This window comes from Anomalospiza imberbis, chromosome 7 (genome assembly GCF_031753505.1).
Source record: "Anomalospiza imberbis isolate Cuckoo-Finch-1a 21T00152 chromosome 7, ASM3175350v1, whole genome shotgun sequence".
Taxonomy (NCBI): Eukaryota; Metazoa; Chordata; class Aves; order Passeriformes; family Viduidae; genus Anomalospiza; species Anomalospiza imberbis.
Window position 1 is genome coordinate 29,985,659 of NC_089687.1, and position 288,358 is coordinate 30,274,016.

The 288,358-nt window shown below is 42.8% G+C and overlaps 2 protein-coding genes and 1 long non-coding RNA gene across 6 annotated transcripts; all 3 read left to right on the forward strand.

Annotated features, from left to right (window-relative positions):
- The first annotated feature begins 50,944 nt into the window (after positions 1–50,944).
- Positions 50,945–237,560, forward strand: TMEFF2 (transmembrane protein with EGF like and two follistatin like domains 2). Of its 4 annotated transcripts, none has more exons than XM_068196325.1 (11): positions 50,945–50,981; positions 114,394–114,503; positions 120,314–120,443; positions 123,208–123,234; positions 185,451–185,547; positions 205,174–205,322; positions 206,453–206,512; positions 230,244–230,367; positions 231,916–232,074; positions 236,820–236,906; positions 237,311–237,560. In XM_068196325.1, exons 1-11 carry the CDS (start codon positions 50,960–50,962, stop codon positions 237,405–237,407), a joined length of 1,062 nt encoding a protein of 353 aa, XP_068052426.1. In that variant the 5' UTR covers positions 50,945–50,959; the 3' UTR covers positions 237,408–237,560. The 4 variants fall into 4 exon arrangements, with proteins under 4 accessions (XP_068052426.1, XP_068052427.1, XP_068052425.1 ...); XM_068196323.1 differs by lacking the exon at positions 50,945–50,981 and adding an exon at positions 112,598–113,033; XM_068196324.1 differs by lacking the exons at positions 50,945–50,981; positions 206,453–206,512 and adding an exon at positions 112,595–113,033.
- On the forward strand, positions 51,490–77,314 carry LOC137477367 (uncharacterized). The gene is made up of 3 exons (XR_011000960.1): positions 51,490–51,671; positions 74,524–74,683; positions 74,939–77,314. It is a non-coding gene; the product is annotated as an uncharacterized lncRNA (long non-coding RNA).
- A 27,433-nt stretch (positions 237,561–264,993) lies between the features above and the next one.
- CAVIN2 (caveolae associated protein 2) lies at positions 264,994–274,432 on the forward strand. Its single transcript, XM_068196327.1, has 2 exons — positions 264,994–265,405; positions 272,839–274,432. The coding sequence occupies exons 1-2, from the start codon at positions 265,013–265,015 to the stop codon at positions 273,619–273,621; spliced, it is 1,176 nt and encodes a 391-aa protein (XP_068052428.1). The 5' UTR covers positions 264,994–265,012; the 3' UTR covers positions 273,622–274,432.
- Positions 274,433–288,358: the final 13,926 nt, after the last annotated feature.

Here is a 288,358-nt window from a genome sequence, read left to right on the forward strand (position 1 = left end):
AATCCCTTACTACTCCCCCATAAATGTAGTCTTACAGAATGGGTGATTGCTCGATGCCTTTTCCTCAGTTAATGACTCTGTAAACAGGGTGCTAACGTAGTTGTGAGGGCTATTGACTGAGCAGAAATTAGCTGCTGTGAAAGTAAAAGAGAAGGCAGTTAATGGGTTTTTAGGCAGTTTCTCTCAGTGAAACATTCCTCCTTATTGTCTTTTGTGCAAAGGACAGGAATCTTTCTGGTTCAGGTAAAAACTCTTGAGACTGCTGGGCAGTGGAGTGTGTATGTCAGTATTTAACAGCTGGTGAAGTGGCATGTAAAAGTTAGAAAACAAAGTGTTGTTTGCAGGTTTGAGACTTTTTGTGTGTGGGTGGATTTTTGTTGTTTAGGGTTTTTTTAACTTGGGTTGCTTCACACCTCGTGTTTGCAGTGAAGCTGAAAAATAGTCAAATGATTGCAGATTATCTCAGCTGTTCCATACAGCCAAAATTAAGCGGTTTGGTGTGGCAAACAGCAAAAGCCTTTCGAACCATATCTCTTATTCAGGTGGCAGAGTGAAGCTGTGTCCTAACCCATGGGAAAGATAAGAACAGCAGTGCATTTTAACCTGCCAGGGTGAAGAGAGCCTGGATAAGGCTCTCATACATGGAAATGCCATCCCACTGGCATTTTCTTAACTGCAATTTTAAAAGCCAGGAAGTGTGACTGAAATACTTTTTGGTCCCAGTTTATGATCCTTGTTAATCCCTTTTATGTGGGAGCTGTAGTTAATGGCTGTTTGAAAGCAGGCTGGTGTGGGGTCTCCTCTCTGTGGGATGAAACCCTGCTATGAGCCCTGCTGCAAAAATGAACCTAACCTGAACTCATTTTCATGTGTCAGCATTCACACACATTCAGAGACACAAATCTGGAGTGTTAGCTAGGAGGGTCTTTCAAATTAGGGCCGATGCAGTGGAGTATAGAATTCTCCCAATTCTGTGTTACAGATCATTTTAGCCGTGCAGCAGTCTATTAAAAATATAACTCATCCAGCTTATCTATTCTAAAAGCTTCTCCACTGCAGCCAGCCACCATAGCTGGTTAAATAGGTGCTTGTCACACCAGTTTAATGAATTTAATGTGAAAGCCATTTCTTCTTACTTTTGGCAGTTAGGAGGCTGGCTCAGGTTCTGTTCCGCCGAAGGAATGGAATGGTAGGATCCATGTCATATAATTTTATAAGTGTAATACTCATCAGTACAGCAGCTAATATGAAAAGCAGAAGAAAGAGGGTAAGAAATAAGACCACAAGCCAAATTGCTAATACTTCTAATTCCTTGTGGAAAGATACCATTTTAATTGAAAGATATGACAATAAAAATATCAAATTTCTTTAAAATAGGGTGTAACTCCATCCTTCACGCTATGTTCTTTGCTTGAATAGAGTAACACAGATTGATTACTGACTTAATTTTCTAGAGGATTTTGGTATTTAACATCCATTGTAAGCTCTTAAAAATGTTGTATCCTTAGTAAGGTGAGAAGGAAGCATTGTCTGAGCTTTTAAGGAAAAAAACCTGCAATCAAAACCCAAATCAAAAGGAAAAATCCTTTTCTCTCCCTTCTTCTCCCCTTTGTATTGTCAGTGATAATTAGGTTGTGCCATGGAAGAGGCATATGTACAGGAGCACTTTCCAGTGCCCCTCTAAATCAGTAAGATACTCCCAGTTACCTAATTAACTACATGCAACTTTCTGTGTAGTCATTGTAGCACTCTTATTTCTAAAATTCACATTTGCTTTTATGTGATCTCATACACAATTTAATTTCCCATACCAAAAAGAAAAATAATAAATGCCAGGATATTACATAGAGTTCCCAGTGTTAATAATTAAAAGGAAATTGCAGTAAGATAAAAAAAAACCTGTGTTCTACGAACTACATCTCCTTACAAAGAAAAGTCTATCAGAAAATTCTTTAAAGTATATGATACATAATCAAAATAATTAACAGCAAGGCATGAAACTGCTGCCTTCAATATCACAAGTGTGTGTAAGTAAAATTAAAAGACCTTGGTCACCTTTGGAAATCTTGTATTTTTCAGCAAAATCTTACCTTCTAAATGACTTGTATAAAGTGATTATTAAAAGATGATTCTATCAGTTATTCAGGGACCAAAAACTGTGAAGTAGTAGTTAAAACTAATTCCAGGTTTTATCACTCCAGGCTCATGCTGGCTCTTTTATGTGATGAAGGTTGTGCATCTGATTTCTAGAATCAGATATTTGTTGTCAGAGCCCTTCTTTTGGACGGTCTCCGGGATCAGCTGGAGAATATATCTGGTGTAATAGTTTGTAACAAGATATTTCTGCTATTCCTTCAAGCCCCTTCCACTAGTACTGTGAAGTAGGATTTTTGCCAATAAATTGGTTCTTGCTATTCTTATCCAGTGAATAAAGACCTGGGATCAAGAGAGCTCTACCATATCATTGAATCCATTCTTTTGTATTTTTTTATTTTTTGATCTAAGCAGTTGAAAGCCTTATGTCTGAAAATTGCTTGGGACCATTTACCCTTGTGAGGAAATCCATTTTATTGGAGCTTTTTGCTACCTGGAGTTATTTAGGGACTCTAAACATGAAGGAATGGCCATCACCAAGTTGATGGCTCCAGGGTTAATCATGCTGCTTTACTCCTAAGGGAACGGATAGGAGGAAAGATTGCCAAGTGTCTGTTGTCCTCTGCCAGATTTTCCATGTGTAGAATTATGTGACAATAGTTCCCCAGATTTCAGGTGTCAGGCTTTTATAGCAAAGCCACAACTTCCAGTGCTGGGTGTCCTTAGGAAGCAAACAAAAGGTTAAATAGCTGAAGTTATGAGTGATGATGAGCTGCAGGCACAGCTTAGGCAAGGCAGGAGAGTTCAAATGAAAATGGGATATACAAAATGAAAGAGCCAGTTTACTCTGTGAGAAATTAGTTTTAACTTAAATTTCCCTCAGAAAAAATAGATCTAGTAATAAATAAGAAGTGAGTCTGATCAGGTCAGAGGTCATCTCTGCTTTTATCTGGAAACCCAAGAGTAGCTGTGATGGGAATCCCTCAGGAGCAAGGCCATATCTGTGTCTGTCCCCTGCTCTCTTTCCAGACTCTCTCCCAAGGTGCATAGAAGTTGTGATACTCAGTGTTAAGATGGAAAGTAAGACCTGCAATAGACGTGTTATTGCAAACACCTATAGGTTATTATAAATCACAGAAGCCGATCATGTGGCTGAAGAGAAGAATGACCTGAAATCAAGAGTCTAAGCAAAACCTGACAATTTTGGATCAGTATTTTTTGGAAAGCTTCTGTCCCTGGTGCTCCAAATATGTGAATACTCCTTTTGGGGTGGGACTATCCAAGAATTTCCACCATAGCAAGCTTAGAATTTAGGCCTACTCTCTTCACTGCACAAACTGTAAAATGTTCCTGTTAGGTTTCTGGTGTGTAGTGATTGTAATTGTAACTTATTAATGATGATTGTCTTATTCTCCATCTGGTTCCAGCACTGACTTACTGAATCACTTAGTGCAAATAATTTGCTCTTCACCTAGGCCTAGAGATCATAGAGTAAGGTAAAAAGCACCTAGTAAGCAGCACATTGTTGTATTAGAGGAAAGATCTGTGTTGTTCTTTTAATTGTTTTGTTTGTGTGTGTCGCTGATGCATGAAGTGATTCAAAGTAAAGGTCTCTTTTGCACAAAGTGGCAAAGAAGAAATAAAACAAAGTCAGCCAATAGTCCTTCTTAGAATGTCCCTTCTCCTCTTCTTGGGATTAACCCTCTGAGGCAAATCACCTGCAAAACATGAGTCAGAGAGTGAAACCATAAAAAATAACCCAGTACAGGTGCACAAGTATGTAAGAGTAGAGATCATAATCAGTCAAGAGGCAGATAGATCTAACATTTGCTGAGAGCATCCCTATATTTTATTGAGTTGTCATGCCTTGTTGCATACTTAATGAGGATAAGCCCCTTATATGCTGATTTTGCATTACAAATGTTGTTTTGCTGGGACTGTCAGCTGCAAATAGCTTGTGGCAATACATCTTCCATGCAGCAAATAAACACATACACCATTACAGCATACCCATGTTATTGCCACGACTGTAAACAACTAATAAAAGGAATGTATTTACTGTGCCTTACAGTCATTCACTCCAGTCATATTTTTTCCACTTTCAAGCCGATTGACTTTATGGAACATTTGGCATCATTTCATCTTACCATCATTGTCTTACTGTGTCATCATTTAAACAAACAAAAGTAGTGCTGTATACCTGCACTTGGAGTCAGCCCCACAGGTCAGGATATATCTATGACCAGCAGGTGTATTGGGCATAATCTTGAAGGCTCTGGAAGTATTTTGTGTGCTAGGAATAGTCACTGACCTCAAGATTGCTGCCACTGAGATCAGCTTAGTTGGTGCTAATAATGCCAGGGTTGTGGGCTTGATCCCTCTATGGGCCCTTCACTTAAGAGCTGGACTCAATGATCCTTGTGGGTCCCTTCCAACTCAGAATATTCTGTGATTCTGTGGTATTTAGGACACTGATGTCATCAAGTCACTTCTGGTAGCACCTGGGCATGGGGGAAATGAGCATTTTGCTCTGCAAAACCAAACAGCATGGCTGGATATGCATGGCAATCTGTCTGCCTCTTGGCAGAGGTGATAGGTTATTGAGCTTGGTTATACCAAAGATGGTGTGTTTTTATTGGTATTCTGCTAGTTTTGAGGATAGAAAACCACATAACCATAGAAAAGTTTTGTCTCATGAAGGTTACTGAACTGTTAGCACCAGAGAAAATCATGCTTTTTTTTGGAAGAAATTTCTCTGGAATTCAGCCGAGCTGTATCTCTCCCTTTAAAGGTGATTTGCAAGAACTAAATCCAGACAGGACCTCCTGGCATATCCTCTTTCAAAACCATACTTTGGTAATGGTCCTTTATCACTCATTTCTAATTGAAGATTCTTTGTGGTCTATTTTAACAATTTGTTCTCCAACTACCATTATATTTCAAGATTACATAATTCCTCTTGCTCCCTTGGTTTTTAGCATTTTCATCTTATTCTAAGAGACCAGCTGTAGCATTCTGAGCTTTCTGCTTGGCTAAACAAGGAAAATTCTTCTCAACTGTTCTCAGCGAGCTCTTTTAATCTGTTCTCAGGAAATAGCCTCTTCATTCTGTCTTTGTCATGGAAACTCTTCTGGTTTTATCCCAGTTTGCATTTATCTGTTCTAGGATGACAGAGACTACTTGTATTCAGTATGGTACTACTCCTTTATGTCCATCAGAAACATCTTGACAAAGTAATTTCAGGAGTGAATTCACATGGGTTTTGAGGGTCATTGTGTTTCTCTATAATCTGCTATATTTTTTTCCCCTTTTTTCTATAATTTCTAATTGATGGACCCACATCTTATAGAAGAAAACTTTCTAAGTGTTTAAAGGCTAAGCTTCATTTTCCCTCCTTGTTCTGGAGTACTGCAAGCTTGTTCACCCACTGGACAATCCCTTCCCCTGCCTTAATCTGTTTTTTCTCTAATTTCTCAAATTAAATCTTTGAACCTCTGCTTTTCATTTCCAGGGATTTTATTTGATGCAGCACATTAAATACTGTCTGTAATATATTCAGGTTGTAATGGACATGCCTTCACTTCTGAATCTTTATTGACTTAGCAGCCATCCTCACCTTCTCCCTCTTAAGTACTGTACGATAAGAAAGGACCAATATTCCACAAATTCACCTTTTAACTAGCTGCCACTGCACCCCTTGGGACAAGCTAAATGTGCTGACAATAAACTGTCCTGGCCTTTTCAGTTTGGTGTTGGAGTTGTAGGTAAATTGCATTGTTCCTACTGCCTTTCACGAGTGATATAAACTGCAAGTTGGGTGAAACCTGATGGAGCTAAATTTGCATCGTGTTTTTTCTTTACACATCACTTGCAACACTTTTATAATGCAGAAGTGTTACCTGCTGCTGAGGAATTTTAACTGCATCTTTTAACTAAGCTAGTGGCAAATTGAAAACTAATAAGTTGTATTTTGCATATCAAATACTGCTCTGGGGATAAGCTAACCTAGACACCTACTCAATTGCAACTTCTTGCTCAGTAAAAAAAATAAAAAAGAAAATCATGACAGCTTATTACATGAAAGAACAAATTCATCACCCAGAGCAGAATAAATGCTATGTTATTACACAGTAATTGTGAAGGCATCTTAAAACTTTTGTTCATTAAAATATTAAATGTTTTTCAATGCTATCTGCAATAAATGTTATTCTAAAGGCAGCAAAATTATGTAGTATGCTTTTGGCATTCAATACCTACAAACTGAAGCTATCAATGTAGTCAATTGAGCACAGAGCAAAAACAAGGCAGGTTCTTTAACTGTCAAGCAAAAAAATAATGTTCACAGATTTCTGTGAGTCTGTCTTCATTGTGTGTCTTGGAAATGGTGTCTCTTTGCCCTCTGTTTCTGTGGAAAAACCAATATGGACAATGGTATTGGATATGGTGATGGGCTGTGTCTGTCCTTCAGGACAGATATGCTTCAGAGCATCTTTCCATTTCTGTGTTTCAGAAATTTTGGGATTAAGTTCCATTAATACTGCTCTTCAACCCTGTTGTTGATGAAATATGACCAACTTGTACTCCATCCCAGGAAAGGAGGACAAACAGGGAGAGTTATAGGGATAAACTTCAGTATTTGAAATTATTAAGTTATATTTTAAATATAATTATCTTGAAAACTAATCCATTTTCATTGTAATTTAAGCAGCATTTATATAAATTAGGCACATATGACATTTCTAATTAGGTATACTTTAATGGTTAAGTCACCAGTTTTTAAAATGATAATTGGGCTGGTTGTAAAATTTCAAGGTCTATGACTTTAAAATTGAATTGCTCTTTGACTTATGTAAAAGAATAGATTGTTAAGTCAGTGCCTCACAGGAGAGAAGCAGTCTAGGATATTATGATTTGAATTAGTTTTTCAAAGGAATTTAGAGTAGGCAATCTGTCCTCTGATCTTTCTTTGCACACTAAAAGTATGAGTCAGTTATGCTAAGATAGCTTAAATTGAGAATATAGTGATTTAATTAACAGCTGGAATTGTAGAATTCCCTGTGTGAGGAAGGTGATGCATTAACGGCTTCCTATACTGATGCTCCAATGAATCCAAGGTATTTTCCACTGGAAGCTTTCTTTTACATGTAGAGCTGCCTGTTGCAGATGAAGAATTGCCTTTGAGCTCAGAACAAGAATTTGGGAACTCCAAGAAAATTGCATCACCTGGAATATTGTTAGTCAATACATAGCCTTGTTCCAAAGGCCCCATTATTGGTTCATGTCACTGGGGAGGGCAGCAGGGAAACACAGGACACATTTTTGTCCCAGCAGCACTTTAGAGTGAAGACCTCTGGGTCAAGTGTAGTGACTTCCCTCTCCACACAAGCCCCAGCAGCAGCTTTGGGTCCAGTTCCATTGCCTGAGTCTCTTGTGGACAGAGGCAAAAGCAGAGCAGGGAGTTTCATTGCCAGTATAACCCTGGAGAAGCACAGAGAGCAGCAGTCAAACTTCTGTGAATGTGCTGTGGCTGGTGCTCCACTGGCTGAAGGTCCTGGCGAAGAAACATTCAGCTCTGTGGAATACAAAAATAAGGTCTGCAGTGGGATAGAAAAATGTTTGTCACAGCTTGGTAATACAGCAAACAGGGACAGTTTTTAAATCATTTCTGCCAGTGCAAATGAGAGTTCTGTGGGAGTCAGTGCCTCCTGGTTTCAGCAGAGTGAAATGGCCTGGCCAGGTGTTAGGACTGTGTGCTTTGAGTCATGTAAAAGCAAAGGTTGTTAAGTCAGGGTCTCACAGAAGACCAGCAGCTCAGGACATAATGATCCAGACTGGTTTTTCTGAGGAATTTAGAACAGGAGGATCTGTCCTCTGATCTTTCTTTGCACATAAAAAGTGAATCACTTGTACTGGGGACATGAGGCTGCCTTCTAAAGAATGACTAATTGGGCAAATCTCAGTCTGGAAAAGAAGTAACTGGGGAAATGAAGGAAGTTTATAATGTGGTGAGCCATTTGGAGAAGCAGGATAGCATTTCCACTTCCAATACAAAAATGGAGCCCCTCAGTGATCCTGGAGCTGTGCTCAGACCAGATGAAGACTATTCTTCCTGTTAAAAGCATCTGAGTTTAGGAAGCCACAAAAGGATACCAGGAGTGCCAGAAGTTTGCATGGTTTCAAGACAGTTCAGAGAAAAGAAACCAATAGAGAATTACTCAACACATAGGAACTACACCTAGCTAAAAAAGCCCCTGAACAGGAAATGTTTGGATGCTGGAGGAAAGGTGATGTCAGGATTGCCTGTGATCTTGGACCTTGATCTGGAACTGTTTCACATATTTGGGGGGTTTTCCACATTTTAGAGTAGGCTCACAATTTCCAAACCTGGCTACTTCTCTGATGATCAGTCAAACCAATTAAAATATACCAATATCTTCAGTGAGGAAGCAAAATACAAACCCTTATTGTAGATTATGTGAAACAAATGTCTTTTTCTTTCTTCTTTCTCTATAGTCTCCTTATCATTCAAACTTTGAACTTGGTTTTAATTAATGCGATTTTAATTGCCAACCCAGGAAAAACTTCTCATAGCCTCAATTAGAAGTCTGCTGGACCTCCCAGCAAAGATTCAGCAAAAGATTCAGCTTTGAAATATAGCTCAGGAAATCTAACCCCAAGCTGTGACAGAAGCTTTGAACCCTGATTCCTCTTCCTTGATCATCCAGGTAGTTGTCCCAGTCTCTTGGCCTAGCATTGCTTTACTAAATCTGCCAACACTGGTACATATGATGGTCTTTGAAAAATTATATGCAAAAATGGATTGTTTGATACTACTCAATTAGGTATCCCCATTCCAATTATCAGTTGCATTTGCCTACTGTGGATGGACCGCTCAGATTAATTTAATCCGTGTTTACTGTCTTTTCTATCAGAGTTGTTTCTGGCAGTGTAAATATGTTGATTCTTTGTATGCTGCTGATGTCTCTCAGGATTCACCAAATAATTAACACCAACATCTGTTTAGTATGCAAATACTAAAACCGTGCTGTCCTCAGATTGCCATTTGTATGGCAAAAATTAGGCGCCAGTTTGTCTCCAATCACATGCTCAGTTCTGGCTGGTTTTGACAGGTTTTCCCTGCTTGATACTGAAAAAATGAAAGTGGCAGCAGCCTTGGTGCAATCAAGTACTAGCTCTGAGGCTTAAAGGCTGGACAGTGTCCTGCAGCTTCTTTTTTAGGGAAGGAAAAGTTGGTTTAGATTATTATGAAATAGGTTACGTTGATATTTTTTTTGCATATAATGTACAACAGAGTGACTTTACATATTGTAGCCATCTGACACTCGCAGTTTTGAATAGCTCCTGTACAGCACCATCACATATAGAAGTGTGTGTGATCTGCATAATAAATTCCTGTTCAAAGTATACTGAACAATTTTTTTTTAATTTACAATTACAGTTATGGTCCGGAATTGCTGAAGGTTACACTTCAGCAGTCACATAAGGGAGAAGACTGGCACCAGTATTTTAAAAATAGGATATAACTATTCCAGTGCTGTGGCAAGCCTTGACTTTTTAATATCTACCACTGTGACACCTGAGTGATTTATTTGCACGTTCTGTTGCTACCACCTCATTCCCAAGCACTGGAAGTGCTGCAGCAAACGTATATAAGGAAGTGGAACGATCATCCTGATAGTGAGAAGTTACCCATTATGAAAAACACTGTTATCACTCAGGAAAATTTGTTGTCATACAACTAGTACCATACTATCTTCGTCTTAGACTTGCAGAATCTCTGCCAAAGGATCCGAAAGTTCCCGTGTACCCATGAACCTAACTTAGACTTGCTTTACCTACGGATCAGGCTTTGTTTGTTTCCTACTGGTGTGAAAGACACCGATGAAACTGTCTGCAACGTTTGCTGAAACTGTAAGTGCAAGATTCTGCACCACTCAGTGGTTTCTTGTGTTTTGTTTTGAGGTCTTAGAATGAAAAACTGCAGCGTGTCAAAGGGACTGTCAAAATGCTGTCAGTTCGGCTTCAAAACAAATATTAACTCCAAAGTCAGTGTGGCTCCTATTGCAAAAATCATGTAGCCTTGTTCATGAACACGGTCCAAGTTGATTGAAAAATTTGAGCCATTAGTTTTTCTGATAATGTTGTAATATGAGACTTGGAACATGTTAAAAAAACTCCACCAAAACACAAAAACCCCTTCTATCTTGCATAATCAGGGCTTTTTGTGTTAAATAGTTAGCTATGCTTTGAAAGGGTAGTTTCCATTGAAAAATTCATATTCATTGTACCAGTGATGGAGACAAATCAATAGTAATGAAAGTCCTAAGGAGCCTGGAAAATTACCTTATTTTTTGCACTTTGGGTGCATGGTTCCTCTGAAACAGAAAGAAAATTTCTGAAGAAAAATTATGAGCCATGTTTAAAAGTACTCCTAATATCCAGTTACAGTTAAAACTGTGGGGCAGTTCAGAAATAGCTGGGAACAATTTGCATCTTTAAGCACTGGAGTAGGAATTTTAAAAATATATATTAAAAAATCCAGTCTTTCTGAAGGCCTTATTTTTTTATTTTCAGTTTATATGAGAAATTAATAACTGACTCAGCTGTAATGGAGTAGGCTTGAGATTAAAAGGAGCTAGAATTTGTTGAGTTGATAATAAGGCCAGATCATCAAATTGTTAGAGATCAAATCCCAGACTAGAGCAGTGCCTGTGCTGGCTGCAGTCATAACTGCTCAAGCCGTGCTGTTCCATTGGGAGCAGTAATAGAGTTAGGAGGAACTTGGGGAAGTCTGCTTTCAGTGCTAGATAGAGATTGTTTAATACCACTTGGGTCTGCAGCAAAACCTCTGTGGGGGACTGAAGACGCATCCTTAGCTAAGACTTGTAGGAAGAATAAAAGAGGAGGATAAGAATCTGTGAGCTAGATTTTCAGTCTTTGAGTTCCTCTGTTCCAGGAAAGAGCATCATCTTAGATGATGCTAAGGCATGAGGTTAAAGAAAACATTGTTTTAAATATACATTAGGAAAATAACATTTGATGTGTGTTAATATATCAAAGTTAACCATGTTATCCTTATATGGTTAATCCCAATGATAAAATAAATTTAACAGCATTTATTCAATCCATTTAGTTATATTTGGCCTGTCCAGCTAGTGAGCTCCCTGGGAGAATATGACTAAATTTCTGGTTGTAATGCTAAATTTGAATGCATCATTATTTCTGCTAAAAATATTGATAATATTTTATCATTTTCTTACCATACTAAGAACTATGTCATATGTCATCTCCTAAGATGATGGAGGTAAAAGTACTTTCCCATGCTACATCCTCACATAAGAGTAGGAAATAATATCCAGAACATTCTGCAATTGTGAAAATGTGTGTTGCTTGAGGATTTTATTAAGTTACTATAAACAAAGATTTGGTAGCAAATATTTATTTGAATAAGGTGGGACGAAATCAGGGAAGTAATAAGGCATAGCACAGCAGTTTTGCTCTAATTTGTGAACCTCCGTGGCTGAAATTACTCATCAGGGTTTATCAGACCAAACCTTTCTGCTGTCTTCTAAAAGCAGATCTCATCAATATCTGCTGGACTGCTGCTTCCAGGTTTTCATCCCTTGCTTCCTTATAGATATGTTTTACTGTCATTGCTCTTTCCTATTTTATTTAAGATATTGCCAGGCACCTTGATTTTTTTTCTTTTTTATTACTTGAAAACAGTGCAAACAAACAAAAAAGCAGCTGAAAATACATTATTTATAATCAGAAGAAAGACAAAGAGAAGGGAGCTTGTGTCTGTTGTTTCCTTAAAATATAGGAAGGCTGCTTCATTTCTGGGGAAACTTCTATAGGAGAGAGTCAGAATCATCTCATCCATTGCAGCTGAAGGAATATTCTTCTATCACATGGATGTGGCATTCACTACTGAAAGTACCAGAAGTTAGGGATAGAGAGCTGTAGATACACTCTTGATGCAGGCCATGGAATCATTAAGGTTGGAAAAGCCCTCCAAGACCATGATGTCCACTGTTAACCCAGTCCCACCACCATGTTCACCACTATGTCCTCATACTCTACATGCACATGTTCTTTGAACACTTCCAAGGATGGTGATTCCACCACTTCCCTGGGCAGCCTGTTCCAATGATTGACAATCTTTTCTGTGAAGAAATTTTTCCTAATATGTAGTCTGAAACTCCCCCGGTGCACCTTGAGGCCATCGAACACATCAGTTTGTTCTCCCTGGTATTTGAAATTGACTGCTGCATACATCAGCATTTGATTAAGAGATTGCCCCAAGTAGATCATTCTTATGTACCAAATGATCTACCCATAAAGATAAAAGTTTCCTAATAATCTTTTGGTATTTTAGCATCAGCTAATTTTCTGCTGAGGAGAGCAGAATGTGATTAAGGCAATGGAAAACATTTTATGGTGTGACAGGTGGTCATGAAATTATATTAGCATTTAAATGACAAAAATGAAACCTTTCCTTTCCTGGTCTGAGAATGTCAGAAAGTGAAGCATCAGGATTCATCTTCTCCTCCTATTTCCCATGGGTTATATTTTACTTTAAAAACAGCTGTTAATTCTGGATCACAAATTATGAAGGATCTAAAAGAGAGTGTCGTGACTCACTGTAGATACTACTAGAAAACATTTTCCATCTGTAGGACTTATTTTAAAAAAGCCCTCAGCCACTCAGAGAGCCAGCTCTGGGAACTTAATCGGATGTTTTTCTTCTTTTGTTCACTAAGAATCAACTCTAGGGAGTGTTGAGATCACAGTGGTATTTATTTTAAGTGAGTGATTGAATGATTCCTGAACTGCTCTTCCAGAAAATGAAGCAAAGCCATGCTTTAGAGGTCACCTCTAATTAGAGATCAAAAAATAACTGCAGATAACTTCATCAAAAATATAAATAACTAATCAGTATGAGTCTGGTGGCTTTGTCTTATAATTAGTCCTGTACAAAGGCTCCTTGAAGTAAAATGACAGTTGGGTCTCCTGCCTCAAACTTCACAAACGAACCAATAGTTTCAAGCTGATGCTCCCTTTGAACTGCTCTCCCAGGATAAATTACTGATGGCCTAAATGTTACATTTACATTTATTATTCTCTACTACCAAGAACATGTGAAGCTGCAAAAGATTAAAGCCGCAATTACCGAAGTTAGAACATTGGAAATGAAGTTCAAACACCAGAAATTAATGTTTAGGAAAACAGAAAAGACAATCACCTGAGGCCAGTTTTAACTAAATAAAATCAGTGGTATCTACATCTAAAAGGATGTTTACAGGTGATCATTTCTGTGCTCATGAATTTTTGAGTGAACTACTGGCAGGTTGGGCAGTTGGGTTTGCATGCAGTGTGGATAAGGCCTTGTTGGTCAGCCTCAGAAAGTTGACCAGGAGTCCTGGGCCTCGGCATTCTCAGACTTCAAGGGAGGTAATAGCATCAAAGGGAATAAACTTGTCCTAGTAGTTGTTCTTTAGGAAAGGTTTTGTAAGTGTTATTGAAGTTGTTGATTTTCCTTTTTAAAAAAAAAAAATCTTGGTTATTATGCGGGTTTGCTTTGTTGTTTTCTCTGTTTCATAAATCACTGGTTTGTTCAGTTCTTGGATTTGTTGTCCTTGAGGGACAAAACTCGCTTCACTGAGTCCCTATCAGTTTAATTGGGTTTTCTCAGTTTTGGGAAGGAGAGGATGAAAATGGGAGATGTTCAGAGAAAGAGCAGAGAATTGTTTGGAGCAAGTTTGGGTCTCTTTACACTCTGAGCTGTTCCTGTGTCATCTTGTCTGGAGCTCCATAGAGAAGAAATTCATCACATCAGGGCAGGGACTGCACCCAGCATGCCCAGCAGGAGGAAATGCACCGTGGTGCAAGTGCAAACCTGCACTCAGCCTTCCCCAAACATTCTGGAGCTCTGGAAAACTGGGCAAAAAAGGCACTTCTGCCTTTGCAGAGAGTGGCTGCACAGGGGGAGCACAACAGTGGCCATGCCTTGGGCTTATGAACAGAAAATGGGCTCGTGCAGTGCCTGTGTGTGGCTGTTGTCTGCTCCATCCCCAGTCTGATGGGGGCTCACTCAGTGGCCACTAATGGGGTTGTTTTTCAAACACTTCTCTTCACCTCTAAAATGATGAAATTAAGCTCCCATAGTTATTAAGAGCTAAAAATAATGATTTGCTCGCACTCTGCATTGTAGTAGCAGGCGCAGCAGAATATTGATCTGCACTCTCTGTCATATTATATTTACAATAGAGCCTGATCGATGTGCTATTTCTGAGCCCACAGCTCTCGTGTGTATGAAATTGGGATATTTTATTGTAAGACTAATGTACACGGATAAATCACAACCATGTAGTCCAGGGTGCTGCACATGAGCTGGATGAAGAAATGAAAAGGTCAGCTTTGTATCTCTTCTAGTTTTTAAATGGGCTTGATTTTTTTTTTTTTTAATGTCTAGTAAACATAAACACCAGTGCAACCAGCACTGTATAAGAGCAGGGTAAGAGACAGACAGACAAAAGAAGGATCACAAAGTGATGAAAGCAATGGAATGATCTTTCTCAGGTAACCAAAAAGGTCAGCTACAACCTTGAGGATAGACCACCTACCTTATCCACGATATCAGTCTATTTTATTATTTATTCACCAGTGATGTAAGTGGAAAGTCTTGGGTTTTGCTAAGATAGATCAAGAGAATAATTTTGAGAATATCAGTGAAGTTAAAGTGATGCTGTGCTAAGACAGTGAGAAGAAAGTTTGCTCTATAATTTTTAATAAGTACTTCCTCTTTAAGGGAATAAAGTGCTATCATCCCAGCCTTTGTGCCACCATAACAGCTGCTTGAGAAACTCAGTCTCCAAAGGTCTGTCAATAAAGACCAGAAATAAGAATTTAACAAAGAGAATGTATTACTATTGAGGGTCATGCTTGCAACTATCATGCTGAATAGATGTGGATGCTCCCCAAAAGAGGTAACAGAGTGATTGAAGAGGGTATTTCAGTTGTTCTCCACTCCAGTTCTAATAGGTAGGAAAAGAGATTGAGACTAGCAGTGATACACTGAAAAAAAGTCTTTTGGGGACTCTTTTAAAAATTGATTTTGAAAGTAAATCCCAATGTGTGTATAAATATGTCTGTTTCTGGCTTGTCTGTCTTCTATTAGTTTTATTCAAATGAGTTTCAGTCAGTCTGGTTTATTATGTTGAACAAATAATAATAGTATTAAGGTATCAATTTGTGTTCGTAAATTTGCTGTAACTTTTGAGACATATCCTAATTTTCTGAATAGCCAAAGCCATCTCTTGTGACTGTCTAGGTGTAAGTGTATTTTCTTATTAAAAACCTTCACCTATTCCTATAGTCTTCACTTAAAATTGCAACAGGTACTGTGAGTGAATTCCTGCTGACCATCCAAACTGCATGTGACAAACCTGATCCAAAGGGGTTTTCCTGTTTAGAGGATAACTGCCAAATGCATGCAAAACTCCAGATGTTTGGGTAGGAGAAGTGGGGTTTGAAGGTCCTTAAGCTGTGTTCAGCACAAGTGTAGTGTGAAGGCTACATCTAACCTGTGCCCAGGGCAAATGTGCAGGTTCTGATCTAGGCTGCTTGGAGATGACAACTAAATTCTAATTTCTTGAGGACTATCAGAGTCTAAAGAAAAGTAAGCAGCATTTTTAGGTGCCTCTGTGTTGGTTCAGACATGCAATTCAAGATTAACATCCTAAGAATAAAAATGCATGGCACAGCTCAAATTTGAAAGGAGCTGAGAGACAGGAACGGTGCTGTTTAAAAGATTATTTAAGCTATTGCTCTGTAGCTGTGGATGCTGTTGAGAAACAAGCTCTGAGTAGCAAGTTTTTCTGTGTGGCTAATGAGCCTTTTTCTGAAATAAGCATGTAAAGCTTCAGAAACAATGTAGCAGTAGGAACTCAGCATTGCTAAAGAAATGTGCACAAACTAAACGTTTTAGTTTAGAAAAGGAAGTATGAATCACTTCAGAAAAAAATGTGTAGAAATGAAGAAAAGTTGTGGATGTTTGCTTGTTTAAATATTCTTTTTCCTAAATCACCCAAAGTACTCTCTCATACATTAGCAAAAGCTTGTGTATACAGAAGTGTATCATATGAACTACAAAGTGCAGGTAGTATAAACTGCAAACTGCCTGGCTCTAGAATCAAACAAATACATGCTTCTGTTCTCATTGATCAGTGTTTATTTTGTTATTTGGTGTATTTGCAGAACATTTGTATCATTATCCCTAAGTTATACAAGAAGACAGGCTAAACTCTGCTCAATTTAAGGAATTGATTCAATTAAACTTAGTAGGACTGCTTCAGCAAATAAATGTAGGCAGTGTTTGACACAGAAAGTCTCTGCAAACAATTCTAAATGATATGGGGTGGTACTTCAGTTGGTATAAATCACTATTTCCATTAGCACTATCTTCAACAGATTTATGCTGATTTATGCTTGGAGGTTCTGGCTCTGCATCTATAGTTAGTTCAGTGAAATAAGGATTCTTTCCTGTATTTCTTTTTCTTTTCTAAGAAATGTATCATAATTTAGACAAATCTATGGAACCCGTAGTATTCAAAGATATTTTATTTCCATGCATATATAAGGAGATTAGGAATTTCAGTACTTAGGTCACAGATATATAAATTTATATGTGTACATATATCTGTATATACATGTATTGAAATTTACCATTTTACATTTAGAAAGAAGTCAGAGACCGGCTTCTAAAGGACTAGCCAAAGATTTTAATTAAAATAATTAGATTTGTAACCATCTTCTTTCATTAATGAAACAGACTTAAATAACCCCGCATAAAAGATATACTGTCCTGGGTTACTGAAACTGCAGAATATTCTGAGTGTGGTAGCTGTGTGTGCTTTCTCCTACCTCCCTGTGCCTCAGTTTGAGATGCTGTGAAGTGCTTGGCATCAAACATAATGCTGTTTGCATGAGGTGCAGGAACTCTTCCCATAACGTGCAATGAATTTTCCAGAGCACTAATATTATCCAGAGCTTGGCATAAGCACAGTCCCAACAGTCTGAGAAGCTCTGAAGTGTAAAGGTCTTGCCAGTACTCTGATGTGCACAGCTTCCCACTGTTCTCTGGAGCAAAAAAAAGCCCAAACACTCTACCAAAACCTTGGTGCCACTTAGTCCTCTTTATAGCCTTTAAAATATCTGTCAGATCTAAGACTTCAGTTCTGGTTTGGCTTTGCTAACTGGTGTAATCTGCATCTTGTGACTATTCTGTTCTCTGGAGATCACAAGAGTTGATTGTAAAGTGCTCCGAGGGTACCCATGTCAACTTTTCCACTTGTACACATGATACTGACCTGGCCTCTGAATTCAGGTGATTTGTTGCAAGAAAGGTCAAAAGCCAAATAAAACCAATTTAGATTTGACAGCTTCCAAGAATCGCTTTCTGAAATAGGAAGTAATTTCTATTTTTTCCCACTTTGATTAAATCTTTCCCTGATGGCATGTATTTTGCTTTATCTTTTTAAGTGAAGATATTGTTCATGGCAGAAGAGGAGCCCTTAATTTTATTTAGGTTAAACACGCCTCTGGAAAAGGGCAGCTCTCAAGAAGCAGGCTCTGGGGAAGAGAAGGTGCTCACCTGTAACAGACAAAAACAGATTAGGCTCTTTAGTACATTATTACTTTCCCCTCACTGAAGGGCGATTGTGTAGGAAGAAATGTTTGAAGACACTACAGCTCTTCCAGACAGTGAAGATAAGGGTCATATTTCTGATGAAAATAGAAGAGTTGGGGCATCATTCTTGCACAATGCTTTAAAGGTTTGAGGTAGCAGATATAACTCGGAGTGCTGGCTGTGAGTTTTTGGGAGCTTGGAGGGCTGGGCAGAGGGCAGGTTGACAAACAGGGCAGCAACTCTTTGATTGGACTACTCTGTGCTCAGATAAAGTAGGAGAGCCCAGCAGCATTGGTCAAAACAGGCAACGGAACAGCAAACTCGAAAAAAGCCCCAGGCAAGGGCTGACCTGGAGCTGAGGAGTCTGCATCACAAATCCCACAGAAACTGTTTTAGTTTAATTTTATTAATATCAAGTTTCCAGCCTTTAAGGCTACAGGTGAAGTGTGTGTGAAAAGCCTTGCTAATTCTGCAGACAGAAATCCCCATGCTGTGTAATTAACGCTGTAGCATTTGCCAGCTAAACAGGCCAGTTAGGGACACAGAGAAAAAATAACTTACAAGTCCTTGTCTACATCCTGGCACTTGTCTAGAACTATTTGAAGGTTAGAAGGAAAACTCCCAAGAAATCTCATTAGGCTAATGCTGCTGCTTCTCAGCAAACCTGTGGTCCTATTCCTGGCAGTACTTTTCCCAAACTGAGTTTTTGCAGAGTGGCAGGCAAGACTTTATCAACCTTCAGGGCAGCAGTGGACAAAGGAAAGGGACTGGCAAACTTAACTCGAGCAGGAAGCTCTGAAAAGAGTAAAGTGAGGAAATTTCTATTAAGAAGGTGGGGAAGGACTTTCAGCTTATTTGATAGATCTTGACTTCACCCTAAATAGAGACTGCATTTTTCTCACTAAAAGATCTTACAGCCCTGTGCTGCAGCTTCTCAGTGGGTGGCAAAAATCAGCCCTCCCAGGTAGTGGTGGTCTGATATGTGCCAGGATCTGTTCTCCTCTCTGAAATGAGCAGCAGTGTCCATCCCCCTTGGGGGGGTGCAGAGGAAGGATCCAGGGTGAGGAGAGCACCAGTGGCACAGCCACGTGCTTTGCTGCAGGGGGATGTAATCAAACCCCTCACGTGGAAAGCTCTGGGGAAGTGCTTTTGTGAACTGTGCTACTTTTTGGGAAGTGTGTCCAAAAAGGCAAGTGGTATCTGAGCAGCCTCCCTGCACATATCAGTATCCACATTTGCTGGGAAATGTTTCATGAGAGGCAGTAATATGCACTTTCATTCTCAGGGCATTTGCTCGGCTCCTTTAACATAACTGGCAGTCAAGTGATGCTGCTCTACTTAGGTGGAGCTGCTATGTTTAAACTGAATTTGTAGGATCCCTGCTGTCAAGCAAGGATGTTCTACTGTTGTAATACCACAACTCAAGTGTGGTCTGACTGTATGAACAAGTAGTATGTCCTGTTGACTGTTTTGTCTTGGACTTGATGATAAACACTGCAAAATATTTCTTCAGGCCCAGGTGACCAATATGAGTTGAGAGATTATAAACAGCACACAGGAAAAGACTTAAAAACTCAGCCAGAACACAGATTTTGTATGTTTTATGGATTCAGGGAATGTTTTCTTTCTGCTAGAAAAGACTAGACTTGACAGCCTCTGTAACAGAAATACATCAAATAACCCCTCTAATTGCTCTAATTACTTCTGTGATGTTATTAAAAATAAACTGAAGGCAAGTAACTACACCATACCCTGCATAGAAAATGTTACATTTTTCAGGTTACTGCTGAAAATGTAATCAGAAGTAATCTTTTGAGCTGTGATAGGCAAAGTGACATCTTCAGGTAAAGGAAATACCTCTTACTAAGGAATTAATTTATGAATATATACTGGATATAACTGTAAGTGAGGCATATTAGCTTCAAGTTAACTTATAGGGGCATCCTGCAATTGCCCCTAAAAAGGGAGAATGGGATGGGAAATGGTTCCTGTAAACCAGCCATGAGAGTTTTGACAATGCAGTATTCCTTTCTAGCTTTAGTTAAAGTCAATACCATGCAGAAGCAGACCTGTTTTAGGAAGCCTTTTGCCAGGGATTCTTGGTAGGTTAATGAGGAACAGGTTTAAACCTTTGGTCCATCTCAGAGAAAAGATTAATTTAGACCTCTGACTTGTCATTGAGTGGGTTTTTGCTGAACTGTTGCTACTTTGGGAGAAAGTTCTCTGTCCACAAGCACAGTAAAACAAATGAAGGTTCTCCTGGTTCAGATTCTGTAATTTGTTCCCAGTATGACATAATTTAGTATAATGATGTTATTGCTGTACTATAAATACAGATATCTATGGACAAAAGCATCAGAATAACTCCCACAGTTCCATTTTAGTCATAAAGTCACAAGCACATGTATACATTATAATGTTAGTTTAGTGGTCTAGAAGGAAGTCAAATATCAGGACAGTAAATAATAATCCACAATCCAAATTTTCATGCATTTTATTAGTGGAATATTACTACAAACCAGAAATTTACTTCTAGGGCAAAAATATCTCTCTTGTGACTTCTTCCCTCTACTCCCCCACAGTTTTATCACACATACAGTGATTTCTGTTCATACAAGGAAGAAAACCATATGCTTTGGGAGCAGTAATCTTTTTGACCTCTGTGTGGGACTACTTGAAGTAACGTGGTCCAGGACAGTCACTCGTGTGTAGTTCAGCAGCAAGAAATCCTGTGTGCTCAGAAACACCAGCATCAATACATGGTGGTGTGCAGCTGGCTAGGCTGGGGTAGAGGGAGAGAGGAAACAGTATTCTGGCACTATTTTATTCTTCTTTTAAAATCTCTTCCTAATGCCAGAGCAAACTCAGGCATGGATATAAATATCACTTTAAGGAATGGGATGTTTGCAAGTAGAGACACATTTGGTCTTTACTAGGAATTTGAATGTCAGATGCCAGTGGACATGTGTAGTCCTACTGAAGGAGTCTGATATTGAGATATTTCTAGCCCACTGGTAATCAGGGACATAGAAGATGCTGGAAGATTTTCTGCTCATACCACACTAAGACAATTTCTGTCTACTTATTGATTAGCTCAATTTATTTCACTTGTCTCCTGAGCACTGAATGTTTTCCAGAATCTAAAGAGTATCTTCAGAATATCTAAAATTTGTCAAAATATCAATGATATGATGGTATATCTTTTACCTAATGAAGGTTTAAATCACTTTTCCCTAGCCTGAGATAACACCTAAAAACAGTATTCAGTTTCACACAACAAAAACCTGAGAAATTTGCAGCAAGTGGTTTTAGTGCTCGATTTTTTTGCAGCAGTTGAAAACTAGGTTTAGTGGACCAAGGAAGAAGGCATAAGCCTTTTCATGACTTCAGAGTCATGAAAATAGTTTTTCTGTTGAAGTCAGGTCTCTCATTTCAGTGAGAAGTTGCACCTGCTGCCTTCAAATACAAAACAGTGCCCAGGACTTCTGACAATCTCTTAGCGCTCACCAGTTATTGAGATTAAACTCCAGGAAACAAGTTCATCTCTTGAAGCGCAAGTTCCACATGTTCTTTCTCAAATGTACAATGGACCTGCTGCTGGAAGATAACTCTAAGGTGGAGGTCCCTCCAAATAATGCAGTTTTTATGCCTTCATCAGTGATGGTGATGCTCAAAAAAGAAAAAGAAGGTTAAACCATCCCAAAGGTCCCAAACTGATCAGAAAGAACTCAAGACTCTTGGCAGCCTTCCTTGGTAGATTGCTGTTTTATAGGACTTGTAATGCATGTTTGAAGGAAGTCAGGATGCCCTTTTTGCCCAACTGAACTTGTAGACAGGATCCCTAGCTAGAGAGAAGTGACCTCTGGTGACAGGGCTGCAGGACAAGTGTGGTCTCACTGCCTGTGCTGAAAGTGACTGAGCAAGAACAAAGGAGGATTTCTTTGAACACTAACATTATCTTTCATCGTGTTGGCCATGCCAGCTTCTGCAGCTCGTTAAGAACAGGAAAAGACAGGATTCACCAGATGCCTGCAGAGCCAGTCAGCAGATGGGATACTTTCTCCCTAGCCCACGTGTGTATTAGGGGAATTTTTCTTGGGTAAAAAATGGTCAAAAGCTGCCAATTATGTGTGATTTGAACATGAACAGATATGTTCCTGCAGCAGTGGAAATTGGTTGTGGCACAAATATTCTTCTAAATATGCAAAAGTCTTTAAAATAAAATGTTTGAAATAACAGGAAATATTGCAGTCATCAGTCCATATTTCCTTTCAGAAACCAAAGGCAGCCAGAGCTTACCCACAAATGAATGAAAGGAGCATGAGTCTAAGACTCTTCAGTCCTGAAATGTGTGTCACTGGAAGTCATTTCTTCAAAGGCTTCTCTTTATAACAGAAAGGACCTCACAACGGCTGAGATTTTTTCTCCCCTTGGGAGTGGACAAAGTGATCTGAGGTGCTGTGAAATAACCTCCCTCTCGTTCCCATACAACAAAGAGGTTTTTGGAGTCTTTTATACAATGTAACACATCCCAGAGTCTAGGCTTGCTCTAATTCATACCCTACCCGGTCCTTAATATGTAACCCTGGTCACAATTATTATTCTTTTACATCACCTTTCACTGGACTCATGGCAGATCTGATTCTGCACCAATGTAAGCAGGACTAAGCTTCCAGCCATGTCTTATTACAAACAGACATATTATTAGTTTATATAAAAGTGCATTTGTTTGTGAAGGATGAATGCATTTTTTTAATTTGTATTTACTGTGCTCACCTGCATAGCAGAAAGATTTTTTTTTTCTTTTTAGCTGGTTATTTTTAGTCAAACTGTTTAGGTTCACTATGAAGTAATAACCATTTTGTTTTATTTAGGAAATAATTAGAAATTACCTGGTTAGCTTTTGACAGACAAATCTGATTCAGCTCCAGTTACCAGGCTGAGTTAGGGCTAGCATTGGGAGTTCATTGGTATGCAATTTAAGCTGTGATTATTATGGTGTCAATGGTGATGAATCTTCCTGGATAAAATAAGTGTTGTATTACATAATACAAAGACAGGTGGATAACAGATTAGTACATCCACTCCCCTTTCCCTGGAGCCACGGAAGGAGATTCCAGGCTATTAATCAGAAAGGCCTTTGGCAGGGCGTGTGCTTGGAAGCTGCGAGATGTATGGCAAATTGAAGCATTTCAAGACTGAATACAGATGTTTATTTCATATCTTGTCGCTGCACTAAATCCTTTTTCTATACACTTCAGCATTGCCAGGCAAATTATTTAAGGTTTTTGAGATCCAGGACTGGTAAGTGCAGTACTGGATGCTTGCCTTTGGCTCTGATTTTTATACAGAAGGTTAAATTCAGCAATGGCACAGTCTGAGAGATGTGAAAGCACTACTGCAAATTTAGATAACAAAAAAAAAAAAGCGTGTTCTGTCTTGATGCGTGTTAGATGTAATATATGAAGGTCAGGGATGAGTGGTTTAAAGATTTTGTATTATTTTATTTTTTTTTAAATCAAGCCTTATAAATGGATTCAACTGTGAGAGCAAATTGGTGCTGAAGGAGAGCATGGGTCAATAATTAGAGCAGAAACCTGGGATTCAGGAGGACACTCTGCTTACTCATTGTTCCTCTTCCTTTGATTTGAATAAATCATGTGGGGCTGGACATGGGATTTCTGAGAAACACCTAGGAAAGTTAGACTCCAGCTTGGATTTTGTCTTCTCTCTTCTATCTTTTTGCAGTGTTACCTTTTGTATGTAGGCTATTTTAATACTTCCCTGCCTCAAAACAATACAGGTCTTTCAGATCCTGTATTTCTGTGGGGCACCTAAGCCTTTGAGATCTTCAGCTTTGAATGACAATATCATTATAAAACAGTGTACTAAGATCTTAAAAAAATAATTAAGGCTGAAATATTCCATCACCTCTCTTCAATTTCATTTAATTTCTTCAAGTAAGTTTCCCTGTTTGGTACCAGTTTTTATTGACTCTGTCTTTTTCAGGGAAATTGTCATCATGTTTTTACCATTTATTGGTATTTAAACTATGTTTAAATATTAAAGTATTTAAACTATGAACCTTTATGTAACATAGAATATGTAATCCTATTTGTACATTGTATGTGTTACAGTGTTTATTCAGGGCATGTCTGTGGGCTTGTGGTTAGGTTTATCCCATTTAAATTATTCAGATTGTTAGGGAGACAAAAAGTTTGAGATCATCTAAGGACTCAAGTTTGGTGTGCCAGGGACTCAAGTTTGGCATCTGCTTGGTTATCCTGCTGCTAATTAAAGAAATTAAAGACTTGTAGTGAGTAACTCTTCCTGCTGTTTAAAACAAGCAATCTGCAGTGCATCATGACTCCTGATGATTAGGGATTCATCTGTGGTACCAGACAGCTCACTTTACAACTACCTGCCTATGCCTCTTGCTTTTTAAACAGCCCTCCCACAGATCCACCTTTTAGCAACTCTTGGCAAACACCACAATAGCTACTACTCCTCTTATCTTACTCAGGGCTTTGTTATTCTTATTATACCCAGATGGTGTTTGCAATGGCAGTGCCATCCAAACCCATGGAACCACCCCAGTCTGCCACCCCGGGTGAAAGGCACTGTGCAGCAACTGAATACAGCTGCTCCACAAATCCATCACTTTTTTGTCCAGGAAGTTGAAAAAGGGGCATTAGAAGGTGTCTGGAAAATTTGAGTAATTTCTGTCCCTAATGAAAGCAGAAATAGAGGTAATGCTTCCTGCTATTTTGTATTCTTTGTTTGCATTTGCTATCAGGACTGGCAAACAGAAGCAAGCAATAATTAAAAATTAGCAGATCAAAAGTCATTTCAGCTATTAGTCACTGTAAAATATTTTCAGTTTAGTTTTGGGAAAACATCACCATCAGCTTCTACCTAATTTGGCTGCTCGATCTCCTCCTCATGGCTGAGCCGAGTACTGTTTTCCAGGAGCTGGAGGAACAGCTCAGTACTGTGTCTTCTGCAGCGCTGGCACAGCAGTCAAACATTATCAGGCAATTATTCTGGAATATTTGCTTTGACGTAAGTTCAGTACAATAAAGTACTACAAGGTTAAAGACATCATAGGTGTAATGGACTTGTCAAACCCTATAAGGAATTTGTATAATTCTGTGCCTCACCCATCTCATGAGGATGTAAAAAGCTGCCAGTTACACAGCAGGGACTTAGTGGGCTGGAGTCTGCTCTTATTAAAATTCTTATTGTACCTTTAGCTGTTTTTTTTTTTTTTTTTTTGGTTTTTTTTTTTTTAATTTTATCTGGCTTTGACCACTCAGTGAAGGCTAAGTTGAAATGAAATGTTTTGGCTTGGGCAAAAAATTCTGATTCTGTTACATTCTGAGTTTTCAGAAACTGTACACTCAGAATTGGGATGAAATGTCAAAAACTTCCACTTTTAATTTAACAGAAATCCTGGAGTGTTTTATTATAGTAACAGCACAGACCAATGTTCTCCAGATCCTGTGGCTGCAGCAGAGTTGAAGGAAACCACTCACTCACATGACTGATCCTTGCAGCTGTGTCTCAAGCCAAAGTCCTGCTGAGTCAAAAAGTCAATGGCATCACTTTCTTCACAGAATCTAGATAGAGGAAGAACATCAGTCAAAACTGAGGCTCTTGGAAGTGGCTGAAATTGCCCCATGAAACAAAGGGACATGCAAGTCACTGGGGCAGGGAGGAGTAAAGTGGTATGCATTGTGTTTTAATGAGGATTTAAATGAAGTTACATAATCAGCTACAATCTGGTTCCCAAACCAGATAGGTATTGAAGTGGAGCAGATAGAGAGCAGCTGTAGGCATTTTCAGTGATCTAACTTTCAAAAAGCTGGAATTAAACATCAATTGCTACAGCAAGAAACATAGTGATGATCCACTACTGCTGGGAAAATTTCACTGTGTCATCTTTCTGCTTGACACGATAGCTAGAGGGGATTTTGAAGGAGAATGTGTGGGGCTCCCCTCCCCTACTATCAGTGATTCCAAGTTGGATCTGTAGCTGAATGCCTTTGCTCTTCTAGCTTTCATTAGAGGAAGAAAAAGGTGCTTTATTGTCACAGGTTACATTTTTTTTAAAAATAAAACTATTAACATGCCCTAGATGTCCACTTACATCTCACTTGGCTGACATCCAGAGATGCTTAAAAGACTTACACGGTCTTCAAAGCTGCAGATGCCCCTTGTGTAGACATAAAGTCTACATTTCTCCATTTTACTCTGTAAAGCAGCCCATTTAAATTAGTACAGATAGTCCTTAATGCAGTGGCACTATAGATGCTGGCAGCTGAAACAAGGAAGCTGCCCATGGAATAAGGTTAAGCTCTGTTTTGCTGCCATTGAGTAATTCCTTCGGGCAGGCCTAGACTGAAATGAGGCAAGTGCAGTGGTAGGGCCAGGCCAGGACTACACTGGGCAAAAGAAGCCCAAATCTCAGGGGTGTCAGTCAAAGCCCTTTCCCAGTTGTCTCGTTTTGGTGAGTAGAATCAGACACAAGAGAACAAATTGTATCCTATGTTTCTGAGCTGTCAATAATTGCAACTATTGCTACCTCAGCAAGCTGAGAAGCACTTCTTTCCAAAAGTATTTTTTCCTGATTTTTAGGTTATTTGGTGATCTCTACAAACAGAGCAATGCTTTTCTCTGCCTGAAGTTTCTCAAGATGCCAGCTGTGCTTAGAGCTGTTTCTTGTAATGTTGGAGGGGGGAAAAGGTGAATCAATGTAACTACTGAATTTTGCTGTAGGATTCAGTTTGTGACTTATTTGCAGTAGTAGCTACTACTAAAGGGCATTTTTTCATTTGGGCACCTGTTTTTATTCAGAGCGATGAAATCTGGAATCAGAGTCCAGTCATCTTTGGTAATGCTTTCTGAGCTATGCTGGAAGACATCCTCACACTTGTGTCCTGCCCTATTGCAGCTGCTGCTGGAAGCCCCTCCCTGTTGGATCTGCCTGTGTGGTGATTGCCTAATTACAACTATGTCTGTGTGCTTTGTTTTTTTTTTTTTTTTTAATTTTTACTAACTCGTGTCTGGAGGATCAATGCCATCCAGATTGCTGAGACAGTATGGAAGGGGAGGGGAGCAGGAACAATCCCAGCAGGCTGTAAACTCTGTGGGGTGATGATGTGTGGTTAAAGGCAGTCATCTCTTTGCCGGATCACAGAGCACTCTTGGTGCTATTCAGCTGAAACCAAGCCATGGGACCACAGTCTGAGGCACCCTGTGATACATTTTTATGTGCATCAGCCTAGAAGTTTTCCCTTGAATGTTAAGGCTTTAGCAGCTCCTCTTACAGCCAAAAGGAATTTTGGCTTTTATAATAAGAATTGCCATGGATTTTTTTGTACCAATGAATAGTTGCATGTGCCTATCCAGAAGACTGTTGCAATTGCATTGTAAATGCAAATGTCTCCCTGATATACCCTGTATATAAAAGTGGAGAGACAAAAATACAGCCCAGAGGATTCTGTCCTCTTTCTCTCTTATGGATGTACATTTTTCTTTGGGTATGTTAAAGAAAGTCTCTAACCCTTCCAGCTGGCTTTGGCTCACTGCTTTCTTGCTTCCTGTCTTACTGTAAATGTTCTTCTGCTCACTTCTTCCTGGCACACACAGTTTCTCTTAGGCTGAGTTTTAATCCTTAATCATATGTCTTGTACTGTAATTATAGTAGGGGAAGTTGTACCTCCAGATCGACACACAGAAGGAACCTTCCATACACCAGTGATCTTTTCTTACATGTTTGGCTCAGCTGTCCCCACAGCATCCCACGATCTCTGCTCCATGCTGATACACGTCCATGTCTGCATTGGGAAGGCAGTGACAAAACTGGCAGGTAGTGAGCAAAGAAGAGACAGAAAACTTGTGAAGAAAAGAGAGCAAAACCTGCCTGTTTTATTCTCTTACAGAGTCTTCATTTTGACAAAATAAGAAGAGGTTCTAATTAATTACCATATATGGTGGTGCATTTGTATACCTATAAATATACATACACACATAAATGCATATGTACTTTCATATATATTAATATGTGTGTGCCTGTATCTGTGTGTGAATTTGTGAGAGCCCTTCCATAGAGATTAGATTGTGTTTCTTCCCATCCATACCTCTCTAAACTCTCATCTTCCCCCTGAAAAACTGCAAATAGCTAAGGGGACCTGTAGTTAGAAACAGCACCTTTAGAGAAAAAGCTGCATTATACAACATGGTATAATGATCTAAATATATAATTGATAATGATCTAAATTATATAATTTATATAATGATATAAAGATCTGTAAAACAATGGTTTGTGAGCTTTGTGTTGAAAGCTGGTGCAAGAAAGCTCTGGCTGACATCTAGAAATTTTGAATCAACCCCTTTTTTGGGGAGATGAGAGATGAATCTCTGCCTGCTTTCCTTCTGGGCTGTGTACTTCTTTCTTTTTTAATTCCATCTATGCTTATGTTTTAAGCAGCTCTGCCTGTCAATGCTTTAAATCAATACCATTACAGCTCTATTTGAAGGTAAACTACTTCAAGAGGCTGCTTTACCCTGCAATTATATCATGTGCTAAGTGAATGAAACTTTCAGAGGTATTGAAGGCTTCTGGGTTTATGTTTTTCTTTTCCATTTCACCAGATGACATCCACTGATAATGGCCTTAACATGATGGGAAATTAATTTAGAGAGCATTTCTCCACCGCCATAATTTTATCATCCATCTATTGCTGCTATTAGCAGGAATCCATAACCCCATGGGTGCTTTGAGAGAATCTCTTTTAGCAGAAGCCAAGGTGTAGAGGTTACAGGGTTTAGCTCCTTCCATCAGCTGGGTGTCAGATCGCTGTCAGAAAAAAATTACTGCTGTATTCTCTTTTTTGTTTGTTTGTTGTTTTTTTTTTTTTAATTTAGCTTCCAGCCCTGTGCTGTGGGGCAGGAGATGGTTTGTAGTGAGCCACTGGGGAGAGCAGAGTGCTGGTGGCCCCTGAAGGCCTCTCTCAGCGAGGTACTTAGCGGAATCGCACGTTATGGTGCGCGCAGCAGCACTTCTGATCTCATGTCCACTACAAAGTGACGGAAGGGAACCCGACCTGGCTCAGCGTGGTGGAGCAGGATGGTGGCAGAACACTGGTGCTCTACTGGATCTGTTTATTAAATTGTGCTTGAATTTCCCCATGCTGGCTACTACAAAGCAGGTTTTCTTAAATCCCCAGCAGCCAACCAGCCTTCCTGAGTTCATAACACTGACGATGTAAAATAATTCAATTCTCTTCAAAGCCCGTTGTTTCTTCTTTTGCATTCTTAAACAACTTTAATAAGTCTTTAGCTGATTTATAAAGCACACTACAACTCAGAAGAATGGGTTTGGAAGTGATTGATGTAGAGCTTTGCTACTTATCTAGTGACTTTCACAGGTATTTTGCTTATTTTCTGAATAAAGTGCCCCTTTTCCCATTTTCCTCCTCCACTCTTGGCCAGTAAAATGAGGTAAAATAGTTTTGCTCCCTTTTCCACCGCCACCTGTAGCAATATCTCTCTGCAGCAGATTATAGCTGTGTCTGTGGCATGCGGCTCAGCAGCCACGCACGCTGGAACCTAAATTTATGCTCACTGAATGCTATATTAAAATAATGTGTGCTTAGACAAAAGATAAACTGTTGTGAAAATTCCCCATGTTTCACGTGAAACTTACTGTTTCTTAGTACATCCTGAAGAAGCTCAAACTTGGGATTCTCTTTCCTTTTTCTGTTACTTCTAGCCCTGTTCTACTTTGCCATTAACTGGGAAAAGTAAGAGAGGTGCGTTAATCACAAAAAATAAGATTTTTATTATCTGAAATGAACCTCTTTATTTTTTAATTATTATTATTATTCCCCTTAAAAATCATTCCTGACCCTTCAATCCTAATTGGCTTTTTTGATGCACCAGGTGGGATTATTGCTGATCCCTGGCTGCACAGATCTCATGATAATTAAGTAGTAATCATGCTTGATTTTTCCTGTGCAGCCAGTTGATGTGACTGAGTGCGCAGAGGATGCAAATTACTTGTGGGAAAGTGAGATTCTACCAGGTCTTGCCTTCAAAGTGGAATCACAGCTTAAATACAACCCTAAAATGACACTTCCTTCTCGCTCATTCCTTCTGTGTGACATTTTCTCTTTAGAAAATCATCCCCTCTGTTCAGATTCCCCTGTGGGATTCCTTTTGAGTGCTGCTGTAGCGGCAGAAGTTGGTGTGAGGGGAATTCAGGAGCCCAGAATGAGCAGAGCTTGCTCTGCTCCTTCACTGTGTAGAAGGAGTGCTCAGGTTGCTCTCTTTCCAAGCACCTGGGTTAAAATAATGTCCTTTAAAATCTCTCCCCAAGCAGCCCCACCACAAGGCTGTGCTGTGGCTACGCGTACAGTAGGGTAGTCCTGTGCCAGAGTCATTACTGAGGGTGCCCAGAATTCAAACTACAATTACAGGGCTGGCACAAATGTCACTGAAGAATTGGGGGCCTAGCACGACCTGAAAACATAATCCTCTGGACCAAATTTTGCAGTAATACTTCTATCAAAGGGAAAATACTCTTGCAAAATGTTTGAATGCATCTTCTACAAGCAAAACAGCATCAAAGAGAACCAGGGATGAATCATCCTTACTGTTATTTTCTCTATAATGTTGCCAGATCTTCTGGGACTTTGATGATTTTTTTAAAAGGACACATTAGGAATTTTTTTCTTATGTCACCTCTGCCATAGGCTAAATGTGGCACATAAGAAGAGCAACAGCTTCTTTACTAAAACACAAAAGAACTCCCAAGCAAACACCATCTCACCTTTTGGAAGGACTGGAAATGAATGCTTACAGGAGCAGAGGGAAGAGGGAACATACTTCCCTGTGGTTTGTTTACAGGAATGCTGTGTAATTATTAAAAAGGTTTGGTTCAGAGAGCTCCTGGCCCATTGTGCCTGCCAAAGGAGCTGCAATTACTCAAACTTCTGCTTTTCAGCTGTGCAAGGACTTCAGCGCTGTAACTGAGTTCAGGCCTTTTCACCACCTGAGTAAAGTTACCTGGTAAAACATTTGTGGGACTCACAGGGGACTGAAACCTTCCAGGACATGAACCTTGGCAACATGTCAGGGTGGTGGTGCTCTCTTCATTACTTCAGCAGTACCTTTCCACCAAGGTATCTTTGAAAGGAAGGAGAATTTGTGTTTTGTTTTAGGCACTAAAAAAAAAGCCTAAATTCTCACATTCTTTCTTTGCATAATATTTATTACATTTTTAATTTGTTACTTTGGAAATTGTTTGTTGCTCTGTCAACTGTTTGTTGCAAGATTTCCCTTAGGGGGAAACAGAGATTCATATCCATGATCACATATCACAGTATGAATAAGGCTTGCCACACTCCAGTTGACAAGTAGGAAATATTAGTCAATAATGCTGGAATATAATTGGCTTTATCTTCTCATGTTGTTATTAGATACAGCTTCGTTCTTAGGGAGCCTGACCTGAGTAACAAGGACATATTTCAAATTCCAACAGGATTAACCCACTGCATTAAGGAGCTTCAATAGCGTTCAAATGTTGTTATTAACGTAAAACATTTTTTTCTCCCAGAATAATCAGTGGTTTCAGTTGTGATGGTTATTTTTGTTGCTGTTTGACTTAAGACATTTAAATGTTTACAATTTTGATTAGTATAGCTGGTTTACAAATAATATCCCTCAAGTTTTATGCCAAACAACATCTGAAGTGCAAGAGATAGTTACTGTAGCTCTCAAAATAATAAAAAAAGTAAAATAAAAAAAGAAATGCCCTTTTAGTCCTCTTTTCATAGCAGAAGCTATTATTGCCTTTGTTGTTGCTGCATTAAACATATGTTTGAGTATGATCATCTAACTTTTGTTGCTGTTGGGTTAGGAACACAAAGAGCATGCCCCTGTCCTGATTAGCTACTCTTGTATAGCAGCACCAAAAAAAAGCAGCAATGGTAATTTCTCAGCTCATTAGGTACATATTCATCTTAATAGAGCATCAAAGTTAAAAACTGTAATGCCTTCCTCTCATTTAATACTCCAGAGAACATTCACAGTAACCACATGAAAGCAAAAAGTATTTCAACACTGAAGCTGCAAAAGTAGGTGTCTTCATTCCCTCCAGGCAGATAGAGAAGAGAGAGAGAACTGCTTTTTATCCTTATCCCTGCCTAACTTGCCTTGCTGTGCTAGCCACTGGTCACTGGGGCTCTGTGAATAACAGCTTTGACCTCTGCTAGTTTTTCTGGTAGGTCAGATTTTAAATCCACAGTCTGCAAATGTTTGGCATCAGCTGAACAGCACAGTGTGCTGAAATAACTTTCAGAGGTTTTACTTTTTATGATTGTGTGGTTCCTGATTACAGAGACCCTTCATCATTATGAAAAACTTGCTGTGCCTTGAAAAATTCAGGCAAAAAGTCCCCATCCGTAAAAATGCTATCTTTGCGTAGAGTAGTTGTGCCAGCTTAACCTCCAAGCCTTCAAAAGGCACCGTTTCCTGTGGTTTAGGAAATAACAGCACTCAATCCACGCTATTTACTGAAACAACAGCATTTCCAGAAACTACTTCTAAAAGTATTTCAGAGCTGGTGCCCAGCATGAGATTTTGGGGCGTGTTTCCAGAGGCAGCGCTGAGCCACGCGTGAATACCGCGCTTCCTGGCGTGTGTGTGGCGGGGGACGCTCTCCTGGCTCCCCGCCTGGGGTGCACCAGCATGTGCAACTAAATTTGCTCCTGGTTGTAAAAGTGCTCTGCAGCGTGCTGGTTTGAGAGGCTGCCGTTCTACCTCCGACAGAGCCGCAGAAGGGAGTATAATTTGTATTCCATGATCCGTTATGTAGGATGCAGGGTATTGAAATGTTTCAGCATGGAGTCCCTGTCTCCCAAACCCCAAATTCTCAGTAAATTTTGTTAGCCTCTGCCAGCCACAAAACGATGGGCTAGGTAAAAATAACTGCTGGTAGCATGAATGTTCATTCAGGATGGCAAACAAGTTTTTCTTCCAGATTGGAGTTCTCATTTTCTTTCAGTTCTGCCACCCACATTAAGAAAGAAGCAGCCTTTCTCCTTCCTCCAATACCTCTAAGAGGAAACATTTAATATAGGCTATATTCCATCTGTGTATTTTGTTTAAAAGGTTATTTTATACATATAATTCCTACAATGTGTTTATGTTAATTTATTAATTTAGAAAAATTTAAAAATACAGAAATTGATTGCATAAATCAGAATTTTAGAATTTTTAAAATATTGGTAGAAGATTGAATGAAATGAACAGACTTTGGAGAAGACATTTTGAGATAGATGAAAAACTAGAAGTGACAAGAAATACTGGGAAGCTTCTGAAGAAATAGAATGAAAGAAAACAGGGTGGATCCATCCTTTTAAAAGGCATGAATTAACTGGACAAAGCAGAAGAAGCAGGCAGAAAGTGTAAGTTCCTCATCTGATTAAACTGATTAAGGCTCTCTGATTTCAGTGAAGTTGTGTGGGTTTATGTCAGCTGGGAGGATTTATCCTTAAAGGGAGCCAGAGATGAGTGATAATCTTAAAGGGCATCCCTTTAAGACAATGTGAATGAGAAATAAAGCAGGCCCTGTATCCATGCCTGTGGATATAAAATGCCAGTTTGGGGGTGGTGAGAAGGGAAAAATGGGCTGATGAAAGGGAAGGAGGCTCTCTTTGAGAGTGGGTATGAGGAACTCTCTGCTCCTATACAGAGCTTGGACCTGAGTGGATAAAATCCGGGTTTTGTAGTCTTGCTGTCTTAATCTTCTCAACAGTATTTGGTTTTGGAGGCCTTTGAATAATAACTATTTTGAGAGCCAGGTTCTTGTCTCTAAGTCACTGAAGGACAAGGGAGGACTGCTGTGTTCAGATAGTGGAGCTGCATTCTGTGAACAACAGCAGCAGTACACATACAATCATGTCGCACTTGTCCAGTGTTTTTCTTTCCATTTGGCATCTGAGTTTAGTGTCAAGTTGAATTTTTTTCTATATTGCTTGTGCATTAAATATTTTATTAGGAAAATTGCAAAATAACCTATTGATTGTTCCCTCTATGTGTGTTGGAGAAATCCAGTGATATGGCAGCTACATTCTGCCTTTGTTCATCATGGACATTACTTGTGCAATAATTCCCTTGTTATATTAGCAAATACTGCAACATTTAAAGGTTCAGCGCTGGCTCTCAGACAAAAAAGATTGGTCTGTGTCAAAAAGTTGGCATTTGAGCAGGATTCGGATTGATCGCTGAGATCAGGATTCTTTAACTTTCATGAAGTAATTTTTCAAGATGAACTGAAATACACTCTGCTGGATTCACCCCTGATGGAGGATTCCTGGGGACACTTCAGCTAGCCATGTTATGGAAGAGGTAAACAGACCTACATATTGGTTTGTTCTGGCCTCAAAATGACAAAAATTTAAAGTACTGGCAATGCAAGTTGTTCTGCTCAAGTCATTAGTGCTGTACTGATTTTAACACTAATAAGGAATTAATCTTTGTACTTGATGAATTTTGAAGTCTGATTAAAAGACTTTGGCTTCAGGTTCATGAACCTCCTGTTTGTAATAGCTTGGTTTCTGGCAGTGAATGTGTGTGGGTTTGAGACACGGGGAAGGCCAACAGCACAGTGGTGGTACCAGATATGGGAGATTTGCAGGCTTGGGAGTCACAGGCCTTTTTTTTAAGATTCTCTTGAGGAACACAGAAACTTGAAAGAACCACTTCCTATCTAAAACACAAGCACAGGTTCCTCTATGAAACGCAATCGAGGTGATAAGATGTTCTAGTCCTCCTTTATAATAAATAGGGGATATTTCATAATTCACACACTGCAAAATGCATATTCTCTTGAAAATAGGAGTCTATAAACAAGCAGCCACCTGCTCTGTATGACCTTGTAGAGGCTCTGTTCTTTCCCATCTGTTACCCTGTCTGGGTAGTTGGTACAGCCTTTTCCTTCCTTTCTTTGGGCATTTTTTTAAATTGAGCTGTAATTTAGCAAGAACAACATTTAAATGTTCTCCAGCAATTTCTTTGGACATACACAGCACACTGATGTCTCTGGGCCATAACTTATAAACTCTCTGCAAGGTTGCACTACTGCTTTTTCCTGAATGGCTGAACAAGAGGTTAAATGGAGAAAGGCCCTTCAGAGGAGATGAAAATATATCTTTGGACATGTTAAAATGAATCTTATGGTGAATCTCCCATGTTTTTTTAATGCAAGGAGACCACGGTTTGGGTGAAGTGGTAGCTAGGATAATGATTGATGTCTGTCTGAATCTCTACCAGTATAAATGTACTCCCTTCCTTCTAAGTGAAATATTTACTATTTTCACAAATTAGCACATTTTTGTGTTTCATTAATGTTTCTCAAGTATTCTAAAGACAACATGATGACAAGCCACTGACAAAAAAATCAGAATTGCACAAATTTAGATAGGCTGATTTACAGTGGAGAGAAGGAGAAGCAGAAAACCATTCGTACCCTTCAGCTGGGAAAGGAATAAAATCTTGACAGGAAAAATGCCGGTGCTGGTAGCACAGGGAGACCTGCTAGCTGAGCTCCCAGCACCAGAGGCTTGGCAGGCCAGGCTGCAGTGCTAAGTACATGTCATTCCTGCTAGAAGGTGTCATTTTTGTGGCTAGTGTTCCTTTTTGTGGAGGCTGTTTTTGGCTAGTGTTTGTGCTCGGTGGCAGAAATCATCCAAGCGAGAACGCGACAACCGACAGTGACTGCTGCTTCCAGAGGAGCCCTGTTCTCATGAGGTCTTTATATTTTAGCAGAAACAAAGCTAAAGGGCACAGATAATCCTGTGAGGATGGCAATAGAAAAACAGGGAACAGGACAGAGCCCTCAGAAAAAGGCCTATTATTTTTTAAGAGGCATTTGTGGTAAGATATTAAAGTTAGTAAATCCATGAGGAGGGGAGCTTCCATCCATGCAAGTGAGACAAAAGACTTCTGGCTCTGGGGGGTTTTGGGAATATGTGGTCTTTTGGTTGTTGTTTTTTTTTGTTTTGTTTTTGTTTTTGGGGTTTTTTTTGTTTGTTTTTTTTTTAATTTGTTGGGTTTTTTTCCTGAGTTAGGGTTTTTTGTTGTTGTGGGGGTTTTTATTCCCAAGAAGTCAAAAGGTATAAGAAAATGTAGCTCATTTTAATTGCTGGGTACAGAGTTTAAATGTGACTTCTGCTTCCACTTGGTTGTCTGACTAAGCAATTCTGAATCCCTAAGGGTAAATGGTCCTGGCTCCAAGGGCCTTTCTCTGAAGCAACATAAATCAATTATTTCTATATTTCTGGAAATTACCATACACATTATCAGATGCCCAAAGGACTTTACTTCAGGTTCGTATTTGATTCACATAAACTGTAAAGGTTCCATAAGCATTTGCAAAATTTTCTTTTCTATTTTTATGTTGCTATAGAACACATCATAAGGGTCTTCAGTTTACCTTTTTGAGAAAAAAAAAAAAAAGTGGTTTTTGAGACTGTATTTAATCTGAGTCAGCACTAATTGTGTTGTCTGAATCAATAGAGTCTGGAGAGATTATTGGGAGAAAGGGAAGGACACAGTGTTTAATGAAATTGGAGCTGCTCCCCTGGCTTTGTAAATCTGGCTGGAATGCCATTATGGAGAGGCAAATATTTAGGGTTAGAGTGTGAATACTTACAAGCTGGTGCCTGCAAAAGACAATGTGCTCAGCTCTTCTGAGAGATTTATCTGATTTTCTTATCTCCTTCACAAAGCAAAGTTTATCAGATAGAGAGCAGCATGGAACTCGGAAAGGATGACTGAGCAGACTGCAGCTTGGTAAGCCCAAGATGATGTCCCTCCTGCCTTCCTTTTCTCTTTAGGCCTGGCTTGTTAAAATCTTTGTGAATTAAGACAGTAAAGAACCTGCTTTTGTGGCTTATGAAAGTAAGGAAGCTGTGAAAGAGGATGTCTGATGGCCAGCTGGAAAATACTTGCCACCTATAATTTTTGTGGAAGGTGAAGAAGTGACACAGAAGGGGAATGATTGGGGGTGGGAACTAGCTGATATTTCAGGTCCCTTCCAACCCAGGCCTTTCCGTGGTTCTATAAATTGTGTACCAGCAAGAAATCTTCCTTCTCTCTAGTAAGAAATGTTTCTGCTCCATGGGCTGTAAGAATACATCCCAGCTGACTCCTAAAGGACTTCCCCAGCTGAATATTTTCCTGTCATTATATTCTTTATATAATAACTACAGTCCCCTTAATTCAATTTACAATTAAAAAGTGAAAGCACCTTTTTTTAAAAACACTTCAACTAGTTTTGTTAAGGCCTTGTTCTTCCTTTAACTGTAATTTCATCATACTTCTTTTCTAATTAAAATTCAGTTTATTTCTGCCAAGTGAAACAACTTTCTTATTCACTAGACTAAATTGTATTTCAAAAACAGCACACCGTGACTTTTTTGCCTAATAGGATTTATTATACTATTTTGTATATTTGTTGACACTAGGATTTTTGTACCACTATTTTAACAAATTTTCCAGTCTGAAACACTGAAAAGCTTATGGTTTTTACCAGTGAGGAGTGGATCCTACTCTGAGCCACTATCTTTACTTAGACACAGAAAATCCTTCATACTGCCGTCTTTTTTTTTTCAGTTACACACAAGCAATTTATTGGGCAACTTGTTTAAACACATTACAGCCACTATACCCGTCTCTTACCAGGGGTGGGATGCCCAGCCACCCCTCTCCATGCAGACATGCACAGCACATGTGTGCTTTGGCTTTTTTTAAAACAAAAAAAATTCAAAATTTGGTAATTTTCTTTCTTCCGATGAAACTTCGAATGCAGCCTGCATGCGTGTTACAGATTTATGAGCTCACTGTTCTCCAGAGCTTCCACAGCTGAAGTTAAAGTCTAGGCACCCTATTACTGTCTAAAAAGACCCTTTTTCATGCAGGTCAATTTGATTTGAAGTGTCCAGTTCTCATTTCCAAGGTATTATTTCTGAAGGGATATTTTGGGTTGTTTTTGTGTGCTGTGTTAATTTCACGTGGATTCTCTATTGAATAGAAAACTTTGGGGCGTGTTGCTGCAAACCTGCTCAGCTCTGGGAACAGCAGATAGGAAGTCAACAGAGAATCCTTACCTCCTTTTCCCAGCAAGGATTGCTGCGTACATGCAGAAGCCTGTGTGTAATTAGATGGTGAAACCTTTCTGAAAACCTTTTTGCAAGTGGGGTTTTGTCACAGGACCTCAGCAGGTGTTGTTAGTAATTAGTATCTTTATATATAATCCTTAACAATTTCTGTATACTGCTGTAGAAGCTGTGTGTTGGAGGCTGGTGAATAATCCATGTTATTGAGGATATATCTGCACTGCAATGACACAGCTCTTTCTAACACTGCAGACATTGGAGATGGAGACACACGTGGAGCCTGGCTCCAGTTTGACAGTGAACAGTGCAGCATTAGCCTGCTAATTTTCACACTTGAGACAGGTTTCCAAGGCATTCAATGTGCAGCTGACATCCTCCTTTTGAGGATCTAATCCTGTATCTTTGTAAATTATAGCTTTAAAATGCTGGACAGTTTTGAGATTCTCACTTCTGCCAAGGAACCACTTTAGAAAAGTTGCTTGGATGCAAAAAAGTAAGAATTTCTGAACTCTAAATAACCATGGAGAAGGCTTGTAAAAGTTGTCCTTGCTTTAACTCTCCATATCTTGACATAACCCTAAGTGTTTAGAGGGTGAAATGTATCAATAAGCGATCTTTCAAAGTCACGCTCTTACTGGCCTGATTTTTGGCTAAAAGCAAGAAGCAACCTAATTAAATTTTGAACTTTTTAAATGAAGCAGGTGGATATGAGAGTGATGACCACAATTCCTTTGGTTCTTGAAACATATCCACCAGAATGCTGATAACAAAAAAAAACCCAGAAAACAAAACAAATAAACCCAACCTGGAAGAGCAGCAAGGAAAAAAATATGAAGTTTTAAAAAGCCAAATATATATCACCTAGAGAGTGACAATTCTGGTTGAAATTCAAGAAAGCACTTAAACATTTACTTAAGTGCTGCTCTGAATAAGAATGCTTTCCTGAGTAGAAAAGGAAAGGAGCTGGCAGCAGTCTATGCACCTAGCCTCCTGTTCCTGATGTGGGGAGAATATCACTCGGGGAGATATAAATATTAAAAAGATACATTTCATCAGAGCAGAATATGATTTTTGCTATTTCAAGTGAAATATTTCTTGGGAACTTCTAAGCTAACAAAATATGATAGTAGCAAACATTTTCTTGGGAATGATTCCTACCTGGCAGGGAAATCAATTCATTGACCCCAGAGATTTTCTTCTGTTGTTTGCTCCATTGGCACACTTGAAAAATAGATTTGGGAAAGCCAACTGGCATTTGCAGTGTTAACTTCCCATTAATGATCTTTGGAGGCTGCTGGGTGAAAAACCTCCCTCTTCCCTTCCACTTTCCTATTACCCTTAATATATTATTATCCAATTTAGCTTCTCTGCCAAGGGAATCTTTTGCTCTCTGATCTCTGCAGTAAGAGGAATGAAAAAGCACAAGTAAGCTGACTAAGTCTAAAGAAGCAAACTACACCAGGTTCATGCATAATGTAGCCATCACATCTTCTGTTCTTTTAATATTACTGAGTTCATATGATATTCAGTGCTCACACTCAGAAAAGATAGAGACATATCTATTCCTTACTTATGGATATTATTTCTACCTTAATGAATTCTCTTTCCATCAACAGATAAAAATTTGGGAGCCAAAGAATTCCTCTTCTCTTGAGCCCTTTTGATTATGAAACATCTTTTGGTAATTACCCATAAATTACGAGGGTTTCCTTTTCTTCGAAAATATATTTTAACATAGCTCTCACATACTGTATTATAATACTCTGTAATACTTCAGCTTCCAGATGCAAATGTAAGCTAAGTAGCAATCTAGAATAACAATTTAAAAAGACAACTGAAAATAAATTTAATTACAAAGCCAATCCACTTCGATGGCATAAAAAATTAATCTTATGTAACTTTAAAATGTATGTCTACTGCCCTAAGTCCCAAGACAGTAGAGTATTGGTAAGTATGAAGTAGGTTTATTTCAGCCATGAGGGAACAGCTCATACACACTTCCTAGAGCACTTACTGATATAAATAATATGAAAAGTTTGCTGAGATACCATTGTAAGTGTTTCCTTCAGATAGATGCATTATAAACAATTAATAGTGGAGAATCTGCAGGAAGATTCACTCTGCTGCTTTAAAAGGGAAGAGGCTATGAAGGAAGTGTGCAGCCTTTTGCATATATATGTATGTGTGTATTTAAATATATATATATATAAATATAAAACTGACCAAAAAAACCCAGCTGAGAGCAATAAAGAGGAAAAATGTTTCTGTTCCTCACTCCTGTTAAAGTCCATGTTCAGAAGAACACAGCTACTCTTAGTTTGCCATTGCCAAGTTGCATGCTACCAGACTGGGATTTTGTTTTAATCAGCATAATTTAAAAGGAAACAAATCACCATGTACGAGCTAATTCAGTTTGATGAGAAACCCAGGATGACAGAAGGGGAAGGAAGTGTTACAGAAGAATTTACTTCTGAGTGACAATTAAGTTTAGTTGCTCAGATTAGCAAAAAGCAGTTTAGTCATCATCTGATGCACTACAGAGCAAGAAGACTGAAAACATTAAACAGCAATTTGCTTTTATGGAAAAATCAGCTGGAAGTGGCTGCAGCCTTGTTTTTAAATATCCAAATGGAATTGTACAGATAATAAGGCAGTGTGCAAAGACTGGAAAAAATGTGGAGGTTCCTTCTTCAGGCACTGGTGGGTTGGTGTGAGGGAGGAAAAGCCTACAAAGTGAAATTTTAAAAAGATGATACTTAATGCATAACTCTTGGCCAGTAACTCTTTGTTCAGAAAAGTGTGAATTAGTGCTTTTTGTTCCATCCAGCTTTGCTAGAAATCCCTAATTTGATGTATTGAAACTGACACAGAAATTATGAGGAAGCTTAGGACGGGGTGAAATCCTCCCACATGGTACAATATGCTCCAGGCTCAGCAGCGACTCTCTTGGGAGCCAGAAAAAAGTCTGCAGAGCGCTTGTCTGTGTTGAGAGGATTTGTTCCAAAGGGGATTCTTTGCTTTTGTATGAAGCTGGCATTGGGAAATGCAGCAGCCAGGTTTCCCAGAGTGCCAGATAGCGCTTTGCAGCCTGTGGAGACACGAGTGGGAGCTGTGCGGTGCAGCTGCGCTGCCAGCAAGGAGCCAGAGATGCCTCTTTCCACATCCTGGGGATTGTCACTCTGAAAGCTCCCTGAGAGATCGATCACAGGCACTTGGTCTTTGAAGGCTTTTGAGAACAGGTCAGACAAATGTGCCACAGATGGCCCTTTGGAGATGGGATGGGATTAGATGACCTCTCAAATTTTTTTTCACCCTGTTTTCTGCAGCTCTGCAATCTATCTTTTGAGGAATCGCTGGTGCCAATTTCAGATCCTAAATAGCCTAGGATGAATGAATCTTCTTGATGAAATGTTATTCCTCAGTCCTGCTTCTTATCTTCCAGCTTTTTTTGTGAACATGGTGTATTACCAGCTTGGCAGGCAAAGCACAGGGATCGGAGAGAGCAGCTGGTGAAGACAGCTCTGGTGTGGGTGCAACTGCTTTAGGGGAGGTGATACAGGGCAAGAGAGTGGATTTGGTCTGAACCACTACAAAGTGAGGGGATTAACTGTTCCCTGCTCACTAACTGCAATGCACTGTCTGAGCACACAGAGAGGACTGGGAGGTGGATAAAAGGTGGACACAATTTGGGAGGCTCTTTTCTCACATCCACTCAGCCACAAAAGTTATCTTGATCAGAAGAAAATGATCAGGCACCTGTGATATCACACAACCCTATTATAATGATTTCTAATACAGCAATTTCATCAACTTTCTCTGTCATCTCTCTTGGCAGACCACAAAATGCTCTCAAAGGAAAAGCCTCTCCTTTGCTGGCAGTGAGGGTTTAGGCCTGGGATGGGCATAAATGCACATGCACATTTGGACCACATTGCTCATGCACTGCCTCCCTCCAGCTGGCGGGGCAATCCAGGGTCCCAGCAGGGCCCAGGTGCAGGGATAACAGCTGGATAAACAGGCCAGATGTACTTGGTGGGAGTGCTGGTTCATGGTAAGTGAAGAGGGACAGAACTGAGCTCTGCAACCACATTCCCAAGGAAAGGAGACATGTAGTCATGTAGGCTGAAAGTCCAGCAAGGAGAGGAAGCACCAGTCAGAAGCAGCAAAAAAACATCCAAGAAGTTCAGATTTGACTATGATGTAGCCAAACTTAGTCTGAGAAATGGGGCATCTGTGAGAGAAGTGAAAGCTGCTCGGAGATTTGCCAGTTATGTGGCTGCGACAAGCTGCTTGTTGTGAATTCAGATGCCTTTGTAGCCAGCATCTGGCTCACAGTGAGCGTGTATTTTCAAGCATTTAAAAATAGAAATAATTTCCTGTTGTGTCAATAATGCTTTCTGAATATTACTCAATTCTAAATTGGGTGAGATAGAGTTCTTATCAGCTATCCTGAGGTATCAACCAAGGCACTCAACCCGTCTCACTGAATAATCTCATTAGTGCTTTCTTTTCCTTTTGGCTCCCCAGCATGTCCCAAAACATAGGATGTGCTATTTGTACACCCACCTTATGCATCTGAATCAGATATCAAAATCATGTGTCTTATTTCTCACTGCAGTGAACAGAAGGAGAGCACCCATACCAGCAGAACTCAGAACAGGGACCTGGATATGGCAGGCTCCCCAGGGTGACTGCCCCATCCCCTGCTGAAATCACTGATCGACAGGTGGAGTGAATTGATGAATAGGGTTTAGGGATAACTGTGGCCCTCTGGTTGGAAAACTGCGGCTCAGGATGGAAGATGGTTTAGTGAAGCAGCAATTTGAGAATTTGCCTAGAGAAGAGCAGGAGAATGCAAACAGCTCAAGTAAAGATAATGGGCATAAATAAAAGCCTTTAAAGTACAGTGTGTATGCCTTATTTTGGGGTAAAGTACTCTTAGGTTAATGTAGTTTGAAGGCTGCCTTACTCCCGGATGAGAAGCCTGTACATGGTGGTTTAACAGGCTTCGATATATGCTCATTAACTTTACACTCTTAGCTGGCTCTTCATAAATTTCTGATGTATTGACTCTTTTGGGAGTCCTCTTGGGTTTATTTTAGCTCTTTGTTGTAGTTTTACCAGAAAACAACAGTCTCTGTGATTTCTCAGGGAAAAAAATAACCCTTAACCCCAGTCCAAAAAAAAAAAAAAAACAAAAAACAAACAACAAACCCCAAAAACCCAACCACCTGAAAATAGAAAAATGTTTTAGAAGGTAGAAAAGTTAACAATGGTAACAATGGAAACAGAGACAGTTGTTCACTGGGGACACAGTGTACCTGTCACAGGAAATGCTGAATGCACCAAAAGAGTGAGGCAGGGTCAGTTCTTAGAATGTGATTTGTATGAAAATATGTTGTGTAGTTTAAAGGTCTAGTTTTGACAATCTTTATTATTACTTTATGGGCTTTCAAATAAAAAGTTGTACTGAATATTGTGCTAGCAATATTTATGAAATGGTATTATAGAATGTGATAAAAGTTTACAGGAAAGTGATTACTGTAACCATCAAGCACCATCTCGTCCCAAATACCAGCGATGGGGAAGAAAAGTGCCTGCATCAGATGAGTTAGGTGACTTCAGGGGGCTGGTGCCAGCAGGGGCACAGCCGTGCGGGCCACCTGAGCACATGGGGCTGGGGGAAATCAAGCCCTGCCTTTCTCGGGAGCCACCAGGCAGCGCCTTCTCCTTGCCGCGTCCCCGAGGCTTGCGGAGCAGCGCTGCCGGCGCTGCAGGGAGACGGGCGTGCAGCGCCTGCCCTGCAGCCGGTGTCGGGAATTATTAACTGCTAATGGCGAGAAAAACCATTACGGCACACAATAGGCTTTCCTTTCACACCACTAATTGTGTGATGAACTTACTTTGGCAGTAAATTGTCACATCTGCTGGGGAGAGAGATTACACTTAGGGAAATACAATAAATACAGTTGCGGCTCCTTTATCCCGGCATGATCGAGGCATTTAAAAAAAAAAAAAAAAAAAGGAAAAAAAAAAAAAAGAAAAAAAAAAAAGCTTGGCAGATAGAGCGTGTTATTTGCTAGACAAGGCTTTTGGGGGAGGTAATAATTTTGTAAGGGAATTGATATAGTAGGAAAACAGGTGAGCTTTCACGAGACCTCCTCGATTTGTTCTTTCCGCTCGGATTGCACTTCTGGGAGAAGCAACAGCAGAGGCCCTGCCTGAAGGATATTTTTGGTGTCAGTGCTAGCGGGAGATTCCCTCTGCCCAGGCACTTCCATTTGCTCCTGCTTTAGTAGCTTGATCCCCCCTTGCCCTGTTCCCTCAGCCATGACAAGGCAGCTGTCTGGATCTGGAAATGAATGTTCCAGCAGAGCCGAGAGTGGCATCGGGGATGGCCTCAGCTGCTGGTCACTTCTTGCTGCTGGCCACAGTGTTCGGGGTGGGCTCACTGTCACCAGGGTCACAGAACTGATCCTGATCAAATGGTACTTGGGCAACAAAGTCAACACATAAAAAATCTCGGTGTCGGGAATAAAAAATGGGTAGCAGGAAATAGAGAAATTAATAGTGGTTTGGGTTTTTTCCCCAGGGAGAGAAATAACTTTGGGACACTGAAGGACATTAGAGGCTGGGGGGAAATATGTCCCCAAGGCAGTATCACTGTGGACTCTGTGACTTTTAGTTCCTATTTCTAGTCTCTATTTAGTAATTATTAAACAACTGCTGGCTTTTTCATCTGCTGTATGCTGAAATGTTCTAGAATTTAACACTTCTATTCCTCTTATTAGTGAAACAATATTATGAAAGCAGACTAATTCTCATTGAATTGCAATATGATTTCTATTGGTTTTCAGTCTTAAGTCTGTCATTAGTCTTCAGGTCTTTCAAATACTAGTTTTCATTATTACCTATTTCTACATACTAGTTCTAAATGTCAATGTACTAGCAGAGTTTCTGTAGATTTTTTTGAGGCTCCATAAAATGTTGTCTGTGTTTCTTCACTTCTAGAAGCTGTTCTGTACTTATTCATTATTACATCTCAAGATGAATGACATTTTAACTGACCAAAATCTGTTGGAAGGCAGCAGAAAAAATGTGTTCCGTGAGCACTAGGATAAAAGAGAAGACAACAAGGAGAACACTTTGCAGACATATGTTTATTATTTAATTTTTCTACAGTAATCTGTACACAAGAATTGGATATTTGTATCTTTATTTAGCTGAGAAAAAAAGAAGATAATGTTACAGTAGCACTTGTTGCATTTTTGGAGATTCAGTTATATGGTAAAGATGTATCATGTCATAAAGAAAAGAGAAAACACATTTAAATTATCATTCTATCTTTTTAAATAAATATGAAAGGGAAGACTGGTTCTGATCTGTATTGTCATGTTCAAACCAGGCCTTATAATCCTCAGTCCACCAGAATTTCAGTTAGTGGAAATGAAAACTTTGGCCAAGAGATGGGCAACAGTATTACCAAAACATTGTTCCTAACAGTCCTGAAGAGTATTTCTAAACGTACCAGTGCAGCAGCAGTATTTCCAGTTGTGCCTACTGTTAAATGCAAGTCTCTGTTCCTCTCAGGAATTTGTTTTTCCTAATGCTTTGTGTGATGCTCTGTATAATATGTGCAGGCAGATTGTCAAAAAGTCACAGCAGTCTTTAGTGTGCCTTAGCAATAATCTCAAATTGCTTGAGAGGAATGAGAAATCTTTTATTTAAATGTCCTCTAGCAAGAGTCCTACTTTCAAACATATGTCTGTGTCGTGTCAGTCCCTCCTCTCAAAGCCAGCTGCCTTTTTCTATGTCAGGTCCATAACGCTGGGTTTGCCTTGCCCAAAGTCATATTTACACAATGCTCCTGTCAGTTTGATGGAGACAAATGCAGAAAGTGACAGATGGGTTAATGGTCCTAGCACGGTGTCATCACATCACTTCAGGAAATGGCATCAACATGCAATCATGGTGTGATGTGCTATTACACTTCATTTGTCTTTAGGACAATTCTGGAGTCAACAGCAAATCAGTGAGTGTCCCTTGCTTCACAATCAGCCATAAAACTGCATACCCTGCTCCTGTGAGCTGCTGATGCCTTAGTTGCTGCAATTGATTCTTGAGCCTTAACACTGTCTCTTGAGATGGACAAAAGTCAGAGCTTCATTTTTTCAGGAAATTCTGCTTTCATTTCAGTTCAGAAGGAAAAAAAAACCAAAACCCACAACAACAACAGAAATCCATCCTAAGTTCCAGACCAATATTGTGCAAGAACCAGAAGCACCCTTGCAATTATTATTGCAGGTGTGGAGTGGAATTAATATTTTTGTAATGTTTTGTGTTCCCAGTACTGATGGGTGCAGTGACCATTTAAAGTCAGTCCTTTGAGGAACAGCTGAGGGAGCTGGGGGTATTTAGAGAAAAAGAGGTTTAGGGGGAACCTTTTCTCTCTCTGCAACTCCCTGAAAGGAGGTTGTAGCCTGAGAGGAGGTTGAAGCCAGGTGGGGGCGGGATTCTTCTGCCAGGCAAACAGTGACAGGAAGAGAGAACTGCTTTAAGGTGTGCCAGGTGAGATTCAGACTGGACATCAGGAAGAATTTCTTCTTGGAAAGGGTTTTCAAGCCTCGAAATGGGCTGCGCAGGTTGGTGCTGGAGACACCCTCCCTGGAGGGGTTCAGTAAACAGCTGGATGCAACGCTCAGTGGTCAAGTCTGGTTGAGAAGGTGGTGTTGGGTCACAGGCTGGACTCAATGATCCTGGAGGTCTTTTCCAACCCAAATAATTGCGTGATTCTGCTCTCCCTTCTCTGCTATTTGCAGTAGTCCCCCCTCACCCTGCCAGGCTCTGCACTTCTCTGGGAAAGTTTAGCTTCCTTTTGCTGTCTGCAGTAGGAGAGTTTCTATTCATTGCCAGCTCCCAACTTGAGCCCAGTACCCCCAGTGCTGACACACAAAGTTTTGTAGCTCAGTTTTTATCTGTCTGCATTCACTTCCCTCTCATAGAAGCACTCCACAATAGGATGCTTTGGTATTACATAACGTCTGTGAATAGCGAGGTATTTCTGTGAAAATGCATTGTGAAATGAGTTGTATAGGACACAGAATATGACATTCTCTGGAGGAAACAATTATTTGCTCAATAATGTCTATCACATTCAGCTCTTCAGTTTATGGTACATTCTTGTAAGGGCACAAGGGTGTATTTCTTGGTAAAATAATTGTGTTTTAGCTTAGAATATCCTCTTTCACTAAACAAAAAAACATACATAAACTGTATAAAAGCAATTTCATCACTGTCATAAGAGAAGTGGACTTTTTCCACTTAATTTATTTTGAGAAAATGCATTTCCTGCTTATTTTCAAGACTGTTATTTTTAAGATATAGATGTCCACATAAATTAGATTTCTCCCTGCCTGAATCACAGATACAACTTCATATTGGGAGACCATAAATTGCATGAGGTTTTTTTATGGAAGAATATTTGTGACACTCCATTCTTTATTTTTTTTTAATTATTTTTTTATTCAGGTCTTCTGTGAATTGACTTGCAAACAAAAGTTTGCTTTTGTTTAATAGCACCAGATTTAGCCTTTTTTCCTCTAATGACAGGTGTCAGCAAAATGACAAGATTTAAATGGCACCCAGCAATAATTTTGTAGTGCCTTCATAAGCTTGGTTATCTGGTCTCATTAAAAAAAAAAAAATCCTTAGAGTATTAGAAGGTGTTCAAAAAAAGGCTTCTTAATTGTGGCCTCTTTGTCAATAGCCTTGAACTTTTCCTTAACGTTAGCTTTGATCACTGACTCTGTGTAATCACCTCCTATTTAGCAGGGGTCTCATCTCTGTCTAATGTGACCTTACTGATGGGCCAGGTCAGCCAATAAATAAAAGTAAATTGGAACTGGACTGTGACCTTCTATCAGATTTCACAGTTGTGTTTAGACTTTTAAAAATAAGGTGCACTACATGTAATCAAAAGGAGTTGAAAGCAGCGGAAGAGTGGTTACTGTTCAGGTGCACCTTAGGAATTCCCAGGCTTACTGCTCAGTTAAACAAGATTCTTGGGATCTTACTGAAGGGAGACGAGCAGTTGTGCTGCTGGAGGCTCTTACAAGGGAGCTCATAAAACTTTGTTCCCTCTTAGCAATGTGTAAAGTGTTAAATACTTCTGCAGCCCAAATGTCGTGGTTGTTTTCTCAGCCTAAGTAACAGAAGTGTACAAACATGAGACAAGAAAATGTCTGTCTTTACATGTTTGGGGTTTTTTTATAAACTGTGAAGTGTCTATTAAGCACCACCTGTCTCCAAGTCAAAAACAGTCTTTAGAGTAACTTTGGCACATACTCACATATGTAACATCTTCCGTGTGAAACTGAGTAAGTGTTGGATTTTTTTCCTTTCACCCTTCTTTTAATTCAGTTTTGTTATCCAAAATGGGTCCTAATTGAGTCTGGTTGTGAGTAATCTTACATGTCCTTGCTCCTTCTTCTGTAGGATGCATTCAGGTAAGCTTTATTCAGCTTGTGACTTCTGTCAGAAGTGGAAAGAAGGTAAAATCAGATATAAAAATATTCCCCCCTCAGTAAAGTACTGGCAATCTAACAGGGTCTGCGTGGAGCTTTCCTTTGGCAGGGTCAGATAGACATCTTAAGAGTCTGACAGATGATCTCTGATTAACTAAGACAAAAAGAAATATAAATCAATATTTATGTTAAGTAAATGGTGATTGGCATGTAGATGGGAAAATATCCAAAGTTTAAAGTAATTTACCCATATGACATACAAATGGGGATAAAAAAATAAAAACTACAAAAACTTTTTCAACATCTCAAAATAGGAGCATGGAGTTGCTTGCTGCAGGCCATACTCAGATACTCTTTCTTCTTATCCATCTCACATTTCTCGATGAACCACCCTACTGCTGTTTTGAATTTGTCAAATTCAAACCGTGTGGGAGCCTCTACTTTGTGCAGAGCTGAGCTGAGCCTCACATTAATGCAGTGCCTGTCACATAACAATACCTCTTTGAAGTACTTTTTTTACATGAGATCAGCTCAAGTACCTTCAACAAAGAAATGTACCTTTTCAATGCTCCTCCCTCCTTGAGAATTTTCACATAGGCTAATCTAGTCCAAATACGTATATATAATTTATGTGTATTTTGCATGCACCTTTTTGATCTGTATATTCTTATCCAGAACTGCCCTTCAGTTAAGACCCCTGATTTACAGATTGGTTCTGTTAACATGTTAGTTGTATGTTTTACCATTAGGAAGGCTATTCATTGCTACTTGTTAAATGCAAGAAGAAATAAAGCAGGTTTTTATACATTTGTCATAAACATCCCCAGCACAGGGATCAGGAGATCCAAGGAAGAATGATACACGGTTAAAAAGAGCAAAGTTTATACTGCAGATGTTTTAGTTCATGTATGTAAGAGTAAATGCTGGAGAAAACTAGAGAATAGCATTGCTGGAAGACTCAGCTCACTTCTGATTATTATGGAACACATGCCTTGAACAGAAGTATAACAAACTATTAAAAATCAAACAATTGAAAACCAGAGATGGAAAATGGTTTGTTGCAGAAGCTTCACTGGATGTGACCTTTGGCTAAGAGCACTCAAAAGTGTGCACACCACAGATCTGAAAATAAATGATGGACAGAAAATTGGCAGGATGCTCCCTGAGGTCTGAATGGTGTAATGTCATGTCGTTTGTAACTGCATGGGCATTTGTCACCGCAGTCCTGCACGAAGGACACACACTGTGCAAACCCTTGTTAATGTGTAACATTGCTTTTCAGCTCTGATGGTGAGAGCTGAGTGGTGTTTTCCCTTGTCTTCCCTGAATTCGTTGTGAGAAGCTCTCTGATACTTTATGAATTGCACAGTAGGGTCTGCTGTGAGATATTCACATACCTGATTATAGCATATGCCTGTACTTGACAGCTTCATTGACAAATTTGTTAAAACTCTTTTCTCTTTGTGCCCCCTCCAGGGTATCATGAACCGCATGTGCCAGGGGAGGTCACCCAGGGAGGCCCATGTGCTTGAGAGGAGCACCTCGTTTGCCATCTCATTCATACCTCTCAAGATTTTTAAGATGAATTATTTATCAAAGAAGCTTCTGTCACAAGTTCGGACAGCACATGTCTTCTTTAATTATTCCTGACTTTTTTCCTCCAGTGAAGCACATGGTGAGTTTCTTGAGGAGAGAGTAAAGGTGCTTTGTCTTCAGGATACCACAGAACAGCCTGAAGAAAAATGTCTCTCTATTTGCTTGTGTGCCAGCAGTGACTAAAGACTACAATATCCTGATATCTGTGCCACAGATCCCTGCTCAGATATTCAGCTCCCTACGTATGGGGGACTCCAGCCAGCACCAGTGGGAGCTGAAATGTGCTGGGCTGACAGTTCTGGATGCTGAAGGTCTTTTTGTCATGTAATCTGCATTTTAATAGACTAGACAAGACACCATCCAGTATCATCACAGTCTTGGTAATGAGGGGGGTCATGTGTTGAGAGGACACAAGAATTAATTACCCCAGCACTGAGATCAGGCACGTGTGAGAGGGGAGAGCTCTAGTGGGAAGGCGTCATGTTCACCTCCATCTGTGGACTGAACTTGCTGCTTTGGAAACCAGCCTAAGTTTTTCCTGTTCTTTTAATTTTTCCAGAGAAGAATTCAGTGATGCTTCAGGTGCCTCTCTGCAGGGGAATCAGTCAGCCTTCATTTACAAAGCAACTACATGCAGAAAGGCCAGAACACAATAATTTCTTTTTAAATGAAATTTACATTATTTATGACTTGCTATGAACATTGGCATAAGAAAGAACCCTTATTTGCAGAGACATTTCTGTTAGGACCTTAACATGTGTAAAACTCAAACAAACACACATCTGAAGAAGCCCTGGCATCCAAGGGCTCCCACAAACATCCCAAAAGACCTTTGTGAGACCAACACCATGGAACATGATCTTCTGACAGGTAAGGATTGCAACCTCTGCATAGAGAAAGGTATTTCCTAAATTCTTCCTCCCCAGAGCCTGTCACTGAGCAAAGCTGATGATGTTGGATTCCTGCTCTTGGCCAGCAGGAGCTGCCGTGACTCGTTAGGCAGAGCACACTGATGAGGAGGTTTTCCCATTAGCTCATGAGCAAATGTTCATTTCAGTCAATGTTTTGTGAAAGACAATTGGTAAAATACCAACAATTCCTGCATATGAGTTTTAATTTACCAGAGTAAACCATGCGTTTTTCGCTTAGGTCTAAAATGTGAGTTTAGGTTTTCAATGTAAGCTTATTCCTTTTCAGGAAATCCAAGCTATATAAATGCTTGATGTAAAAAGAAAAGCAGGCTAAGAGATAAAGTTAGAAAGGAATGAGAGTAAGGGTAAGGGAAGGAAAACAGCTCAATTAAGAGAGAATTATTTCCCCCCTCTCCATTTCTGAAATGAGCAATGAGGGTTTTGTCTACCAAGTTCCCTTTTGGAGCTGAGTTATGCACACAGCATCCACCTGCCCCAGTAGCTTTGTGCCATGGTCAAGAGTTTAAATTAGCTTCAGGTGGGCTGGGTGGGCCCAGGAAATAGCAGGCAGGCTTGGTTTCTTGCCTGTGGAAGAAAAAGACATTGAATTAGAGCAAACAGGAGCTCCTTCTTCATCACCTGCCAACAGGTAAGAAACTGTGCTTTGTGAAATGATACAACTAAAACAAGTTATACTGATATTTCCAGTTTAGGGAGGAGCATGTGTCTCCCTGCTTGGTGCTAGCTGAGGTCCTGCTCTGCTCACTCTCATTTCTTTGGAGAGTCACACAATAAACCAAAGGGAAAAGGGGTTAGTGGGTATCTGTGTGCTGCCTGTGTGGTGGGCTTGTGGAGAAGATGGTACTTGTGGTGTAAAGGGTGAGCTCTGGAGGTATAGAAGCCCTGTCAGAGGGGTTTGCTCTGGTCTGCTCTTCAGGGTTCTTTGTGATGTGCTCTTCTGAGCACGATGTGTGTTGTGGTTTCAGGTAGCAGGCTGGGGTTTTGTCATTCATGTGGTGCCTGGCTGGGGGGTGTTAGTCAGAGGGGCTCCTTGAGCTACAGCTGAGGATGTCTCACTTTCTGGGTGCAATGAAAAGAAGTGTCTTTCCATACTCTTAGTTTATCATGTTTGCCAGCTGTTGGCTCATTTTGCTTCCTCAAGTGGTTATAAAAAGAAAAAAATTTAGTTTGGGGAACAGAATTTTGGTCCCAACAAACTTCTGTCCTGGTGAATCCCCCCACCATTACCATACATGAAATAAACCCAATCTTTAGCTGCTGAGTAGGCTAGAAATCAATTTAACTTGCAGCTGGGGGATGAAGTATTGATAATGGTCCCAACCATTGAAGCTGACATTGAGGACCTCGTTACTTGTGCTGCAGAGAACGAGTGCTGGCTGCCCAGGGGAGAGGGGTTTCTCAGCCATCCCTCGGGAAGTTATCCACTCCTGCTGGTGACCAGGAGCCTCAGCTCCCTTTCCTCCTCTCAGCTTGGCACCGAGTCTCCAGCACCTCAATGAGTTTTTTCTGGTCTCTTTGGCAAAACTTAAACTTTAATTTCTTACTGTGAACTATAAAGCTTAGGGTTTTTTTCCCCTTTAGAGGTTTACTTTATATTTCTCCTCTCTCAACTATACAAGTAGATTTTTTCTTTGAATTCTTCCTCCTGTTGTTTCTCTGCTTGCAACCAAGACCCTTTTAATCTGCAGCTCTTCTTCCATATAGGTTGTCTCTGTGTCACGTTTTTCTCTCAACCTTCTTCAGTGCTTTCTTTGTCACCTCTGTGATAGCCTTATTTACTGCCTTCTGTTTCAGGGCACTGTCATTATTTTTTTTCTTGGATAAGTCAGAGAAAATTTGGAAACTATCAATACAGAATTGTTTGAATGTGGTTTCAAATGTCTTCCCCTTGATCTGTGTGACTGAAAAAGGAAACCTTCAGTTCTTTAAAGACTTATTTTTTCCAAAGTGCTGGTGGAAAAATTTTGGAATCCTCTGCTTCTACTGAAACTAGCTGTAATGTGAGATGGGGGAAGAATCTGCCGTAGTTATCCATTTTAATAGCAAATATCTGAACTTTCTTTTTCCCGAGGGTTTTGTGCCATTTCTGCACATCTCTGTTCTGCTTTTTTATGATCTTGTGGTGTTTCATGTGCTGCTTTTTTCCTTTTTTAATGTTTTATTTCCATGCATAGAGTGTCTAAATTTGTTACAAGTTGTACTGGAGAAGAACTCTGTTATCTATATCAATAAAACCCTGCAACAAAGTTTTCCTGCCAAACTATATTTACTGTACATACTGTATTTTTAAACAGCAAAATACTTATTTTGAGTAGAAAAAACAAACTCATTTTGTTAATTAACTTTTTTATGGAGGGTTTAATGCATGTTCATTATAAAAATTGCAGATCTCCTCTGAAAAATTGACTGTAAAAAAAGTTCTTTGTGGGGTTCCATATTTATTGTGCCTTAGTGATTTTCATATAAAATACATGCAGGTTGGGACTGAAAAGATGCTTTTGTTTTTCTACCTGGCAGTCTTGTGCATTCAAGTGGGGCTCTGGCTCAAGCTGTGTTTTTTGCCTCCCCATGCATCAGCATCAGCAGGACAAATTACAGCTTCTGTTTACACCTGCCTTTTCAGTGTGCTTGTGCAGGTGTGACAAAATACAGCCTAGCAAACCTTGTTGTGTGAGAGGACTCAAATCTGGCTTGCCTGCTGTTGTCTTGGCCCTGTAAAATTAACAGGACTTTGGAAGGGGGAAAATAATTTTTCATTTTGGCATGGCCACGGTTACGTTTACACTTGAGGAACGCGTCTGCTAGACAGACAAACAAATAGTTGACATCTTCACACAGTCACACCCTGAAAAAGAACTGTGCTGCTAGCCAGGAAAATAAATCCTTTTGCATTAGGCAGCTGGATGTGTTCTTAGCAGCTTCTACTGGTACCTGTGTCTGGGAGGCTGTAGGATGGAGTTTTTCCCTAATTACCCAACAAAAGGAAGTTCTTTCAGTTGTTTAATTTAAAGCTGCTTTTCAGCCCAGGTTTGCTGGACAGCTTCTGTTTTATGTGTTTTGTGTGGATAGGCATGATCAGCACCCAGATTCCTGCAGTGCTGATGGGGAAAGAAATCTCTTACCTAAAAATTCTGGTGTGTTCCAGTGTGAGATGTGGGTCATTGAGACAACTCTGAGGTACCCAGGGCAGAAGATTTGCTCCCTGGAGAACAATTCATCCTCTAGCATCTTTGAAGGTTTTGGTGCGTGGCCTTTTGGACACGGTTGGCTACTTTTTGGATGAAAGTTGATCCAAAGTGGAGATGGGTCACAGTCAGTTTGTCCCAAGGTGTAAATTCACATGTGTGTTTACTAAAGTTTTGGTAGACCAAGTAAAGCTTTGGTTCCTGAGCTAGCACCAAGACACTGTTCCTCTGCAGCCACCAAGATCTTCAGTTGTGTCACCCTGACGTTACTGCTTGCAGACATCTCTTCCTAAACCAGTGCATTTAGAGGCTGGACCAGGCTCTGTAATGCTTAGGTGTCTGGAGATCTTTTTTGTGCTGTTTTGAACTCTGCTATCTGCAAAGTGAAATGGACAGAGGAGAAATCCACCTGTCACTGTTCATCGGTTACAAAATCTTGATGGTTATAAGAGCAGTTACATCTTTCCCATCCTCTCCCTTGGAAATATCCAGCAGGATGAGGGAGACAGGAATTCCTTGAGTTCTTTCTAAATAAGATTTGCAAGACTTTTTTTCTGATTACAGTGTAGGTACACATAAATGGAGGAGGTGATAATTTTGTTGACTGGTTCCCATGCGATTGCTGTATTTGAGATTGTTGTAGAATCCCAATCAATGTGTGGCCATAACTATTTTGTTTTATCCCTGTGATTTTTTTCTCCCACATGCTTTTTTCTTCAGATTCTTCTTATCATATTGATACATGTTCATCCTACCTGAGGTTGCAATTTTATTAAACACCCTCCTAGTCCATCTTGTCACAACATCATTTTCAGTGAAAAGGCTCTGCATATTGTTTTAATCAAAGAGATTGCATTTTATTCTTTTGAACTGTAGAAGTGTAAGTAGAAAGACAAGCATAAAAACCCTGAGAATTAATTAGTTGCAAATGGGTTTCTTGGCACACAAGGAAACATTTTACTGTTAATATAAGGAAAATATTATTAGAATTCATCTGAGGGAAAAACCAAACTTGTATAGTTGATTTGAACTGTATTAGGCATGAATAGCAGTTCCACATTTCTGTGGAAGATGCTTACCTGGGGCTTAAAATATATGCCCCTAAACACATGGCTCCTAATTATTTTCTACAGTCTTTTGAAGCAAAATGTCATGTAGCCCATGGTGAGTGGATTTGCTCCTTGGTTTTGTATCCAAGCAGCAGTAGTGGGTGGGTATCCACTGAAGTGTTAAAGTATCTCTTTATGTCGAGGTCCTCTGGCTCTCTCAGTTGCCAGAAATAATGGCAAAAAATAAAAAAGGAGAGACAGAAACCAGAGGAAGAGTTCTCCACATGGGGACCACCCCTGCATCCAGCAGTGAGCTGAGGGCTCCGTGCCAGGGCTGTTTGTTTAAGAGCAGCGATACACGTCCTTTAAGCAAGCGTTAAATTTGGAATCCCTGGACTTCATTTCCCTGGACCATTTTACAGGCAGCACATTCCTCAGAGCCTTGTGGATATATTATCCTTACTGCCCCTTTCTTCCCTTGAAACAGGGGGAAGGGAAAGACAAGCTCTTTGCCTTTGTTCTCACCCTCCAAGTTTTGCAAGGGCCCTGAGTCTTGTTTCTGTAGATGTGTTTGTTAAGGGCAAGACCTCTATCATGACTTAATGCTGGCAATGAGACAATATTATCAGAAGCCTTTTTGGGGCTATTAACTGAGGCTGTGTGTTCTGCCATCCGGGGAGTAGATTAATTCCCAGGCAGTGGTCTTGTTTCCTTCTTTCATGGTGTGAAAGTACTGTTTTGGTAGGTTAATTATCTGTATGTAGCAAGGAACAAAGGTTAGGGATGTGTGCTGGTATTCTGAATGAAAGAGAATTTTCTAAGTAATTGCTGAGAAAAGTCAGGAGTTAAGAAAACAAGCTGGACTTCAGGCTCATGAAGATCATAATCTCTCCTCTTCTGTCTTCTGAGATGCTGTTTGTGTAAAGGTCATTAAAAAAAAAAAAAAGCTTGTGTTAATAAGCACAGTCTCCTTGATGCCAGAAGACATGGAAATACCATGAAGAACATTGTCTCTCCATTCCTGCTGTTCAAGCTGTAGTTGTTTGTTGTGGCTATGAGCGAGCAAATCTCAGGAAATTAATGAGCTGCTGCCTTGTTAAGCATGGTAGAATTTAATGAAAATGTGTTCTTAATTTCTGGGACCCTGTTTTTTGCTTCCTCTCTTATACCTGCTAAGGAAGTATTTGTTAACTTGCTAGTCATGCATCATAGAGGGAGATGTCTGATAAGGGATGTGGGTCTGATGTCTCCATGTTTATAATGGGAATTGTTTTCCATGCTGGTATCCTGTTGCAATGTGTTTGCTACTTAGAAACAAGTATGGAATGTTTCATTTTGGCTTGCTTTTCACATTGTTGTGCACAAGCCTGCATGTCAGAGTACATGGATTGGAATCTTCAGAGAATTGGCCTGTTCATTACCAATTAAAACCAGAAATTACAGAGGTTTTGCTCTGGTTTAAGGTGGCATCTCTGAGAAGTGACTTTGAAAACACTGTCTTAAACAGCTCAATCTTTTGATGGAAACTTGAAGACTGAAAGCACTATGTTAATTAGTGGAGCAGTAAATCAATAAACGTATCACGGTTGCTTCATCCACTGTCCAAATAAATGAGTTCGGTATTTTACATCTGCATTTCCCTTCTTTACCCTTCACCCCACTGAGATAAAGAATTTAAGATCTTCACTGCACTTTCAGCTGTATGAAGGACAAATTAGAAACTGCTACTTTCTGTGAATACAACAGACTGATGTGTAGGAGAATTTCTTTCTGAAAATGACTTTCATTAGAACAGCCAGATAAAGTAATCTATTTTAGATCCATCTTTGCAAATAGGTCCTCTTGAAAAGGCTGACTGCTAAGACTGTTTGGCTCTCTGAATGAATCTTGCTTTCGAAAAGTGTTTAAAGATTTAAGCTTAGCCCTAGACATCAATTTCCAAAAGCTTTTGGACTTCAAACAATGAGCTTAACTAGTCTCTAGAATAACATGAAAGCTAGCAAAATGTCTAGAACATCTACTGAAAAAGTCTCTAATATCTCTAAGAGCCCAGTTTATCTCTGGATTTAATGTTAAAACTGATGTAATTTTTAAATGGGGGAAAAGTTCTTCTAAAATATAATCATAAGCTGCTCTAAAACACTGTTCTGAACTGACTGGGACAGATATGGTTTCTTACATGCCTATTTTGCAGTAAGATATGCTGCTTGAGGGGATGATTTACTGTTTCTGTCAAAAGGAGCTGCAGTTCCTGTTGCAAAATTGTTAGAGGCTGAGTCTAAGGGGATTAGCAGATTTTAAGTCTAAGCTTTTTAGTGTGTCATTTGGTTAATTTATGGTACCTCTTCTAGTTGCTGTGGAAATGGTCTGCTTTCTAATATGGTACCACAGATAGTTTTTCAGAGAATTTTAATTGCATTACAGCTAGGCAATTTTTAACTCTCTTCTAACCCCCTTCTTCCCTCATTCCTTTCCAGAACTGTTTGACTCCAGTTTATTTACTTTATCCATACTACTCCTGCATTGTAGCACACCCACGGTTTAGACGTGGGGATGGGAATAAGCAGGTTTGTCAGAGTGATGACAAATGTCCTCCTTAAATGTTTCCAGTTCCATAATGATAAAGAGGCCATAGAGGACTTGCCAAGATGTGGCTGCATCAAAACAGTCGTCACGTTTCTATGCCATTTTAATTTGCATTAACAGGGAAAGAAACAAGTTTGTCATCATTTATCGCCACAACTCTTCAGTCAAATTTGTTCTGCCATGATGATTGTTTAATCTAAAATGTGATTTAAGTGTTTTTTCAGCTTCTGGGTATACCTTTTGAGTTAGGTATTTCATAACCTGGCATGAGACCCTGGGGGATGTCAGAATCCTGACCTGCCTTCCTTTCCCTGTAGTTTCTCCAAATAACATCTTTGGGCACTCAGTACTTCCCATGGGGCATTCTGGATTTTTAAAAATTTTTTCCAATAGTTTTTTGATGGTGTTTGTTCTGTTGTCAGCTCTATATTGGTCACTGTAAATAAAATTGAGCCCTTCTGGATAGGGTTGATGCCTTTCACTGCCCTCTTGTCCCTCCCAGTCCTCTGGGTTATTGTTCATTTCTGGAGACGTGGTATTTTGAGTTGTTAATTAATATTTTACATGCTTGTCAAATGCTTCTCAAGTCCACCCTACCTAGTCCCTTCCTGGCATTATAAATGATGGTGTTTTAAATCCCAGTTTTCCTCGGGAAGTTCGAGTTACAAGACCAAGCTGGCATCAAATTACTCATCTCCTTATCACAGAAGGTTATTGGTGAAATTAATTTCCTTCTCCTAGTCTCCAATTAAAATACAGTTTATCATGATGTACTTTATTGTGACTCACATGAAAAGACTTTAATGGATTATTTTTCAGCAGGTGGAAATGCTATTTGTAAGGCTTTGGGTGATTTCATGTGGCACTGCTTATACATATGGGAGGAGAAAGAAAATTCTTGATCAGTTGATGGATTATTTCTAAATTGGCTTTGTCCTTAATGTTACAGTTGCTAATAATGATTTATAATGCTTGACCATTTTCTCCTCCTTTAGGAACCAATTTTTTTAAATTGCTGTATTTGGATGTTCTTTTCCGAAAAATATTGGGTTTGGTTTTTTTTTCCAGTCCTTTTATTCTTGTTCTGTTCTACACAGAGACACAATGTTGTGCTTTGAAGGATAACCTTGATAGCTGCAGTGTCACTGGTGACCCTGAATGTATTTGTACAACCTGAGGAGAGCTCACTGTAATTATTAGCTATCAGAGACTATTACTCTGGTACTAATAATTATTTCAGGCGTAATAAAGTTTCAAAGGATAATAGGGGCTGTTTTCTATTGGGATTTTTAATCTGCTAAAGCAACTATCAAGTGTGCCCTTCATAAGCACCTGAATGCATGTTTGAATCCATTCTCTCAAGAAACATAGCTGAAGAACTCCTTATTTTTGAGGATATTCTCAAGGGTTATAGGTGTTAAATACCTAACTTTTAATATTAGGGAACTTACTTCAGTTTTGAAGTATTTTAATGCTAGTTTGACAGATGTGCTTGATAATCCCAAATCAATTTCAGTCAGATTAGAATAATTTGACAGGTTTAGCTGTTGATAGCAGGGGTGGGACCATTCTGCTTCAGTTGTTCTGCCCAGCTATTCTAATTAATCTCCACTTAATTTAAAGAAATTACTTACTGTATCCGATAATGAGTTAATTTGTAATTCAATTAGCGGCACCATTTGCGAGCCTTTAATGTGAGCAAAAACACCTGCTGAACTGCTCAGCCTGAGTGACACCTGGGAGGGGGCAAGATGATCTCCCTCCCTTGGCATGCCAGGGAGGGCAAGGCCAGGTCACACGGCTGCCCACAAAGATGGACTGGCACCACCTGCCTCAAATACAGTAAAATTGTACTCCTGGTAAATAGCTGTCAAGTGGTGTGGCCAGGAAGGGCTTCTTTCCTGCAATGTTCTGTATTTGGGGCCTGGTGTAAATTGACAGAACTATAAGGTTTAGGACATGCCATTCCTTGTGGGTTGTTTTGACCCAGGTGTTGGCAAGGAAGTGCTTTCACTCAGCTGCAATGCTAAAATATCATATTGCTTCTCCACAGCCCCATTTCCAACACCACAACTGCTGTGGAGATTTCTGGTGGTTGTCTAGCAAAGACAATAGGTCAATGTTTATTTTTTTTTAGTTTTTCTTTTTTTTTGTCTGTAGTGCCACTGAAAGTGGAAGGATGCACCACTAAGTTTGGATTGTTAACAGTGCTCTGAAGGCTTGAGGGTTTGGGAAAAAGTTAAATAGGTGAATTTATTGGCTGAATAGATATTTTGAGCTGTATTCTTGGCTAGACTGGATTGCTAATACTTTTTATCTTAAATGGAAAGGAAAGATTTGGTTTTGAGAAGTTTACAACGAGAATACTGACAAACAGCTCCATTTTAAAACAACTAAACCCCTACAAAACATAACCCACTCCCAAACAACCCAACCAACTGAAAACTCCAGCAAATAGTCTGCAGTTCAATCACTTCCAAAACTGTTTTACATCTGACTGCTCTAATTAATTGAAAAATGGAAGCATGTTCTTTAGCTTTGGGAAGCTGTAATGCAGCAAGGAAGGTGGCTGTAAAGTCATCTGCTCAAAATGCTTATGCAAAGTACCCAGCCCTTGTTAAATAGAAATTTTTGGGGTGGTTATGATAATGTGAACTGAAATGCAGATAATGACATAACCAAAGTAGAAAAAGCAAGTCTGCAGAAAAGTGGCACAACAGGAAGGATGACAGAGTGGCATAACACTTAGTTCACTGGGAAAGGAAAGGACAGAGGAGGAAAAAGAGATCAAGTGTCTGTATTTCCTACTAGACTGTGACTCAGGGTGGGATTTAAGCCAAGTGACCAGATTTAATGCTTCTAATCACTTTTTTATTCTGCTGTTCTTTTTTTCCCCTCCATGACTAGCACCATTTAAGAAAAGACTTAACAGGCCAATGTTCATCTTAATTATGCTCTTTCAGGTTTGTGCACACTCACAATGCCAAGTATTCAAGGCAATCCAATTTTTTCCTGCCTTTGGCAGAGGGAATTAGATGCCTGCTCCTAACACTTATATCTTATGTGCTGTATGTCACAGCCCCATTGAAGTAAGAGTGGAAATGTTCAAATGAGGTTATAGCTTCTGAATATTTTAGATGTTTAGAATCACAAACTGAGGAAGGTAAAGCAGAGTTCGACTGCCAGTTGAAGACTACTAATAGGGATCCCTTATATTTGAGAGTTGCTGGTTCTTGGCATGGTGGGTGCACAACTGTAGTGAGTTCTAAACACGCACACCTGTGGTATCTGCATTCAGAATTACACCAGGTGCCTCTTACAAAATTATTTTTGAATGAGCATCAATGCAAAATGACAGCCACTGTTGTATTTGCTTGGTTTTAGAGTGTTCTAGGGACTTGGAGGTTTTTGGTGTAATGTGGTTTCTGGGAATTGAAGCTGTTGTAAGGCAAGTTGCTGGCTCCTGTTATTTCTTTGTCTACATCGCTGGAAGACCCTTCTTCTGTGGTGTGCATTGAGAGCTCTTTCTTTCTGGCATTTATGGACAGTAAACATAAAAATTCTAAAATTTTACTACTAAAATTTACAGGAATTAATTAACTAACTGGGCAATGTAATTAAAATTACACGGTCTTTTTTTTTCTTTTTTTTTTTTTTTGGTCACTGACTTTTATGACTTACTCTTATTTCCATATCCCTGAAATATAGATTCCTAAATTGAAATGCAATATTTAGAAATATATTTCCCTTGGTATGCAACTCAAGATGACATTAGCCCCACTAATTTAATGTCAGCTAAGAGCTCCTCTTGAAAAACTTAACTCTGATCTTTAAACACTCTCTAACTAATTTCATAGTTCCAGCCAGGGTATTTTTTCCATATGGTTGTGTTAAACATATTCTCGGATTATTGCCAGTTTATCAGGTCACTGTACTGTCACCAGTTTACCTACTCTCTTTTTCATCTTATTGCTGGAATAATCTTTGTGCCCTCAGCATTTTCACAAGTGTTTCCAGCTGTAGTGCCTCATAATTGAACTGCATCAAACCTGATCCCTTCAGGACTCCGCTCACTCAAATCTGGTTTGCTGATGTTACCTACATCTGGTAGAAGCTGTACAACTGTTATGTCTTCAAATTTAGAAAGGAACTGTGTAGTTCATTAATGTGTCCATTATAAAGATCTTTAATTATGTTGTGAACATCTGAGTGGAGATAATCCCATGGTAAAAGGCTAGCTTTATCATTATTTTTGCCCTTCTCGGTCAGGTCTTTGGCCTTCTACACTTGAAAAGCGGAGGGAGATTTTTTCCAACTCAAATGCACTTGTTATCAAATACTTTGATAATCCCATACTAACTTTGAAGTTATTTTGTCTTGTGTTTATGTCAGACAATTACTTCCACAGGATCGTGGGATAATTCAGGTTCAAAGGGACCCCTACTCCAACCTCCCCCAAGCAGTGTTAGATGTGAGACAAGGCTGCTCGGGGCATTAACCAGGCAGACTTTGAAAACTTTCAAGTGTGGAAACTGCACAGCCTGGGTCCCCCTTTCTCTGTCTTCATGGTGAAAAGGCTTCTATTATCCCTTTCACATTCACACAGCTTTTATTAATATCTGCAGCATTTGGAGTTAAGGGAATTTTTTCATAGTTTTTATTAAGCTGGCCTAGATTATTACTTTTAAAATGTTAGTAAGTGATGGGACAACATATAATTATTAAATTAATGCAAAGCTGAACAGGAAGGGTTTTCTACAAAATTTCTGCTTTGACACAGAAGAGAGTTTTGCTGCAAAAATACTTTCCATTCTAAACTGTGATGTTTTCCAGACAAACAAAATGTTTTAATATATTGTTCTGTAACAAGATAGTATTCTGTATCTTCAGAACAGACATCTGAGAGGCTGAAGGTTGCTGCTGCTGATGGCAGTTGTCACTGTGCAGTGAGTAGATGCTCCAAGTCTAGTTATCACAGAAAGCACACTGGGTTAGACAGCATCAGTTTGTGCTTCAGTTGGCAGAAAAGCTGTGCTGTCCCTGGGGAGCCTGATCCAAGGAAGAAGGAAAGTTTTTCCTGAGCTGAGTTCTTTCTGTAGAGGAAATGACATCTGCTTGCATTGTTTTATACCTGTTTTGAGAGTGCTGAATAGCTGTCTGCATCGGCGTCCAAGGCTACCAACCCAACCTCACAAGCACTGCAATTTCCCTGTAATCCCTCCCATGTGAATTGAGGCACACTCTGAGTGAATTACTGGGAAGAAGGATGGGAATTGTGTTGTTCTAGTGGAAGCACTTTAGGAGCAGATACCAAGTGCAGGGAATGACTCCTGCACTGATCATAACACAGTGTTCTAAAGTGCTGTCCCTTTGTCTCCCAGAGCAGACTTAAGGGAGTGCTTTGGTTTATTAAATGTCATTTATCCCTCAGCTCTTTTAGTTCTTCTCAATCTTCTCTTCCTTCTAGGGCTGAGGAAAACACAAGTCCACACTGGACAATACTTGGTAGGTCACTCACTCAGCAGAAGTCTAGCAATGTCGCTAAGAGCCAGGAAGCCAAATTCCAAATAGCAGATAACTGCTCATAATGATAGACTTCAAACTATTCAAGCTTCAAATTGCAATTACTATTTATAGCAACTTTAAAATACTGGTGTCTACATTTAAAACCCCAGCCCAGCTGTAGGGTAGATGTGACATATTTCAATGTGGGCCTTTGTTAGGATATATGAAGTTGTAAGGATGGCTGAAATGGATCCATAGGTTTGCTAGCTCGAACACTTTAGAAGTCTTAGTGTAAAGCCCAGAGTGTTTGTTTTAAAATGTGATATTCCCAGCGCTGCTGATGCACTAGGTGGGGTGAAGTGTCCATCTGACTTGTGTCATATTTCAAACTGTGGGCATTTGAGGCTACTTAAGGAAAGAGCATTAAAAAAGGTGTGAAGCAAAGGATGATATTTTTCCTAGTACACCTCCAATTTAATGACTCCCTGGGGCAGTATGCATTAGAAAGTGTTCTGGAAGGTGTCAAGATGGCACACTGATGTGCCTAGGCCAATTTTGATCACTTGTTAGATAAATACAGTCTTAAAATTGAATTAGTGCTTGTCATCTCTTCTACCCTAACAATTTCTTTGAAATTTTATCTGATAAATTGCATTCAATCTAGGAAATTCAGCCTGATAGTTAAACTGTAAAAATCTCAAGAATGAGAATGTTCAGCTAAGTGGCAGAGATAACTTAAACCCAGTCCTTTGCCAATAGTACATATTCATTATTATTTAAGTATTTAAATATGGTCTTAGTTTGAATTAGCTGCAAAAAAATGTGGCTTATCTTTGGGAGACTCATCCAGATGTTCTTTTTTATTGTTTCTATCACTATAGGGCAGAGTTAAGGCTGTTTGGATGGCCTCAACTGTAATTATGCTATTGCAAGCAATTTATGAAATGTTTACATGCATATAATACATTGTATATTAACTTCATTAACCCTAATGCACTTTGGATCAGGTCCAACATTGATGTGTTGCTGAATTTGTAAAATGCTTTGGGATACTTCAGCTAAAAGGCACTGTGATGAAGTGGGAGTTAGTAATTACCGTAAGCATGAGGAAGTGGTTATATTTGACTCTAGCCATTGACCCATAACTCTTGGAAAGAAATTGAAAACTAAATGATAGAGACTGCAGAGTAGCATCCCATCAGAAAATCTACACCATTTTCTAGTGTCTAATCCAGCTACCCAGTTCTGAAGGCAGAGGGTGAGACATTTTCGTCTGGTTAAACAAAGTGCTGAGTGTTTCTTTTCCCAACCTGCTCTTGTGCTGAGCTGTAGGCTTGCCTGCGGCGTGGCGCAGCCTCCAGAGCATCAGCATGGCGCGCTGCAGTGTTCTAAAGACGATCCCATTCCACAGGGTCCTCCTTTTTCTCAGCTGTCGTGACCATCCCTGTCCCTGTTGCCTTGGCACCGCGATATATGATGCACAGGGCGCACAGGCTTTGTGATCAATCACCTTGCGGTGATCTCTGTTGGCCTTTACCTTTGTGAAATTGCTCAGCCGAGTGTTGGCAAGGCTGCAGACTGACATGGTCAGGTACCCAGCAGAACAGGAACCTTCCAGGCTCCACATCTCATGAAATCTGGGCATCGTCCGTTTGGCTACCAGCAGTGAAACTTGGTTAGCAAGAGGCAAGGAGAATATATCTGAGAATTTACAGCACGGCGTGTCTCACTGAAGCCAGGTTAGGAGGAATGCAGTGGTTTTGCTAAGTGTGTGCTTGTTACAACTGTCCCCACCTCATCCCAGTTTTGTCACGAAGGAAAGCCGAGGGGCAGGCACTGAGCTCTGCTCTGTAGTGACCAGTGACAAGACCCGAGGGAATGGCCTGCAGTTGTGTCAGGAAGGTTTAGGCTGGATATTGGGAAGAGGTTTTTCACCCAGAGGTTGGTTGGGCACTGTAGGCTCCCAGGGAAGTGCTCAGGGTCCCAACCTTGCTAGAGCTCACAGAGCATTTGAACAACATTCTTGGGCAAGTGGTGGAATTTTGGAGCTGTTCTATGCAGAACAAGGAGCTGGGCTTTGATCCCAGTTGAGTCCCTTCCAGCCCAGGATATTCTGTGATGTCAGCGTAAGGAGGGTACGCACATTCTGAGATAGGAAGGAAGAGAAAACTTGCCTGTCTGGTTTGTACAGTCGACAACTACTAAGTACATCTTGTCCTTTTCTTGAGATTTGTATTTGGGGGTTTAAGTCATCTTTTTTTTGCTTATGGAACAGAAGATTGTTCAAGCCCTGTATATTTATATAGAAAATTCTACTGGAGGTGATCCCAATGCTAACTGTTAATCACTGAATGTCGCAATAGCATAGCCAAGAGCTCTCTGGACAGTAGGAGAAACATGGAAACAATTACAAAGACTTACATGAAAAATATAACTTGAAAATAATCATTGTCTCTTCTATTGACAATGGATAATGGTGAAAGGAACTTGGGGAAGAGGACATGACCTCCAAAGGCTTGAGGGGAGTGGTGCAATTTCAAGTGTAAAGTGAAACATGCTGCTGAAATAAGTCTATCTCTGCAAATTCTGAAAATAAGATCCTGGGGAGAGGTTTAGTTTTCATCTCTCTTGAAAGAATCATGCTGTGGCTCAGAAGCGTGAATTCATCTGTCCTGCTGAGGGGTGTCCCTCTTCTGCCAAGTGGTCGTGGGTGTCCTGTAGATTGTAGTTCAGCTGTAGTGCTGTGCAGGGGCCTGAAGGCATCACAGACAAAAGGGCTGAACTTCCTCTCCATTTTCTGGTATTTAATGACTTTCCCATTGTATCAGAAATATTATTTATTGTATTTCCTATATTACTTGGTAAATATTTGTCATGGTGAGTAATCTACATGTACATCATAGGAAAGGTCACAACAAATGTATGATTTGACAACAGAGTTATAAACCAACTCTTTCTTCTGCTGCCAGTTTTTGTGTACAAAAGCTACTTCTCACTGCTGCAGAGAGTACAGTGGAAGTCCCAGAAATTCAAATATTCTTAGTTAGAACATGGATGTCAGAACCATCCCTATCATTTACAGGGCAGCTTTGTTTCTGGACAGAAAATGTCCTTGATGTATTTAAAAAAAAAAAAAATATTAAAAACAAAAAAAAAAAAAAAAAACTTACACCAAGGAGTTCAAACCCTCCTCTTCCAATGAGAAAGAAGTTAACTGTGCTGTGTGGCACTAGATATAATCTGCTTACAAAGAGGGCATATTTTTGCCAGTAAAGCAATTTATTTAGGAAACCAGACATATCAATCTAAGGTAATTACAAATTGCACTAGGAAAATTAAAGTAAGTACCTCAGAGGCACTTGTTGTATAAGGAATTTTCAAATAGAAACATACTGGATGGAAAAATACAATATGTATTGTTTCTGTCCAGAGTGTAGATTAGTTGCTGCATTAATATACACTAATGTACATTTATGCACTCCTGCTAATAATATCCAGAGCACTTCTGAAGTAAATAGACTCGTTGTGTTCCAGCTAGTCCTGTTGTACAAAGCACAGCACTAATCAAGCAAGTTATCTGTGCAATTAGGGAATAGAAATCACTGGGGACATCATGTATTGTGATCTGTCTGCTCTATTTTTAAGATCCTGAGATGCAAACAGATAATAAATTGTGTTAGTGGTAAATTTTTATTATTCTGTCTTGAAATTAGTGTTAGACTGGCACCCAAATGGCACATAGTGTCAGAAATTGCTGCCTTCTTTCATCCCTTCCCCCTCCCACTCCCCATGCATGACATGTTGTTGAAGCACCTAACTCTCCTTCCTTGCCAGAAAGGCAAAGAATGGAGCTACTGTTAGGTCCTGAGCTATCCTAGAGGCAGATGCTTTTCTCTGCCTTGCAGCACAGGGAAGGGAGGGACAGAGGGGAGAAATCAGAGGGAGTCAGGGAAGCAAGTGCTCTGATCTGTGCAAAACACTCTGAAATGCCCCTTCTGACAGAGAGTATCTCTGAGTCTGGGGGAGGGAGGGAGGGTGGCCTTGGGCTGGGCATTGTCGATCGGCTCACGCAAGCCTCAAGGAACCAAGAATTTGCTTGCTTTTTTTTTTTTTTTTTTTTTTTTTTTAATAATCAGGAGATCTCTGGCAGCCTGAGTCTTGTCATTCCTTTTGGAGCTCCAAAACTGGTGTAGAATAAAGATTGTGATGGTGGCGGCCATCGGTGCAAACTCAGCACACTTTGGCTTGGGTGGCCCAGGAGACTGACAGTGGCCAAACAAACTGATTTATAAGAAGTAGGAGTTGTCTTTGCATGTGGGGAGCAATCTTCTCTTTCACAAGTTTGCCTGAACCATTCATATTTTGGGTAGAGTATAGGCTTGAATTCCCAAAATTACTTACTGGGGCTTCCTCTGTGTTGCTATTTATATCCTCAGAAAACTGTTGTCATAGAACCACATCTAAGGTATGTCATTTGGGAGGATGCAGCACCACACTGGTTCTGGAAATCAGTAACCAAACTTGATCCATGCATGTAGGAACAGAGGCGATGTGGTCTGAACCAGGAAAAAAACTCACATAGTCAATATTTTTTCAAGCAGAATTTACTTAATGGAGAAATTTAATCAAATATCCTTAGTCCTGCAGACCAGTCTGTGCAAAGCTGCCATGGAAAGGTAGAAAACAAGATAGGAAGTCCCTTACCAATGTCTTAGAGGAAGATAAATGTGCAAGCAGAGAAGGATCTGGCCCACAATATTTTGTAAATTCAAGTTTTCTTTTTCATATCACTTGTTTCCCATAAAATAATGTAAAATTCTGTCAAGTGAAAGGTAGTTTTCAAGTACTAGACCACTAGTAGTTTTTAATCCAAATGTTGGTATGAGGGTGCAGAACATACAGAGTGAACTGTTCCATCCCTCTGGGCAGGGGAGGAAATTTCTAAATAGGAATAGTTTTGAAGACTGGATACATCCCACTTGTTTTCACAGTAGGATGAAAAAGGTGATTGAAAAACAACTTAAATATATTTGAAGACTTTATTTTTTCTGAATTAGTTGCTTATTTCCAGGTGATACAAGCCAAGCACGTGTGAGATCTTTCTGAGGGGTGGAGGATTAGTGTCAGTGTGCCATAAATAGAGCTCTCAAAGAGCCAGGCCTAGGAGCTCTCAATAAAGGGCAGTTGTTACAGGGTGCAGAGGTGGATGTGGACAGCAAGAATTTATCCCCAGTTAGCTCAGAGATGAAACCCTTCTTGCACATGTGCATTGAGCAGTGCATCCCAGGGGTGCTTGCTGTCAGGTTATCTATCGATTGCAGACGGATTGCTGCAGGAGGGAGAAGCTCTCAGTCAAAATATGGCTCTCTTGCAGCCCCCTTCCCCATCCTTCTTCAAATTCCTCAACATATGGGTATTTAGATCTTTTGTTTTTTTCAGGGTGTTTGAATAAAGCAGGTTTGTTTTTTACAGGCTTTCAGTAGCGGATAAATCAATAGTTGTAGTCCTGAGGGGCAAGGGGGTAACACTGTCAGCCAGCCACGGGTTTTAAGCCACAGTCTGTGGAAATCATCTGTTGGGAAAGGTAAAAACACATTCAGGCTGCAGAGAAAGAGAAAATTGAGCAAAGAAACTAAACTGAGCAAAATTAGTGGAAAACAAAAAGGAGTAAGGGCTGCAGATGGTGGGCAGACAGAACAAGACAAACCACGCTGTCTGTTCAGTGTTTCTTTCTCTCCATATTTCTCGTGTCTGCTGATCTTTGGAATTTTATGGGAGGTTTGCATTCATTTTCTTAGAAGGTTATTTTCAAAATGAAAATCCTGGGATTTGTTAAAGTAAAAGGAAATAAATTTATTAATGCATTTTCAATATTGTGGCTTTGCTATTGGGGTGCTATAATTTATATCTGGTAGCTTTTCCTTGCATCTCTTCATTGTTTGATGTTAATTAAATGGAAAATTCAAATTGCAAATATTAATCTGAATTACAGATGTTTTGAAAAGAGAAAAGATTCCACCTACAGACCTTATAGGAGGAATATCTCATTTTGGCGGGAGGGAAATTTAAAAAAACACAAAACCAAAGCAACAAAATAAAGCAAAAGCAAACATACTAAGACAAACTGAACCCCCCAAAATTAAACCCACACCTTCAGAGGGTTTCAGGAAAGTGTACCCTGAGGCCCTGGCTCAGTGAAGTGTTGCAGCACCTGCCTGGTTTCCAGGAGTGGTTCCTCTTTCAGCATCAATAACCGAGCACTGATCAGGCAACTCGCTCGTTGGAGACAAGATTAGCTTCAGCTGATCATATCTGTAGCAGCTTCTGTCTCCTTCAGAGCTTTCTCCCCTCCTTTGAACAGAAAACAAAAAGAATGTGTTTTTATACCCCTGTAGAAAATGGATTTGGGCTTCTCTGGAAATGTTACCCTGCTGTTTGTATAGGACCTGCTTGCAGATGGAGTAATCAACCATGCCTTTCTGTATGCTGTTCTAGTCATCAGTGTCAGAAGGTCATGCTCTTTTCTCTTAATTTAAAAAGGGGATGAGGAGTTTTTAATAACTCAATTAAAAAAAAATTACTTCATGAAACATCTACCATTCAGTGGTGCTTTGTTATACAATTCAGTATGCCCCTATAAAACTCAGTGCCAAAGCAAAAAACTGCATGAAAAAATCCTTTCAGTCCAGAAGCACAGCTGGGCTGCAGCTCTGATGCCTTGTGGAGAATCTGAGCTCTCTGGAATACACACTTGAATTGTCACATAGTCCCAAATACATGCCTTGGATATGGGCCTCAAGCTCCATTTGATGGGATGAGCTTGGCAATTTTGGGTGAGAACATGGTGCCATCTGAGTGCTTGTCTGAGCAGCATCTGCTCTGTCAAGGGGATCGTGTAAAATCCGGCTAGATTTTGGTGAATCCAGTGTTTCGGTTCTCTGTCACAACAACATCGGGGCATGTCCAGGTCCTCTGGGTCCTATTTTTGTTAATAGAATAACTTCTCTTCACCTCTAATCTTCTTCCCACATCCTCTTCCTCCTGTTACCAGGTGAAAAGCCAAGGCTAATGAAGCATCCTTTTCCATGCTGGGCCCTCACTGGTGTCTGTAGGTTGTGGTTTTAATGGGCAGGGCGACAGAGGATAGAGGCCAGGGGTGGGGTTCAGTGCCCAAGTTTGCCCCAGGATCACTATCAGTGTATTCCTAGTTTAAAAAAAAAATCTAACAAAGGGGTATTTTTTTTGAGTAGCTGACAGCAGCCTATTTTTGCCAAAAAAAAAATCAGTTCAGGCAATGAAGTCAGATGAAGAAAATGGAAGTTTACAGGTGCCATGGCTAAGTAAGTGCATTCCTTTCCGCCTGAATCCAAGCAATGTGAATCCCCATGATCAAAACCATGAAATATAATTGTGGCTAGTGCTCACACAACACCTTGGATGAAGAAGGACAGCAATTTTTGAGACACTTGAAGATGTGACATTTGTCCCTATAGTTGCTGAAGTTGCCTGTCTTATTTCTCGGATCCTCCCTCTACAACACTTCTGAACAAGCACCAGAGGATTTGCAAGGCAATGCAAAATGACATTGGAGATACCAGCCCCAAACAAAGACAGGTGAATGTATGATAGATACCAAAAGGTCAAATTCTGCACTGACATTTACCAAGACGTCTCTATAGGTCTTGATATTTTTATCTATTATCCCTATGCTTACAATTTATATGCATGTTTTCTAGGTTCTGCAGTTCTCACCTCCAAGCACACCTCTTATTTTAACCATCTCTTTCTACCTGCTCTCCTCTATGTGTGCCCATATCTTAAAATAATTGCTATGTACCTCGCTATACATTTATATGAAGTTATTTTACTTGTTTTACTTAAAGGCAAACCATGGAAGTAAAAGTAGGTAGTCTTGTAAGTCTCACGTTATGGCCCTTTGTGGATACCATGAATTTAAAAGAAGTTCTGCCCCATTTTCTAATGGTAGCTAGAGAAAACCAAGATATTAGCTGTAAAATAACCAGAAGACCAAGCTTATCCTTAAATGAAGAATTTCTGAAGGCCAGGCAATAGTTGGTCTGAATCCTGAACTTTGCTCTTTGGATTTGTGAATGCATCAGTAACTTAGATTTCTCATTACTGCCTGCAGATCATGGGATATGACAGCTTTGAGGGTCTCCAAGTCCGCTGTGGTCTCATACTGACTGTAATTTAAAAGGTGGTGTTTGAAGAACTTAAAGATGACAAAGTTAAGGTCTGATTTGTTTGGAAATGCTAAAGTTCTTTGTGCCCCCTCAGTTCAACATCCTTGTTCATGCTCTAAAATACAGTTTCAAGTACTTGATAATTTATATCAATGTGCCACTTCTCTTTCTTTCTGAATTTGAGTACCAGCCATGGGTTATAAAAGGATCTTGCAAAATAGAAGGGATTTTTAAAACTGTGCTGTTTAAGGTTGTGGAGGGGCACTCACCTTGTCAAAGCTTCCTCAGTGATGGGCAATTGCTTAACAGGGTCTTTTGTACAGGCAGTGTGTTGGAAGCATTACTGTCACCTCTTGTATCTTCCCTTAAGTTAAATCAGAAGGACATATCTGGCCATTAAAATGTAGTACCTAAAAAAATGGTGTGAACTGCTTGTGAAGTTCCATGTGAAACAACTTCAGTTAAAGGTATTTCTGAGCTTTCTTTCTTCTATTGTAAGCCCTAAGCCCTTACCCTCAACCAGAGCATGATTGCAAATTAAATGTATCCACAGACGCTGCAAGACAAGACAATGCAAGACAAGACAATGAAATGAGAACAATCCTGTGGTAATTGGACCACTCATAGCAAGAAACTCAAATTTTCTTTTTTTCCTTTTCTACCCTTTTGTACGTTAGTTGCTTCATCAGCAAAAATCTGGGTCACGCAGGGTTGATGTTCATGGGGGTTTTAAAAACATTCCAGAGTTAGCAGAGCCACAGAAACGTGAAGCATTCTTCTTGTAGTAATATTGTTAATCATAAAATGATGTGTGATTAAGTGCAAATTAAGTAGTAAAACAAAACAACTGAGTGAATAAAAATATCATTAAACTGAACATAAGGTGATATTAGGAGCATAAAACTGCTGAGAAATAAGTTTATATCAGAGTAACAAATAGGTTCTCTAATCTGAGATCTGTATCTCTCAGTTTGTACTCAGAAAGCACTTCCTCTCTTGTAAGGGAAGCGGGCCTTTAAGTACTCAGAATGCTGGAGGAAGTTTTCCTTCTTGTCAGTCTGCATGAGCAGAACATGATTGGGAAAGAGATTACAAAGAAATAAAAGGATATTTGAAGTGTCAGTGATGACAAAGTATGATCCAATTCTGCTGCTGGTCTTTTTAAGTAGAGTGGTAAAACTGCATTTTTATGTAAAGTGACTTTCCCCTTTTGGTTCATCTCCCCTTTTAAAGTGCATATGGAGAATAACTCGTTCCACTGCTGTTGCCTCCTTTCACGGGTGAGTTTTGATCAGAGCCAAGCTTTTGATGTCAGGTAACGTTTATTCTATTTCATTGGAAATAGTTACGTGATCTCAGTCAAAGAGCAAGTGCTTCGCTCATCCTCCATCTGCAGCCTTCCTTTTAGGATTAGCCCTGGGCGCTCACCAGTCACATCTCTGAACTGCTGCATCCCAACACGCTTTTTGTTTCACCTGTGAATTGTGCAAGTGCAAACCTTTGTGTACATAGAGCACTTCTGTAGTTTTGTCTGCTACTTCAGTGGATTCTTTGTGCCATTCCCACGTTGCCTATTTTTTTTTCTTTTTGGTACAATGCAGCTTGATTCATTTGCAATGTGCTGATGGTCACGTGTGTTTGCTGCTGGATGAGAGAGCACACTTTTCTCTAATTTTAGTTTTCCATTACTCCATGTCATTCTTAAATAAGACTTTATTTGGCATGACACTCTGTTTATTGTAAAAGGAAGAATAGGACAGGTAACACTTTTTAAAATTAGAAATAACCAAGTCTAATATAGAAAAAAAAAAAACCCGCAAGTTTGCTTAGGTACTTCAGTGAAACCAGCAGTAGACTTTCCCACTGATAACATATCAAATGTAAAAGTTGTAGACCTGTATTTTAGAGGAAAAACTGTATTTTAGATATTAGGTCACTAAAGAATCTTGTTGGCAAGGATTAGATCTGCAATCAAAAGGTACTATAGTCTTGGTGAGGCAAACAGAATTATAAAGCTCAGGTAGCCATGCATAACTGCAAACCAGATGCTACAGCACACTTCTGGTCTAACCACTGAGCCAACATCCACATTGGAAATGGAAATAGTTTTCAGGAGAGGAATGAGGTTCATCCATTCTCTCTGAATAAATACAGTTGTCTTTGATTTTCTCCCTCATTGTCCTCATCCTATGAACTTATATATATGAGGGACAGAGTTTTTTTCTGTGTGTACAGAAGAAAGGCTTATTGCTGGCTTCTCTAAATTAGAAGCTTCTGTCTGTAACAATTTCACCAACAATGGGGATGTTTATTGAGTGGAAACCCACTAGAGGTTGGGCATTTCAATTAGAGAACATCATTCCTTGCCAGAGCCTACCATAGCAGATGTCTCATTTTCTAATACAGTACTGAATTCTTCGTGACATTTAAATTTTCATCATGGCAATGCTGTTCTGCAGATATGGAGGCAAACTAAATTAATCTGCTGTGCTTTAAGGGGAGGAGAAAGGGTTTGAGTCTTTGTGCATGTGTGTGTGAAGAATATGGCATGACAAATAGCAAAACTCTTGATGGCTTTGTTATGGCTGTTGTTTGTTTTTTAAGTAGTAGAAAAGTATTCTGGAGACATATGGAAATGCAAAACAGTCTAAGGAATGAGAGCTATCTGATGGGATATCTGATGAAAAGCAGGTGTACTGTGTGGGAAGACAATGGAATAGCCTCCAGGACTTTATTTGTAAGAATGTCCTTTATCTCTGTCTTCCTCCAGCAGACGTGTGGCAAAACTGTCTTTTCAAAAGTGGATCAAAGAATGCTACTGATACATTCTTCTCATCTCCCATTTATCCTTCCATGTCTGTCATACAACCCATTTATTTTAGGCTCCAAGGAAAGTGAAGAAATTAAATTTTCTGCCAACTTGATTTCAATGCCATCTTCCTTTGTTTCAGATTAATTGGTGCACAGTGTGATGTTCTGAAATAAGCTGTTACCTAACGCAGTGGAAGTGATGGAGAGGCAAGGGGATACCTGACAGCGACAGTACAGCTGCTCCCTTATAGGAGTCCTGTGGCTTTTCAGATGTGACTCGGGGTCTTCAGCTTCTCTTCAGTAAATCACTGATTGTCCCAAGACCAAATAAGTTCAGTGGATGTAGGCACAGAAACATAATAGTGCTTCATACTAAAATTTACCCAAGGCATCAGAAAGAAAAACTTGCCCAGTACTACTTAGGTGCCCTGTGCACCTTTAAGGTTATTTCTCATGTCATGGGTGTGCTGAGATGCATGATCTTGCAAATGACTTGAGACCTGGGTTGTCCTTTCCTGAAGCTATTCAAACACCCTCCTAAATTTTCCCACTCAGATAATTTTTTTAATGGAAGCATGTTAGAAAGGTATTGGCTTCTGTTTACTTGAAGGGGATGAGGAACATTAGTTGGACATTTTCCCTCAAAAGGGGAACAGTCCCTTTTTCAAAATCACAGTTAAAGCAGCCTTGCTTTTATTAGATTTTTTTGGCAAAAGCTCAGTTACCCTGTCTCTAGAAGGAACAATGACAGCAAGAGAGGATAGAGAAAGAGGAAAGTAATGATGAGAGAACAGCTAGAAATTAGGGCCCACAGAAATGTGGGAGATCAGTCTCATCCAGGTCTGCCTTTGGACCCATCTCTGTTCTTGCTGAAATCAGTGGCATGGCTCCCATTTCCTGCAAAGGCATGAGAAAGAATGCTGAGCCCACAGTGCTGTCTGTTTTCTTAGGATACATGTTTTGGAGATGAAGAGAAATGGAAAATCATCAAACACTCTGTCAGCAATTGCATAATTGACTGTTTTAACTGCAGTGTGATAGCTGCAGATAAGAGCATGGGGCCTCAGCTCACTGTTAAGTCCATCCCTGCCCTTCTGCACACCTCTTGGTAAAGATGTGGGACAGACTTCTCAAGACAGATGTGCTAAAAGAAACAGAATAACTGGAATCATCTGTATCCATGGATTTTATGAATGATATATTGAAAAGAGCATTAAATACCAACAGGAGTCCAAGTGTGAAGCCTGCATTGTTTCTGTTCCAAGCTCACAGATGGATAATTCACTATGCAAGAGATTTTCATGACCAACATTTCAAGCAATCCTGTTTGCCTTGGACCAGTTTCCTTTAAAAAGAGAAAAAAAAAGTCTTAATTTTTTGTATCTGGACGTTTTGATTTCTTTTGGATAGAGTGTAAAGAGAGGAAGCAAAGAAAAAAGCTGCCTGAGGGATTTTCCCCCCACTCCTTAAGTGACTGAGAGAACACAGGAGTCTTTGTTAAATTCAGTTAAACTGGAAAGTGGCAAGTAAAGGTTCAATGGCAATGAGCCTTTCATAAGATGTGTGCTATGCTATGAAAGTCAGTGCCATAACATTTCATTAGCTAGAAATTTAATAAAAACCATGAAAGTGGTTGAAGTATTAATAATATTTTAAATACTTTTTCAAAATAGAAAGCTTTAAAAGACATCTGAGCCTTTGTGGTATAAGCTCTTTCTTAGACCACAGTGAAAGAACTTCTTGTATCATCCTTACTTCTCTCTTCCATTCCTCTATTGCTTCCATCAGTGGCTGTTGTCCAGCTTGCATTCTGAATCACCAAACTCCACACCAAAATACTCTGGGTTTTCCCACTTTGGACAAACTGAGCCTGCTCATTATGAACAGCAGTCTCAAATGCATTGCCCCAGGAGACAGTGTTAGGTATTACTCTGTTTGCCACGCAACAAGCTGTGAGTTAATGCTCCTGGGTGCCCACCCTCCTATTTTTGTCTGATTCCTGCTTGTGTTTAGCAGACAGTGAAAGCAGCGTGCTGGTGATTTTGGTACAATTCCCTGTACTGAGTTACAGTAACTATCTAGAATCCTTCCTTGCTAAAAGGATTCTACCTTAGCAAGCTTGCTGATGGCCTCATTTTATTGGGCAAAATTCCCTCTTGTAATTGGGCAAAGGAGCCCTCCTAAGGGACAGTGCCTCACCTGGTGCTTAAGTGCCTGTGGAGCTGAGGAGGATTTCTCGTGTACATGTTCAATATCTGCACACATGCACGAGTGCATGCTGCTTTTTAGATCTTAAAAATGCAAGCCCACTCTGGGGAACGTTTTCCTTTCTCCCAGAGGAAAGCTTTTAGATATCTATATTTAAATAAACGTAAAAACCCCTGCTAATTAGTTCACAGTAATAAGTTTTACACATTTGTTTTCTCACCCATGTCCACTTAACATTGTGGATAATGAAGACAGGTGATGGAGCAGCACTAAAATTTATATCTAATCAACTCCAAGATGAGGTGTATGCTGGCAAGAGTGAGGCAAAACAGTGGTGTAACCACACGCAAGATACCTTATGCATCTTTTCCCCCAAACTGCAAATGTTGTTTCAACAGAAAAGAAAATATTTTGCCCTCTATTTTGTCCCACAGTCATCACTGCTAAAGTTTAGTGGTTGCTTGCCCCTTTCAACTGCAGCCTCCACATGTGATAATGCAACATTGCTATGGTAACAAGCTGCTTCTCCCATCCATAAAAATTAAGGGCCAGCTTTTCTTCCCCAGTGATAACAACTTATGTTTAACTGCCTTGAGCAATGCTGACAGGGGCAATCCTTGTTACAATAGCCAGTTCTTCTTGGTCAAGCAAATTAAAAAACTACCTGAGGAAGCTGGCTACGATGGACCCAATCATAAACCCTTAACTCTGATATTTAATGCTCCAAACAAAAGGATTAGTGTCCCTCTAGCCCTCCTTCCCTGCAAGGTGCAGAGCACTCATGTTGGTTTCTTATTTGGAGTAATACATGATATTGAATTACAAGTGGTTTTTTTGTTTTTTTAAATGAGGTTTCAATCCAGAGTGCTTTAGGTTAGACACAGTCTGGTAACAAGTACCAGGGACTGCCTTCTAAGACACTTCACAGGAGTAGAGGTAAAATGCAGTAATTACAAAAATGTGCACAGCCCTCTGGCTTAAGAGATCATTGCATTGTGTCCTCTGCTAGGATTTCTGGGCACCTCTTGCCAACCTTCCTGCTGCTGTACCCAAACGCCTCTCACAAATGTACCCAAATGCCCTGCTGAAGGACAAAGCTGTTTTCAACATGCAGCTGAAAAATGAAATGGAGAATGGGAAGGAAGAGCATTTTTACTCAAATGTATTTTCATGTATTTAGAGCAGCCTGTGCTAGAAATTACAGGTAGATAATGCACAGGTTGTTGAGTTTAGTCAAAGGTGTGGAGCTGAAAATCCAAGTGTTTCTGATCACACCTCTAAGTACCTGAATGTACTAAGCTGGGGAGAAGGATAGTAGGACCCGTGCTGAAGTGACTTGCCACAGTAGCCCAAGAAACTGATCCCACAGCAGTGAGATGGGCAAGAAATGCAAACTGGCATCCTAGTGTTCAGTTTTCCTTATTCCGAAATGCTTTCTAGTTATTCCCTCTGTAATTCAGGTGAAATTGGGTACAGCAGGCTTAAAACTTGGTCTCTCCAGAAGAGATACTATGTGGGAGAAGGATGGTTTGGAAATGTTGTCTGCAGTGACAGTACTTTGGTACTTGAGAGTACATCAATATCTGTTGGAATCTGTATGTATTTATCTTAAAACAGAAACAATATGCAGACATCTAGAGCCTGATACAGATTCCACAAAACTAAATAATTACACTTAATGCTAAATATTCCCTGCAGGGCCTGCGACTGTGGGAAAATGTAGAGAATTTATACTTATGAAGTGTACCAGAGTGTTCCAGTAATGTTTCAAAATGCATCCAAGACGTTGCCAATATGTCTGTATTTCACAGCAAAAGCTAATCCTTCCCAAGGTCTGAGGGCATGAAGCCATGTTTACTCATTGGCTAATAGCAGGCTTCAGCCACTGACAAGTCAGCCCACTGATACACAGCATGCAGTGGTAGCTGTTACTGCAAATGGACAAAAAAATATAGGTTTAAATAACTTGTATGGCTTTTTGTGCTCTTGGCGTACAAGCATCATCTTGTGCAAAGGTCATTCAGGGCCGTTCCAGCCCTTTCTGTACTTTGCTTAATTGGAGTCCAGAAGCATTTGATAGATAAAAAGATGCTTCTGCAAGCACATTTGAATTGAGGTCTTTGAGATTTCAGAGAATTTTCTCCTGCCTGTACCGGTTTATAAGACAAGGCACCTGGGGAGCACTTTTCATTCCTGCAGCCACAGCTCGTGGGCTTGCTCAGTGGTAGGAGGCGAGGTCAGACCGTGTCTCCGTGCTCAGCACAGCTCCCTTTGAAGCACTGATGTGATGCCATTCCGGGGTGATGGCAGTCCTTAGGAAGCCTATATTCCCACCCCTTTTAAGAGACCAAAGGAAATAATTGGTTCGTAATGGTTGCCAACAGGGCAAACACTGTGAGAGGGCTGTTATGTGTTTCTCTGCTAAGTGATCATTCCATGGGACCTCTTTCACCGATTCTGAACACACCCGGGGCAGCTTCCAGTACTCCTCCAAGGCACCCTCTGCGTGTGCTCTGCTCAGGCTGAGAGAGACAATACCTCTGCTAAAAACACTTTGGCTGCAGCGCTGCAGGTGTGTGATGTGGGTCCACACTTAGTGTATCTGATCTGTGCCTCTCTTCTGCACTGACTGAGGGATTGACAATTGAGTCTTAATTGTTAATATTGTTGGAAGGTTTTCTTTTCAATGACTGTTCAAGTGTAAAAGTCCACCAAACACCATCTTTTCTCAATGTGAATGTTTTAAATAATATCAGTTACTTTCTCCTTTCTCCCTCCTTGCTTTCTTACCTTGCTCAGTAAAGGCCTTTTCTCCAGTAGTCAACACTGAAGCAATGTATCTAAGTATAATTTTTGCCTTTGAATGCAACAAATAATTAAAGAAAACTATCCACTGCTGCATGTGCTACTTCCTGGGACTCTACCATCATAAGTGTGGAGTATAATTGCCTTTTTTTTCCCCTGAGGAGGGAAGGAGGCATGCAGAAGTTTGATCAAATACTCTAAGATTTCAGTGCTTGTTCTTGGTGTCCTCAATTCCATCACCCTGTAAAATTAGTCCTCTTCTAACCCTTCTTTGGGTTTTTTACTTCTCCCTTGCTGTTTTTGGTTTTGTTTTGGATTTTTTTTTCCTTTTTACAGTAGTGGCAATATCTGTAAAATGACCCAGCAGTACAAACTGCTTGAAAGCTCTCAGTCTTTATAGATCAGTCTTGAGAATGTGTGATGAATTTTATCACCCTTTAAATGAAAATGTTATTCACTTCTACGTGTTTCCTGTTATTTTTGAAGTTTTAGTGTGAAACCCCAACAGACCTCAATGGGTGAATTCAGGCCGAGTACAATGGGTAGAGGGGTGTGTTTATCTTGGAACATTTCTCACTGTGGAGGAGAAGAGAAACGAAAAGGGAGAATGACATTTCCAATCCTGCCTTGGGCTTTAATTCTTGGAGATAGAATGAAAAAAAGAGAAAAAGATATCTGGGTTTGACAAAGAGCATTATTAGAATGAAAACAGGCAAAACTCAATCGACAAATTATCTTCCTGTAACTAGTCAGCTACAGGTGTAAACTTAGATTAAATCATGCTTCTCTTAGGGCAGCAGCATCATTTGTGACAGCACAAAGTAATTTTACTGTTTAGATAATTTAATTGAAAATAGAGGGGGTTTGAGACTATAAGCAAAGCTTGGGGGCTCCCCTTGTGCTTCTGGGGCATGTGGCTTTTTGCCTGGGGGTCCTGTTCCTCTGCTGTAGAAGCACAGGACTGTGCAGATTTCCCCTCCCTACGTGGGACTGCTGCATTAAAACACAAAGGGGGAAAAAAGATAATGAGCCTTTTTTCAATTTATGTCTGAGGGGTGTGGAAGGTGTAGCAGAAGATAAATGCAAAACCAGGCTTCCTGTCCATATAAAACAAGTAATAATTTATGCACTTTTAACTGGGTGCACCTCATTACACAGCAGTAAATGTTGATGCCAATATCTTACAGCTGGCTTGCATCTGAAAGCCCTGCACGTTTAATTGTAGGGTACCATTTGGAAGGGAAACTCTCCTCAAAGACCACACAGGCATTACTGGAAAGGATATTGTGGTGTGGGAGAGATCCAGTGGTAGGCATCCAATGGTTTGCTTCTATCTGAATTTAATGGATGGTAATGCATCTTTTATGTCATGTATAATGATAAATTTACTACGCTAATAGGGCTATATGCCACAAGAATAGACCACTGCTCCAGTAAGTTCCTCTCTTCTATGAAAAATTGCTGGTGTATTGAGAAGAGGTTGACAGATAAATTGCTGGATGCTACCATCTTTGGTACAATGATGAACTATGTCTCCAGTGAAAACTATTAAATCAAAGTCTGTTAATGAAAGAAGGAGGGGAGAACAAGAAATTAGGTAAGGAAGAGAATCACTTCAATTCTCTTAAGTAAACACACCCAGAATAGGACTGCTATAAAGAAGGGCTCTGCTGGACTGCTGAACTACAAAGCAATACTTCAAACTATTCAAATATTTACTTCTAATGATACACTTCCAATGCAGCTTCTAATCCTTTATTTTTCTTATTACCTCAGCATTCAAAAAATATGTTCAACTATCTATTCAAAATATATTGAACTATCAATCAAGATATTCAAATAGTTTGGCATTTTTTACAAATTCAGAATTACTTGGAAGAAATCTATGCCATACCTAAGATCTCTGCAAGTCCCTCCTTTCTCTCCTCCATTTCCCTTTCTCCCTCTTACTCTTGTCCTTCCTTTTACTTTCATCTCCAGCATGCAGTATGACTTCAGCTTAGTGGCAACAGGTAAATACATTCCAGAAGAAGCTTCAATCACCTCTTTAGACCCTAAATGCAGATGGTCTCCCTTAAAATGGGGCAGTAGTGCAGCTACAGGAGGGGAGAGTGCTGGCAAACAGGTGTGTTTATCTTTTGAAGGCAAATCTCCATTGAGTAGGTGAAGGACCTCTGTGAGAGACACCAGGAGATCTTCTGCTGTGGGAGTATCTTAAGTGCATCATTAACACCCATTAGTTTGGCTTAACTTTAGCTAAAATATTTTAATGTAAATTAAAGATAATGTTTCTTACTGGAGATCTCTTCAGCAGTGAGAAAAAAATAGAAAAAAAATTAAGATTGCCATTTTCAGCAGATTGTCACAAATTTGGGCCAAGTGGAACTGTGTCAGCTAATCCTGCTGGAGGTCATGGTTTAGGCCTTTTCACAATGGGATTGGATGGAGAATAGATGACATTTGTCCAGAATCAAAAATAAACACAATTATCATCATCATTACAGTCTCATTGTTTGCTGCACCAAAGAGTGAATGTCACAACTGTGGGGATTTTGTAAGGGCTATTATTAGATCTTGACCCTGAAAACATGTGCCAGAACTCTGCTAAAAAAAAAACCCAAAAGCGGACATTTTATTTGAAAGAAATTCATCCTCCTTAAGCAAAATAAAAGCATGAATTTAACTCAGCTATCATCTTTGAAAAGGCACAGTAGAATTTATTCTCTGTGAATAATGAGAGAAAATGGACAATTGCTAGCCAATTTCTGCTCTAGGGGCTTAAAATCATCTCTGCCAGTGTCATAGAAAAAACATCCAATTAACTCCAGTAAGCACTGGGTCAGGCCCATATTTTGTAGGGTATCTTGCTAGTAGAGCCTATCCCAACAGTTCCAAACTCATGGGGTAAAACAATTATCAGTGTCAGGCTGCAGTCTACAAGGACTGCATATGCTTGCATCAAAACTCGGTATGATCCCCCCTTTACTACTGCTGAAATATGTCAGCTTTCATTGTACTCCATTCCTGCACTTCTGATTAAAGGATTCTAGAAAGTGAAATTGTTTGAGAATACACATATGGTACTTGAAGGATTTCAGATTTTTAATTATTAGTTTATCATGTCTTATAAGTAACAGACAGAAAACTTGTGGTCAGGGCTGTGTGCACCTTGGTTTTCCTTTTAAAGCAACTTCAGACAATGCTCTTGTACTGCATTAGCAGTGCTGATTTCTTCTCTGCCAGGGCCCAGGAAATGAAACCTTAAACAGGCTCAAGAGCTGCTAAACCAGTAACCCAAATGTCTTCATTGATTGGAAACCACTGCAAGCAGAATGAGCAGATTTATTATTTCTCCGTTGCTATTGACATGGAGGTAGGTAGTAAGGCTACAGCACAACAGCTCCAATGCAAACAGATTTTTGGAGGCAGACCCAGCGCATAGTGATGACGAGTAAAAGCTTTTTGAGTTGCAGGACTCGGACTCCTGAATAAACTCTAACAGAGGTACCCTGAGTACCAAAAGAAATGATTTAGTGGCCATAGTGTGAAGCCACCTCACATTTCCTCTTTGGGTTTGAAGCCTGTTTCATGAGCCGTATTTACAGTGACTGTGGCAATGCAATGAACATGTAAGGAAAAAAGCAAATGTAAAAGTGACTATAAGAGTTTGTGATACAGAGGTTGCACCCAGATAACTGTGAGCAGTGGAGACCTGCTGGAGGCTATTTCAACGCAGGACATTTTTTGGTTTGCAATTCTGGTCTCAATAGCCTGTTCTTTCAGTGCTCAGGCTTCCTCAGTTGGCTCCACCACACAATTACTCTTTGCTTTTCCATCCTTTGCCCCAACCTTTTGATGACCAAAATCTTGCTCTACCCTTGGCAATCTGGGCAAATTTCACCTGCAACTGGGTTCTCACTCTGATATGGTATTAATCATTTGGAATAATGCAAAATTCATCTCCTGGTTTTAAGCTGTGTTTACCTAACAGGGACACAGTTCCCAGTCATAACTAAGTTTTTATGCTTATTGTGGCTATCCACTCCTACAGAGTGCTAGAACAGTAGTCAGTGCATGTATTATTAAATGCATAGCCATTTTCCAAACATTTTCTGGCAAATCCCACTAAATTACTCCTGAGAATAAAAAGCTTAATTAATTATGCTGAATGTTCGGGCATTGGATCCAAAATACCACAATAGAGAATTTAAGGGAGGAAAAATATTCAAAAAGAAATCTTGTTATGTTCCTGTTTATGCCAAAAGCCATATAATTGTTCAGCTTTATTTGTGAATATAAAAATGGGAGTTTTATCCCCATGATCATTTTAGCAAGGAAAATACAAATAATATTTGTCAACCATAAACAACTAATTCTAATGGGAAGTAAAGACTCTAAACTGATGAAGACATGAGCATGAGATAGGAATTTATCAAAGAATTGCAGGGGATTATGCCTGGGACAACAAAAAAAAAATCAATTTCGCAGTATCATTGCCAAACTCTGATGATTTAAAGAAAAAAATAAAAGAAGCAAAAATAATTCTCACATCAAAATGTCTTACCAGTATTGCCTTAACTGTCTTGCTTTCAAGAAAAATACTGTCCTTTTCCCCTTTGGCTTGCACAGTTTCAGGACTTTTTCTTGTGGCAGCCTCTCTTCATTCTCTACCTGTGGCCTGATGCTAATGGAAGTGGTGGTCCCAATATTCAGAATGTTCTGGCAAGAGTTTTTGGGTACAGGCAGCCATTTCTTCTGCAGTCCTTCCCTCTCAAAAGGCTGCTTTTCACGTAAGCAAAGAAATGTAATTGAAGTACAGGAGATCCCATTTTATGCTGCCTTCTAATTTATCCAGAAGAATAAGCTGCTTGAGAAATTTAATAGTCATTTAGTAGTTTCAGATTCTATTTAAGATTGAAATATTATACCAGAAAGGAAGCTTACAAATCTTTTGGTTTGACTCGGATATGAATAACACCAAGCCTCCAGTGTTTCCCTTTAATTTTCTCTGAGAAGAACTTGGGCTGGATGCAGCTACTACACTGCATCTAGAGCAGACCTGGGTGCTGCATCTGCCTACATGATCCAGGCATCCACACTTGGAGAGATGGAGGGAAAAAAACAACGAGCCTTGCTATTAATAATAGAGTGATGTTGTATTTCGTGGCCCTAGCTGAGGAACAAAGATGTCACGGAAGAGTGGAATTGCGAGGCATAATTTTTGTGTGAGTTAAAGTTCAAACCCATTCTTGAAAACAAACAGCTTCTAAATATAGCATGCTTTATCTACTCTTTTTCAAGCTCCCTCATCACCACTTTTCACCCATTAGGCTGTGACATCCATCATCCCCTTGGCCCAAAGAGGCAAGGGATCTGATCACTTCAGCTGGGGATGAGCAGAGAGAGCTTGACACCATCAGCCAGCGCCCACCCAGGCAGAGTGCTCTGATCTCCCTCCACTTTGAAATATTCAATTAAAATAGGTGTAAAGGATTGACAAGACCCACTGAAAGTGGCTCAGTATTTCAAAGAGAAGAACTTGTCATGCTGGGCTGCAGGGTGTGAGAATCTACATAGGAGGGCAAAGAGAAAAAGATTTTTAGTTATAAAATATTCAGGAATATCTTGGCTCAGCTGGGGAAAGAGGATAGGAATTTGCTGCTGGAAGATAAAGCTCACAAGAAGAGTATTTCAAATTTAAACATATCTGTATTATTCATCCTAGCTTGAAAGAGATCAGGCAGTCCCTGTGCTTGGAGAAGTTGATTTTTGTTTTTTTTAAATCCTAGGTTTAAGTCATGGCCACTGTGGCCATCTTGACACGACTGATTAGGGTGTTGTGAGGTGGGTGCAAAGCCCCTTGAGTTTAAAAATTTGAATTTGCAACCCTAGGTACAAACAGCCTTTGCACTTTGGGCTAATTGTTGGCTTTTTAGCTATGTTTTTGCACAGTGGCTGAAGATTTTCTTTACTCAGGTTGATTCTGAAATCTGGTTTACTCTGGTAAAAGGAGGAATATTTTCTTCTCCTTTCTCAGCAGACTCACTGCCGGTTGATGGCTAGTTTTATGCTTCTGACTCCTTCCACTAAGAGTAAAACCAGGTTGATAGTGAGCTTTTAGTTACTCTTGACACAAAATTATGTTTAATTCTCTCTGAGCCCTCTAAAAATGCATTTAAAGTTTTGCAGATTTTGAGTAGGTGATGACAATTTCCTGAAATGACAAGAATCATGAATTCACAATCAACTTGGTATTCAGAGGAACTGTGCTTGCTCTTGTGAAACATAAGTGACAGCACTACAAGGTTTCCCTTCAACTCTCAGTTCTCCTGGTGGTACTTGAGCATCCTGAAGCATTTTGCTGTTTGTGACTTCCAGCAGTAGCTGCTCTTTTCTTACACACTGCAAGGGGTGTGTAACAAGTTACTGTGAGAGAGCAATGAGGACCAGAGAATCTGTGAGTAAGGGAGTCCAGACATCCAGCCCAGAAATATCAGCAGGAGGATATGCTGTAGGTCCAGCAAGCTCCTTCCTCCCTCTCACAGCTCACAATTGAACAGACCTGGTCAGCTTCCTGGAGACAAATCTCAGCAGATGCAGCAGCTTTTCCTCACATCCCAACAAATCCATGGGCAAGGCTTGTTTCCCCCATAGCTCTGCTGCCTAGTCTTACATGGAGAGCTCTGCTACATTTACAAGATGTATAAATTTTCTCCACCCAGCTGTATTCCAGGCCCCACCTCAAGTGCCAGCCCAGGGATGTGAAATGCTGTTTCCTGATTACTTGCTCACAGCCAGCATGTACACATCCTGCCATATAAATGATTTGCGGGAATTTTTTGAAAATGTCATGCACACATAAATCTTGGGATGATTCCTACTCGTGCTGGTTTGTGGGGCTTGTCTTTGTGAATTTATAGTTTACAGGAAACCAAATGTGCACCCTACTAGAAATTACTGGAAGAAAATGCTAGTCTTATTTAACTGGAATGGGGAAGGCAGTTTTTCTAGCACTTGTGCAGATACTCCCAAAAAAGCAGTAGGAAAATTATTGGTACTGCATTTCTCTCTTCTTCTCTCTCCATGTGGAGCACACAGCCTGCAGCCTCTGGAAGTCTGTGATTTCTGACTTCTCTTGTAAGAAGTGCTAGTCACCTCCAGCTTGAGTATCTTTCTGTGGATTTGCATTTTAGGGGCTCCAGGTTTTGACAGTGGGGAATTCAGGTACTCTCCACTGTCCAGTGGTAGGAACTGCCAGGAAATCCCACACCTGTGGGTGTTCCTCTCACTTTTTTGAGCCACTTTGCCAAAAACACAGAGGCTGCTGCCTCCTCTGGGGGGGCTGTTCCCTGATAGGTGCCCTATGTGTCCATAAACACCTCTGCCTTCAGGCAGCGTCCCTTAAGGCTGTGCAGTTCAAGTTGCAGTGTGGAAACAAGGGGAGGGATCTGCTGAACACCTCCACTTGAGAGGAATATTAGGGATGTGCTAATCTGATGTTCTCCTCAGACACCTTTTTGGCTGTGCTCCATATTAGGCTTGGCTGAGTTTGACTGAGTTGTGGTGACAGCTCTGCAGTGCTCTCCTTCCTTTTATCCTTTTAGCATGAGGGCCAAAGGCAGCTCTCTTCCCCTTGTCAGGGAGAAACAGGCTAAGGATGATTAAGGTTGGGGTTGGGTTAGGGTTCACTTGGTAAAATGAGGCTAAGGGGATCTCTTGCTAAGTGCTATAGCCCCTTCAATTCTGGGAACAGGTAACAGTTCAAGACAAGATTCAGGTGAGAGCTGAGGGTACTGTTTGGAGGGGAAAAGGTCAGACAAGTTCACAGACATTGTCTCCCTCTATTAGTTTTTGCCTGTGTTTATATTCAGACCACAAACCCTCAAGTAACTGCATCTTTCCTTTAAATGAATGCTTCTTCACTCCAAATGATGCATACTGTTTCACAGCTGAAATATGTGCTTGAAGAATGAATTCCTGCCATTTCTACAGCACTCATATTTTGCCGCCCCAATAGCATTTAGGATGTCACTGCCACAGTTCTGGGTGGGCCTGAGGGGTTTGGTGATTATCACAGATCTGTGCCCGGTCTTCCTCCTTCATTCATGGAGTGGACATAAAGCAGATTTTTAGCTCTTGTTTTCTGTGGTATTTCAGACCAGCTTTATTCTTGACTATCCAGTGGAATTTGCAAATAAGGGAGCCTTACCTAGCTTTAAAATCAAAACCTTTTGTATTTTCCAATATTAAGTGGAGGGCTTTGTTTTGTTTTGCTGTTTAAGGAAGAAATGAGGTCTGGCATTCCATTAAGTGACAGAGGAGTTCATCCCAAACATGTTTCCATGTGTTTCAGGATGGAAACCAAGCAGCATGAATTAAACTCTGTGCACGCCCTCTCTGTCTTGTGCACTCGTGCTGAAATATGTGTGGTACCAGTGGGGTCTCCTGCAGCTCAGCAGTAGGGTTGAGGATATTGCAGGGTCTGCAAAAAGCCTTTGTCTCTGTGTGGAAAAGCAGATCCTAGTATTCTGAAAACCTTGGTAAAACCTGACATAAGGGGAGAAACAACTGTGCCATGGCAACTTCCTTGTCCAGTGATTAATAGTGGGAGTTCAGGCTCCTCAGCTTGTCCCTGTCTCCTGGCAGGGACAGGAGAGGACAGCTGGTCATATTCTGAAGCTCAAGATGGAATTTATTAGAGACTACTGTTATTAGGTCTGGTATTTCTGTTGACAAACAGGTATGGGAGCCTCACTTGCCACCTAACTCTGTCACAGGAGAGCATTAAGTGTAATTAAGTCTTGAAGATAATTGTTAATTCCAGTTGCAGCATGTCTCAGACAGTGCTGGTTATGTCTGTGCTCTGAGCACTCAGCCCTGCTGCCTGGGATGGATGAGGCTGTGTTTGAGCTGGTGAGGCTGCCTCAGCTCACCAAAGCAAGTGGGACAATGTGATGCACTTGCTCCAGTGTTCTGATGTTTACACAGGTCAGAGTCTGCCCCCAAACATGCCAGCTTCAGTGGACTCTGGTTAGGCCATATACCTACGAGAACATTGTTCTGTAACACAGAGTAATTTCCATGATGGCAAATTCCCAGGGAAGAAACAGGTTCTGTTCTTTTTACATTCACAGCTGTGTTTCAGTCCTAACAGCAAAGGTCTCAGAAATATTCCAGCCAATCTCATGGCATCTTAAAATATGTCTTCCTAATTAAACAATAACCAATTCCTTGTGTGGAAACAGAATGAAGAAATTCATCTGTGTCATGGTTTTGAGGCCACGATGGACAGTGTTTTTTACTGTGTGGATTTAATAAAGACCTATAAAATAAATTATTTCAATTCTTCAAGCTTAATCCTTGCCAGCCTCTCAAAATACAAAATTGAATACAGTGTTAAATATTGAACCCTTGTTTAAACTGCTCTATTTGCTATCATGCTGCTTTATTTTGATGGCTTTTGCTGCAGTCTTGTGCAACTCTGTCAGAAATTTTTAGTATTGTCTGATATGTGATCTAACATGACCAATCAGAGGCATATTCAACACCATAAATTCCACCAGGACAATCAGTATATTGGCATCAAATAAGGTTTGATCATTGTTTGCTATCGAATCTGAAGATGGTAACATGGAGTAGTTTTCTGAAGTTATATGCAACTCCACTACAATATATTCACTGTTGTACCAGTCCATGTTGTAATATTAATTATTTATCTTATTTTAAAATTGCTGGTAAGGATCATAAATCAGAAAACTGTGAGGAAAAGTGATGGAATCCCACATGACTCCCCTTTCCTAACTTTTCTTCAAGATCTTTCTCCATCCTCCTTGTTTCTGCAAGCAGTGCCTTAAAAGTGAGCTTAGATTGCTACTGAGCCCTCAGTTCTCCCCAAGCTTATTGAAGCCAAATTTAACATAGTTTTTAAAATGTGTTCCATAGTGTGCACTTACATCAGGACAATGGTGTTAAATTAAGCAAGACATAATATTTGAAAAGGTTTATTAAGTATGTACGACCGCTCCAGGAAATGACAGGTGCAAAGATGCCATCTGGAGAAGTTCCTACCTACATTTGAATGGGATGTGAGCAGCGAAGGTCATCACAGAGGGGAAAAGGAGCACTAAACCTACTCCCTAATTCTATGATCCTTCAAACCTTGAGCTCTCCAGCAGCATTCAACTGAGCAGTTCTGTTAAATATAGTGTTCTGCTTCAGCTTTGCGTTTTGGCTGTGACTCTTTCAATTCTCATCCAGCCTCCTCCACTCTGTCTGTCTTGGTAGTTTTCCTGCTTCCTTTTCCCTGCTCTTGGCACTCTGTTCCCTGGCTCCCTTGCCAGCCTTCCCCCCTACCCACCGTGCCAGGGAGCCTGAGAAGGGACATGCTCCCCAGCATGGCCCTGTGGAAGGGGACAGCAGGACCCTTCTCCCCGGGAGGCGCCAGGCATGGCACAGGCTGCAGCAGGAGCTTTCTCTTCGGATGGCTGCAGAGCATCCTTCACAGCCTGCTTCATAGATTTGGGAAAGAGAGCAGAGAATGATAAGGGCTGCTGCTTTTTTCATTTTTTTTCAGTCCTTCATCTCACAATGCACCTGCCTCCTATTTCTTTAAATCTGCAGCAGAAAGATAGGCAGGAGGCTGGACGGGGGAAAAAAAAAAGTTTTAAAACCATAACAACAGGTCTCTAAGAAAAAGGCAAGTTTTTATCTGCTTCAGCTGAGGCAGACTGTGAGTTGAATTCTGCCAAATTCTTTGTCCATCTCCCTTTCCAGCAGTGCCCTTGTCTGCCCTGATCACAGTCCTCACCTTCTCTTTTTTTTACTATCCCCACATGTCAGAGAAATTCATGTTCTCATTTAAAATGCTAGTGTTGCTGGCTCTGACTTCTCATATTTTCTTTTCTTCTGACTCCTGTGGTACTTGGATGTATTTTTCTAGGCAGAGCTCAAGAATCTAAGGGTTATGTGAAAAGCTGTTTTTGTTTAAAGGAAGTATTTCTCTGGACTTTTGTTTGAATATGAAAAAAGTTTGCAAAATAAATGTTCTCTAGAGGCTCAAAAGTCAGCAAGGGTGCAATTCTCTGCTTATTGATATCTCAAGGTTTGATCAGCATTGTGGTTTTAGGCAATGTGACACATGCTGGTTTAGAGCTGGAGGTCAGTAAAGCTGGGTGAAGGGGCTGTTTTCTGCATCTACAAAGAGCAAAATCAAAATATGCTGGAGTTAGATAGGATTCACTTTCCTGTGCAGAGTCACCTCTCACCTCAGTATTTATGTGATCTAAAGTACCACATAAATGCCCCTTGAAAATATGCATCTAGTAAAGGCCTCATGTTTACTTTTGTGTGTCAAAGCCCAGAAGAGGACAAAAAAAATATATTTCCAGTAGCAATATTCCCTTCCCATGGCAGTACCTGAACTCTGTAGTAACAAGGACTGAAAGGAACCACCCCAATACAATAATTTTCTTCCTCTGGTAAGAAACAAAAGCTCTGACACATAGAACATCTTTGCTGCTATTTAAGAGAGAAGGAGGAATATGGTATTATGACACTTGTGCTGGGGAAATGGAAAAGATTGAAGACAGTATTCTTATTTTTATTGCCCTGACAGGTCTGTGTTAGTGGACTATATGAGTACATATTAAGCAGTGCTGTCAAGAACTCCAGCAGTTTCTCTCCAAAGACAGCTCGCTGCTAGTGCTGTTGATAAATTCTAACATAGCCTCGGAGGTCACGGAACATCACCCTGAAGATTTCCATGTCTCTGCCCTCTTCGTGATGGGTAGGAAATAGAAAACTAGGCAAGGTGTATTCCTTGCACCTGAACTCAGGAAAAAAAACCAGAAAGATCCAGCTTTACTATCCCACTGCAGAACAGAGGGACCAGAGTCACCACTGCCCCGTCTGAGCAGTACCACTAATCCATAGACTTGCACTTGCAGCTAAAATGCAGCATGATCCCATATCATTCAGTGGAGAGGGGACACAGAGTGCTTTACCTTTCTGTCCTCCAGCAGTTTTCTGCAGAGTGGCAAAAGCACATTGCTCTGGACTGCCCAGGGCCCCTTCTCACCACCCTGATCTTCACCCTAGCAGCGAAGCTCAGGGGCAGTTCAGTCAGTACTGTGGAAGGGTTGAAGGGGGGCAGTGGGTTTTATTCTGTATTAGAGGGTTTATGATCTTGGACCTGAACTTTTGAACTTTCCACCAATATATCAGGCAATCAATTTAGTGATTGGTGTTGAAACAGTTACCCAATATTTTTGCCTCAGAACAGAAGCTGTGTATTTCTTTTTTATAACAGATTTGTGTAGACCCTAAAAAATAGAGCCCAGATCTTTAGTTGCATTAATTCAGTGACTGATGTGATTATTTTTTTTAAATTATGAGTACTCATGTGGTAGTTTGATGTACTAAGTCAGTCCAATGTTTATTAATGTCTTTCATTTTATATTTGCTTCCTTATCTTTTTAATAAAATGAGCATATTACTGAACAAATGCGGTACACTTTCACTGATATCAGCAAAAATGGATGTGATGACTGAATCATGGCCACAATTAAAAGAGAACAGATAAATCTGGAGACTCAACTGAGCAAGTCACCAGATTAACATGGCAGATAACTTGTCAAGGGTTATGCAAAATGTATTTGCTTTGTGGTGTTTTGGCATGAAGGGAAGTTGAAGGAGACTATTTTGTTTCAATCCATGGCTTGAGCCTATCCTAGGCAGCATGGTGTCATGACCTAGACAGCAAAGATAACATCGGTCCCTTCTGGCCTTAGGTCCTTGCCAAGTGACACTGCCCAAAACAGATGGCAATCCATCCTGGTTCGTTTAATTTGCCCTCAGCAGCTCTCTGTGAATGCGCTCTCGTTAAATCTCACTGTTGTTGCAAGTTTCTAATTTATTGTTGGTTTTGTTACTCATCCCTTCTGCACAGTAAGACAGAATCTGTCAGCCACATAAACGCTGTTTAAACCCTACACATTAGCAGTTTTTAAATGACATTCCTTGCTGACTGTGGACTGTACAGAAATAATGGTGGCAGACCCAGAAAGGGGCGCTTTTGGGAAATGAGAATAGCTAAGGAGTAAATATTATTAAACATTCCCTAAAATGTGTGTGTTCACATTCATTACTGGAGCATGAAGACACTTTTTCATCATGAAAAAAAGAAAATGCCTTGGAATTTTCTCTGCTTTTTCTTTTTTTACTTCAGTGTAATAATGTCCTGTCGTTGCCAGTGGCACCACAGCCAGTCTCTGCTGGAAGCTGTCTGTCAGGTTTTTGGGTGACTTGACCAGGCAGGAGAGAAGAGGCAGGTGACATTGATGCTGGCCAGAAAACTAGTGATTTTCCTTCCTTCTGCCCTGCAGTTTCCCACAGTCCTTTCCCAATAAAGTGGTTTTGGGATCCTTAGTGTCCTGAGGAGTCTGGTGGGAAGGAGGGGACACACTCCGCTTGCACCCGTCACTGGCGGACTCTGTATCACAATGGAAAATCCCATAGCCAAATAAGCAAGGATGCTGCCTTTCTGCTTAGTTTGTTTGGGGTTTTTTCCCTGGAATTGCCTCACTCTGTTGTAGCCAGGTATTATTCCCGAAAAGCAGACTAGGGGGAGGCAGTGGGTCTGTGCCAGGAAGAAGGGTGTTAGTGCTGCCACTTAGGTTAATGGACATTAGTTCTGCTGACTGTGGGTCTAATGATCTAATCTACCCAGTCACTGCCTTTTCCTTACAGTTGCTATTCCTTGATCTAAATTAGGAAATTAATAGTTGTAAGATCATAAATTGCTCTGATGACTTTTAACCTCAAATCAGAAGTTGTTTCGCACATCTCCAAATAGATTGCTTTTCTAACTAAACAATTAAAATTTTCCCAGCTCAGCTGAAAGCTGAACCTGTGTCCCTCATGTGTAGTCTAAATTGTGTGTAATTAGCTCTTTAATTTCTATTAGAATATGAAACAGCAGCCTAAGGTTCAACAAAGACCAGACAAATCCTGTAACCTTTACAGGAGCGGCATTAGTTCCATGTTTGTGTGGTTTCAGACTGTGGTCACAGTGGCAATTTATTGAGAAGTAGTTCTGGCGCTCTTTGCAAGGACTACAGCTTCTGCCTTTTCTCCAAAATGAATCCCTGTTACAGAGAGTTGATCCTTGCTGATGATGTAGAGGAAAAAAGCAACAGTAAGCGTTGGAGCAGAAGCCATTCTGAAAGCAGGCAGGAGCTGAGCATGTACCCATCTGTAACATTTGGGTTTCTGTCACTGGAAGAATCTTTTTCTCTTAAGAACAAACTCTCCCTTCCACTCCCACCTCCTTTGCCTCATCTCCTCACCAGGACCAGTGTTTTAGAGTGCCACACCAGGGAGGGCAGATGGGTGGGGACAGCAGGTCACCAGCCCATTTCTCAGCTATGGAGGCTGAGCACAGGGAAGGGGCAGACTTGTCCACAAGGCCATGTAAACCTTCATCAAAATATCTTCCTGTTTAACATCTTTCATCAGGAATTGCTGATTGGCAGTGCCCTGGGAGAAGGGTCAATCCAGCTTTTGTAAGGGTTGTGCTTGCCTTACATTATATTAATATTTGTCCCTCTCCTTAACCAAGAGGGATTGAGGAATGGTACCTGTTGGCTCCTGTATTCAGCTTCTTACTGCAGTTAAGTGTTTAAAATGGCTCCTTATCCCCTGGTACCAGAAATATTTAGACAGCTTATTGTATGATTTAGGCAGCAGATTTGGGCATGCCTCCTGCAATATAGGCTGATGAGGTTTTAAAGAAAAACAAACAAAAAAACCCCAAGAAACTGGGGAAAATGGAAAAGGTCCATGGGGGTTTGTCCATTTCTAGGCATACATTTGTGTTGTGTGTAGGACTCTGTGGCAGTTACTATACAGCTAGGCCATTTCAAAATTTTCTCTTCCTGCAACAAATATCCTACTAATAGCCATTTTTCATTACTTAGACTGCAGTAGCCTAGGTGTGCTATCTTAGTTCCAGAGACAGGAGCTGTCTCAGAGTCAGATAAAATCTAGAAAGAACAGAGGCACAGAAACACAAGCGTAGGGGCAGGGGGGATGCAGAATCAAATGATCACAGCAAATGCTGGGAAAAATCTCATCATTTTAGATGCCTGCTTGGTTTTCTCTGTTAAACACATTTATTTCCCCTTTTCCCATCATATAAAATTAAATCAGATATATACACTGACAATTCATGCAGATTTATTAAACAGGTCTTAAAAAAAGTAAGCAAAGATACCTCTTCATATCTCTCATAGGAAAAAGAATCCTGTTAAAATTTTAGTTTAAAAAATATGAGTGGATTAGTTTCATTGGGGATTTTTTTGCCATTCATTATTGTAGGGCCAGGATCCAAGTCAGCCATTCATTTCAGAGTAAATGCCATCCTTATTTTACTCCAAACATGGATACTGTATGTGTCTTGTATATTATTAAAAGCTCCATCACAATAACTCATGTTATGCTATTTCAAGATAGTGGAGTTTTGTTTTGTCCCTGTTCTTCAGGGGACTGCCAGAATCCTTTGGCTGAAGTCAGGAGATACTGACACCAAGCCAGTCTAAGTGACAGATGAATCAAACCACATACTGAACTCAGATATAGTTTATTCATTGCTTGAGTTTGGTATAGATTTTGTTTTTCTGATCTCTCTGCACACACATGAATTTTGTTTCCAATCATCATCTTCTGGGAAAAGAGAGATGCTGTATTTAGCACAATCTAACTCAAAGCTCAGTAAAGTGTGCAGAGACACACAGAAATTTAGGTTGGACCCATACAGCTTTGAACAAAATTCACATTATATTGATTAATCAAACTCTCAAAAGCAAGAGCACTGTCACACCTTTCCAAATGGCACAGCTGTTTGCAGAGGTGGCCTTCCAGCATATGGGAAAAGCAGGATCTGTCCAGCAATCTCCTGCAAATGAAGCACAAATCCCAGAAATTGCCTCCAGTGAGCATCCTCTAACCAAAGAGAAGGTAGCTAAAGAACAGCTGGTTTCCAGGTGACTCAGAGAAAACAGCTGCCACCAAAACAGCCACCGAGCACTCAGCACAACCTCAGCCAGGATTCTGAAGCACATTCTAGGTATAAAGTCAGAACTTGGCAACACAGTGTTTGTAATCTGCAGACATAGGTTTATGTGGAAGGAGTGGAGCCAGCAGGAAAAGGGGGGGGGAAAAGAGAACAAAACTAACAAAGTAGATCAAAACAAAGCAAAAAAACCCCAAATCCAACCACAAAAGAAAAAAAAAAATTAAATTCTGCTTGCACAGTAGATGCAAAGTGAGTTTATGTTCCAAGATGGGGAAGAAGCAGAATGCCACTTCTCGCTTTTGGGTGAGCATATATACAACAGCTGTTGTATCTGCATAACTTTGTGAAATTTGTGGCTACTTTTCAGAAGGCAATTTACACCAGATGTCTTCAAGGAATGAGCAATTCAGAGGTGTAATTGGAACCAAACTTTGCGAGCAGAGGAATGATCATTCAGTGGCCCATCTAGAGCTAGGAGATATACTTTGCTTTGTCACCCAGAAATTTTTTGCTGGTTTGGTCTTCATTAATTTGGCAGTGTAATAGACAATGTTGCCTGGGGATAACACGAGGGACATTCTTCTAAGAGCCACTTAGATATTTGCCACCTCTGTATTCTGTTGACTTGCTTGGGGATGAGATTTGGGGTAGTTATATATTTAAGGATGCATTTAAACAGAAGACAAGTGATCTGGCAGTATGGGAATGCCTTTGTTATCTTTCATTATTATCTGCACAATAGTAAGATGATCCAGGACTAGACATAAAGATAAACCACTTAGTTTCTGGTTTTGTCCTGGACTGCCTATTGTATATGGACTGGGTGATCCTCTTTTCATCTAGATAAATAGGAGTAACCTTACTTTAGCATTTGACATGTCAGATTTGGGAGTTTTGGTTTTATGGTTGTTGCTTTTGGTGGTTTTTTTTTCCCAGAAAGGAAGATGCTTTGAGAATCAGAAAAACAATGAAGAGAAAGTGAAATTATCCTAAGTAGAACAGAACTTCCACCAATTTAAAAAATTGAGCTTTAAAGAAAAATTAATTGGGAGGAGAAATTAGAAAAAATCCCTGTACACTATACTTATGAAGACATGTTTGTAATGTGTGTGCCCCATCAGAACAGCCATCTCTCTTCTGCTGTTGTACCCCATCCCTGCAAAAAGAGGGCATGAAAAGTGAGTGTGGCTCTGAAAGGACACTGAGGCTTACCTTGCCTACAAGTAATGACTTTTCTCCAGCTGTTGGGAATTAGTGGATTAGATGCCATTCCCTGTGTCTGTGGCTCTTAATACCTGATTGCCACATATATACATTTTTCCTACTTCTGATGGTTTTGTTGGAGACCTGTTGAAATTTTTAAAATTTAGGATGTTAATTTTATAATTAAGTCTCAAGATAAAAGTTACTGGGGGTATATCATTGCAATCAACAGGGCATGTAAATCAAACTGCAAGCAGACAAGCAGTTCTCTGAAAATCCCAGCTATCCTGGGATGCTGCCTCTTCACATGCTTTGGACTCTCTTCCTGAAGCTTCCTTCTGAAGCTATGAGCTGTTCCTCTAGTGCTTCCCAGGCTGATTACATAACTTGAACCAACTGGTGTCAGAGGGTAGGTGGTCAGAAAACAAAAAAGATACAAGAAACAAGATATGTAAAAATAAAATCTAGAAGACAAGTTATGCTTTAAGTGGGAAAAAGGGAGGCCTGTATGGTAATTTCCTCATTTTCTCCAGGGTCTTTGATGTTCCTTCTTTGTGTCCCCACACTGTGTGAATGCCTTACTATCTGCTCCATCTTTATAGAGACCAAAGGCATCATCCTCATTTTAGCACCATCGTACAAATCCTAATCCATAATCACACAGAAGTGTGTGGCAGAGCAGAAATGTCACTCCAGATTTTAGGACAGTTTCCTAAATTTGGACTATACTTTCAACACATCCACGCCAAATCCAAGGTGCATGCAGCAGCTGATGGCAGCTGCCACAGATTCATCAGCACCAAATTTGTCTTTAATTTGTCTCTAAAGACCCTTGACAAGGGTCAGAGTTTCATGTGGATTTTACTTGTAGTTGGTATCATTAGTTGAATCTCCTCTTGAGATTCTTTGGTGTCTATTAAAAAGAAGCTCAGTTCAGAGCATATCTAGGGTCTCTGTCCTTTTCCTGTTTGTCTGCTTCAATGAAACTTGTAGGAATTTAATTACTTTGGAGAAATCTGTGATTCTCTAGTTTGGTTGAAAGCAGCCAATTAGATAAATAATGTATGAGGGAGAAAAGAGTTGCATGCTCATAACCAGTGTAATCCCATAAGCCCTGTTTCCACTGGAAAGGAGGCTGGGACCTGACCTCCTCACCGTGCTGTGAAGCTTTCATGTCTCTAACAGTGAGGATGTAGCAGGAGCTCTCTGCACTAAAAATGAGCAATAACTGAAAATTACTAATGCCTCTGTAAAGAAAGCACACATAAGAACTTAATACTTGGGTTTGTTTGAAGCTCTCTATGAAGCTTTCCCCCCCTAAAGTTTTCACAGTGCAGTTGTAGGAAATTATTTAGCCCACATACACTCAAAACAAAGGTTGCAGCTGCAGCAGGGTTAAATAATTTCTCATGACAAGTTACTTTTGTTGTGGTTGTTCCTCTAGTTAGATGTGAACCAACAGTGATTTCATTAATAGCTTGCAGTGTTCTATTTCTTGTGGAAGTCCTGATCTGAGTGACTTAGCTTTTCGAGCAAGAGGGAGACAATCTCATTATTATTCAATAAGCCAAGCAACTTCTGCTGGTCAGAACTGCTGAAACTGGTGGGACAATGACTGTCACTGTTCTGAGTGCTCCTGTGATTGCTTCCCGAGGGTATTACCTGGGAAGACTCTCTTAACATCACACACCAGTTGCTATTTTGTCCACTGTTGCATGATAAGTAACAGCAAAGAGAAATCTGTAATCTTGCTAGTCTACTCTTTGCCAAACTGCACGTTTTATAAATGTGGCAAGGGGAAGGCAAACCACTCCTTCTCCTTTCTCAGCATAGATGAAATGACAGAGTGGGAAGTGATTTCCTCTGTATTCCAAAGGTTTCATTACTTTTTAAAAAATAGAGTATAGCCTGTTAAGAGAAATGATAAATTATTAATTTTAAATTACAGCTCTCTAAATCAATACACAATATACATTTTGGTCACAGTGTTTTTTCCTCTCCTTCTTCACTTACTTGGTAATTAACAAAATTCTGTAATGTACTATGGGTCTCCTAGGTATTACAAACACAGAGAGTATATGGTCATTGCAATTGAGAACCCCAAGCTGGCTATTTATTTAATGCTGATGTATCTTCATGTTTGTCACTATCTACAGCAGTGCTGTAATTTTTTTTTCATTTTGTACATTTTTCAGAAATCTTACTTCTAAGCCATTTGACAGTCTTTAACAAACCTATCGTGTGCAGAATGCAGTTGAGCATTTGCCTCTGGAGCACCATCTCTCGCGGGCAGGGGTTCTCTGGATGAGCAGCCTTGGCCCTGTCGCTCCTCCGCAGGCTCACACCTTCCCTTGGTGGCTGCTGGGCTGGGCACCCAGCCAGACCCCAGCACCAGCCCTCGTGGCCTTCACGCCGTGCTTGCTGCAGGACCTGCTGGCACAGGGGAGGGACAGGCCACGGGCTCAATTCCTCCCCAGCGGGAAGTCAGAAATGCATTTGAACTCGGATTTGGGAAGCGCTCCTGAGCTTGGCTCCAGCCACGGCTTCCCCACCTCTGTGGGTCAGCTGGAAGCAGCAAATGTGCCTCTGGGGAGCCGTGGTGGCCAGCTCGGGCCTGCCCTGGGCAGCTCTGCTAACGAGGCAGGGAGACATTGTCTTTTAAGTCTGTACCGGGGCTGCTTTCCAGCACAGAACAAATTTCTGCAATAAAGTGCTGGCTGGCATGCTGGCTTTAGGTACTGGAGAGAAAGGTAGAAGTGCACACATACTGGTGCTTTAAAGAAACTGTTTTCTCTCTATTTCAAGGTGCCAAGTTGGTTAAAAGTGCTCTTGAAGGTCAAACAAAGAAACAGATAATTTTGATTCAGAAAAATAACCCAGGTGTGTTTATGACAAAAATAAAGAGGATATGACCAGGCAATCCAGAGCTCACTCCCCACATCTTCTGGGCCATTTTACATTCTCTGAATGTACATATGTCATATGTGTATCAGAAGAGATGAAAATGACTGCGAGGGGTGTTTGGACTGGATCTGCCCCATCAGTATCACTGGAAAATGCACTGCTATGGCAATATACAAACCCTTAACAATGATTAAGCCTGAGAGAAAAGAGACAAGATTATAAACAAATAATATCTGCTTGAAATAAGTATTATTGACACAAAAAAAGAGAAGCCTTCTTGTCTGGAAAAAAAACTTAAAAGTTCTAACTAAAACTTGCTGCTTGAGGTGTGGAAAATCCCCAAGAGTGCCAGGAGGTCTCTTGTACTACACCTAGTACGTCACCTGGGCCTGAGCAGAGTTAGTCTCTGTTCCTGCAAGAACATGTTAAAAATCCTCCATCTGGGTTCATGAGCTCCTGAGCACTCACGTTTCCACACCACATTTAACAGACTGCAAGAGCAGCACTGCTGCTACCAGCACTTCTGCCTTTTTCACTCCTGAAAGCCTTGGATCTGGGATTATTTTGCTTCATTTGCTGAAGCCATTGGCACTAACCCCGACTCTGGGGACAGGGGATGTTAAAGAATTTTGTACTCAGTGCTCACATCCAATCCAGACTGTTTTAGCTCTCTATTTGGACAAAGCTTAGAAGGTGATAATCACCTTTCCATGTCCCAAATAGGGGTTTTGCCAGCATGCAGCATTAACGAGCCCCACAGATTTGACTGTGCACTGTTGGAAAGTGTTCTGCCTCAGTATCAAAGAACATTTCAGGCAGCAAGCTCTTAAGGCAGCCATAATTTAAATCGAAAAAGATGCTTTGGCTTAAATGTGGATAATAGATACTGTTCTCAAAACAAAGGCTGAAACTTCCTGATGCCACCTGGCAACTGAGATGGGGGTGATGTGAGGGAGTTCAAACCTCTCTGATCCCTAAACATTGCTCAGACAATTGTTTCCGAGTGTATGAAGAATTTCTGCCTTCTGGTCACTCAGAAAGTACTTGGGTTTCTTTTTCCCTCATGGTCCCATATCTGTTCAGAGGTAGATTCAGGAAGTACCAAGATAAATAAAAGGGTTTTACTTGACTGCTAAGTAAGCTTTTCTAAATCTCCTATGCTGTACAGTTTGCATTAGTTTTAGATTAAGTTTATTTTTTAGATTATCCACACTGGTTCAGCAATCCCTTCTAAAGCCCAAACGATGTAATAAATAATAGCTGAGGAAATCGGGAACCAGGCTCCACGTGGAAGAATCTTTTTAAGGCACACCAGATGTTCAGACTGGGAGACTGAATCAGGGCACAGGTCCATAAAAGGAGAAGCATAATAAGTGAAATTCGTTTTATCAAATTTATCTTGAAAAATTCCCATCACCACTACCAGAACAGTTCTGTAGGGGAAGCCATGAATTCATTAGATAGCCTGTATTTGCAGAACCACCACCTTTTCTTCTACACTTCAAGGTGAGCTTTTCTTTAATAGTTTCTAGTGCTGTAATAAAAATAAATGACCACAAGATCCTCTACAGTTCATAGGGAGATAATAGCATGTAAATCAAGGACTAACTATATTTGTCATGAAAGCTGATGGAAAAAAATCCCAGCTAACTAAAATAACTAACTCACATTTATTTCTGTGGGATCAGAATGTCAGCCAACTTCCTTCCAATGCTAATACCAGCCTCTACCTTCTCATATGGGAGAAATCTGGTGGGGGGGAAGAGAAATTATGACCTTGTATAAGAATGGAAGCTTTTTTTACACGACTCACTCAGCTTCTGGTACCCCTATCAATACCAGAAAGGCTACAGTTCAGTGATGTAACTCACATTAACATTGTTAGAGTTCAACAGCTCCTTCTCAAACCTGAGAACAGAGTTCCATGCAAGGCTTTGGAGAGTACCACAGATTAAATGACACTCATCTTCTGTAAAAAGTTCAGGTTCAGAAAGCCAAAGTAAAGCAGTTTGCTCCTAACTCCACTCAGCTCAACTTCTCAGTGAAAATTCATCCTTTTTTTTTTTTTTTTAATAGTCTGAAATACTAGATACTCTTCATGCAAAACAGGTGGCAGACTTAACTTACCTGACAAAACTTACCCAGCTACCTTCCTTAAATTCCCTCTGTAGCCTGTGGTTGGATTGGAGTCAGAGGAAGCAAGAGGAAAAACATAAACACACACAAACTTGGGAGCAGAGCTGGAAGTCAGGAAGTGTTGTTCCTCTGGAGGGCACAGAAGGAAGGCAGCTCACTCAGGACTCCTCACCTTCGCTGGTGCCAGTGCAAGCCCCCTGCCCTCACCCTTATTTTTCTTGTGGCTGGAAATGGTTTGGGCACACTGTCTAATAATGCTGTATTATGTTATTACCTTATTCTACCTTATTACATAATACTCTAATAATCTACATACTCACACTATTGCTTGATGGGGTTGAAATTCTACAAGCCTGCATTTCTCCTACCTATTATAATGGGAAGCAGCAGCTCTGCACCTTCACTTCTATAGATGCCTTTATGGGGCAAGATTGAGAGAAAAAGATATCATTAGTTAATAATGAATGTGTGAGATTTTAGCAATTACATTTTCTCCCTACTTTGCTCCTGGAAAGTGCCAGATACCTATAGGGAAAGGGATTATGAAAGTTAGTTTTATTTTCTTGCTAAACTAATGACTACAGAATAATGACTACAGAAACATCCAGAGATGGTGTTCCCTTTGCTAATTATTTAGTCAGCAATCACTCTGGCTGTCCCTGACATGAAACCAAGAAACAAAAGGAGTATAATATATATAGACAGGGATTGCTGACCAGGAAAATATATCACAGTTGAGTGGCAAAGGCCTCAGGACATGCTTTGTGGAAAACTGCATTTAAAGTAACAATAAAACCAAATTTAATTAAAAATTTAATAACATTTCCAGCAGAATTTCTAGTACATACACTAAATGGCCAGTTGTCTGTATAAAGTTGTGGCATACAAACCCTCTTCCTTGTTTTAAGAGTGACTGAATAGTTATAAGAATTTGGTTGCTTTTGTTATCTCTGTATTTACCCAATTCACAAAATTTAGACTTGGGATATAATTCGCTGCCCAAAGTGAGAATGAGAGCTCTTCTCTTCTCTTCTCTTCTCTTCTCTTCTCTTCTCTTCTCTTCTCTTCTCTTCTCTTCTCTTCTCTTCTCTTCTCTTCTCTTCTCTTCTCTTCTCTTCTCTCTCTTCTCCCAATTAAATGTTATCTACTGTAGTTACACAGTACTAAAAATTCATTTCAATTCTCTGTAGAATTTCTAACTGTGAGCATCCCTCCTGGACCCCCTCCCCTTAGGGGTGTTAGTTCATGTATGCTTGAGAAAATCAACTCTAAATAGACATAGCTCAACTGTTTAGTTAAGAAAATCTGACTTATTAACTACATAACCCTGCTGGGACTGGCAGTACCTCTCCTTGCACACTAACAGGGCTACTGCAGAAGCATTACCTCAGCTTTTCCCAGCCTACTTAAACAGCCCTTAAATCTCATTTAAAGAATTAAAGGGAGATTTCAAGCATGCTTTAGTGAGGAGTGCATTTTTGCCTTGAATTTTCAAAACTAACAAAGCCAAGAACTTTGCTATTTTTAGGCATGTCTGGGGAGAAGATGCCACAGTTCCATGGCATGCCTGTCCTGTCCCCAGGTCCAGTTTGAGGGGCTGTTTTGCTCCCAGCATGCGGCAGCAGCATTGCTCCCTAGCAGGAAGGTGGCTCAGCCCTGTGAAAGCCATAGGCCTCATATCTTGAGAGCCATCTACTGGCACCTCGTCTGTTATCAGCATATTGCACATCCACACACCCTGCTCTCTTACAGGGCTGGCACAGAGCAGGTTTTACATCTTCCTGCTATGATGGAAGTAAGAACCATTTTAGAGTGGTCTAAGCTCATAAAACATCTGCAGAGGATCTCTTGGAGTCCTTCTTGCACCAGACTCCTCCATGCCCTGCCTGCAGTGAGGCAGTGGTTAATGCAGGACAGGGGATTGCAGAGAGCTTCTCATAACTGCTATGTATTTCTCCTGCACGGAGTTTAATGGTGATTGCCTTGCACCGAAGTTGTGGCAAGTTTTAGGAAGTAAAGAAAAAACAAATGGTGAAGGTGTGTTCTGGGCAGAATGTGCCATTTCCTTAGGAAGCCAAAGCCTTTGCCAGTCCTATCCTCATACCCTCATCCATCTGGGATTGAGGTCCTCTAGCAGGGCTGCAGCAGACGAGGGTGGGCACTGAACCAAGACAACTTGAGCCAGAGGGTCTCACTTCTCCCAGCAGCGTGGGACCGTGGGAGAGGAGGGTGTGTGCTGTGCCTGGAAACCTCACAGCACAGGGAAGAGCAGGGCAGGGTCAGCAAAGACATGGATCACCAGCAGAGGAAAACACAGCTGAGAGGTTGTGGACAGGGATGAGCAACTATGTGAATATCGCAAGTGCAGGGATGTCTTGCTCACCTTCAGTTTGGGTCTCCCAGTATTCGAAGCAAAACCCACTTTTCATGTGTTGGGCAACAAATACCCAGGATGCTTTCTATTCACATGTCACAGACCTATGAAAAATTACTCTGCCACCATTTTCAGAGTAGATGGGAGTGGTATTTAGGACTGCACTCTGCCTTTAATTCCTCTTTCTTTAAATGGAAGCTATTAAACTTTCTGATTAAGGCAGCAAGGAGTTCTGTATTATTCCAGAGCTTTACTTGATGTACTTGACAAATCTTTTTTTTTTCTTTTATGTTACCATTTGTATATATAATTTGACATCATTTTAGCTAGTGAAGAATCTTCATTTGCATTTTTTACTGTTTTGAGTCAATATGCCTTCAAATAAAGGTAACTATTATGTAGAAATTGTCTGACTGATCATAAAAAATGTTTCTATCATACACAAGCAATGACATTTTGAATTAAAATTTAATTATATGGAGTGAACTGTTTTTAGGTTTCAACAATACTTCACTGTATTGCTGTTTTGTTTCATTTAAGGTAAAGTTAAATGCATGTGTGGTAGCTTGCAAATCAGATAGGAGATTAGTGTGGCTTGTTAAGAAACTCTACCTAAGTATTGGTGCCATATATTAAATGAGAAGCAATATTCATTTTCCTTAGAACACCATCTCTGTTGCTTGCAGTTGGTAGCCTGTACAATGTCAGTATTGCCAAAACATCCCTTTCAGATCCTGAGATGGAAAATGCCAAATGTTTTACAAAACCGTAGCTCTTCTAGGCCTTCCCCTTCTCAGATGTGGAATCTGATTTCATAATATCTAAAGCATTATGTTTCATGCATGTGTGCAGGTATGAGTGTGTGTGTGTATGCAAAACTTTCTAAGGATTTTGACTTCTGACCCAGGTGCAAATCATTCTTATGCAAATCCTTCAAAAGCCTTAGTGGTTTTTCTATTATACTTAATTTTCATTGATGCGCCATTCCAAAGGAGAGCTGGCAATGGGTCCCATGGCCCTTCACTCTCTGACCTGAGACAGGCCAGCTGAAGGCTGTCCACCAGGCTCTCACCGAGTAGCACACAGGACCACACCACCACTCTGGTCACCACTTTGGCACAATACCATGACAGAGCAGTTGAACTTATCCCAGTATTTGCCTGGGGTGTACAGGTGCGCTTGAGTTCCCAAACCCTTGTGTTTAACAGGGAACAGTGTCTTTGGGTTCACACACTGTACTCATGCCATGTGCTCAGGACAGCAGGGACGCTCTCAGGACTATGGAAGGGACACTCCTGCTGGCAGTGCATGTACTGGTCAGACATTGCCCATTGATGCCTCTCATGAGTAGGGGCACGGGTGCCAGATTTCCATCCCTGCTCAAAAGGAAAGCATGGGCAGGATGTTACCTGTTAGAATAATTTAGCAATCTATCAGAAGACACAGAGCAGGGCTTATAGATAAGGGCTGGCACAAGGTGCTGAATACAAAATGATTGTTTATTGTTTCATAATGCATGAAGTAGGAGTATCAAATGATGTTAGCAGGTGCCGAGTTTAGGAAAGTTATCTTCTCACACAGTTCGTGAAGCTCGTGACCACAGGTCCTCCTGGCTGCCATATGTTCATGTGGTTCGTGGGAAATTCATGGAAATAAAATCTGTCAGGAGCTTTTAACCACAGAGAGACTCCCTCTTATCCCTGAGCGGCACCATCCACCTGTCCTCAAGGGTCTGCTGGAGACAAGACAGAAATGGCTCCTGTGATGAGCAGTGCTGCATCTGTGTGTGGCTGGGCTCTCTGCTCTACAGATAGACACAGTTCAGGTGTTTCTGTTGACAGCATTGCCAAGCAGAGTCAGGAGGGATAGGTCAGACTGCGTGGGATTTGTTCAGTTAAACTATGAACTTCCCTTGGTGGCTTGCAGGAATTGTATCTAGGTAGGATACAGTGTGGTCAGTTGAGGTGAGCTTAATGCAACTTCTGCAAGCTCCACTTCCACAGAGGGTGAAGCTAAAAGTTGATGGAGAAATACCATTTGAAAATGCTGGTTTATGTCTCAGTTGTTTTTCTTTTTCATTGAAACTGATTTATTACCTGCTAGGAAGAAAAGCAATCACTGCAATTCCAATGAGGTAAAGTAGCTAGAAAGACCAAAGGTATGCTAAGGCTGCACTTACTTTTACATTATAATCCTTTCAGGCCCTTTGTCTTAAAAACAACTCTGGGCAAAGGAGCCCAAAGATAGAAAATGAAAACAAGAAATGGATGTTACATTTCATCAAACAGAAGAAATTGTTCATAAGGCCAAGAAACTGATGTCACACAGACATTATATCTGTGAATAGCTGCTGTGGGTTTTCTCCCTGCTGGCCCTAGTTCTGAATTTCCATTCAATACTGTGCTGGGAAAAGGGCTGCAAAAGTAAAGCTCAAGTATCTCCACAACAGTAAAGGCTCCCACACCACCACCTCTTTGAATCCATTGCAGTGTTGTCTGTCCTGAGAGATGGAGGTGATTTCTACTGCAGGTAGCAAAATGTCCAGTGTTCCAAACATGCTCACAAAAGCAAAGGTCTTTGCAAATCAGTCATGAGAAAAGACTTTTAAGTTGGCTAACTCTGGTAGTAAACCAGAGTTATGAATTTCTTCTTCTCCCTTGAAGATATTTTGTTGCTCTTCAGAAATAAACACTTCTGAATAACCATGACTTTTTATAAATAATACACTCCCTCCTACAAGCTGCATGAAATGTTAAAACTCCAGAATGGACTATAAACGGATTCGTAAGTCTTTAGGATCCATGCATTTCAATCCATCTATTTAAAACTGAAGGTAAAAGGATCACAGTATTTATTTACGTTTTCCATGCCCTTTGTGCACCTTTTCCTGACATCAATTTCATGTGTGGAGTAGCACAAAATAGTGTTCCAGTATAAATTGCAATACTTTGTTCTGTCCCTCGGCATGTGCCAGCAAATTCAGCTGAAAGCGAAGCGTAACACGAGACAGCTTTTTTGGCACAACAGGTCACCAAAGCAGTGGAATGTTTCAGTCAAAACTCAAAGTGTGAGACATTGCTGAAAGGCAAGTTATCTTTCAGGCAAAGCTGAGACCTTTCTTCATCTTTATACATGAGAAGTCTTGCTCTGAAGCAGTTAATTACAATGAAAAATATGGCATGGTTTTCTCATAACTGTACATGAATTGTGCTTGGATTCCATACTAGTTCCAGGGAAGAACAAGAGCCATATTTTGTCTTACAAGCAAGGTGGGGGGGGGAAGTCTGTCATGATGTAGATGAATGTAATCTACTTGTTGTTTATAGACCCAAAGGATCCCTCAGAGCATTAAAAATCCATGTGATATCCAAGAGTGGCATACTTTGCATGGAGATATGTGATTTAGCTGAAAGCTGTATAAAATCTGTAAAACTGCATGTAGGCAAAGAGCTCCCTACTGCCTGTGCATTCGAGTGAAGCCATGTGTGCTTTTCCTGCACACATGAAAAATAGATGATCATAAAATCTGCTGGAGACTCACAAACTTCTGACAGAAACACGTGTCTAGGCTAAGTATGCCAACTTTTGGTCAAACCAGGCCCGAAAATACACAGAGCTGAAATAAGCATTGTTCTTCCATGGTGAGGGGAGAAATTCCAGCTTCATACACAGCAAGTACATACAGGTTGTGTATCCTTCACTGGTCTTCTGCTGGAATTGGTAACAGCCTTTCCTTCTGCCTCGGGTCTTTCAACTGGCAACTGGGCTTCCAAGCCTTTTCTGGTCTGAACTTTTGAAGCAGGCACATTTTGCCAAGAAAAATTATCACGAAAAATTGGTGAGCCCCACACTCCATTTTTCTTTAGGATTGGCAGTGACCATGTTTGGGCAAGTCTCTTGTAGGTTAAATAAATTTTTTCACTTTTTTTTTCCTTAGGAACTACAACTAGTGGTGGTAGCTGGCAGTAGCTCACACACGTGCAGCTCTCATTCTCTCAAGAATTGTGCAGAGTGGGGTTTGGTTAGGGTTTTTTCAATTCTGTGAATGTGTGTTTCATAAACAGACTGTGATGTGGTGTCAGCAGGGAAGGGGCTAACTCAAATGTCCCTTGTACATTTGGTGGGATTTGTTCTCAGCAGCTGTAGAACTGTCAGCCCATACTTCTAATCCTGGCTCATAGAAAACATGGTTCATTAATATTATCTGAATTGTAAGAAGCCTTTTTTCACTGATATTCTTGACCAAGGTTACCTTCCTAGGGCCTTTAGAGACATCAGACACATAGTCATAGCTTCATAGATAGACAGAGAAGAAAGAGAACGGGTGTTGTGTACCCAGAGCTTGTGTAGATGAGGCGGTTTTGGTACACTCATCTGTACCATTTGGCTTCTCCCAAGTTCTGGGAAACTTTTTGGAATCTGCAGCCTCCCAAGAGCAGCACAGCCAAGATATAATACAAGTGTGAACAACTGAGGTTGTGTAACTCCTTTCCAGTACAGCGTCTGCTGGCCAAGCACAGCAGCAGAAGGCATTACTCACAGACATGGCTACGTGGGACTGGGATCAGGTGCAGTCTGGCCCCAGGCCCCCTCTTCCAGCTGCTGCTATCCACTTGGGACTCAAGGAGTGCTGTGCACAGCCAGGACCTCACTTTAAGACATTTGAGGGCCTGCAGCACCTCAAACAGCTGCTTGTCAGCTGGGAGCTGATCTCTGAGCACAGGTACGCATGGCATGGCCACGTGTATTGGATAAATCTGCATCGGTATCAGCTGCCCTTGGATACACTCATCAGCCTGTTTCTTGTATCATGAGCATCTCAAAACTGTGCAGGCCTCAGAAAAGCTCTACAAGAGGTGGATTTAATACTCGAGATGTAGCCTGCCCTCATCATGTATGAGAAGGGCTCTTCCAAGAAGGTTGTGATTATTTTTGCTGCTCATCTGGCATTAGAGTCAAACATGTAGCTGCAAGGAACCCCACTGGTGGCTCAGTAGCATGACCTCAGTGTTTCAGGGAGGAGATGCTGGTCGCAGTTTGTACCTCACACCAGCCTAGCGCTGCCTGCATGGTTTACAAGTAGTAGTTTTTGTGCACTGGTGAGATGGGATGGGCACATCAGGGAGTACAAGACTGTAGATGTCAACTAGCCTAAGTGTTGAAGTATAGCTGGGAATAATGTGTTGCTGAGAGATTGTGTGTGCAGTGTCGCATTAAGAGGGTGGAATGCTTTGGAGCCAGGAACTACATGAAAAAATGATTGTATCTCAGTCTCTATAATTCAAAAGAAATTGCTAGAGAGCATAATTGAGAAAAGGGGCTTGTGGGTCTAGCCATCCCTTTTGGAGCAGACAGATGTATTTTTTTTTATCTTAACAAAACGTTTTTATAACTAGAGTTTTCATATCAACAAGGAAAATCTTTTTTATGGAAGATACCAGTGCTAGTCAGAGGAAAAACTGTCCTACTCTGCCACAAGGAGATTGCCCTTCAGACACTTTCAGGTTCACAGTTCAGGCATCATGCTGTGGCAATTACAGGACCTCTGGTGGAACTTCCACATCCCAAAGTCTGAGAACCAGCATACAAACAGAGGGGCTTCTTCATCTCCCCAGGCAGTGCCTGTTGTGTGAGTGGCTGAAAATAAAGCAGGGTAATTGTTAGTCAGCACTGTGAGCCTAGCTCAGTGGCTGCAGTGTTATATGGCACTCTGGGGACAGCACGGGCCAGAGCCGGGCTCTGCTGCTGGATTTAATGGTACTCTGTGAACGCCGGGTACACTTGTGGGATCATCTGGAGAGTGAGTTATTGTGGCAGGAGGGACACGTCAGAGAGGCTCTGGCTGCTCGTCTGGGAAAGACTGACCTAGCAGTTTCATTCCCCATGTGGTCGGGTTAAACTGGTCTAGAGATGAGGCCAGCAGTGCCTGTATGACCTGTAGCTATGTGGAAATTAAGGCAGGTTGGGGTGGAAGAAGGGAGGAGAGGGGAGGAAAAGAAGAAGGGAATAGAAACTGCAGGCTTTGCTAATTGCTACCAGGGGAATGGAGAGAGGTGAGACCACACAGAAGAACCAGGGAAGTGGGGAGAAGAAACAAGGGAGGAGCAAAAAGATAGGAAGGGAGAGGAGGACATTCCCCTGGTGAGGCTGTGTGACTGTGCTATCTGTGGCCAGCCAGGACATTTTTGATTTTTAAGCACGACAGTGATATGTCAAAGAGCTGAGTTTTAACAAGCAATAATGAATATGAGGGGGAAAAAAAGAAAAAAAGGTAAAACCAAAAGGAAGAGGGGACAAGGAAATAAAAGGAATGTGGTAGTATATGAAATAACTGAATGGCATGAAAAAGCCATGAAAAGAGATAAAAGGAAAGAAAAAAATTGATCTGGCACCAAGCACTCAGCTGGCAGGTGCTCTGTAAGCCCACAGAAGATGAAGGATAAGATTCAGTGCAACCACTAGCAGGCAGTAAAAAATTTAGTATTTTCTTTCTGCTTAGGTCTTGATTAGTAAATAGGAAATTGTAGGCACGGATTTGTGTGGGTCTCCATCAGAGTTTTAAAACATATTGGAATGTGCAAATTGATACCCTTTAATTGTAGCAAAGGTTTCTGGAGTACAGGTGGGCAGAAGAGGTCAATACAGATAGCAGCAGGTGGGCAGAGCAGGGAGCAGACATAGATGTACAGGGGAGAAAGGAGCCAGATGAAAACCTGGTTTAGAGCTTAGGGAGAAGCTAGACGGGGATTAACTGAGCGTGAAGCATTCCTTGGCTCCCGCATACCATGCCCCTATATGAAAGGATAACAAGCAGTAGTACTGGTGTAAGGATTTGTGTGGACTCTCAGCTTAGGGGTCGAAAAGGAGGTCATGCTTTCGGGAACAGCGAACTTCCAGCAGGGTCTCCTCACACACATTCGGGGGTCTCCAGGCCCAGAGAGAGCCGTACCCTACTCCCCCCTGCAGCGCCCACTCTCATAGCTCGCCCGTGCGGCGCCGGAGCCCTCGGGGATGCCAAGCTGCCCCCATGGGCGGAGGAGGGGCCGGGCCAGCCCAGCCCAGCCCAGCCCAGCCCAGCCCAGCCCGCCTGCCATCCGCACCGAGCCCCGGTCCTGCCCGGCCCGGCTGCTCCCACCGGCACGGGCGGCCGCGGGCTCCAGCGCCCGTGTTTAGAAAGCGCTTCCCTGCTGCCATCTGCAGAAATCGATCCGATCGTTTTTTATTATTCTCCAATCTAAGGCGTCCTTGTCGCCCAAGCCGCCGGCCGCCCCATCCCGCCGGCAGCACGGCCGCACGTTAAGCGCCGGTCGCGGGCCAGGGGCCCGATTTACCTGGCAGGTGTCTGCCGGCTTCGCTGCGCCCGGGCGCCGAGCGGCGGCGGGCCCGGAGATGCGCGGAGGAGGGGGCGAAGTTGGGCCGCCCCGAGCCCTGCGGCGGGGCCGGCGGCTCCCAACACCGGCCGCGGAGGGAGGGTGAGGGGAGCACTGCTGCTGTGCTCCCGCCGCCGGGGGAGCGAGGGGAGTCCCCACGACCGTCCTGGAGCCGCCTGCTAAAACTGAAGCCCCAGATGGGAGGAGGGAGGAGGATCCTCGGCGCAGGGCGCAGCGGGGGAGGCGGCTCCCGCAGCCCCGTGGCACATCGCCGGCTGGAGGCGGCGGGATGCTGCTCCGGGGCTGCGCTCCGCTAGCGTGCCGTAGGTGTGGGGGCCAGAGCAGCCCTCCGTGCTAGAGTGATGGTGCATTTTCCTCCGGCTCCGTCGCGGGGATGGGGGGGTGGTGCCGCAGCCCGAGAAGACCTTGGCCGCTGCCTGCCGAGGCTGGGCAAGATCTTCCCTCTCTCTCTCTTCTCCTTGCTTTCCCCGCAGTGCTCGTTTCTTCCCCTCGTCACCTCTCCAGCCCTGTGCCCGCTCCAGACCCTACAGCCGTGACGGTGTTTTATTTTCCTAACGTCGCAGCCGCGCGTGATTAAACACCAGCGCCCGGGCGCGCGGTTGGCAACTTCAGCAGCGCCCGGGCGTGTGCGGTGTGTGTGTGCGCGGAGGGTGTCGCGGATGTCCCTGCCCGCGGGCGCGCTTGCCACCGGCGACTCGGCGCCGGCCGGGGCCGTGCGCGCACATGTGTGGGCGCAGAGGGGCGCGGAGGGGCGCGGAGAGGCGCGGCGCTGCCCGGCCCGCGCCCCGTCGGGGCCGGCGCATCCCCGCAGCCGGCGGGACGGCGCCCCGGGGCGCAAGGGTGCGGAGCACCGCCCGCGGCCCCGCCGGCCGCGCTCTCCCCGCGCCGCTGCCGCCCGGCCCGGCCCGGCCCGGCCCGGCCCGGCCCTGCCCCGGGCGCTGCCGCGGGGCGCAGCAGCTCCGCCGGCCCCGCCCGCCGGGCCCCGCATCCCGCTCGGCCAATGGGGGCGGCGCGGCGGCGCACGTGACGCGGCGGGCCGGGACCTGCTGCTTCCCCCGCGCAGAGGGATGCGGGCGGCAGAGCGGGGCAGGCGGCGGCGGCGGCGGCTGCGCGGCGGCGGCCCCTCCGCGCCCTCCCCCCGCTCCCCGCCGCCCGGCCCCTATGGCAGCTGCTCCCCGCCCCGCCGCCGCCCGCACCCCCGCGCCGCCCCGCCGGGCTCCGCCGCTCGCCCCAGCGTAGCGCCCGGCCGCCGCTCGCTGACCCGCTGCCGCCGCCGGCCGGGGCCCCGGGATGCCCAGCGGCTCCGCCGCCCGTCCCTGCCGCCCGCCGCGCCGCCCGGGGGGCACGCCGCCGCCGGAGAGTTGAGTTAGGAAGTCATGGTGCCCTGGGAGCCCTCCCCGCCCCGGCAGTGCGGCGGCGGCGGCTGGACGCTATGCGACTGCTGCTGCTGGCTGCTGCTGCCCGCCGTGCTGCTCGTCCTCGCCCGCCCCGACAAGCTGGCGGCCTTCCCTACCTCCTTAAGCGACTGCCAGACGCCCACCGGCTGGAACTGCTCCGGTAAGCACCGGAGCACCCCGCGCCCGGCCCCGCCGTGCCCCGCCGGGCGCTCGGAGTTGCGCGGACGAGCCCGGGGGAGGCAACTTCAGAGGGTGATGCCGCGTCCCGTTGAGTGCACGGGAATAGCGAAGGCAAAAAGTCTTGGGCGTCGGGGCTCGCCGCCGTTCCCGGTGCGACCGCAGCCCCCGGGGTCCCGCAGCCGCCGGGGCACGCCGCGGTGCCGGGCGCGGCAGCCGCGCCCTCCACCGGTGCGGGAGGCTCCCCGGGCAGAGAGAGAGCCCCGGCCCCGGCGGAGCGCGGCTCTGCGCTGGAACGGGGCACTCGGCGTGCGGGAGCGGGAGACGGGGCCGCGTGTGCGCATCCTGCGGGCGGCTGTTTCCGTGCGCACCGAACGGAGAGCGGATCGGGGTGTCGGCGTCGCGACACCGGGAACCCGCTGCCCGTGTCTTAAAGTCAGGCTGACCTTTGTAACGGGTTTCCTGTGCAGGTCAGCAGCCGGTCCTACCCCGATACGTAAAATAATTCGTAGCCTTCTAATGCGAAGAGCGTTATTTGGGGTGCTGCGTGGATCGCACATGACGTGTTAGATCGGGGGGAATTTGCGCTGTGAGCTCTTCGTTTTAAACATGTAGCGATACAGTTGAAGAGCGCTCGGATGTTTTTTAAAAATAATCAATGGATTCAGATCTTAATGGGTCTGGAGTCTGAAATAGCTGTTTTGTTTAGTATCTTGCCACTCGCTGTTGGAGTGGGAAGTCAGCTAGCGAAATCTGAAATTCATGCTTGTATTCGTGAACTGAATGTTCAGTCAGATCTGTTGGTTTTTCCTGGAGAATATGAAGGCAAAGAGCTCGGTTCACTCAGCGGCTCATGGGGATCCTGGCACTTCTTCTGTTAACTTAGAGGTCATCAATCTTCATTGGGATCAGGCAGACCATCACAGAAAACACACAGCCTGTTTGTCTTTATTATTGGGGGCTTTGTTGTGTCATGGGCTGGAGAAATTCCTATTTGGACTTTTGTCCAACAGATTTGTGATCGGATGGGGATAAGTTGATGACATTTCCAACCCAGAGCCATGAAATAGAATAATTACAAGGTGACTTTTGAGGAAACCGAGTCCGTGAAATAGAAAAAAATGTGTGTGAGGTAGTGGGGAGTAAGAACCGAGAGAAACACCGAGGGAGAAACAAGAGGAAAAGTGAAAAGCTGAGGACAGGGAAGGACAAAAGGAAATCTGGACTCTATCAATTTCATCAACAAGGTTATTGTGCTGTGTGCATTAAAATGCAATCATCCCATATTGTTCCTCTTGCTAGACCAAAGCTGACTTTTTTTTCTCCTTCTCTTTACATTTGAGGTTACGATGACAGAGAAAATGATCTCTTTCTCTGCGACACCAATACCTGTAAATTTGATGGGGAGTGTTTAAGGATTGGAGACAGTGTGACTTGTGTCTGTCAGTTCAAGGTAAGAAGATTTGATATTTCGTTCTCTAATTCACTAATGAGAATACAAATCAAGGATCTCCCTTTATAACCTATCACTTGGCAATTTATTTCTCTATGTGCAGAGAAGGTAGAGGGAAAACCTGACAGTGCATATAAAAGCTGGCAGGAGAACCAACTGGTGGCAAAAAGACATAAGTTTCCCTGGGAAAATTCAGATGCTGTGGCTTTAAATGTCCCTTCGGGTCTGCAGTTCCAGGTTGTGCATTTCTGATTTTTCATCCCTGCCCTTTTAACAAGGATTTAGAGTCCTTTCTAAATTCATTTCTGATACAGATCATGGCTTATTGTATTCGGAGTTCTGATCTAGTTAAAGAAATGGATCTGTAATGTGCTTATGCAATATTTTCAGGAAGAGCTGCATAGTGACAATGCTTCTGCCTGTTTATCTGCCCAGCTGATCAGATTAAGGAGCAATCCCACTGTTCCAAAATGATGAACTTCCTTTAGGTTTTATATAGTTTTAGGAGGGCTATTACTGAGTAGTAAGGGGTTTTCCTGCTATTTCTTCTCTCTTCCTCTGTCAGCTACATCTAAACCTCAGCCCTTCTCAAAGTCAGATGATTTCATTATGAAGGGTTCCATTTAATGTTTTAGCTAACTCGCGGAACAGCTGGTCTTTAAATAATGACCTGAATAGAAACTGCACAAATTAAAGCAGTTTAAAGCATGTACCAGCACAGGGCTGTATGTGTGTTTATGCCCCAATGTTTTTCTGCATTTTAATGTGGATTGGTGAAGTTGTGAAACTTACTATGCCGACTGGAGTGTTTACAGTAGGGCAGGCCAAATAGTGCACAGCTCAAGACTGGGCACATGTGTAATGACTATGTTAATATTGAGCTTTGATTCATGTTAAAGCATTGTAAGTATCGTTTATATTTCTAGAGCCAAATGTGCCTTCGGAGATAAAACCCACGTGATAAGTTCCTTCATTTTAAACGAGGAAGGAATTTTCTCTAATGAGAGCAAGACAGTTCTTAAACACTTGTGTTTCCCATGTTAGAAGGGAATTCATATTGACTGTGGGAGTCTTTTATTCTATTTGGAGTTTGCATGCAATCAAAAATTCAGTGTGAGAATGCTGTTTTGAGCATTTGCCTTGGCTCGGCATATGCAGTGATACAAGGGTTATGGTCTGGTCTGTTTTATCTTTCTGAGAAGAATCTGTAAGGCAGTGAAACGTAAGTGACTTGTCCTGGTGGTAAGCCAGGATAGATGTTGTGCCATGAGTCTCTGGAACTTAGAGCAGTCACTGAGAGTGCTTGGGTCTTGTCTTTGGTTCCTGTTTCATGTTGACAATTGGTATAAAGCAGTGAACTCATAGCCTGCAGGGTGCAAATTCAGATGTTGCTATTGGCAGGGAAGAAGTCATTGGGAGCGCTGTTTTCCCAAGGCAGGGTGCTAATGCCTGGTGATTTGGGGTAAATGAAGCTAGGTAAACCTCTCCAGGCTTTCTGGTCCCCTCTTTGAGAGGTGAACAGTCTAAGTATGCTGAGTTTAGCAGTTTTGTAGTGGGCAGTTGAAACAGATTTAAGAAAATCAGGCAAATCGTATATGAATATGTAAATAAGATCAAAAGAATGAGTTGGGCAATTGTGGGCTCTATCACTAGGAAATGGGTTGAAATCAACAGCAGTCTTTGGTTTTGCTGGCCTTTGGATCAGGCCCTGTAAACACTCAGAGCTCTTTGTCTAGCTGTGAGCCCTCTGTGGAGCCGCAGGGCTGACTGTGACCTTGGAGGGCAAGTTACCTGTGGCTGATGCTGTGCCAGCACTGCCAAGGGCGCTGTGGTGCCGGGGGCTTCTGTAGTCAAACGCGAGCGCTTTGATACAGGCAGAGCTTGGGGGGATGTTAGCTGCTCTTGTAACATCAGTGGACACTGTGACAAGCCAAAAAGATATGCCACTGGAGTAGAAAATTAATTTCTAGTGTGGTGTCTGAGGCTGGCTAAGTGAGGCGTGCTGGCCAGGTAACTTATGTCACGAGTAAGGGGGGCCCCCGTCAGAATTCAGGGCTCCCATTTCAGTGACAACTCTTTGTGGTGATAGTGAGCAAATCAATAGCAGACTCCTCATCACTATCACTGTGTTTTATGTCTTTTCAGAAATTTGAGAGAATAGACAAGAATAGAGAGCTCATTTTGCCTCCATACTGATGAAAAGTTCTGGGCCGACCAGCCTGTGTCTTGAGGGGCTGGATACATGGAAGTGGAGAGCAGGGCTTCTGCAGTCTTTGTTTGGGTTTGTTCAATCCAGAATTACAGATGCTTCATATCTGCCCAAGTGGAGTTAAAATGAATTTATTTTTATTTGAAAAGATGAATATGATCAGACTGCTCTGGAACACCCAAGTTAGACTTCCAACCCTGGTGAGCCAGCGGGTATGTGCTGAGAGAGAGGTTCATATTGGCTGGTTCTCTTGTCACAGTCTGCTGTGACAGCTCTCAGTGAGACATGTCTTTTATTGACAAACACCATGTCCTGTTCTGCTCAGGAGATGCAGACCCATCCCCTGTGCAGGACAAGCCCAGACTTTGGTGCTGGAGGGAGGGGAGGCATTGGGACAGTGCTGGCTCCAGCAGGAGGGCTGAGCATGTGGGAAACCACCAGCCCTTCCTTCCCTCAGACTCAGTGGGTCCAACAGAAGGTGTAGAGCTGTGCCAGCAGGCAAGTGGTTGGGGACATGGCTTGTGGGGGTCTGTACCTCTTTGCCCAAAGCCATAGGTCTGGCAGCTGGGCTCTTCCCTCTTACACTTCATGAACATATCAAAAAATAAACCAAGTATTTCCGTCAGTGTCTTTCCTCTTGAGTTACCAAGCCTGTGGACAGTCACTGTGCTTTATGGGAGGGACGACTCCTGTTTTCATGCATGTTGAGTCTTCCATGTGCTTCAGTGTTTGTGGAGCTGCAACATCACCTGTCCTGATGACCTGTTGCACAACACCTGTTCAACTTCCAGCTTTGTTTTATTTCCGGAATATTTTTTTGTGCAGCTGGGTTCAAGATGTGGGTGGCATTTTGGAAGTAGCTGATCCATGAAAGTAGGAGGAGGTCAAGCTTTTAACAGTGTTACCAGGAGTAGTTATACAGGTTGCCATTATCTTTAGGAAACAAACCACCTGCTTTCAGTGCACAGCAGTGATTCAGAGGCTCCCAAAGATGGTTTGTCCCTGGCTGTGACAGTGGGCACTCGAGGCTGCAGGTGCTGAGGAAGGCAGCCTTTGACTGACACTTGATGGAATTGCATGAGTCCATTTCCCTGCTCTACAGCTGTATGTTAAAAACTGGCATGTGTAAGAGAGGAGTGAACAGTATGGCACTGAGCTGCTGGGTTTAGTCAGAGTTTTAATGTGGATTTCCCTGAGGGCTTGCTCAATTTACTTGGGGATGAAGAATCATTCTTACATCTAGGGCCTGGTCTAGTGAGCCCTAAACCAACAACAAAAACATGTCACTAGACTGACGGAACTGACATTCAACACCTGATATTCTCCAGCGGGTGAATATCAATATTCTTCACTAGCAGGAAGTATTTTGTGATCGTGATGAGCTGTGAGTACAGGATTAAGCATGGGCAAACACAAGAGTTTAGCTCTAGTGGGTTAGAAACCACCAACATCACAATCTTCACATTGGTGATCTTGTTTTCTTTCCTGGGTAACTTCCACTACAGTTTCCAGCTCAAAGCTAAGGCAGGATCCATATGGAAGATATCCCTCCCTTTGCTCCTTAAGGCTCCTGCCTTTTCCATCTGACTCCTAGTTTTCCAAAGGTGCTGGTGGGAAGAGTGGACTACTAATACTTCCTGGGGTCCTGATGTCTCTTGAATGCATTTTAACATTGCCTACCTCTGGAAGAAGTTCCAGCCTACTTCAAAGCACTCCTCTGTGTGGATTGGGATTTCACCCTTTATGTGGGGCTGTCTGGCCTTTCAGATCTGCAGCTGAGTCCGTGTCAAAGATCGTCCCTTGCTCTGGGCGAAAGCAGCAGAGGAGTTGCCTTTGTGTTTCTCAGGCAGAAAAGTTGCCTCTGTGTTTTTTGGGCAAAGAATCCAACCTTGTTTCTACATGTAAGAAAGCCTGTTGTGATACTGCAGGCCAAATTCTTCACAAATCCTTGGGTGACAAGCAGATATTACACCTAAAGCAAGCATGATTTGATGCTTCATGCTTTAAAAAATATGCACGATTGTGTTAATTGTCCTGGTTATGTATTCCAGATCAGCCTCTAGCAATTGCTGTTGAGCTTCTGGATGAAGTTGGCATTTTATGCTTGAAACATTGCTCAGATTTGGAACATAATGGTGAAAATAGCCTAGAAACATTTTTAATCAACAGTTTAAAATCTCTGCATGGAGGAGCCCTTCGTGAGGAGCAGAAGGAGAGGATTTCTGCTGTTGTGGCTGCTGTTTTTCTTCCCTGTTCCACGGGAAGAGGGTGCTGGGGGTGGGCAACATCTTGGGAAGATTGAAGAGAATACAATGCAAAAGGAAAATGTCATTTGTTTTGGCCCAATCAAAATGTCACTCTGACCAACTATGAATAATTTCTTGGCAGCTGCTCTGTATGGAGGCCTGCAATTAATGCAATCTATGCAATTGTTTGTGTTAATCATTTCTGTAATCGCTCAGTTTAAAGCATTTTTGATGTTAATATCCCTGATATTTCTGTTCTGTGTTTTACATTGTGCCCCACAAACACACCGCAGACACGTTGTGGCATGATACAGCTAAATAGGATGTATGATTTCTTCTAAATTTTTACTTGGATTTAGGCAGAGGTGAGCATTTGTAAATAATAATTGTGATCATTCCATTTGTTCTAATTAACAATGAGGCATACCAGGAGTAGGGTAATCACGAGATAATCATATCCCTGGTATAATTGCCATGTACTGGGCACATCCAAGTATTTCTAAGCCTCCAAGGATGATTATCTTGTGGTAACTGCACCCCGTAGGTTGCCCAATTTTCAGTCTAAAATGAAATTATTATTTTTTTTTAATGAACGAGAAGGGACAAAACTGTCTTCCAGTGGTAGAGGAAATCAGGCAGAGCTCAGCAGGAGTTTGAGCTAAAGCAGGGGTGCGTGGTGTGAGAAACTTCTGCACTGGCTGGGCTCACTGCAGTGCTGCTGCTCCTGCCCACTGGCCACCGTGGGGAGAGCTTGGACCTTTGTGGAGCATCCCAGCTGCAGCTTGCCAGGAGCAGAAGTGTCTGTGCAGAAAGAGGGATGGACTTCGATCGTTGGTGTCTCAGAAATAATTTCCCTCTGTCCAGTCAGTACTTGAAGAGTTAGACACACACTTGTGTGTGTGCAGACCTCCGTAGCAGTGCAGGGGTGTGTGTGCAGGAGGAGGGGAAGAGAGAGCCTGTTCATTACTGTTTGTCTGGAGCCATCCGATGGAAACACAGGAGCTGTTATTGCAGATGTGAGGAGTCATTTGCCTTGCCCGTATTCCTTCCCCGGGAATGCCCCCTGCTACCTGCTGGCAGTCGGAGACCTCTCTGGGGCACTTACTGAACACTTTGTCCATTCAGATTACCTTTCCCCTAATATATTCAAATCTGATTTTTCTTTTAAGAAATACCCCTCCCTCTCCCCTGGTAGCTGTAAAGGTGAGAGAGGATTGTCAGTGTCGCTCTCTGTTGTTTTCCCAGAGTTTTAATGCTGGCAGGGAGCAGGGGGCGTGTGTGTGGGGGCACCCGAATGGGTGCTGTGCCCTCTGCTCGTGTGACTAACGCTGCTGCTCTCTGTCCCTTCTCATCAGTGTAACAATGACTACGTGCCCGTGTGTGGCTCCAATGGTGACACCTACCAGAACGAATGCTACTTGAAACAGGCTGCCTGCAAGCAGCAGAGTGAAATCCTGCTGGTGTCCGAGGGATCGTGTGCCACTGGTACGTATAACTCACTCCAGGGTGCCTGCCAACCTGCCACGCCCCCAGGAAAATGGCCTGGGGATGGCAAAAACCATTTAAATTCTTGCTTTGAGTTCATTACTGGTTAATTTTTTGGGGGCATGAGAAGTCACTGCCATCCTTCCCTTTTAAGTAACTTACTATAGGCTCGCAGTCCCTGATGCACTGTAGCCCTGGCACTGTTTGGAAGAGTTCGGCAAAGAAGATCTGTTTTTTAATTTGTGTCTTGTGCTCCTGATCATCCTGTGCCCTGCCTACACTTCTGAGCTGTTACGACAAGTGAACTGATAGCAGATTAAGTGAGCAGATGTCTGATAAATGGGCATCTGGATTACCACAAACCTCTCCGTAATCTGGAGAGAGAGAACTGGAGCATTATTGCCTGCAATCCAGTTTCTTAGGTTTTTCCTTATCCTTGTAGGGCCAGATCCCCAGCTGGTATGATTCAACAGACCACTGGTTGTAATGAGTCCTGCCAGTTTATACCAGCTGAAGATTTAGTCCAAAGCACACATAACGAACAGGTCTGTGCCACCGGTGTTTTGTTCTGGACTTGAGAAAGCTGACTGGCATGTGAGACAGCTTTGCTCAACTCTGAGCCTTGTGAGCTGTTTATATCTCAGCTTGCATGAAAACAGCTAGAAAGGTGAATGAGCAAAATCTGTCAGGAAAACCAAGATGCTTATATGCAGGAGTTCTTGATGTTTTTCTTTCGTGCTCAGTATCTGTTAGAGGTGGGCAGTGAAGTTAACTTGAAAAGAGCAGGAGTAAGCCTTTGTTCTTGAGAGAGTTCTTTAAACTTAAAGCAGAATTTTTTTCTTGGCTGAGGATGGAGGAGTCAATAAAAAGTACATTAGACAAACTTTTTTCAGTGCTGTAATTTCATGTTTCATACACCTGAGAGAAAATAAACTCCTTTCTCTGGAAATGTTGTTCTTCTCTGAAGCTGTTACCTGACAATATTCAAGAAGGAAAAAACATATGCTGCAATTTTTTTGTCCATAAATTGGTATTAAATGGATCTTAGGCTGACAAAACCTACTGTGGTGTAAGAATTGTTCAACTTAGTAAATTCTCTCAGCACAGCAACTGGTCTTTTTGGTTCAATTTTTTTGATTAAAGGGATAATTTCAGTGCATTTCTACAACTTTTCTGAAACTTATTTGCCTGCTGGCAATGACTCTGTTGGCAGTGTTCTCTTTGAAGCGCATTGTGGATTTCAGAAAGAGAGAAGGAAAAAATATGTTTTCCTGAAGTCTTGATCAAGGTCTTTGGCCTCTTTTTCCTTTTCCCAAGGAGGAGCTCAGTGGAGAAGGGAACAGCCATTTTCCTTAGGTTTTCCCTATGGTATAGGGCAGACAGGATGCTGAAGAACCCCCAGCAGAGACCTGGGCTTCTGAGCAGTGTCAGTGAGCAGCCCTTCTGGCCCTGCCTGCCAGGGGTCTGGGCCCTGAAGGGTTGGGCAGGAGAAGGAGCACGAGGTCCTTTTCCTGCAGAGAGCCAAATACCATGGTAGCTCTCTGGCAGGCAGGTGATAGCAGGTGCTCGTTTCTTTTTCTGTGCTGGGGAGATCTGGCACACCTGGAAAAGCAAAGCTTCCCAGAGCCATGAGGGCAGTGTAGTGCAGACCTTTCTTCCCTCTTTCCTCAGTAGCTCATTTGGGAAAGAGCATCAGGACAAAGGATCAGATCAGGAAAATCCAGGACACGGTGACTGGGAAAACACTGTTATTTCTGTTCCCTTTTTCAGCCACCTTTTGCAGCTGTCCTTTGCAGCCTTGCTGAACAAATCTACCATTTGAAGCAATTCTTGCAACCAATTATTTAGCAAAGATTTTCCTTTTCTTTCTTAGTTTTGAGCAGTAATGGCATGTGCAAGTTCAGATCCACCAGACCTCGCTGTCAGTGAATGAGATCTAAAGTTCACAGGGTACTTTCATCCCAAACCAGCTGTTCCAAACTCCTTCTATTAAATCTTGATGCTGATAAATGCATAACTGTTTCACTAAGAGGGAGGATAGAATGGCAGCCTCCCTCCCTTCCCTGCAGAAGAAACTCCTCTTAGGCATTATTTTTTGGTAGCCCTGTGTGTGCATTTCTGTGCTTTGCCTTGCTTAGAAAGTTTCTTACTGAAGCTCTGTGCTTGGCAATTTTGTGATGTTGCACTTTCTAAATTTGTAACTCTCATCATTCCAGCCAACAAAATGTCGAGAAGAGGAAAAAGAAAGCACTCAGTTTTGAAACTGAGCAACAACCTTGAGAAAAATGGCATTTTAATAATTTACCTGAAGACTTTGAATAATAGTAATTTAATGGTTTATTCCAACTAGTTAAAATTTGATGAGATGTCCTGTTTCCTAAAGATAATGATACAAATTTACAAATGGGTTTTAAAATCTCTCCTTGGTGATGATTTAGTAGTGACCAACTAGTAACTTTGTACTGCTGTTGGGAACAAAGATTTATCTAAGTACAGCAAAACGAGGTAGAGACTTCTAAGGACATTGCAGCATTCTGTGGCTTAGGTTATTTTCATCTGATAGAGAGACTTTAAAGAAAAAAAAAATAGAGACATGAGAAAGATGGCTTGAGTGAATTACATTCAGATTAGATCTCGATAATTTACCCAGGGATGCCATCAAAGGCGAGGTACACTGTAGTACACTTCACTGAAGCCTTGCTTTGCATGCTCACAGCACATACTGGAGCACATGAATATAAATTCCTCTCTGTTCTTTTCTCAGATGCTGGCTCAGGATCTGGGGACGGAGGTAAGAGCCCTCTTTTAATATCTCTGTTCTTATGTGCACACACATTGTCTTACACAATTTCAGATTATAAGTGGATATACTTTGCAATTTAAGTTCTTGCACTACATACTGTCTTTTGTTCAGCTCTGTCTTTGAAAAAAGCAGTATTTTGCATTTCAGTCAAGCTGGAACCTAATCATGACATGCTGTTTTCTAGGGAAATTCAGAAAGCTGTGTTACTTCTAATAGGACTTGGAATTATTCATAGGTTGTGCTAGGAGCTCTATCTCCATCTACTGTTACAGTTGCACTCATTTGTTTTATGTTTAGGATAATATTTCTTTTGTTTTTAAAACATGAGCCAAACCCTTGGCTCCTCCTCACTGGAGGATTCAAGCCAAATATTTTGTGGTAGCAGAGAGCATTCTTTCAAAGATATGAAGAAGTGTCACAGGGAAAGAACAATGTGTTTTTATAAGAACAGCAACAACAAAACTGAACGTGGAAATAGCCTGAGCCCTTTGTGGCGTACAGGGGATACTGTAAAATGTAGGCAAACTAGCATTTAAGTAGGGGCTTATTTTATTGGTTTTTGGTTTGTTTTTTTTTTTTTTTTATTTCTTGGTGCAGTCATGATAGATTTGATTGTCTGACATGAGTCCTTCTTGGATGTATAACCGTTGGGTCTGGGTAGTGCCCTGCCTTGGGGTAGGGAGTGTGACTTTTGGGGCTGGTAGGTCAGGCTTCTCTGGGGGGCCAGGGCTAGTCTGGGTAGCTTAGGAAGGCTGTCCTGGAGAGTTCCCCTCATTTCTGCCCCAGCTCCCTGACTAAGCTCCAGGAGACCCCTGGCAGGGAAGGTCAAGGCCAGCATCAGCCTGGGAGGCTGCTGGGGCAGCCACCAGGAGCTGAGCCAGCTTTTGGTGTGACACAGACAGCAGGGCTGGGCTCAGGCCCAGTTTTATGGCTACTCTTGGCTGGATTCAGGTTTTTCAAATACAGTCAAGTTACTTGGCAAAGTATCCCCTAGTCCTTGTTTGATTTTGGTCACCAGGATATCCATGAGTGTAGTGTGTATGGAAGGTATTATTTTTACCTGTGAAGTGGCCAACAACATGAGCATGAGGCACTTCATGGGCCTGATTTTCTGACATCAGACTCAGGCTGCTTTCTGGAACTCAGGACACTTCAAGATGCTTCAAATCTGGCTCCCCAAAAACTGCAACGTGAAATATTGCTAGTTTTTTTTCCAGCTATTTTACTCTAATGTTCTTTTAGACTGTCTTTTTAAACTATTACACCAGAAAAATACCTTGTTCAGTGCTTACTAGAAATCTGCTATTTGATTTATATGTACAATAGGGTTTTCACACATATGGTCAATAAATTGCTTTCAAAAGAATTTGCACAAAATTCATTATGCATGTACCAAGGAAGACAGATAAAGTTTTCAGTTTGTTTTGTAACGGAGGAGATGGGAAAACAAACTTGGCCATTTTCTGAAAGTAATGAATTCCATTCTCAGAAAGCATAGGAGTTTAAAGGCATGATTTCCAAAGACTTTCATTTTAGAAGCTCGGGTTGACAGAAGATGAGCAGAGCAGGGCCTTGGGACTGACTGTGCAGGTGGTAAGGAAGCAGATTTGTGAAGGAGACAGAACCAAGTTGTTGGTACATGTGTTTAAAGGTCTACAAAGCTGCCTTGTATTATTCAAGATTTAGTAGGCAGCTAGGGCTGCTCTTGAAGTACAAAAGTATATTTATGTGCCCTAAGCTAAATCCATACAAGTAAATGTTGTCACTACATCACTCTTTACTAGACATGGTCTTGTTGTAAAAGCTGTAATAAATTTTGGATGTCACCACAGTAAGTCTTGTAAAATCCACTCCAGCAGTCATGAGTGGGACGTGCTCCTATGAGAAGCTCGAGGACTTAGGAAATCTTGTGTGGTCCCTGATTTTTCTTGAATTTTTTTTTCTTATGCTTCTCCAAGCAGTCTTGGTTAACAGAATAACCAGTGCAGCATCTTTTTTAGCAAAACTCCTGCCACAGGGATGGTCCCAGCCAGGCAGCTGTGAGATAAGGGAACAAAATTTTCAACTGACTTGTATCTCATGGTTGGATTTCTTTGGTCTGTTGAGGTACACATCTAGTAAGAAATTAACTCAAGTTGTATTTTTCTGGTTCTTAGAACATGGCAAGTTTCCAGCTTTGAGGTGGCTTGCCCCATAACTGACAGCAGTTCAGCTCCCAGTACTGCTCCTCCTTCAGTGGAATTGTCACATGGGAACTGTAATTGCTAGAGGGCTCAGAAATAGCTGGAAAGGGTTTGGTGTGAGGGACAGGTGTAGGTAAGCACACCATGTGGTCATACAAGCCTCCTTTTGTCAGGAAACTGGTCAGAGTGTGAACAAAACAGCCAGAGGCTGTGTTTTGCAGCTAAGTTTTCCCTCTAGGTGTTCCCATCTAGGTTTGCAGGGAAGCCTTCTCAATTCACTTTGTAGGATTTGGGGTTTTTTGCTTTCCTGTCATGGATGCTGAGATCAGAGGGGTCTCAGCTTTTCAGCACTTTTATGATCTTGAGGGCTTTCCAGAGGTGATTTAATCCTCCTTTATGCAGCACTAACATACAAAAGTCCTCTTATTTGTAAAGTGATGAGGGAATCTTAATCTCATTTGATTACTGAGCCCTCAGAATACACTTTTGGGGATATCCAGTAGATGGGTAGGACAGTAGGTGTTCAAATTTCTTACTGCAGAAGACATTTTTCCCTGTAAATGAAGATGAAAAATGCAGAATCAAGAGCCATTTCAGTGTTTTGATTGCAGAAGCTGGGAGTGTGGTGTGGAATTATTTAAAAACCCACATCCCAGAAAGATACTAATCAGAAAGCCAGAAAGGATGAATGTGAAAGACTTTATACAGAGAGTAATTTAAAGAGATTCCATTCATTTTCATCTATGCCGTTCTCTAGACAACTGGGTTTTTTTAGAACCCAATGATTCATGTTTTGGTCTTGAGCAGCTTTATAATGAATTCTTGCTCGTTTCCTGGCTTCCTTCTAACAGCAACAAACTCAAGATGCAGTATTTCATTATAGCTCTTAATGGGCTAAGAACATCTCTCCTCGGTTTCATTTTCACGCTGAGCACTTCTTTGCCCTGCCTGCATTGTCTGCACTCCCAGCTCTGTTGATTGGCTTTCATTCACAGTCTGGTGGATTCACTGAAGGTGACTGTCACCCTGGGTGTTGCTGTGACCCCCAGCAGGGCAGTGCATAAGCACCTACCTTGAATTAGTTTTTGAGCCTCCTTCCATTTCCATTCAAGTCCTAATGACTTCAGTGGGAATTCTATGGGGCCTTGGGTAGACAGATCTTATCCTAGTTTGATTTTTATGTTAATTCTTTGTGATCTAGACTAAAGCAAAATTAAAATAAAACCAATCAAACGAGTGATAATTCATCAATATCATCATCACTGTTTATTTTACAGTAGCATCTAGAGGTGCTAATTCTAAGATTAGGACTCCAGGGTGGTACACCCTGACACTGTGAAGCAGTTCTTCACAGCAGGGAAGAGAATAAAAACTGTGAAGCAGAGCCTGGGTAATCAAGTTGGGCAAGGGCTGGAAGCTGCATCACTTTGCAGTGTCTGAATTGGGAATAGCACATGTTGCTTTAGAGCCAGCCCAGTGCCGGGGCTTTTGAACCCCAGTGTTTGTCAGCAAGCCCATGTGACATCCAGAAAGAATCAGAGATTATACTGCTCTTAAACTTATTCCTGATCTGTTAGACAAACCTGAAAGCCAACAACCTTACAAGCCACCTCCTTTCCCCCCTCTCTCTGCCTTTCTTGCTTTGTGTGTGTATTTTAAGGATGAGCATGGCTTGTTTGTTTGTTCATTCTTTCAATTTATCCCTTCAATCTTAGCCAGAAAAAAATGAAGCCCTGCAGCTTTTTGTAGGTGCCAACATGTAGATTTAATGATAGATTTGGTATTCTGGTCTGCCTTTCCTGTTGACTTAGAGATGTGTGAATAAACACATACATATTATAAATCTATATGGAGCAGCAGTCATCTTGAAACACTAACCCAGAGAAAATAGGCAGGAAAAAAATTAACACTTTGGAGCCCATGTTATTTTTTTAAGGCAAACTATAATGCAGCATGTATATGCTTTTTTTTTCCTTTAAACAACAGGTAAATGGTTACTTGGACCCAATTGCCTTTGTATTTTCTCAATACTAGTTTTGAATGTGTTACTTGAATTCAGCTACTCTGCTGCTTTTCCAGTGATTTCCCTTTCTGCTTTATTACAGTGTTGATTGATGGGCAGGGCTATGCAGAAAACTGAATATTGCTGTAAACACTGTCCTAGCAATCACACTTGAGCCAAAATACACCGTAAAACCTGGAGTGTATATTGGTTTGAATGAAGCAATGTATAAAATGCAGTGCTGATAAACACACACATACACACGTGTTCTCAATATAGGGGAGAATACTCTGACTGTTCTAGTTTAACCTTGGAAAGAAAGGGAATTCATATTTTGAGCTACAGGTTCTTTTCCTGGGTGCAATAGGTGATTCAAACTTCTCTCACGTGAATTCAGAATATCTGCTGACCCCACGTGCGATTGTCAACTGCAATAAGGAAAGAGGAAAGCTTCTTCTACTCTAATTTGATTTGGGAGATATAATTTAAAGCAACATCAGAAGGTACAGAATCAACTATAGCAACGTGCACTGACTGGGTAAATACCTCTGGAGGGAATGTTTAAATCTTAAATGATTGACCTGACTGTGGTTGGTCAAATATGTCTCCTTTGTTAAACGGGTTTTTACCTTGTTAACCTCAGCATGGCACTGAGCCCAAACCAATAAGCTCTTTGAAAGGCCGGGTTTATTAGCTCAGGCTCTTCATGTCCTAACATGATTACATGACTTCCAGTTCAGGGCTGGTGCTCATCTGACCTATATAAGAGTTAGGTCAGGGAAAGGCAGTTCATGTCTCTTTGTGGCCTTTAAAAATTAGGAAAGGATGAAGTTCCCATATGTTTTTGTTGACTAGAAGAGAAGCACTTGGGCATTCATGAGTGCTGGACTCCTACAGCCCTGCCAGGGGCACTTTGTGCTGGGTAGGATGCATTAGCCATTTTGGAAAAATCTTAGGAAGTATGGAGATGACAGGAATACCAGTTTTTGGACTACTCTTGGGCTCTCATTTAAGCTAAGTACAGAGCTCATCAACCCTGCTAGGCTGAGATGCTTGAGCAAATCCCCATAGCTTATAGAAGCTCTCCAGGGTTTTAAAGTACCAGCCCTGGAAGATGGTGGGCTTGGATTGCCTGGATTTTGCCTGTGTTTTGCTTGCTGCTTTTGAAGCTGGGATTCAAGCATCCAGTGAAAAGTGCTGTGTTTTCTACCTGTGCTTGCTGTGTTATTGATGGGCAGCAGTCCTTGCTGTGCTCCTGGTCCCATCAAGCAGACACTGAGAAATGCCACAGGGAAGAGTTTTGATGGGCAGTGAATGATTTGTGGCCAGTTTTCAGCCATTCATGCAAAGCTGAAGAAAATGAATAGGAGATGCCATGAAAATCCAGACTTGTGTAGGCAAGAAGTATGAATGACATTCATTCATAGCCTCTTTCCTGCATTATGCAATCCTTTAGGTTTTTGGCACTTTGTGTAAGTAGTTCAGAGCCACACAGGGATTCTATGAATGGGAGATGTTCACCTACATCAAAAAATACTGAGGATGCCCTGGTTTTGCTTTAGAAGTCAAAATTGCTTCTCTGCATAGAAACAGAGGGGGAAAAAAAATCCAAAATATGCTGGCTAATCATGTGCAATCTGTAAATCCACTAATAACTAAGTCATCAAATCAAACAAATCCTATGATACTGCAGCAAACAGATTAAAAAAGCAGTGCCCAATCACAAATACTCGTTTATTGGTCTGTTATTGTAAACACAGCAAGAGAGAGATGTAGTGGTCTAGATTTGTCTGCTACATCTCTGTAAACCTGGATTAATTTTCTTTGTGACAACTGTGGAGTCACTAGAGATTAGCCGTGATGATAGTGAGAGGCAAATCTGGCCCACTGTTTTGCTTTTTTGTGCAGGGAGTTCTTCCACAGAGGAAAATAATGGTTTTTAAGCTTTCAAATGGCTCTTCCAAGCTTGCTACAAACACCTTCCTTCATGGATCAAGAGCATGTGTTCAAGCACCTGCTTCATTTTTATCACATGCTTAAATGCCATTGACTTTTAAATTTCTCTTCTGAATGTGGATGTCTTGCACAAGTGGAATCTGAGGCAGTCTGGGAGTGACCAGAACTGCTTCAGATCCTCATGCATCTCGTCATTATGTATTCTGTGGTTTAGGGATTGAAGAAGCTGATTCAGTGTGCACTTGCTTTGAGCAGGTTCTGGTGTGACAAAGGATTTTGTTAGATGCTCTCATGAGATCTTAAAAAGAACAAATGGGATGAAAAGTGCCAAGTCTTTCTAAAGCTTTGTGTGTTCGCTTTCTCTAACTCTGCATTTCAGATCTCAGCTGCATCTGGCAAATTCAATATATTCTGCACTTGATGTTTAAATTCCCTTTTGTCTAAGAGGTTTTCTTTCCTTGCAGAGATTGGGAAATGAAACCAGAAATTTTGCCTGCTATATTTGAAGTCTGTGGGAGTTTATCTTCAGGAAGGGCACAGCTGATTCCTAGACACTTAGCAAAGTGGAGACAGCCTCCTCCTTTATGTAAATGCACACACAGGACAAGTTTAATGAGTGTGGTGCAAGCCCAGGAATCCAGAGCCATTCATACTCAAATCCAGACGAGTTAGAATTTTATGGGAGAGCACTACCAATTCTTAAGATGTTGCCATGAGTCTTTTAGCCCGGGTTTTTGAATAGCTTTATAGAACATGCTTAGTTTCTACTTTAAAACAAGCACATAGCTTGTTGCTCAGGAGAATACTTGAATAGAAGCCAAAGCGTTCAACAACAGGGAGATCTCTAAACTGCAGTTTGAAAATGTCACAACTCGGGGAAGAAGAGGTCAAAGCCTTTCCATGTTATTTTATGTGAATTTTTATAATGCCTTGGACTTGTTGATACCATTTCTTGTAGCTGCATAGGAGTTAGGTCATGATGGTGCCTATTTAAGCCTATTGAAAAAGCAGGTATCAAAGCAGGACTCTTTTTACCCCTGCAGTCGCAAATATCTTGCAGGTAGCAGTGTAAAGAGAGCTGGTTGAGGAATTTTCATGTTGGTTTCCCATAAACCTAAGAATATGAGAAAGTTCTAAAGGTCTAAGAGAATGTAGATGTGTAGGTATTAAAAAGGGTGAGGGGGGGAAAAATCAGATATTTATAGGCCTGCCAATCTGACATTGATTGAGGTAGAACAGGGCATGCAGTCCCAGACCTGCTCAATAAAGAAATAAATGAGAATTAACGCTGAGCAATATGGGCTGATGTAATAGATTCTGTCAACTAATTGAAATGTTATTTATGAAGCTACAAGTTTGGTTGATAGTGTCCGTGGATGTCAGTGAAGCGTTTGGCATGCTGCTACATGACACTGATTAAGGAACAAGAATCGTGCAAAATTGACGTGGTATGAAATTAGTGGAGTAAAAACTGCCTTTCAGGATGTAATTATAAGTGGATTTATCATTGTTAGATAGACAGCAAAAGGATCTGCCTTGTGCTCTTTATTTATTTGTTTGTTTTACCAGTGGCCTAGGTGGGGACATAATTTTCTTACTGATCAGGTTCTCAAAAGTTATATCTGAGGAACTAAGAAATTAATAGCTCACTGTCACAACCCACTCTGATTTACTTGGTACTCTGGTGCAAAAGCAGATCCTTTATTGTGGCCTAACATAAAGCCACAACCACAGAGCAAGGACAAGAAAAGCAGAAAGCGAGTGGGGAAACACCGCTGGAAACAGTGATGCTCCAGAGAAAGCTGAGTTTTGGTAGGGAGTGGGCTTGTGTGAGAGTGCTCTGCACACACAGCAGGGCAAAGGGCCACTGGTGTGTCTAAGAATCAGGCTCTTGAGCAGGAGTAAGGATGTCACCCAGAGGAGGTGACTGCAGCTCCAAAGGCCCTGAGAAGCAGGGGAGCAGGCTGTGTGCAGCCAAGGGCGTGGCTGCCGAGCAAACACAGCCCTGAAAGCTTTGATGTCTTAGGCTTTGTCCAGGGAAAGGAAAGGGCTGCTTAGGTCACCATCCGTAAGTACCAGTGTGGGCAACGCAAATGAGCAGCAGGCTCTTTATGCTGACAGACAAAGGTCTAATGAGATGCTGGGCTGGCAATTAAAGCTAGACAAACTCCGAGTGAAGTATATGTGTGTGTTTGTAAATGAAGGCAATAGCGCAATGAAGGAAGTGATTAAAAGTTATGTAGGATTCTGCAGCACTTGAGGTTTTGACCCTTGGGTGTCTAGATTGCTCTGCTCAAATGGGGATGAATTTGAAAGTCCAGGGCCTCTGTCTCATGGAAGATCACAACAGATGCTCAGCATCTCTTAGTTCTAGGTACCATAAATTAGTTTACATGTGAATTAGGCAGAGTATAGCTTATTTTGTTCAGCAAGATGCTGTGCTAAGCAGTCCAGAAAGAGATTCATTATGTGGATATTTTTGTTCATTTCAGAATTCACACAAGTGTGTTTCTCTCTGCCCTCTCCCATGTGACTGTGTACATTTACATCTGCATGTAGTGGAAGCAATGTGGGCTTTAGTAGCAAGTGGAAAACTTCATGCATAATGCTCTGCTAATTGCTCTGTATTAAAAAATAGGCCAGACTACTCTGCACTGCATCCTAACACTTCTCTGTGTTGCCAGTACTGGGTAACTTCAGTAGCTCCTGATCTCATCTGAGTTGTGACAAGGCCCCTTTGAGCTCCTCTCTGTCCTGCACTGGTTCCCTGATTCCCAGTGTATTTACTGGTCTATTCCAGCTGGTGCTTGGAGAGAGTTCTGAAGGGGAGGAGGATCCCCAGATGTCTCTGGAGGATCTGTCCAGGATTCTTTTCCCTCTCATTTCTCCAGGGGAGGATCACAGCCAAGGAGCTCTGAAGTTCCAACCAGTATTGATCATGATTAAATATAATTTGATTTTTATCTGTTGCTACAGAAAGCCTCCCTGTGTTTGATGTGGTGTGTGTGATGTGTTTGGGAGGCGAGAGAGAAAGTACCTGGAGCAGGCTAGAATTGCTTTGGCTCATAACACGTTGTCCACTAGACTCAGACAGAGAGGCATCTTCATATTTGTTATAATAGGGCCTTGATAAATAAATAAATAACTACTTCTTTTGTACAGTGCCTGAAATTTTCATCAAAAGAGGAGGAAGTCTCTTGTATGAATCACAAGGCCAGTGCAGGACAGGTCTGTGCTGTAATTCATTTAGACAAATGTTGAAGTGAATTGATGGACTCAGGTTTGTTTAGATTAGTGGCCTTTTGAAAAATGAGTCGTCCCGTGTGTACAATTTTTCAATCTGTTTACATCTAATTAGCTGTTCAGATTGGCTAAAATTAAGCGGTGTCACTTGTAATGCATTCAGAGGTGAGGATATGATAAAATAGGCTCTGTTCTAATCTCTTCAGCAAGTGCCTTGGAGCACTGGCGTATTGTGAACTGAGGGCGTGTGGAAGATCTGTCTGTAAGGTGGAGGCAAATAGAATCAAGCTGCAATCTCACAAATGTAGTGAATTATCTATAGCACCTCTCTGGTAGTGATTCAGAGAGAGAGCAAGTTTTGTTGTCATCCTCTCCCAGGACTCCTTCTTGGCAGATGTGCCTGGCTGCCTGGGGTGTGGTGTTGGGGCGGCTGCCCTTGTACACTGGCATCTTTACCTGTTCCACTATTGATTCCTGCATGCTACATATTCCTCCCTGGAGACAAGTCATTTGAACAGCTTGAAATCTAAAAACTGATTGCTGCAATGTCAGGTTTCTAATTCTGCAGCACAGCTGACAGCTCTGGAAAGTCCCTATCAAAGGCAGAAAATACAACATTCTTCAGCAGACTTTGTTCTGCCACCATACGGCCTCAGTTCTATTTTACTGCTCCAAAGCCTACAGGCTTTTATGTGCTTCTGACCAAAAATTCTGCTATTAATATGGAAGCTACTTGGCAATTAAGCTGTGCTTATTGCTGCCTCAGTGCTTTTAGACTGTGACCAGCAAGAAGCACCCTCTGCACAGCAGCAGCAATTCGCTTCTCATGCTTAGTCATGGATCCACATCCAAGGAGATTTTGGCACAGGTTTTCTCAAATATTTTTGAAAGTTTTTGTTAGTCTTTTCTTTCTTCTTTGGCTCTCTGGAAGGTTTTGCTTGGGACATGCAGAGCAATCCCCGAGAAATAGAGCATTTGAGTGTTTGCAAAACTGTGAGCTCTGCCATGGTGAGTATTGGGTACTGTCGCCTGGCTCCTGCCTCCAGCATTCTGTGGCATGGCACAGCAGTGCTGTCCCCTCTCAGCTGGACACTCAGCCCCACAGTACAGGACATCATGGGCTATGAGTCCCCCCTTCTCCATTTCTGCCAGGAGTGTCCTGGTGTCCTCTCTTCCCAAGTCCTGGTGTCCCAGGATTGGCGGTGATGCACCTGTGTGTCTGTGCTAGAAATGAAAGCTCAGCAAGTGCTCAGAACTTCAGGGATGGGGTCCTGCCATCCCCTCAGGTGGCCCAGAAACAGCAGCAGGGGACCTTTGAAAGCTGGCAGTAGGAGCGCCTCGTGAAGCCTTTGCAGATGACTTGGTGGCAGCACCCAGCGCCTTTGTCATCACGAGCCCCTCCTGACCCAGCTCCCTTGGACACTGCCCATAGCTGCTTTCAGACCCCTTACATTTCTCAGAAGGAGAGGGGAGCTGAGGACACTCAGCAAGTTACACAGTCAAACCACGAGATCTTGGGGATTGGGCCCATGCCAAACCTGGCTCCATCCTTGCTGTTGGAGTGCTTTTGTTTTCCTCCTAGAGTTGTTCTCCTTCTGCGCCCATGGTGGTGGCTGTCCCCTTGCTGGAGCCCGGCCAGGTTCCCTTGTGTCAGCAGGGAAAGGTTTCATCTTTCCTGTGCTGTGGGATCCTGGAAAATGTATTTCATCAAATCTGAGGCCCTCAATCCCAGTGCTTCATCAGTCTCCTAAAGGTGAAGATGACGAATGACTAAGCAGTGTCTACAGGCAGCAGCAGTAATTTTGGGGTTTTGTTGAAAAGAGAGCATTTTACATGGAGAGGAGCTCTTTTAAACCAGTGGTGTAAGTCTATATCTGAACCCATTAGTGCTACTTAAGGGCTCAGGACACAAAGGTGCAGCACATACTAGCACCTCTGCTGTAAGGAACTCTTTCTGGATGCCTTTAGCTGCATAACAGCTGCTTTTAGTCTGAAATTTTCCTTCTATTGTCAGGAGGATTTTCTTGGATTCCCTTTTTATTTGAAAACACTAGCATGAGTCACTTTTGAATTGACAATAATACATAGGAAGTGAAAAGTTTTGGGTTTAAGGTATTCATTCTTACTTGAAAAGAGCGGTTTTATTGGGTATGAGCTGGTACTGGGCTGTCTTGCACAGCATTTTCTGTTTTCTTTTGTGCCTATCCATCTAACCTGTACCTGAGGTTAAGGTACTTCCATTCCATCTCACCTCCTGTGCTACAACATTTGTTGGTTAAAGGAGAACCTATTGATTTCCCTGGGCAGTTATGGTAAGATAAATCTATTTTATAGAGATCAGCTACACTGAGAATAATCTGTGGTTTGATACAATCTCAAGCAAGAACTGGGGTGGACAAAGAAGTACCCTTAATTTGGAAGTAATACTGAGAAAATCTGTCAGTGATTTATGAATTGGAAAGAATATATGAAGTAACTTTCAAGAGCATTTCAGTTACCTGCAAACAATTATAAATGCAGGGCACAAGAAGGATTAAAGTTATTAAATAAATGGGAAGAAACTTCTACACATAGTATCCTGGGAATTCACCAGGCTACTTCACCAGGTTTTCCTGTCTTCATCTCTAGATTTTCCTGCTAGATTGCTTTTCAGCTTCACAGGAAGGAGAGATTTTGCTTTGTCTTAACTAGGGAATTAAACAGCTGCTAGGGGCAGGAAAAATGGTGGCACAAGTAATCAATCTTGCATCGTATTATACAAGATGTATCTTCTTTCTTGAAGAGATTACTAGTGCAATCTGTATAATTAGGAATACATGCCCCCATTTGTTTTAAACAACACGTGGTGGCTAGGCACATAATCTGAGTTTTCTCCCTGCCCATAAAAGTGCTGTGCCTTCAGCATCAGGGCCATCCCTGTCATCTCTGCGTTTTCTGTGTTTAATGGCATTGTAGAACTAGCTGATGAAATGCCGTTAATTTGGAGAGATGTAGAAGCAGCATAAGATCCCCAGCAGACTCTGCTCTGACTGCAGTGAACTGCACGGGGAGCTGTCAGACTGCACGAGTTCCTAAGGCCAGGTTTAATTAGTGCCCAGTTACTTGTTCAGTGGTAGTTGGTGCTAGCATGTATGATACGAGTGTCACCATGTAAATCCCTGCAAATTCCAGTCTTATATTAATGGCACAGAGTGTTCGTTTGGTCATGTCACTTGTCAAATGGCAGTGTCTCAGAGTGAGGCAGGCAGTGAATTTTTCTGGTTTTTAGGACTTAATACTAACTTTTAGTGTTATTCATGAGGGGTTGGACTGGTTGAGCTTGATATCTCAGCTAAGCTTATAAGCAGTTCTAGCAACCCTCATGTTCATTACCTCCCATGAGGAGGAAAAATGGTGGTGAAGGTGCCATCATCTCATGGAGACAAAACTAAGCACACTCTCATAGTCGTGTTTGTGCATAAAGAAGGCTGGGAGGGAACACTGCAGAGCACCCTGGCTTTGTGGCCCTTTGGGACGCATGCTGAATACATCCAAAAGAGGTGGTGAGAGAACACTGTGAAGCACAGAAAAAATAACCAGTGGTGAGGAAGGGAAAGCTCTTCTGCTATCTCATCCTCCTTGCTGTGGTTGCACTTATTGTTATTGTCTGGAAAGATTTAATGCCAGAGGGTTTCATAAAAGACAGCAATCCTGCAGGTTGTGACGCAGAACTTCTCTTCCTCTAAGGCAGGCAGTCACGCAAGGCTGCTGGAACGTGGCTCTCAGCAACAGCAGCCAGTAGTGCCATAAACACCATCGAGACAAATGCCACATTTACCAGAGACAGCCACCAGATGATTTATCTAAATCTTAGTCTGCTGCTGGCCAGAGTAATTTTTGGAATATTTTGCATTACACTGCCATTAAACAAATACTTTTAGAGTAGTAGTCCTCTCCTAGCTTGAGTTTCTTCAGAGGGCTCAACAAAGATTCCCCTCTGTTTGGAGGAAGGGCAAACTGTGTGCTTCTCAAGGGCTCCTGTTGTAACCACCAGCTCGCTGTGTAGTTTACAGCCCTTGTAGAGGCTTAGCTAGAGAGTACTCCAGAGGTGCTCTTCTCTTGTCATCCTGCAGTTGACAATGTCATCTGAGGGAGACGAATGTAGGTAAGAAATGCAAATAAGCCAAGGAGAGTGAAAATGTAGCTTTTTCCTTTGACTTGTCTTTCAAAAACAGAAGGTAATAATTTCTGATCCTTTAAACCTACCCCTGAATGAAAGGATGTCAGGGCATGCTCCAAAACATTTCCCTGCTAGTGCTTTCTGTGTAGAAGCCATTCTGATTGTGAAAAGTTGTACCTTTGCTTTTACACTCAGAATTGTAATGTTGTAAAAAAAAAAATGTGAGGTTTTAAGCCAATCCCAATATCCTTGTGAGAAAAAGAAGAGAAAGGTTAGCGAAGCCTATACTTGATGAGAAGCAATCCCACCTGACATTCCGAAAAGTGGGGTGGTAAACTGAGCCATGCTCACATGGAGCAAGCACGATCAAGCTTTTCACTCATTTCAGCTTCTCCTGGGCAGTCATTTTCAACTAGATCTAGTCTTCAGCTCGATTTAATTGACAAGCTGGTTTTGCTAATGAATTTGTAGGATTTTAATGGCCCTGGAAGTTTTTGCTGTATTGTGCTCAGTATATTATATTAAAAATGTATACCACAACTGAAGCAGTTTTGTAAAACAAGCTTTAATGCAGCATCTGCTTATTTGTGCCTTGGGGATGTGAGACAACAGCAAACTGCTTACTGCTTGAGAAATCAGCACACCACCACAGGCGTTGCTCTGGTGTTAGAAGTCAGGGCAGTGCCTTTATCTGGATGCAGACCAAATTGCTGTGTTGATAATTAGAAGACAATAAGCTTGCATGAAATTGAACCAAGATGTATTGAAATCAGGTAGTAATTTTCCTTAATGCTGACTGGAAGTAAGCCATGTCAGAAGGTAACCAGAATGCATTATTGTTTGCCATTATAAAAAGGTTCATTTAAATAGCTCTCTCTCACCGAGGGCTATTTAACCTTCTGGAGGTACGAGCATTACAAGGGAGCCTAACGCATACATTGTGTGCATTATTCTGCATAACTGCATGCCCACAGTTTTTATGTTTCTATGTGCATATTCATCATGAATCAGACTGGGGTCAATGTATTTCCAAATCATGTCACTAGAGATAGCCAGGAGCAGCTGTTTGCAAAGAAGGTGAAAGAAGCTTCATCCTTGAGCTACCCTAGTGGGAAATAGCTCTCTGAAAACCACCAACAAATGCTTGGCTTGTGCAACAAAATGGTAGTGTAAATGTGAACTTTAATGGTCTCAGGTAAAAATGAGTTAGTATCTGAGAACCAGCTGTGAATAAACCTAAATGCTGGAGTCTTGCGGTATGATAATGATCTCAATAGTGATTCCTTGGCTGGAATGAAACCAATTTCACTGGATGTTCTGTTTTCCTTGGGTTCTGAAAGCTGAACACAAGACCCTTCAGGCTGTTGAGGAACTTTCCCTGTGCTGCCCCTTACTTTGTTTGCCTCTGTCTGCTCCTCTTAGCTTTAACTCCTTGGTAAAAGGTGTTTTTTTTGGGGAGCACTGCTACTCTTGGGAACATTTTCTTTCCCAGCATTTCAGCTTGTCCATTTCCCCCCTGTGCTTTTTGCACACTGCTTTTTTGTGCTAATAGGACATAACTAGTTATACCTCTGTTGAGTACTGTTACTAATTGTTAAGTGATTGACTGTGGTGTGTCTCCACAGCCTGACATAACTAGTTTGTTGCATTTTTTCATAGCGCTTCTTTCAAACCAGATGAGCTTGTGCTTATGTTGATCAGTAACTAAAAGGAAGATGCTAAGGCAGCATTTGAAAGCTCATGGATACAGTACGGCTGTGAGCTTTGGCTTGCTCTCATCAGCAGCCTTATGGTGGGTTTAATTTGGAAATCATTATTTGGACAAAACTGGGGCAGAGCTGCATCTCAGCTGGTCCTGAATAAGCTCGCAAACATCAGCCTCTCAGTGCCTGTGCAGCTCAGAGAGCAGATGCACTGTTTATTTACAGACAGATGTAACTGGAAGCTCAGATCTATGCCTAATTTTGCACTGCCACAGTGAGGAGTTCTAAAAAAACTGTGTGGGCGCCTTGCCATCACTCAGGCAGCAGGACAGGAGACACATCCTGTGGAGCTTGGCCAGGGCAACATCCAAGAAACATCCCACTGACTCCTCTCCTGCTCTCAGCTCCGCAGCACCACTTCAGGTGGTGGTAGCAGTACAGAGCAGAGTATTAAGATGAAGTGTTGTTTCGTTTATGGTGTTAATTCAACTATCAAAACCATCAGCAGAAGCCCCTGCTGAAACTGGAGGCATTACTGTGCTGTTCATTTTGGCAGATGAATTGGAAGAGTTTTAATACCCTTTCTGCACTCCATGCCAGAGCAGTCTGGGTGCAGACAAATAGAGATGACCAGTGACATTGGCTGGGGACTTATAATATCCAAGGCTGCAGCTGGAGGAGTGAATCTGGTGGTGGTATAGCTCTGCCTGAAGCCTGATAGCTAAATTAAACCAGCCACAGCAGTGTGTAGGCATTTAATGCTTCCCCTAATCATGTAATAGTGCAGAAGGAAGTACAGGTGATCTGAAACTTTTCTTCCTGGTCTGATGCCTCAGGAAATGCCTTTGTTTCTGAATTTTCTTCATGTAAGTATTTATTCAAGCACTTAAGGATCATTCAGTCATGTGCTTACAAAACAAATAAATTCCTGAAAATATGTTAAATGTTTTAAATCTATAATGTCTTGAAAAAAAGCCGATGTAACCTCAGCAGATACAATGGCTTGTGCCATTCCTCAAGGGGGTCAGGATTCAAAGGTCTGAGATTAGTGCCTTCTGCTTAAAGGCATTTAAATGGGTGATCCTTTTCCTGCTTTGTTCTTCTGGAAGCTAACTTTCTCTAAATACAAAGGCATTTTGTGGCTATTTCTTAGACCAGAACAAGAAGGAGAGAAGAGCTGTGTGAGTGTCAGTGTTTGCATATGCATCACATAATATATGGGCATATAATAAGCAAGACTGAATTACTTGCATTTTTAAAAAATCAAAATGATTGGTTCATTTATTTTTAAAGCAGGATTGTCCTTTTTTTCCGTCTTTTTTTAAAAGGCCTGCAGCAGGCACAGACTATGGAAACCTGCATTATTAAAATTGACAATCACAATAATGCTCTAAAATCCACAGGAAGAGGCTCTGATGATTGAAAAGCCAAGGAAATAATCAGTAGTCAAGGGCAAGACAGGGTTCCTAAAGGGATTCCAGCTTGTAGAGAAGAAATAATGCACCAGGAAGTAACAAATGGAATTAATTGGTTCTTCAAGTAGAACAGTTACAGAAGGAAGGAGGATTATACATATGTATTATTATTTAAATAACGTGGATGAATAGAGGACTACAGACCTGCGGGTAGCACACAAACACTACTAAGAGACCCTGGGCTGCTGAAATAAATCTGCATTACAGCTGGGCAAGGAAAGAGGATAATAAGGTGCAGCAGGTTCACTTGAACTTACTTTTGCTGATGATAAATTTGTTAAAATGTTAGACCTTCAGGTTTTAAAACCCCATTTTTGAACCCTGAAAAGTTCCATTTGCTTTTCATTTTTTTTTTTTTCACAGGTCCTTGGTTGCTCCAAAATAAGCAGCTTCAGAGTTAGAATTCTGCAGGCCTGACATTTAAATGGCAGTTTCAGTTGGATGTAATTTCCTTCTTCAGTCCTTTTGGGAGTATTTTAGTGTCCTATTATGCAGTGGCTGTAGTACAAACTGGAGTTGTCTGTGTACAGTGGATTGCATGTCCTCTTCCATTTTATCTCTGGCTCTAGGTGGGAGTTCTGTGTGGGACTCTTAAAAGATTTGAGAGATGTTGTTTGTAGTTTGGCTGTGTGCTCTTTAAATATGGAGGTACTGTTCTAAATGTGAAGTGGAAAATCTTCAGCAAGTCTAAAGGCAGAAACTGGTCATAGCAGCTACACTGTTTCCATTAGAGGAAATCCCTATAGCATCTTTCAAATAGACTGTGTGTGTTTCTCCTAAAAGGCATAAACCAACTTTTTGCTTTTCCCAGCTCTTATAATTATAAGGGATAAAAATGTTTAGGATTTCAACGAGCCTTTCTGCATGAGTGCAGATGTGACTCTCGGTGACTCAACCATTTCCCAGAACTTAACTCGCCCTCTATGTAATTATTCCAAAGAATTTTCCTTCCAAAATTAGAAGAAAAAAACATGTAATTACAACTGCAATATTAACATACTTAATGTCTGCCTAATGTCTGAGCATCAAGTCAGAGAGCATATTTTCAAGAAGTATATAAACTGCGAGCAAAATTACTTGGGCCACGCAGTGTCTTCAGCAAAGATGCTAAATATATGAGCTCTGCATCATTTATGCCGTGATTGGCCATGGAACTCAACGAGAAAGTGAGGAAAGTATCATTTCATTGGAATTGCTCTTTCCCTACCCTCTTTCTCCTTTACATATTGATCCGGCTGTTTTGGCAAGCGCAGCAGTCTCAGCTCAGCTCGCCGCGGGTTGCTGAGGTCCTGCCCTGCCTTTTGCTGGCCTGGCGCTTTTCACAGCTCCTTTCAGGACAACCCCCAGCAGGAAATGGCTCCTGTGTCCGTAGCTTTGTCCTCTGCCCACTGTTGCAGTGCAGGGGCTCAGCAGAGGGCCGGGCACGGACCAGAAAAGACAGCAGAGGAGCTGGGGAGGGTGAAGCTGTGTGTGATGCTATGTGGTTGGAGTGGTCAGCAAGGGTCGTGGCTGTCAGTTCCACTGCTCTCTTCTTATGGAAGAATTCACTTTTTAAAAGGAGCGAGTGCCTGTTGTGGAAAACGGGGAGCACAAGACAGGTCAGGCCAGAGGTGTGTGTATTAGCAACAGCAGTGGAAGAGGAGATGCTGTGGGAAGCCCTAGAGTTGCATTTTGTTTAAGGGATTAGTCAAATCGAAACACTAGAGCCTTAGGTAAAGTCAGGTTGTATAAAATAAGCATCATTTATGAGTTTTTGGTGGTTGTTTTTGTTTTAATATAACACCTGGTTGTACTCCCTCTTTTTTTTTTTTTTCAAGAGGACTTTGTTTCATGCATTAGTAGTTGGTTTGACTCCACCTATTTGAAAAATGAGTTTTGAGATTGCTCAGCCTGATTAAATCTTGCTGGACTTCTGCTCACAAGGAGCTGTGAGAAAGGCAGGCAGCACACTCAAATAAGGGGTAGAAAATGTAACTTGCAGCACAGTGCTACAGTTATGTGACGTGACATGCTCATGTGAATCAAATGTGCTATTTTTACAGCATGTATTAAATGTGAAATTGTGACTGGTGTTAGAGCAGTGCCAGAACTCCTGCCAATGTGCCATGTAATTTTATTTTAAGAATGAAAGGTCTTGAATGAGAACCCTGTATTTCCAGCAAATTTATTCCATTTGTCTAGGGTCAGCTATGCCCATAGGTCATTGCCCCCTTTATGTTTGATTTCTTCCTTATACAACATTTGATTTCATCTCGGGATATGAGCAGAGAAAGCCTAGGTGGCTTCTGCAGCTGTAAAATCATGTACAGTGCACAAGAGCGACCCTTTTGTATGAGGTGTGCTCCGCATCTTCAGCCACTGTTGACTGAAGTCGCTGGAGCTGTGTTAGCTTGGATCAGCAGTGGAAGAGCATAACCCAAGAGGTGAAGAGTTGAAGCACCCTTGGCTGGGAAATAGCTCCTCCCAAAAGTGGAACACCAAACCTGTGGTACTGTGTACAGCAGAGACAGCCCAGGGGTGTGTTATTAGAACAGAGATTATCCCAGAGCATAGTAAATAGTTTGTGGATCCCTGACTCCAGACATTTTGTTTTGCCATAAAAATGTGAGGTTTCAGAGGAACTGGCTCCATGTCACACTGTGCCAAGGAAAATGCCTGTCTGCTTTTAAAACATGGGCATGGCTTTGATCCTTCTGCATCAGGAGGAGGTGATTAATGCCAGGGACAGACTGGCAATGAAAAAGGAGTCCTGGTGGGCACCAGACTCTTGAGGAACCCCCCAGCTGCAGCAGGGGCCAGTGGGGCAATGGAGGAGCAGCAATGAGTCACTCTTTTCGCTGATTTGGGTCTGTCGAGTTCAAGGGGACAAAAGAGGCAATATGCAGATGAGCTCAGCAAAAAAAGAGTAGAGGGGGTTCTGATCTTCACCTCTGAAGTGTTTCTCATCTCTCATTATGTTCACTTAAGTTCATATCTCTAAAAATAAGAGTTATGAAAAAGAAATCCCAAATATATAACATGATTTCAGGAAATTATTTTATAGTAATTATAGCTAATCCAATTAAAGGTGATTTCTAATGACTGCAAATTAATTACAGAAATACTGGATTTAATGAGTGGATTACTATTTGTTTTGATAAAAAAGGAAATGCAAATATCAGGCTAGACTATTTAGTTCACTTAGATCACGCTGAGCTCAATACTGCTAGATTTACAGCACCATTTGTTTCCACAACGAGGGAGAGCACAGTCCCAGCTGAACACATGGAGACAAATACCAAGCCCTTTTCCTTTCAAGGAGGGTATCTGTACAACACGGTCAGACTTTCATGATTTTCCTATAATGGAAATCAGATGTGATGTCTGGGGTCAGAACTTGGTGTGGTTGTTAAGTACAAAAGTATCTCTTTTTTTAGTAGTTTTTTAATCTTATTTTCAGTATAAGCTTGCTGGCTTGACCATGGATTGCTGCTTGACAAGATGCTTCCACGTACACGCGAGGTACACACCACGTACCTGTTCTCCCATCCAGCAAGAAGCTGAATCGTTGCTGGGCTGATCCTGTAGTGGCCTGACCCTGCAGCTGGGAGGATACATGGGGAAATAAAGTGTGTGTTTGTAGTCAGGCCAGGCAACTGGCAGCCTGGCAAACCCAGGGTACCCTCAGGAGAATAGGCCTCGGTGGTGCAGTAAATACATGGGTGTGGGAAGGGATGTGGGAGTATTGCATCCTGCAGCTCTGAAGTGAGGCAAGGGCAGGGTTGGGATGTCCAGGGCTTTGATGGGTGGTGCTTTTGGCTGGGGGACACAGAGCAGATACCACAGCTCTGCTTCTGCAGCTTCCTGGTCACAAGTTGTGTGATGTTATCCTGCTCCCCATGGGTCTGAAATGCAGGGGAATTTGAGAGCTAGCACTGAGGGCTGCGTGCATGTGTTGAAGGTGAAAGAAACATGTGTTGATAAGGCTCAAGACTTGGGAAGTCACCAGGTTTATAAAGGCAAGAAGAGCTCCCATATCAGGGAACACAAGTGTCTTGAGGTTCTGCTGGGGGACTTCACAAGTTACCAAGCACTGCACAAGTAGAAGTGCAGAGGCTTGTTCCAGAGAGGTGCACAGACCTCAGCCAGGTGGTTCCTTAGTGGGCTTGCCACCTTCACCACCCTTCCCCTGCCCTTTTCTCATCTCATCAAACCTGTCACTTCATTTTGACTGTCCATCACCTTCTGATCTATGTGCCACCACCACACCATCCACTTGCTCCCCTGGATCCACTTTATCATCGAAGCCTTTGCAGCTCTGTCTTAAGGCCTTGGAAATGCAGTTGTATTAGCAGTTTTCCTAATAATCTAGCTCTGGTTTTGTTGTTGAAGGTGATTGACTAAGTGAATGGAAATGAGCTTCCTTCCCAGCAGCTCTTGCAGCAAATTAGCAATGGAACAAACTCTGGTTCCCAAGGAAGTCAGAAACTACTGAGCAACCTGTAATCAAGGTTCTCCTAATGTTGTGTTTTAAGTAGACCCATTATCATAGCAATGTCTTCCTGAAAGTATTTAGACTTCATTACCCTATTAGAGAAATTAGCATATTTTAGCTGATAAGCTTCTGGTGCATTCAAAAACTTGTAATAATGCTGGGTGTTGAAGCTACTCTAAAACATGCTTTCATTAAAGGGGGCTTGTGCCACATAGGAAATGTATAAATAGAAAAACCATAATTAAAATGCCGCATTATCTTGTTCTAAACTTAGTGTGTCTTGAAATTTAAGTGTACACCAGTATCTTTAGAATTTTCCAGCAGAATTTTTCAATTTTATTAGTATAGATAGAAAGAAACTGGATGTGGTTTTGTTGGTTGTTTTGTTGGTTTTTTTTTAAAGAGCTGAATTTCAAATATGACTGTAATAACTGTCTTTTTAATGAAAAAGTTGGAATAGGTCTTTTTAGACCAGTTACTGATTCTAAGAGGTAACTGATCATCACTGTGGTATTCAGAGGAGAGATTGTACAGGAGCACATCAGGAAGAAATTACAAGGAGGATCAGCAGGGTCAATGCAGAGCCCAGTGCGAGCGTTGTGTGTAATTGCAAAGTCAACAGAGAAGAGCCAGTTTATGCCAGAATTTGATCTTGAACAAAAATGAAAAATAACAGAGTCCATAAATATGGATGTAAGGACACCTTCCTTTTTTGCTTTTTGCAAAAATAGCCAAAATTCAGATTTCTGAATGCTTTCATGGGCAGAAGAATGTATAAAGGCAGTGTCTGTGGTCTGGGTTCACAGCAGCTCTCTCCTCCAAAGGCTCTTAATGCAGCATGATTTCTAGCACAGCCTTTCCATCAGTGGGAGCTCCGGCTGGGTATCTCATCTGAATGAAGCTGCCTATTCTCGTGAGGCTTGTAGGGAATTAGTATTATTCTAAAATCTGATCCAAAAGTTGTGGGAGTCATGCAGAGACTGACGGAAAGAGAAAATCAAAAAAGTTATTGTGCTTCTCTAGCAGTGATAGAAAGTGGCATGTGATCTCTGGAGGGCAGATTTAACTATAGAAGAGATAAAACATTTTTGTATTTGTGGTACAGGGCTGCCCCACTCTGTTCCAAATCAGAGTTGATGCCTGGCTATAACAAAGCTGTGAAAGCTCAAGCTGCAGCCCATATGCAAAGCACTGCATGGGCCCTGGGGTAACAGGGAAAGCATCCAAGGAGATGGGATCAATACAGCCACTTGATTAGCAAAAGGGTGATGCAGAGCGTAAGGCTGGATCAGTGGACAGCTTCTGATTGTAATTAGTGTCACCTCTTCTATGTCATTTCATGGTCTTCCAGGTCAGGGTGAGATTTTATAGGTTTTGTCTTTTGAAGTAGTCTGTGTTTAAAAATAAACGAACACACAGAAAAATAAAAAGCCTGCCCTTGTTCCTGGTTCATTCACAGAAATCTTAGACCCATTATTCTTTGCATATTTCCATAAGTTAGACCTATTTCACCTTTTTAAGAAGGACTTCAAACAGGGCACTGAGAAATCTCTTATGAGCAGGTGAAGGTTTGAGTGCTCATACTTCTTAATGGGCCTTGGATAATTGGCTGCCTTATTAGTCAATAAGTGACCTTCCATGTGCTTACAGAAAATTATGTCTTGATTGATTGTAGGCATGTTGTGTGTTTTTGTTTGTTTGTTTCTGCTGATAGGGAACACCCCAGCAGCGTTGTCAGAGGCAATCTAGGTGTCGTTCCCTGGGTGCAGCTTTGTGATGTATTGGCCAAGCTCCACACAAAAGCAGCAAGTTCCCATTCATCAGCCTGAGCTTCAAAAGCATGGCAGGGAGAGAGGGTTGTCTCTGTACTAATGATCTAATACACACTGTTTGTATCAAAACTGTCATAGCAAGGACACTGGTGGGAGTAAGAATGCAGTCAACTCAAAGCTGTGCTTCTGGCATTATCTAGCACATTGGCAAAATACATCCTCAAAAATGTAATTATGCAGAATTCACAGAGGTCTTTTGAAAAATGTGTCAAGCTGGATGTTTACTGCAATGGTAAACCAACTCTGACGTTCCTCTCTGGGGTGAAATGTGATCATGTGTGGGTGTGTAATGATGCGTATTCATACACACATAGGTATCTGCATATGATATGCAGACAGAACTTGTATGGCAATGCCTGGGTGCATATTTATGTATTTGCTCTCTCACACATGCAGCAAAGAGGTGATTAGATGCCAAAAAAGGTAGATCTTTGCAATAACTTTGTAAGGCCAACATGTAATTCTCTGAAGCGGTGTCTTACATAAAAGTTTCCATGTGGCTTAGGCTTAAATCTGTCTTCCTCCTGTGCTCTAAAAGTAAGTTCTATATTTCAAGTGGGGTTTTGAGGTCATGGGAGCCGCCTCACAAATGCATGGCTGCTGGGTCACCTGTGGTGGGCAGGTCAATGGGCAGCAGGGGCTCGTCTCCTGCCCATGCTGGCAGCGCTGCGCTGGGCAGGGAGCAGCCTGGGAACGTCCCAGATACAGCCAAGACACAGGTACAGGTAGTACAGGGACCAGGGAGTGCTTCCAAATCCTGCCTTTGGCCTCCCTCTGCCTGACTTTTAGCGCAGCATTTGACTTTCACGGCCTCTGCTAAATTTATAGAGGTGGTTATGCCAGGAAACTCTGCTCTGAAAACGCTTACGGGCTCCGCAGAGAAGACAAGCAAGCGGGCAAGGAAAAAGTAGTAGCTCTCCTTCCATTTTACTGCTAAAGAACTGAGATACAAGAGATTAATGGATGTGCCCAAGGTCATATTGGAAATCTGCAGCAGAGCCAGGCGCTGAATCCAGATACTCTGCATCCTAGCTCAGTGCCATAGCCATATTTTTTTTTTCTGAAAGTATTTAAAAGAAATACTGTTCCTGGAGAGTGGAACAAATCAGAAAAATAAGCTGGTGGTGTGCGAATGAGAAAAGGTCATTTGTCCTGTTTCATCACTTTGTTGTCCAAAGATCTAATTACTTCGGGAATTACCTCAATGGCTTTCAATCAGTGCCTGTCTGTCTTAGGTCATTCCACACACCTCACCTTGTCAGTTTAAGGTGCTTTGTAAAGATTTTTTTCTCCCTCTTAATTAAAAAATAATGCTTCTGGCCAGCTCTTCTGCACGTGTTTTTCAAACCTATGCATGAGGCTGAATACCAGTAGAACCAGGCACTTGTACTCCTGACATCTGCTGATTGCTGTGTAAGAAGCGAAGCGCTTTTACCTGCAATATATCAGAGCTTTCCACAGATTGGAGGTGACTTATAAATTACACTGTGGAGCTTCTTCACCTCCAATTGAAAAGTAATCGCCGGGATGCTGGGAGGTGTGGGCTATTCAAGAGCACAGAATTTCTATACTGCGTTGTCCCTCATGGCACATTTTAAAATCAGGAATTACTCTAAATCAGCTTGCTTTAAAAAAATGTTTCAGTTTGGTTATTGCATTTCAGTTTCATGATCTTTAATAGTGCACTTACATTTTCAAGGGTTTTTTTCTCTGCAGTCATAAGAGTTGGGCAAGGCATCTCCTCAAACATTCCCCCATCCACTCCATGGAATCACTTCTGTGTTTTCTTGGTTCCAGCACCCCAGGCCTGAACAAAACCAGCAGGTATCATACATATCACAGCAGAACCATGACAATAAGTGGTTCTCTGCAGATAGCAGGTTATGCCAGCACTCACCTGGAAGAAATAGAAAACCAAAAAGAATATGCTCATTCTCAGTGAACAGTGCTTTCATCCTCAAAGATACTTGGGATCAGTTCTCGAGTGGTCCTCTCCCACTCAACTTTGTAACTCTTCCAATTCTTTTTTACACCGACCCAGATTCTGGATAACTGGTTCTGGGGAGGACTGTAGGTATATCCCTGAGTTCTCAGGAAAAGTTGCTCCTGACCTGGCTTCTGGCTCTTGCTGATCTTTGCATGGAGAGGATGGTTACCTATTCTGACTTTGGTGGGAAGACTTGAGTGTTAGATTGAACAGCCTTTCTCTTTTCTTTCCATTCTAGCTCACAAATTTCAAACCACATTTTGCCAGCTGCTAATTTCAAGTGAGAGCTCAAGAAGTCCTTCAGCAGCAGGGACAGCTCACCTTCAAGGCTTGGGGGATTAATATACTGGGGTGCAGGAGCTCTGGTCAGGGACACAGACTGCATTTTGCAAGACAGGCAAGTACTGAGAAGAGCAAGTCTTTGACCCTCGAAGTTTGCAATCTAAGTAGGCCAAATCTCAGTTAATGGCTTGAAAATAATTTTTACAAAGCTATAATTAGGTTAGATTGTACCTTACCTTCTTTTCTTTCCCCCTTCTATGAATGGAGTCAGTGACCTAAAAGCTTTGTGCCTGACTCCATCCCTTTGTTTCTATAATTAACACTGTTTACTTAGTATTTTCCTCACTGCTGAGAGGGACAAAAGCTTTTTTTGTTCCCCTTAGATGCAATTTGTATGATACTGTATTTATTTAGAATTAATGACAATAACCATGTCCTTTCTGGGCCCTTATGCAATTAATCAATCTCCCTCAAATTCTTCAGGCATTAATGAGCTCACTTGGGTGGCAGAGAAAATGCAAGAGTGAAGTTGCCTCATTTCACAGCTTTCCCAAAAATGTACCCTCATTTTCTTTTCTCCTCTTCCTCCTCTCTCTGTCTTCTCTTGCTCCTTGTCTGTGCAGTCTGCTATACGTGACCAGTGTAGTACAACCTGATCTTTACCTGAGAGCATAGTTGCAAATTCAACCCAGAATAAGTGCAAAGTGGCTTCTGAAAGGAAAGTAGAGAACTTTCCACTTTTTCAGCTATACCTTACAGCATTTGTTCATCTGGGGACGTAGAGGAATAAACTTTTCAAAGGAAAATGTCTGTTTTCTTGGACTCCTTGCTTATTTAGTGTTAGGACATTAGCTTTCCTCAAAGATCTTGAAAGCAATTGACAAGCCAGTTCACTAGTGACTAAGTAGAAGAGCAGCAGGTGAAGTCCAGCATTTTTGTAGATCTTTACTGCTCTTATTGTACAGACAAGCACCAGGGGCTGGGTTTTGCAAGACAGGACCCAGATCACCTGAACAAAAGAAATCAAAGAAAAGTCAGCCCGTGAAATGGAGCTCCACTCTTTGTAGAGCTCTACAGAGTGCCAAACACTAGTTATCACCCCAATGGGAGTGACCATGAAATGCTCACTCTTGGTGTAAATCAGGGATTTTGGTAGCTCTCTGCTGAGGCTCTTATTTGCTGGCAATTGTGGATCAGATTTATATTAAGCCCCAAATTGAATAAATCCATGTTACTCTGCAATTCCTTTTTCATGTCAGCAGCTAATTCAAGTTACTGTTGACCAAAGGTCCTTTCACAGTCACCTGGCAACTTCTACTGAATCACATTAATCATCCTCATAAAGATGTGCAGACGTGAAAGAGCTTTTACCAGTTTCAGACTGAAAGTGTCTTTTGAAAGAATAAATGGAATAATTTTGTGGCATTTAAAATACCACTGTGCCACGCTGCAGCCTGCACATCCTTGGGTGAGTTTAAAATTGCCCTTGTGTTAAGCACAGTGAAAGGGTCTCTCCAAAGTGTCTGTAACACTCTGCTGCAGGTCACACAAAGGATTGCTTTTTTTCCTCCCAATGGGAAAAGAGTAGCAATATCAGTTTAGAAACTTTTGGACTGATCTGTCAGCTTAGTCCTTTACTCAGTGTGACCTTTATCATCCCATATCTTATTAGAGCCAGAGATTAGTGATTTGTCTTTTTAAAGATCAAACTCATCATTTCTAGATGCTGTTTCATATCTGTATATTTATATCATACTCTCCCTTGACACTTCAGTATGTGGTATGAAGCGCTGGGTTTTAGCTGTAACAGTTCTAAGAGGGGAAGAACAAAACACTTAGTCAAGTGTCAGCATTATTATAGCTTAAAGAAGAATATCACAGTGTTTGCAGTCATTGTGTGTCTTCTTGTGATGAAGCTACATTCCTCTCTGGGAAGAGTATAGTTATTTTACAAATAAGCAATTGAGATATAAATAAGCGTAATCGTTTTACTGAGATTGTAGAAAGAGCTTTGAGAGAGCCAGTCAACTCTCATAAATCTGATCAAATCAGCTAATGGAGAATGATTTATGCAAGAACAGAGAAAACAGAAATCACTAGGTGTGTGTAAGAAAACATCCATAACCACCCCAGACTGGTGCTTTCAGAGGTGTTATTCTTTTTACCTGGAACTTGGTTTCTAAGTATTCCCTACAGTGAAGTAGAGAGCACTGGTGTTTATTAATACTCTTCTTTGGTCAAAACTGAATGCTCAACACAGTAATTCTCATAGTATACGGGGTAATATTTTGGTCAAGAGGCAAACCTAAAAACTGATAAGGAAAACCTTTTATTTTCCTTTTTGAAGTTGTTTTTTTGTTTTTTTTTTTTTTTTTCCAAGAGCCAAACTTTGTAATATTTGTTGAACAAAATGCATGAAAGTTTATTAAGCAAACTAAATAGAGGAAGATCAAAATATTTAATCATACAACTACAAAGGGAGGAATGAAACAGCTTGGCAAATTGCATTTGCAGCACAGTAAAATGTGTACCATGTCTGCATAAGTAGTAAATCAGCATTTTTATAGTACTACTATGTGAAGCCTCAAACTAGAGATATGTAAATATTACAAAGTACAGATATGTTTGAATATAAGAATGTAAATACACCAAACCATAGACCAAAATTAGGCAATCACCTCCTAATAATTATTTGTAAACATCCTGTTAATCTTAGAACTCTCTATTTGATGTTTCAATACTCCATTCGGGGATGATGCATTGCATGTAAGGCTGCATTCAAATAGTCATTAGTTTGGAAGTTTCCATTGTTAGCAGGATACTGGGAAGATAAATGATGAATTGTGGTTTCCTGATTCCATCTTTTCTTTGCTCCCCATAGGCCTCGTGCTGTCTCCTCTTGATTTATGCCAGAATCAGAACTTGCTTTCAGTCTGACTGGTCTAGTCCGAGTACAGGCTTCCTTCTGGGTCTGCAGCAGGGAAATCAAACCCGTTGGGAGCTGCCACACATCTTGTCCTTGGGGCCTAAGAAAACCTTCATCCCCACACTGCTGGTTTTCTCTTCAATGGCTCACAGACTGGCTGTCTCTAGAGGCCTGCTCTGGAGGTCATTAAAAGCATTGGGAATGCTGATGTTGCCTTAATGGCTCCATGTATAGCTAAATATTGTCAAGAGAGCTGTAAATAAATGCTTTGGGAAGATGGCTCCTTTCCCAACTGTGCATAGCAAGGGGTGGCATTTGCTGCCAAGTTTTGTGGTTTCATCATGGGCTCTGTGGTCTTTAGAATTTATATACACAAGCTTAGGATCCTCTACATGTGATTCATTGAAGATCTGAGATTTCTTTGATTGCTTTTAAGGAGTTTGTCTTGTCACTCTGTGGTAGAAAGCAAGCTAGCAATGCAGTCTAGAAACACAAGGGGGGAAAAGGTGTGCTTCAGATACAATCATTTTTGATGAAAGGTATTTTTTAAGTTGGATTCATGGTTCCTGGGTCCTCTCTCATCAATTTGAGTGCTTGTCCATGTTTGCTGAGCCCTTGCTCTGCAGCCATGCTGCTTTGCTTTCTCACTCCTCTTAACAGTGCTGGGTATTAAGGTGTTTTATCCTGTTCGCCCAGTTTACAGTCATCCAAGGTAACTACAAAGAGTGAAAACACAAAAGAGGCCTAAAGAAAGCCTGTGATTAAAGTGGAGAAGAGGATGGAAAGGCAGGTCCAGGATTCAGTCCAAATACCCAGCTCAACAGAAATCTTTTAATTGCAGATCAGACCCTGAACACAGATGTGCTGTTCCTGTGCTTTGAGTCTGAACCTTGATAAAGCACTTTGACATGAATGGATCTCTGGGAATAAACAGCAGGTTGCCAGTACAAGGCAGTTGTTCCAGTGCTGCCCGAGCAGTGGATGAGCTGCTTATTGCTCAGGGCCTCTGCCAGCACTTTGACAAGAGAGTACAAGGGAGATGATGAGCCAAAGGAGGGTGGAACCTGAAGAGGAACTTGCTCCAGTTAGCAGAAGGCATCTCATCAGACCGAGCTGAGCACGGAGCACACTCGGGGTTAGCTCCAGTCTTGTCTTTCCCCTTGAACAGTTACATAAGTGTTTGGAAAAATAACTTTGCTTGGCAGAACATGGTGTATGGAAAATGAACTCGTTTCTCATAATGATTTAGATGCCACAGAGATTATGAAGTTAAGGCTCTTGTTTTAAAGGGTTGCAGGCTTTCAACAGAGATCACAAGGAACATCATGCTTTGGGATTTAACATTTATTCATTCAGTTCATCAAGTACTGATGTGCACATAGTACTTTGTTGCAAGCATCACAGTGCTGATAGTAGCCTGAGGTTATGAACAAGGGATCTCTAGACAGTACAGAAAAGGTTGGCCTTGCTTAGTTCTAACTCAGTTGTCATGTAATTTTTCCTTAGATCTGACTTGCACGTTTTGTACTTTGAACAAATACAAGCAGTGCTTTAGCTCACCTCCCCTGCTTTCTGTTGATAAAGGGCTTTACCAATTGATTCTCGAAGGAGCAGTGAAATGGGTGATTTTTCTTTCCAGTGAGTTTCAGCCATACCAGGACTGTGATAAAATCACCAGAGCCTGTCTACGCTGAACACCAAAGTAATCAAAATGAACATTCTACTAAATTTTCACAGAAGCCTTTGAGTTAAAGTTATTAAACACCTTCCATTTCCTTTGAAAACATTAACACAGCCTGGGTTTGCAGAGATCATAGAGTAATCAGAGCAGGGTTTCATCTGAGTTCATGTCAGAATTTCACTGGCTGCATTCAGGAGGGAAGGGCACATGATAAATGTAAAGCAGTGTAATGTTATCAAAAACAGTATCCATTGATTTAGGTAAGGAATGATATTTCCATGTGCATTTCCTTCTCTCTTGTGTTTTATTTTCCCCCCATTTTTAAAACCTTACAAAAATGCTGTCACTTTTTCCATAGAGGTGAGGAGTTCAACATATAAATTCCAACAGAATAGCTGGATCTCATTGTAATTCCTGCATGTAGATCTTCCATCAGGAAAGAAGTTGTCCAAGTTTGCAGTGCAGATCTCCTCTGATGAGATCCAGCTGAGTATCTACATATAGAAGTGGCAGAGACCAAATGGCCCATTGATCCCAGTTCTTTCCACTTTCCTGACCCGTGTCCTCTCTCTCCTGACCAACAGTATCCTGTGATAGCCATTGCACTTCTTCTCAGCCTCTGCCTTAGGTCAAACAAGCCAAAGTCTGTGAACCTTTCCTATTTCCCCTTGTGCACAGAAATTAGGTTGAGAAATTAGAATTGGTTCAGCATGGCCACTAGAGCTTAGCACAGCACTCCAGGAATAGGAATGGCACTTCTTTGGTGGTGAAAACATGTCATCTCAGAAACTGAGGTTTTGTTGCCTTTCTCACGGTGGCATCAGATCTCACGGTCTGTCCATCACTGCCTCGTTTCCCCTGTGGTGTTGCTGTATCTGCAGTGTTTCTCATGACTAAAGGAGTCCTGGTCATTGCTGCAGCTGTCTAAACTTCGCTCCAAAGTCTGGATGCTCAGATATCACTGGAAGTTGATGCTGGAAGTTACTTGATTTCCTGGTGAGATTTTTATGCTCAGACAGTGTGTAGCAAGTTTATTAGTGCCCACCTACCACTTCAGCTCGTGGCAAGTTGTCTTCTGCATCACTCCTCTCCAAGGAGGCAAGGAATGCTGGTCAGGCATAGGGGTCACACGTGGTGGCGGTCTTAATTTTGTCACCGGTACTTCCTGATGAATAACATGAACAATGTCTGTGCTTTGATGTGCACTGTGGCTGTTCCTCACAAGAGCTTTTTCAGCATGTTGCTCACTTGGAGTAGAAGGATGGAGATGATGTTGGTTTTTCTAGTCAAGAAACTGACGATAGTTGATGAGCTGGATGTCATCAGGCTTGTTCTCCATTAATGCTCTCTGTAACTGCACAGCACAGTGCCAGGACCCACTGTACACAATGTGTTTTCATTTGCACTAAGCTGTTTGGGGTTCTTTTTTCTCAGAACTCAGCCCTCTCTATACTCACAGTAACTGTTGTCCTAGAAATCTTCATGAGAGGTTATTGCAGTTGTAAGACAATTTGTTGAAACAGCACTCTTAATGTAATTATTTATAACAATCACAGAAATGAAGAAAATACATGTTGAAAAAACTTACTGGAAAAAGCTGGTAAAAGCAATATTGCTCACACTGTTGATTAACAGCATTCAGTTGCTTTGCATTGCTCGTTATAATGAAATCAATGGCCTTGCTCACTTTCTTTTCCATTTGTGTAAATACAATCCATGCTAATGAATATGATGTTTGAGCATATCCAAACTGTTTGTCTTGGGGACTACAAGTAACAGTTTATTTATAACCTCATTGGAATCAGATCAACATCCAGGCCAAGCTTTTTTTCTCTCTCTTTATTTAGAGCATGGAGTAACTTTCATACAATTATATATATGTTGCTAGAGCAGAATTCATGTAGTGCAGGGAAGCTCATAGCACTGGATTATTTGCCATGTCACTAATGTTTTCAGTAGCTGCAAGCTAACCCTTTAGAAATCAGTCAATGCTTTCACTAAATGGTAACATCTAATTTTTGAGTGCTTTTACAAAATCCACACAGTTGATGAAAGCAGATTAAAGGAGCATGAAATTAGTGGGGCTTGCATCTCTTTATGGTTTGTGAGCTGAACTATTATTGGTCTCCAGACCTGATTCAGAATCTCAGTAAATGAAGGCCAAAGTTTCTTATATTTAGATTTTCTAAATAGAAGAGCTTTTAAATTACCTTCTTCACACCAGATGAGCACCAAATCTCTTGTACATTTGTGTATGAAATTACCCTCCGTTCTTCTCTTTAAGCTGTAACAAAAAAGAGTAAAATATTGAATGAACTAACACTTTGGCATGAATTTCAGGGCCAATGGTGATTACTAGGGCCTAGGGAGAAGTGTTCTCTGGGGCCACATTATTGCCTTGATTCTAATGATGGGCTGGCGCTGACTGCATTTGGAAATCAAATAATGCACCAGACTGTTAAACTCCCATTCAAATGGTGGTGTCTGTGGATCGGAGCTTGTATTATTATGTAAACCTCAGTCCAGAATTAAAGAAGAAGTGCTGTGTAGGAGCACCTGGAAAAGATCTGGGCTTGTCTATTGGTCCAGATGACTATTATTATATGACAATTTTATTATTTCCATGATAATATCCATACTGGTTTAAAATCCTCCTGGTGGAAAAAGAAGACCCTGAGAGTTCAAGTTCTTCAAGAAGAAAGGTGAGTAAGTAGAGACTGGTTTTGCAAAAGGCTACAGGATGCAAGCAAAGCTGTAAAAATGTTATGGGGTCACACCTTGGTGTAGTAATTTCCTTCTTCCTTTTATGCTGATTTTGTTTCCCTTTTCAAGTATGGTGCAGAAAATTACGTTCAGGAAGATGTCATGAAGGTTTATATACTTTATAGGTCTTCTATGAAAGCAAGAAAGCGATGGATGTATGGGTTTGTAGTGTTTGTAAGAGCCAGAGAGACAGGATGGACACCAGGAAGGTGCCAGGGATGAAAATACACGGCGGGGGAGTGAGGGAAAAGTGTTGTACTTCTGGCAGAGATGGAATATTAAAGCAGGACTGCACTCCTGAAGAGAGAAAGGCTGGTCAAAACACTGTTCTGAGAATGTTTTTACAGGCAGAGACACTTGTGTGTGTTTGCAAGGTGAGACAGACTATAAGATAGCATGGAAAGGATCAAATCCCAAGTAAGTCAGATAACTTCTAGAAGCAAGAAATAGCAGGTGGAGGAAGATTCCCACTCTGTGATGCAAGACAAGAGCTCAGTGGTGGGCTTGGGCTTGGTTTCTTCCCTCTGGGGAAGTAAGACATCCCCGGGATTTATTAAATTCTTTGTAATCTTAGCTTTTCCTTAAGTTGATGTCTGAAGAACTGTTGAGCCGACTGACAGCTCCATTTTTGATTGCAGGCTCTTCATGTTTAGGGTGGCTCAGCTGACATTTTGGCATGTTAATCTCACTTCATGAATGTAGGGTACACACACTTCAGCCTCTTGGAGTGACTGCTCAGGATGTGAGGGCACAGGCCATATCAATTCCAGCCACGTCTGAAAGGAGGTGCAGTGACAAAAATGTTTTGTTTGCTAGGAGGTTTAAAACTTGTGCTTCCATAACCACTTCACTGTTAAGATCATCTGCTTTCATGCCAAAATTAAGGAAAGAAAAAACAGGAAAAAATGTTTATGATACAATCAAAGCAGAACAATCTGTGATTCCTAGAAAGCTCTGCTAAGCAAGTCTTCCACAAATGTGAGAGCCTATTGCTTAGGAAAAAAAGATGGGAAAGGAAAAACTATTTTCCAGATTTAAAGTTACAGTTTGACTTTTAGTATTGTTTTCATTTTAAAAAAATTACTCCAGTGCCTTAGTCACAAAAAACTGGTTTTATATTTAATGTTCTTAACAAACATGGGTTCTCAGCCATCCTCAGATAGTTTTAGCTTTTAAATACAAAGACTTTTATTCCTCTGTCTTGCTCTTCTTCACAGTTCTGTAATTATATTCTTCTTTAAAGAGTAAATACTGCTTCACCTTCACAGTCTGTAGAGATACAGAAGCACCAACCCTACTGGCATTGCTACACTGGGCACAGTGCACATGTAGCACAGAATTTGATCCCAGATATCTCCAATATAAGAAAAGTGCCTGGTGAAATGCAGCTTATACCTGTTCACCTGCTCTTAGGACAGAATAAATGTGTTGTAGCAGCTGGGGATGGATGGCAGGGTCTGCTGCCCCTGAAAAGAGCCCCTGTAAAAGTCAGGTGTTTGCAGTGAGCCTGCACCACTGTGTTAGAGCCTGCACCGCTACAGTTAGAGTAGCCAAAATAAGACTATAAGTTTGAATTCTTGCACAAAAAAATCAAAAAGTTTTCATTGAAAGCAGAAACTTCTGCCCTGAATGCCACATTTGGGTTAAGGACATTTTTTACTGGAGAAACTTTAAGTTTTCAGTGAAATTTAGTTTCTTACGGTTTCATTTTTCACCCATCCATCCATCTATTCACCAAGCACATTAGCTGTGTCTGTGCTGCCTTTGGAGGCTGTGTTCAGGTCTGGGCTTGAGCACAGAGAGCCATGTCTGAAGACAGCTGTCAGTGCTGCTTTTAATGGGCAGAGCCTGAGAGAGATCTGTTCCCTCTCCCAGGCTTTGCAGAGAGCTGGAGGGTGACCCAGCAAAGCAGACAAGCAATCTGCACGGCAGAGTTTCACCTGGAGCCTTTTGTGTGCTCCTTTTTTATGTGCTGGGTTATTACTGAGTTATTACACTCATACCAAGGTACATAAACGTTGTGGGGTTTGGGTTTTTTCTTTCTCCAAATGCACAGCTATAAAACCCTCCTGGCTGAGAGAAAAAGCAGTGTAACAACTACGTTCTTTTCAATGTCTTTTTGTTTCTGTTTGGTGTCTCTAGCTGAAAAATATTTCAGCTATCAAAGGTTTGATCCAAGCTAAGGGAATATGCACATCGCTCTGTTTTCAGCAGGAGCTTACATTCATAAACCAGTTTTGATTAATATTAACACCAGGTTTTAGATTCTCCGTTCAGATGACAGAAGAGACCTTTGAATATAGCTTGGCTGCATTGCCTGCATACTTAAACATCTTCACATATTTCAAGACTGAGAAAAATCAGCCCTGTGCCTACAGTGGTACTTTTGAGATGAGGGACTCGGAGAAGGGCCAAGCAGTGACCTCTGAAGACATCTCACAAAAGAGACAGGGCACTGTGATATTATGCAATATCACAGGGAAAGAAATCAGAATGAATCCTTTTAATCAAATAAAGATCAGAGTGTTAGGACCAGAAGATAGCTTTTTCATCTACAGGAAATGAAATCTCAGATGAAAAATTCTCGCCAGATACTCGCAAATGTATGCTCACTTCCAGCTAGCATGAGAGCAAAGATCAGATTTGCTGTTTCACCTGTAAACAATTAAGAAGTAAGAACTCAAAGAACTGTCTATCAGCAACCTTAAAATGTGTCAGAACCTGAAATTTCTGGCAAACTTGATGCTAGTCTCAGTCCCATTAAGTTCTCACTAGGCTTGCAAGCTAGTTGCTAGCATCAAGAAAAAGTTGGCAAACGATGGTACAATGTGCTAAGTGTTAAAAATAATAGTGAAGCTATTGTGTGGTTTGCTTAGAATTCAATGAATTAACGCAAGATAGATCCTCTAGGATAAGTGCTCAGTTCACTGATGGAAGTAGAGATCTTCATGGCTGATCGAGCTGCTCTCTGAGAAATTGCCCTGACTTCTCTGAGCTGGATTTGTTTTGCTTTTGTTTGATTTAGAATATCATTGTTTTTGAGACCAGGCAATCACAGGCTATTATGATTTCTTTATCTTATATCCTGCACAAGAAAAGCATAGCCCAAAACTTTCTAGAAGGTCAGTCATAATATCTCATTTTCCTAATCAGATCAACACTCAACAAAGGAGTGTGAGCCAACGAGCTGTGCAAATGCTGTTCTGCAGCTGGTAAGCTGTTGTAATCTGCTGTGTGAGGGTCAAAGCACGGAGAAACCAGCCTATAAACCTCTGTTGATTTTGGTAGATCATACCCTAGGGCTTACTGACACATGCAGTTTTTATATTTAGTAGTAGAGAATGTTGTACATGTTCACCATCAAGTGATTCCTGATGGTTTGGTCCTCATGAGCAATATTCCAGATTTGAATGGAACATTATAAGGGACGTTTTTATTTCTAGTCTTTCCATTTCATTTGCTATCACAATTAAATTCTGCATTTTTTTAATGATTTATCTAGCAAGCAGTTGAAAACATAGGCTACTTCCTGACTGAGTGAATGATCTAAAAATTCATTTAAAAGAAATGGATTGACCAAGATAAATCCAAAAGCATGTGTGGCAAACTAAAAACTGTAAATTATTTATTTGCCACCTTTTTCAGCCAAAGATCTGTACACCAACATCAATATCTGAAGGTAGGAAAACTGGTTAAAACAACATAAAGTTTCTGTGTGTTAATGCCCATATTTGGCTTGCCATGCATGATTTTCTAATAGTCCTCTTTGAGTTATGTGTGTGCTCCTTTTGTGATAGGTGCTAAGTTTATGGTTTTCATAACATTGAAGTAAATCTTAAAGGTTTATCAAACTTTCTAGGCTCACCATCAGTGATATGATTATATGTGTGATCTTTCTTGAGATTCTAGCAAACTGGACCTGGTGTCTCACTGGGTCCCTTCCAAACCCAATTTTCTAAGATAAGCACATTTCTGAGATGGTAGGGATGGTGATTTGGGGTTTTCTCACTGGATTGGGTATCAGGCTGTTGCTATTAAATGATTGCAAAGGCCACTGTAAGAGGAGAGGTGCTGACTTTCAGACACAACATCATTAACTTGTGGTCATTAGAAAAATCCCATGATACTTTTAGAAAAAGTAGAGTAGTTAACCTTGGTGGCTTGGACAGACTCCAGCTTTTGTAATTGCATCCTGCCTAACTAAAATTTCATTGCACTCATTCAATTGGATGGCGTATTCTTCACCTTTTACCCCAAGCTGCTGAGTAGTTCTGTTCAATATTTTCTATATTTCCGCCCAGAAATATCTTAATTCAGCATTATTTGTTTTGAATGATAGTTCTTAAAGTGCTTTGAAATCCTTCTGGCTGAAAGTTGCTGTCAGCTGTAAATGTAAATTTTCTTTGTTGCCAGCTGTAAAATCATACAGGATTTGACATCAAAAGATCTATGCCTTGCACCAGTATGATTTGAGTTGAAGAGCTCCTGAAAGCCCAGGCAGAGCGTGCATTAAACACAGCCCTTTGCTGCAAGGCTGCCAAAGCCAAGCAAGTAACATAATCTAGCTGTGGATCAATAGTGTGCCCTTCAGGGACACTGATACTCCAGGGCACTCAGGGAATTAGCTACGTGGTGTGCAAATGCTGTGCTGCTAGTGATGGTCTCAGCTTTAAGAGAGCACGGCCATGCTCCCAACACTGCAAGAGGTTAATGTCCTGTATGCTACAGGCTTGTCTGAAATGCGACTTTTGTAGGCAGCCAAGGGAAGCTTTTGCTTGTTTGCACTGAAACCCGTCAGGGGAGTTTGGAGTGGACTGTGGTCTAAATACAGTGGTGATTGTTTTCTAAGCAAATCTTACAATTTTTTTGACAAAAGTCTTCCATCCATGCATCAAAGCAATTGCACTTCAAGGGACTTTATCTCTGTAGATAAGGCTATGTGATACAGGAATTAGGAAAGGAATAAAGCTGGAATTAGTGCTAAATCCACAGTAATATTCTGCTGTGAGATACTTCGACCCGCAGTTCTTTTCAAGTTGCACTGTGTGCACTGCCAGCCCGCTGTATGTGCTTGTAATGAAACATTAAAGGAGGTTTCAGGCACCTGAAGGTGAAAATCACCTGTTTATTGTTCTCTTGGTAGTATCTACTGTGAGAGTCAAAACCTGCCCATCTCCCCAGAAAGCAAGCAGAGAATTCAAGGGTGAACATGAAAGAGGAAATAAAAAATCTGCCTAGGGAGAGAGGTAATAAAGACAAAGCTTTGTGCTTTGCCCAAGTGTAAATTCAGGATTATTTTCCCTTCAGATAATTCTCTGTATTTCTCCTTGATTTTTTTTTCCTGTGGGACGCAGGCAGACTGCACCAGCACAGGAAATTCTGCTCTTGGTATGGCTTTTGCTGGCACCTGTGGCTTGATCCAATGCTGACCAAAGGCAACACAGTGCTCCCTGTGGACTTCAGCGAGTTTGTGAGCACAAAGCTCAAGTGCTCCAACAGTGTCTTTATTCTGCCAGTCTCTTCAGAGGGGAGATGCTTAAAGCCACCTTTCAACCAAAAAGCCTGGAAGTTTTCAGGCTTTCATGTGCTCAGACTGGGGAATTTTATTCCCTTTTCTGCTGAGAGCCTGTGGCCCCTGTTCATAGGCTGATAACCTGCCTGGTGCCTGATCTGTCCGAGCAGAGCACCTTTCTGTAGGGCTTACAGAAGAGCAGAGCCTGCTGCCTGCAGAAGGGGGCAGGCATTCTCCAGCCAGGGCTGACTCCTGTCCTATACAGCATTGCCACTCAACAAGCAGTGTTGTATTATCTGAGACACAGCTTATAAATGTCATTAGAGGGCCATGGGTGTAACAATTATGGCCCAAGGAGCAAGGATAACGATGGCTTTGTGCTGAATGTGGGGCTAATCAGGGACCCTTGGCACTAAGCATATTTTGTAGTTCCTTGTCCTGGTGGAAGTGGCAGACAGAGGTGACAGCCTGCCCACAGCCTCTGTTGCAGGGGTTTTTAGGAGCAGGGGGACCTTCTCCCATCCATCATGCTGCTTTCTGGTGAGACTGGAGCAGGCAGGGAGAGGGGAAAACATTGGCAGTTTATAAAACAAACAGTTGACCTCTTCAGTCTCCTGGCAGCTACTGCAAATCTGATTTCAGATCATGTTTCAGTATATTCAGTAGCAGTTGAGTTTTATTCACACAGAGCCAACCCCCTTCCTTAATGTGATGACTTTCCTTCCCTACCCAAGGAAATACTGTACCCAGCCTTCTTCATTTCTACAAATGGTTCAAATTGAGCCCACAAGGATTATTTACTCATCTACGTGCCTTGCTTCATGAAACAATGAAGTCTGTGAAATGAATCATAGGCAGAGGTGGTTTTGTTTTTTAAATACCATGATTAACCCTTTCTTTTGGCTCTATTAATATCCACTTATATTCAGAGTATGCAGAACTGCTACTCAGACATTGTTGTTACAATGGGCCTGGATGTGCTTATTATAAATTTATAAAATTGCTGCTGGTATTCCAGATTCCCTTAGAAATGCAAAATTCATAGAAATATGAACTTTATAGTTGAACTTAGGGAGTTGGCAGTTTTAACAGCTGAAGATGTATGGTCTTATTTAGTTGGGCAAGGCACAAATGTTGATGTAGTTAGTGTTGTTCCTCCAAAGCCTGGTAATGGGGATCCTGGTATTCTTTGTCATTTTATTCTGTGCTTTCCATGTGTTCAGGCTGATTTTCTAGTTATCTACATACCCAGCTATTTTTCTCAGGTATTCTCCAGCTGTGAAAACAAGTTTACATTAGGTCTTATGGAATGCACTGCTCTATTGGAAACAGCTCTTCCACCTCTAACAAAGACACGTGGTGTTGCCATAGGAATTTCTTCTTATGTGTCGGTGGAATGTCTACCCTGTTTTGTCACCACAAGTCCTGTCTTCTTCAAAGCCTTCTGCTCCATAGAGGGATGCTTCTAGAGGAACGGTGACTGGCAGTGAGAACGTTAGCCTGGGCTTCTGCCAATTTGAGCTCAGACTCTGTTCCCAAAGACTGTGCTGAGAGTGGCCGTGTTCTGGTCCTATACAAGGACGGCATATGGTGCATAATCCCAGCTCCTACCCTCAGCATGTGCAAAACGAGATAATAGAGCCTTGTGGCCCCAGAATGAGGCCAAGTCTGCCAGGTTGTGGCTGGGCAGTGGGAACACACAGCTCTGCAGTGCCCACACAGTGAATAGCCTCAGTACAGCCTCCATGCTTAAGTCTCTTCGTGTGACATGTGGACAGTGGTTTTCTCTCTAGGAAGTGTTCCATTGCAAAAGAAAGCTAGGGTCTAAAAAGGGCCACTAAGACCAATGAGACACTGTAAATGGCCATCAAAACCATCCTGTCCACTTGTATTGCCTTCAGCATCCAGCAACCACTGTGCTCCTGTGCAAAGCCACTCCTTTTCTCTAGCCCAGGGTTCACATGGCTGCTCCTGCAGGTTAACATGTCCTGGAAGTAGGTGTTTCCAGGATGATACTGATGAGTTTTTCTGGGGCATTCAACAGATTTGAGAGCAGGTGACAGGTAAATGAGAATGTGGTAGCTATATTTTGGTTACTGTGGTAGCTATATTTTGGTTACTGTAGTCATCTCACCAGATCAATGCTCCTCAAGCTCAAGGGACACCTCATCAGAGCGTGAGATCTTTGAGGGGGGGTGGTCCATGGCACTTATCTCTTGTATACTAAAGGTGGAATTAGCTGTAATGTGATCAAAAGGTGACGTCTTTGTTTCTCTTCTAGCAGAATTTTTCTAGCAGATTCTTTGTCTAGTAGAAGCAAGGTTAGCTTTGAAGTTTACAGATGGCTGCATGGTCCTAGGAACAATAATTTCAATCCCTAAAATCCCAAACCAAATTAAAGCATGAGGATGGGTGCTAGAGTATCTAGAGATAAGAAGAATGTATTAGTAATAGACTGAAAGCATTATCCGCACCTCTCAGTGGATAATCCGCACCTGCAGTGGAGCAGGGTGCAAAATTGCTATGAATTCAAGTGTACTTAAAAGGTTTGAAAAAACAGATCTGCAACAATATCATGATCTGAGTAGGCAGGAGAGCTTATGATTTCCTCCTTCCCATCTAACTCCTTCCCTCCTTCCCATCTAACTCCTAAGAGGCAATTGTGATGTTCAAAATTTGTGGAAGCAATTAAGGAAAAAGCCCTGGTGTCATGAGGCCTGTCCAGGATTTCAAGACTGGTTTATGGGCCAGCTGGACAGTGTGGAAAAACAGGCTCAGCCAGAACAGCATGGAAAGGAGGAATATCAAGGAGGTTTGGCCTTTTGCAAAGTACACACCAGGGAACAGTGCTCTGAAATACTATATAGGTGCTGGGGAATCCACTGAAATGTTATACAGGTGCTGGGAATGCACTGAAACATAATATACGTGCTGGGGAATCCACTGAAATATTATATAGGTGCTGGGGAGTGCACTGAAACATTATACAGGTGCTGGGGAATGTCTGCTGGCACCAGACCAGTTGCAGAAGATAAATAAAAAGGGAAACAGTGTTACTAAAGACACCCGGGGAATAAATCATTGAGCTCTGATTAAGTCTCAGGGATCTCAAGCCAAAAGAATATGAAGAAGGAATGCAGATAGGCTTCAGGAAATTGAATGTCTCCAAGAATGACCCGTATCATTTTTTTCCATTTGTTAATGATACCTTTGATGTGATTTAGAGCTCAGCTAGTTGGACTATTTAGATCCATCCATTTGGATACTGGTAGCAAAAGAGAAGAGTAGCTCACAGAGACAAGGTGTTTATAACCCTGGCAAGGATTTTTGAAGCTGACTATAATGTTTTTCAACTGCTTAATGTCCTCATTGGCTTTGAAAGGGTTCTGAACCAAATACTTGAGAAGCAAGCATATAGTAGGTGCACCATTTCACCTTGGCAGTGGTGAAAGACCGCAAATTATTTGGGATAGCATTTACTCAGATGCTTAGGTTTGCCACTGTTTTAGAAGGAGGAGAAATAGTGTGATTCAAAGCCAAAGTTAAAGTAATAGTACTGCTTGGTAAGTAGGAGCATATTTCAGCGTTTAAACAGGGACTGGTTCAGAGCAAGAAGAGCCTATTCTGACCAGTCAGGGAGGCAGTGACAATCAGTACTTACAGATAGAACAGGAAAAGACAGGTACCTGTCCCACAGGCATGTGTGACCACAGGCTGAGATAAAGCTTCTGATACTGCATAACTTCTGTTAGTCTATTTATATGGTAAATAAAAAGTAGCCATTGAAAGGGCAGTAGTGGTTTAACCCCAGCCGGCCAAAATATGGCCCTCTATGAGTCACTGTGAAGAAAGTTAACTGTACCTCAGCCAAAATCAGCACAAAATCTTATGCTTCCAGAGGGAAAATAGATAATCTGCAATATCCAGAGTCCAGTGGAAGTGTGGACTTCTGTTTGCAAATGTATTTTGTAAAGGGCGGGAATAAAATAAGTAAGAAAAAATGTAGAAGCTGATAGAAAACATGATGGTGTATATGCCACTGAGATTAGCTCAGATGGTCAGAATGTGATGCTAATAACACCAGGGTTGTGGGATTCATCCCTGTGTGGGCCATTCACTTAAGAGCTGGAATCAGTGATCCTTGTGGGTCCCTTCCAACTCAGAGCATTCTGTGATTCAGTGATTGTATTTTTTTTTCTTTGTTTCAAATAATGGTAGTTTGGTAGAACAGCTTAATGAATGCTTTTCCTTTGGCCGGATGCAGGTCCAAGAGCAAAATGGAATCCACTTAAGTAGGATATGCATATATGTCTTATAGGTCACATACTGCAGGGAGTGTTTTAGTAAACCTGACCACAAGTCCCTAGACACTACTTCTGATAGCTGAGAGTGTCTAATGCACACTGTTCTTGAGGGTAATTACCAGGAAATGCAGAGGGATCAATCATACTTGATGCGCTGAGCAATTATATTTATTCCCTGAAAAGTCTTTAGTGTTCATGGGATGCAAAGCATGTGAATTTCATTTTAGCACGGAAATATTGTTAGGAAAACAACAGCATTAATGAAGCAGAGAGGCACAGTGTAAGGCCATGAAGATGCTCAGACAGTAGGGAGATGATTCCTATAAAATAATCCCATTTTAGATATATGAATTAAGAAAGAAGTGGGAATTTGCAAGTTGGGTTGGGGTCTTTGAGAAGAACCATTCCTTATGTGCAGACCAAAACCGTTCAGGGGTAGTTGTGGTGCTTTGTCAGTGAGGGCTCTGAGATGGGAAACAGTGAAGAAAGTGAACCCAGATCCAGACAAGGATGTGATGAAGAAGGCTGTGGCTGATTTAAGAGTGATAAATACCAGGTTCTTTGAGTTAAGAGGGAACTGTGTTTTGTGCTCTGCTGCAGGGTTTTGGATATGCTGGCGGGCGCTTGGAGCTCTTTGCAGGCTTAGCTCCTGGAAATGGTCCATGGTGTTGGCAGAGCTGGGTCGCCTGCTTTGCAGCCAGCTCAGCCGCCAACTGTCAGGTCACTGGAGGTTTCTGTTCCTCTAAAGCATCTTTCTTGCAGCCAGCACAATGCATGGCTGTGTTTTTCCCACTTGCTTCATTAGCACTTTGATTAAACTACCTGTGATAGTAAGACCAGAAAAGGGGATCTGTGCTTTCGTTAATAAAGTGGTAGCTGGGAGCTGGGCAGAGCATCTGGTGGATGCTGGTTGTGTGGTGCAGCTGGGATCCTCTCAGATGGACTCCTGCTAGCTACCCTGACTACTTCCAGCCCTCCCCTGACTTCTGCAGCTGTCCACAGCGTGCCACTGATGCTCCCACCAAACGCTGGAGGGCAGAGGATGAGTTCTGCTCTGCTGAAAAGCAAGACCATTAGCGAACTTCCTACAACCACGGTTATCTTAGGAAACAAAGGGCTGCCAGCTCTGGTTTGGACAGCCAGGGATTTTCTGGCCTGTCCACATTCTGGGCAGTGATGCAAAAGCCTGTGCTGTCCTCTATGAGTGTTCAGATTCAAAAGAAACCTGGAAGCAGAAATCAAAGCTGGTAATTGTTTCTGGTTTGTTGGACCAGTGTGATCAGAAAGGCGGTGCTGCCCGGAGCTGGTGGCAGGCAGTGGGGCTTTGCCACCACCTTCTCGCAGTGCTGCAGGAACCACAATGCCAGCCCATGGAATGGGCAGGAGGAGCTAGCACCAGGAGCTGCCTGTTTGAAATCCCAGAATTAGAGGTGTGATGCAGACACCAAGTTTTGTTAAGCTGAAAGAAGGCCTTATCAGATGGCAGGTCTTTTATGAATCACCTCTGTCTGGAGGGCTGCAGCTCATCAGGGCTGCTGGCAGTTCGAGTAGTGATATTTAACTAACAGTTTCTCTTTTTCTTCTTTTCTTTCATTTTTGCTCTTTGAAGTGTCTTCCTGAGATTTGTGATGGGGCATCCCTAAAGTTCCTCCTCCCGCTCAGCCTGGCCAGACTTTTTGGGGGAGCTTTTTGCTCCTGATGCAAAAAGATGAGAAAACTCTCAACTCCCATGGTGAGAGCTAAGAGCAGGATGTCTTCAAAACATTCAGGTGCTAGCACTTTAGGCAGGCACAGAGCCCATATGAGTACTGTTAATGGGAGAGTCATGCCTGGGGTACAAACCACTGTATAAACCAGATCACACGCACCGCATAAAGTCCAAGCCTGTGTTTGCTCTTCACGCTGTCAGTGTATTGATATGATTCCACTTGCACCCAAAATGGGAAAGCAGCTTAAATAAGGCATTTGGAAAATAAAGCACACAAATTATCAGGCTACAGAGAAGAATGTGTCTGGTTTTTTTAAGGTGTATTCACAAGTTAATTCAGGTAGGAAATTATTCTGACAGGTAGAGAGTAAAGTTTGCTCCCGTAGGCTATTTATGCTTTATTTAGGGCTTAAATGAAACGCAAAAGCTCATGAAAGACAGAAAATTCTTCAGCATGGAAGACAAGACTGTGGAGGTGAAATGTGGTTAATCCAACACCACCTTGCCCCCAGTGATTTCGATTGCTGCCTGAGAGCAGTGCAAGGAGCTGGCAGCCCCTGTTAATCCAGCCCGTGGCATGCTCAGGGACTGGGGTCAGAAAGCTGATTTCTCCACTACCTCTCTCCACATATAAATAGACTCTTTTAAGCTTTCCTGTGTATGCTTCAGGGTGCCAGGCTCCCAAGGAGGATAAAACACCCCTTGGAAACACACATGGTTGTTTTCAACACCATGCACTGCTGTCAATGGGGTTATGAGCAGCCTGAACTGGGACAGTGCTGGTAGCTGCCACAGGGCTTTTGAATGTGTGGTTTTCCCTCAAATGAGTAGTTTTCTGTTTTTCCTATGGTTGAGACATGGATACAAGCTATGCACCTTGCACTTACATTTAAATGTAGAAATGTTATTGCAGAGTCTGAGGTAATTACCTGGTTGTTCCTTTTACTGCATGTAATTACAACAAAATTCTACGGGGATAGTTTATAGCAACTCGGTGTGAAAATAAGGTACTTGAAAGCAATGGTTGTGTTAGGTGATGTTTACGCTTCTTTCGCTCTGAACAGGATTTGAAAAGAAATGTACCCACATCTCCCATATGCTAAGTAGCTTTTCCTAAGAAATTTTCATGGTGAGCACACAGGGCTTGGTCCCAGCATGTTTGTTAGGAGGCAGCTCTCTGCTCCCCTGAAGTCTGATGGGCACCGACCTGAGAGGAGCTGAAGGCTGACCTCCCATCCATGAGCTAGGGGGCACACCCTCCTTCCTCTTCGCGCTGTGTGTCTGGGGCCACAGCAGTTCCTACATTTTAGGCTGGCACATACCAGGTAGAATTTATCCCCCGGGGTTTTCCTGAAGCCAAATTTTCACAGTGTCTTGAGCAAGAACAGCATTGCATCTTCTGTAGCGAACACTTAAAATGTGATAACTGAAGACTTTTCCTTACCACACTGGGCCAGATCCTTTTTTTCTGCCTCTCTGTATGTACACATTGGATTGCACCGCTTGGCTGTGTTTACATTCCTTGGCTATGCATGGAGAGTCTGGCTGCCTTACCTGATGCTTAGCTGCCATTTCAGTGGCTAGGCTTCCTTTCTTCTTACCTCTGTGCTCTGTCTGCTCAACCAGACATAAAGGGTTTAGTGGGATTGTTAGCAGAGGTAATGGAGAGAGTCCCATTGATTAGAACAGGATTTGGATCAGACCCTTCATTTTTCCTGGCTGTCACATGGGACACATTTATTGCTCTGGCTTTTCTTTTTTTTTTTTTTTTTTTTTTTTTTTCTTACATCAGAATTCACCGTGGACATTTTTTCTATCATTATCTAATAGTTTGTGGAAGGAAAAGTTGCATTTTAAAAAGTGCCTGCCTTGCTGCAATTTCTTCCCCTCTCTGTTTCCTGATTTTAGCTGTGCCCTCTTGCTCTAGCAGGGTTATAGAGGTTGAGTTTCCCCAGCACTAAGTAGAAAATCTCAAGGTGATCAGGAACCGTGCATGTAATATTCTTAATTGTTTTGTGCATCATTAAAATGTTCACATATTCCATGTACTTCAGGCTCAAAATTGCCCATTCAGCTTTAACAGGTAATTACAGGAGTGACCAGGCATTCACAGGGCACCCGTGTGCTTTTGGAGATGACAGATTGATGTGCCTGCACCCAGTCCATTGGTTTGGATTTCCTTTCTGGAAGGCTGTGTTATCACTGTGCAAATGAACTGGAATCCTGCCCTGAGCCTGACTGCTCTTGAAGGAAAAAGGAGGGGAACAAAAGCACACCCCTTGTGGCCCCCGGCACCTACATGGAGTGGGCACCCGAGGCTGAGGAGCCACCAGAGGCTGCCTTGGCTGTCAGAGGGCTGCTCAGTGCTTGGAGGCAGGAGCAGAGGGGACAGACTTTGTGCTGTGCCTCTGGCAGGTGCGCTGCAGAAAGCGCAGCCCTGGGGGACACAGCACAAAGGCGGCTGCGAGCCCTCTGCGCTGCGTGCCTCGTCCTCGTGGCTCTCGCGCGGGCCACCGAGGCTGCTGACACACATTTGGTCAGGCACAGGCTGCTCTGGTTGGAAGTAGGGCTCCCTGAGGTTCCCAGCTTTCCTCTCCCCAGATTTGGAGTTGACATTAGGAGCTTCACTGCTTCCATCGCCTCCTGCCCTCCGCATCAGGGCACAGTCTCCACAGGTAGCATCATTTTGGCATGAGGGTGACGAGCTGAGCGCTAACACTGGAAACTCATTGCTGACTGCTCTGGGAAATGCATTACCTGAATTTCTGTATTAACGTAGATTTTGCAGTCCATTTAGCAATTTTTTTAAGTGTCTTCGTTTTAAAGAGGTCTATGCCTTTTCTCTAAAAGGTGTTTTATTATAATGGAACAAAATCTTGGTCAAGTGGAACAAATATATTCAAACCACTGTGTCTAAGGGAATAAACCTTCTGCCCAAGAGAGGAAGATGTGGTTGGCTCCCCTACCTCTTCAGGATCAGATGAGCTGAAATCTTGACCACAAGGTCTTAGGTGTGACCAAATCCTCCGTATTTGCAGGAGTCAGAAACTTTCAAAGATTATGAAAAAATATGCCCATACATGAGCGTTCGTCACACACCCAGATGACATGAAGATGTTTTAATTACATTACCAAAAGGTGTGCCATGATTTCAGTGGGAATTTGTGCAAGTAAAGATTTGAGCAGTGCACTGTGTACAGCCCAGCCATTCCCTGGCTTGCAGGAAAGGTGTAGTCATAGGCACGTAGTTCTGGAAGTAGCTTCAACTGATCATCTCATCCATCCTCCTCAATCTGATAGGAACAACTATAGTTAGACTGTCCCTTGCTCAGACCTTGCATGGAGCAGTCTCAGAAGCCACTTCTGAGAACACCAGCTTCATTTCAGTGCAGCCTGTTCCAACCCGCAGTAATTATTAGAAGTTGGGGGGACAAAGTCTCCTAATATCTAACTTAAATCTCCTTTGCTGTAAATTATGACAATTATTTCTTGTCTCAGGAATAATGGATGAGGAGAACAATGGACTATCTTTCTTTTTATAGCAGCCTTTTTTACATTCCTTTTCATATCAGACGAGTAGTCTCCTTTCAGTCTTCTCTTTTCCAAAGTAAAAAATTTCCATTCCCCTAAGCTGACCATGGAACTGTGTTTTCTAAATCTTGTCATCCTTGCAGCTCTCCCTTGGACTCTGCAAAGGTGGCTGTCCCTTCTTAAATGCTCTGCTGGAGCATTTCTCTACATGAAACCAGAGCAGCATCAAGCAGAGTGGGATAAGAATGCCTTATAAATGTGTCAAAATGTGGGGGAATAAATAGGCATCAGACCAGCCAAAATATTGATTTTTTTTTTTTTAAGCTCAGAATAAAACTGGAATTGAAGCTTCTAAATTTCTTCTGCATTACACATTTTCTCTGCCAGTTGTCCTGTTTTGACCTTTCCTGTCCCCAGGAGGTTTGTACTAGCAACTTCTATTGTATTATAACAATCTGGTCCTGGTTAATCAATGTGCATAGCTCTCGGTCTCTACTCAGCTACATGTCTGTGTTTCCTCCTCTAAATCATTCATGCTTTCTCTGTTTTGGTGTTCAGCCACTCCACTAGTAACACTTCTGAGAAAATTGCTTACCCTCTACATCAAAGGGTAATATGTTGCATGTTTCTGTATCTTGTAGGTCTGAGTTACCGCTAAGTAATTGTTCTTACTCTGCCTTGTATTTCAATTTTAAAAAACCTTAACCTGGTATTTAATCAGCATTGGCAGCAATAGACCATTCATGGGGTTTTATGTCCTGTGGGTAAATAGCTTGTTCCCTTCATTGTTCATTAAAAACAAATATAGTTTGCACCCTTTGTCTCTCCCCTTTAAAAAACAAAACACCAAATAAAACTTTACTTGCCCACCAGCAAATATTTCATTATTTATTGTTCAACTGCTGTTTCATACTTGGCATAAGAGATGTAAAATAGGGCAGGACTGCTGGAGGAATGGTTATGATTGGTGAGGGGGAGAAGCAGAGCCAAGACAGCTGTGGCAGTGCCGTTTCTCACCCAGTGGTGCTCGTTGTCATTAGCCATGACAGCAAACCCTCTCAGCCGGCATGGTGAACCCTCACACCATGGAGCACTTGGAATGGCTCCTCTGTGGCGCTGCACCACGGAGAGACACCATTTCCTGACTCGTTTCTGTTGGTTTGAAATGAGATCCACAGTCTGCGGGTGCGACCTCTCAAGAGGAGCTCTGTGCTTGATCATCCTCGTCATATTTAACTGGGGTTTATAGTGTCCACTTGAGTCTACTGACACAGTGGGCGAGAAAATAGAGAATTAATCTTCTATCGCATTGCCTTCTGTAGAGAAATTTCCTAATTAAACATAGCAGAAAATTACTTTAAAAGTAGCAGGAGGGGGGGTGGGGGGGAGGAAATCCTTCCTCTATTGTGATCATGGGCAGTATTAATTGAAAAATTGTCATTTATTCATGCAAAGCTTCTAACTGCGCCTCATGTCCACAGTGATTTTGCTAACATGGCACTAGCTTCGCCCCTAACAAGGACTCGCATTAGGAAAATAGAAGAATGTACTATAATTACGGTTTTGCTTCTGGTCAGTTTGCTTCAGCTTTTCTGTTCATATTTATCAGTGTTTTCAAATTTGAGAAAAATCCCTTGATAATTGCCTCTTCTCTAAGATCTCCTCACTGTGACAGTTGTCACACACACTGAGAATTTTCCATTTTAATATTCCACTCTATTAGCTGCTAAGAGCACAGATAACAAGAAATGAACGTCCCTTTTTTAAGCATTTTTGTTTTAAAATGATAACTTCAAATATATTACTCTGTATAGAAAGAAAAATCTGAGTGGATGGCATGATGGGTAATGATATGTAAATGACCATTCATGCATGAAAATCAGGGCCACAGTTGAATGTATTAAGCAATGACTGATATAATCATTATTTTGGATTTTGCATCTGAAGAAGGGGGGGATTGCAGATATGAAGTGAATTGCATATTTAAAGAAAACATTAATGTGCATGTAGAATAAAGAATATTTATTACATTTTTGCATTAAGTATTCTAGTGTTATGCTGTTTGAGCTTAAATAAGGTCAATATGTTGGGTTGATGCTTTTTATATTAAGTCTGGCTCTTGCTTTGAGAGATCCTCCCTTTCCCTGGTCGTACAGGACACCATCAGAGTGCCAAGTTTGTAATGTCAACTCTTTTCAGCTCCGTGTAATGCATTTATCTACAGAAAGCTGCCTCTTGCTCACATGGGGGAGAGCTCAGGGAAAGCTGGTTGCTCACATTTTTAGAGCAGTATTTTAAAGTTTACCATGGCTGTGATGCCTTTGTCTCTCTGGGGTTTTACAGGCACTCGCCACATCAGTGGGATGGTGGGGGAAAGTTGATGCTGCAGTTCTGCTGGAGCTCTGGGGGTTATTGTCCAGGAGGTGACAGTATAACTCACTCCTTTGCTTGCCAGCCAGGGCTCTGCAGCTGCTCTGCTTTCAAAGTGCTGCTCTCATGAGGAGACTGAAATAAGGAGAGGACAACTTGAGAGCTGTAGGCACACATTTTGTGGTGATTGGCAATGGGGCTGTGCCGTGGCACACGGTATTTGGTGATTGGCAGTGGGGCTGCAGCCCAGCCTCATCCCCAGTGGGCACAGCTGTGAGAAGCAGGTGAGCAGCATTGACAGCAATGAGCCATGGGGTGCCCAGGTGCACTGAGCAACCACCAAAGGGAACAGAGGGCACACAGGTGCACTGCATGAACATCAGGGTATAAAAGGCTGGGCTGAAGAACAAGAAGGGCAGAGCCTTGCCGCTTTCTGAAGTGATGTGGTGTTGCTCTGTATGGGCTGAAGCCTTCTGATGTGGTAAGGTGTTACTCTGGGTGAATTCTTAAAGCCTTCTGGAATTGTATGGTGATACTCTGTGTATTGTGGAAATCTTGACTGTGACATATGCTGTGACAGAGAGGGTGTGTTTTCCTGTCTCATCTCATTTTGTGCTAAGATCTTTAAAGGAAAAAGAAAATTCCATTTTGGAATATGAGAGAAATAAGCTCCTGTTACACAGTATCTGCATTAACAGATTCCTTGTATCAAAGACAGAAAATAGCTATGGTGCTAACTAAAATAAACGCATCTCGAGTTTGAAGAACATCATGCTGAATGTCCATGATACATTCTCTGTCCCCTTCAGCAGTAGCATATGATCAATTTTGCTACTCTGTCCTTACCTAATTATCGCTGTTGCTAATGAAGGGAAGTCGAGAAAAACATGTCTTAGTAGGTTAATAAGCCATCCGGAAAATTATATTAGCATGATCAATCCTTAATGATTATGGTTTCTCAGGATATTAGATCACCTGAAAGGTGTTTTTGGCAGAAATGTGAGGGGCAGTATGTATCATTTCACAGCCATTCTTGCAGGAGTGCTCAGTTGGTGTTAGGAGAGAAATACAGTCTAACTTTAGCTCCGGAGTTTTGACTCTCAGAAACATTTATTTACTCAGTGGAGCTGGCTTATTTTATCATGGAAGGATCTGGAAGGGCAGCAGGTATGGGGGATTTTCTGCTTTCCCTTCTTCCACAAATATTTGTGGGCAGGGGGTGTGCAAGGTTTGTGTGAATAAGCAGCCAGTCTCAGATCAGTCTGTCCTCATTGCAGCTGGCATTTCCCCCCTTCCTCTCTCCATGATGATACACCTTCACTTGCAATCTAGTATCTGGATCTAGCATCTGTCAGGATTTCTTTCAGTTCTATGGGTTTTTTGTCATTATTTCTTCTTTCAGTACCTGTGTAGCCACCACTGCAGCTCTACTTGGGACATGTTTGTTTCAAGGAAAGCATTTCTCTTAGAGCATGTCCAAAGAATTAAAGCAAATAGCAGAGGGTAACGATCCTCAAACATCAGACTCATCAGACTCCTTTTTTATTTTATTTATTTAAAGATTTCCCCCAAATTAAACTGAATCACAATCCTCCCTTTTAATTTGTTAATTACACTTCTGCAATGGTAATGCAATCAGTGAATATAGCTAAAGTGTTTGTGTGTGGGAATCAGTATTAATGAGAAAGAGCATATTTGCAAAGTGTAATATGTATCAGCTGTTTGCCTTGTGTCTGTCTTCTGGGATAAGGCTGCTCTCAACTGGACCCAGCTCAGCCAAGGAGGCACAGCTGCAGGAGGAAAAAGGGAAGAGTCCCTTCCAGGTCATTCATTCCCTATAGTCCTTTCTACACTTCCCATACTCAGGGAATGTAGGGGCAGGGTGCACGGCTATTTGGGGCAGGGGAGTGCCCCATTTTGGGGAGCTCAAGCTCAGCAGCTGTGGTCCCCTGGCCAAAGCAGCAAGCCAGGGCTTTTGCAGCCTGCGTGCCCCGAGTGACTTCACAGGTGACAGAACGCCGAGCGAGCTCATAAAGGTTAATCACGACTAAGTGAGAATGAAATCTGGCATTTTCCTGCTGGGCTTCCAATTTTCTGTATATGCAGTGTATTGAAGCTAAGTGAGATTAAATGTTTAAACCTTTTGTGCCATGTGGCTCCCCCTATATCATAAACATGTCTGTAAAATTATACTCAGAAGGGCAGCATTGTTCTGGTGTAAATGGATTCAAATCCACGCTTTTCTGCTGCTTCAAACTCAAGGCTGAGTTTGAAGTGTCACACTCAGCCTGTTTGTCCTGTTAGTGGAGGTCTGGGAGGCTTTTTCTCCCAGTCATGTAAATTCTGGGTGACAGCACAAAATTAGACCCCCTGTTTATTCAAAGACTTGGTTCATGGTGGTTCCTGCTCCTAAATCCTGGCCACCCTTGCAGGAGTGGCTGTGCTTCTCATTCATGAGCTGCCTTGCCTTTCTCCCTAGGTTATCAGCAGTGCTGCCAGTGTTTCTCATAGATTTTTTTGGATGCAAATATTTCACTGCATAAACCATAAACCAAGGAGTGCTTTAAGCCAATACTTGTGCACTGCCTCAACCTGCCCACTAATAATGGGAATAAAAGGGGGAAAACTGCTTGATTGGGGCTTTTTCCCCATTTGTCCTGAAATATCGTCTTCCTACCAAGTATTTTCGTGCAATTAACTGATGCCATATGTTTTCATGTTTGTTGAAGAGTAGAGTTATGTAAAAGATATGATCTATGTTGCATAAATATTGTATCTCCTCCAGCAAGACTTGGAGGCTTTGCAGCTGCCCTTGTCTCAGCTTCTGACAAGTTCTTTGGGTGCCAGCACTGCTGTGCACCCCAAGCTGCAGCAGAGACCCAAGGGCTACCTACCTACAGCCTTGGGAAGGCAGAAATACCTTCACATGTGTCAGGAGGGGTGTCGTAACAACTAGCTCTGAGATGCATTTTGGCTTTGTTTTTGTTTTTAAGGGGAGTTCTCACAGGGAAAGGAGCAAACCTGGGGATATGGCCTGGTTGTACAGTTTAGAGGATCACGTCAGTAGTGGCAATTGCAGATCAGAGAGTGCTGCTACAGAAGGACTAAATTCTGGGGTAGGAGCTGTGAAAGGGGATTGGGGATCCACTGAGCAGGTGGAGGAGGAGGCAGCTAAGGAGCCATCTCTCAGGGCTCCCTGTCATGAGGTGGCAGCCTGGCTGAACGTGGGTTGTGACTGTCAGTGCTGGCACCCCACTGAACTGCCCCCTTCCGAGACCCTGCTACTGGAAACAAGCTTGGCACACAAGCTTGATGCTCCTGAGCCCCAGAGCAGCTCCAGCTCTCTGTTACGTGGGTGTAACCTGCATTAGCACCACAGGAATGAAAAGAAGGGACTATTATGTGGAAGAAAAGTGGAGAGGGAGAAGAAAATTCTGTTCCTCTTGTTACATCCAGTGATAGGTAGACTCAAGTCATTTTTACAGTGGATCCACTTTACACACCGCTGATTATGTAAATGGGACATCAACTAAATTGGACTTTCACTTGCTCTGGCACTCCCTTCCATTGCCAGATTGATTTTACAGCAGCTTTAGTATAAATTAAAACCAGGACCAGTGTCTGCCATCCATGCTTTAGGATTTAAAACCAGTCATTTCCCAAGATAATTGTGGTGCAGTTGAAACCAGGAGCAGCTTCCCAAAAATTGGTTAATACCCAGATTTGGGTTTTCTTCACTGGCTTAAATGAAGTGGAATATTATCTCCTCTATAGTCTGCCTAAAAGATAGATTTGATGTCTGCAAGCAAAGACATGAAATTGCTATAGGCTTCCATTCTTATAGCCTGCCACCTATTTGATTTATGTGATAAGTGATCTCAGATGACCCTCCAAGGCACTGAACCATTAGAGAGTTATGTTGCACAGTGATAAGAAATCTTCAGAGATACCTAAATCTTCTTTTACCACTGGGAGTTTCATCTGTTCTGGAATAAAGAACATTTTTATGTATGATGTTGCTATCTTGCTAGCCATACTAATATTCAAAAGGATACACAGACTTAAATCAACAGCAAAATGACAAAGATCTTAAAACTGAAGTAGTCACCAAGTGGATGCCAGACAGCTCTTTTAGGTTTTATCTTTGTTCCTTTCATTCTGTTTCTTGAAAGATGAGTAGCTGTAAGGGCTCATATTTAAGACTTCTGTTAATCTTTCCACCAGGTAGGAAGCTGGCAAAAGCAGCCTTTCAGTGTGGAAAGCCCTGGAAAGTCACATCACCTGTTTGGGACTTGCTTATTTTAGGCTTTGTGAAAACATGGCTTTGGATATTTTTTTTTTCACTGAATTTCTGTAAACTCGGTGATGCAGGTTTCTCTCTGCCTAGAATGAATGAAAATGCTCAGAACCTCAGGTGGGATGTGAGTTCTTGGCAGAGGTCAGGGAAAGCACAGATGGGTAATTTCTGTGGTTTATGTCCAATTGCAACATCTTCTCTGACAGAGGAAGGCAGCGCTGCCTCGTATTCCTCTAACTGAGCCTGCATCTCATGCAGCATTTCTTCACAGAATTTGTAAGTACTGTTGTTCCAGCATGTATAGAGTCCATACATTCCATTTATGGAATTCCATCCTGGCCTGCTCCGCTTCTTTCTGGCACATAAGGCCAGCCAGCCAGAAGCAGCTCACACTTGACTCTGCTTCAGGGTAACCTGCGATGGCCATTTTCTGACAAATAAGAAAAGCGTTAACACATTGGGCACTTTCCTGAGCTGCAGCTTCCTACCTACCTTGACACAGTGCTGAGGTTTAATGATCTGTGTGGCCAGGCAAGTCAACCTGAGAGAGGAATCAGGCATCATCTTTTTTTATTTCTCCTTGATCCTGAAAAATTTTCTGGTCCTTGCAATTAGAGGTACAGTAATTTCCTTCCAGGGTCTTTAATAATTGCCTTGATTGGTGACCTGTGGCATTCCATCCTCCCAGCTGTGGCCATGTCCACTTGGTTTTTTTGTTCATCCTGTTGTGCATATGGAAATACATAAAAGCAGGGACTGATGCCACCAAAGCTTTGGCAGTATTGCAGGCATGTTTTTCCAAAAAGATGTATCTATTTCTTGAAAATTCTCCTCCAAGGAAGTGAGGCTTCTCTTTAAAATAATGCAAGGCAGAGATGAATAGTCCCCATGTGCTATTTTAGCTTTTTACTCAAAGCTGTTTGTGAGGGGGAGCTCTTGGCAAAATTAAATGAGCCTTCTCCCTCACGCTGGCAAATACTGTCAGTGCTGGTCATTGTACACCTTCATAAAGGTGCTGGCACCTAAATCTGCAGTGCTGGCAGCCCACAGACAGCAGGCAAATGTCAAATTTTGTAGGGGGACCACACAATGGTGCAATAACCACAGCTGTTTCACGTCAGTGTTCAGAAAGCTTACAATAGGGTTTTATTCAATGAGCCATTCCTTTTGTAACAGCATTAGAGTTATTTGCTAGGAGAAACTGGCCTCGACTAATCACATTTAATTTTTTATCAAATGCACTGTGGGAGCTGCAGGAATATGCATGAGACAGCAACAAGCAAGTGGTGTTTGGTTAGAATAAATACACTTTGAGTAAGAAATGAATCCGTTCCCTCCTGGCCACAGTTGTAGAAATGCAGACAAGTCCCTGCAGAGGTCTGTGGAGGGTCATGGCCTGGCTTCAGACACGGATGCTGCAGGAGCACCTGCTGAAAGGACAGTGCTGCAGGCAGACAGGTGCAGAGGAGCAGTGCTGATCCTGGGAAACTGTTCCCATCCCATCTACTTTCAGCCTCGATAAGCAAGCTTTAGAGGGTGGGAATGCTGCCAGGGGAGACCCTCGAGCCCCCCGGGCTGGGTGACAGCTGGAGGAGGCTCCCATGGTTCCCAGGATGTTGAGCTGGGCCAAGCAAGGGGCCAGCTGGGCTGACAGAACTGCTCCAGGTGTTTGGGAAAGTGCCACTGGAAAACTGGGGATGGTGGGAAAAGGAAAGAAGACCCAAGAGAACTAGAAGGCATGGTAGGAAGGAAGACAGGAGATAAAAAGTAAAGACAGAGCAGCAGTGCTTAATAATAGTGTGAAATAATTTTTGTACTAGTTATCCCCCAAACTCAGGGCACTTCCAGGCAGTTTTCTTGCACTATGAGACTCCATATCCAGGGCAGAAGCACAGCCTTCACCCACAAGGTATGAGTGAACCCAGCACAAAGCTGGGCTCAAGGGTGAGCTGCTCCAGAAGTGCTGCTATCCTGTCTGACATCAACTCGGCATTGGACTGAAAAATCATGAATCAGCCCTGCAAAAGTAGTTTTTAAAAATTATAAACATGAGAGTTCCCAGTGTTTGCTATATTCACAAGCATTTTCTCCACTGCTTTAAAGCCTAGGAATACCTTTCAAAGCCAATATATACATGGAAGCTGAGATCCTTATATGTTAAGATAATCCACTGGTTATGATTTTTAAGGAAAAAACCATAAGCTGAGAATCACAGTATAAATACAGGAGCTGAAAAACACTGCAAATTGAGTCTGACTGGCATCAAAGCAGTGCTGGGCTCTATCTACATGGTCTTTAGCAATAAGATAAGAGCACATTTTGTCAGCAATCTGAGCTGTGGCTGGGTGCATCCAGTTCTTCCTCAAAAACCCTGCTAGGTGTTTACATCATGCTAAAGTCATCTTGTTAACCTTTTCCAGCAATTGTCTGAGGTATTCCAGTAATTGTCTGTACCTTGCAGAGGTATGCAAGGATGGGTCCTGAGGCAGTAAGGGGGTCTGATTTCCCAGGCAGCCAGCTCAGGTATGGCACAGCCCCGCTGCTGTTTAAATCACCTGCCCATAGAGCAGAGAGGGGGTTTCAAGGACTCACCTGTGGTGCCATGGAGGAGCCATCAAAGGCACGTTGGTGTGAAGGAGAATATTTCAGGTCTCCTTAAGAAATTCTGTGTTGGGCCCTGAGCTGGGCACAGGCACTGTTTTCCCCTGCAATAAGTAATTTCCCTGGAGTGTTTATAGGTGTGAGAGAGGGCAAATTTGTATTTATTGAGATGGAGCCAGCTGGCAGGAGTAAAGCAGAGCAAGGCATGTCAGAGTTTGAATTTATTACCAATACTGTAGGCCATTTTCCTTTCATTTTGACGGTAATGCCGTTCTGAGCCTCTGCCAGGCTTTGAGGGCAGAGCCAATGGCGAGTTGACCCCCTGCTTCACACCCTTCATTTTTCTCACTTTGCAGGTTTTGACTGAGCTAATGCTTTCAGGAAAAAAGGCTTATTGATTAGAGTGAAGTTGCTTGCAGCATCTGGGCTTTTATTGGTGCAGTTTTTGAGGTGTTGTTAGCTGTCTGGTAGTGCAGGTAGTGCTTGTTCTCACACATTTAGTAAACTCTGCTGGCTTCTCTGCCCTCCTTGCTTAGACCTTTCTCACTTTATCCACTCACCTTCTCACCTGCCCAGAGCACTCCTGTTAAGACTGAAGCATGTGGCAAGATCACCTCAGCTGGTCTGAAGAGCATCTATGTTTTAATTTGCACACTTTTTCATTCTGCAATACAAAAACGGCCATCAACTCTCATCTCCATGTGATCTTTGTTATTGCCTGGATATTATAGCTGAAAATAAGCTTGTATCCTGTTAGGATGAGCTAAAGCAAGCCTTTTTTTGAAGTTTTTCTTTCAACAGTAGCAAAGATATCCCACCATGAGGAGTCAAGTCAGAATCAGAGGTTGTGATAAGCACGTGTCTGATCACATCGATCAAAGGAAGACTACATCAGAGTAATCATAATTCATAATTCATTATAGTCATATTTTGTATATTCAAGCATGTGGTGATGTTTTATATTGTTTCTTTGTTGTGTTCTCCAGTGTAGTTGAAATATATTGAACAAAGATTGTTATAATAGTCCTAAAAAGCTATGTGAAGACGGAGCTGAGGCTTTCTTGAGTTTGCCCTATTGCCTTCAGAGTCGTGTTAACAGAGGTTCAGAGATCTGTCTAGCTAGTGCTGTCACCCGATTGTCTCTCACTCTCATGGCTCACCAGCTACTCTTCCCACACCCCTTTACTCCTTGCAGTATGGCCTGTGGGGCAAGGTACCTGCATGTCCCCTGTGGCACTCTGTGTACCAGATCAAGATGCCGTGAATACTCTGAACTGTGCCACTGGAGCTGCTTTTCTGGAAATAGAAAGGAATTCATTACCATCCTGGATTTGCCACTCATCACGCACCTTGGGAAAACACTGAGCAGAGGCTTGAACACAGAGATTTTGATGTCTATGTTTTAAAACCTCTAAACCACCCATCCAGCTCCTAATAGAGCATGAATCAGGGAAGCTGTGTGGGTAAAGTCCTAGTATGATTTTTTGGGATTGTAGCTACAACCATATTGTAGGTCTGTACCTACAGAAGAACTTGATTTAAAGAGTTTGAATGTAAAGAGATATTAGAGATGACTACAGTGGCAGTGGGCATTTTTGGGGCTTTTAGTTTTCTCCTGATGTTACAAGAAATAAGCACAGGGTCAGACCAATCTACTGATGATACTTTCAGTCTGGTTTTTTTTCAGCTAGGGAGACAGAGTGAAATGCCTCAGAAACGGTTTATTTCTTGTAGGACCTGCAAACAATACAAACATTCTTGAAATCACAGCTATCTCATCTGAGCACTGTGAGAATGCCAGAGAAGGACCAAATTATTAAAACAGGAGCTGTTGTGGTTACCACAGTCCATTGACTCTGTAAATTGTGTGTAGTGCCTTCACAGCTGAGAATTTATATTGCTTAAGAGATTGACATAGTCTCTGAAGTGACTTTCAGGTAATGTTAGTGACCTTCTAACCCTTGTTAGCACATTTCCTTGGACTCTCAAAGTTGATAATCTTGCTATTAAAATAGGAATTTGCAGCTTAACATTTCTCAGTTGTGTGAGTAATAAGTGGTGGGCTTCAGTGATTAGCCTCCCAGGATCCCTACTATGTTCCTGCAGGGCCTTCGTGTTAAAACCTCAGTAGTTGCTAATATGAAGAGTACCTAAATGTGTGTGAGAAGACGACTCATTCTGTTTTAGAAGAGGAATCCAGAAACTAGATTATTTTTTGCTAACAAATTTTTCCAGTTGGGTTAGAAAAGAAGTGCAAATCAGCAAGTGCAGTGATGGGAAAAAGAGAGAAAAATAGTCACCTTAGAAAATAAGCATCCACTAGTCCTCAAGCTAGAAAGCAGCAGGAAATATTGGGAAAATAACTTGTTGTAAGATGTCTGATTTATCAAAGCACTTATCTGCACAGCATGGAGAAAACAAGCCCTGTGTGTGTCAGTTCTGGGTGTGGGTGCATATGCCAGTGGGTATGTTTGTGTAGGGAGAGAAAACGCACCTATAAGAAATGTAAAGAATAATGTTATCTGTGTTACTGACAACAGAAAGAGCATAAACAGGAGATAAACAGCTGTCTTTTTTTAATAAGGCCTGCTGCACATTTGCACATTTAATGACAATGTGCACATTGACTATGGGAAGCTGGTCACAGGGCTTCTTCAGAAAAATATGAAGGAGTGACCTATATTTTCAAATAGAAATTCAGAACTGCAACATGCTCTAGAGTGGATGGTCTTCTCTAAATCAGCTACTTCTCTTCAACGTGTTCAGTCTTTCAAATGCCTTTTTTAATGGTTTAAGTGGCTGTTTCACTTACTCTGTGATGTAGAGCTGTGTGAGGTCCCCGGCCAAGTGGCACGTGCTGGGCAGTGATGAATAGAAATGTTACAGGGAAGAAGAGAGCAGGGCATATGTTTTAAATTAAAAGGAAGTGCAAGGAAAGTGATTTGCAGAATAACAAATAAAGAAATTAAAGCTCCATTTCATAAAGTATGTATTCTCACCCTCCTGAACTGGAGCAATTGGCATGTTTCTGATAGGTGAGGAATACTTGGCTGTTGCAAGAAGCCATCTGCCCATAGATGCCATAGTCACTCATTACATGTCCTGCCTAAGATCTGAACCACTGGAAATCCCCTGCCACAACTGGCTGTCACAGTTATCTCCTCAGTAAAAGAGATTTTTATATTTAAAATGCAAATGAAACATTGCGGGCCTGGACGCAGCTGCGGAGAGATGGGGAGGATCTCATATGAGCCTCGTGATGCTGTGGGGCCAGAATCACATGGGCAGCAAATGGAGATGCTAATGGTGTGAGGATGTGGCACCTGGACTCCTTGTCCACCCTTGTACATTGGCTTTTATAATATGTGAGCTTAGAGAGTTTCTCAGTTGCTTAAGGAAACAGAAAAACCACAGCTCAGACCCTCCCTGTAAAGCCTGACAACACAGTAGAACAAAAATCCAGAGTGTGTCTTTCCTGGTTTCCCCTTTGGTTTTTTTGTACATGAATTTTACGGATATAAAGGTGAGGAAATTTGTACAAGTAGAGCAAAACTACCTTTTTTTTTTTTTTAATTTTGTTGGGATAATCAGATAATCAGAATGCTTTTCATAGGTGAATTTTTTTCAGTTTAATATAGTCTAAATTCAAGCATGACTGATAGGAAATTAATGCAGCATAGTCCATACCTAAAAATACCAGCACTTTGACTATATTAGCGCTCAGGAAAAAAACGTTTTAGAAGATAAGTCATCTACCTTTGGTATTTCTGTGATTTCTATCACTGTAGTATCTAAGCTTATCACAGTCTTTTAATATACTTGTTTGCACATTCTCTGTTGGGAGGAAATGATATTATTCCTCTTATCACACAGTGGGAAGCATGGCAGAGGTTATATAACTTGTCCAGGATAGGGAAGCAAATTTGTTGAAAAACAGGCATTGGAGTCGCCCTTGCTCTTCTAGGGACAAAATCCCTTTCTCCTCAAACAGCTTTGAGAAAGCCTGGAATTCTCGTCCTTTTTTGAGTAAATAACAAAAGCAGCTTTTTCAAACTCAGAGCCCTCTGACACAGAAGCCTCTGGTAACAACCTGGATGTACATCAGGCAGATGTTTTGTCCAGTGAATGTCACTGGGGCTACCAACACACTCCAGCATGTCCACCAGCTTTGGTGGGCTGCACCCAGGTGTGCAGAAGCCTGCAGCACGGTGCTGACTCCAAATGCAAGAGAGATGGCACTGCAGAGGCTGTTGGTGCAGATAACAACGTCAGTCTGAGCAGAGTTGATTGATGCCTAAAGTCTGCGTTGCTTTAATAACTCTGCAACTGGCGGGATATCTCTAGGTACAGTGTCTTGCTGGAATGTGGCATGTTTCAGAAGACACCAAAGGGTGTTTATACACTTCACTAGAAACATAGATAATGTTTCTTTTGGCTCTTTTAACAAACCTTCTTCTTGGTGCCTACCTTAGTGGTCTCTTTCTGTCTTTCAGTACTCAGCTGTCAGTATTTTTTTGCAGTCCTCTTAACACCCATATTTTTATTTCCCTTTAGTCCCTTCTGGTTTTTGCCTTACAGACCAGGTACAAACTTTACACAATTGCAGACATCAGCACTGACTTTCCCCTGGTTTCAAATTTAACCTATGCTGGAGATTGTCCTCTCCTCTGGACAGCACTAAATCTTCCCTGCCAGAGATAACTAGTCCTTGGGGCTCATAGCTGTGCTTCTGCACAGAAAAATGTTTTGCCTTTGGAGTGGACTAGATTGCACCACACGGCAGGTAATTTCAAAACATTTTCGAGGAAAGCATCCCCTTGGGACCATCTCAAGGCCTTCATGGGTAAAGGACACGAGGCAGCATGTGATGCTATCAGTGCCCCTCCATTATTTTCCCTGGGAACAATGCAGTAAGGCTCAGTGGGGACATGACCTTTGTGGGCTGCAGCTTGAAGGGGTCATAGATTAAGGGGAGAGGGAAAAGGAAGGGTTTTTCTCTGGTTTTCCTTTTAACTCTGTAATTGAGGGGATTTATCACAGGCCAGCATGGAAGTCTGTTTTGTTGGCCCGCTCAGGAACACTGTTGGCCGGCCATCAGCTTTGTGAGCAGCACATTAAGCTGATGCAGTGAATAGATTTTTCTAGAGAGAGAGAGAAGTGCTTTGCTACAGTGCTGTCTTTACTAATGTATATTCTTCTGCTTTCCATCAAACAGTCAATGAAGGCTCAGGTGAAACCAGTCAGAAAGAGACATCGACCTGTGACATTTGCCAGTTTGGGGCAGAGTGCGATGAAGATGCAGAGGATGTTTGGTACAGTACTTTGCTCTACTCTTCTATTTTAATGAATGTTGTATTGTTTAAAGGTGCTGTGGTTTGGAAAGCATTACAAATGTTTGGTAATCTGTTTTCTGCACACAGAGATTCATCTCAAAGTGACTGAGGTAGTTATCGCCAAAAAAAATGTATAAAACACTCTGGTTTATAATTTTGGAACATGCACAATTCAGACCAAGTTTAGAAACACAGTTATTCATTTTGTTGCCATTATAACTTATGTTATTCCATCTGGGGTTTTACGGCTTCATACTTCAGTAAAAATAGAATTGGGAAAAATAATTGACCTAAAGCTTTTCCAGTTAAAAAGTATCATTAGTATTATCATCATGCTAATTCATGTGTGGCATTAGAAAGGCTGGGAAATCTGTCTCGCTCTTTCCTAGTTTGTTGGAGTTGAAAACCTTGCCCTCAATTGCTTGAAAAAATGAGAGCATACACTTAGACATTTTCTCAAAGGAAATGCTTTTAATTTTTATTTTTTAAAAGGGGTTTCAAAATTATTCAGTTTTTTTTATTTTAAACCTTAATTACAAAAGCTGAAGGGTAAGAATTCTATCTACTCAGACTTTTATTTTTCATTTTGCCTAAAATATATGCAAACTTACATTAAGGCAACTCTGAGCTAATAATTTCATTGTGATTTTTGGAACAGCCAATAGATCAAAAAGGTCACAATTCACAGAGCTGTATTTCTAACACTGCCCTAATGCCACGGCTCCTGTTTCTCTCTAAGTCACTAAAACAGATTTAGAGACAACAAAATAACCATGCAAATGTCACAGCTGTTGTCTGGACGGTGCTTCTGGAGCTGTGGGCCAGTGGTAGTTAAGGAATGGATACACAAACTGGGCAGTGAGGTGTCAGTAAAACCGTGAGGCCAGAGCTCTAGTGTGGAGAATCAGAATGGAGCAGGGAGGAGTCAGTGAATGAATGAATGGTGAACATGATGGCTGGGCCCCGTGTTGGGCAGCTGACCCCACCCAGGCAAGGCATCTGTGCACCCTTGGTCAGGCATGAAATTAGGAACAGTTCTGCTGTTAAGTGAAGGAGCTCAGGAATATGGTCATGGTTATCCATTGGTGTTCGTTTTGGTTTTGTCTTGCCAGTGTCTTAGTAATCTCTGGTTCTAGTCCTTAAAAAAAACTTTGAGCAAAAAAACCACCGAGTCCTTGCTCTGGCTTCAGTCATCAAAGAAAATTGTGGTGTTGAGAAACAGGAGCAAGGTGCATCATGGTTATAGGTTTCAGTAGCGTAATGAAATTTGCGAGTAAGAAATTGCCTAATGTTGACTTTGCTAAAGAAAATTACCCCAGGTGTTATGATTTTCATTGTCTCCTTGACTGGTTGTCCTTGAGAGCTTTGGTGGCGCAGTGTAGAAACAAAACCATGGTGAAATTAATATATCAAAATTCACAGTCTAGTGCTCATGTTTTCATAATTAAGTGCGCTTCCAAATTGGAAGGCAGGAGAAGAGAGGGGCAAGGAATAAAATTAGCTACAAGATAACATTATTAATCATAAGCACTGAGTAGCAGTGTTTATTTTTTTTCCAGAAATAGCTTGGTAAAACTGCTTGATCCAACTTACCCCAGTGTTCCCACTGCAGCTTTTGCACAATCTAATTCCTCCCCTTTGAAACCACTTGGCTTTTACAGAGCAGCATAATGATGGCAGGAGCTGAGGTGCTCAGTCTTTATTGACAGGCACTCTTTCTGCAGGGGAAGGTGCTTCTGGGGGCAGAAAGCAGGGAAGGGCTGGCACTGGGAAGATGCTCCCAAACTGTTAGGGAGCAGGAAAGCCAATTCCCATCCAAAAACCCAAACCCCATGTAAAGCCTGTGAAAGGTCTGCTTTGAAGTAAGCAACTTCATATGCCATAACAAAGCTCTATTTTCCTGTCCTTGCCCCCGATTAGTCTTGGATAAGCATCTTCCTAAATAATGAGCCTTCTAGCTGTCAGCTTTTCATTATTTTTATTTCTAGAATCAAAGTCGACTATGTATAGAGATTGTAGAATCCCTCTTTTCAATATATGTTAGTTGAATTTTCATGTTTGGCACCAGAGGCACATATTGCCCCACTCCCCTTGCCAAGAAATGTCAATTTATTATTTGTTCACTATTTTTATGTGGATCAAGTACCAGATGTAAGCTGGGCTCCTTTAGCTCTCTCACCTGACTGATGAGTTTTGTAAAATCCAAACAGGGCCAGCAGTTTCTGATGGTCCTGGGTCCTGCTATTACAGGATGTCAATCCCAGCACCAGCAGCAAATCCCTGTCAGTCAGGAACAGTCTGAGGGTGCAGGGTCAGTGCCTGATCTGCTCCAGGTGAGAGGAATGCAGGCTGGTAGCAGAGCCAGACTTCAGAGAGCTGGAGATGCAAGGCTGGCTGTTTGCCTACTATTTCTAGGGTGCCAGAGTAGATCAGAAAAGAGAGCACAGGTGTGATAGCAGATGTGGCTGGGCTGCTGATGATTTAAAGTGACAATTGACATTCTTCTGCATTGTCACAGTCTATATTTTGCAGACCGTTATCTCCAGTTTAATTTTTTTTTTTTTGGTTATTCATTGCCAGTTGTCACTCATCTAAATTGTGCTATTGTACTCTGTCACCATTATTTTTAATTCTTTTTATTTGTGTAAAACCAATCTGTTAATGGCTAGGCTCCTGGGATTCTAATGGGGGGTTGGCACACAGATTACTTGAAGGGGTAAGATTTGTGTGAACATTTTCTGGGAAGTACAGAGGAAAGGCAGGAAAGAAACCTCTGTAATAACAGGTTTTCCATGGCATGCAGAAGCACACATGTGTTATTATCCTATTCTGCAGTCAAGTATCATGAGAGTGAATGCAATTTGGCATTCCATTAGTGAATCTCTTTCTCGAAGTTAAAAACAAAGATTGTTCACTTGAAAGTCTTTAACATCTTGCTGCTTTAATATGTGAAAGCTTCTTGTCACTAAGAGGATTGTGTATTACTGGCATTATTCCCACCTTTAATGCATTTTGCACCAGTGGGCTTCATGAATATTTAAAGCAGGGCAGTGGCTATGCTCTTTAGCACAGGGTTGCAAGCTATTGGTAAATCAGACATTTGGTGTTGCTTGCTTTGGGTTTTATTTCGGAGCTGGCTAAGGAATAATTGATTTTGTAAGACAGGGCTACTCAACGTAACACCCCGAGAGATATACTTAAAAGGAGTTGAAGAATGAGGCGTAACGTTTTGAACCGTGGTGTATTGCTCAGATCTTCCAAAAAGCATCTATGAAACACTCACTGTACATAAATAGTGCTCACCAAATGGAGTGCCTGCTCTCTGCTGGAGTGGCTTAGTGTCAGTGCAGAACCACGTCAGAAACCTGGGTTCCAGCATTAATCTTCTTATGGGCCACTGAGGAAATAAGAGCACTCCCCACACTGGACAAGCCATGGTTTGGATAAATACTGGGCAGCTGTTTCAGAGGTCCACCAGTATGTCCAGAGTGGAAGGAGATGCGATAAATAATAAGAAAGATCCTTTGGTTGAGTTTCCAGTTGGAAAATGCTGACAACAGAGAGGAGAGGAGTATTTACTTAAAACAAGATTAAAGCCTGCAAACCTCTGACTTGCAGAGTTAATCAAAATCTAAATGATGAATTGGGGTTAAATATGCATACTTTCCCTTTGCATTCCAATATCAGCAGGTCAGCCAGCAGCAGTGTGGAAGTGCAGCAGTGCCCGCAGTAAGATGCAGGTTGCTAGCTGGAAGGCAGACACACAGCACTGTGCTCAGAGAGAGCTTCCCCTACAGCCTGGCAGTGTCCAAGGAGGTGAGGAGGCCCCCTCCAGAGTGCTCCTCTGCCTGCTCCTTCCTCCCTCTGGAGGCTGCAGGTAGAGGAGAGAGGCAGCAGCTCCCTGGCAGGAGGTGCCTAACCCTGGAATGGGCCACTCAAGCATTTGTACCAGTGATTAAAAGGTGGCTAAACGTCCCTGCTGCTTCCTGCAACTCACCCCAGGGACTTCTCCTTGGCTGGAAGTGGAGTATCATGCTCTGCAATAGGCACTGTGCTCGTGGTAGGAAACTTTCTTCCCTCCTCACAAGCCTGGCCCACAATGGAGTAGCCTTTTCTGTTCCTTGCAAGTGGACAAGGATCCCACTGGGCAGGTTCAGCTCAGACGATGCTGAAGCTATTCTTGAGGGGCACTGATGACCCCGAGCTGGGACTTGGAGGGAGGCATGCAGGCTGGAGGAAGGAGCTGGGCTTGCTCAGTGTGTGGGTCAGTGGGGAAGGAAGGAGGGCTGGTCCCGAGCCTGCTGTGCCCCTGGGTGGCATTGCCAGGTGAGGCAGTGACACTGCAGCATAATTACAGCAGGTCCCTGTGTCCTGTGCCTCTGTCCACACGGCTGGGACAATAAACTCCACTTACCCACAGCAGACAGGCCCATACACAAAAGGTATTACAAAGATGAACTCTTTCAGTCACTTGTTTCATATTTTACTGGTAATCACTGGTACACTGAGTTTGGATAAATGCTCCTATAAGGCAAGCGAACAGTCAGAAGCACATGAGGAGGGTGAAACCACATTCTCATGCAAATAAGTGGCTCTGTACATGGGAGATATCTGTGCAAATCATGCAGCTGCCATCTGCAGTGACCCCTGCAATCAGTACTGCCCCAGCAATCAATATTTATCTTTATTATAGTATAGAAAGAAAACATAAAAGAAACTAATGATTTTGCCAGCTTCTCAATCCACACAGCAATTAGGTCAGTCAGCTTTGGGGCCCTTCCCCCTTCCATCAGTTGCTCTCAAGCAGAGCATTTGCAAACAAGATGCTGTACTGCTATAAAGTACTAAAAGGTGGTTTGAAGTCTCACATACATTACACGGGTATTGGCTGCTTCATGTTCAGCAGTGTGTATAATAACTATGTGTGACCTACTTGTTCCAGATGCAGAAACAACGAGCTGCTTTAACATCTGCAATGTCCCAGGCATTATACAGTAGATATATTGCTGTTTTCTGCTGCTTTTCGTTCTCTTCTAGTGAAAATACAGATCTGTGTTCATGGCTGGGCATAATACTTACACATACATGTTGGACTTGTGCTCAAATTAGCACAGGAATGGAATAAAATCATTAAACATGCCCAATTCTGCAAAAACTTAAATTTGTGCTTAACTTGAGATCATACTTAAGGCATGAAGTGAAGCTGCTGCAGCATAAATCTTCACATGGAGCTTAATAGTCATGTCTAATAAGAGTCCAGGCAAGGGTTTGCAGAGGGAATTAAAGGCACTGGAGCACAATCTCTGCATTGCACAGCAGCAGGTGACCATGCAGGTTGCACCCTCTCACACCCATGTCACTTATCTTAGCCTCAACCTGATAGCACAGCTACCTCCAGTGCTTGCCCAGAAATTAGCCCACTTCTGTCTCTGTTGCCTGGTAATACTTCATTTGATGTGTGTTCTGTGATTAAAAGATTTTTAAATAAAAGGAAAGCAGCTGACTCCCAGGGAAACTGTTGAGATGCCATGTTGAGATAAGTGTAGGGACACCATTCAGTGGGTTAAGAGTCAGCAATACTGGAAAAAATGTAGCCTAAGCAACTGGAAATTAGTCAATGAAGTGTTTGCAATGAAAGGCAAAACATGAGGAATGTTAGAAAAAGCAAGATGATGTCTACCAATCTGCATATTACGTTTTCATTACGAAGCCTGCTCTAAGAAAGGGCCAGGTTGGAGGCTTTTATAGGAGGCTGGTCAGCCAGATCCTGCTGCCTGGAGTATGAGAGCTGAAGAGAGAACCCAGCCGTGCTTCTTCATTTGGGACTTGGGGAAAAAAATGCCATATGAACAGACACAAAAGTGGGAAAATTAGCCAAATACAAAATTATAGCTTGAATTGGTGTCCACAGCACAAAAAAGAACAACATTGCAGCAGCTCCAGCTTAGGTGAAAGATTTGGCTTATTAGAAACCAGGGTCTAGACATTGCTTTAGGGTCAGAAAATAAGATCCTCAGGTAAGCATTGCATGAATGCCATGGTTCCTGTCAGGTTTCTCTCTGGCAAGCTGCTGAGGTACTGTAGGACTCTTTCAGAGGGCAGTTTCAACCTAAACTGGTCTAGGTATAAAAGTGACTTTGTTTCCAAACAGAAACAGGGAAAGATCCCCACAGCCTTCAGAAATACCCTAAATCAAGTCAAAAATAGGTGGTTTTCCTCTTTCTCAAAAGGATTCTGCAGAAGGAGCCAGGAAAGATATGGAAAAAGCAGTTAGCTTTATCTGCAGCAGCCCTGAGAAAAACTATGATCCAGTTCTCCAGAGGAGGATGAGGGAATGAGCTCCTCGTGTTTCTAAACTGATTGCACTACTGGTGCCCTGGCTAGAAAGGTAATGCTTTGAAAAATGATGGCTTGTTTGGCCAGCTGGTGAAATTGTTGTACTCTACATATATATCTTTTGGGTTTAGTTAAAACCAGCCATTTTTCCCAGTCAGGTGAGTTTCACAGAATCACTTTACCATCTCTTCTGCATCCTTCATCCTGTGCCAAAATAGCCTATTTAATTTAGAAGCGAGACTGATTCCCAAGTCCTTTAGGATGATGGTTGGGAGAATTTGACCTTTCTCTCCCTTGAGTCAACACAATCCTTCAGAGGTTTATGTTCATTTGAGTAAGTCCTGCCTTTCCAGTTTCTCAGGATTTATTTTCTTAATAACATCCTTTAAAAATAAAAAAAAAAACAAAACAAAACAAAAAAAAACCCCTTGTTTTAACATAAGCCAAGATTGTCTGGAGTTACTTATACTTCATAGTGTTTTATTACCAATACACTTTGGAACACTCTGGTAAATAATTCAGCCTACACAAAGAAATTGGCTATATTTTCTCTATACATCGAGGAAGTCTGTCGTGTAGACTATATATCATGGCTCTAAATGTTCTCAGATAAATGCAAACCCACATTGTATTCCATCTGTACTACTCACCCAAGCAGGTTTTTAAGGACCCCATATGACACATCCATCTCTTATCCAAAAACTAGAATCTCTAACATTTGGTTTTGTAATAAAAATGACATTTTTTATCTTTTGCAATTACAGCAAAACCTGCTGTGTGTCCAGGGAATAATACTCTACACAATCATAAAGCTTTTAGATCATTTTTTCCCATGTGCTCTTCTTTTCAGATGCTCACCCAAACTTGATTTTCAGTTCAGAAGGTGAACTTCCAGCTTTCCAACTTAAGGAAGTAAATGGAAGTTATCCCACTGGCTTCAGTGAAACAAAAGTTCTCTCCCCAATTTGATAACTATGGAGTAACTTCTCAGTAGCCTGTGGAGCCTTTTGCCTGGTAGAAAGGAGAAAAAAATCAGTTGGATTGTGAATGCTCTGAATAACTTGGAAATTGTGATGATAAAAGCAGGATTTGCCTTACTGACTACTTCAGTTGCTTCAGAGGAAATATTGATTTGTGAAAAGCCAAAAATAATTTCTGAGATTCTGGGGGGTTTTCATGTCTTACCATGCCATGCTCTTGTAGAAGCAAGACACAAATTCTTCTGAAATTCAAGGGGAGGAAAGCTTGTAAGAGACACAGTCAACATTTGTCTTTGCAATTAGTAGTCTGTCAACATTAGAGTTGGGGGAAAAAAAAGATGAAATCATTTCAAAAGCATGGCTCAACACAGACTGATTTTCTTGTTAGGTTTCCACGGCCAAGATGCCTATCTTTGTGTGTGTGTGGATGGGAGGCATGGAGGGATGGGTGGTCATGGCAGAGAAGCCTGCAGGGAGGAAATGTAAAGCTGACTTGCCAATTAGTCCAGTTGGCTGTTTGCTGAAGAGTGGGGGGGAGCTGCAGTGGCTGCCCACGTTCAGGGGCTCGGGGAGGGTTTTGGGGACACTACCCAAAGGTAGAAGGGAGGTTGGCCTCTCCTGCCTTCCCTCTGCCTGGCTGGGGGGCTGGAATGGCTCACCCAGCATGAGCTGGTGAATTAAAGGTCGCTGTGACAGGGGCATCTGGAGATGTGGGGTGGTAGCATCAAGGTGGTGTGGCTGTGGGACTGCATTAACACTGCCCTGCAGCTGTTACAAGGGTTCACGTGTGTGGGGCAGCAACAGCATCCCTCTCTCTTTTCAGGCAGTGTCTAGGTACAACATATACGTGTGACAGCATGGTGGAGAGCCACCATTTCATGTGCCCAGATCAACAGGGGAGCAAATGAACCCAGGGTTTGGGGTTTTCTTTACTCCTCTGCCACCAGCTATGACTGTAGTTTTCAGTCCTGGGTAGGAAAGTGTCCCAGCCTCCCAGCACATGCCTTTATCTGCATTGGGAGGAATGGCTTTGGCAGTCTGTTTTGTGCTCCTTCTGTAATACAGGGTGTTGTAAAGATGACCCAGCTCCTGCTGCTTTGTGGGAGGGGCACAGGAGGGTCCCTTTGGGCCCTGCAGGGGCAGCTCTGTGCGCGGGTGCAGCCCGGAGCTGTGTGAGGCTCAGTTTGTGCCCCCACGGTGACGTTGGTTGTGTAACCCCATGGCTGGGGGAGCCTGGGCTCACCAGGCTGTGAAAGTGCACATAAGGGATGATAATGTGGTAATGCACATCAGATATTAATGTGCATTGACACATAATCATCTGCGTACATCGAGGCATTACAGCATGAAAGAGCAAGTGCAAAGGCCTTGCAGAGCAACGTGCCTTTGCACCTTTCTTTTCTCCCTGCTTTCTCTTAGCCTTATTATTTAAAAGTAAGCTTTCCTCCCGCCCTGGCCCCCATTTAGGCAAAGTCATCCCCCAGCAGTAAAGAGAGCGGTGCCTTCCTGACGGCCTATTTAGTCGCAATAAAAAGCCGATTGGCCTAATGCGCAATCAAGAAAAGAGTGACATTTATTGCTTTGGTTTTATGATGCTATGAACTGAGCAAGATTTGGAGCCTTACAGTGCCTTCAGGGGGCAGGAGATCACCAGCAATGAATTGTATTTATACCTTTTCCAATTTCCTACTAGCGTTTTAGCAATAAATAGACTGTGTTGTTATTGAGTTTTATGTAAGTATGTTTACGGAAGCAGGAATACAACTTTGTAGCTCAGAATTACATATGTTGGCTAAATAGATCAACAGAGAGAATAACTATGTAAAACACTGGAAAAGCACTTACCAATTTATTATCAAATGTCTTAATGGAATGCTTCATCTCTTCCATCTTTATGTTAACTATTAAAATAGAACTGCATCCATTTCAGAAAGTCGGAGGCTCCTTCACACACCCATGTAGGAACATCAAGGCCATGGTTTGTTCACACATCTAAACCATTAAAAATACATCCCATGCATTAAATATGAGCCTGAGCAAAACTCAGTAGAAGCTGATGCACAGGGCTGACCTCAGCTCTCACAGCCCCTGCAGAGTGGCAGGTGTCCCTTCCTCACAGAGCTCATCTCCTGCCCTAGTCCCTTCCCACGTGTGGGCTGTGGCTAAAAGCCTGTGTGAGATGTCCCCAGACATACAGATTAAATTGCTATGTCTCAGCCTGCCCATTTGGTAACAGAGCTCTCCCCTGTGGAACAGCACGGGTGCCCCAGGGACACCTGTCCTGGCCAGTGCACAGCACTTGCTCCTTTCAAGGAGCTGCAGGTGGATTCCACTGGTCCGTGTACCAGCCCTGAAGAAGGTTACTCTCATTCTATTAGTTTGCTGGCAAGGACATGTCCTTGAGATGGCACATTGCAGTCACTTGTCTGTCTTGCTTTCCCTGGCAGCAGTACTGTCCCTTGGGGCTTGATCCCAAAAGCAGCCAGCCCGTGGTCATCACGAGGCAGCAAGAGCAGAGGCAGATCCCCAGCCAGCAGGAATGCCTGGTTTTGTACAGCAGCTTTTACCTGCAGCTCTGAAGGCTTCGAGGAAAAGAGGGTTACTATTGCACCTTCCTTGCAAATGCAGTGATTTGCTCGGGTGCCAGGCTCATACCTGTGGGCTGAGATAATGTGAGGTTATCCTGTGCACAGATAACCTTTCTGCCTGTGCAGGAGGTGCAAATAATGCCTGAAGGAAAGCCTGGAAGCATTCTCCTAAAATGTCATTGAATAGCAGACTGGATTTTGTTGTGTAGTGGAAGACAGCTGACCAAGCAGGGTATCCTGGAATATGTGGCCAGTTCAGATGGTGCTGCCTCAAGCTGGTACCCCTGGTTAGGGTGTGGTGCTAGTAACACCAAGGTTGTGGGTCCAACCCCTGCATGGGCTGTTTTACCTAAGGTGATCCCTGTGGGTCTCTTCCACTTCAGAGTGTTCTGTGAATCCCTGAGGAAGCGAGAGGCACACATGTTTAAGGACACAGAGGGGTTCATGGGGAGAGTTGGTCTGGGCACGTGGAGGCAGACTTCACATTGAGGAATTCCTTTACCACAGTTTTTGCTCATTTTAGGAAGGTCCTCACTTCCCTTCCCCCCCAGCAGTGGATAGCTCATGCGCAGCCAGGGAGGGTGCTGGCAGCACACTGGTCTCTGCTAGCCAAAAGGCCATCATCCCTTGACTTTCACTGATAAATCAGAGTCCACTTTCAGAAATAACTTGTAGAAGTGTTAGCAGAAATTTGCAGTTGGTCCCAGACAGAGCTGCAGTTCTTTGTGAGCAGATGGATCCTTCCTGCATGGCAAGGCCCATGCCAGGACCTGCAGCCAGCCAGTGTCCCATGCTTCCCACTGAACATTGCAATATTCCCACTGGCTGTTCGGTCCAGAGTGCAACTGTGGGATTTGTGGAAACAATTTTCATTATTTGGCTGGCTTTCGAGAGAGGAGTGAAGAGTATCAGCAGTGTGAGGCACACAGCAATAAACCGTTCATGAAGGACAGCCTCAAATGTTTACAGAGAGAGAAACAGTCAGCAAAGCTTTGTTTTAGCACAGACCACAGAGACGTGAAGGACAGCAGGGGCAGGCAAACCACAGAATGGCATTTATTTTATTCTATGAGTTCTAAATAAACTTTACACGTTAGATACCTGCAGACGCTTGAATTGGCCTATGCACAGAATTAGAATTTTCTTGTCTGGTCACATAGCTAGCATGGGGGCTTTTCCATGACTCTTCAAACCCTGTCATCAGCCTTGGGATTCTCTGGCTTTAAAGCATCCAGTGTAGCAAATATCGCTTTATACAACTTAGTATCTTTTCAATAACAATGATATATAGAAGGACAAAAAAAAAAAAAAGAGAGAGAGAGGGACACGTTTATTTTGCTGTAAAGTTGTTAGCACACAATTCAATGTACTGTTGAGGGCACCAGAGGCATTGGGAAGCCAGATGAAGGTCACACTATAATTGGTGCTGTGAATTGTAAAAAGGAAGCAAAAGTGAAGTCTGTAATATTTTTTTTTTGTCAAAAATTTAGTAAAAAAGTTACAGGTCAAAAATTAAAGGGGAATTAGGACTCAAGTTGCAGTGTCTTGCACTGCAAATGAAAGATTTTTTTTTCCTGGAGCCGCAGCCTCCAGGATGACTTCTTGAAAGCTGGAGGAGCATGAGCCCAGCTCCTCACTGAGCTCTGGGAAGCAGCCAGTGCCCAGGGACTCTCTTCAGGGCTGTACAGCAAGGGGTCTCCAGGAGCAGTCCATGGTTTTGGAATGTCCTCCATGAGGTGCCATGCAAAGCATGCTCTACAAAATCTGTGGGTATTTTTAAGCACTGCCGGTGCATCCCTGCTATCCAGTAGCAGCAGCAGTGTGGCAGCTGTAGCCCAAGCTCCTGGCTCTGTCTCCAGCTACACTCCCAGAGTGTGTTGCATTTGGTAGGGAAGGAAGGCCATCAGTAAATATATTCACCACTTTGGTGCAGTTTAGCTTGACATATGTCCAGTAAACAATATTTTGGGCTCTTGAAGTTAAAAAAAAAAAAAATCACCTGATTATTCAGTGCTTCCTTCTGTTATGATGCTTTGGGGTCCTTCAAATCATTTTCATTATGCACTACATAATAATAAAAATCTCCATGCAATATGCTGATAATTCTGTGCATGGTCTCTGTGATTTCTAATTGTTTGAATAACAGGATGCTATTGAAATGCCATGCAGAAACATTGCATCACCCTGAGGGAATCAAGCTTTTCTCCTTTTACTCCTGGTGAAGATAAACATTTGAACAGTTGAAATAAGTAAAATATCCCAGGGAAGCCACCATGCAAAGTAGGCATGCTAAAGCCCTTAGTGCAGAAGCAGGGCTGCAAAGGACAAAAAGGAAAAATAAATTAGATAAATAAATAAGTAACAAACATTAAATGGAAGGCACTCAAGCTGTGCTTTTCTTCTCTTGTGATCTTAAAGCAGAAGAGAAGCACTAGCAGGCCCAGGAAAGAAATACTGCATGCTATTTTTGTGCTGCCATTATAAAATATGTATTGTTTATTGTTCTGCACTGCAGCTAAAGTTTTGCATCAACCTCAAAAATTACAGCAAAATTTGTTTTGAAGGAGACACACAGAGTCTCTATTCTTTAAGAGTCTTAACGATGTTCTTAAGAGTGCAGTGATAGGATTTCAGGTTCCTGGCAAGCACAGACAGGTTGTAGGGTATGATTCATAGAAAGTGTAAAACACTGTGTGCCAGTGTGCACTCTGAATATCTTTAATGTATATGTATGTCAGCAGATATAAGATGTTCAGTGCATGCCAAAGCAGGCAATGATGCCAGGCAGTTTTGGGTGCCATCCTCTTGGGCTGAGCTCCACATGCAGCAGAGACCACTGTGGGGTACCTGAGTTTGGCCAGACTGCCAAAGGTCCCTGGTGACTCTGCGCTGAGCATGGCAGGACTCTGCACTGAGCACGTCACCTCTCTGTTAGGGGTGCAGTGGTGCCAGCCCATTTCTGTAGGGCTGGCTGAGATCACTGTAAAGCTCAGAGGTGTGCTTGGAGATGGGCTGAGGGTCAGAAGCTCAGATTTATGTGCTCCTTTTGATACTCACATCAAAACAAAGCTGTGTCAAAGCTGCCTGGAGCAATCCAGTTTTGCTGCCTGTGTGTGCAGGTGGCTTTGTGGGTGGGTGATATGCCAAGGTAGGTACAGAGGTGACCTGTCCCTGCTCCCCAGTGAAGGGCTGTCACAGGCTGTGTGTCTGAGCTCCCAGAGGTTCACCTTGCCCAGTCCCTGCCTAGAGCTCATTCCAATGTCTCTGCTTGATGTTGTGTTGAGATATTAAACACCCCCAAAGCTGCCTGGGTAAATGAGAGCTCCCACAGCCTCCTGACACGCGGCTGAACCGTGCTACAATGCCTGTTCCAGTGTCGAGGCATAATGTTAAGCCTGGCTTCATTTCAGCTTGCTGCTGGTAATGTCAACAAAGATGCCCTGTGTACCAGAAAGAAAAGCATTGATGATAGAGAAGGCATTTGAGACTGATTGCCGGTTTCTTTATGCAGGCATATATACTGCCAGGTTTGCTTTAATGGCAAATGGGCATTAAATGGGCATTTAATGTCCTACTCAGAGGGGTAGGGGGCTTGGAGAGGTCTATGCTGACATCCAGAAATGTGAGTTTCTGATCACCATGTTCTAGTCAGAGCAGAGGAAGATAAGAAATGTCTCTCATTGAAATATCGTAAATGTACAACAACTGTGTTATTATTTATACACTGTTTTGTGGCAAAGGGCTTTGGGCTTTTTTATGCTGCAAAATTTTCTTGGGTGGTGTTTTTGGTTTTTTTGTGGGTTTTTTTTTTTTTTTTTTTTTTTTTTTTTTTTTTTTTTTTTGTGTGTGTGTGTGTGCCAGGAGAAAATATACAGCATTTAAAATTATTGCAGAATGGAACTTCACCTTCCCTGTAAAACAGTGCTCTCTGAGACATGGTGGGATCTCACACTTGACCAAATTAGCATATGCACTCAAATATCAGAGCTCTGACTAGTAAAAATAACACTAGATTTGCATGTTCACATTTTTAGCTCTTGCCTCCCTGTCTCTTTGGTTTTATGCCTTTTTTCTTGACTGACAATTCTCTTTGTGGCAGATTTATTGCTGTTCTGCTGTTTGGACCCTGTAATCAACTAGGCATTTGGCTGAAGACGTTAGTCATTTCATTAAGTACTTCTCTCTCAGATATCTCAGGCACAATTTTCTGTTGCTGTGGTTCCAAAAAGCAAATGACCCATGGCCAGCAAAGTCTGAATATGAATCTTTAATAAACAGAGGTAGTACCAACAATGCTCTCAGGTTTTCAAACAGCAGAGGGCTAATTAAAAGATGCTGAATGGGGAAGGGCTGCCACTGCCATCTCGCTCTGACAGAAATGTGCCTGCATCTGTTCCCAGTGAAACCACTCTTTTGGAAGCATTGTCTCATTTATCCTCCTTGCTTCCCATCAGAGCTACATAGGAAACCTTCCTCATGCTACGTGCAGATACTGCATAGTAATTTCTTAAAAATTATTTTTCAGTAATACATTGCTGGAAACAAAGACTGAATAGTTGTCTTAGGAGTAAAGATAAAGCATGGAGTGTGTTTCTTTTTGTCATCACTGTGTCACTAATGATTATATTCTATTCATGAACTAAGGAAACAGAATTATAGTAGTCTCCTACCCTTTGTGGGCAAAGAACCATTCTCTCATTTTATTGAGACTCCTCCCTAAAACATAGCTCCTCCTTCCAGGGACAGCCCTTCATAGCCATGAATCCTCTCTTCAATAACTTGCTCTCTGCAGGCAAAGGTACTCTCTGTGCCCAGAAAATAATACCATATGTTATTTGCAGAAGTGTGGGGTGTTAGGAGACTGTGCACTCACCCATGCTTGGTTTATTGACCCCATTAATTTTTATGGAGACTGATTCAGCAGGAAGCCAAGTTGGCTGCTCCAGCTTGGCCAAACAGCCTGGTGCAGCACATCCCCATCACTGCTGGCACGTGGACCAGACTGAGGGCTGGGCAGCATTTCTTCATGGTCAGGATCTGAGCTGGAAAGGAGTTCTTTGTGCTCTTCTCTCATTTCCCTGGGGAGGGAAGAAGCACAATAAACAGGTGAAATCCCAAATTGCCCGTGGGTTTTCTTGTGCTGCTGAGCACCCTCTTTGCAGTTCCTGCCTTGATGGAAGCTGCCAAAGCTCACAGACCAGAGTGCAGCAGCACACACCCCACAAGTCAGTAGTGAGGCACAAGGAGGTGCCTGTCAGCATCTCCCCTGCCTCAGGCTAAGCTCAGCTCTGCCAGCTCTCCCCCAGGCATCCTCCTGGGCCTCTCCTGCATCTTATCTGCAGAGCTGCACCTCTGCCTGCAGACACTTTCTGGTTCATCCTGGGTGTGACATTCTCATGACAGGCTCCAGCGTCATCAAGCAGTGTTGCAAGATCCACCATGGGGAGGTAGCCCAAAATCCCCTTAGGAAGTGCCCAGGCTTGTCCCTTCAACAGTCTTTTTTTAGTTTGCTTTGGTGTTTTTTGCTTCCATGATCACCAAAGTAACCACACTGATTGCTGGATATTCAGCTCCTCCAGGATTATCATCATGTGAAATGAAATGGCATAAAATAAAGTGTATGAAAGAAAGGGAATGCATTGGAGACTATCACAATGACCTGGAAGAAAAGAAATAAGAAAATGAGCCTTGTTTAATGATTGTTTATAGTGGCAGCCCAAATTTTAATCAATTAACATATAAGCCCATTACTTGAAGATGCAAAGGGCCTGTAGAACAGCATTCCTTCCTTTCTCGGAGGAGATGCAGGGTATCTGCTGACATATTGGAGGCTCTCCTTCCTCACAGAGGCTTTTAAAGCTGCGTTTCTGATTGCAGAAGGCGTGGTTAAATCTTACACATATATTCTGTGTATGCTCTTGGGTACAGTTTGATTCTGTGACCCCCTAGGAGACCTCATTGACCTTCCCACAATGTCTTGAGCACCAGGAACGCTCAGTCAGCCTTTCTATTGCCAGGCTTTTTTCAGTGCTACACTTAGGAACACAGAAAGCAAATAGATTTATTGATAGAACTATAATCAGAAGTCATAGGCAGGATGATAACATGGTCAAATGATCAAATTAGTTAAAATTCAAGGCATACTGGTGTGCCTCAGGAACTGGGAAGCTGCAGGCAGCCAGCCAGCCCATTGGACACACCCTTGGCAGTGGGATGGGTGCTGCCAGCCCTGTGCATGACAAGTGTTAGGGGGAGGATGTCTTCAGGGTAGGGGCTTCCTGTGTCCCACAAGAGCTGAAGGTACTCTCTGTGCCCAGAAAATAATTCCATTGGTACTGTCACCTAACACACACCTTGAGCCAAGGGATGTCACAATTTGGTTCTTGTTTACCACAAGAGTGTCCCACTCTTGCATTTTATAATGCTTCAAGAAGTGAAGGCACCTTTACAGGTTTTCATTCCATCAAATGCATTAAGTGCTGTTCAGCAGGTATTTATTACCTGGCTGGTGGATCCCACTGAAGTCTGAGCTGTTCTCAGAGGCTGCATTTGCCTGGACACACACATTTGGAGTACGTGCCTTGCCTCTTTCTCTGCATTTTGCCCTTCTGGAATCTGGCAGCATGTTCCAAATGGCAGACTTTGCTCCCTCCAGTTTGAAAAAATGTGTTGGAATATCATCATTTTCCCTGATAAGAGGAGCACTATAAATTAAAAAGAGCCAGCAACACAGGCACATTAATCTTCCTTATGCAATCCTACCTTTTTGCACTTCATGACATATATTAGATGTCGACTTAATTGTGCAGCCTTTAAGTAGGATTTGGGTGTATCAGTGGAAAAGCAGTAATAAACTGTGGATGCAAGCTAGAAGTTGTCTGCTGAAAACTGTGCAAGGAGTGGATGATCCTTGCAGCAAGGAGATCGGGGGCGGTAAGTTTGGTGTTTTTTCAGCATCCCTCTAGCTGGCTCTGAAAATCAGGTTTCACACAGGGGATCCTATAAGGCTTTGGAGCATATGGTATCATGCTGGGGGAGTCCTTTTCTGCTTCAGAGTGATCTGACCCCAGCACAAGCTGCACGTGGCTTGTGGTGCTCACATGGTTTGTCCTCTTCATGCGTCTCCTGCAGAGGTTTGCTTGGAAAGAAAGGCTGGTGTCATGGTTGAAATTTTATACTGGGGTACAGAAAAACCTTGGTTCTCTTCTCAGTTTTGCTGGAAGAGGACTGGAAAGTAATTTTGGGTCTTTGTGTTTTGGAAGGTATCAGAAGATGTAAATAAATGCCTAGTGGGCTCTGAAGCAGTCTTTGAAATCAGTGGGAAATAGGTCTCCGAGATACCAGAAATCCCACACAAAGTGTTTGCATGCATCTTTAAGCATTTAAACACCTTTAAAAATATGTCTCTGAAGTGTCTAACTCTGAGCATAGGTTCCCTGCATCCCCTAGGTATTCTTGAAACTGCATCCAAAGTTGCTGAGATTTCCCCTAAAGAGCACCCTTTTGTTGTAATTTTCCCGTTGGCTTAATTTTCTCTTGAGTTGAAACATAATATATATTAACCTTCACTCATTTTTCTGTAACAAAATGTAGAGAAGTGAAGCTGTTTCTTAGCTGGCTTATTACAAAAAAAGGAGCATATGGCTGATTGTGTCCCATCTGAAATGCAAATGGTAGAGCTACGTGGAAAGAATTGCTATTACTTGAGCAGTAAATGTTTCCTAATGAAGTGAGTTTGACTAAGGTGGGAAGCTGGAAATGGCTGCAGGAAGAAATGATGATGGTTAATATTTCAGTAGAGCAGAACATTCTTATTCTGCTGATAAGGAGATTCTTGGGAAATGCACTGGATTTTTTTCTTATATTCTGTATGTTTATCAGTGTGGGGAAATTGCTACGCACAGGGAGCTAGACGCTTTTCTTTGAGTTATGAAATCATGTAATTTAATTTATAACCACAGCTTTTCACCACTGGCCTCTTTCTGAACTGAAGTTTTCTGTATTTAGTGAATATTTGGGGTAAATAGACCTACCCAGTGTAAGAAAAAAATTCTAAAAGAAGACAGCTACTGGTTCCACTGTTTTCCATCACCCTGGGCACATTCCTGGAGGCCAGAAGCCAAATGTGGTGATGAAGAGATCTGACCCTAACTCTCCAATTTCCTTCTTCCTCTTTCCACCCAAGTTTTGTGTATATCCCTCTACACCTCCAGTAGTCAAAGGTGTCCAGATGTCTGCTGCAAATGGGAGGTAGACTGACTTTTAAACACTTTCTTAAATCAAGCAGCGAGGCTGGAGGCTTGACATTTCCATTACTTAGCTTTCCAAAGGGAGAGCCAGGGAGCTGGCACTGCGAGGTTCAGCACAGCCAGTGGGCTGGAAGATAGAGCATCAATCGCACTGCTTTGCCTTAATGTCAGAAGGAGCCAGGAAGAGTTTGGATAGCAGCATGTGCACAATTACGTGCTCAGAAGAGCTGGAGCAGCTGCCAGGTTAGACCTCTGGCTTTGTCCCCAAGCAAGATCACGTTGGGTTTGCTGAGGCTGAGCTGTCTGTTACACGGCACAGTTGGGGGACAGAAGATTAGCGTGCCCTTCCCCTGCCGATGCCCAAGGCTACCTGACATTGCTAATGATAATGAAATAGCAGAAACCTAAAGAAAAGAGTCTGCAGCCTGCTGCCAATGGACATAATTAGGTTTCTCCATCTGAGAAGCAATGGCGAGGCTTGCTGGGATCAGGATGTGTGCACGTTAGCACGTTAGTTCAGATCCAGAGCAGACTGTGGAAGTGAGTACCTCCCTGTGCTCTGGTTCAGGTCACAGGGCAGCCCAGGAGCTCACAAACTGGGTTCTGGAGTCTCTGGAGATGGCCCTAAGCAATCTGAGGATGGGACCACCACTGCCCGGCCTGCATTTGCCCACACTGTGCTCTCGGACATGGGAGCTTTGACCCCTCAGAGAGCACAACAGGAGTCCTTCCCGGGTAACACCTGTGTAAGGCTTTTTGCTTGCTGAGTTATCCAACTGCTTCATAAAGTGCTTGTGCAAAAGTCTTCCCTAAAACAGCATTCTCCTGGTTTTAATAGTGAGTAGCCTCTCTGTGTCCAGGAGCTGGGGAGATCCCACTAGCCCAAGGCATTGAGAGAGTGCGGTCACATCCCTGCTCCAGTCTCAGCCTTGGGCAGGTGGTTTTATCCCAGTGGGGTGACGTGAGGCTTCAGTTTCACATCTGTTACAATTAGAGTGCTTCTAGGTGCTGTAGTTATTTTCAGAGTTAACTCATAAATCAATATAAACCCACATTTATATGGTATTCCATACAATGGACTGCACCTGAACAGAGGAGAATTTTGTGGCTTCTTTAGTTTGCAGGAGGGCTCAGCAGCTTTCTTTTTCTGCATATCTCTTTGGTTTACAGGGGATTACAAGTGGTAATGCTGTGGTGCAGTTTTCCATGTAAAACACACTTCTTTTAGCTTTCTTTTTGCTTGCTTTTATGTGCCTCTTCCCTCTCCCTGCATCTCATTTCCATCAAGAAATACAAATGACCTCGTGACAGAACATTCCGCTTTCATTATGTTGATTTGCATTGTACAGTCAGGACAATACAAACACTTATATTTCTGAGATGTATTTATGATGTCTTTAAAAAAGTTTCTCATATGAGCCTCTTCTTTTTTCTCTTTCTGTATCTTTTCAGGTGTGTGTGCAACATTGACTGTTCTCAAACCAACTTCAATCCTCTTTGTGCTTCCGATGGGAAATCTTATGATAATGCATGTCAAATCAAAGAGGCATCATGCCAGAAACAGGAGAAAATTGAAGTCATGTCTTTGGGTCGATGTCAAGGTAACTCTCATAACAAAACTCATTTCGAAGAATGTTTTCAATTTTTGTTCAGGGAGAAAAAAACAAAAACCTGGGCTGGCTTCTTATTTGGTAATTGTTGTATTTCCCTTAGACTGCTGCAGTTGATACTGTAGAGCACAGAGAGGTGAGAGGCAGAGCCCTCCGTGGTGCAGACACAGCGAGGCATGAGAGGGGGGCATCACTCCTAACCCTGCCTACAGCCTGCCCCCAGCAGCAGCAGGGCACTGCCCAGCCCTGCCCTGGGTTCTGTATCAGTCACCAGTCTCCTGCCCCGAGCAGCTTGCCCAGAGCTCTGTCTGCCAGGCAGCAGTTGGAGCAGGACAGTGGGAATGCCCCTCAGATACATTTGGCCACCCAGGATGGATCCTCTGGTGCTCCCTTAAGTGGAGCAGCATGATGCAGTCTTGGGACATTCTCTGAAGAGGTGCTCCCAAACACAGTGCTTGGACTGGTTCTTCAGGTGACCCTTGCTGGGCCCCATGATGCCCAGGATGGCTGGAAGGAAGTTTTCCAATCATGGCTCAAGGCTCTCTCTGTTTCTCCATGATACAGTGCTTCTCTGTGCCCATCTCTTGAGCTACTACATCACCTGTAACCCTTGAGCTGATTTTAAAAACCTTGTTTTTCTCTAAAATGAAAATGAAGAGAAGTTGCCTTTCAATAGCTCCTGTAAATAAAGTGTCTGCTGAGGCTCAGACTCTCAATAGCTTTTTTCCTTAGCTTCTGACCCATAAATCCTCAGTACATCTACTTTCAAGGCTATAGTATACAGGTGTATTAAACATATTCCAGTTTACTCCTTCCCTTTAAAGTTAACCACCCTAAGTTCATTTCAGGGTACATATTAAAACTCCCCAATTACTTCAAGTAGAGCAGAAATGACAACTCCTGCTTCAGACTGATATATTTATCCCAGCTGCAATCTGTTATCACATATTGTTAGAAAAAAGATCCTGCTGTTTTCACCTGGCAGGCCCAGGAGAGCCTTGCAGCCAGCAGAGGTGATGTGTGTGCAAGTGAAGTTAGCCCTGCCTGGGCACTGTGGTGGGGGCATGGGCTGTATCGAGTCCAAGCTCCCCAGGCAACTCAACACATTTCTTTTCACACAGACAACACTACAACAACTACAAAATCAGAAGATGGGCATTATGCAAGGACAGATTATGCAGGTACGGTTCCTGTTCTGTAAGAATCACAATTCACAGGATCTGTGTAAGTCTCTTTTCTCCTTCATTTGCTGAGTGAAGTGTCCTCATATTCTAGTATGGTTTTCCTGGTTTACTTTAAGAAAACACTGTCTTTCCATTACTCTTTCTTTTGCTACAAACTCTCTTCTTAATAAATGGGCTGCTTCTATTTTTGTCAACCTACAACTACTCTGGCCATAAAACACCTGTTTTGACAGAGGAAATAAGTACTGTAAATTATTTGCTGGAATTAGCAGACATTATTGAAAATTACAGAATCAGTGTACTAGATTATGCATATTTTTGTCATGATATACAGGTTTAAGGAAGTGAAAATCCAGCTCATAGCACTGCTGGGATACCATGAAGTGCTGCCATAATAGATATTACCTGTCAGCATTTAACTATGAAGTTAATAAGGTTCTTAAAATGTGGGGGGTTTAAGTGATAAATGGGTTTAATTTATTTAGAAGCTATAGTAAAATATAATGGCTGAATAGCCCTATATGACATTTGAAATTAAAAACATGTAAATACTAGTGAGGTTTGGGAGACATTTTTTACACCCTTTGCCTGGGAGGATTGATTTAGAAATTGAACATGTGTGTGCATGCGCACGTGCATGCAAATGTTCACAGCTCACACTGAGAACGAAAGCCTCTGGGAAGGTCTGGTGAAAATGGGTCAGGTGATGCACTCATTGCTTCAGTTTCATGGTATTTCTGTGGTTTTAAAGTGTTTGGAGAGAGTAGGTGTGGATTGCTGGGTTTTCCTGAGCTGCATGGCTCAGGTGACACCCAGGTGACAGTTTCACAGGTGTGAACATTTCCTGCTGGGAAAGTGCTGAGGCAGTATTTAATCCAGCTGGTCATCTCCTGTGCCATCCCTGTGACAGTGGGGTACCCGGCCTTAGAAATGATTGTTCTGTTCCTACTTAAAACAGTGTGTGATGATTAAAGCATAGAGCTCTGAATAAATGATGTCTCGGTGAGGCAGAGCAGTGTGAGGTGTTGCAGCACAAAGCAGGGAGGGTAGGAGTTGCTATGGAAAGAAAATGCTGGGATGAATTTCTAAAAGATCAAGGGTGAGCCATGGCCCAGGTGTTTCCTACTGCCAAGGAGCCCTTCCATTGGTGAAGACAGGGACATGCAAAGAAGTCTTCAGTGTCTTTTCTCCAAACTCTTGATTGCCCTCAGCTTTTTGCGGTAGGTAGTAGTCAGTTTTCGTAAAAGGCTGGAAAGGCTGATGTTTGTGTCCTGGGGGGACAGGGGACGGGAGATAAGGCCAATTAGGCCAAAATTATTTAAGTTAGAAACAAGGCCAAGTAATGTTATCTTAAATCCTTTCTCTTTCTTGCTGGAGAGCTGAGGAGAGCACTGGCTTCCCCAAGCTGAGATGAAGGCCTGGAGCCCCTTTTCAGTGTGCAGCCTGTCCTAGGCTGCTGCTGCCTGGTGGATTTCCTTTAGGATGGCAGGAGCCCACATCAGCTAGAGAGGCAACAGCAGGCAGTAACTGAGTTGTAACAAGAAGGGAGGGAAAGGCAGGTTGGGGATTAGGGAGGAGGAGGAGGAGATTGCAGTGGTGATAATAGAAAGCTACATCATGGGTCATGGAGGAAGAGGACCACAGAAGGCACCTTGAGCTCAAGTAAGCAGAAGGAAGAGAACAGCTCTTGCTTAGGAGAGATGATATTTCAGCCCACATTCAAGAGGAGAGGTGGTGGGTAGAAGAAAATTGCAGCAAAGTGTTGTCAGGGGTTGGGAGCCAAGGAGGGACTTCAGGAGGAATCTGGGTTACTTGACAAGGAGGGCAGAGCCAAGGCACAGAGGAGCAGGTCTGTGGTCTCCAAGCACGAGGACGTCAGAAGAAGTGTGGGAGCAGTCCAGTGGGAGATGGTCCAGTAAGAGATGACAAAGACTGTGGGAAGGACACAGGACACCTTTCTGCCCTACAGCCGTGGGAACCATGGAAGCATCCTGAATCAGCAGTGAAGTCCAGCAGGTACCTCAGGCACAGGAAGACACCATTGTTGCTCCTTAGAAACCCACGTCTGGGGGCTTCTGGTGTGGCTCAGGGCCCAGTGGGCTTCTCAAGGGTGGTGACTGTGTTCCCTGGGCAGGTCTCACCAGGTTCTATCCATTGATTTAACCTCAGCCACAGTCACCTGTGCCAGCTGATGTCTCTTTTGTGTGCACCTATTTCTCTGGCCTAAATTTTTCATTTTTACATACAATAACAAGCATGTAGGGTGAAAATTGCTAGTTTATGCAGGGCAATCCACTTGCCTCCATATGTCCCCAAATGTCTGGGGCATAACCCTGTCAGGAGACCTTAGGGGAATGGGACCACTGTATCAAAAAGCTGCAACAACTCCAGCCTTCCAGAAATAATCAGGGAAGAGGAAGGCAGCAGTGTAAAACTGAGGCTCGGCGAACATTCATGCATCAGCATTTGCCAGACAGGAAGCTCTGTGCCATCCTCTTGTTCTTTCAGCTGCAGAAACGTTTGATGGTGATGGCTGTGATAAGAATGTGGTATGTGCTACTTTTTTCCCACCTTCATATCTCCTCAGACAGGAAATGCTGCCCTAACCATGGGAAGCTTTGTGTGAAAAAGCAACAGTTCCTCAGCCTCTGAAGCAATTTCCCCGAGCCTGAGGCTTTCCACAGAATACCTTTGTTCTCTACCATTTAATGGCACTAAAAATTGCTGAGACCGTGAACACCGCACGCTTTTAAAAACATTTCCTTGTATGGACGGCCTTTCCCAGAGGAGAGTATAGCAGTGGGCATAATTGATGTTGTCAATTATGCTAATGCAGCCAAATGCTCTTTGCAAGGACTGTGGTGGCTGAGCAGTGCGGGTTTTTCCATAACCGCCCCCGCACGCCCACCACGGGGTCCCAGGAAGGCAGCAGTTCTGCAAACAGCCACAAGTCCCAACACCCAGCTGAGTTTTTCCGTATCGAACTATTCAAACTGCCTGCTCCATCAGCGTTGTCGCTCCCTCCTGTTCCTGCCAGCCCGCTGATGCCCACCACTAACGCACGAATCTTTTCTGTCTGCGAAGCCGAGGGTGCTCATTCCTTCGAGGAGTAAATCTGTGCAGTAGGTTTGCATCGTCTCGGTTTCTAAGGGCTCTTGCTTTACACAGGCAACATTTATGCCAGCACTCCTAAGTGCCAGACCAATATCACCCAAAAAGCAGTACCGCCTCTTGCAACAAAGCAAACCTGAGAAGAGTGAGCTGCAGGAGGCCCTTCTCTGACCCTGTCCTGCCTCTCCAGGGTCACCATTCCGCCCTTGCCACGGCTGCCTGTGCTATTCGTGTACCCTTGTGCCTCTGTGCAGTTCTGGCCTCTCCTGTTTCTGAAACCCCAAGGTATTTATCAGACTTGGGCAGATTTTCACTCTCCTCAACAAATGGCAGATCGTTGACCTTGATCGAGTTTGTGCAGTGAGATTTGGTTTTACTGAATAAATGAATGGGTGTGATTTTTCCCTCAAATCCAATAGAAATACACTTTATCTTGCAATTTCCATGAGAGAGCATTTTGAAGCATTTTAAGTGTAATGTATGTTTTAGAATGTACTGTCTGAGCTGAAAGTCCCATGATGGATGTTTTCTTGAATTTCCCCATTATATGCATAAATAAGGCTGTTTTGGTGGCATTTTGGAATTCAGAGGCCAGGCAATCAAGGAGTTCTCATCTTGTTAATCCATTTGCCTATTTGTTTGTGTTCTTCAATATTTATATTCTCTTCTTAAGATCTGGATATTAGCAATTATCCCCCTAATGACTTTATCCTTTCTCATGATCAAATTACAGAGGGTTTTTTCCAAGCCGTTTTGAGCACTGTAAGGAATAAGTCAGTATGGATGTGCCATATTTCAATGTTATATATTCATGAAAATTGTCAACGAAGACACTGACAAATTTGATAGACCTATTCGATAATATGATCTTCCAGGCCAGACAAACCTCCCCATATGAGCATTGATTAGATCAAGTCTCAGCAACTGAATGCCAGCAGTGCAGAGAAACTGATGGAAGGGGGAAGGAGACATTTTCAGCCCAAACAGTCTCCTCTGGTGAAAAATGTGCATCCACAAGTGGTCAGTTTGAGGTGTATTTTTGGGTTCCTCGAGGGCAGGAAACTGTCCCTTGGCAGCAGCCTCAGGTGGTGCCTTCTGGGACTCTCCTGCAGGCAGTGCCTTGTACTGTCTTGCCAATGCTGTTGCTGTGCCCAAAACTGATAATGAGCACAAAATGCTGCACGTCTGCTCATGGCTGCTCTGTTCCCTGCTCACCCTCCTGGCTTCCCATGGGATTTCAAACCTGCATGACAGTCTTGGATCTTTTTCAGAGAGCTTCCTGGCACCGGGGCTATCCTGGCACTCCCGAGGCTGCTCGGGCGAGTAATCCAGCAGATGGATGTGTTGCCCAAGCAAACTCAGAGCTCCACCAAAAAGGGCAAAATCCATCTGTGTCAACACATCATCTTCCCTTGGCTGGGGCAGGGCGGTGGGATGAAGGCCATGAGAGCCATCGCACATTACAAGGATAAAGAAGAGTCTCAGACTCTGCAATGAGTCCCTTCAAAAGTCCAAGAGTCTTGGACTCCAAAATAGATGCAATTCAGTCACAGCCATCTTCGTTGTCTGTAACAGGCCTGGAGAGTAGCCAGGAATCAGAACAGCAGTGCTGAATTTCTATAGTGACAATTTTTAAATTTTTTTCCCTCCTGGATTAAAATATGAGAAATTCAGACTAGATTCCTTCTCCAGATCATAACATTTTCAAGGTAGGTTAAGTTTGGAGTCTAAACCACTTGACATTGTCCATTTAAATTAAATTCTGTGTCTACTACTGTGTTCAGCCATTTGCTAAACTGCTGAAGAATAATAAAGCCCCAGAGCTTAGCTATGGGATATAAACTATGGTGCATTTTTGCTCTGCCTGTGTCAACCAGGCTTTCCTTTCTTCTTAATGGAATTAGCAGGTGAGACACAAAGCTGAACACTGTGCAACCATCACAGCCAGAGAGAAACTATTTCTCATCTACAGCTTTGTAAAAATGTGAGGGAAATTACATCCTTGCATATGCAGATTTGCTCGCCTTTCGATTCCTCAGACTCAGAGGTTCTCACACTAAATAAACAGATTATATAGAAAGCCTTCCTGCTATTCCATCAAATCACTTAAAAATTGAAAAAAACTAGATTTTCATATTTTGACAGCTGTGTGGCAGCATGAATGCTGTCTAGCTGCAGCTTCCACCTGTGCTCACACACACACAGACACACCCACTGACCCGTGGAAAGAACAAGAATGGTACAATTGACACTTTTTTTTTAAAGACAGGAAGCTTTTTAATGTTGCTTGAATTGTTTGCATTTACAAATTGCTATTTGCATTTGTTTGCAAGGTTTTATGAAAATATACTTGAGCTTTATGCAGAGTGAAAGTCCTCAAAAGGTGGTAGATGAGCTCTGCAAAACACAGGAAAAAAACCAGTCTAGATTCTTCTGAGAGAAGAAGAATCTTGTGTTTTCAAACACAAGAGAGATCCCTGAGTTCTGGTAGCTTGGTGGTCTCCAGCCCTTCTGTTGCCTTGCAGCTCCTCCAGTGTTGTTGATATCCAGAAGAAAATCTAAAAGGCAGTGATGGATCCCAGCTGTTAGGTCAGTAAATCTTACTGCCAGATACTTCTGAACTCAAGTCTGAGAAGACAACAAAGTCAGTCCCAATGACTCTCGTGGCCCTCAAACCTCCACTTGTCCTGGATGTTTTAGAAATGAAAACCTGCAGCTACTTCTTTTGTGATTTAGCTCCAGGGCTGTAAAAGGTGGAGTGTGGAAAGTCCCACTCAAGCATTTTCCTGAGTCATAATGAAGACTGGAAGTTTTATTTCTAAAATAGGAAAGGCTGGGGCAATAATGCAGTTGTCTTGCTATGGGCACTGCAGCACAGGCTACCCCAAGTGCTTTTCTTCTGTAGAAACCTCTCAAATTTACCTTCAGATGCTGCTTGGCTCTATCTTGCTGAAATCTACATAATTTTTTTGGAATGGGAGACAGACACGCTGTCATAGGGGTCACATAATAGCCTCACAAACAAGCCCCCTGCCAGGAAGGAAACTGCAGCACTCCAGAGCACAGTGCCATGTGATTTAACAGCACTTACTCCTAACAGTCTCTTCCTGAGGAGCATGCAAAATAAAAACAGGCTTATGGAGATTTTAAAAACAAGCGAGAGGGAGAGAGAAATATTGCTCATTTAATCTGCCAGGCTCAAGAGAATACCTCACTTTTTATGGGAGTTCTCCTCCAACTTTGAATTGCATGTGCTAAGCTTGGTAAAATGTGCCTTGTTCTTTTGGGTTTCTGGGGTGTTTTGGTTTTATAAGGAGATAAATTGTGCCTTTTCATTACTTTCCCAGTGTCATGCTCATGGAAACTGTAATTGTTAGCATTAAAACTTAAATTAGGTCTCAGGTGAACTGCTAGGTATCTCTTTACCTTAGACTGATGTAGCTCAAGGAGGAAGAACATTTCCATTTGTGCCTCTAAAGCTTAGCCCTTAATTCAGTCACTAATGAGTGTGAATCAAAAGTTGCAGAATTTGTTTGTGCTTTTTCCCATAATAAACAAATTCAGTATTGTTGTGAGTGAACATTATAAAGAAAGCTATTTGATTTGCATTAAAGCTTGGGAACCTGAAAATTCAATAAATCCAGGCTAAGAATTTGATCTGTAGGAAACAAATGGGGAAAACAATTCCAACTTGTAACACCAGTATAGGCATAGGGAGCCCAAAAATATACAAAACCAGACCAGGCAATTTTACTGTTGTCAGCACCTCTGAAGCATTTAACTTCTGGAAGTGAATTCAGATGTAAATGATATGTGGGGTGAAGGTGGAGATTGTAATGCAAGTATGTTTTTTCATGTGGGGTTTCCATCAGAACTGTGAGAAATTCATCAAGCTTGCTCCAAACACTTCTGCTTGCCCAAGACTTGCTTGCTATGTGCCTTACTTGTTGGTTTTCCCCTTATGCTATCATGTTAGCAGTCTTCTGTAACATTTTGTTCTCTTAAAGGTTATGGATAAAAACAGAAATTCTATGCGCAATAGAGATGAGCAGACCTGAGTTCACAAAGGCATTCCTACAGATTCTTCCATTTGTGTCCCAGGCCATAAACACTCCATTTACATATATTTGGTTGTAGGCACACAGTTTGTGGTAACTGGGAGTGGGGCTGTGCTGTGGCACACAGTTCATGGTGACTGGCAGTGGGGCCGTGCCGTGGTACATGGTTTGTGGTGACTGGCAGTGGGGCCGTGCTGTGGCACACAGTTTGTGGTGACTGGCAGTGGGGCCGTGCCGTGGCACACGGTTTGTGGTGATTGGCAATGGGGCTGTGCCGTGGCACACAGTATTTGGTGATGGGCAGTGGGGCTGCAGCCCAGCCTCATCCCCAATGGGCACAGCTGTGAGAAGCAGGTGAGCAGCATTGACAGCAATGAGCCATGGGGTGCCCAGGTGCACTGAGCAACCACCAAAGGGAGCAGAGGGCACACAGGTGCACTGCATGAACATCAGGGTATAAAAGGCTGGGCTAGAGAACAAGAAGGAGCAGAGCTTGCAGCCTTCTGAAGTGACATGGTGTTACTCTCTATGGGTGGATGCTTGAAGCCTTCTCTGGTGTTACTTTGTTTAGGTGAATGCTTAAAGCTTTCTGAAATTGTATGGTGACACTCTGTGTGTTGTGGCCGTCTCAACTGTGACATTTAGTGTTATTTGGAGCACAGGAACCCATCTTCACCAGCAAGCCTGAACCTTTCAGTACTTGCTGATCTTTTGGTCCTCTGCTCAGTATCTGTGTTTTGATCAAAAGAATATGTGAGTCGAAAGGAAGGTAAAGCTTGCAGAAAATAAACATACCTTTCTGCTTACACATAAAAATGTGATCCCCAGAACTCAACACAAGCTGAATTGTGCCAGATTTCTCAAGTTGTCTTTAACCAGATACCTGCTTCCTAAATAGGACCTCTAGTGGAAAGGGCAGGGACCCTCAAAAATTACATTTATGGTTCACAGTCATGCTAGTTTTTATGCTCCAGTTGCAGCTACTCCCAAAATTTGTTTTTCCTAACCATTGTTTTCTGCGGTTTATGGGAATGAAACAACATAATCTATAGCCAGTGTTTGTCTGCCATGGATATATGGAATATGCACCATAATTCCTGGCTGCAGCCACTGCCATTGTGAAGGGATTTACAGTTAACCAAAAAGGTCTCTTTATATCTGATTAAATCATTTTGTAGCACCTAGTTAATACTGCAGCTTTGCTGATTTTCAGGCCCCTCCTTTGAGATAGACTTAAATAGCAGAGTTCTGTATGAACTCCACCATGGAGCGGCTTCACAGATCTGTACTTAAATTAACTGCAGACAGCCCCAGTCCTACTGCACACCAGAAGTCACAGGGAAGCTTAAGTTCTTCTCCCTTTGAGTCTAGAAGGACTGTGCAGCCCAGTTCCTCTGTGGGACCAACAGTCTGACGCTTACAGTGACACAGGGTGGTGGCACATGGGACTCCTGGGGGACTCTGCTGGGGTGCCTGGGTTTCACACTGTGCTGCTGTTGTAGGTATCAGTCTGTAACCCCAGCACTTCATCCACGTGCCAGGAGCATGGTAGATCCTGTCTTTGGAATTTTGACACCCTGACGGTATTTCCCTCTTGATAGCATCTTCTTTCCTTTCTCAACTCCCATGCTTCCCCAACAAGAAAAGAAAGTTAAAAAAAAAAATGGTACCTGAGACAAAGTTAAAAAAAAAGGTATCTGAGACAAGACTCTATCAATCTTCCTCAAGGAACAGGCTGGGAAATTAGCCCTGTTTTCTGGATTTGGGGAGGAATTTCCCTCACCCTTGGTTCCATCCTTCCTCTGGGCTCCAGGCACTTTGATCATCTCAAGAGTCATCCGTGAAAGATACTGTTCAAAATGGTGCACAGCAGCTGTTTGCCATCCACTACACTAATTTGAATTAGTTGGTAGATATTAAGGAGTACCACTGTATTTTAATAGAGCTGTCCAGCAGCTCTATTTTAGGCTTAGTTTCTGTGAATTTGCTGTTAGGAATCCTTGCCTTCCCAAGGATTTGAGAGTTAAAGTTATAATGAGATGCTAGAATATCCATTTTCAGGAAACATCAACATTTAAATATTTGTGTTTGATCTAGTCTGAAATGTTAAAAAAAATATTTTGAAATATTCATAGAACTGAATTTCCTCAGAATTTTGTTTCATGGGATGTTTTGGCATTCTTTATGAAATGTTAGATATCAAAGTACCACAAGATGAAAGCATATGACAGTTGTAATAAATAAGTTGTAACCATAAGGAAAGTTGATACTTAGAACTGACTGAAACATCCTTTTTTGTAGAAGGAGTATCATCATGTCAAATTGCAATACAAACACGAGATAATCTGATCATTTAGACATGTGCAGTGGCAACCTGAGCCTTATTTCACCTGGATTCAGGAGTATAAATGCTTCTGGTGGAATTAAAGGAAATACATTTGGGAAAGAAAAGAAGGAGCTGATGTATTTAGTGTTAGTAGACCTTCAGAATTAGACTAGATGGAGAAAAGTGACAAATTTTGCTTGGTTTAATAGATTTGGGTAAAGAAAGTAAAAATGGACAAATATTTTACCACAACAGTTTCACTTGGCTGATGGTTCCAATTCTTTTTCCATTGAACATACCTGCTAAAAGCCACACCCTGCACTGATTTTTTGAGCAATGCAACATAACTATGCATATTAACATTTAACATATGAAACCACAAGTGACAGAAGCTTGTTTCTGAAAGAAAATTGAAATTGTTCAGAGAAAGTATGAATTTTGGTGGGAGATGTAGCAGTTTGAATATAAGCTGTGCCTTTTCCCATGCTTCTGTCCATACAAACATTCCTCTGCATTCAGGATAAACCCAGCTTCGGCAGTTTGAGGAGCACCTCTGTATCACCAAGCAAGCAGAAGTGCTCTTAATAACTGAGGTTTGAAAAGCAATATTTACCTGCCTAGAAAGGTGACTTCTTACACACTTGGGCTGTCATTTTACCTTGTACCCGTGAGCGTTAAGTGACTGTGAAACTCTCTTCTTGGAAATACAACAACTGTAAACAAAATGGGCCATTAGAGTAGCTGTGGCAGTGCATGTCAGCATATTATCAGCACAGAATCAAAATGCACTGCTTTGCCTACTGCTGTTCCACAAACCTTAGCCATTTCAGACAGCATTACATAATGGCAAAATATTTTTCAGGGGGGAAAATAAATTAAAACTCTCCCTATGATTTTAATCTCCCTCTTATTTTATCTGTGGTTTAAAGCTGTGTCAGGTACACATCAAAAACACCCCTTCCCTAGAGTATTTAGTTTACAATTTCATTTAATAATGGAAGTGTGCTTCCATCCAGCTAGGACGGGAAATGATTAAATAAAAAGCACTGTTCTAAAATCAAGTAACAGTAGTGCAGCCTGTCTCTGTGCTTTGCAAATGAAGTAGCCATGGAAAAGCTTGTTATTAGTCTATAATATCAAAACTGATAAACTATTAGTGTTTTGTCAGGCATGATAAATGCTAAACATTTTCCTCTGCAGATTGCCTCAACAAGAACTGTGACTGTTTTTAGACACATCTGGCACTGCAGATTTTTTTCCATCCTGCATTTCAATGATTTAAAAGGCCTTGGCTGGGCAGAAGGATGTCAGCTGTTTGGTTTAAAATGCTGTTATAAGAGTCAATAAGATTTAAAGAGGCAGTAGGTAAAATTCCAGCCTTGCTGAAGGTAGTGGGAGAGTGGCCATTGAGTTTAATGGCTTTGAGATTTCTCTGTATGGCTTTTTTGTCCAATTTTATTCTTAGTAAATTTTCCATTTTCCAGAATTACCCTTTCTTTTCCATTCAGCTTCTCCTGCTTTCAATATTAGCTCTAGGAGTGGGTGCGGAGTTAAAATACCAAACCCTTTATTTTCACAAATGCCATCTTTACAGCTCACTTCTGTGGCACTGCTGCAAGACAATAATGACAGGTGTATAAAAATAGTAAATGCAGGTATTCATTTATTAAAAAAAAGAGATGTTCTTAGTAGACTTTTCTGTCTGTGCTTCAAAATGAGCTGAGTGGCCAGTGATGAATCCCGGGACCTCTGGGGCATGGAGAAGCTGTTCCACTCTCTATGGAAGGAAATGGCAGGGCGGGCTCTGTGCTTGCTTTCTGTCCCATCATAGAGGGATGGCCAGGGGTCTGGATGGAAGAGTTTGTTGGGAGATAGGCCACCAGACGCTGTAGGCCTATTTTTGCAGGCAGAGTCTGGCCTGGGTCCGTGGGGAAGTCAGCTGAAGGACACTGGAAGAGTTTGCAGTCAGCGGACAAGGGGAGGTGACAGCTCCGTAGTGATGTCTTCAGTGTGCCTTGGAGGGGTCTCTCGCAGCCCCTCAGGCTCTAATAGGCACAGAATGTGTTCTGCAGCCTTGGGTGGGCTCCTCTCTGCATCTCAGAGATCAGCTACTGCCTGTGGTATTGGAGGAACAGGCAAAAAGCTTAAATTTGTGTGGTGACATTGGACCCTTTTGATGCAAACCCAAGGACACGCAAAGGTTTTGGCTCTGTCCCTCCATTGCAGGGTTTCAGGACAGATGGGAAACTGTGTATCTTTGGTAAAACACTAAAGGAATGTAGCAGGTTTTGCTGCAGTGACATTTTATATTGTTTTATCCATTTTCTCCTACACTTAAAATTGGGACTAGTAAGGGATATCTCTCCAGTTCCAGGCATGGGAAAGGATGCACACTGCTTGGTGTGTTCCTGTTTACCAAGTAGGAATTTCAAACATACAGTCTGCTGAAAGCCAACCCTCTGAGCAGCCACAAAAGATTTTAACAATACAGCTGGACTGATAAAAAAAAGCCAGGTTGTAGAATGTGCGGACCCATTGCCATCACAGTTTTACAATGCAGGACTCAGGGCAAAGGGGTGAGTAAAAATAGCATCAAACCAGACGGATTCATCCCTTAGCAAGTGTAGCATTTGATTTGTATGGAGGAGTGATCATGGGTTTGCAACATGCCAATAAAATGTTTCTGAGCATAACAAAACTTTTCTGAATAGCCTGAACAAAAGCAGTGAAAAACATGGCTGAAACCATGCTTATAGCCAACAACAGACATATCTCTGAGTAGTCACAGGCCATTCAGGGTCATGCTCTGGCAACTAAAATAGCCAGGATATTCACAAGGGATTTGCCAGCCATGTGATCCAGGAAGTGTACAAAAATACCAGATATAGGAGTCAAGTATTTTTATTTCAGTCTCCTATTTTCTCACACACACTTCCCCCAAATTCTGCAGCTCTTTCTTTAGTTTCCTGGATGAATCCTCTCAGGCAGCATGTTTTTACAAGCACAGATGCTACCTTGGAAAAAAAGAAAGGAGGGAAGGGAGCCAAATGGGTGTTACACTTCAGCTTGGCAGCATCTTGCCAACATGTGCCCCCCGAAAAAAAAGGAAAAAAAAAAAAAGACTGCTTTTAGTAATCAAAACTGAATATAAAATCAGTGTAAAACTAGGACTGTAAAACCTTCAGATTGTCAAAAGGACTGAAGGAAACACCTTGTAGCCAAAATGACATCCCTGACCTACTTGTCTGTGCTGTCACATACCTGGGTAACCTTTTCTTATCCATGCCTTCCATCAAACCTCTGGCAATTTTGCCATTCATACTTGCTTTCAGCTGTAATTTTTTGAGATTGTTTGAAGTGTGAAACCAGAAAATAAAGTCTCATAACACCATGCTGGCAGACCTAAATATAAGTCAGAGACCTTTTCAAGCACTGCTTCTCTGTGGAAAACAATCCATTCAGACCTAGAGTTTCTATTGGAAATTAGGGGGCAGCCTGGTAATTGGATTAGGGTGTGCTTTTATGTGCAGCAGTTTCTCAAGAGGAAGTTCCTACTTTGCTTCATTGATTGTCTGCCTGATCTTTCTGCCAGTAAAAGCCATGCAGCCAGCTGAAGGGGTGAGGATGGATGGAAAATGCAGCTCTGTGTTATGTAAGATGTGCCTGTTCTCTGAATTTGATCAGGTGGATAGAGGTTCTAAGTGCATCTCCACACAAACTGGAAGCATGCTTTGTTAATATACAGTTTAATTGCTTAAAAGCAATTTCTATCAGTGTAGTCCTTACAATGTGGAAGAGCTGCTATTTGCACCAGTACTTAAATTCCTGCATAGGTGCCAAAGAAGGGAAAATTTCAGGACATCTGGGGTTGGATGTGTGAATTGGAGTCTACATTGTTCTAGACCTTGGAGGGAAAAGGAAGAAACTGTGTTTGTCTTCCACATTTCCAGAGAGGGTTTAGAAATACCAGATTAAATTTACAGGTGTGATGCTGGGAACATGCTTCAATCACACATGGTACGGGAGCTAATGTGGCAAGAATTGCAAGGACATAACTTAGGGCACAGCAGTGCTGCTCCAAGAGGACTTGCACCCCATTTCTCTAATTTCACCATCCCCATAAAGGAAACAATATGTCCTAGGTGGGCAAGATGAATCCTCGTCTTTTTCTGGATGGGCTCCCATTTTTCTGCTTGAGCCCCCTCCAAGCACACCCTCAGCTGGAGATGGAGACATCATCAGTCATGCGACTGTCCCCCGGGGCAACGCCAGCCAAACGATCCTGCTCCTTCCACACATCAATATTCCTGACACCCGTCTTAAAACTTAGGTCATGCATATCCATCTACTTTTCAAAAAATGTCAGAAGGATACAAATATCCCTTCACTATTTTTAGAGCCATATCAAAAGTATTTATCAGCTTTCTGGCACCTCATCCCATTTGTCATAGTTGATGCTATCTACCAGTTGGCAGTGGAGGATGAGGTGCTCTAGAAATGCAGTAGCAAGTTGATGAAACTCTGTAAGCTGAGATCACAGCGAAGGTGACTCCTGGGAGTTGTTGTACCTGTTGTCACAGTCAGGAAGTGCCTGTCATGGTCTTCTGAGAGCAGGCAGAGCTCCGGGGCTCACGGGAGCAGCTCATCCCCACCTCGGTGGTTCCCAGCCCAAGGGGATGGGGAGGGAGCAGGGCTGATCTGTGGGAGAGGAGGACAGCTGATGTCTGGTGACCACCACAGGCTCTACTGCCCACCAGCCCTCCCACACTGCCTGGTGATGCCCAAGGAGTGCTTCCCTCAGCACACACCCTGGCTGTGCATCCCAGCTGCAGCGTGCACGAGGACAAGGCTCAGTCTGCGTATTGCACGTAATGCGTACTGCTCATGCAGGGTGGTGCAGGAGAAGTGCTGAGAGTTGTGTTTTGCCATGCACACATTGCCAACAGGAAACTCTTCCAGCTCATACCTCGAGGCCTGGCATCAGGCAGCTCTTCAGTGTGCAGGTAACGTGTTCATCTGCCTCATGCCACAAAATCAGGCTGTTTTCATAGCACTGTTGGTTTTTAGAAGGCAATGTATTCCGGTTGAAACTTTGCCCACATACCATCTGCTTCAGCCTTATCTTCTTTGACAAGAAAGCTGAATATATAATGTCCACTTGGCTTTCCTGGTGTTACATAAGGTTATGGTTTTTATGTTAGGTTTGCAGTTTCAGAGCTCCTCAGCGTCTCCTGCAACATGCTCCTGCTCTTGTTTTCAAGTGGAAAATCAGTGGCAAAAATCAATACCATCTTCATAGCTATAATGAATGTGACCCACAGGCTTTTTTAGGATGACCACAAGCTTCCATCATATGTCTGAGGCCTATTTGCAAATATTGATTGGTATTGCAGATTATCTGTAGCCATTTCATATGAAATCTTAAGGTCTTGCAGTTTTGCTCTCTGCACTTGGATTGGCATCAAAGGTACAGCTATAAATCACAAGACCCACCCAGAGACACTGTTGATAGCTAAGATTGCTGAATTGCGAAAATTAGGTGTTTCAGGGTTTTTTTTTAGCTGCTTAAGGAAGATGGTTCTCAGTCAGCTCCAAGTGAGGGAAAGCACTGCTTTGGAATTGCAGCAGACTCTGTTTACTTGAAGCTGGGGAAAAAAAGTGGAACCTTCATATGCAAATGTATGGCATTTGGAAATGTCATATAGCCACATCTACATATAAATAAGCTGCTCTGGAGTGCTGCACTAGCCAGGCTGCTTTGATACAGAAATTGCATAGTAGCACACAAAGCAGAAACAGCAGGATGCCACTCGGTCAAGTTCGGGAGTTTTGTTCCTTAATCATCATATAACAAAGTTAACTAATAGTGCTGTGTCACTGCAGTGCTCGACTGGGAAGGGTCGTGAAGAGCTGCTGGTTAGTGAGAATCATGTCTGTGTGCTGCTGGGGCTGTGCAGCAGGGGTGGTGGTCTGTCTCCTGTGCCCTAAAATGCAGTGCTGAGTGTAGAGGTATTCCTCTGGCAGCATCCCTCCTAGCCCTCCTCTGCAGATCCACGTCTGCTTTCTTTGAAGGAGACACAATTTGGTTGTATAAAGAAGTATCTTCTGCTGCTAACATCCACATACTGGGGTGGTGTTTCCATCTCTGTTTAACCTGGTATTAAGCAGTAAATTGAAACTCTCAGGCATACTTTCTCAGAGGGGAGGACATAGAGAGGAGCCCTGATCTGGTTGTTCCTGTCCATTTTTCACCCCCTCCAGCACTGGTGCTAATGAACAGCTGGAGGAGAGGTGGATGGGAGAGAAAACAAGCTGTGGGCTCAGCTGTTGGGAGAAATTTTTCACAGAGGGTGACACCCGCTCTGCTCCTGCAGTGCTGCGTGTGATGGATCCAGCACTCGGCCCTCTGCCTTCAGGCATGCAGCCTAATTGGAGGGAACCTCACAAATCTCTAAACTGACACCAATGCTTTTTCAACACAGAATTACAATAATAATAAGGTTAACTCATCCTCTAAGGGCTCTGTCATGAGCTGCATAAGGAGATTGTGTGCAAGGAGATAAACTATGACTTTATTTCTTTACGCTGCTGGTTTCTGAAGGGGGAGGATGCTGCTCCCACAGGACTGGTGGCATCTCTCTTAGGCAGGAGAATCTGAGTGAAGGGAACGTCAGCAGCTTGCCAAAAACAAGGAGTAGTTGAGTTAGCACAAAGAGGCATTTAATCTATTCTAAGAATGGAGTTAACACAGATTTATTCAATCCTGACACAAAAGAAGGCAACACAAACTGTAAGGGCCCCTTTACCCAGGGCTTTGATAAATCCACACTACAGCCCTGCATCATTAAATCCCAACCTAGCAATGATTGCAGCCCTCAGGACTGGCCCCGGCAGCAGCTGCCTTAAAGAGCTCTGTCTGTGTTACTTCATCCACAAAAGCGTGGGGAGATGGCTTGGGGACAGCTGACACACAGATGACACGGGCAGCTGGGGACATCGCCAGTCTGCTGGCCTGGGAAGTGGCAGGCGCCACTGACACGGGCACAAGCAGCTCTGTGGAGCTGCTGCAGGGAGAGCTCAGTGCATCAGCCTCCTCTGGGTGTCCTGGAATCAAGGGTGGAGTGCAGCATCAAAGAGCAGTGGCTGCTGCTTCAGGGGGACCTCAGTCAGGGTGAGAGGCTGAAATGTGGTGGCGGGAAGCAGAGGAGGCTGGACAAGGTGAGGCAGCAGCCTGCCTTACCTCACTGAATGGAACAATCTCCCCAGGGAGGAGCTGAGCCTAATGTGAGCACCTGGACATGGAGAAACGCTGCTTTGGAGCAACACATTAGCCCATGTGGTGTTTTTTCTCTTCCAGTTTAGCTTATATTGCTGGGTGCTCCCGTTCAGACATGTGAGCAGTGGTTGCTGCCATGTACTCACATCACTGTGCAACTTTGGGTTGCATTGCACCTTGTATTGCAGTAACTACTTGGTAGAACCTTCTTTTACATGCAGGAGCCTTGGCTTTTAGGGACCTGTACAATCTCTAGGGCAAGGCATCTGTGAATTCAAGGGGACAACAGACACTGTGAAAAACAAGGGTAAAAAAAAAAATAAAAACCAGTCCTGGTTTAGTTTTGAGTAGACAAATGGTCTTGTTATGTATGCAGGAAAATGATTAACAAGTTGCTTGATTTCAATCAGTTTTCTCAAAGAAGGGAAGATATGTTCACAGATGTTGTAAGTAAAAGTGCTTCTTGATTTCCAAAGTTCAGCAACAGCTTTAACATATATAGCATAGCCCCCATATATATGCTGACAAGCTGAAAGTATTTTGTTCTCCATTTGAACATCTGGGGATTATTAGTGTCTTAATTCATTGGTTTCTATTATTAATTATGGCAGCAGGCTGAATAATTATGATGCATTACTGCAAAGACAGAGCACAATATTTTTTTTCGAAGTGCACTAGGACATCTTGCCATCATCTCAAACATAAAAAGCCCTAGATTATTTTTTAAAAGGAAAGTGAATTTTGTCTTATTCCAGGGAACTGATTTGCATAGGGACATTTAAAATTAATAAATTACTGTGTTCAGCAAGCCTATTTTGTGCCTGAGAAAAGAAGTGAATGTAATTTATTTCACCGTGTTCCATTTCTTTTTTTCCCCCTTGGTGAAGCAGCTAATATAGGAAGGGTATTTTTTGTGCAGTTTATGTAGAAAAACTAGCTTCAAGTTTGCACTTGGAGTGGCTGCAGGAGGAATTTAGGCTCAGGCTGCAACATAGCGGTGCCAGACGTTTTCAGCTGACATTTGGTGTCTCATTTTCCTCTTGCTCTCAGGGAGAGTGGGCTGGTGAGCTCCCTCTTGAGCAGCAGCAAGCACTTCCTTCAGAATTCTCACTCAACGCCCACCCAAACAGTGATTTTCAGGCGAGTTGCTTGCACACATTCTCTTCATTGTGAAGAGGTGCTCTGTAATTGTAAAAGCCAGGTTTCAGGAGAAGGGAGCGTGAGGGGTGAAGGTGCTCCCAGGGCTGGCCCTGAGCAGCTGGCAGCAGTGCAGCAGGACAGTTTGCCAAGGACTATGTGCCTTGGAGCTGGTCAGCAAAGAGCCAGGAGAAATCTCTGCTCTCTGATCAGAGTTGAGTCTGAGCTGGGATTTATCACGGCAGTTCTTCATTACAAGGGAGTGGAAAGCCTGCCTAAGGACTTCAGCCCTAAGCTGCTGCGGGATCTCACTTCCTGTTGGATGCTACTGAAGAGGGGGGGAAGTACCAGCAAACCTGCTAAAGCAATTCTGCATTTTCAGAGGAAGCAGCACCATTACCATCCTTCTCCTGGACCTTTGAACCATTCCTGCAGATATTCCTGGCCTGAAAAAGTTCCCTTTCACATCCAAAGAGCAGCAGTTGCTGACTCTATGAAGACTCTATGAAGATGAGTAGCATAAATATCCCTAGGCTTATCCACAGGGTTCAGATTCTCACCTGCAGTCAATCAGCTGAAGCTCTATCCCAGAATTCAGGGCATCCCTGCCTTTGCTCCACAGGTGGATACACTCTGGATGTTTGTTTTGATTTCAAACAAGAATTGCACAAGAAGTCTCTTTCATGCAGAGCAGAAGAGCTTTCTTAAGAAAGTTCCCAGTGCTGTGCTCTGCAGCATCTCTTGGGGAGACCTGCCAGGGAGGTACAAGGGGGGATATGCTTCCAAAAGTGGTTGAGAATGTTAAAGACATACATTTGACCCCAAAATCTCTTTTTCCCTTCATGTGTCCTCTGATGATGTGATGTGTAAGGAGTCACTACTTCAATATCAGCAAGAGCTTCCATCTGCAAATTTGACTGACCTCAGCAGTATTAAAAGATTAAATTATTATGTAAGTCAATTCTCCTTAACCACTTTTTCCAATGAGATAGGTGTCAAAATAGCTTCTGCTCTATATCATTCACTGTCTCATCCCTTCTTTGATGAAATATATGTGTCTATATGTATTTTCAGGCCTTCCCTTGGTCCAGGGATGACTGTACACTAGGTGTTAACATTGTATGTGAGCCAATATTTTCTCATATGGGCATAGCCTAATAGTTATTTCCAAAGCTCCAACATTACCGGCTGTACATCAGCATTTATGAGCTGTGTATATTCTACTTTGCTTGCTTAAAATCACCTGGAAAGTCTCACTGATTCACACATGAAGAATGACAGACTTATCAGCCCTGCAGAACTAATTGTTAAGTGCCTGGCAGTCAGTTCTTGAATACAAGAATCCTATTTTTGCCTAGATTTTTTATTTGAATTTCTCTAAAGTGGATTGTAGGACCTTATGTCTAGAAAAATTTTCTGGACACTCCAGACAGTACTTCATATAATCCTCATCAAGGGCACTAATGGATTTATTCCTTTGTCAGCAGCACTACTGCACATGTTTGGTTGTGGAACAGAAGCTCCATGTTAGCTCAGATGGGAGCTGGGGACCAGTGAGAGCTGCCCAGAGAAGAGTCTGGCTGCCTTGTTTTCATCACTTGCAGAGTCACATCCTGCCACCAGGCAGATTGTTCCAGCTTTTGAATTTCAGCTTTCACTGAAATAGTTACCTGAGAATCTGAAGGATGTATATTCAACTTCCAAAGACTGAAGGAAAGCCACATAGCTAAACCAGAAATTAAAATTAAAATGATACAAAATAGATTTGAAATCATTCTTCTGCGCCGTCTTGATGAAAGACAGGAACAGGCACGGATATTAAGGAATTTAGACAAGATAGCTTTAAATAATTTATTTAACATTTCAGAAGACAATCCATCAGGAAAAGCAAGATCACTGAATGGGTGGTCAGCCACACTGGATATCTTTTGAGCATCCAGTTTATGCCAGAGAATTAGCTCATCATCTCAGCATCTCCCTGCCATCCACAGAGAGGCTGGAGAACAAGGGTGCAACTGGGAGACTTTTCCAGTGGGAAAGATGATAAGCTGTTTCAAACTCCACAAAGTAGCATCTGGCCTCCATGCACTTAAAAATAACATGTTTTGACTAGTGTGTCTTATTTGATAGGCTATCATGTCATGTGCTGGCACTAACAAGGGATGTGAACAATATGAAAAGTCATGTTAGGCTAAAGCTGAAAAAAATGATGCAGAAATGCAAAAGCTGTTGCCTTCATCAGAGTGACTTTTTCGATCACAAAAGTGCTTCAAGAAAAGGATTCTTGAATACAATTGATCTGGAAGGGGGGGGATTTTTTTTTTTTTAATAAAAAGGACAAGCATTTTGAGAAATGTGGCAGGAATTTCTTTTGTCCAAAGATAGGAGAAACTGATCCAGTCAGTCCAATTTTTACCTCTAGTCTTTACAGCTGGCTTCTACCTCGAATCCTGTCCATCACAAAAAGGTACAAGGTCTGTTCTTCTGGCACAAATAAAACTTGCCCACATTGTTGCCAATAATAATGCAGCAAGTCTGGTGTGTGAAGAGGAGCTACTGAATTTAGCATTACTGAAACCTGAGTAACTTTGAATTTAGTCTGTGTCATTGCTTTATGCATACAGATCTACTTGTGCTTGAAAAAAAGTGGGTTTGTATTTAGCTTAGATCTCTGTAGGTGTGAGGTTGGTGTGGTAGAGGGGCTCCTTAGTGTAGTGATACTGTAGTTTGACTTGCACAAATTGCATCCAATACTGAATTTATAAATAATCCAAAGTTTTTATAAGGGTGGAAGTCGTGATTTATTTAATTTAGGTTTAATTTTTTAAGATATGTACAGTTCTTGTTTGCTTCATAACCTCAGCATGGTTTTTATTTCTATCCTCTCTTTTTAGAATCAGTTTATAGTTCTTGTTTCGTGGTGATGTAAACCATGTGATACATTTATAAGAGTTAGTATCTCATCAACAGCTGGATTGCTGAAAAGTGCTCAGGTCTTTCCAGAAATGGGAGCAGTCAGTTTTAACATGAAGGGACTTTTAGAACATGCCTGGGTGTCTGGGTCTCTATATTGGCTCCGAAAAGATGGATTTTGTAGTGAGAAAAATAACCTGTTTTGAGGCAGGGAAATTCTCAGTCTGAACAAAATGTTTTTATTGTGGTCTGTACTTAGAGTAACCTAAATGGCAGGTCAAACTAAAAATGTGGTTTTCCCCTGCTCTGCCTTTATATATGTCCCTGACTCTTTTGGAGGAGTCATCAATCAAAATGAGATACAGATAATTTCTGTCTGAGTTTTGTGGGCTCTTCTGAGACAGGTGACAAGTGTTCCTGTATGAAGTGCCTACCCTATGAAGTGTTTATCCTACGAGTGCTAGCAAAGCTTGGACCATCTCATTTTAGATTCAGTAAAGCATTTTCCATCACAACGTCATGCTTAGAGGTGTAATTAAAAGTTCTGCATGATCCTAGATTTACTTTAAAGTGTGCTGGAGACCTTGCTAAAGAAAACATGGTTTCTGCCCACATCAATGCCAGCCCTACAGCCTACACACAGTGAGAGCATCTGCACATCCAGATAGGTCCTGGTCCCCCTTTCAAATCCCAGGTGAGTCTGTCCTGAAAGTTATCATTCCCCCCCCATCTTGAAGTGAGCCTTTAAAAAAATTAAACCAAAGGATTTCATACTGTTTTAATCACACTGCTGGCTGATCTGAGAGAAGAGGGATTCTTGCACTAGGTGGTGGTGCACAGACATGGCAGAGATACCTCAGTACCTGAGAAGGATCAATCTAGGATACGCACATATGTGCCTGTGCACACAGAGCAGTCTCCTGTTCTTCAGAGAGGAAGCAAACTTCCTCTGGTAATGGAGGATTTGAACGAAATGGCATTATGTTTTCCACCATAGGAAAATTAGGTGTATTAATAAGGATCCCATACTTCTTGCTGCCATTTCCTGGACAGAAATAGATTTGAATGTGGGCCATAGCAGAGGTCAAGCACACCCAGAACCCATGAGACACAGTGCATAGGTTATCACTACATGGGTATGGAGTTCCACAGGTCCTGAGCATGTTGAGATCATGTGTGCCATGGGCAAGTCCATTGACAGCTGACACATCACACACATTAATTCTGTCTGGGGGGATTTCCAGGGCATAAAGGAACATGCATGAAGTGGTGATAACTTTGTGGGCATATTTCATGTGTTGGTAGCCAGTGTCTCACTTAGAGGGTGATAGGTAGCCAAAAATGTTTAGTGCCAGACCAAATGGACCTTGTGTTCCCACCTTTTTCTGGTGACAAAAATTCCTGAGCAAGCTCTCAAGGGAGGTTATACCGTACCTGTAACATGCCTCCTGTCAGCACATCCTGTCTGTGCTGTTCCAGAGACAGCTGTCAGCCCCCAGCCCAGGAATCCTCGGTGCCCCCATGCTCCTGCACTGCATGGTCCCCAACAGCTTCGCACAGGTATCCCAATGTAATCAGGGAACGGGGAGAGGCACACGGGCCTGTGTTCAGCATATGTGCATTTGAAAAGATGCAATAATGGTCCAGAGTGCAGAGGTCCTGAAAATCTTAAGGATGAAAGAGAAGCTAATGCTGTCAGCAGGGACACAGAGGTTGCCTGTCATTCTCATTTGCTGGGAGCTGGTCCTCGCCTGTTTTCACATAAGGGCAATATAACCAACTTTATTAGTGCAAGTGGTTAGAGACTCTTACAAGTCTCCTTGGACAGCAGCGACAGAAAAGAAATTCATTATGAAAATCTGAATCTTGGATCTGCTGCACACACTTTTCCCAGAGGTGGGATAATACCTAAGCATGCCTGCTGCTGGCATGACTGGCTCAGAGGCAGAACACAAATTGCAATTGTTTTATAACACTCGGGGACTTCCTTTGGAAGATAAAAATGCTTCAACTTATTTGTGTGCAAGCTGCATTTCCTCAGACATCCATGATGAGATTTATTCTTCTGTTTTTAAGTAATCATGGCTAGAAGACACTATCACATAAAAAGGAGTGTTACCATTTAAGATATCATACGTATTGGTTAAATGGAAGAATTTGCCAAAGTTACCCAGATTAATTAATACCTTGGTGACCTACAAAATTCATGTGAGTTCATGGTGGTAACACTCTGTGTTTCAGCATGTGAAGTTGAGCACATACCTGTTTGAAAACTAAATTAAGCCTCCATTTTCCTGGCTGCATGAAGGGATTTCCCAGGATTTGCAGTCTCAGTGACTCTTTAACTGCTGCAGAAGTAGGCTCGAAACGTCAGACTAGTTCAAAGTGCTGAATGCTGTGGGACGTGGAGGAGGCCACTGGGCTTTGGGGCAGGGGTGTGCAGCACTGATGATAAACTTCAGCTCTGGACTCCTGCTCTACTTCAGCCATAAAACTGTCTTTCTGTATATGTTGTGTTGAATTAAAAATCTATAATGTATATTACATGCAAATGTCCAGACTCTCTTTCCCAACTTTGTCTCAGTTTGAGGAGACAGTCCATAAAGTAAAACAGAAATAACCAGGTATTTTGCATGTGCCTTTCTGTCCTCAGGTTTTGCGTAGTCACGTTATTTCCTCAGGTGTCTCATTTGATGTAACTTGACAGGAATTATAAAAGACTGAGATAAACCCTTGCAAATCTCACCAACCTGTTTGAAGGGGCAAACCCTTGCTCTTGCTTCCCATGAGCAACATCTTTCACATCTTGCTCTCTGGTTTTCCTTTCTTTCATATGTTGAGTTCTTTCCATTACTTCACCTTATCCTACATGGTCAGGTTAATGTTCCCTTTCACCTGTGTTCACAGAGAATGCAAATAAACTGGAAGAAAGTGCAAGAGGGATCTACATCCCTTGTCCAGAGCATTACAACGGCTTCTGCATGCATGGCAAGTGTGAGCACTCCACAAACATGCTGGAACCGTCTTGCAGGTAACCCTTCCGCTAGCAAGGGAAGGCTACACGCATGGAAATAATGACTTACAGAAACACTTAATCTGGATCAGCTAAGGAAAATAATGGCAACCATGGCCCTTTGTGCTACAAAATCCATCAGACTTAAATTATTCAACAAAGTCCCAAAAGTGTATTGAGTTATGAACAATGTTAACGGACTGTAAAGCCATCCAGTAACCTTCAGTTATATTTAGATGTGTTTTGTGTTTTTAAAAGCCCTTCACAAAGCACTCAGACCTTGCTAGGTGCCCTCCTCAGCCTGAGGGAGAGGAGTGCCACCAGTGTATGTCCCTGCTGGGGCAGGAGTGGTGCTCGTGGGGCAGCTGGCTGGGGCAGAGGTGGCTGCTTCAGCAGGAGGTGATTTTGGAGGAGGTTTGGGCAGGGAGGAGGAATATAGTGAAAGCACTGTAGTGCTCCTGCAGTGAATGCTCCCTGCACAGGTGCAGATACTACTTCTGAAGTCCACACAGTGGCCAGGTGGCTGCAAAAGGACTATTACACATGAAGCATCATTTTCCTGAGACACTGGAATGGGAGCACAAAGATACACACCAGGCTCTCCCCAGGGCAGAACCTCACGCCAGCTTCTCCCAGCTCACACAAACAGCCAGGACACATTTTGCTCTTTGTAGCTTCTGCATTTTAGGTGCTCCATTCAGCTGAAAAATATAATTTCCTCAAGTTGCTGGCAGCTGTGGGAATGCAGGGGATGAAAAGGGAGGCAGCACAAGGTTTAACCCATCGGGGTTAGTGCTTCACTAACACACCTGAGAGGAGCCCAAGCCATCTGTCTCAGTCCCTGACAGTTGCTGCTGCCATTGACCTGGATTTTCACATCTTGCTTGGGCAATTAAGGGGAAACAGGGCAAGAGCTAAAACCGTGAAAGCACTGCTTGGCCCCAAAATCACAGAGCAAAGTGGAGCTGTCAGGCTGCAGGAGGGGAACTGGTGAGCAGTGCAGCAGGCAGCACTGGGGTGGATGGCTGCAGCATCAATAGAGGGGTTTTTTATAGCAACCAGACGAAATGTAAATGATGTATCCACTTTCAGGAACATCTAATCACATTTCATATGGAGCCTGGATGATTGCTTATCACCTCCTTAGGGGTAATCTGCATAAGGAACCACAGCTCGATGGCTTTTCACCCTCCCCCACCTCCCCAAAGAAAGGGAGAAATGGAAAGTATGTTGTGCAAGGAACTAAATGGGTTCTCATCACAGCGTGCAAGTAGTTCCACTTGAAGCCAGTTATGTCTTGGTCCCCTGGGCACCTCCTGGCATTCTCACAGTGTTGTTCTCTCTCACAGACCTTGGTGACACTGAGGACCACAAGTCTTCCCTCTGAGAGGCTGAGCACTCACTGATAACTCTCTCTGTGGGAGTCCATTCTGGAAAAAAAAACAAAAAACCAAAAAAAAAACCCATAAGCTTATGCTTCAGCCACTATTTTTTTTCCAAATACAGTTTTTACAGCATTCTTTGAAAGCAGCATGTGTAATAAGGAAATTTTTTTTTAAATTTCAGATGCGATGCTGGCTATACTGGACAACACTGTGAAAAAAAGGACTACAGCGTTTTATATGTGGTTCCAGGTCCAGTACGATTTCAGTATGTCTTAATAGCAGCTGTGATTGGAACCATCCAGATTGCTATCATCTGTGTTGTAGTCCTTTGTATTACAAGGTCAGTATCTCTGGTATTTTACAGTAGAAAGAGAAAATCCTTTTGTTTTTCCTGCAATGTGCGCTTATTATACTGATTTCTGCAGTGACACTACTGATAACAAATGCTATTTCATTCACCAGCAAACAGAAGATATCATCTGGTCCAACCAGCCAGTGCTCCTTCATTATTATGACTGAATTTTTACTTCCATCTTAATCAAACTTAGGTAGCAACGGTGCCTACAGCAAGTGAAGTTCTCTATTTTGTATTCAGATGCTTGGACAAATATTGTTCATATAAATAGGGGAAATATAAATACAGCAGCTGGATCAACACTTAATAAAACTAATCATATCTCCATCTGGCTTCCTTAAGGGCCCATTCCCTTAGTCCTAATCAGGCAAAGCATACAGACTTTTAAGCCTGTTTGCAACCCTGCTGATTAAATGATTTCATTAGGCTTGAGTGCATGTTCAAAGGCACTGCACATGTTTTAGGGTCTTCCATATATGATGTACTCGGGGTTTTTTTCTTTAGTGAGGAGCAGAGGGTTGTGTGAATGGAAAAATCCCCAGGGTAGTTCAAAATGAGAGGGGTAAATGCAATCCTTCCCCTCTACGTGCTGCTCTACTCCCCCACTTGACTGTGTTACTGTCTCTGGGAGGGCTTGGGGTATGTTCTGAATGTCAAACATCTACAGGCTCCTCTTAGAAATCACAAGGTTAAATTAATTCAGTTAGCAGCACTGATAAATTACTCTTTTAAAAATTATTTTCTTTTTAAAATAAAAAAAGCACCAAGTATGATACCTCCATATAAAATAAAATCTCTACTTTATTTCAGTCCCTATGTTGCACTACCTGGCTGAAAGACAAGTGTAGAGCATTTGTTCCTGGAAAAGAATTTTTTAAAAAAATCAGAAATCCTTCTCTGGCCAAAATGTGCAAAACAAAACCGTTTTAACCAGAGTTCATCACCTGAATGGCAACTATCAAATGAGGCAGTAGATTACAGGAGGTGGCATTCACAGAGGTAATTCAAACAACCAAAAATACAGCATGTAGTGGGAGAAAGAAAGTGGTGTAGAAACTGATAATGGAATAAATGTGTATTGTTTTGTCAAGTGAGTCTAGTTTTGTCACCTTGAGGCAGTGAGCAAAGTACTTTATACTGAAGAATGAAGACAGGGAGCTCTGAGTGATCCAGTACTGTAATGCAAATTACCTATCACACTGTTTTCATACAGAGACAGTACCTTTTCCCCCACACTTTGTAACCAAGTCAATTTATGATCTTTTGACTTTTTTCTGTAATGCATGTAATTACTGCAGAGCATCCTCCATCCCAGCATAATGATTTGAGATACATTTGCAGAAGTGTGCTCTTAAGTGGCCTAAGAGAAATCCACTGACAAGAGAGTGTTGTGGCAGCATATGCATGAGCAATTGAGTTTTTGAAGTTGTCTGCTTTGGGGAACCTGACTTCACTGTTTTGAACTCCACTCCCTGAATTCTTGAAAGTGCTGAAACGACCTTGCCAGGTTCCTGGGAGAAAGAAGGGAAATTTCACTCAGAGGGCATTGCGGCCAAATTCTTTGCTGCTCATTTCAGTGCAACTTCAGCTAATTAATTAATCAAGCAAGTTTGGTGCATCACATCCATGTGAGCCTCACAAAACTACCACTGTAGTCTTCCAGCTATCATTATTGTTGTTGCTCTTAAAATTTTACCTGTACAGTGGTGCAAATCTCTGGGGGTGTCCTCTATTGCTGGAAGGCTCTCAACAAGTCCTGGAGACTTTTAGGGCTGTTGTTGCACAGACACTTTAATCTGAATAAACAGGCTGCTGACAGATGAGGTTTGTCCCTGCCCCTTCCTCTGCCTCCTGGGCACTTGGCCCTCCAAGTTGCTACCATTACCATTTCTGTAGCCACACAACCAACAGAGTCAGAGGATGGACTCAGCTGAAAATGCAACCAACAGAAGTGATGATGTTTGGGTTTTAAGTGACTCAGTGCTTGGCTACTCATCACTACTGCCAGCAATGGGAATAAGTTTCTGAGGTGGAGGAGCAGGGAACCAGAGGCCAAGAGGTAAAACAGTGAGGCACAGTCTGCACAAGGACTTGTAAAAAAAGTCCTTGCAAAAAAAGTAGCAGTGATTAAAGTGAAGGAGGATGGCAAATAATATAGGTATGGCCTAGTATCATAATGATTCTCAGCAGTTTTCTTTACAGCTTTGCATTTTTAGTGCTTCCCTAATGTTTAGTCACAGCAGCTTATTTATGTGAAGAAATAACTTGATTAAAAATGAATGCATAACGTGTTTTACCTGCTATGAATCACATTGTGAGTAACTCGAACTCGCGAGCAAAGCTTCAGTGGGGGGAGGGAGGGAGGGCAGCCTGTGCTCCAGTACTTGGCTTACATCGATGTAACTGCTGTGTTCATAAATGAATGCACCCCCCACACAGTGCACTACAAAGGACTTTTGATTAAACAGTTAAGGACCAAGGAAAACCTATCACTCATTTTTAGCAGATGATTAAGTCTCAAAAGCTGGTTAAATGCCAGTGCTCCCTTTAAGAACCCCTTGCTGCACTTGAGATACAACCCACCTGTAAATGCAGTAGCATTGTGTGTAAGCAGCCTGGGGCCTTCCCAAGCTCCCAGCCATGGGTAATGTACAGTTGAAACATGGGCATTTTTGGTTTAAAGATGCTTTTTCATCATCTTAATTGGAGTAATCTCTACATTTGAATTTATTTCTTTCGAGCTTGAAGTGGCTATGTAGATACTGTCAGTGTTGGTTTGGGGAAAGTGCCTATGAGATGCTCATCTCCTTGCTTCCAGCTGGAGCAGTTGGTTCCACCATGCACAGCTGCATCCCTGGGGATTGCTGACCATCCTCATCATCCCCCAGCCACCTGACTTCTCCACGTTTCATAGAAAATCAGTCTGGTTGTGCCCACTGTGCCCTGGTTCCCTAACCCTACTTCACATGGCTGAGTGCTAGGGCAAAGCAGGGCTGTAAATCCAGATGCTGGGGGCTCGGGAGGAACCCTGGGTGTTGCTGGAGCTGTCTCAGCCTGTGGAAGTGGCACTGGCTGTGTCCTGCAGAGCACCACGAGGCCCCGCTGTGCCGGCCGGGCGGGAGGGGCCGTGCGGAGACAGTGGCCAGGGGCTCTCGGTGTGCCCGTGATGCACAGGGAGCCGGCCCTGTGCCTGCCAGCAGTGGCTCCCTGACTCACTGCCGAAGCTTGATGGCCTTTCCAGGGAACTCACGGTGAATAATGAGTTCGTCATGAGCTCGCAGACCGGCTGAAGTCTGCCTCAGTTCCATAATGAAAGCTCTGCCGTGACCCCTGAGAGCGCAGGAGACGCAGCCTGGTTTTTCCTGGAGTAATGATAGCAGCCTACTTCACTGCTTCCCAGGAAGGAACGAGGCAAAATATAGCCCACAGCCATACAGCTTCTCATGAGGGGGTGGTCCGGGTGGCCTAAAAGTGAGGCAAGTCAGGACAGTCTGACCCATATTTTGCTCAACACTTACATAATTGTATTCCAGTATTTTTTTAAAATGCATCCTAAGTTCTTATTCTCTTGTTTAGCCTTTCAGTTGATGTCACAAAACTATAACATCACTCCCATTCAACAGCAGGGGGAAAAAATAACCTTTTTAATTTTATTTCACTCTGTTCTGCTCTTAGTTATTTGACATAGAGCTGCAGGCAAGTGCTTTAAGCTCTCACTGCACTGAGGGGTGCTCTCCCCAGTGCATAACCCATAGGGTTTCACCTAGTGCTGCCGAAAGCCCTCCTGTAACAGAAGAACAAGTCACCCCGTACAAAGGGAATTTTTTTTCCCATGTCAGTGTCATCTGGAGTATTTGTGGGGCCTCTTCTCATGGCACTCCAAGAGAGTGTTTCAGTGTCTGTTGTGCAGCTGCCCACAGTTTTTACCATAACCACCCTTGGCTTTCAGCTGATTAGAACATCCTGTGGCCTCCACCTGGGATTAAACTTCTCCATGCTTTCTGCCTGAGGGTGCCTTTCCATGAGAGGAAGCCAGAAACACGCCATTAGCTTTCCATTAGGGAGAAACGTAGCATCCCCTCAGCAGGTGCTGCTGCAGGTGAAAGGCTGAAACGTGCCCTTGCTGAGGAACACTGGAGGTCCTGAGACACAAGGGGTTTGTCCCTGCAGCTGTCCAAAGGAATAACAGATTTGGGGCTTTCCAGAACAAATGCTTTCCACACCAAGCCAAGCAGCCGTGGCACGGTGCAGGCACGATGTTTGCTCATGGGCTGAGCATGGAGCATTTCCATGGAGACTCAGGGGCTGCAGACATTTAGGGCCTTGGAAAGGCAGCCACTGTGTAAGCATTTCACAGACCTGGGACGCTGGCCAGGTGAGCGTGGGACCATCCTGGATCTTCCACCCACACCTCACTCAAAATAAACCCATTATTTAAAGCTGAACAGCACGGTGCACTTGGGATCACTGCAATGCAGAGAGAGTGTCCAGGGTTCAGGAATCCGAACATCTCCCTTGCCATAATTTTGTTCATAGTATGTGTTTGGGGGATGTGGTGGCTTTTTTTTTGCGGTGCCATTGCCATTAGCCAGCTGGTTTCATTTCATTGAGGAGGAAGCACACGGAGGGCTGGAGGATGCCCCTCTCGCCCTCGCATCCCTGCTGCCCCTTCCACCTCTCAAGCAGATGTGTTGCTAAGAGCCGTGTATTCTCACAACTCTCTTTTCCAGGAAATGTCCCAGGAGCAACAGAATCCACAGACAGAAGCAAAACACAGGGCACTACAGTTCAGACAACACAACAAGAGCATCGACAAGGTTAATTTAAAGAGCGCATGTTTCCACAATGGCAAAACTAACTGCAGAGAGCTTGGACTACAAAATACAGTATTATAGACAAAAGATTAAGACAAGATCTACACATGTTGCCTTGCATTTGTGGTAATCTACACCAATGAGAACATGTACTACAGCTATATTTGATTATGTATGGATATATTTGAAATAGTATACATTGTCTTGATGTTTTTCTGTAATGTAAATAAACTATTTATATCACACAATATAGTTTTTTCTTTTTCATGTATTTGTTATATATAATAAATACTCAGTGATGAGAAAAAAAATGCCTTTCTTAAATTTGCTGTATCTCATAGCTGTGTATAGTCTTGGGATATTGTGTATGGACACTAACAAGTCTCTTTTTTTTTTTCTTTTTCCAGTTCTAGTGGCAATTTTGAGTCTACTGAACTCAGTAGTAGGGTTTTGAGTTGGTCCAAGATCAGCGACAATTATGGATGTGGGAAAGGTGAAGAATAATTTAACCTACATTGAGGAGGGATAAAATATTTCAGATCCGGAGTCAACTACATTTCATCAGCCTTCTTCTCCCATGCCATCTATCTTTACTCTCCCATAGCTTAGGAAGTCTTTGCCTTCTAAATTAAATCCTAACCGAAGGGGAAATGGAAATTCTCGGTGACCGCAATGAGAGTGTCGGGGGTAACATTTCCATTTGAGATGGAATTAGGTGTCTGTCAAGGTGAACCCTACAAGAATACTTGGCAGAATCTCCAACTCTGGTCACTGGAGTGAGTGAAAATTGCTTCTCATTCTTGATTGAAAATTATTAGGTTAAAAAAGTTAATAACATAATAACAGCTGAAATGCCAGTCCCATTTGCACGTCGTGAACATGCTGATATAATTTATTTTTCCAAAGAGAAGGTGAAAAACACTAAGAAAATACCTTATGTATAACTTTATGGGTGACCCTACTCCATTAAATGTAATGAACCCAAATGCTGGTTATACCTCAGGAAAATAAGGTCATGTGTTTTGTCACATGCACATGATGGACAAGATGCAAAGTTATTTCTGTGATAGCTGAAACTCTCCAAAACACATCCTCTCAAGAAGGTAATTCTGCTCTAGTTTGTGCTGTGAATTTTGAAGACAGCAGAGTGAGACTGCAGGGCAGAGTGGGGTAATGTCACTGCTGCTGGAGAACATCCTCTGCACTGGGTGCCCGAGCTCTAGTCCCACTGAGTAGCAGAACTGAACTAAAGAGCCCTTGTAACAGCAGTCACTGCGCTGTTCCTCTCCAAAGAGACTTTGCCCAGGCAGAACGTACCCAAGACAAGAGTTAGGAGTATTTCTCACTGTCATCACCATGTCAGAGTCACACCTGGGGTTACCTGGGATGATGTCCCATGAGTGTGTTTCCATTTCCTGCTTCAGCATCCATCTGGTCACTCACAGCAGTCACCACCAGCCCCACCAGTGACAGCCCACCCGGCCTGGCCTTCAGACACGGGTGCAGCGATACTTCTACTCTAACATGACTTTTGGTCTTCCCCTCCCTACCCCAGCCTGCTTTAAAGTGAATCCATTGCATGATGTTCACACGGTCTCAGTTTTTGTCTTGTTCTGGGTTTCTTGGCTTTTTAAAGGTAATAAAAGGTGATTGGCAAGAGATGCTTCCAGACACCTGGTCTGTGCTGATTGATGGGAGTGGGAGTGGTGCTTGCACAGGCAGAGGGGCAGTTGATGGCACAGGGCAGCTCTCTGGCACTGGGCTGCTGGCCCTGCAAGGACCTTCTGCTCCCTGGAACTGTAGACTGGGCCAAGGCAGAAGGAGAGAGGGCTGTCCAGCAACCCCCTGCTCCTCAGCCCTCACCCCAGCTCTCCAGTCTTGGAGCCTTGTGTTTGGATTGGAAGAGTGATAGAGTGGGGCAGGAGTGCACAGCAGAGGCTGAGAGCAGATGTGATCCTGGCTGGCTGCACCACAGGGATGTTTCCAGGCTCAAACCCACTGCAAGATACTCCTCTCTGTCCCAGTCCTTGCAGGTTTTGTGTCCCATGCTCAGGCTCAGCCAGGGTGGTCTGACAAGGAGCGCAGGCCAGGCACAGCAGCACTGCACTGTACAGGTTTGGTGGCACAAGACCCCCTCTAGGGAGACACTGCAAGCTCTGGTAACTCATGCCCAAGTGGCATTACAATGTCCCTCCTGAGACCCCTCCATTGCTACACCACACACAGCGATGGCAGCGAGCTCCTCTGCAGGAGGAGCACTTCAGCAGCAGGCTGAGGATTAGGCTGAAAGAGGTGAACGTACCTCTACCCTGCAGACACCCTCCCTTTGTACTCTGTGCTTCCCGAGTGAAGAGTTGGATTCTAACAGCATCAAAACCACATATTTTGAGCCAATTCCAAATGTCAGTCCCCCAACTGGGACAATCAGGTCTGGATTGTTTATGTCGGTCACTTACATTAGATACAAAAATCAAACATTAGCACATACACATTGCCATGGAGCTATAGCAATAAACCTAATTAAAAAAGGCAAGGTTTGGCCTGGACAAAAATATCACACCATCACTTAGGAGTGAAAATAGGAGTCCGACACACTGTCTCCAAACTTCTCAACATTATGAGCCTGGCTTTTGCGGAGCAGTGGCACATTTAATCCCCAAACAGCGATTGCCAGATGTCATTAGATGCATCCCCAGCTTCAGGGCCTGTCACAAAGCCTCACACCTCCCCAGCAAGGCCAGTGTTTAAATACCTGCTGCAGACAGGAGGGCAGAGAAGGGAAAGGGACTTTCTTTTTAACACATGGGGCAGGTCCCACCTCTTTCGGTCTTTCAAACTTAACTTCAACATGCTGGCATGGGCACAGTGTCTGACAATAACCGTGTCTTGGGGCTGTACGTACAGGAACGGAGATTTCTACCAAAGACATTTGCAGAAACTACAAAACACAGCAAATTTGAAGATGTGGATTTTTCCTTTTCTGAAGGGTCTGGAAAATGTGTTTGTTAGATCCCTATGCTGGCCAGAACTCAAGACGTGGCAGTGTCTGTGCAGTTTAACAGAAGATGCAGGGAGGTGGGCTGGGCACATAAAAACCCGGCCAGGCAAAGCCATGGCCGTGAGAACTGTGCCATGCACCCAGCTCCTCTACTTGGAGTCACACAGAGGGGTGAAAATGTGTTGCTGTTTGTCCTCTTCTCCGTGCACACTTCAGCAGCACTGAGCACAGAGCAAGGTCCCTTGTGATGCCTGTGGAGATAGACTCAGTCCTTGAGGAGGGCAGTAATTCATCTCTTTGGGCTGTTTCATAGGCTTTCTTTTCATGGCACAATGACAACTGCAAATAACCTCAATTACCAGCATTCACCTACTTTAAAAACCACACTAAATGACCAAATTTGCAAAAACCACTGAAAATACCAGTATTCCACACTCAATGTGATGGCTTTGGGGCAACACACATGGCCCAACAGCCTGGAATTACTTCCTGGCTGTTGTTTTACCACAAGCCTCACTGAAAGGTATAAAAGGTAAAATTAAGAGGTTAAAAATAGGACTGGTGGCACACCCATTCCCTAAGGAGCAGCCTGTAACATTCCTGGAGCAATAAACCATGTCCTTATTTTGTATGTGATGCATTTATCACAACAGCATCCTGACCTCAGTGCTCAAAATAAAGCCAGGCATGCTGTTGGCAGAGCCCCTCACCCTCCCCAGCCTGGGATGGTCAGATGGGTCCAACACCTTTGTGCCTTCGGATGCTGGGCTGGATCCCAGCCCATAGGGAACTGACCTGCAGCTACCACCCTGACTGACTGCAGTGGTGGGGCATTGTGGAGGCATGTGTGACACACGCCTCACCTTTGCCCACCCCAAATGCTGCATTACAGGACAGGCACAGCCCCATGCCTCACCACCGTGGTGCTTCTCCTTAAAGTCTGATTCGATGTTCATTATCAGTCCCTTTCATCCAAAGATAATAAGACATGATTTACAGAACATTATCATTACAAAACTATTATAACTAATGAAGGCATGCTGGACATGCTTAGAATAGGTGTGTTCCTGCTCCCTCAGGGTGTCACCAGCACGGGCAGCTCTGGTTTTGCAGAGGTTCTGTGTGCCAGCCGTGCTGGTGGCGGGGATGCCCAGGTGCATCCCGTGCACAGGTTAACCGAGCGGGCAGGTGGGCGTGGGTGCCGTCTATCGCTGCCTCCTATTTTCCAGAAGCAGCCCTCAAAAAAGCCTCATCTTCAAAGAGCTCTCTAAAGCTTCTTTGAAAACAAAATGATTAAAGGCTATCTTCCCTCTCATCCAACATCAGACACATCGCACCGCATCCTTGCTTTCACCCCTGATTATGCATGCAGCTTTTCCCAGCTCCAGTTTTGCGTCGGCATGGAAGTTACGGCCCCGAATTAAAAGCGAGGTTCATTACTGCACATCAAAGCCGGCGCTGTGCCTCGGCCAGCCTGGCCCTTTCTTTAATTTATGGGTGCATGGCCAGGCTGCAGCTCTGCTTGGAAGGTGTCTGCAGCCCCCACAGGTTTGTAATGCAAGGTGAGGGTGTCTAGGGCTGTTGGTGGGGCTTTTCCAGAATTATCAACAACCTCAGCTGAACTTGAAGGGAGATGGAGAAACACTGGGCCATTACACATTTAAGTTTTTAGAGTAATTTAAAACTATTCTTATTAATAATATAAATAATACAAATATTTTAGCTGTATTTCTGGTCTCAACAGGGCACAGCCTGGCTGATGGAGCCTCTTATACTATGTTCTGTCTAACATGGAAGCCAAAAATCTCAATTTTTTGCCCCACACACACACAGAGCATCTGGGATGCTGCACCCTGACAGTGCCACCAATGCAGCCTCTGCTGGCACCTGCAAGCAGGAGGGGCGAGGGGACAGGAGGGACACAAGGAACAGGCACAGCAGCTCCTACCCTGCCAGCCCTTGGGCTGATGCTTTGCTTTCAAATGCATGTCATATTAGGCGAGCTTAATTTATTTTAGTTTCAGTTTAATTAACAGTTTTGTCACAGCAGGAGGGCTGTTAAAAACAGAGATGCATGTAAAAGAAAAAAAAAAAAGCAGGATTTTTGTCAACTTTTCCTTTTTTTTTATTTGCCGTATTGAATGCGAGCCACAAGGCAGTAAAATATTCCGCAGTCTCACACAGCAGCAGCCAAGCTGCAGAATAAAAAAAAGCATGTGAGGAATCTGCTCTATAATGCTAACGAGGTGGCACCCGCCACCACCGCTTTGTCCATAAAATGGGAGGCCCATTTCGCTCAGTTCAGGGAGCGCGGACACCCAGGGAGGAGCCTTGGGGTCAGTTCCTCTCCCATTTGACTTTCCCAGGGCTGTGGGAGCCATGGTCCAGCACTGGGGATGTCACCCCGGCAGTGGCCCAGCCCCAGGGACACGGAGGTGGCCGCAGCCAGCGCCACCCGCTCTGCGGGCACCGCCGCACCTTCACCTCCCACCGCCCCAAGTGAAAACCACCGCGAGGTGAACAATGTTAAGAAAATGTAGTAGCGCCTCATAAACTTGCCACGGGAGAAGCTTTAAAAGGGGCTTGGTTTACATGGGGTCACTGTGAAAAGAAGTGCAATTATTCAGGGTAAGGTCCGGGCTCGAAAAGCAAACGCGGGCGACAGCCCATCACCAGGCCCGACGGCAGCGCTGGCTTTGCGGCAGAGCTTTCAGCCGAGCAGGGATGAGCACAGAGGTGAGGCAGAGCCGTGTAATGTGACCTGAATTAGCGGCTATAGATAGTGCTTCCTGCATGTTTTACATTTTCAAATAAAAAGGATCTTCTTGTTTAATGGTTAATAAAAATGATTAGCGCTCCCAGGGCATGGATCCTGACAGATGCAGAGAGTGCTGGAGAGACCAGCTACAAGACACAAGAGAAGACGAAACCGATGATTTTATTTTTTTTCTCCTGTGGAGTACATCACCACCAGCATTTGCAAGTTAATTTGTAATATAATTATATGTTGCTTCTGTCACAGAATCACAGCACGTGTGTGGGGCCAGCAGCCTGCCAGTGGCAGCACTGCTGCAGGGAGGAGCAGCCGGGAGCTGAGGGGCTCTGTGTGTGTGTACACACAGGTATGGACAGGCTGGGATGTATAAATACATACATGGACACATATATGCATCTGTGTGTGTGTGTATTCACACACACCCCCTATATACACACAGGGGCATGCCTACGTACTCCTACATCTAATATATACCCATGCACACACAAAAACACAATTTTATATAGAAAAATAAAATTATATTTGTGTGATGAATACTGTAGAGAAGAGTCATCTGACTGCCCTGCACCATTTCCTGCATCAAAGCCACAGAGAATAACAAGGCAGAAGAGCTGTGCCCTGCTGAGCTCCCTGTGCAGCTCCCAGCTTCCTAACAAAACCAAAACCTGCCATGCCAGCCTCCTGGCAGCATTATATCCTCACTCTGAAAGCTGGGTTGACTTTTTTTTTTCCTTTAATTAATTGATTATTATTATTTCTTTTCATGGCATGCCATGTAGAAGATTATGGTCAGTAATAGTTTTCCAAGAAATAAAGTCTATGAAAGTAATTGTTAGGAACAAGCTGCAATAGCAAATTGCTGAGTGGTTGCCATAGTGCAGCAGCACAATTCGAGATTTAATATCATTACTAATGATATTTACTTGGCCTGCAGGAAAGAGTGAGACTTGTGCTCTCTAAATGTCATTTGACTGCTAATATGTCAGCGTGCACACCCAGCCTGGCCGTGGGGAGGGACCTGCAGTGGCCAGGGCCAGCACTGCCTGCAGGCAGCGATGCTGTGCTGCTGGCTCCTGCCCAGGCTGTGCCAAGGAGCCCCATGTGACAGGGATGGGGGACCCCAAAGGGCCACACATGTGTAGCAGCAGTGCTGAGGCTCAGCTCCTCCCTGGGACACCCAAAACCAGCCACAGACTCCTGCTTACTGATCTCTTTTGGCTCATCCACACAGACTGCGAGCTCAGGCTTCCTCTCCTGTTGGGCTTCTCCAAGGGAGGGGCAGACATTGCCTTGCTGTAAAGTGAGCCATTTAGCTTATTAAACGCTGTTAAGGGTGCCCTGAGGTCTGTGCACATGTGGGACCATCAAGAGGGAATCGTTATTATTATTGTTCTTATTAGTCATAGTCATTTTCCCAGCAATAAGGCTCATGTCCAGATGTCTTCCCATCCATTGCTTAAATTTTCTGAGGCCAACACAAAACTGTTGTGAAGATGGACTAGTCCAAGTCCCACTTCAAACAGTGCAGGAGCAGACCATCCGTGCAAAAATAAAATATATATGTTTTTAAATTAAAAGACAAGTGAAAGAAAGGGTCATAGTTGGCTAAAAATGAATTGCGCAGTGTGTAAAAGAGAAAACAGATTAGAGAAGATAACGTTTTAGTTTAAGTGTTCCATCATTATTAATTCATTTGGTGCTCTTTATGATAATACCAATCATTTGGAATTCATTTGGTGTTTATGTGGATGTCATCTCAACTCCTGCAGAAATTCCCAAGTAATTCAGCATTAATGTGCTATTAAAAATTGTTACCAGCCACTACCTTCATTACTTCACCAGCACAGCCTAATCTTTTTCTCTCATTCTCTAAATTCAAATTCCAGCGTTTATTTTGCTTTTATCTTTATTAGGGTTCTAAAATGTAATACTTCTATTTAAAAATTCTCCTTATGCTACATAAGCATTGTCTCTTTTTTGACAGCATCAAAATTATGCAAATAAAAGAGGGGTGATTCTTCATTTTATTGCTGGCACGTGACTGAGAAGCAACCAAAGAGGCTTATCATTTACAAGAGTGACTTTACCAGGCTGGTACTTGTGTGTGCAGCAGATAACAGCAAACTAAATGTGGATGAAATAACACCTGTCCCACGTGGAGGTCTCTGAGTTTGGGCACTGCAGGTGCCTCAGGGGAAGGGATGTGGCTGCCACAGCCCTCCCAAGGGTGCAAGGTCCCCAGGAGGGACCAAGCTGCCACTGACGACCCTTTTCTGCACTCACCCCACCACTGGAGCATCCCTCTGCTTCCAGCTGGGAACAGTGAGGGGGCAGCTGCCAAAACGGATGTTCTGGGTCCAAGCCCCAGCAACAGAGGAAAAAAGGCTGCACTTCCATGTAGCATTAACAAAACAAAATAAATAAAGGAGATTAAATGCAAAAACCTTACATTAAAGGAATATCAATTAGCTTTTATAGTCAGAAACTTAATGGTTAGAAGCTGCCAGATTGCTGAGAAAAATAAAAAAGAAAATCCCAAGGCTGGAGTCAGCCCCTAGCTGTGCAGCTCCATAATTATATGATCCATACTACTTTTTACCCCTGGATATCGGCTTCTTTGGACCACACACGTGTAATGGCACACCGGGGCACAGCAAAGTCTGGGTTTGGCAGCTCTCAACTCCAGCATCTACAACGGGAGTGTTGACCTTGCCACCAAACACTCTTCCCTTAATGCTGTTTCTTAGCAAATATTATTTGTCTGCAACCACAGACTGCCCCAGCCAGTGAGCAGAGGCACAGGGGTGGTGCTCAGTAGCCCCGAGGGAGCGGGGAACACAGCACACAGCTGGCCACCAAACACTCTGAGCACAGTTTTCATGGAGAGCAGACCCAAAGTCCCCTGGGTGACAGGCGGGGCCACCAGCAGGGCCAGGTCAGGACCCAGGTGGGAGAAGGGGAACAGCCAAGGCTGGTCACACCAGGGCTGACACTAAGCAGCCCTGGTGCTCACCTGGCTGTGGAATAGGGAGGTGACACCCCCATCCCACAGCATGGCCAGGTCCCAGCTGAGCATCCCCTGCCACTCACACAAGCACAGATTTACAAGGATAATAAAGCCTGTTGCAGAGGAATTTTCCACTTAATCAAAACCCTGCGAAGGATATGAATGCTTATAGGTTAAAGGAACCTGGCAGCTCTAACTTGCCTGTCATGTCTTTAAGGATTGCCATTAAGTCATAAACGTGACAAAGATTAAAGAGTTTATTAATGTTATTAGAGAGTTGAGATAAAACGCTATGCCTTGCAGGGTCTCTCTCCCTCTCTCACTATTTAATGAAAACATTTTCATCACTTTCTGAATCCATTATACCAAATATTCATTTCAGGAGTCCTAAGATGATTTTATTTTAATTAGAAAAGATGTGGCAACCACCTGAAAGTAATACAGTTAAAATACTTTGCCACAGCTCCCCTTCTCACTGCTGCCATCAGATGAAAGTTTCCTCAGCCTTGCCACGGCAGCAGAGTGAGCCCAGGTGAATGAAGGAGCACAGGGAAGTTCTGTGGCACGGCAACACCATCAGGCCAGCCCCTCCTGGACATCCTGAGAGCCAGCAGCACCTCAGCCCAGGCCCTGCAAATGGCTCTGTGCATGTCCAAAGCTACCACCAAGCTTATGGGGTAAGGAGAGACACTGCATCCACAGGTAGGACCAGGGGTACATCCCTGGGGAGCAAGCAAGGGGTGGGAGCATCTTCTGCAGGCACAGGAGATAAACTGAGGTGCTGGCTGGTGAAGCAAAGCAAGTGAAGGAAAAGAAGCTCAAGAAGATGAAAAAGGGAGCTTGTGATGGCCCATGAAAGGAGCCCCATCCTGTGCAAATCTCTGGCAACTAGAAGAAGACAGGCAGCAAAAGCCTTTCTTGATGTGGGATGTGGGTGCTTGACTTGGGTTGATGTTATACCATGGCTGAGTTTTAATTCATGGTTAGAGCAGGTCCAGTCTTTTGCTGATAAAGACTGGAAATCAAAGCAGCACTGGGACAGTTACATGTTTCTGACTGAGCCTTCCCGTTCAGCTCAAGACTTTGTAACTGTATTTGTAATGCAAGCAGCTCACAGATGCCCCTCCTTTTGAAACTTTCCAAGTAACCTAATTTAATTTGTTAATTTATTCTGTAACCTGATTTACTGTTAATTTATTTTGGTGAGTAAGATATCCCAGCTTTAAGTTCCAATTAAATAAAGGGGAGGGCTTAATGCTTTTGCTGCACAATATCTTCATGCCACACTGTATTCCATTTTAACACCATGCTGAAGCATTGCCAAAGTTCACTGCCACTAACTAATACAAATCCACACATCTGCAAATTAATGTCATGCACACAGCAGATTGCTCCTTGCAAACGTACCTTTAAGAGGGCAGTATTGGCTATAGCAAGCATCACTTGTTGCTTAGCAACAGCCATAGCATCTCTTGGGGCAGGACTATCCTAAACAGGAATGTAAAGCCCAGGGATGTGGCTGTCCAGCCCAACTCACCCATTCCTGCATGCAGGTGCTGCTCACCCCTGGTTAATCGATCCAGGATTTGCTAATTTTCTTTTTTTTTTTTTTTTTTTTTTTTTTTTGAGGTGTGTTTCATTTTAGGGATGTTAAAAACAATAAAATAATCCTCAGCCATTAAACTGACTTTAAATAGCAACCCCAAAGCTTGCTGTCCCATTCTGATCATGTTAGCAGTGCCAGCCCAAGTCAGCATGAGCACAAACTGCTCAGGTTTTGCCACACTACTGCCAGCTCAGCATTCTGCACCGGAGACTTTTAAAAAATTTACACACAGTTCGTTGCAATCAACTCAAGACAACAAGAGGGAAATCAGATTGTATTAAAACCATCCTGAGGGTATCCTGAGGCTCTTCTGAGACTTCCTGAAGCCCAGGGAAGCCCCTAGAGCCAGAAACTGTCAGCTCTCACCTCTACTCTTGCAACCAGGCCCTGCTGTGACAAATGACCTTTGAGTGGAGTGTGCATCCCTGCACGCACCCACCCACTGTCCATCCATCCATCTGTCTGTCCGTCCATCTGCATTGCTGTGCCTCCCCCAGCTCCTCCCCTGGGCGCTCTGCCGGCCAAGCAGCTCTCCCCGTGCTGCTCCTGCCTGCCCTCTGCCAGCTGTGGGTGCCAGCCAGCTGCTGCCCTGGGCCAAAAAAGTGGCAAGTAAATAATCTAACAGCATCCATTAGCCCTGCCTTGGACAGCCCGAGCAGAGGGGCCCACAGGCTCAGGCCCAGGTTTTTAAAGCCATTATGGCGTGACTGTAGGCACAGCTTATTCACAAAAGATGAATGCAGGGTTTGCAATCAAGGGGAAATTAGCATCTCTGCCAGCAGAGAGGGTGAAGATGTGAGCCAGCCAGCACTGCCAACAACCTTGATTCTGTTTTTGGCAAAGCTGGCTGGCTTGGCGAACACAATGGTAATGAGATAAACTGAAATACCAGGCAACAGGGCTGCTCTTTGAAGTAACTATCCTCCAGGGCAACAAGGAACAAGACAAAAAGGTTTTTAGAGACATGGTTTGGATGCACAGGGAACATTATTTGCATTCCTGAAGTCTGCTCTCAGTTTGCAAGGCTTAGGTGTGCTGATGCCAAGCAGCCAGAGCAAGGGCAAGAAAGCCCGAGCAGCAGGTACAGTAACAAGGCAGGACAGAGAGAAGGGGAGCCCTGCAAGGAGCTTGGCAATGGAAGTCAAGCCCTTATTCCTCCTGAGAAATGCCCATTGGCATGGCCACACCCATCCCAGGGCACCGAGATGCTTTGTTTCAAGCATTTAATTTTCAGAAATGCATATCTGTGTAAGAGGACTAGAGGCAAGATGAAGGATTAAACAATGCCCTGACAAATCCCTCAGTCAGGAAGTACAGGTAAGCAGCGAGTGGGATTTCATCTGGCAGGACCTGCAATGTCATGGACACAGGAGAAGGAGCAAAAGGCAGGGAAAGGGTAATACATGGCACAAAGTGCTCCCTTGGGCTGTTTATGACTAGCCTGGTAAGATGCTGGCTTTTCCCTATGGGGACACTTGAGTCTAGTCTAAATTTGAGGCCTTAAAATTATTTTCCAAGTAACACGTTGACACCACCAGTGCCCTGTGCACAATGGGCCATGAGGAGCAGGTTGTAGGAGAGGCCACTCACTGCCTGAGCAGGCAGGAGGGATGGTGAGCATGTCCCCAGCCCAGACTGGGGAGACAGGCTGGGCAGGGTGCAGGACATGTCCTGCAGCTCCTGGCTTCCCCAGCAGACAGCAGGGCCTGTGTCCATACCCCTCAAGCACTTTGGAATTTAAATATTTTTTCAAGTAATTACAAAGGCTAAACAGGTGAAAGCTCTATATTTTTTTTTTTTTTTGCCCACAGTTCTGAGGAGGAGGGAGCCACCTGCCAAATTAGCCCAATCATAGACTCACAGTATGGTTTGAGTTGGAAGGGACCTTTCAAAGGTCATCAAGTTGATGGCCCCCCTCTCCAATGAGCAGTAATACCCTCAACTAGACCAGACTCCTCCTCAGAGGCCAGTCCAGCCTGGCCTTGAATGTTTGCAGGGATTTCTGCTGGACCTTAGAAACCTTTCATTCTAACAAAGAGAAGAACCAGACAGTGAAGGCTAGGTGCATTCTCCAAACCCCTTAAAAAAAATACAACATTTTTAAGAAATATTGTGCAGGAACACCTCCAGGGGGCTAGCCCAAGGCTCCTGCCCAGGCTGGATCCCTGCAAATGGTGATCTTGGAAAGAAAAACTCTATTCTATCAAAAGTGCCACATTTTCCTATGCACCAAAAATAATCCCTCTTAGAGCAGAGCCAACTGAGGTGAAAATGTTTATTACATAGGAGAATTGTAAGAGAGAAGTGCCTGAATCAGAACAAAATGTAAAAGAGGGGAAACAAATGTAAAAAGCTCTATAAAAGTTTTAATGGATCCTTTCAGATGTGGAGTGGCATTTTAATGTGATACTTAAAATTATTTCTTTTTTTTTCCTCTCGAGCTCTTAGGCAGACCATTAATCTGAGGGGCTTTTTCTGCCTGCAGAGGAGTAACATTTCAAAGCAGGCACCTACCAGATGCTGGCTGGTGGGCAAAGCACAGATGGGGTGGGAAAAGTCAGAGCCCTGGGCTTTGCAGCACAGGGAGGATGGTGTCCCAAATGCCACGCACCCAGTGAGACCCAAGAGCACCCGAGCCTGTGGGAGCCTTGCTGCAGGTTTGGTGTGGAGGGACAAAGAGCCAGCACAAAATGGAGTGGGAACATCTCCTGCTGCTTACACATGCACACAGATACAGCAAGGCAGCCCTTGCTAGATGCTTCTTCTTTCCTTATGCCAAGGATCTACTTTTAGGATTTGGCTCCAGCCTATGCACTTCCAGCACCTTAAAAATCTCAAACTCTGTGCTTAAATATCTTTGGCCTATTGCTGACCTTTCTGAATCCCAGGAACAGCCATTTCTTCTTGCTGATGCAGATGCAGGAAATTCTTAACTAAATCCTAACTGAAAGCCAGAGAAGCAGATAAGCAGGCTAATCCCATCAGACCCCAGGCTCCCTAGGACTGCAGGTCGAGCCCTTGCTCTGCAGCCCAGCTCAGCAGTTTGCTCACCCCTCTCTTGGCTGTGCTGTATGTGCCTTTCCAGGGCTGGGAAGGAAAGCATCCCCACTTTCCAAGGTGGGAAATATTTTGCTGCCCTAAATTGATTTCCTGACATTTGTGGTGCATGAGCCAGTCTCTGGCTACTGCTCCCTTCACAACAGACCTCACAGAAATCTGTGGAAAATATATTCAAAGGAACACATGTGGTTCAGGTGGTGGGGTTTGTGTGCATTTTTTAGGTTCTGGGTGCATAAAAAGCCCTCCCCTCCTCAAAATCCAAATTCTCATCAGAAATAATGTGATAATACTCCATCAGGAATAGCCATGACTTTAAAAGATATGTTTATACTAGTTAATAGGGGAAAATAGTTTCAAATGCAAAAAGTATCCGTTTTGATGCTTTCAGAGACTCTACTCTGGTTTAAAGGAAATCAAAAAGATGGAAATAATTTAATCTAGAAAACCATCGCTTTTGTCTGAATTCGGTCTGCTTTCTCAAGAAGGGCTCTGGAAAACCAGTACAGGGGGGAAATGAAATCCCAGCCATTCACTCATTAATGAAAGAGCAACAAACTCATTAAAAGCAGTGGGTGCTGCTGAGGGTGCCCCATGTGCAGTAGCTGCTCCCCACAGCAGAGCCCTGCCAGGAGCCCCAGTTAGGCTGAGGGAGCTGGCAGGGGCCAGCCTGGCCCAGCAGTTTGGAGGAGCCAGGTCCATGAGGGATTGTGACAATGACAGAGACCCCCCTGATGTTAAAAACAACTCTGGTGTTCACTGCAAGGGCTGCTGCAGAGGAAACCCCCCTGGAGGGGTGGTCAGGAGGGCAAGGGCAGTGTGCCCTGTGCTTATCTGCAGTGCCTCTCCATAACTCACACACACAGACCCCTGTCCCCTCCATCACCAAAGGCTGGAGCTCTCCAATCTCCTCTTTTGGCCTTTGTCTCATGCCCCCTCTGCTAATGCTTCCTGGGCAATTCTCCCTAAGCCTGCAAGCAGGCAGCATTAAAGTCAAAGGCAGGATGAAGAGGGAGAGAAAACAATGGAGTTGGTTGGAAATACCACTAATAAACCAACTCCCCTGGAGGCTAGTTTTGTCCCCTCGCCTTTCAGGCTTCTGTAGGACTGCTCTTACCGAGTCTGCTCACCAAGAAGAGACCTGTGGTCTCTGCAAACCCCAGCCATGGCTTGGTTTGCCTGTGCTGCAGCTGCTGGAGCCCAGCCCTAACCCGAAGGACAGCCTGGCACGAGATCAAAGACAAGTGGGCAGCCTTTCAGCTTGGAGTTGTCTACAGCCCATGTCCCAGAAGCTGACAAGTCTTGTGCTGGAGGTGGAAGCCTGAAGGTCAAAAAACAATCCCATGCTTAAAAGTGAAGAAGTTTCAGAGGAGGGCGAGTGACATTGTGGACGTGCTGCGCAGAGAGCACGTGGGGCCGGAGTCATGCCTGCAGGACAGCCTGGGGCCTTGGCCCTGCTCTCCTCAAAGCTGGGAGAAAAATGATCCTGGGAGGGCGAGAATACAATATCTACAGCACTGTTGTTTAAAAAATACTGTTTTTTAAGTGTATTTACTCTACCGAGTGCCACTTAAAAGACTGGCTGCAAGTGTTCAATGTCATTTCTCCCTCAGGGAGCCAAATTTCTTCACCCCAACACACATCAACTGCTGAGGCAGTCACAGCTGCTGTGCCAGAGGCTACACAAGGAACACAGGACCCCTCACACCAGGGCATGCCAAAGGTCCAGCCAGCCCTGCTCCTCACCCCTGGCTCCAGTCAATAGCAGAGGAAGGTTGTGTCCCTCAGCATGCTGCGTCCCTCAGCAGGGCTGCCCTGATGAACACAAACTCCTGCTGCCTTCTAGCAGTCACCTGCAGGCCCTCTTCCATCAATGCCAATGGATCAGCACTGGGGAAGGGCAGCCTGGGGACTTTGGGGTGGAAAAATGCTGCACTGGATGGCCCACCCTGCTCTGTGCAGTAATAGCAAGGGGAACCTCAGCTTCCCTCTCTCTTTCTCACAGGTCTGTACAAATGGAATATGTTTGCTTGGTATTAAAATTGGTATATATTGATGTTGCCGTAATTAGTACTTGGATAAAGTAAGAAAAAAACCCAGAATACTAAGAAACACTAAGCTCAAACGCAGGAGTTCAGCAGCACAGCTGAAGTACTTCAAACCCTCTCCTATCAAAAATAGACAGAGAATGAAGGAACCTCTTGACCATGTCCTTATCTCACCCTTGTGAGCTCCAGGGACTGGAGAGTTGGGGGAGAGTTGTGTGCTCTACACAGCAGATTATTAAAGGTTGGTCTAATGGATGCAGAATGTATTTGTATAACACAGAGTACACAGGTACTCTGTGTTACACAGCTTCCACATCTTCAGATTCAGCCACATCACTGGAAACAGCATCACTTCCCTGCGGTTTACTGGAAGCCCAAAGCCCCCACAAGTGCTAGATATCGTCCTCTCACTGGTTTGACCAGCCCTCCCATGTCCTCATAGCTTGGGTTGCCCTATGTTTGTGTTTAGTGCTTCTAGATGAATTTTTTTCCTGGGCCATATCAACATATCCTGATGACAAAATAGGTCAGTCATAGCACAGTGAAGCAGCAAAACCAACAGCATTACACAGCACCTCCCTTCACTAGACTAAGACCTACCCTCCTACGTGAAACCTGTGGTCCCACCAGAAGTCTCAAACATGGATTATCCCTGTGTCTGTGGCACCTCTTGCAGTCATTCTCTGAAGGGAGTGGCACAAAGGCAGCAGCTCACAAAGAGCAAATATGTCAGAAGATCTTTTGTGACTGCAACGATGCTCTGGCCGTCAGCCAGGGTTTGGTGTCCTTTCTCTAACTGAGCACCACTTACTGGCTGCACCACACCACTACCCAGTGCTCCTGGCACAAAGAAAATTAATAATACTGACACCACAGGGCAAGGACTTGAAAAAGAACACATCATTGCCCCTGAGTTTGCTGGACTGCACCCAGCAGAACTTGGTCAACTCACTGATCTGGTCAACTGGCAACATCATGCTGAATTTGATAAATATTTTTCATGAGGAAAGAAAACCCTGGATCCAGAAATAAATATTTTGACAAAGGCCTTAGCATTTTCTCAAACTTTGTTTTCTTACCTTGAATTTTTCTAGAAGGGCACACACAATAGATTGTAAACATTTTGTCCCTACCCGGTGTTCTCTCTTTGTAAGTAAAGAATAGATTTAAGATGCTTTTAAAATTAGCTGCTGAAAAGCCTCTGCAGACAACCATCATCTTCCACAAAGAATGTGTCAAAGGGACACCACCTAGCACTTCTAGACACTGCTGATGGTGAAACTTCTCCTCCCACTAAGTTTGGAAATTCCACGTCTTAATGCACCTGGAAAGACTGCTGAAAAGTATTGTTTGCCCTTTAAAAGCAATAACCTTTCAAACCCAAAAAATAATTACATGGATTTCACATGAAGCAACACCAGTAATATGCTGTTAAATAGAGACAGGCAAGGCAACAGACAAAAATGTCAAGATCAGAAATGGACTAATCCCAAAAAGGCACTCTTACAGGAAAGACAGAGGGGGGAAAGGGAAAATAATCATGGTCTGAATAATACTGGGGAGTAAGTACTGGAAGGAGCAAAATTAACCTTTTCCTAATTAATTACAAGTCGCAAGGCAAAGGAAATCAGCCAGTTGAGAGCGAGATTCAGAAATTTCAGCCCTTGAAATACTTTGGTTGTCCTTTAAAAGCAGCAGGAGAGGAGGGGAAGCAGCTGCCGTCAGGAGAGGGGATGGGATGGAGCTGGGACAGCGCCTCAGGGCACCGGGCACAGCCACCAGAGCCTGGCAGGCCCGGGAGCACCGAGACAGCGATCAGCAAACGCATCCTGAACGGGGTTATTCGAAAGGCAATCAAATTTTTGCTAGAGGAAAATTATCCAAGAAGTTGGATTTCAGAAGACTTCTTTAACCTCCCACAACCTTCCATTTTATATGTTCCTACCATCAGCTTTTATTTCTTTAAATATTACCATATTTAATTACAGGAGAAGATGTGAAATTATTTGCCAAAGGTATAAAGTAGAGAAAATTTGATTTTTTTTTTCTTTTAGTCTGGATCTGCAGTTCCCAAGTCATCCAATGACTCATTGCAAACCTCCTGCATCATCCCTATGGCACATACCTTGAATGCAACTTGGCCAGAAGCGGGGTTTTTTTTTCTCTTCTTTATTTTTAAACCACTTCATTTTTATTAACACCCACACTCTTACATCTCAAGATGGAGAGCTCTCATGGACACTGGACTCGCACAAATGCGGATCTGGCAAATGACGTAGAGAGGATTCAGGTGGACAGCGACACTCTGTTCTGTCTGCCTGGTCCTCTCAAAGCTCATTAGAGCAGCAGAAGGTGCAGACCTGCTGTCTGGCACAGTAATGTTGAATCTGGGAAAATACACAGCTTTATAGAAAGCTGCTTGCTTCCTTGAATTACGTGCTGTCGCACTACACAAAGCCCTTGACTGGTATGTTGATAAACAGGGGGAAAATATTTAGCAGCATTAAAAAAAAAAAAGAAACAGAGCGGATGGAAAGAGTGCTATGTTATACTGCAGAATTTAGCCTGCCTTTTTTTCCCTTCACCTCCCATTCAGCTGGGTGTTGTCCAGGAGGACAAGATATTTTTCTGAGTCACTTAAATGGTATTTTTCAACTCAAGTCAGCTAAAGAAGCCAGGATTTCCATTCATATTAGTCCTTGGATTTACATGTAGCTCATTTAGAGCAGCCAGCTTTTTTTGATCTGTGCATGAAGGTTAAAAGCATCTTGCTTGCCTTAACTCAGCGTGGTATCCTCAGATGCCTAGAAATCACTCAGAAACAAACAAACCAGCCCACTGCAGCACTGTACACTGCAGAATAGTTGCTATGATGTCTAGTGCCAAGAAACAGAGTTATTAGTGAAGCTCTGAGATTGGGCAAACATGTTTAGCAGTGAGGAACCTGCTAAACATGTTGTTTTGTTCTTCTGTACTTTTTAGGACAAACTTTACTAAAGCAAAACGCCAATGGAATATAAATGTTTCTTTTAGGAGGCCTGTAGGTTTTATGAAAGGGAGTTTATCTAAGGGAAAAAAAAAAAAAAACAGAAGCAAAAACATGCTGCTCTATTTCTTCAATTACAACTTTCCCCTGCTATGGCCTTTCTTGCTCCAATTCAGTATTGGATTTGTGGCTACTGCTCCTGGCAAGCAATGAAGAATCTGGAAAGGGAGATTCTGTGGAGAAAGCATGCTAGAAGAAAAAGCCCTTCCCAAATGAAAATTGATTTTCTCAACCCTTCCTTCAGCAATCTGCAATGCTGTCAGAAGATTCAGAGGGAAAAATACTTTGGTGTTTGTTTTAGGGTTTTTTTGGGTTTTTTTTTTTTTTGAGGGATGAGGTCCCTTTTTGATAGATCTGCACTACCAAAAATCAAAATCCTATACTGAGGAAATATCTCAGTTATGTGAGATCTCCATGCACTCCTCCTGCGCCCTAAATCCCCAAGCTCTCCCTGTCCTCCCTTCCTAAGTGATGAAGAGCAGAAGAGATGAACAGGGGAAACTGTGGGACCTGGGGACCTGCCTGCAGCTGGCATTGTGCAGACAGGGACAGGTACAGTTGCCACAGATTTATGCGTCACTCGGGGAATTTTTAGTGAAATAATTCAAGCAGCACCATGTGAGTATGAGATCAGGGTGAGAGCCAGGTGAAAAGCAATGGCTCAGCAGCTGCTTGGTCTGGAGGACTAATTATGGGACAGAGTCTTACACATCTCGGCCATGGCTTCACATCCATCTCAGCTGCATACTAGCAACAAGGTCATCACTCTTTGATAGCTCCTTGGTGGCAGACAGGAAATGCTCTGCAAGGCCAGACTGGTTTGTAGGGCACTGGGCTGATCCTCAGGGTACCCCACATGACAGGGACTAATTGATCTTTGTGTTGGCAGCCTAAACAGAGATCTCAGGGCTGATTTGATGCACAGCAAGAGGCCAGCTTGGAAGATTGGCTACCCTACCAGCTTCCTTGTCACCCAGAGAACAGAACGCTCTTCCACAAGCTTGCTCGAACACATTTGACACTGCAAAACAAAGTGGACTTTGGCAAAGGATCAAGAGTAGCAGAGTGCACCCAGAGCAACCTCTTCACCATCCTTTCTCACAGCAGGAGTAACCTTTATGCGGCTGCAACCCTGAATTGTCTGAGAGATCGCCAGAAAGCCTGGCAAGGCAGCCTGGAGCCTGTGGACAGAGTCAGGCTTTAGTAGTTACAGATCCATGAGCTAAAATAAAAGCAGGCTATACATACACCCATTTGAGGGCTGCAGCAGCCTCTTGGTGCAGGCAATGGCAGATTCTCTGGGATGGCAGAGGAGGAGGTTCACAGCTCTGGGGTGGGTTACAGGCTGCTGCAGGGCATCAGCAAGTGGTCATGTGAAACCCTGAGCAGCACCATGGGTTCAGCCCTGCAGCCAGCACATGTAAATAACTCCTGGTGAACCCTGCTCGGGTTAAAAACCAAGTTCAGCCCGCTCATGGCTGTGATTTGAAAACGGGGTCACCGCCTGTAACCCAGAGCGCGACAGCACGCAAGAGGGCAGCTCTGCAACCCTCAGTGCTCGCTGCGTAAACAAACCAATTTGCAGCCTGATATTTTAGCCATGTCCTATGTAGATTACTTTCTGCTTATTCAATACTTCTGAATAAAAATGCTTAATGCCTGTGAAGTAATAAATAAGCCATTAATACAGTGCACTGTGGATGCTCAGTACCTGATTTAACCTTCTTACCTCAACAGGGACGCTGAAAAATATGCAATTTTTTAAACTAAGTTAATAAGCGTTTTGAATCACTGAAAATAATCACTGTTGAGAACAGACAGCAGTACGCATAGGGCATATAAAAGCCAGCAAGGGGGAGAGTGCAGGTGAGAGAGAGGGAGAACAAGAGAAAAAAATGCTGTCCAATACCCCAGATTCTTCCAGCCTAGAATTCTGATTTTCTCATATAAGAATAAGCGGTTTTCAAAATATTCCTCTGTGAAGAGGAAGTAACTCTGGAGGTCCAGGATGCACTCCTCTTTTGACTTTTGGATGCTCTCTGACCCTGTCGCTCCCAGGGGGCTGAGCTGGCTTCTCCCTGGAGCTCTGTCAGATCACACCAATGCAGTTTGCATGACAAACTGGCTGGGCAAGATTTACATCAAACTTTGGGTTTTAATAATTTGACTTCAGTTCTTCATTTAACCACAATTTTCCCTATTTCTGGGGAGTTGCTTTTTCTTTCCTTCTTTCACTGCCTTAACACAGGCACGCTATTGGTGACCTCTGTAAAAGGATAAGTTAAAACCCAAAGTGCTGTGGTGGGCAGAGGCTGTGACAGAGGCCAGTGGGCCTGTGACAGATCCTGTTTGACTATTTCTCACACTGCTGTCATGGCCAGCCCCATGAACCTGGCCCTGAACAGGTACTCAGCAATGAGTTCTGGGACATGCACCCGGAGCCTGCTGTTCTTTCATCCTTTTCATGCCATCATGTCCCATCAGCGCTGCTCATCACAAACAGTAACTCGGGTTGACGTCATTCCTACCAGAGATGGGAGCTATTGAATTATCTAAGGACAAACCTAAATACTAGCTTTTAAAGGATAACTGATCTACTAAAAGCAAGTATTGTTTTGGACATGCCATGTCATATTTATCACGCTCGGCTTTGCATTGCACTGTTATCTTCTGCCATGTCATCAGAACAACATGAAGTTGCATGGCACAACATGACAGATGCCTCAGCAATGAAAGAAAGACACTCTCTAGATTCCAAGTCCATTATAGCTCATCTCAAATAAAAGATTCAAAGGATATGAATGATGGTGTATCTGCAGGCCAAAAGTGACTCAAGTCTCCTCAATTATCTGCAGAAAACAGATCTCAATTCACATCCTTTACATATAATTAATGCCCTACTTGCTTCCATTTAATGTTATTTCATTATCATCCTATTCCAAACAACCTGACTGCAAAATAGGGAAATCTCTTCTTTCAGCTTTGTAACAACAATAAAAATTCTCAATATTGGCACAATTCCTTTTTGTCACAGCCCATACCACAGATAAGACAGCCACAATACAGAATATCATCACACAACTTCAGAAAGCTTCAACCCAAACAGAGTAACACCATACCTCATCAGAAGGCTTCAAGCATCTGCCCATATAGAAAAACATCACTCCAGAGGACTGCAAACGTCTGCTCCTCTTGGGCCTTAGCCCAGCCTTTTATACCCTGATGTTCATGCAGTGCACCTGTGTGCCCTCTGTTCCCTTTGGTGGTTGCTCAGTGCACCTGGGCACCCCATGGCTCATTGCTGTCAATGCTGCTCACCTGCTTCTCACAGCTGTGCCCATTGGGGATGAGGCTGGGCTGCAGCCCCACTGCCAATCACCAAATACTGTGTGCCACAGCACAGCCCCACTGCCAATCACCAAAGACTGTGTGCCACGGCACGGCCCCACTGCCAGTCACCACAAACCGTGCGCCACGGCACGGCCCCACTGCCAGTCACCACGAACTGTGTGCCACGGCACGGCCCCACTGCCAGTCACCACGAACTGTGTGCCTAGACCTTTTAAATACAATACTCATCATAATCCCTTATTTACTGCTAGAAAATCTCCCTTCTGTTATGATGAGGCATCACCTCGAGTAATCTCCACAACAGAAGAACACTGTCAGTCTTCACAGGAGCAGCCCATTCTTGTCCTTTCCAAGAGGGTTGATTTCTTAAATGTTCCTTGGGAAATTTCAGAAGACAATAAATCATTGAGAACATATGGTAATAAAAAGTATCCTAGAAGAAAGCATCCATGTGTATTCAGCTTCAAGTTATTAAAAGCTTTCTAATTTTTACTCTCTTGTATTGAAGAGGGAAAGAAAAAGCAGACAGGTTATCCTGCCTTTTGCTGAAAACTACATTCCCTTTTTCCAGAAATATCCAAAAGTGAAAGGGAAAAGTAGCTCTGTTTCCATATATAGCTTCTGATCTGAAACTGGGAAAAACAAACAGCATTTTCTTCCAAAGAACACAGCCCTTTTGAAGGAAGTTAAAACATTGGTGAGCATTTCAATCACACTTCCTAAAAGCCCACCCACCATTTGGAAAGGGCTTTTACCAGAAACAACAAAACTCCTTCCTGAAGCTCTGGGTGCCTGGTCCCTGTGACCTTGCAGATCCTCAGAGCCACCACAAAGGCTCAGCTGCAGGAGCAGGTGTCGAGGATGAAGCTAGTTCTCTGCTCCAAAGGCAGAGCTTGTTCCCTGTAGGTAATCATGGCCCAACCTGCAGATCCTGCCATTTTTCACGTCCTTTTAATACCGCCTCTGTATCATTTTTTAATGGAGCTGCTCCTCCTGCTCCGTGCCCCACATATCTGCTAGAGGAATACAATGCACTGGCAGGTCCGGGCTGACCGGCCATATGCTGTTCAATTTGTAACTGCTGGTGTCCTGACCTCGCTTTTGTCCGAGCTGCAGAAAAGTCCAACTGAGCAGCTGAAATATTCTCTTTTATCTGGAGCTAAGGAAACTATTTTTCCCCCTTCACAAAACTTAATTTGCTTTTCAAAGGAAAAAAAAAAAAAAAACAGAAACCAAGCACATAGTTTATTATTGTGCTCCTCGAATGTCTGAGGAAATACACAGAAAATGCCTGGCACATATGGTATTTTTATGTGGCTTATTTTTTTCCTTTGTCTGCAAGTCTGCATAGAATCATTACTACTTGGCACACAGCAAAAGGAAGTCTCCTGTGCACAACATGATTTAGTCTGGCCGATAAAGTGGAAGTGGATTTCTTCATTGCATATTAAGTTCTACTGGATACCATTTCCACAAGAGAGTAAAATTGCGGTTTCATGTTGTTCTATGCTGATACATTTCCTGTCAGACAGCCACATCACTCTCTTTCCCCAAATATTAAAATTTCTCCTAGCAGTGACTCTCCAAATTTCCCATTCTCACCAATGGGCTCTCCAAATACAGTTACTCTTGTGAGCACTGAGGTACCAGCTGGGAGCCAGGCACTGGGGTTCCCTCCTGTGGGGAGAGGCAGGGTGGCCATGGAACAAACAGAGCCCTTACAGGGAGGGCCCTGCTCCCCTGCACACACCAGGGACAGTGCTGCAGGAGGGGTGGTGGCTTCTTGGAGCCTCTTCCAGCGACTGCCTCACCCACAGCCTCTCTCTGCTTCTCAAAGGCTCACGCTGCCAGGGTGCCGAGGATGCTGCTGCATCCTCCTCCTACAGTCCCCATTCCACCAAGCTCCCTCTCTTCCAGCAGAAGCCCCAGGGCTCATATGCTGCCCAGATCCCAATCCACCTTGTGCATGGGTGGTGCGTTTCCCCTTGCTCCCCTCATGCTAAATATTCCCTGGACCTGCCAGGTTGCGTGCAGTCTCCCGGGGCTGAATCCCTTGCCTCAGGAGCTGTGGAGCAGTAAGAGGTTTCCCCTCCCCAGCTCAAGTGCTTGCTCCTCTACACAAAACACTACATCATATCTGCGATACTGATACCTTCCCAAAATTTAAGAGCTAGTAACTACTGCTAGAGGAGAGCTGGTCCACAATCCACTGCAGTTGCTGGCATCCATCAGCAGGCTGGGGTGAGTTGTACTGGTCCAGACTGGCTGCTCGTGCCAAAGACAATGCAGGAAATCAGTCCCTGCTTCTCTAACCCACTACGTTTCTTCTCTAATGCTTTCAGAGCACAACAAACAGGGTGCTTCCAGTGAGGCTGACTCAGACATACTCCTTTCTTTAAAAAAAAACATCCAAAGGCAACATTAGGGGTTCATGGACTAATTTCTCTGGGCTGTTCCCTGGAAGAAGCAACCTGTGCTGAGAGGGGAAATGTCTTCCACTGGAATAAGTCCCATTAGCATTGTTAGTCTCACTGCCTAATAACATAAACCTCATTCAATCATCACATGTTTAACAAACCAGCCAGTCCAACCTCCGTTTCCCCAGAAGCTTCTGACCAGTGTCAAACAGCCCTGGCTGAGCAGCAGAGGTGCCAACAGCATGACAAGCGTCACTGTGACAGATGGAGCAGGCTGACAGGAGGGAAATGGCACTGTGACCCAGCCCTCAGAGAAGCCCTTCAGCAGCAGGCAACCAGATTTCATGTCTTCAGCCCTTGCTGGATGCAGACACTGCTGGCTCTGGTGCACAAGATGCAGCATCACTTCTTCCCAAGCCATATCCCATCCATATCCCCTTTTCTGCCCTTTTCCAAGCGTAGCAGACATCAGCCCCTCAAGGCACCAGCCCTCCCATGCTGGGCTCTCCTCCCACACCTTCCACAGCTCTTCCCATTAGCCAGCCCCTCACCTCAGCAATTAGATGACCTCACACCATCTCTTTAAAGTCACTGGTAGCTTGGACATGAAATTCAATAAGATGACGATGACCTGTATGGCCCCTGCTGTTCTTCCCTCCCCTATTAATTCCCTTCTCCATCCTTTCCTGTCATTTTGTTTTACCTATTACTCCATGCTTAATAAATTATCAGTAATGCTCCAGAATCAAACATTTATTATCCTGAGCACCATGTGAGTAATGAGTAAGTTAACCTCCAATTTTTGTCCGTATAATTCACGCATATTGATTTTACATGAAAAGAACTCTTGACTGACATTGGATGACCCTGATAAATTTAATCTCTTTAATGTTTCTTCTTTCTAAATAAATGTAAAATGTTTTCCTCTAGAAAGTTTCTCACCAGTAAAATCTGTATTGAAACTTGGCAAAAACCTCCTCCACTACTCTGCCAAATTAATCGATAAAATTAAAAACCCCAAACCTGCATAAAGATCCTCCAATTCCTCCAAGCACTGGCAGCTCAGCAGCCGGACAGTGTTGTTACAAAAGTGACAGGTAATCAGAGCTGACAGCTGGTGTCAAAACCCCCAGCTAGAATTTAGAAGCAGAATGGGACAGGTACCAGTTTGGGGCCATCTTTTCTCCTGTTCTCATCACCCCTCCTTTCCCCACAGCGTTGCCTCAGGGCTGATGGCCCAAGCAGCAATTCTGGGAAAGGAACGTAGGGACAACACAGCACCTCTTCCCAAGCCATGGGGACCCTGAGGAATCCTCTGCCATGGGTGTGCACGGCCCTTGTAGCTCCATCAGGGCTGCTGTCCCTGGCTTGGCTTTGCTGGGTCAGAGGACTGGCCAGGAACCCAAACTGCGTTTGGTGCTGGTTCCTGTGGGGTGCCACAACTTCTCCGTAGGATGCACACGGGGCTGGGAGTTTTAAACACTCAAAAACTTGCAGAGCCTTTGCAGAAGGCTTGCAGCAGGAGTCAGGAGAGTGTTCCTTTTGATTCCATAGGTAGGGCAGCTCTCTCCTCCATCATCCATCTGTGCCAGGTACAGCAGAAGGTCGATGCAAAAAGGCTGGAGGAGACAGGTTCCAGAGACGGGCTGGGAAGGCAGCTTGGCCAGCAGCTGGGACCACAGCCAGGCCAGGGCTTCGCCACAGCCCAGCAAAACTAGAGAAAAAATTAATTTGGAAAATTAAAAAGCTATTTTGCCAAAGGAAAGATATGTAGCTGGGCATGGACACAGGTTGCTCCCTGCCAGAGCAAGGTAAGCCACTGCTCTCTGCAAAAATTCCTCCTCTTTGCCTTGACTTCGGGTCCCGGCCAAAATGAAGGGAGGGAGAGAGGAAGCGAGATGGGCAGGATGCTGTGCTGAGAGGGGCTGACACTGGCAGCCCTCTGGAGACACAAACACGTCCTTCCTAGGGAAGGGTGTATCAGGTAGTGTTGGCAGGGAGAGCTCCTGGAAACAGAAGGGTTTTGTTTAGGTTGTGCCTTTAAAATATGTCCACTCCCCTCTCAGCCTGCATATTTTACAGTCTCAGCATAGTTTCCCCTGTGGACAGCTCTGGCAGACTCAGTGATTTTTTTTCCGAAGTGAACTCACTCACAAATGCATTTTTCAAGCTCCCACAACTTGAAGAATAGAAGTTGCAGCCTGAGGAAAAAAAAAAAAAAAAAGTAAAGACCAAAAAAGGGTAACATTGCAGAACATTTCAGGGGCTCAAGCACATAGCACATAGTATTTTAAATGGGTGACTCATGTGCATAGCTCTTCAGTCATTAGGTTTTATTCCTTTTCATGGTAAAATACTTTTTTTTTTTTCTTCTGTGGACAAAGGAAAGGGCAGGAATCATGGTCATTTGGACTCCAAATAGATGCTTTTAATCTGCAGGATGTAGGGAAATCATGAAGCATATTTGGCCAAATATTAGAAAATTTAATATATCAGCTGCCCAAATATTAGAATCCTATATACCCAAGCACTGGAAACATTTGTGTTGCAGCAAGATGTCCTGTTTCCAAGCAAATGTAAAGGAGAGAAGATCAGTTTGAGACCATCAGTACAGGATGAAACACCCAAGCCCATGGAATTTTGCAACATTTTCCCTAGTGATAACAGCTTTGGGTCTGTCCCAGGAAGAGTTATGCACTTTTCTAAATAAACAGCTTGGTATTTCTTCATGCCAAATAGTTCCTTTTGGTGCTTGGGAACACAGTGCCTCTGCCACCACACCCAGTTTATCACTATTCCCCCAAAACAGCCACGCTGAACCTTATGATTCTTTCTTACTGAAGAAACCCTGGAGAATCCAGGCAGGACAACCAGAGTGCCCAGCTAATCTCCACATCCCAAGAAGGGAATCCAAGCTCCTGGCATTCCCTCCACCCATGCAACAACACACTTGTTCGTTTTCGATTTTTTACTAACAAAAGAATAGAATAGAATAGAATAGAATAGAACAATCATCACCTAAATTATTTTTAAAGCCCTGTAATAATAACAATAAGAACAATGAGGAGATAAAAATATTTACATTATTATTTAAAAAAAAACCAAAACCCCGTCTGGTGTTGCATGGGGTGGAAGGAATTTTGGGAGATTTGATTCACCGCGAGTAAATGTTTCCTAAGTCTGTTAATTATTATGACAATTATTACAAATTATCATCAGGATGCTGATATAAGAATAAATATACCAATACCATTTTATTGTATATTGTCAGAGCACATTAATATGTAATTAATATGTAGCAATGTAATAATTGATGTGTTTATTACAGTAGTAATTTACTTTTTTAAAAGCACGTCGACATACGATTATTGTAATAATTGTGATATTGATTACAGCAATAATTCAAACACTTCTACTTATCCTTATTAGTTTAAGGCCCTCAGACTATACGACAGGCTCGAGCTCCAGTCTACCTACACCCACGTCTCTCCCCGGACCATCACCAGCAACACATCCTCCTTCTCCTCCTTCGGCCGGCCCCTTCAGAGGGGCTGCATTCCGCGGTATCTCCTGCCATCTACTGATGCTGGCGAGGAGGCAGCGAGCGCGGGGCGCCGATCCACGGCCAGCCGCTCGGAGCGGGCGGCCAGGCGGGACGGGGGAGGCTCCGCGGTCCCGGGGCGGTCACAGCCTGCTGCCCGGGGCGGGCCGGGGCCGGGCTCTGCCCGAAACCTCCCCGGGGGAGGGCGGAGGCGCAGCCCTTAATAGCGGCCCCGGGCGCGCCGTGCCGGCCCGGCGCAGCCATGGGGGAGGCGGCGGCGGGCGGCGCGGTGCCCCCGCTCCCGGCCGCGGAGGCGGGCGGCGGGCAGGTGAACGCGCTGACCGTGCTGGCCCTGCTGGAGAAGCTGGTCTCCATGCTGGAGGCGGTGGAAGGCCACCAGCGGCAGATGGAGCAGCGGCAGCGGGGCTTGGAAGGGGCGGTGCGGGGCATCCAGGGGGACCTGGTGAAGCTGTGCCGCAGCCACGGCGCCACGGGGGAGGCGGTGGAGAAGCTGCTGGAGAAGTCGCGGAAGGTGTGCGCGCACACCCGCGCCGTGCGGGAGCGCCTGGACCGCCAGTGCGACCAGGTGCGGCGCCTGGAGCAGCACCACGCCCAGCTGCTCCGCCGGGACCGCTTCAAGGTGCTCATCTTCCAGGTGAGAGCCCTGCTCCCGGCCGGGGGAACAGCCCGCTGCTGCTCGCTGCCAGCGAGCTCTGGAAAGAGCTCACTGCCTACTAACCCCAGCGACCTCGGAAACCAGAGCGGTCTTTGTGCTAACTTGGCAAATGCGGAAAAAAAACATTGCACCTTAGCAAACTTGGGGAAAGAGTAGTTAATTTGCTAACTCTTAAACCTGGGGAACGTGCCCTCTTTTATTCTTAGCAAATTCAGGAGAAACGCCCACTTTTCCTCTTCGTGGACGTGCGGAAAGCATGTTTTCCTAACTCTTAGGAAATCTGGGAAAAGAGCTGCCTTTCTTCTTTACTCTTGCAAACTCAGGGAAAATGCACTTTTTCCCTTTTTTTTTTTTCTTTGCTAACTTTTAGCAAACTTTGGGAAAGAATAGAATATAATATTCTCTTTAACTCTTGCAGTCTTGGAAATAAAGTTGTCTTTTGCTAACTCCTAGTGAACGTGAGGAAAGAGACCTTGTTTTGCTAACTCTTAGCATGCGTGAGAAAACTGCCACCTTTTAGTCCCTGCAAATAAAGGGAAAGAGCCGTGTCTTACTAACTCCAAGCATATGTTTGAGGAAAGGTTTGGTTTATTGTGTGTTTTGGGGTTTAGGTAAACTGGAACGACCCTTATGTTTTTCCAAACTCTTGGCACGCTTGAGGAAAGAGCCCATTTTGCAATCTTGCAGTAGAAATGCCCCTAAAAACTGCCACTGCCTCTGCCCTTTGGAAGCAGGAGAGGGGCAGGGCTGCATCTCCCTGTCTCCTCGTGCCCTGCTTCACTCTGCAGGACTGATCTGGCCCATTCAGGGATGAGCTAAAAATTCAGCTTAAAAACTCAGCTTTCTGGGAATCCATCCAGTGATAGCAGCAGTTTGCATATTTTCCCCTTTTTAAGCAATGGTCTGGATAGACCACGCCGTGAGCTTTAACTAAACACAGGACATGACTTTCACACATTTCAAAAAAATAAAGCCAGGCCTCCACAAATCACTGAGGGAGGGCAGGAGAGCAAAAGCTGGGCTGGGGCAGTCACAGCTCGGGCACCTCACCATACTGAGCTTGTCAGCTGGGCGTTACCTCTGTGGGCCACTAATTCTGCTCCTTGGGTTGTGGGGGCTTTTTCCTAAACAATCCCAAAATAAGAGAGCAGTGCTTGATTGAAAAAAGCTGGCAGACCTGGTTAGTGCACAGGCAATTCCCCCAGAAAGGAAGCTCCCACCTCCCTGCTTATTGTTCTCCCAAATTACAGTCCAGGCTTGTCAGGCCAGAAGAGGAGGGGCTGCGGCATGTTTCCACCCCAGAAGGAATGTGGAAATTATTCCAGAGACTGGGTAAATTAAAAGACACATGTTCTCTGCAGTTCTGCAAGTAATTTAGGATCCATAACTGTGTCAAAACACTGCCATCTCCCAGGCCCCATTAACTAATGACTGACTCCTGCCTCCAGGATCAGACCTAGACAGTGTCCTGTGGGGTGGGTGCATCAGGAAGGCCTGGGGGAAGGTAGTTTTTAACATTTCTCATATCTCTGAGCATGAGAATTAAGGCCTTGCTGTTGCAAGGAGTGTCTTCCTCCAGAGAACTCAATATTTACTATTTTAGGATGACATAATGCAGAGAGGAAAAACAAACAGAGCTCTGTGTGTGCAGGACAGTTGGCGTTACCTCAGGTGGGGATCTTCCACTGGCAGCAATCTGCAGGGACTGGGTGAAAGCAGCAGTAAAAATCCCCAAGAAGGGTTTGAGGGGTAAAGCAACAGTAAAAATCCCCAAGAAGGGTTTGAGGTATCCTGCTGGCTCGTTTCCTGACACTAAATAGGGGTGTAAAGCTAAGGCTTCTTTAAACCTCTGAAGCTTTCCTTAATACCGCACAAACTTAAGGAGGCCCGTGTCCCAGTACAACAATAAAGAAAATCCAGTGCCTGTCCCTTTGGTCAGCAGGTCTGTTCTCCAGAGCTTTTACAGGGATTTCGGTGACTGTTCCCATCTCTCACCAGAAAATATGTCGCCACAGTGCAGGATGATGAACTTAACCAATCCCAACTCAATGCAGATCAAGAGCACAAGACTTAAAAAAAGAAAAACTGCGGTTAAATTTACTTCCCAAAAAAAAAAAAATCAGCTTTGAGCTGGGGATTGCTCCTGGCAGTGGCCTGCAGTTAAATGGCAGCATGGACTGTCCTTCCTCCAGCAATGTCCTTTCCGGCTGAAGGAGGGACAGTCTGCTAGTCAGCAGGGCCACTGCCTTGCTAAGATAACTGCACAGGGGAAAAAACAGCAGGCTGGCTGGGGTTCTGTCCTGCCTTGCACAGGAATCCATGGAAAGACAATTACAGGAAGAAGTCACAGTAATGAAGCCGCATTGATGCCAGATATCTGTGAAAACAAAGGGGAATCTGGATGTATGAGACTCCTCTTTAGCTGGGGGATCCTTCTCTTCCACTGAAAAAAACATTGCCAAACTTCACAGAGCATGTTCCTCATTAGAAGTAGCTTCCCCATCTTAGGGAGACAGTTCAAAGTGAAAATAAAAATTCACATTTGTGATTCAGTTCTGCATTCACCATATACCCTAAACTCCTAATACTTGGTGGGAGCACTGAGCATAGCCAAATCACATGATTGAGCTCCAGCTCTGCATTTTATGAAGTTGTGCTGCCACGTGCCAGCATCAGTTTTCCCTCTGCATATGCACTGAGAATGGACTGTGTTTAGAAAAGTTCACCTATTTACATATTTTCCATTAAAATCTCTTAGTTTTCTCTCCCTAGAATGTCTGCATATATTTCTTTAATTGGTGGCATATTTTAAGGGAGCTCCATTCCAAGAATTAGTGGATGCAAAAGTTATTATAAATGACACAGCAATTCAGCAAAACACTGAAGTGACTGTTTTAAAAATCCTTGTTAAGCTTTGGCATTGTTCTGCTCTATTTTGTTCATGCCACATGACCAGCTTTTTGGTTCTGGTTTGGTGGGGGTTTTGTTTGCTTTTTTAGCTCCAAAAGCAAAATGGAAGATAAAAAAAGGCTCATGTTTAATTTTTTCAATTAAATGTCATATTTACTGGTTAAATAGCATGGAAATAGGACAGATAAAATAAGTCAAAATTGCAGCTTGGGGTCAAGCACACTAATATTCAAGTATATTTCAGATGCTGCTGTTGGTAAATCCTTAAATCCTAAAATGAAGCAAGAGGAGGGCACCAAGCATTAGCCATTTTATTGTATCTACTTGTTCAGATCACTGCAATAATCTTTTGCAAAAGCAACTTCAATCTCACAAATGAACAAGTGAGGGAACCAGAAGAATTACAAGCTGATAATGCTGTATTCCCTACCGGAGCCTTGCAGGGAGAATACTCTGATATTGATTAATGACCAAAATACCTCCCATGGCTCTTTGGGCTTGGCCCAGCTGTGCTGTGGGAGGTTAGGGGACAGTGCAGCCACTGCCCCAGCCTGCATGGGCCATGCAAATGGGCTGGTGGCACTTTCCTTGTGCCTGCCCTCCCTCCCCACTGTGACACCCAAGCCTGCAGAGCTGCATTTGTCCAAAAGAAAGTAGCTGCAGCTGGTTTCAGGAGGATTTGTCATGTTTTGACCTATTTTGTGTAGCAAAAGAAGTTTTAGGCTAGTGATCATTTGGGCATATAACAGCAACATACAGAGTAGCAGGACTGGGAAAATGCCATCTCTCCTTCTTGAAGGTCATGGCCTCATACAGCAAATATAACAAAAAAAACCAAACCAAAGCAGATTGATTTCCCTCATGCAGCATCAGAGAATCAGCACTTCCTGAGTAAATTAACTACCTGTTGACTCAGGCCACCCAATTTTGTAGTACACTGTTACGGATCTCATTCCTTTTCGTAACAGATAGGGATGAAATTGTGACCTGCAGGAAGTTCCCAAGGATGGCTGATAAAAGCCACAAGGAAGGCATCAATTTTAACTATGCAAGTATTACTAGTGTTAGCAAGAGTTGTTTTATGCAGAGGACTTCCACTATTCTATTCATCTGTATCTCCTACATGGAAAAATAAAATTCAGAGGAGCTAGCTACCTACAGTCAAGCCCATCTGAGAAAAAAATGCAAGGGCTGTTTTTGAACTCAGATGTGGAAAATAAAAAGGTGTATTGCTTTCTTGGAATTTTAGATTAGATCAAGAAGAAAAGATCAAAGTTCTACTTCTTTTGGCATGGAAAATAGTTATGCAGTTTGTAACAGCTGGCATTTTTCAGTGTATTGTTCTAGCCTTCCTAAATGAAATAGCAGACTGCTTAAAAATGTATCAAAAACAAAATACAGCTCTCACATAAACTTGTAAGACTAAAAAGTTATCACTAGCCCACTTACAACGTGTTATCAGTAACCATATTTGAAACAGAAATGTCTGTTCCACCACAGAGCATTCCTGCTATAGCACTCTCATGTTTTCAAAGCATTTTACTTAATTTATTTTCATTTGCATTTTAATAGTTCCTGTAATCCTAAAGTCTTTCAGAAGCATGACATAGGAAGTGTATCATTCCTATTTTATAAGCACACAAATAGATGCCCAGAGGCTGACATTTTCCAGAGCCATGCAGGAAGCTTAGACAGAGGGGTGATCACTTGAATTCCAGTACTGCCTGATAGCCAGAGACCACCTAGGATCTGCTTTTAATTCAATCATTAGCTCATTATTATGCAGTATATTTTTGGGTTTTTGTTTGTTTTCCCTTTATAAACATGGGTAGTTTGACAGTCTCTCTTCTACTCAGTCAGAAATTTGATAAAAATTGTACCCAAATCTGTATCCATATTCTTCTAGAGACTGCATGCAGCACTTCAGTTTAGACAGAGCTAAACTGACCTTGAGAAGGACCTTTCAGACCCATCTCTGGCTCTGACTGCACTGTGATTAAACTCATATGACACCACTTTCCTAGATAAAATACTTTAAAAGTAACAACCCACCTCTCTACTCATTAAAATCAGAGTTTTCTATACCACTCAGGCACTTACACCTGAATGTTCAGATGTCTAAAACTCTGCATGATTACCTAGGTTTGGAAAGAATGCACTAGACATGAAAATTATGTTTTATACTGAGTTCTCGCGCTCTGGGGAATAATTCAATGCTGCACCCACTCATGTAATCCACATTTCATTAACTGCAGTGGAGAGAAAATATAAATATTTGTACAGCAGTTAACAGCTGGTTTCACTTAAAGCTGGTGCAGGTTTCCTTTGTTTTGTTATCTTGGTCACTGTTGCTGACAGCTGCAACAACATAATAGGTGTCAGGAGAAGAGTGTGGGCTTCATTAGATATTCCACTGCGGGCAGAGGGCTTGTAAAGCTGTGTGCCAGTGTATCTGTATCTGAGGCCACTGACCCAGAAAGGTGTGCAGAACCCATAGGAATAAAGCATGTACAAACTGTCAGCCAGCATCCATTTCTTTTATACTTTTCATTTCTATATCCACGCAGGATATTAACCAGCATACTCAAATCACTCTGTGTGTGTGTGTATATGTGTGTGTATATATATATATATATATATATATATAGATAGATATAGATATATAGATATATATATATATGGTATAAAATTATTCTGCCTATTGCATATTCTTGGGTTCCAGGAGAGCTAACAAAGTAGGCCTAGTTTTTAATAGAATTACAGAACAACAGAAACAATTAGGCTGGAAACGAGATTATTGAGTCCAACCTGTGACCCAAGACCACCTTGTCAAGCAGACCATGATGACAAGTGTCACATCCAATCTTTTCTTAAACACCTCCAGGGATACCTCCACCACCTTCCTGGGCAGTGCATTCCAGTGTCTAATCACTCTCTCTATGAAGAAATTATTCCTAATGTCCAACCTACCCTCTCTGACACACAGTTTAAGTGTCCTCTTGTCCTATCACTGGTTGCCTGGGAGAAGAGCCTGACCCCCACTTGGCCACAACCTCCTTTCAGGGAGTTGTAGAGAGCAATAAGGTCACCCCTGAGCCTCCTCTTCCCCAGACTAAACAAGAAGCATGTACAACAGCCTTGACAGCAAATTTAACCCAAGACACTATTCTCTGCAGTGATCACAACTGTATGCTCAGTCCTGAAATAATGAGCATGAACTTGGAAGTGTATGTGGCCTTTTTTCCCCTTAACTGTACACTCAGGCCCACTAGGGACAGATCTGAGACTATTACAACCATTTTCACTCAGCACTTACTGCTTTTTGTATCTGAAGATAAATGTGGAGGGAGAAGGGAAAAGAAGATCCTTGCAATGCATGTGAGGAAGTGAAATTACATGCACTCTGTCTGAAAGTGATAAAAAAGGTAATGAGTAGAGACTATGCAGATCCGAGGCTCAAAGTGCTGAGAGGAGAAGGGAGTGTGCAAGGAGCCTCATTTTCTTTGCATGGGCAGATGCCTGCAAACCTGCACAGAACAGTGTTCATTGTGCTGCCTCTGAGCTGCTCGGGACTGCAGAGCTTCTGCACTCAGTGGGCACAAACATCCCTTGCTATGACCTGCAGCTTCTGCCCTTGCTCTGCCCTTGTCCTTGCCCTTGTTTTGGTTTTAGATTCTTTCTTTCTGTGTCCTTTCTTGGTTTTGTTTCTAAAAAGGGATACTTACCCTGTTAGCTAGAAACTCCTATTCTTTATGTGGTATAGTGTCTTTTTATTTTTGTATACCATAAATTTGTATCCTTACATTTCAAGGAGTTGTCCTATCCACATTTTAATGTTTACCAACAAAATTTATTAGTTTGGGTTTGTTTTTTTTTTTCCTGTAAATAGCTGTAAAATAGGATATACTCCAAACACCATAAACTTCATGGTTTCTCAATATCAACAATCCATTTCTAACAGCAACGTATATTTTCCAGGAATATGGCAAAAGTGCTAACTGCATTTGCCATTTGAGATACTTCCCAAATGCACCCAACACTTCTGCTGGGATATTCTCAGTCGTTGGCTCAAGAAACTGAGAGCTAGCTCTGTGGGGTTATGTGACTTCTGGAGGTCTGCTCAGGGGTCTGCAGTACAACCTTCCTCCCCACCATATCCTCCCTTCTTCCCGGGGACAGGTGCACAATTTGACAGCTAAACACTCATTAAAGAGTATCTAATATAAATTAAAAGAACAGAATTTCCATTCTGCATACACTCCAAGTCACTTTGAAAGAGTAGTCTTAGAGCTGACAGTTCAGAAGTCTTAAACTTTGCCAGATAATGGTTCAGTGGGCTTTGAGTGGTTTGTTACTGGTTAAATGTATAGAAAAAAACCAGTAAATGTTCAGCATTCATCTCATCATGGGGGAGTGGGGGGAATAATTGTTCAGAGTTGTGCTTTGCTTATTAATTTTTTATCCTGTGAACTATGAAACTCAAAAACTGTCAATTCTTTCAGGAGGAAAATGAGATCCCTGCCAGTGTTTTTGCAAAAGAGCCCATTCCTAGCATTACAGAAGGAAAAGAGGAGCCTGTGGATGAGAACAAAACACTGGAAGAAACCTTGCACACAGTGGAGTTGGGTTCAGATGATGAAATGTTTCATGAGGGAGATGACTTGGATGACAGTGCAGAGGAGAAAACAGAAGAATCAAGAGCTGAGAAACTTAAAAGATCCAGCCTCAAGAAGGTGGACAGCCTCAAGAAAGCATTTTCCCGCCAAAACATTGAGAAGAAGATGAACAAGATCAGCACAAAGATCGTGTCGCCTGAACGGAGAGAAAAGATCAAGAAATCTCTCACTGTGCATCACCAGAAATCCTCTTCTGCAAAGGGCCCAGGTTTCAAAGTCGGATTCAGCACGAAGAAAGGCCGTGAAGGAGAAAGCCCCACAGAAGCTGAGGACAGGCCCTCAGAAACTGCAAGCAACGACCAGGCTGAGAACGAGGATGAAATGTCCTTCGCCGACATGCACTCGGATATGACTCCCACCACCTCCCTGGCCGAGGAGGGCAAAGCAGCCGTCGATTCTCTGGAGAAGGAGGCCAGAGCGGAAGGGAAGGCCGTGATGAACAACATCGAGCTATCCATCGTGGAAGATGACGAAGAGTACAGGGTGCCTCTGGAAGTTTCTAGCCAGAAACTGTTTGATGAGAGAAACAACCCAGTTGGTGGGGAGATGGAACAATCTGATGAAGAAACGACCCAAGCAGCCGTCCTGCAGGTGGACCAAACAGCGTAGGCAGCCCAAGCCCCCCTTCACCTGCCAGACACACACGGTTTTCCATAGGCGAGGAGCTGGTTCCAGCTGCACAGGCAGGAGAAGCGACTCTTCCATCCTTTCCTCTGCAGTGATAATTTATTGCATCGTGTTGGAATGCAGAGTGGACAAGGTCAATGACTAAAGCTGCAACGTGCTCTGTTTTAGGCCGAGTCACTGGTGTTCATGAATTTAGAGGTGCTGCCAGCTGGTGTCAGAGACTAGCAGGAAGACAGGATGTCTGGTAGAAGCAAGCTGATCAGCTGGCTTTCTTAGAGTTAGGTCAGAGGAACGTGTGGAGAGTAGTCGAGACCCAAGCATTTCTGTTCTCTTTTCTTCCCCCCAGTATTTCCCAGCACTGTGAGTAGTTTTGTATGTAAATGTAGGAATACCAGTGGGAATGTTTGATTTCAGTTGCCTTGCCATGCTCTGTGAATACTAACAGCCTCAGTAATTGTGCACACACGTACAGTTTGTTTGGGGCTTTGCTCCACGGCACCATAGGCCTAAAAGAGCAGAGTATTTGGAGAGCAAAGCTGAAAACCCAGTTCCATCCATTTCAGTGGGGGAAAGATTTTTGCCAGTAGTCACTCGCTATTCATTAGAAGAAATCACTATCACTGTGTTTAGGTGGGGGGGGGAAGTATTTTTCAATCTAACAGAGTTATGGAAATACATTAATGACAAGCATGAATGTGTGATCAGTTACTGTACCTTTAAGGGTTCAGAAATTGAAAAGAAAAAAAAAGTATTTGATAGGAATATGAAGGTATCCTGAAGAAAATATGAAATGCTATGAAATGTAAAAAAAGCAAAAATAACCCCCCACAATATTCAATCTATACTCCCAGCTTAAAGTATATATACTCAGATAACACTAATTAATTCATAGTCTTTATAGCAATATACTATCAAATTTTGCACCTGCACAACTTTGTATCTCAGAGTATTTTGAAAATAGCATAATTTATCTTTTTACAGATTATTTCATATATAGAGCTATATCTACATAGGAGAGTTAGATAATTACAGGGATGTAAGGACAATTTCTTCAAAAAGGTGAAATACTCTTTCAGGCATGTCCAAAGGGAACAATGTGTTATGGATTGAACTTCGTGGCAGGGATGAGTTTATGTAAGTATGAGCCTGCAAAGCCACAGGATTTGGTTCTCTGCTAGTAACTTTGATCAAAGTCACCCACCTGCTCTCAAAATTACTAGTCTGTAATTTTTCAAAATTAATTGAAAATGAGAGGTTACAGGGTAGTTTGTTCACTATGAATGTTCATTCCTGTCACTTAAAGGTAAGGAGCAAGGGAGGAAAGGGAAGCACAATACACACAACAGTTCCCTTACATCCTTGGTTGTTTATGCAGTGGGTTTTTTTTATTTTTTTATATACATCAAAATTCTACTGATACTTAACATTGCACTAAAAGGTTGTTTCCTTTTGTGTTTAGAATCACAAATTACAGGGGAAATACAAGCTACAGCAGAAGTACCATTATGAAATAATTAACAGGTATTACTCCACAGGGATAATATCTGTAACCAGTAAATCACACTGGAAGTTAGTCAGAGCTTAGTGTAGGCAAGTGCTATTAAGAGTTAAGCTCTTAAGTGCATGGTATCATATAGAAGATACTGTTTCTAAGAAAGATCATGTCGTAACTGGTGCAGCTATATTTTTATTTTGTATTAACTACAGTGGATTTCAATAATTTTTACTTGTAACTAACTATGAATATGACAAATAAAAGCATAATATAAACCACAGCCATGTCAGTCTTTGGGAGAAGCAGTCTGAGAAGCTGGCAAAGATTAAATTTAAAGGTCAGGTATTTATTACTTCAGTTCATGTCCCTGTTGTATCTATACTATTTTCTTTCTCATCCTATGCTGTTATTTAGCAATGCAAACACCAGTGCTTTGCTTTCCAGACACTTCTAGCCCATCTAAATGTACTCAGGCACTTTCCAAAATCTCCTGGCTCAATCTGCATCTTTTTATTGGACTTCAGCATACTCCTAATACTCTAAATAGTCCTGAAAGCATATTTATATGGAAGACTATGTTCTGTTTATGCACACAGATAAACTCTTGTCTTCTAGAGTGCCACATAGTCTTTAGCAGGCTTAATTTTACTGACAGGCCAAAGAAAGCACGTTTAACCTTTATGCAGCAGCTGTCAACCTCCCACAGCCACAACGTGCTAACCAGGAGCCCCAGCATCATGTTTACATTTTGCTTTCAGATATGCTGGTTTATTTGTCCTGCTAAGCTTTAATTCAAACAATACCCCTGGCCATGCTTTATCCAGTTTTAGAGATGCTGAAACGAATCCCACGCACAGTGTTCTAAGAGCATTACAATGCTATCCAGCAAAACCATTGGAAATGCAGATACTGAGCATCTGGGGGAATTAACTCAAATACCCACTTCAGAATACAGCACACACACAGCCAACAGTTGCAGGGCTAGAATTAAATGTTTTCTCCGTCACAATTGCACATTTACAAGGACAGGTGGGTCTGTAATCCTAACAAACAAAAGAAAGCATGCGTTGCAAGAGAGAAAAATGTTCACTCAACACGTGAATGTCTGCTTTTGTGCTGTCTTATAAACCAGAGGAGGAAGCAGGCTCAGGCTCTCAAGATGTTCCCCAAGCTGTTTCTTCCCCTTGCCTTCCGCTCTCAAGGCCTGACTGAAAACATCAGCCTGCAGAATTGGTGTTTGAGGGAGGAGACAGACTGTGGGACCAGCAGCACTCTATTCTTTCAAGTATCTCAAGTATGTGCCTGGATCTCGTCAGGCTGGCAGATGTCAGGCATATGCACGAGTATTCCATGATTGTGCTGACAGGTTTGTCTACATAATTACTTTTTTTTTAAAACTGCTTGTTTACGCTTCCTAACACAGTAACAGTGAGCTCCACTTGTACCATTATTCCCTGGGAGACCTGACCTGTGAGCTGCTGCACAGATTCAGAGTCTGACCTCCACCGGAATCGGCAGCAGCTTTGCACAAAGAAAAAGGGTGGGATAAAGCCCTTATGATATAAATATTTAAACTAGCAGCACTCAGCAGCTGCTGATACTTCCATTTTCAATGACACAAAACCAGCTGACATTTCTGTCCCCTTTTAGGGGAAAGACCAAAGAGCATCCCACACTGACCCCCACGTGCTAATCCACGAGCCAGCTCCTCTGTGAAAAGGCATAGATATGGGTTTTCTGGACCATTTCACTGTCAAATAAGAGAGTGCAGTGAAAGCCATCCTACAGGCCTGAGTGAAGCATGTTCTGTCTCTTTAACAGACAGAAGAAAGGGGAGAAGAAAAGGATCAGAAGGTAAAATACACCTGGACAGCCCTTTACACTGATGCAATGAAAACCCTTTGTTGTTGTAGGCTGTAATGCCAACCAGCTGCACAACTGATGACTGATAGTCACACACTTAAAAAGGAGGTAAGAATTAGTGAAGTAATGGCAATTTGTTCGAGGTCAAACTCTTCGCATGGGGCCAGTCCAACCTTGAAAGTTCGTCAAAAGCCTTCAGCTGACTCAAAAGATGCTTTGAGCCACACAATGTTTTGGGGCCACACGTACAGCTCCTGTGATCATCAGTAAGCTGCATGCACAGATGCAGGACATGAGATCCATGTATCTCCCCAATCCAATCTGCTTAGCTCATCAACCCAACAAAAAGTTTTCCTGCCATCAGCACAACAGATGCAGCAGTGTGGCAGAAAGGAATGCTCTACCCTGCTTTGCAGGGTGCATTGTGAGCAAAATTTCAAGCTAAGTTCTGACTGCAAGGTGTGTGCTGTGGGGAGCTGCCTGTGACAGAGCAAGTGCAAGTTGCTACAGCTCTTGAAAACATCAGGCAGACAGGGGTAAAAGTTTTACTGTGACCCACTAACACACACTCACTCTGTATGTCAAAGGGAAGCTGTCAGGTAGTCTTCCTACAGGCAAAGAAAAAAAATTTCACCCATAGCAAAGCGAAGCCAGCACGCAGCTGTTTGGCCCTCTCTGGTCAGGGCTTTGCCTCGGCAAAGAAACGAGGGGCAGGAAACAACTGGCAGAGCCCCGGAGGTGCTGACTCAGCACCCAAGCATCCACCGCTCCCTGACTCACCGCCCTGGCTTTCCCAAATAAACGGAAAAAGGCTGAGAGCCACTTTCCACCACTTCAGACTGCCCGTTGCCAGGGTTTTGTTTCAGGATTTGCATTGAACCAGCGTCCACCCCGGGCTGAGGCTAACTACATGCATAAAGAAATTTTAATCAGCATACTTACAGCTGTCAGTGGTGGCTGATATTTCCTGCCCTCCTTTTGATCAAACTGCCTTTTTTCCCTTCCTCTTACTCCACCGAGTCATTTGCAGGAGCCTGAATTCAAATAAGGAACTCTCCCTAACTGCATGTTGAAAACTGATAATCAATGTCATCTTTAATTTTTCTTATGTGGTTATCCCCTTTAATGGAGTGTGCTGCAGTAACTGGGAATAAATCTGCTTTGGTTCAAGCTAGAGATGGTTATTTATTTTTCTTTCAGATCAGAGATTAATATTACTGTATGACCATTGGCACTAACCTCTTTTTCCATAGCAACACCAAAGAGAACATAAACTATGACTCATAATTTCTCTCTGGAGGACTTTTTTGTAATTATGATCATTCCACAGTTCCTAAAATATGTTAGCTGATATATAGCTCTGGTATAACAGCTTTGATTTTCCTTCATTTGAACACCCAGGCAGAAAGAAGAGACTTCCATTATTTTCTCTCTCTCAGGCCGAGCTAAACACCACACGAAGTAGCATATATTCATTATTCATTATAACTGTGGCTCCTAAAAACTCCACAGCAATGTTTTGTTCATAAAGGTGAAACAGGTTTACTCACTTTCAATAACCTTAAATAATACTGACCTTCTAAAAGAAAACTCGTGTCCTTCCCACCATGGTTAGTAAATTGGGGTCTGAGAGCTGGAATTGATCCAAACTGGGAACTGTATTATACTGGCTGGCAGCAAGGTTGCACACTAGCATTCCTCCTCTGCCAGTCAATGGCGTTAAACTCTCCATTTCCTCTCCCTCAGATCACAGCTGCAATACACTGTCCAAATTCCATAATCATGGTGGTACTCTTCACTCCCTTCAGTGAAAATCTGGCCTTGGAACAACTTGTCTGTACAGTTCCCTGGAATATCTCAGCAGATAATCACATTGGATCATCACAAGAGATTACATGACATTTATGTGTGTGTGTGTGGCTGTCCTACATTTTTCTTACAACACAGTCTGCTGTGTCCGGGTGCAAAGTGCTCAGAAAACCTGTAGTACCTGTTGCTGGAGAATAATTAGAAAAACACAATTAGCAAATTCAAGGACACACACATTCACCCAACAGCCATAATCTAATCCAAAATGGAGAGACAGAGCAAGCTTGCATCTCTCTGCTCTGCAGGGTGATCCCCAGCAGCTAAACCAAGCCCAGATTGCACCAACGGGAGGGACACGTGGTTTGCTCTTGGCCTTTCCAGTATGAAGCTGCACATACAGGCTCAGGCTTGTGCAGGCACACTGTGAAAGAGCAGAACATCAACCAACACAGCATCAATCACACTACAGGCTTCTCTACCCCTGCCTCAAGGTTTGTGGAAAAGCATCCCGAACCTTCAAATTCCTGAAGGTAGGGAGCAGAAAGTCACTGTAACCCCTTGTCATGGTTTGACACTGGCGCAATGCCAGTGTCCCCATGAAAATGCACCTTCCTAAATAATTGCTGTGAGATGTGATCAGGAACAGAGCAGAGCAGGCCCAAGCTTAATAACAAAGAAAAAACTTTATTAAACAACTACTACTATAAACACACAAACACTAAATCATGAATGAAGACCTCCCAAAACATCCCTCCTCCTCCCACCTAATTTCCAAACAAACCCACAATGAGACACCACCCAGGATCCTGATCAAGTTGCCACCCTTCAGATAATCAATACGCAGTCTATCAAGGGAGACAGGAGTCTCTGCTGTGCCACAGACTCCCCCAGGAAACACAACTGCTGTCCTTGTGTCTCCATGTCACACATGGCAACCGCCCAGAGAAAATCTGCCATGGTGACACTCTCCTTTCCATGTCACAGTGCTCTCACCACCGTGCATGGACAGACTGCTCATAGGGCTCCTTTAAGGATGCTTTGCCATGGACCAAGAAAAACAACAGTTCAGTTTCTCATCTCCGGACTACAGTCCCCCCCATTTTCCCCTGGGGCCGAGGGTCCAAGAACAGAGGTCTTCTTCTCCTCTTCTCTGAAGACAGAGGGCCTCTCCACACCCTTTTCAACTCTCCTCTGTTCTCTCCACTCCTCTGTTGGTAATCACTGAAACAGGTCTCTTGGCACACCAACACATCCCCCTAAGTGCAGCCTCTGTCAGGAGAATTTGGTTCAGTCTATGGCTAACAAGAGAAGTCCAGCCACAAGCCACTCCATCATCTCCTCCCAACTCAAAAATTTCCTCTTCCATCATCTCGGATCCCAGACTGTCTCTCTTCTACTTCAAATCAAGGAGGAGTAATATTTTACAAAGCCTTCATTTCTCAGGAAAGGGTTAAAAGCTCAGACTCCCTGGATGGCTGATATCTCTGCCCAGCAGCCGATTCCCAAGGCCAAGGCTGGGTGCCTTCCCCCCCCCACCCCTTTCTCCTCCGCCAGCAAAGTTACAGGTGCCGTCCGGACTCTCTATCTCTTCCCTCTGGGGGGGGAATGACAAAGACATCTCCGCTTCTCTCCACCCTTCTGTCCACAGGAGGTGGCTCGGTTCCAGTCCTTCTACCCCTCGGCTCACCTCGACCAGGCCGCATGGCTCCCCCTCCTCCACCCAGCCCCATGGCTGGGCAGGGGAGCTCTGCACTGCACCCTGACTGGAACCAAAGAGAGCGAGCTGCTGGGAGTTCCTGCTTTTAACCCCCTGTGTTCTCAGAGTCACATCCATACCTTCAGTGGTCACTCCAGGTGCCAATATCCAAACCTGACCACTGATTGGTTTGACCCAACTTCCTGAAAAAATTCACTTCCATGTCAAACCACGACACCCCTATGCCATTATCTGCAGTGAGAAGACTCTGGCTTTGCCTTCTTTACTCCCTCCCATCAGGCTTAAGCTGTGTAGAAGTGCAGGTGATGTGAACTGTGATGGATACTGGAAATGTGCAAGACAGTGTTAGGAACAAATAGCACACAAGGGATGACTGCCCTGCACACCACACCACATACACATACTCATTTAGATCAAGCACCAGGCACAGCCTAACTACAGAAACGCAGCACTGTTCAAGAAAATTTATCTTATTCCTCAGCTACTTAGCTCCTGATGTCCTACACTATCCATTTAAAGGGAGTTTCAGCATCTTTTTTTCAGTATGCTGCCAGCTACAGTTATATATGCCCTTATATTATTTGTTCCTTCTGACATGCCTGTAGGCAAACGAGCCCCATGAGGGTGACAACATGAGCTGCATTAGCTCGCTGCCTGGTCCCTGAATCACTGCAGCTCAACACAGCACTGCCAGAGACATGGAAAAAGGGACACTGAGAACATCTGACTAGTGGTAAACAAATTATGAACACACGGAAGTTGCCTGCACTTGCGGAGTCAATTGTCACTTCCACATGCTATGAGCGCTGTGTGACTTTTTCTAAATAACCTTCATTTCCCTGCAAGGTTCACCATTTTACTGTTAGCAATAGCTGGAGATTGGCATTCAGAGAGCAGCTTATGACTGAAGGCTGAGGGGTGACATGTCATGCAAGACCTGTGTGAATATGTCCTGAGTAAAACAGAAAATAAGGAGGTTTCTTTTGGCATATTCAGGCATAACCTGTTTAGAAAAATACCTGTGTGTCCTGTGCGTGCCACTGCACAACTCTTTAAAGGAAAAGCAAGCTGCAGGACACAGAAATACATATTCCTGGGTTGGGCTCAACAGCACAGAGAACTCAACTGAAACAAGATCATGTCATGCTGTAGCTATTAAACATTACATATGTCATAGATATGTAATGTATATGACATGCAGCTTCAAATAAGGTGAGAACCTGGAAAGGTTTTAATGGATTTTGAAGTGGCTGTAAATTCTTTTGCTAAAAAAGTAAGTAGACTGATAGGATCCTACAAATCTAGTCCTAAAAAACAACACATCAGGGATATTTTTGTTTTAATTAGTTCTCAGTAATTTTTAATGCTACAATAGTTGACATGCAGCCAGAAGTGGAGGGAGGCAATAAACAAGAAGTGTGTAGGAGGAGAAAAAAGCAGGAAAATGTGGATAAGAAGTGGAACAACGGGGTGTGCATGAAAGAAGGGAATGTGTGAGGGAAGGAGTCACTAGGAGGGGTGGGGAGCTGGAGGAAGGAGCTGAAAGGCTGAGAAACACCGGCAGAGTGCCCAGAACAAAGGCTGGGACAGAACCAAGAGGCACCAACAAAAACAGGAAAAAGGAAAAACAAGGGTCAATAGGGTCTACAGTTCAATAAGATGGAAATGGGAGTAGGGAATCAGAAATTACTGTGGGACAGCTGCCATGTAAGAGACGGCAACAGTGAGCAAAGAGCTCAATATTTATCATCTCTCTACCTGCCAAAATGTATTGCTGAAGCAATGCCCAGAATTAGGTCTAGAAGTAATTTTTACTGTGCAATGTAGTCAATCATTTTTATTTTGCTTAGAGTTTTTGTTTTGTATGACAAAAGTTGGTCTGGAATAGGCAAAAGCAACATCTTACATCAAAATAGCTCAGCCTGAGCCTGCAGAAACCCCTGATGGTGACAGCACCTTGCCAGGTCTGCAGTGCAAGCTCACAGATCACATTTGCCCTGTCTACTTGCTTCTAAGGCTTGGGGGAGAGAGGTCAGGGGGAAGAGAAGAGGTTCTGTGAGCAGCAGGATGGAGTCTCCTCCTGTCCAGACATTTAGGCCATTCCCCACTGAGTACAGACCGCCTGCAGACAAGGGGCAGGCAGGATTTGCTGGAAGCACTGAGGAATGCACCTCCAACAGCTGGATTTCACTGGCAGATCACTGAACCTCGATGCTTTGCTGCAGCACAGCCTGCAGGGTTTCTTTCCTATTGCAAACAGGATTTGGGGGAAGCAAACCCAGCTCTCCTCCTCCACCAGGCCTCACCCCCTTGCTTTGCCAAGAAGCAGGGCTGTATTAAGATATGAGGCAGCCATGCTGGCTGGGCCATTTCTCCCTCCTTCGTGCTCAGCCTCCCGTGGGAGTTGCTCCATTCTCACGTATCTGTTGAGAAACAGCTTGTTCTTTCTGGCTCTCCTCAGTTTCTTTATTTAGTGGTGCCACTTCGCACAGTGGAAGCCAGGTTCTGCTCTAACTCCAGAACAGACCCGCCCAAGTCCCCTTCCCACCACTCATTCTTCAAAATATAAAGCAGCTGCTCTCTCCTGCTCCACTCCTAACATCTCCTAGGTTGTTGCCTGTCATTTTATTGTACTTTTTCAGAAACTCTCCATTTCCATTTGCTATATAACTCTCTCATAAAATGGAAGGCTGTACTATGAATTCTTTTAATGACTTGCAGGATGCAGGTTAATACATACAGGGGTTTTCATAATTACCACACTTGGACCATTTCCTGTGCAGAAGAAACAACATGGGGAGAAAATGATGAAAAGCTTTAAAATAACAGAAGGAAAAACCTGGGTTAAGGTTCAAATCCTTAAATGGAAAATGTCTCCTCACCTATTTGTTTGCTGCTGTCAAATTTCAGTGTCTGAAAAGAAAATCTTCTTCTACAGAAGGGGAGAAGGGGAAGGTGCATTTAGAGATAGAAATGTATCTCATACATGTGTACATCTATGTAATATACATCACACATGTACCTCTATATGCTCACCTTCATATCCATCCTTGCTATTTAATATAAGGATTAATGTGCTGAACAAAAAAAAAAAAAAAAAAAAAAAAAAAAAAAAAATATATATATATATATATATATATACATACTTGGCATCAAAGGCTCCTTGATTTTGAAGACATCTGCACACTTATACCTTATCAAACAAATAAAGGCAAAGTTCCTCAAAAGTTTTCCTCCTGGTATTTTTTAAAGTGCCTATGCTACCAGAGTATTCAGCATCCAGCCTGAAAATGAAACAATTTCAGACAGTTCCCCCTTTTGCAAGATGTGACAGTAGTCAAAATCTATGCCAGCAGTGGGAGACTACCAAAATCAGTGTTTATAGAAAATCAGGGACAAGAGAACTTGAATTGGTGCTTCTTGATCATACATAACCTACTCAAGCTGCAGCTCTAATAGGAGTAATTTCATATTACTGAGAGTGTTTCACTTTAGAACAATTTCACAAAATCACTCTGCAAGTCTTTCATGCACAGTTTTGCACAATATTTTTCAAGCAGAGGCAATGTTCACACTGAGACAGGCACCAGCTCACTCTGCCCATGCTTCAAGCCAAGTGGAAGACATGGTAAATGTCAGATGTTGCCCCAAGCTAAAATGCCACATCTCTCATTAGGGCACGGCACTAAGTGCATCCATATGGTGCCTGGTCAGCTCAAAATGCAGACAGGGTGAGATCATCTCTGCCTCTACAATACTCCCAGGCAATGCACACAGGGAGTTTTGCCTGCATGAACAATGCAGTTGCAGGGGATGTTAATCCACTGTTGCCCTGTTAATGCCTAATCCACCCCTAGTATTGGACTAAAATGAATCCTCAGGCTATAATTTAGAATAGAACAAAGAAATCTGGTGCTTGTTTTACCTGTAGTAGGTACTGAAGCCAGAGGTAAAAATGTCTACTCAGAACTCAGCTGCTGTGCTTGTTATTGCCAAAAGTGTGGCAAAACTCCCTTTCTGATGCCATCTTAGTGGGGCAACCTGAAAGATTGTTTTAGTTCTATAGCTCCTAATCATCACACTACAATACAGAGCTTGGTGTCTGCTCTCATTTTCTCTGCACAAGGCTCAATATGAGAGTAAAGGAGGGATCAGCTAAACTCTGCAGGGGTTTTCTTCTAGTCTGAATCCTCCAGGGAAAGTCACATGAAACATTGCCTGTGGACTCAGCAGCGAGGCATGTGCCTGCCCCTCTGTGGCACACAGCCCCATCCTCTGGGGCCCTGGGCAAAGCTCACAGTCACATTCATCACCAGCAGCAGTTCTCCTGCCATGGCTGTGCCATCCACATGAACACAGGGGCCTGAGGTGGAAGAAAGGGAAAGATGCTTTTCTGATATTCCTGAGATGCACAAAATAATTACTTCATGCAGGTAATGAACAGACTTTAGCCTACTCCTGTATCCCCACTAGGATGGAGACTATTTATTGTTGAAGGTTGTATATTATTCGGTCTGTTCTGCCATCTTTCTCCAAATATTATTTCAACTCAACAGTGCAGCTGGCCAAAAATTGCAAAAAAAAAGCATTAGCTGAAAAAGTTATTTGCCAGGAAACAAGGTTTCCTATTCTCCACCTAATGCACTCCAGCAAGTTCCAGCTACATTGCTTCCTCCCAGCATTTAGCTTGACAAAGCATGTGGTGAGCCTGGCAAGAATCTGAAAACCTCAAATGTTCATGATTATCAGCATTAACCATTGCTATTGTTCTTATCTCAATACTTAAAGCTTACCCTTAGCATGAAATGCTGTTTTTCCTCATTACTACAGATTTTTTTTTGCACAATAATCCTCTTTTCATAGCTTCATGATATTTTCAGATTTTACTGTTCAGCTTTGAATGCTACACGAATACTGCTTGGTGAGGAAAAACATACTACATATTATTTTAATACAGTGATCATTTGTTGTTGTTCCTTCTACAAAGCTATGTTAAACTTTGCAGCCACCTGACTGTACTGGTTTGTTTGGGTTTTGTTTTGGGTTTTGTTGTTTTTGGTTTTTTTTGAGGGACTGGTGATGGGGAGGGTGGGGTCCTGACAAGCATCAGCAATGGCATCCAGGAATCCTTTGTTTTACCACCCATTTATTTACCTTTATCCTGACCAGTCACAGTAAGAGTCCTCATGCTGCTGCTTGTCTTCAAATCTGAGTTTGTAGAGGGAGAATAATTCTATTTTTGAATGCACAAACGCACTGAAGGCAAGGAAACTTTGTAAACTCCGCCTGTGCTGTGTAGCACAGGAGATGAACATGAACCAGTCTGCCCTGCACAGCCAGACTGGGATTGCAGAACTCCTCTTTGCAGGAATGCACAAGTCCTCTACAAGTTGCTTCAAAATACCACCTCTTTACTACCTTCAGGACCAAGAGCTTGACCTCAAAGGTGGTTGATGGATTCAAAGCAACTCCAGAATGCTTTGCATTTGATGAAAACCAAGATCTCCCTCGTTGCTACAACCTCCCCAAATACTTTAACTACACAAACTAGCTTTAAAGAGAGCCTGCTCTGAAGAGTGTGAATTCACATGTGCAAGACATTTCTTTGGATTCAAGGTAAAGTACCCAGATGCAGTTCTGAGGAGTATGATACACAATATCTTAATTCTCACTCAAACAGTTCCTGTTTATCTTCATAGAGGACTAAGGCAAATATTAGCTTTGGGATTTGATAAGGGACACATTAAACAAACACTGCTGCCTGTGTCATAAAAAACTGGCTTCCAGCCAGATAAGTAAAGCTCTGCCTACAAATTAAGTATTCTTATATTCAGGGTGTGCTTGCAATGGTATTTTCTTCCACTGCCTGCATTTATTTCATTAGTGCATAAGCATATCTAATAGAGTAGCTTGCAGGGAGATTTCAATCACCTCCAGCACAGGAGAAATGAGACATTTCTGATGCCAGCTCAGCTGCACACAGCACTCGTCTCCCTCCCAAGAACTCTGGTAAGAGCTGCGGGTCTGAGGCACCGTTTTGTTACTCCATTATCATGCAGTCATTAAGGAAACAACACTTTAATTGTTTTCTATCCGTGAGATAATGAATTACTCCTCTCTCTAAAACAGAGAGGAACAAGAGCAAAAGAAGGAACATGAATACTCATTTCCTTTTCCAGTAAACAATTACAACACTTGTCAAAAAATATGACAATTGGAAAAATCAATGTAAAATTTGGCAATAGCTTGGCACTTTCAATATTGCACAAACTCTCACCTAATAATCTCAACTAATAGCCTTACTAAAGCTGATTGGTTCCTTGAAATTAATGGTGCTTCCTGTGGGCTATGCTGCTTCTCAGCATGAATTAGACAAACAAAAAAATAGTGTCTTACAAAGGAATTCTGAAGAAGATCTACAGTAATTCCCAGGGAGTTCTTTTGATTTAAAAAGTAAAAAAGAAAAGCAAACCCAAACTCAGACAACAAAATAAAATAGAAAAAGGAGAGTAAGAAAAAGTCACAGTTGACAGAAAACAATGAAAGTTTTCACAGATATTTACCAACTTCTTTACCCTCCACCATGCAAATATTTTAACACATTATTACTATATCGTCCAACAGATAGCAAACAGTCAGATGTGATGACTTCCACATCTTCTCAAACCTGTTTTTTTACCTCAGGTTTTCCTGAAAACACAGGTACTGCCTAAAATGCCAGAATTTGCCACCTGAATTCAACACCACCTTTGGAATTTGGCTTACAAACTCCTTTTCCCAGGCCTCAGCCTTCCACTGCTCACATTCTGAAGGAATATGCTGAAAAGGGCTTTATTGCTCAGGTTGGCCATAAATACCACCAGCTCCAACACTCTTTTAAGAACCAATTTGTCTTTTCTATAAAACTTGAGAAAAACACCAAACTTCAGCCAGTCCCTGAGCAGCTGTCACCTTTCATCCCAATCCTGCTCACCATCAGTTCCCTGCACAAGGGGGCTCTGAACCGTGCCTGTGGCTCTCAGATGCTGCCACAATCACGAGTAAATAGTGGCAACACCAGCAGGTTTCCCCCAGGAGGATTGCATCCAGGCAATCCTCGCAGTGAGCATCCAAACAATCAGAGGTGCTGCTCTCAGAACAGTTCCTGTGCTCCCCAGTCTCATGAGAGGCAAGGAGATGATTTCCCTCTCAGGAGCCACTTGTAGGCACACACACTTCCCTGAGCCCCAGCTCACCCCTGGCCCTTGTTGCTCAGCCTGCCCTGCCCTCAATCAGTTCAAAGGAGAAAGGGCCACAATAGGAAACAGCACAGCTCACTTGTGCACTGTTTGCCATAGATTTAATGTGCTCTCTTTTTTTCTCAGCCCCAGGTTCAACAGCATTGGCTGTACCTGGACAGTGCTGTCTGCTCAGGGAGAAGTGCTGAAACAGGTCATTGCTGAGGAGGGGCCCTTCTCAGGGGCAAGCAAAACTCTATTTCAGAAAAACTGGCTCTAACTGAAGCTCAAAGCAGTGAGAAAGCAAGGATGAGTACAGACTTTTCCCCAGGCAGGCAAGATTCCATTAGAAAACTATTTCCAAAGGTTTAGGATAGACTGTGATACCTGCCAGGTGATATAAAGCCCTGAGCATCCTCAGCAGACCTTGTTCCACAAGCAGGTAAATAAGCTTCCTGCAGCTGAAGTGACACAACACCCCTCTTCTGGCGCCCATCGAGCAGAATCACCCAGGAAGCAAGATGTATTCTGCTGAAGGGTACAGAAGGTCTGTTCCCACAGGAGAGCTTTGCTTCCAGCTTTGGGAAAACTAAATAGGTTGATTATGTCTGCTACAGG

Coding starts and splice junctions, on each gene's coding strand:
- CAVIN2 (XM_068196327.1), top strand. CDS start 265,013: ATGGGGGAGGCGGCGGCGGGCGGCGCGGTGCCCCCGCTCCCGGCCGCG. Junction 265,406..272,838: donor TCAAGGTGCTCATCTTCCAG/GTGAGAGCCCTG, acceptor CAATTCTTTCAG/GAGGAAAATGAGATCCCTGC.
- TMEFF2 (XM_068196323.1), top strand. CDS start 112,853: ATGGTGCCCTGGGAGCCCTCCCCGCCCCGGCAGTGCGGCGGCGGCGGC. Junction 113,034..114,393: donor CACCGGCTGGAACTGCTCCG/GTAAGCACCGGA, acceptor TTTACATTTGAG/GTTACGATGACAGAGAAAAT. Junction 230,368..231,915: donor ATGCTGGAACCGTCTTGCAG/GTAACCCTTCCG, acceptor TTTAAATTTCAG/ATGCGATGCTGGCTATACTG.